General features: G+C 38.7%; 11 protein-coding genes across 34 annotated transcripts; 6 read left to right on the top strand and 5 right to left on the bottom strand.

Annotated features, from left to right (window-relative positions):
- Positions 1–8,022: 8,022 nt before the first annotated feature.
- On the top strand, positions 8,023–24,088 carry rimkla (ribosomal modification protein rimK-like family member A). Its single transcript, XM_004070363.5, has 5 exons — positions 8,023–8,839; positions 14,020–14,250; positions 15,404–15,490; positions 18,996–19,199; positions 20,727–24,088. The coding sequence occupies exons 1-5, from the start codon at positions 8,677–8,679 to the stop codon at positions 21,236–21,238; spliced, it is 1,197 nt and encodes a 398-aa protein (XP_004070411.1). The 5' UTR covers positions 8,023–8,676; the 3' UTR covers positions 21,239–24,088.
- A 2,624-nt stretch (positions 24,089–26,712) lies between these two features.
- zmynd12 (zinc finger, MYND-type containing 12) lies at positions 26,713–34,302 on the bottom strand. Its single transcript, XM_078949982.1, is given in 8 exon segments — positions 26,713–26,732; positions 26,796–26,927; positions 28,837–28,930; positions 30,356–30,478; positions 30,734–30,903; positions 31,018–31,223; positions 34,164–34,227; positions 34,230–34,302. Coding segments are annotated over 8 exon segments (882 nt in total).
- Positions 34,303–35,273: 971 nt separating this feature from the next.
- LOC101169697 (epithelial membrane protein 3) lies at positions 35,274–38,418 on the bottom strand. Of its 2 annotated transcripts, none has more exons than XM_004070364.5 (5): positions 38,280–38,418; positions 37,242–37,332; positions 37,046–37,148; positions 36,797–36,937; positions 35,274–36,246 (listed from the first exon to the last, which is right to left on the bottom strand). In XM_004070364.5, the coding sequence occupies exons 2-5, from the start codon at positions 37,317–37,319 to the stop codon at positions 36,071–36,073; spliced, it is 498 nt and encodes a 165-aa protein (XP_004070412.1). In that variant the 5' UTR covers positions 37,320–37,332; positions 38,280–38,418; the 3' UTR covers positions 35,274–36,070. The 2 variants fall into 2 exon arrangements, with proteins under 2 accessions (XP_004070412.1, XP_011475216.1); XM_011476914.4 differs by having other exon boundaries at positions 37,242–37,329; positions 38,280–38,397.
- A 1,872-nt stretch (positions 38,419–40,290) lies between these two features.
- On the top strand, positions 40,291–58,121 carry ccdc30 (coiled-coil domain containing 30). Of its 9 annotated transcripts, none has more exons than XM_023956509.2 (27): positions 40,291–40,407; positions 41,083–41,232; positions 42,676–42,858; positions 43,061–43,181; positions 43,330–43,520; positions 45,123–45,197; positions 45,712–45,868; positions 46,335–46,406; positions 47,427–47,542; positions 47,628–47,722; positions 47,821–48,013; positions 48,150–48,248; positions 48,395–48,526; positions 48,776–48,913; positions 49,670–49,848; positions 49,942–50,173; positions 50,253–50,375; positions 50,544–50,714; positions 50,882–51,091; positions 51,981–52,138; positions 52,216–52,381; positions 53,031–53,152; positions 53,254–53,395; positions 53,465–53,601; positions 54,900–55,017; positions 55,165–55,229; positions 55,347–58,121. In XM_023956509.2, exons 2-27 carry the CDS (start codon positions 41,188–41,190, stop codon positions 55,546–55,548), a joined length of 3,642 nt encoding a protein of 1,213 aa, XP_023812277.1. In that variant the 5' UTR covers positions 40,291–40,407; positions 41,083–41,187; the 3' UTR covers positions 55,549–58,121. The 9 variants fall into 9 exon arrangements, with proteins under 9 accessions (XP_023812277.1, XP_011475220.2, XP_011475217.2 ...); XM_011476918.4 differs by having other exon boundaries at positions 45,120–45,197; positions 50,289–50,375; XM_011476915.4 differs by having other exon boundaries at positions 45,120–45,197.
- Positions 58,122–58,412: 291 nt separating this feature from the next.
- On the bottom strand, positions 58,413–71,410 carry znf362b (zinc finger protein 362b). Of its 2 annotated transcripts, none has more exons than XM_023956511.2 (9): positions 71,035–71,410; positions 68,262–68,325; positions 67,779–68,013; positions 66,719–66,823; positions 64,640–64,955; positions 62,898–63,122; positions 61,809–61,887; positions 60,755–60,913; positions 58,413–60,494 (listed from the first exon to the last, which is right to left on the bottom strand). In XM_023956511.2, exons 2-9 carry the CDS (start codon positions 68,322–68,324, stop codon positions 60,378–60,380), a joined length of 1,299 nt encoding a protein of 432 aa, XP_023812279.1. In that variant the 5' UTR covers position 68,325; positions 71,035–71,410; the 3' UTR covers positions 58,413–60,377. The 2 variants fall into 2 exon arrangements, with proteins under 2 accessions (XP_023812279.1, XP_023812278.1); XM_023956510.2 differs by having other exon boundaries at positions 67,779–68,040; positions 71,035–71,361.
- A 1,907-nt stretch (positions 71,411–73,317) lies between these two features.
- Positions 73,318–85,699, top strand: si:ch211-112c15.8 (uncharacterized). Its single transcript, XM_078950789.1, has 10 exons — positions 73,318–73,459; positions 75,873–75,957; positions 76,073–76,198; positions 76,426–76,536; positions 76,621–76,660; positions 76,796–77,064; positions 78,359–78,532; positions 80,741–80,778; positions 80,939–81,035; positions 83,581–85,699. The coding sequence occupies exons 1-10, from the start codon at positions 73,448–73,450 to the stop codon at positions 83,883–83,885; spliced, it is 1,257 nt and encodes a 418-aa protein (XP_078806915.1). The 5' UTR covers positions 73,318–73,447; the 3' UTR covers positions 83,886–85,699.
- A 284-nt stretch (positions 85,700–85,983) lies between these two features.
- On the top strand, positions 85,984–96,290 carry ttc34 (tetratricopeptide repeat domain 34). Of its 3 annotated transcripts, XM_020704356.3 has the most exons (9): positions 85,984–86,069; positions 90,478–92,244; positions 92,316–92,538; positions 92,920–93,112; positions 93,258–93,424; positions 93,961–94,053; positions 94,138–94,234; positions 94,451–94,665; positions 95,354–96,290. In XM_020704356.3, exons 2-9 carry the CDS (start codon positions 90,563–90,565, stop codon positions 95,897–95,899), a joined length of 3,216 nt encoding a protein of 1,071 aa, XP_020560015.1. In that variant the 5' UTR covers positions 85,984–86,069; positions 90,478–90,562; the 3' UTR covers positions 95,900–96,290. The 3 variants fall into 3 exon arrangements, with proteins under 3 accessions (XP_020560015.1, XP_078806910.1, XP_078806911.1); XM_078950784.1 differs by having other exon boundaries at positions 93,961–94,234; XM_078950785.1 differs by lacking the exon at positions 85,984–86,069 and having other exon boundaries at positions 90,626–90,803; positions 90,884–92,244; positions 93,961–94,234.
- On the bottom strand, positions 95,974–104,396 carry alas2 (aminolevulinate, delta-, synthase 2). Of its 5 annotated transcripts, none has more exons than XM_078950787.1 (11): positions 103,290–103,428; positions 102,369–102,512; positions 102,161–102,209; positions 101,982–102,077; positions 101,593–101,815; positions 100,303–100,487; positions 99,923–100,102; positions 98,936–99,100; positions 97,614–97,882; positions 96,669–96,831; positions 95,974–96,534 (listed from the first exon to the last, which is right to left on the bottom strand). In XM_078950787.1, exons 2-11 carry the CDS (start codon positions 102,489–102,491, stop codon positions 96,371–96,373), a joined length of 1,617 nt encoding a protein of 538 aa, XP_078806913.1. In that variant the 5' UTR covers positions 102,492–102,512; positions 103,290–103,428; the 3' UTR covers positions 95,974–96,370. The 5 variants fall into 5 exon arrangements, with proteins under 5 accessions (XP_078806913.1, XP_078806914.1, XP_004070414.1 ...); XM_078950788.1 differs by having other exon boundaries at positions 101,982–102,026; XM_004070366.5 differs by having other exon boundaries at positions 102,161–102,512; positions 103,290–104,396.
- A 304-nt stretch (positions 104,397–104,700) lies between these two features.
- Positions 104,701–126,811, top strand: LOC101157942 (N-terminal EF-hand calcium-binding protein 1). Its single transcript, XM_004070648.5, has 12 exons — positions 104,701–105,073; positions 107,093–107,117; positions 111,957–112,065; positions 113,014–113,039; positions 113,263–113,360; positions 116,642–116,900; positions 116,983–117,062; positions 118,100–118,153; positions 120,294–120,406; positions 120,528–120,605; positions 120,697–120,788; positions 125,687–126,811. The coding sequence occupies exons 1-12, from the start codon at positions 104,957–104,959 to the stop codon at positions 125,713–125,715; spliced, it is 1,080 nt and encodes a 359-aa protein (XP_004070696.1). The 5' UTR covers positions 104,701–104,956; the 3' UTR covers positions 125,716–126,811.
- A 5,919-nt stretch (positions 126,812–132,730) lies between these two features.
- On the top strand, positions 132,731–143,269 carry LOC101158196 (large neutral amino acids transporter small subunit 1). Of its 2 annotated transcripts, none has more exons than XM_004070649.5 (11): positions 132,731–133,145; positions 133,673–134,191; positions 134,339–134,464; positions 135,944–136,049; positions 136,144–136,188; positions 136,642–136,765; positions 136,857–136,960; positions 138,802–138,898; positions 139,005–139,154; positions 140,673–140,847; positions 141,092–143,269. In XM_004070649.5, the coding sequence occupies exons 1-11, from the start codon at positions 133,070–133,072 to the stop codon at positions 141,166–141,168; spliced, it is 1,599 nt and encodes a 532-aa protein (XP_004070697.1). In that variant the 5' UTR covers positions 132,731–133,069; the 3' UTR covers positions 141,169–143,269. The 2 variants fall into 2 exon arrangements, with proteins under 2 accessions (XP_004070697.1, XP_011475225.1); XM_011476923.4 differs by having other exon boundaries at positions 132,832–133,145; positions 133,676–134,191.
- A 2,072-nt stretch (positions 143,270–145,341) lies between these two features.
- LOC101170586 (TOX high mobility group box family member 2) lies at positions 145,342–234,419 on the bottom strand. Of its 7 annotated transcripts, XM_011476925.4 has the most exons (10): positions 234,054–234,354; positions 233,807–233,927; positions 204,468–204,560; positions 193,121–193,180; positions 175,358–175,621; positions 156,626–156,856; positions 152,712–152,792; positions 149,224–149,622; positions 148,561–148,700; positions 145,342–146,986 (listed from the first exon to the last, which is right to left on the bottom strand). In XM_011476925.4, exons 2-10 carry the CDS (start codon positions 233,909–233,911, stop codon positions 146,944–146,946), a joined length of 1,416 nt encoding a protein of 471 aa, XP_011475227.1. In that variant the 5' UTR covers positions 233,912–233,927; positions 234,054–234,354; the 3' UTR covers positions 145,342–146,943. The 7 variants fall into 7 exon arrangements, with proteins under 7 accessions (XP_011475227.1, XP_011475226.1, XP_020560192.1 ...); XM_011476924.4 differs by having other exon boundaries at positions 233,807–234,419; XM_020704533.3 differs by having other exon boundaries at positions 145,342–146,983; positions 233,807–234,419.
- Positions 234,420–234,936: the final 517 nt, after the last annotated feature.

The raw sequence follows: 234,936 nt of genomic DNA, 5'->3' as shown, positions 1-234,936 counted from the left end.
ACTTTAATCTCAGAATTCTGACTTTAATCTCAGAACTACGGAGGCCTGTGAGCTACTTCCTTCAGTTAGCTTTAGCAGCAGTGGAGTCATACATGCCGACTGGAACTAACGAAAGTGTCCTCTTTAAGTTTAAAGTCAGGATTCTGAGATTAAAGTCAGAATTCGTACATCAATTACGTAATATGAACATATGTGGGGCGCACAACGATACATAAAAGGTGCACAAAGTACATGCGTGAAAAGTCTGTTAAACGTGCGTGAAACGCTGTGGAAAGCCACAAACTTTGTAAGATTTGCGTAATAATTGCATAGAAACTACATAAAATACACATAACCTGAATATTTCTCAATGGACCAAAACTTTTGAACAGCTTAAAACTGAATTCATGTAAAGTCCCATCAGCCGAAACCCTCGACGGACATTTGCGCACATCGACGAATGACAAACGCGACAAACTCCGATGAATTATGTATATTACGCATGAATCACAAAAAACCTAAGTAGAAAATGCACAAAATGTAAGTATTGGCTGTGTGACCTTTAAATGCAAATGAACTGTTTCATTTGTTTCTATTGCGATGGGATACTTCGCATTTTTTTTACATTAAGCAGAAATACATTTAAACACATTTTTAGCAAAATTACTGTGAATTGAATCTCTGATTTGAAGACCAAAGCTAAGATTAAAAAGACTCTCTGAAAAATTAAATAAATAAATTGTCAACATGGAATCTGGATTCAGGTAAGATTTTACAAATTATTCACGATTGAAGTCTCACTCTAATCATTTTTTGATTTATTTGAAACCATTCCTGGTGTCTTTTCAATTATGATTATGCCATTTTTAGCCAGAATCAAAAAACGTGTGTCATTTTCTAGAACATAGATTCTGCAGAGCGGCAGGAGATCATCAGAAATTTACCTCTGAGTTGTGGGCGGGACGTTGGCACATAGTAAGCTTGCCCTCATTTCCCAGGATCCCTTTGTTTACAATCTTTACCGCTAGCTTACAGTCCCTCTCAATCTCAACCCAACATTGTCGGTGCAACAAAAATGGCGAGCAATAATGGATCCAGCCGTACAGTTTTGAGCCAGATGCCAGCTCAGACGAGGAAAAAGAAAGACAGATATGGATCTATTAGTCTACAAGGATGCATCAGAATGGAGCAGAGCAGGGAGGTTGAAGCCAACCAACTGCAGTACCTCAGTCACAGCTACAGGCTTTCTCCAACAGTTTTTTTAGGATTAAGAAATTCTCAGACACACAATTTTGAGCCTATTTTTCTTCATACATGTTCTCCATCATGAGAAAAAAGCCACGAGAACAATGTTAAAACATAAAAAACAAGGTTTTCATTGGAGTGCTCTCTGTAAACTTCTAAATGTGAACCTTGCGAATTGGATGGTAACAAAGATAATTGTCTTATTCATACATTACTGTGGTTTTGATTACAGGAACAAATAAATGTTTTCCTCTCATTTGGCCCTTAAGGCTCTGAAGGTCGAGTAGCCAAAACTTGTTGCCACAGTTTGACAACGGCTTACAACATAATTTAGCCAATCGCTATCAAGAAATTGTGCACAAAGCTCTTAGAAAGCGCTGGGGGCCGCACGTTATTGATTCTATGACAGGTGCCTGCAGACTAATGAAAAGTTGAATGCAGGCCACACTTTGGACGTGCCTGCTATAGGCCATGTACTTGTAGTGTTGGAAGGAAACTAACTGAATACTTCTTGAGACTAAATTGGAACAATTTAAGTTTACAATATATACACATTGTATAAAAGTGCATTTCAAGTATACCTTCTCACTTTTAGCATGAACAAGTCTGCCCACAATTAAATAGCCTACTTTTTGCTGAGGGTTGGCATACGTCACTTAAGACATCTCAATGTTTCCTTAACTCCAGAATTGATTTTTTTTTCTTTGTACTGCATGTCCAGTATTCTGTTAAGGTACGTCACATTTTGTTTGTCTGTTTAATGGCAGGTAAGGCCCAAAGGATTCAGAATGTTGAAGGTTTTCTGCAGCAGATGTTTCTAACCCTTGTGTCTTTGGTCAACCTTTTTCACTTTTTTAAATTGTTGCATTCATGCACGAAGCAAAAAGTCTTAATGAAACTATTTGTTCCATTTCTCTGTTTAAAAATATGTCCAATTAAAAACCACAAGTTCAGAGTGTTACTAATCTTCAGAATGTAACTTTCCAGCGTGAATCCATCATGAACAATCCTCTTTATCATCATCATCAATATATGGGGAGCTCCTTCAGTCAGTCAGTGATTCCTTCAGTCCCATCGCTGCAGGACGGAGCCTTTTTTTGAAGATTTTTCTTCCTGTCACACGCTACAACACCGCATAGATACTTGACAATAATTCTTGTTTTTATTCCATTTTTAAGAGTATTTTTTGTTATTTATTGTCTATCTACTGTTTGTGTTTGGTACAGAGGTGATTTCCTCTTTGCGTGATCAAAAGAGTTTTATTCTATTCTATTCTAAATTGTCAATATTCAACTGATAAGGCTATGAGGTGAATCACACAAACAGCTAAAATTTGGTCGGATTGTTTTTTAACGTGCACAGGTTACAACATGTTGCTATCTTTACTGTCACTCTGTCCTTTACACCTTAGATTGGCTAAAGCTGAGGTTTTAGGGTCAGGCAGTTAACTTTATATTGTTGTGATTATTTTTGTTTGTTTCTAAAGTGATTTGTCAATCTGTTATTGTCATTTCAAGATATTTGGTGAAGTGTATCATTGCAGAATCACCTCACAGCACTGAATCACTTGGAACCTTCTCATGGATCTATTCCTCACAAATTCAAAATGTGGAATATTTAGACTTTGTAGTTTTAAATGTGTCTGTGGTATGGCTGTATGTGGGTTTTTTTAAATGTTGATAATACATATATTTGCCTCATGACTAACCGTGGCTTCGACAACCTTCAGTATTTTTCACTTTAACGGATTAACACACATTAACATAAGTACATTTTAACATAAAATACATAAATGGGACACCTATTCTAACATTAATTTCCTATTTGTTGTTCCAGTAAGTCAATCTTTACTACATTATCACTTTTTCCTGATGTGTTTCTCACAAAAGCGACACAATAAAAGGCGTCTTCATGATTTTCTTGTGGGACAAATGTTTAACAAAGACTGTGTAAAAGTGTGTCTTAAGTCTAATGCATAATTCAACAATATATGCATTATTATTTTGTATCTGTGATGTGTGTTTTTTTTAAAAAGGTTAATTGTCAGTTTATCTGGCTTCATCTGTGTGCTTTGAAAAGCCTGGTCAGCTGACAACTCAGTGCAGGACTCGTACCCTGTTCACTGCTGCACTCTGCTGGTAAAGAGGCTGCATGACATAAAGCAACAGGCTGTTCCATGACTGCATGGATTTCTGTCACAAAAGGACAAGTAGAAAGCAGGCAGGCAAGCAAATATGTAAAACAAGGGCAGAAAGTTTTGTGGGAGGTGTCATCTGGCATCCTGCCACTAGATGGCGCCGTGACCAAAGACTCCTGCAGTTTTAAATTCCTGCAGGCTGATCTCATAGACATGTGGCTTTTCCAGACGCATTAAAAATGTAAGCCAGAAAAAAATTAAACGAATACACCGTGTTTGTTTCTGTTTCAAGCCTTAAACTGTGTTTTTTTTTCTGGGATTGAAAAAGGATTCAGACTGACGGGGAAAAAAAACAACCCTATGCGCCTGAATATGCCAGCAATGCTGGATTTTTGCCCGATTATGACGTACTTATTTCATCACAAAGTTTGCACGATTTCAGAACCTTTCCGTTGGAACTATTCGAGAGTCATAGTTTGAATGATCTGAAAGGAAACCCGATTCCGTGAAATACTGCAAATTGCGCCGTTTTTCTGCGCAGGTAGAGGGCTGGGCAGCAGGACCGGCTCTGCCCAGTTTGATCCAGCTGGCGCTACAGCTCTGTAGAGCTTCCACTTTCCAAGAAAGGAAAAGGACTGCAGTTTCTCTTCCTGCAACATATGAATCACTTTGTTTAGCTGTAAAAAAAAAAAGCCTTGTTTTATAACTAGACTGCAAATTAAAAACAATTACACAAAGAAATAATAACAATTATTATGCATTTTATTTATAAAGACTGTTCTGTGACATGTGACATAGGATATCTTTGTATCTTAGAGACTAAACATTAGGAGATCATAAAATGCTATTTTTTACTCATTGTTGACATTTGCCTTTAGCAAAAAAAAAGTAAACTTGAAGTTTATTGTAATATGTATACTTTAGTACAGTATAATTATAGCAAGTCTACTGCAGACCATGTATAAGTAAGGAGGTATATTAGGGGTGTAACGATTAATCGACTTAATCAATCAATCGATTTATATTCATATGCAACCAGATTGATCTGTCTGAGGCAAGTTTCGAATCGACCTTTACCATTATAAAATTGTTTCAAAATGAAATAAATCAATTATTCTCGATAATGAAAGGTACCACTTGGATTGAGGCATGGTAGCTTTATTTTACTAAACGACCAAGCGCATCACAGCGGACAACACACACATGATGAAAGCAAAAAAGAATCAAGCCAACATTCCAGTCCAATACGTGGAAACACTTTGGTTTTTGCAAAGAGGTGTGACCATACAGTGTGATACTATGGTCTAATACTGTTCCCTTTGGATTATTTTGATGTGGACAACTGTAGGCTGAACTTTAGGAAACAGATATGTGAACAGATTTGCCATTAATTCTAGTTTATTGTTTTGACATACACATATTTCATTTACACTTAATTACATTGCAAGAAATTGGAAAAATTCCCCTGCACTGTTCAGGATCCAGGTATTTATGTCACTGGTTAAACTTTTGGCTAAAGCTGACCTGGATCCATTTTATGTCAGTGATTCAGATTATTCAAAATGAACCAAAGATGGTATGTAAAAAAGTAAACTTCAAGTATACTGCCTCACTTTTAGTATAGACTAGGTAATTTGTAGTATTTAACTAGACCTTGATAAGGATGTTTATAATGAGCTTTTTTAATAGCGAATAAACAAAATTTGTTCATTTCAGGCATGACGGTAAATGAATCACAAAGTAGGATTTTATGTACATTAAAAAAAAGGTCATTAAAATCTTACTTTCGTTTACTTTCCAGGTGCTTAAAGCGACACGGCACGAGATCCAGTCATTTCTAACTAGGCCAATGTCAACCACCTGTCTAATGATATGACATGTGTAGCAGTGGTTGTAGGAGCTTTCGCTGAACAAAACCAAAGTACCACTGGAAGTCTAATTGACTGAAAAGGTATTTAAACGGCTTAGATGCAGCGTTGAAACAGAAACAAAGTCAGAAACTTTGGCTATTCAGACTGAAAAACTGTGTCAAATCAAGCCTGTACACGGAGAAGACCTTTTAAAAATAATGTCTTGGTCTTCACTAAGACATGGGAAGACCAGCAGAAATCTCCTAAAATTGCTAGTTTAGAAAAAGTGAGTGAGTAACACTCAAAATAGACACGATTTAATGCTGATAACCAGGTAAAAGACCATCTATTACGCTGTTGGAACAGGATAAAGTAGAAAAAATAGTAAAATCAAGAATTCAGCTTAGAGTTTTTATTTCCTCTAGAGCCTCCTGCCACACACAAGGACATGACTTCATAACTGACACGCACTAACAATTCTTAAGGGATTATTTCTACACTTTGACCCTTTGCAAATTCCTTTTGGGTCAGGTTCAATACTTAAACAGAAATGACTGTTTATCCCAACAATGCTCAGGTGTAGTATTCAGTGTGGGCGCCTGATAGATGACAACACTTTACACTACTGTTGCCAAGGCTTGAGCAATTTCAAATGAAGCCTGGTTCCTTGAAGTACACAGGGATGCAAACAAGCGTCACGCTCAGCTCTTTCTGCGTACTCTAAGGGTTGGGCAGCAGGACAGGCTGTTTTACAGTTTTTATCTTCTTAGGCATGATGCTACAATGTTGCACAATTTTTGTATTTGTTTTTGCCTTAGGTTATTTGGTTATGGATCATTTTCAATCATGCTTTGTAAAAATAAAGAAAAGACTTAATGGCATTTTTAAAAGTAGCCAGACATCCTCAGAAAATTCCATAATCCAGAGCCAACATATGTTTATAACTTTTGAAATGTATCTTATTCTGAGATGAAGAGCATACCGGGTAAGATACCAGGAGAGTGCTAATGATTTGCTTTCTTGGAAATAGGATGAAGCACCTAAATTCTGTTAAATACCCAGCCTCAATTGTGACGGGCAGAGAGGGGTGTGAGTAATGATTTGGGACTTCCTGAGAGGGGAAAAAGAAGATTTTCAAAATAAAAGCAGTCTAAGGTTTACTGAAAATATCTCCCTTGATTTTTGTCAAAAAGATAAAATACTATAAACTGGAAATTAACAAAAAGAATGCAAAGAATTTGGAGTCAACAATGTTCCATAAACAGAGTAACTTTTGTTTTTAATATGTAATTCCCCCCCCCCCCCCCTTTAAACTACAACTACAAGAGTTTAAAACCTCTTTTTTTGAACTTATCAGGTAAGAAACACTTTCATTCATAAAGTAGGAAAGGAGTGTGGCCTGTATAACACCACTATCTAAATACTGGATTCTTCAAAAACACTCGCATTGCACACGCTGCACTGCTGTGTGTTTCAGTCCTGGTAATTGGCTCCACATTCCCCGCATGTTTAACATGTTTTCCTGTTCATAAAGACCCGCATCAAATGAAAGCCTGCAGGTTAAGGCTCCACTGGAAGACAAAAGGAAAGACAACAGTGTGCCTGATCCCATAACATTCATGGATAGTTTACAACTTTCTGATGGCTGAACAATGTTGTACTTCCAGTTAAGTTCTTTAAGCAAGTTACAACAATACCATTTTTTAAGTTAAAATGTCCTATTCTATTAGATTTTCACAAAGAAACCAACATAAAGTAAATAGAAATGTGAGCTCCAATGACATTTTAATGCAATTAGCCCAACACATTAATCACCATAGAACAATTTTTGAATAGTGTAGGAGAACTGGGTAGTTTTAAGTTATGATTAATAATAACTGTGTTGCCTAAATTATACAAAAAAGCATTTATGGAGATGTAACAGCATAATATGTTTTTCTTTAATGCCTTTCTCCGGCAGGTTAGGGGGCTGTGCATGTTTTTGTTTTTGAGATGTTTTACTTTTTGAGAGGAGTGCAAACAAAGGAGGAAGTAATTGTAATTCGAACAACATGTGAAAAGAGTTAGTTTAAGCACATTTTTTATATTTCATGGAAAAAAATGTGTTATTTTTGTATGTTTTTTTATCAAATAAGTTGGTCCTAAATAAGCAAATACGTTTTCCTAAATACTGTAGTTCAGTGGCTCTCAGTAAGGGGAAGGAGTCTCCGAGAATGCTTGATGGTTTAAAATAAAAGTTCAGAATAAAGTTTAATTCTGACATCAACAATTATAGGGAAAATACATTTTTTAAATCTGAGAATAAACTCTAACTATTATAGAATTTAAGAAAAATGATTCTTTTTTCCCCATCTTTCACTGTTTTCCCAGTTGCCTTAGTCCTCTTCCCTTGATAAACCCTCCTCCTCCCCGCTGAAGATAACGGTCATTTCAGTTCGTCATTGCAATGAATGAAGAAAAACTCTCTTTACTTTGCGTTTTAGGTCAACATCAAACTGAAAGGAAAGAAAAACATGAATAACAACAGTTTGTTTAAAGTTTGTGATGATCTCGTTTAATTTCCTGTCACTTCTCGCCGTTGTTGGCCAAACCTCCTGCCTGCCTCTAAAGTCTGGTCTAAACCGGTTCGGAGGGTGCGTGGTCTCGTGCGCACTGCAGACTCCTCCGCGCGTCCTCAACAGACCCAACCTCCTCGATGTCTGCGGCCTTCTTCTATTGGCTGAGAGAAAACAGGCCTGCCTACATTCCCAGCGTTGATTGGACGATTAGCTCGTCCGCGAGCTGGTATTGGTTAACGCCCCTCCACATCTTTGTTTTTTGGCAGACCCAGTTTTCCGCGCACGTGCACGCGGATAAGTGGAGTTGTAAACCAAGCGCGCGCACTTTTCAGCACCAATACCTCGTGGATAGCAGCCAAGCATTTTGGGGAGGATTTTTGTTTATTTATTTATTTTTCATGTGACAAGACGAAGAACTTGTGGTTTGTGGTGCCATAGAGTGATTGAGATCAGTGGGAAACGCGGATAGCGGCTTCGAGTCGTCGAGCGGAAATACAATCGCGGCGGGGCTTCAGGCAGCTTTGTTTGCCCGGCGACTCGAGCTGCATCTCCGCTTCAAGAGGGACGTTCTTCCGGGTAAAGACATTTTTTTCCCCTCTCTGTACCGACGCTCAACAAACTGCAGCTCGGTGAGACTAAATGGCTGGAAGCAGAAGGAAACAGAGGTGATACTGAAGACTCGTCTTCGTTGCTGGTTCGGTCCAGTCAGCGGTTGGGGTCGTGGTTGTGCTCTTCTTGCCGCCGAGGTCTCCATTGTCTGAGCATCTCCGTGCCGCCAAACTCCCGCGCTGCCGCCACACACCTGCCGCTCCCACACCACAGCAGTGCTGTCTCTCCCTCCCCCGATTGTTATTCTATTTTTCCATCCATCTGAATTTTTTTCGGGCCCCACACTTCCAGCAGCAGCATGTGCTCTCGGATTTGGTTCGTGACCGACCGACGCATCAGCCAGGAATACCCCCAAGTCCAGATCCTCCGGGCGCTGAAGGATCGCTGCGCCGAAGAGGAGGTTGAATTCCGCTCCCTTGTCATGGATCAGATCGTGCTTACGATCAGTCAGGGCCTATTAGGCAAGTATACAAAAGAATCGAGCACGTTTGCTGTGTTTTTGCTGCGTTTTTACGTGGTTCAGCTGAGGGGGGAAGACAGACAGAAAGAAAGAATGTTGTGATGCGTTGCAGAAACCCAAAACAAGGCTGCCTGCTAGCGAGGAAGCGAGGCAGCACAGCGGTGACCGCCTAACCCACTTTCTGGAGAGATTGGCTCTTGGCAGAGCAGAGCGATGACTCTTGATCTAATTCCGCGTGTATTCCCACTGCTGCTGCAGGAAAGGCGTTAAATCGAGAAAAGAAATCGTTTGTTGACGCAGAAATTACTTCACTACAGGGACAAGCATTCCTCAGTTTGACTACTTTAAACCAAATCATATTTTCGGTGTTTTTAACTTCTTGTGACATTTTTGTCATGATAGACACATGTTTTAAAAAAAAAAAAGCATTTCTGAGTATTTCTTTATTCAAATCGTTGTGAATCAGGAGCAGACGAAAAACATGTAGTAGTTGCTATAGTAGGCAGGTCTCCTTTATTCTGATGCGTCAACTTTTAGGCGACAAGATTCACGTGTTTGTTTTCCTCATCCGAGCTGGCATCTGGCTCCAAACTGAGTCACTGGATAGGTCCGATATTGGCGATTATGTTAGGTTGAGAACGTGCGGGGCTGTAAGATAGTGGGAGAGTGTGTAAACAGAAGGATGACGGGAAATGGGGGCAGGCTTACTTTGCGCCAGCAGACCCGCTAACAATTCAGGGACACATTTTTTATTATTTCCTGTTGCTCGGCAAATACATTGTCCTAGAAAACGACTCAGGTTTCATGATTTTGGCTAAAAACTGCGTAATCGTAATCAAAGGATCACTGGAAAAACTTTTACATGGGATGAAAAGATGATTGAAGTAGGACTTATTCTCCTTAATGAAGTTTATTGTGCCACCCTTTGGTTCTGGATTGTCAGAGAAAAATACTAATACAGATTCGTAAATAGAAAACAAACAATCTTGTACAGCTGTCCTTCAAACCTTCAGAATTTTCTTTTTTTCCACAAAAGCATGCTAGTGCATTAGGTTTTTGTACAACAATGACTTTTTTCTGCACATGGTGCCACCCCAAACCCCACAAAACACTATCGATTTATAACAATTTAATTCTCTAGTTATTATTTTATAGCTCTGTCCAACAACAAGATGCCCTGATTAAGAGATAAACAACTGAAACTCAGAACAGACAGTCATAGAATTTAAAGGGGTGGTGTGAAATAGAGCCATGAGGACTGAATGAGAGGTGTGAGAGTCAACGTTAACACCTAAATGGTGTAGGCTTCATTAACAGAGCTTGTATGGGTGGTGCAGAATCTGGGATGAGCAGGGGTGTGTCCGGGCAGATTGTCCCTTTATTGTTAATGCTGACTGGTCAAGCTGGAGTTTTTAGTCAAGACGGATTCGTATTTAACACGAGTTTTGACCAAATGTGGGGACTTTCAAAGGACAGCACGCTTTGGCACCAAAAAACTGTTACCGGACTTTATCCTTGATGCACTAAGTAGCAGGTCACTCCAGCAAGTAGGCAGACTACCGTCTCGATCTCTGATTTAGCAAGGTGCACAACAGGGTTACCTTGGTCTGTAATCCATGCTGAGTCTTAATCTGCATACCGTAAATGTCTTCTGAGCTTTGGCGTGACACCACAGATTAACAGCCAGTAGACAGATCGGCCACGCCGGCAGTTTCCGAAGCAGAGAGGCACATTAGCCCTTGTTGTGACCTCAGCATGTGCAGAGCCTCTGAGACTTTAAGTTTATCATCTAACTAGTTACCAAGTATTTCCTTCTCTGCCACATTAACCTCCACATGAATTAGCATAAGTCTTTCATGGATTAGGCATCCATGAAAATGAGGACAAACTCCAGGAAATACTGCAGTCACATAACCTTAAAAAAACATCTACTTTAGCCGCACTGATTAGTAAAAAAAAAAAAAAAGTCAAACTAACAAGTTTTGTTTAAAAGTGTTGATCAATTCTAACAAGTTAGTGCACAGATAATGTATTTGTGTATACCTTATTGATTCCAAAGGTGAAATGAAAGATAACAGTAACTGGATTTTGTGCTTAAATCGATCCTTTCTTTAAAAGTTTGCAGTTTTTCAATCAGATTTTTGGGATTATTTATTTATCATTACAGCCCTTTTCAGATCTAACTGCATTTGTGAAAGAGGAATTTCACATCATGAATGAATATAAGCAGAGAGGGGATACAGCTGACATCAGAACAGATGACACCCAAGACTGCACTACCAATGATGGTAGTTTCTAAAAAAAACAATAAGGTTACAAGTACTTATTTTTCAGCCATCATTTTATAAAAGTAGAATAAAAGCATGTTGGTTTTTAATAAACACTCATTTATAGTAAAACATGTAAACGATGCATATTTACAGAGACAGTTGATGCTTTCGCGCCTTGTCAGTTATTAAGTTAGCGGCTGTTGAAGGTCATCATGTGCTGCCCTGGAAACAGGCATTTGCATTTTATTGGATGTGGAAAGATGATCCCAGCCTTTGCTCTGATAGGAAAAGCGGATGGAAGCACCTAATCTAGAAATGTCGCACACTTGTATCCATATCTTACAGCGTTACCTGTCAAAGGAAGCATTATGGCTACATATGAGCAGTTTTTTGGGACAGCTTTTTATGACAACCTCTTCCAGAGTGTTGGCTGTTTTTATGTGACAATTTTCAAACTTTTTCTAAAGCTGAATGACTTTGTTGTGTTGTTTTTCCGCTCTTAGTATTTTAGAAGTCCGTCTTCTGTGATTCTACTTTTTCTGCCTTTAGCCAGAAACTTGAGTAGTTCCAGCTGCTTTCTGCCCAAAACCTGCTCCACTGGGCTGACAAAGCAGATTATATAAGCTGTTTGGCTTTGTATTTGTCAGATATTTTTAGTGCATCTTAACTGAAATACCACATTGATAGGGCAGCAGTATGGATTTAGTCTTTCTACCCTTTGTGCTGCAGATAACACTTCATCATCAGGGGATGGATTGTTAGCGTTAACCAAGTCGAATCAATCTGGGAATGTGGAGACGGTTTCACAGCCGTAGGTTTGGCTTGCAGGAACTACCGGTCAAACATATAGGTGGTGTCTGTCAGGCCGCTTTGTGACGTGACAGTGGAATGCATAGCATGCTCGCCATTCTTGCAAGCTTTGTCAGCTGATTGAAAATGTAAAGCATCTATAGACTCCACTGAAAAATGAGTGCATTCAAAGAGGTCTCTGTCATCTGGGCAGGAACACAAAGTGGTCCCGACTGATGAATCTGTTATCCTCCCAAATTGTCAACGTTTCTGAGCGTTTTTGTGCCGGTCACATGACAGGCAGTGTAAAGAACACAAACACTTGCACAGATGAATAGGACTGATTCATCCAGCTCCCTCATTGGTCCCTGTTTGGTTTCCCTGGAGACAGGGACAAGTACTGTGAATACTGTCAAAAACCATGAGACCACGTCCCCTGACACTCCTCACTGTAACACCCCTCAGTGTGCTCGGCGGCAGCATAATCAGTGCAGTGTGTAACAGTCCCCAATCTAACAGCTTCTATGCTGCCTTTGTCTGAAGATGCAATAAATAGATAGGATTTTTTAATGGAATCACTCTCCTTTTGTTTTCATTTAGCCTGTGCCCCACTGTCCTGACCTTTTCTTCAAGTTGCCATCTCAAATCATCTTTTACCCCCACATGCATTAACAATGTGCGACAGATGCACTTAATGCAGGCCGACGCGTAGCCGACATCTTGGTAGCTCTGTTATGTAAGCAGTTCCGGTTGAGCTTGTCGCTGCGTCTATCATCAGAGCAAGTCTGCAAAATTCAAGATGGCTGAAACTCCCCTTAATGCGAATTGCAGTGCTTCTGCTAGTTCTCTGGACGTCTTGATGGGTCGTCACGGCATCTACAGTAAAAGTGATTCGTCTCCTCCATTTTCATTAATGATCATATGCTAATCTCTTTGCAAATATGATCTAAAATTAAGACAGTTGTGTGGCCATTTTCTTAACACATTAAGACTTCTTTTTAGATGGAGACTTTTTAAAAGTTGTGGTAAATCCAAAGAGCCTTAGCGGCTCTTTTAGCATGATGTGATCCAAACTCTACAATTGGCCATGTGATTCTGGAAAGAAGTGCCTGATCAGTATTCTTTGTTTCCCTTTTGTGTCTCTGCCCTCATTTGCATGACAAACATGTTGTGGGGCTGAGACCATCCAGTCAAGGGTCACGCTGACTTTAAAAGAAGGAAACAACATCCAAGAAGGATGCAAAATAGCTGTAGACCAAATGACAAGGTTATTACAAGATCGCAAAAACAAGACATAACAAGAAGACAGTCGGCCATGACACCTAGCTGACAGATAGCTTGTCTGAATACGGTTGGCCATCCTTCAGTCTGAAAGTGTTGTGCCTGTGAGTCCTGCCTGTTTGTTTTCTCACTGTATATCAAATGACACGTTTTCCTTTCCCATGATTAAATTAAAGACATCTCCTATTCTACGGGATTGTCCTTTTCTGAATTGCAGTAGGGTTTGGTTTCAGTTTTTGTAGAAGAGATATCCAACCACATAGAGAGCCAGAATGCTACCCTTCTGAGATGTGTTTGAAGAGGATGGGCGGGGCAGTACATGAATTTTCTTCTGTCTTTGTAACCATCAATATTAGTTTTGGTTTTGTGTTATCCATTAAACCCAACGAACATCTTATCAGTGTCAGGTTCCCTCTGTAAGCAGAAGAACTTCCAATGCAGGTGATGGATTACCATTTTAGAAAGAGCTAAAAGGCCCTTTAGACCAGTAACTGGAGCTTAAAACTCAAACAAATACCTACTGATGTACAATAAAATGCCCCAAAAGATACAGCATTTAGAAATATGTTTGGTAAAATTGATTTAACAGGCTTATACTTACAACACGCCTCCCAGAAATAAGTCATAAGCTCTTAAAATGTAAAAAACTTTATTCAAACGAGCAAAAAATTGTCTTACCAATTCTTATTTCAAAACAAAAAAGTAAAACCTTTTTTAAACACAAATTAAGTCGATTTTTCTTGAAACAAGGTTTGTTTTGTTTTCTTTCTTTCTTGTCTCGGCTTATTCGTCCATCTTGATGCTCACCGACCCCTTTCCCCTCACTTCCTCCCCCCTCCAGGTCTGCGAGTGGATCAAGAGCTGGTGACCTCCTATCCACAGGTGGTGGTGGTGCGCGTGCCCACACCTTGGGTTCAGTCTGACAGTGACATCACCGTGCTGCGCCACCTGGAGAAGATGGGATGTCGGCTGATCAACCGGCCTCAGGCCATACTCAACTGCGTCAACAAGTTTTGGACCTTCCAGGAACTTGCTGGCCATGGCGTGCCTCTTCCTGACACCTTCTCTTACGGTAAATTGACTCTCTTTTTTCCTCGTCAAAGAAGAATGTAGTTGATTATTATTTTGTTAAATAAGCATCATAGTTTGTGCTAAATAAACCTTTTAAAAAGACTAAGGATAAATTCTACTTTTATAATAAAAATATAAACATTTTTTGTAAGCATGCCAAGTATCTGCCTAAACTTGAAGGTCTAACATAACTAGTGACTAACGTCTGTGAAAACAGTCAGCTTGGGCAGACGGTGAAGCAGGAACTGCTGCTTTCATTACTCCTTTTCACTCATTCTCTAAGACAAAACAGCCAGCAGCACATTGGAGTCTTTTTTTTCTTTTTCCACAAGTCCACAGAGCTGAGTGCAGAAACAGAAGGAAACAGTCAGGGTAAAAGGAGGGAAAAAAAGAAAGAAGGGGGCGGGCGGGGTGGTGCTGGTGATGGTGGGGTTGTTTGGCCTACATTCCATGTGTCTGTGCACAGTAGGCCAGGCTGTGCATGTGGAGCAGCTGGAGAGCTTATGTAACTAACCCCCACCGCTGACACTGCGCACGCATCCAGACCGTGGCCTTTCATGAGTTTTCATTAAACATGCAGTTGTCTCTCTGCCTCCAACCTCACCGCTCAGGATGCGATTGTGATCACATTTGGTGCCCCCCCCCCCCCCCCCTCCCATCTCGGTGGGTATATGTGATTCAGGGGCATCCGATGTGAGCCAAGCGGCGGCGGCGTTCACATCTGTTCCCTTTGACTGGCTGCCAAACATGACCAGACAGGAAGACAAAGATAGTGTCAGAGGATAGAGGAGAAAACTCAGGACAAACTATTTTTTAAGAATGTTTTTCTTTTTGTTTGTTCTGTCTGAAGCCTGAGCTGAGCACATCTGTTGCGACAAGCAGCCATAATAAATCATTGTCAGATGTGGTCAGCTGCTTCTCATTAAATGCAGTGGTCAGTGTCTACTCTGTCATGAATCAGGCAGCTCAGGACAGCGATCCTGCTGCCTTGCTGTTTTTCAGGGCCTCTTGTTGCCATAGCGACGCGCTACATTCCCTCTCCTCTCACTCGCTGGATCGACTCCAACCTACAAATTAAGGCATCGAAATGAGGTGCTTTTTCATTCATTCTTATTGACTTGCTGTGTGTGTTTGTGTGCACGGGCACTTTTCAGGCGGGCACGACAACTTCCGTAAGATGATCGACGAGGCGGAGCCCCTGGGTTACCCCGTGGTGGTGAAGAATGCACGTGGGCACAGAGGTAAGGCCGTCATTTGTTCCGATCAGCACGCCGCTCCTCAGAAATGTCCACCCTGACGGGAATTCTGCCCGCCCTCGCATGAAATTCATTAGCACGGTGTTAGATCATTAGACCGGTGGTGTTGCCACAGATGCAAAACACCAGCTTGTAAAGTTTTCATTGTGATTGCGAGGTTAATTAATTTAAAATTCATAAGGGGCTTGTGAGGGAGGTTGAACGTTGTCAATAGTAATAAGAGATCGGCTGTCCCATTTTTAGAGTCAGTGACTCTTCTGTGGCTCCACACTCATGTGAGGGAATAACTGCAGTGTTTAGTGGCCACATGCAGTCAGCACCATAAATATTTGGTCCTGACTAATTTAGTTTCTGTACATTACCACAGTGAATTTTAAATGAAACAACTCAGATGCCATTGAAGTGCAGACTTTCAGCTTTTATTCCACGGGTTGAACAAAAAGATTACATAAAAATGTGAAAAACTAAAGCATTTTCTAAACACAATCCCTTCATTTCATGGGCTTGTAAGTAATTGGACAATTGACTTCCATGCTATTGCATGGGCAGGTGTGGGAAATTCCCTTATTACCGGTATGTCATTATGAGTGAAGCAGATAAAAGGCCTGGAGTTGATTAGGGGACTCGTGCTTGCATTTTGAAGATTTCGCTGTGAACAGACATGCAGTCAAAGGAGCTCTCCATGCAGGTCAAAGGAGCCATCATTAAGCTGAGAAAACAGAAAAAAGCATGGGAGAAATTGCTACAGTATTAGGAGTGGCAAAATCAACAGTGTGCTTCATCCTGAGAAAGAAAGAAAGCACTGGTGAACTCAGCAACACAAAACGACCTGGACGTCCACGGAAGACAACAGAGGTGGATGATGGCAGAATCATTTCCATGGTGAAGAGGAACCCGTTCACAACAGCCAACCAAGTGAACAACACTCTCCAGGAGGTAGGCGTGTCAATATCCAAGTCTACCATAAAAAGAAGACTGCATGAAAGTAGATACAGAGGGTACACTGAAAGATGCAAGCCACTCATGAGCCTCATGAATAGGAAGGCTGGATTGGACTTTGCTAAAAAGCATCTAAAAAAGCCAGAACAGTTCTGGAAAAACATTCTTTGGACAGATGAAACCAAAATCAACCTCTACCAGAATGATGGCAAGAGAAAAGTATGGAGAAGGCGTGGAGAAGCTCATGATCCAAAGCACACATCATCAGTAAAACACTGTGGAGGCAGTGTGATGGTCTGGGCGTGCATGGCTGCTAGTGGCACTGGGACACTAGTGTTTATTGATGACGTGACACAGGACAGAAGCAGCCCAATGAATTCTGAGGTGTTCAGAGACATACTGTCTGTGCATATCCAGGTGCATGCAGCCAAACTGATTGGACGGCGTTTCATAATACAGATGGACAACGACCCAAAACATACAGCCAAAGCAACTCAGCAGTTTATTAAAGCAAAGAAGTGGAATATTCTTGAAAGACCAAGTCAGTCACCTCATCTTAACCCAATTGAGCAGCATTTCACTTGTTGAAGACTAAACTTCAGACAGAAAGGCCCACAAACAAACAGCAACTGAAAGCCGCTGCAGTAAAGGCTTGGCAGAGCATTCAGAAGGAGAAAACCCAGCATCTGCTGATGTCCATGAGTTCAAGACTTGAGGCTGTCATTGCCAACAAAGGGTTTTCAACCAAATATTAGTAATGTCCATTTTGTTTTAAGTTATTTCATTTGTCCAATTACTTACGAGCCCATGAAATGAAGGGATTGTGTTTAAAAAATGCTTTAGTTTTTCACATTTTAATGCAATCCTTTTGTTCAACCGATGGGATAAAAGCTGAAAGTCTGCACCCCAATGGCATCTGAGTTGTCTTATTTAAAATTCACTGTTTTGATTTGATTTGATTTGAAATGGTTTATTTCAAGCAATTAAGTAGAAATAATACACAACAGCAATATAAACATCAGTTATACATTCATACAGTAACTAATCAAACTTAGGATAATTAGACATATTAATAATATTGCTTGAAAGGGAGTGGAAGGAAGCGAACTTATATAATCCCACCCCGTTATACTGTTACCATTTTATTACATGATTTATCAATATCCGGTTCCCAGTTTTTATCAGACAGAATTGTGGTAATGTAAAGAAACTAAATTAGAAAGAATGTGTCTCTGTCCAAATATTTATGATCCTGACTGTAGATGCTGTTACCATCTATGTGGCCGTTTTTTCTATGGAAAAAACAACAACAAATAGTTTGATCCTTTTCCTGGAATTCAGTGTCTCAGAGGTGGATTTTAGTTAGTTGACCCTGACCAAAACTCTGGCTCATCTCATGACGTTAAAGCCAACAAAAATAATGCTGGAAATGTTTGGAATAATCACCAGAAAGAAACATCTGTCAGAGGGTTTCTGTTTAATACCAGTTGTTAGATTGTTGGTAGAGAAACATGTTTGCTTTTTCAGCCCACATGTGGGTCACAGCAAAGCTATTGCACACTTTTTTTCTCCTCGCTGTGGTACGGCCCGACAGAGTTTTGTTAAGGGGGCGAGACGGCCAAGCTCCACTCATAAATCCGCCCACTGTAAAAGGAAACTGGACTGAGTGAGTGTGACGTCACCCATAAAAAATGCCTTACTTCCTGCTCCGATGAAAGTGATTGGTTTGAGTCGGTCAGTGTTTCTATGGCAACCTCTCTCGCCAATCAGGAGTGAGCTTTTGAAGGCGGGCCACGCAAAATGTTTCAAACCGTTTGAATGTTCTTCGTAAGACCACCTACTTTTATTGAGATAACTTGAGAAATGGCACTAGAATGTCATGAAAAAATAGGATTAGCCAGACATGTTCAAAAAAGTTATTCTGACCAATAGAATGACTGAGTAAAAATTGTTTTATTTTACCTTTATTTACCCAGTAATTGTCCCATTGAGATTAAGAATCTCTTTTTCAAAGGAGTCCTGTTTGACTCTCAATAGAAGTTTATGGGAATTTGGCTTCTTGGAACCACTGGGTACTTTATGTTTGGAACACGAGGGGGGATGGGTCACTCAGTCCAGTTCTCATATACAGTCAATGATTAAAACAGGCACCGTCTCTCCTATGTGAAGCTACGTTCACGCCGCTCTCTGCGACACGCATTCAAGCGACCACTTTCAATGTAAAATCTATGTAAATGCACGTTGGGAGCTTCTGCATTCAAAGCCGTTCACACGAAGCTACGCACGTACAAAACACAACTTAAGCTGCGTTCAAGAATGCGCTCAATGCGCGTCACGTGCCCGGTGTGAACGTAGCACGAGGAGCTGCACTACTGTTGTGAGGACTGTTGTGTCGATTTTACTGAAATGACTGCAAAAGACTAGAAACTGGAGAACAGATTTAGCAAGCGTCTTGTGATGCCTTATACTTATATAAACGGGTCTGTGTGTGCACCAAGTCTAGCTCATCTTTCCTTTCTTCTCTCATCTAGTGTGTCCTTCCTTCTCCTAGGAAAGGCTGTGTTCCTGGCACGAGACAAGCACCACCTGACGGATCTGTGCCACTTGATCCGCCACGACACCCCCTACCTGTTTCAGGAGTACGTCAAGGAGTCGCACGGGCGGGATGTGCGGGTGGTGCTGGTGGGCGGCCGTGTCATCGGCTCCATGCTGCGCTGCTCCACTGACGGGCGCATGCAGAGCAACTGCTCCCTGGGTAGGCAGATGCCTAAAGAAGGAACAAATGAGCACACACTTAATAACTGGCTCTTCCTGTCATGGTTACAGGACTCCAAGCTTTTCATGACCAGAGTTATCGCATCCTCTACGTTTGAGTCCCATTAATCTACTTTGATTTAACAGTACATTTTTCCATTGCTTTCCATTTATCAAAAAAAAAAGAAAGTTCTTAAATAATTTCTTACTGGCCCTGACCGATTGACCTTGTGCCAAATCCTTCCCCTAGATGGAAAGTGACGTGACATTCCTGCCGATGTGGCTGATTTTCAGTGTCAGGGGACAGGCAGTTTTTGCTGAGCTGAGGGTGGAATGCTCTGCGACACATTTAGGACATCGGACTGTTGTACATTTATAAGAACAAAATCCACAAAAATACTAATATTTGTCATTCAGAATGGGCAAAAATAACAAATGAAAATCCTGCTTCTGAGAGTAAAGGGGGTAATGCAAACAAGGGCTGCTTATCAGATCAATGTGATGACCTGATTATCAGAATGTCTGATCATCTTTATAAAGGATTATGTGAAGTCTTCAGTAGTGGTTGCTGCTCATTCTAACTGTCCAGCACGGCGGTGGAGGTGTATTGATATGGAAATTTGTTGACTAATGGCCCTAAATTCTATTTTTTACCAAGTTCTACCATCTTTTCCACATCATAAGTCGCATCGCCAATGAATGATCTGTTTTTGAACTTATGTCATATAACGGCGCACCAAACTATGATGCTATCGTCACACCGGGCATGTGATGCCCCAGGCTTTGTTTTTCAAAGCTCTCTTCCGATATATAAAAGACTTGGTGTCATATAATTCCTACCGGGCACAAACTGCAGTTATTCATTTTTCCTGATCAGTTTTTAAATGGTTGGCACTTCCGTGAATGAAAAGGGACGCTACACATATGTCTCAATCAAAGCCCAGTGCCTCATTAGTCTAATTTCAACTGGTTTCACTTTTAACGCGCACTTAATGGCAGCACGTTTTGCAGGTAGAGCCTGAAAAGGACCTAAAAACTAGCGTGAATGCGAGAGTACTGAACGCAGAAGCCGGAAACGCACACACACAGGCATTAACATCGACTTATCGCTGAAGGTGGTCACTTCAACGCGCGTTTCCTGAGACCAGTGTGAACGGAGCAAGATGCGCATTAAGCAAAGCAAAAGAGTCAGAGATAATTCTGTCAGTCAGTAAGACTACATTTCTTTCACAATAACTTGTTTGTAACGTTAGCCGCGTTAGAAACATTAGCGTTTTGACAATACCTGTAACTCCCAATCTTATTTAGAACATGTAAAAAAAACAGACGGATATCACTAAAACAAACATTGCTCTGACTACGCTGACTCCTAACCTAGTGAGTAACGCCTAAATTTGGGTTTTGAGAGTCATTGGTGTTTTATAAAAACAATTAAGGCTTTTAAGTGCAGAAAATACAGTACTCTACAGTACTATATGTAAGATTGCGTATCTGACTAAAGTGTTTTGTGTGTCTCTGATCACTGTAGGTGGTGTTGGTATGATGTGCCCCCTGAACGAGCAGGGCAAGCAGCTTGCCATAGAGGTGTCCAACATCCTCGGCATGGATGTGTGCGGCGTCGACCTCCTGCAGCTCAACGACGGCTCCTACGTGGTGTGCGAGGCCAACGCCAACGTGGGCTTCATCGCCTTCGACCAGGCCTGCGGCATGGATGTAGCAGGGATCGTCGCGGACTTTGCTCTCTCCAACCTCCCCAGCCGCCTCACCCGCAAGATGTCCCTGCTGTCTGTGGTCTCCAGCACCAGCGAGACCAGCAGCGAGCCAGAGGTGTGCATCGTCCCCGCCGGCGGCGGTTCGCTGCCGGAGGCCGTCTGCAACATGAGCGTAGGATCCACTTCAAGCGAGAGTGACCCGGAGCTAGCCGAGCCCTCCCAGATGTCGTCCCGCCAGTCCACGCCCCCATCCCTGCCCGACCTGCCAGATCCAACCTACAACTTTAACACCCTCCTGGCCAATGAAATCAAGCTATTGACTGAGTGAGCTTCAGGCGAATCCCTGCATGCATGAACACACCACTACACACATACAAACCCTGTATTGATGCTGACAAAAACGTCTTTTAAAACACATATCGACCCAGAAACCATACGAACGAAAAACGTTTATTCAAAACAGGAACTGAGGGGCAAAAGAACAGATTCTCACACAGCCATGGAAACAAACTCAAAACACGAGCATCCTTCCTTTTCGTTAAAGATCTGCGGCTGCTCCCCTGACTCTCACACCTTTGCATCTTTCCAAAAATGAAAAATCCCACCATCTGGAAACACTTTACTTCACAGCATGATGGGATACAATATATCAGGTAACGACTAAATTCAGCCTATACTTGTGTGCATTTTTACTACTTTTGGATGGTTGAGGAACTCCAACTAATGCATACATCTGGCTTTACAGTTCGCGTTTTTTTCTGCTGAGACTGTCTGGTAGATTTTTGAAACGATGAAGCTTTCCACCTTAATTCATCGTCACACTAGGCATAAACAGACCAGAACAAGACACGATGCAACAAATACAGTGTTGGCCAACAGCAAACAAGGTTTCACACTGACAAGCTGGTTTATTTCAATGAATTCAGAGCAGCAACAACAATTCACGAATGCCTGGCACTTCATTAATTAAAAAAACAAATCATTTTCACTTCTTTGACATATTGAGCAACAATGAGACAGAGTGTGAAAGCCACGTCAACACTTGGCAGTTGAATTACCTCAGAACCCTGTTGAGGCTATAGGATCCAGATGTAAACTACACATCAGCCCAGATCCGTGTGGCGTTCAGGCGGCCCCTGACATGCCAGCTGTTCCTTCCCTTTATGTCACGGACCTAAACTATGATTTTTATTTTTTATTTCTCTTAATTTTTTTTTTTTTTTGTAAATAGAAGTAGTGAACGATCTTCAGAGAATACTAGCACATACAACTGGAACTGAAACAACTGCCGAAATTTTCATAAGCTATAGTGACAAATGATACTGTACAGACTTTGAATTGGTGCTGACGCAAGGAAATTGGTTTCAGATGGGATTTCTGTTCACCTTTTGTAGACTTTTTTGTTGTTTTGATATATTTTGTTTTTTCTTTTTAAATAGAAATGTAACAACCAAAACCACATGAACGTGTTTTAGTGTAAAAACAAACAAACTTTAAAGTATTTTTTTACAGTATTTTTAAGTAGAACGTTACATTTTTCCCCTTTTACTGGAAAAGAAAGGAAAGTAAAAAAAAGATCCAAACAAAAGACTTTGTTTACACTTTTTTGTTTTTCACGATTCAATGAACTCTGAAGAAAAAATAAACAAAACTGCAATGGCATATGCTAAGGGATTTAATATATTACTAGCCAAGTGTGACCTAAAGCACAAATCATTTTTCGTCCAAACAGCGACTTGTCTTTCGGCTTGTATCCCTTTCTGTTGATCCCAACTCAGGGAAGCAGCCTGGATCTCTGTCTCCCACTCAAAAAAACCCCACAGAAACCACCCGAGTATGAACACAATACACACCTACATGCAGAGGGAAGAAAACAACAACTAAAAAGTTCCTGTAAACTAGAGTATAAAGGTAGTGGTGTATACCATGGTTGACATGCACTTTTTCCTTGCTTGTTTCAGAATGTTCCTCGTGTTCTTCCTAAATTACAGTGTTTTTGAAGAAAAGACATTTGTGTGCACCTATATTGTCTCAATAAAGTGACACAGCTGTGAAGTTGAACTTATTTTCCCCTTCGTTGTGGGCCAAACTCACTGTCTAGACTCAAAGCTGGGCCCTACTGGAGGTAGGGGTGGGAGTGCCAATGCTACATCTGCCAGACACACAAAAAAAAAAGAAAAGGGGGGCAACTCTGGCTGTTAACGCCGCTGTGGAGCCATCCCAGTGGCGCTGCACCGTTTACACTACTGCTGTGACGATGTCTGCTGTCTATAAAGTCCGAGTGTGTTACAGACAGACTGTGAAACTAGTGGTGTGTCAGACAGGGAGGCCGGTGGGGTCCATCACATGTGTAGTTGTCCCTATCTAGTGTTTGTCTTTGTATTGAAACCTTTGTTTTTCCTTCATCGTGTCAAAATTGTAAACACGAGCTGGAGGACAGAATCAGACGCTAACTTCTCTCTCCTGCTTTTTTGGGGATTGAATGTGCAGAACGTGGTTAAGGTTAGTTAAACAGTGACCCAGCATTTCCCTAGTTTACGATCATGAAGGAGGTAAAAAATGAGACGCTGCAGTGAAGTAGGAGGCTGCTGACGGAAGAAAAGGGCGCCGTTTCCACTGTTTCCAAGTGTTGGAATTTGAAAGGGATGAGTTTACTGACCTGAGGTACAACAACAGAGCACAAGGTGACTGTTGAATTCCTGCTGCTGATGTATGTTTGGTTCTGAAGGGAACATGGCAGATGCTTTCCTAGTTTTCCTTCTGGAATCAGAATGCCAAAACATTGGAGAAGGGAAGTTGGTATCCAGTGCTCATAGTGACAGACAATATTAAAGATGACTCCTTTCACAATAAATCATGTCTTACACTTGTTAATAAAGATTCCACATCAACCACAAGGTACATTGGAAACAAACCGGAGGTTTGCCAAAAGACGGACGTAACGATTTCTGGAGAAAGGAGAAACGTTTCTTGCAGAATAATTAAACTCTCTGATATATATATATACATATATATATATATATACATTTTATTTCTGTTCTTTTGTTTTGACAGTGTTAAGAAATAAACCTCCAAAATCATGTAACTCACAGTTGTTCAAAATTGTGTAAAGATAGATCCTTTTTTTTTTTTTTTTTTTTTAGAATAAATAAAGAGTCATTATTCAAAAGCAATGAAAGTGTGTCCCTTCTCTCTCAATCACAACAGTATTATTCAAAGACCCACTCCGATTATATTTTCTAAAAGTGTTCCCAATGGTCTTTTAATTACCAAAATAAAATTAAAAAACGGTTGTTTTTTTAGGTCATAGTTTCTGCAGAGCAGCAAGACTCCGTTAGGAATTCGCCTTGGATTTGTGGGTGGAATATTTTGGCGCGCCCCATTTGTTGACATACTTCACCGCCAGCTTAGAACCCCCCATGCCCTCAATCTTATATTAGCGGTGCTACAAAAATCGGTGAGCAATATCAGAGCTGTCCGACTGTACAAATCTGAGCCAGATTCCAGCTCAGACGAGGAAAACAAAGTCGTCTCCAAGTGGATGCATCAGAATGGAGCAGAGTGGGGGGTGAGGGTTGTGGCTTGCTGTTGTAATTTGCTGAAGGCTTTTTCCAACTTTATTTTTTCATCTGTTCCTGATTATCAAGGATTTGAATAAAGAAATACTCAGGAAATCAATTTTATATATATATATATATGTCAAGGTACCATTAGCTGTCATGCACTTTTGTGTGTGAAATTTGTTCTCCGCATCTGAGGGGATGTGTCTCCCCGGGATGAAACTCACCCCCCCCTGAGTCTCACTCGGGAACCATTTGGTGGTTTGACCCCCCCCCCAAATTCAACCCCTTAATGCAGAGTTTCACGCAGGGCGTTGGGTCCCAGGCATTGGCATGATTCAGCGTGGATTTGAACCCATGACCTTCCAGTCACAGGGCAGACGCCCTATGATAAGGCCATTGAGATGGTCCTCTATCATGACAAAAATACCACGAGACCTTATTAAAAACACACATTTTGTTTGTGGGTTTTTTTAAACGAGGGTGTAAAATGCAAACCCGACATTTTAGAAGAGTGATTTAATGTTTCCCTCCTGCTGTGAGGCTTATTTGGACCTAAACAGAAAAAAATGCAAAACGTTCCCAAAACAGGCTCGTCAGATGGAGGTTGCGGGTTTGTCTGCAGCAGCTGCAGCAGAGCCTGGATGGCGTCCGTCAGGTCACGCTTTAACATCAGCCGGCTGGCCTGCAGGGCAGCAAAGCCAAGCTCCACAACCTGTCACACAAACAAACACTGCAGCTGTGAAGCTCTCAGAGGAGGAAGCGGCCTTACACAGTGATGTCACTGAAATGAAACCAGGACGCAATAAAACCTAAAAAATGTCTCTTCTCTTTGCAGCACATTCTTCTACTGACCTGCGGTTGACTCTAACAAAGAGACCCAGTGAGTCATGAACATCAAATTTCTCCATGCCGTGGAGAAAACCATGCAAGCTGTTTCAAATGAGATCCACCGAGGGTACATTCTCTCTCTGCTTCTCAGAATGACCAAACAGCTGAGAGAACCCACTGTATATGTTGTACAAGTGTAATAACTGAGGAAAAACAGCCACACAGCTATCTGGGTGTTTTTGTTCCTTTTCATCTTGTTCGTTCAAAAACAGCTGGTTTAAAGAGATCTGCTGGAAGGAAGACAGATGGAGCAAATTATCCTTCAGCCTTATCGTTTAGAGACCAGAAAAAAAACTTTAATTTGTCAGAATATCACCCTCAGCATTATTAAACTGTCTCACAAATCCCAATCAGCTAAAATGCAACAAAAATAAACAGTCTATCTACAAGAATAGGACAGGATGCCGCACGTTTGTCCATGAATTGCAGTTAATACTGTATACAAGTGCTGCTCCATCCTTCTGTTGAACAAAGGGGGATGAAATACGTTTTAAAATGTGTTTGCATATATATCTCTTTAATTCCTTTGATACTTATTGATGCAAATGGCTTCAAAACTACCTTAGTTGAGCAAAAACACAAGTCATCTTTTTTGTATATATAGGTTGAAACAAATTCGGAGATATAGATGTTGAGGTTCTCCTTAGGAGTGACCAGGTTAGACAGGATAAGGAACGAGTACATCAGAGGGACGGCTCATGTAGCTTGTGTTAGCGACAAAGTCAGAGAAGCCAGACTGAGATGGTTTGGACATGTTCAGAGGAGGGATAGTGGATTTATTGGTAGAAGGATGTTGGAGATGGAGCTGCCTGGCAGGAGGGCAAGAGGACGGCCAAAGAGGAGATATATGGATGTCTTAACAGAGGACATGAAGTTGGCTAATGTTAGGGTAGAAGATGTTCATGATAGAGTGAGGTAGGAAAAGGATGATTCGCTGTGGCGACCCCTGATGGGAAAAGCCGAAAGAGAAAGAAGAAGAGATGGAAACAAATTCAATGTGTAGGGGTTAACCCCCCAAAGCACGTTTGTTTTATTCAAACTGGAAGACTTAATAATAAGAGAGCTTCCCAAGTCCAGATCCACCAATGCACTGTGAGGTTTCCGTAACAGTTTGATTCATTCCTGTTTGTTATACTTGTTCTAAAAACACTGAAACCCTCACGAGACAGCAGTTAAGAGCCAAACTAGCTCGAGTCCGTTTCAAATTGAAGGAGTTGTGGCTGACACAAAGTCATAATCTCCACCCACAGACACTTTCAAAGAAGCAGAAAATGGAGCCCAAGGTGGAGGTCAGACTGTTGCGACAGTCGCGTGAGCCTCGTCTAATCCCCACTTAAAGTTTACGACTTCTCTACTTAGAAGTAATCCAATCTTGAGACGACACAAGGAGGAAATGTGTAACTGTGTCATGTCTGGCCCCAGCAAGTAACTCACCTTGTGGGAGTCTCAGGACAGACAGACTGTAGGTCACCAAAGCAATCTGGGCTAAATCTTTACTGATGTCCTTCTGCAAAAACTCCAGTATGGCTCCTAACACTTGTTCTCCTTTAGCTCGCTTGGATTGATCTGATTGGGAGAAATTTTTTAATACATTTAAAGTTTTTTATGCTGTAAAATCCCATTGTGTTTAAAAAAAAAGAGGAGATTTTATCTAAATGCAACCAAAAATTAATAATGAACTAATTTGTTTCAATTTTTAACAGACACAGCTACAGAGGGCGCCAAAAAAGTTAATTTATGGTAGCTCATGTCTGTTAAATATTTCAGTGTGAGCTTTTTCATGAATGTTTCATTGCTGGTTTGATGTGCACTGACACCCATCGCAAAAACGGAGTCCATGCAAAATGAAAGAAGAAAAGTGAGTGCGAGATATGAGCAGAACATTTGTCAGCTCTTTATCAACCCGAGGCCTTAACTCATCTGACCTGAACTCTGATTCACTCTGTCTGACAGCTTGAGACGGCCTCGCGTCCCTGAACTCGCTGACATTTCCACGCAGACCCTCAAATATGTCTTCTTCCCTGAGTGCCTTTGCTTTAGGATGGGTTCAGGGCAGCAGAGGCGTCCTGTTCTGAGGCACGGTGGCATTCCAAACTACTCTGTACCCGTTGTGGTGGCAGTGATTACTACACCATGAAAGCTTTTCATGCAGTGACGGCATGCACATTTTCTTTTCCAGCGTTGACCTTTATGTGCTTTGCCCACCATCGTGGTATGATGGGGTGTGTGTTCCGAATGACTGCAGTTTTGCAACAGCTGTTTATGAAAATGATCTGTAATTCTCTGAGTTTGACACAAAGATGTGAGATTTGAACCTTTTTACCATCGAATGTACCAAATTGTATCATTATTGTCCAGAAAATATTCCATATTTTTTATATTTGTTTCTTTGAAGAGCCACTCCAATGAAATTTGTGTTTTTGATATTTTAAACAGGCTTTTGTTGTATTTTTGTCATGATGGAGGACATAAATTAAGAAAATTAAAATTTCAAACTGTGTTCACGAGTATTTTTTCTTTATTCAAATCAGGATGAATCGACAGCAAATGACATAAATGCCGTACAAAAAAGCTCTCTTTTGTGACGCAGGAAATAAAATGGGCTGTTAAAGTCTTCCTGCTCCGCTTTATGCAGACGCAGACAAGTAGACACACCAAAGTCTTCGTTTTCCTCGCCTGCGCTTGCATCTGACTCAGAACTGTAAAGCTGGATAGCTGTGAAAACCACACGTTTTTGGATTTTAGCTAAAAACCGCATAATTGTTATTAAAAGACCACCGGAAATCCTTTTAAAATTGAATCAAAAGATGATCAGAGTGGGACTTTAAAAATGGAAAACAAATATACATATTTTTACATAAATTATTTTTTGCACAACAGAACCGTCAGATTGTTATCTTTGAATTTTTTTTAAACATTTTTTTAGTGCAATACAATTTTTATTCGAAATTGAAAAGTCAAAGCTGTTGTTTTGTTTGTTTGTTTACGTGAAGATTATTTCTCACCCACTTTTGGTTGTGTCACATCCTATTTCCCGTCCCAGCCTGCGAGTTTGCATTGCCGCTAAAAGGCTTATCATTGTATGTAGGGCAGCAGCTGTGACAGAGGGCAGTAGCACGGATGTTACCCAGCCAGAGACGTGTCCACAGTGGTCTCCAGTCAGCCGTGAGCGTGCACAGACGTAAATCTGGGTTTTAGCCTTCGGATTGCACAGCAAGACAGATCAGCTATATATATATATATATATATATATATATATATATATATATATATATATATATATATATATATATATATATATATAATAGCTGATCTGTCTTGCCGTGCACTATAGAATGAATATATAAATATAGCTATAATGGCTCTAGTTTAGAGCATAAGCATGATAGATTAGTGCTGTGGCTTTCAAAAGCACAAATCTGACTTGTTGATGAATACTTTTGTAGATCACATTCAGACAGGACACTGGACGAACCATGGAAGGTATTCGACGACATGGCAGAATTTGAGTTGCTTTTCTTGTAGATCTCCAGCAGTTTTGTCAGATGATCGTACCAAATACGTGCCACCTATAGAAAAGGAAAAAGAAGATAAGATGACCAAAATCAAAGTTAGCTTTTGAATTATAACACCCCACCAGTGCAAAGTAAAGAATCTTAACATTTACAGGTTTCATATTTTATTATTTGGGCAATCTATAACATGCTAACATCATGTAGTATTATAAAAAACACCCTATTCTAGACTCCTGCAGCGTTCTTATGTTTTGAACCTCTCCTTACGTTAAGTGAACAGGAACTGGCGATGAAGGACCCATAATGCGGGAGACCAGGCTTAGTGGCAGAAACTTAACATTTAATAAATTGACCAGAACCTGACAAAAACCTTAGGCATGACAAAAGGGATGAAAAAGCAGAACAGAGTGGATGACCTGACAAGGATGAACTAAAAACAGACACGTAAATAGACTGAGGGTGATTAACCAAATGAAGCCAAGTGTGGATAATTAACCTGAGTCAGGAGTGACTGATAGTGGAACAACGCAAAACATGACCAAGACCAAGAACACAGCTGAAAGAAAGAAAACTAAAACTACAAGAAACTAAAGCACAGGATCCTCACATTAAGTCTTAATTGAGAAATTCCATTTCTCATGTCTTAAAAGTCCCACTCCAATCAACTTTTTATCTATTCTAAAAGTCTTCCTAATTATGATTAAGCACTTTTTCGCCAAAATCTGTGTTGGACATAGTCTCTGCAGAGCGACAAGAGATCATTAAGAAAAATTGGCCTCTAAGTTGTGGCGAGACCGCTCGCAGGGAGCAACCTTGCCCCCCCCCCTTTCCCATTGCTGAGAGCTCTCCATTTACAAGCTCTCCTACGAGCCTACAGCCCCTCACAACCCCAGCCTAGCATTATCAATGCAGCAAAAATGGCCAAAAGTAATGAAGCTATACAGCCGTATAGTTTTGAGCCAGGTACCAGCTTTGGCGAGAAAGACGTGTCTGCCAGTAGATGCATCAAAATGGAGCCTGTGGCCTGCACTATGTATTTTCAATGTCACTAATAAGATCTTTGGAGAAAAAAAAAAGTTTTCATCTGCTCCTAATTCACAGCGATTTGAATAAAGAAATGCAATTTTGAGCTCAACTTACTTTATATATGTCCTCCACCATCAGAAAAATGCCAAAAGAATGTGTTAGAAGTGAAATTGTCATTGAAATGGGTCTTTAAATCTGAACGTTCCAGTCTGCTCTGATTTTTCTGGTTAAAAATGGTGAAGCATACAGCAGTTATGGGTTTGAAATTAGCCAAAGTAGCTGCCAGAATGGCCCTATGCCAATCCAATGGTTGCAAAGTGATCTATAAAAAATAGAGGAGAGCCTACAAAAAAGGCGTCTGTGAAAGTTCAGTGCCAGAATTCCCCACACATGTCTCTTTTTGAGATGGAGCTTGTAATCTTCGTCATATTTAATGTGTAGTACACAACGTACCTCCTGATACAGGGAGCGAGTCATGACCGTTTTCTTCATTTTGGCAAAAACATCAACCACAAGAAAAAGACTGCCAGCAGTGACTGTGCTGTTCACGCCAAACTCCACGGTGGCAAAGAAAATCTGTTAAAATCAGAGAAATTAGCATGTCCACACAGTAAAACATGGCTTTAATATGGTGGAAAAACTGGTTTAACTTGGAAGTAATAAAAACTAGGGGAACCGATTTGAACTATTTAAACTCTGCGCAACATATTTTAAGCAATACAAGTTTGTTGGAATCTACTGGACAAAAAAGAAAAAAACAGCATTGCATGTTCTAAACATTAAAGAGCAACATGATGCACGCTTTAGATTCCTGCTCAGTCAAACATTGACGTCATTTGCAAAGTAAAACCGGGCATCTTCCAAGTTTCCAGTTGCTGCGTGAAGGCAGCCAAAGTTCCTGTTCAGGCGCTGGAGGAGCGAGTTACGGCATTCAGGAGTCTCCAGCAGCACCCACTCCGCCTGGGACAGGAGCTCTGCTGCAAGTGCCAGATTACCCAGACCTTAAAATGTTCAGACAAACACAAAAATCCTCACAACCTGACACAGACAAATCACAAAAAAGAAGTAATTGGGAATTGTTTGAGCTGAAGAATCAGTTTGTGACGGTTTCTCACCAATGTTTGCCTCGGCAAGAAGCAGAAAAGCATGGGCCTGGTGAACAGACTGTGGGCCGTGGACATCCTCTGTGTATCGTAAGCACAAAAGGGCAGCGGGCAATGCCTCTTGGTGTTTACCCTCAAAAAGCTTGCTTTGTACCACCAGTGTGCAAATCTCAATCAGCTCCAAACCTAACTTAGTTTCCTTGTCTGACTTCAAAGAATATTACGAAACAGTTCATGGAAGTAAACCACAATTGCTCAATGGAGTCGTGCATGAACCTGTAATTTCCTTGAAATTTTATTTAATAAAAACTGATATGACATGATGTAAAAGGCTCAGACTGAGCAAAAAGAACCTGATTCTCACCAGACACTTTTTTAGCTGCACCTTAAAAGGACCAGGTTGGATCCCCTTTTGCCTTCAGAAATGCCTCAATCCTTGGTGGCATAGATTCAACAAGGAGCTGAAAACATTCCCCAGAGAATTTGGTCCATATTGACATGACAGCATCACACAGTTGCTGCAGATTTGTCGGCTGCACATGTATGATGCTCATCTCCCGTTCCACCACGTCCCAAAGGTGCTCTGTTGGGTTGAGATTTGGTGACTACAGAGACCATTTGAGTCCAGTGAACTTCTATTCCTGTTCAGGGATCCAATCTGAGATGATTCCAGCTTAATGACATGGCACGTTATCCTGCTGGAAGTAGCCGTCAGAAGATGGTCAGAAAGGGATGGACAAGGTCAGCAACAATACTCAGGTAGACTGTGGTGTTGGAACCAATTGGTACTACAGGGCCCAAAGTGTGCCAAGAAAATATCCCCACACCATTACACCACCACCACCACCAGCCTGAACTGTTGATAGAAGGCAGGATGGATCCATGCTTTCATGCTTTTGACGCCAAATTCTGAAATTCGCCAAATTTGCCATCTGAATGTCACAGCAGAAATGGAGACTCATCAGAGCAGGCAACGTTTTTCCAATCTTCTATTGTCCATTTTTGGTGAGCCTGTATGAATTGTAGCCTCAGTTTCATGTTCTTAGCTGACAGGAGTGGCACCCGCTGAGTTCTTCTGCTGCTGTAGCCCATCTGCCTCGTTCTGTAGTCAGAGTTGCTCTTCTGCAGGCCTCGGTTGTAACCAGTGGTTATTGGAGTTACTGTTACCTTTCTGTCAGCTGGAACCAGTCTGGCCTTTCTCCTCTGACCTCTGGTATCAACAATGCATTTCTGCCCATAGAACTGCCGCTCACTGGATATTTTCTCTTTTTTGGGCCATTCTCTGTGAACTCTAGAGATGGTTCTGGGTGTAAATCCCAGTAGATCAGCAGTTTCTGAAATCCTCAGACCAGACCATGCCAAGTTCAAAGTCACTTCAATCACCTTTCTTCTCCATTCTGATGCTCAAACTGGACTGCAGCAGATCGTTTTGACCATGTCTACATGCCTAAATGCATTGCTGCCATAAGATTGAAATCTGTGTTAATGAGCAAATGGACGGGTGTACCCGAGGAAGTGGCCGGTGAAAGTGTATCTGTAGAACATCATCTAATGCAACTGAGGGTCAAATATTATTCACAAAGTTAATCTTTTCAAATGTAAGGCATACATTTATACCTTTTTGAGCGATTCTCCTGTAACCCTTGTGCTATCCTATGCACTTTAACATTGGGAGTTGGGTCATCTAGACCCACTAGACAGTGCGGTAAACCTTTTTTCTTCAGTGATTTGTGATCTTCATTGGTGTCCATGGATTACATGAAAGCTTTCCACCTTTGTCATGGTAGGGAGAACATGTCAATGTAAGGGTGGGGTCAGCTAAGATAGCACAAGGGTTAAGGTGTTGGGGTCTGGTGTTTATGTGCGGATGGGAACAAACAGTTTGGAGATTCTTTCATGGATTCCCACCCAGTCGGCCCGCTGATGCTCAGCATGAGTACAGTGACAAAAGACTGTGCTGAGTCACATTCTAAAAATCTGAATAAACGCTCTTTGTGCTATCAACTGGAATTTTGTATGCAGGCAACACAGTGAAAACGACAGCACAGTTCTCAACCAAATTCTCATTGCATTCCAAAAAACAAAATATATTTAGGAAATGCCACGTGGGTGCATGGAGGTCATCTAAATTGCATGCTACTGAAAAACTGCTCTGTAATTTTGCTCATCCTACTCCCGTCTTCTGCACATTACTGTGGAAACTGCCGGGGCTTTTCATGCATATTTCTTACTATGGAGCATGTGGCTTCACTCCTGCCTTTTCACTGCCAGAGAGAGGGAGTCTGCCCACGCCTTTCATCACTACATCACTTGTGCAGCCTGTGATGTTGCAGCCAAGTTAGAAGCTCAAAGCATTCAGTCTTTTTCCAGCTAACCTCAGGTTTTAGTGTGATAAAGAATCTAATAGGAGACATAAATCCGTTGACATGGTTTGTTTTGCCGGATAATGTTACGGTTTGAATTGAATGAAAACACGTGCTTCTTATTTTTTATTCATTTAAAAGGTGGAGAGACAACATGGAGAGACAACAGGGAAGTGGCTGCAGGCTCCATGAGCTTGAGAGCACCATGCCTTTCCACAAAGGATAACCACATGCTCCTCTTCCCTGCAGTGGTGATGAAGATTACACCCTGCGTGGGACCCGTTCCTTTACAGCCAGCCCGCATCCCCGCTGCACGCTGAATGTGTAAATACCGAATGCAGAGAGGTGAAAAAAAACACATATAAACCAAGAAGCCATGTCAATGCAAAAGAATATTAATCATCACTGCGCTAATTTAATTTCCAACTGTGTCTTTATCTGAGTGCTGACGACTCTGTCACGTGACTTTTTCGCCAACGTGGACCTGAATTTTACAGGGAAATAAACACGGTTTAAGTCGCCACCTAGTGGCCAAACTGGTGGCAATTAGTCCCAATAAAATAAAATAAAATACAATAAAATAAATGAATGAAATAAATTAAAATTAAAATGTAATAAAACGGCTTAGTTAAAACGCTACTGACATTTTAATTTCTGTAAGGGCACAGTTTTACTTACCAGTAATTCATCCAGATAGATTCCATCCTAGAAGTAGGTGTAAAGGTTTTCATCTGGACTTGGTTTTAAAAGTTGAAGACGTTTCACCTCTTATCCAAAAGGCTTTGTCAAGTTTACCAGTAAAAGGTGACCTGCCACATGGCACACTGAAGGCAAGCTGGACTCTGACAAAGTTCACAGACTTTTTCATTCCTTTGGGAAATGCCAGAGGAGTTGCTTTGCATGTTTGCCCTAAATCTAAAGGCCTGTCTTCCATTACCTCTAGAAATACCAGATTAAAACTGTTTAGCAAACAACAAAAGCTAGTTTACAAAACTACCAACAGTTTAGGAAGTCAACAGTTTTCATGGTAACAATTCTGGCTCTATAGAAATATTGTATAGCATTAGATTTGAAATAATAATAATAATAATAATAATAATAATAATAATCTGTGTTATTACTAACACTTCTAATAAAAAACATTTTAACATGCTTCAAATAAATTAAAATAATTTTTCAATTACACAATGTATTTAATGCAATACACCTGATCAATTATGTATTCAGTTTTAGGAGCATCTGCTTTTTCCTGTCTAGATTAGAAAAACATAGTATGCCTACACTTGAAGTTACTTTTATTAAGTATATTAATTATTATTTTAAGTGAAGTATATTTATAACTCATCTCGTATGTCAGTGTAAAAGCTGTACATGCGACAATAAAAGCTATTCATTCATTCATTTGAGTCAAAGTGCAAGTATAGCAAGTTTACCATTGACCATGTATGAGTAGGAACCAAATACTTTTCAGACTAAATTGGAAAATTTTAAGGTTATGACATAGAGATAGTATATAAAAAGTTAATTCAAGTATACAGCCTCACTTTTTTAATTGACTAAGTAAAACTTGCGCAGTTGCAAATTATGAGGCATTCCTTGACACTCACTCTTTTCTTTGCATGTTTGGAAATGTTTGACATTTTCATGCTGTCTATTAAACAACTTAGAGATGCTTTGTATAAGTTTGCCTAAAGTTTCATATCATCCTCTTAAGACCCAAGCTCCTTTTTTATTTTGTGGTCTAAGGGCCCCAGCTTATCAGAATTATGAAACCCACAATGTGATGTCTGCGTATGTGGACGCCAGGTCTCAAGAGGTTAAGAAAAAAATATACATATATATGAATTTTTTGTTAACATTTAAGAAATAGTTTCAAACTTCAGCCACTAAACTTTTCCCAAAGGATCATGGACAACAATGTTCAGTGTTTATTCAACTTCCAAGCAAAAGAATAACAGCTTTATTTTGCTGACTCTGCTACTGTCTGGCTATTCTTATAGTTGAAAGTTCCTTTTTGTGGGGCAATAAATTCACAACTCCAGACAGGCTGTGAATGAAAAAGGAATCATAGCCACACAAATGGAAAGTGTCATACCGTGTAAAGAAATTCAAAATGTTGGCGTGTGGTGGTGGTTTGCGGTTTTTTAAAGAGGTTTCATTCACTACAGAGAGATCAGAATCTCCAAAACTGCTAATTATGGCACCAAAGACATGGGAAAGATGGACGCCGTTAGGCCTATAACACCTCATTTAGGTATTCTGACTTAAACATTTCATAGAAAGTTCAATACAATCTTAACAAGCTTAGTCAGTGTGTAAAATAAGAATATTCAATGTATTCTTTACTTAAAGAAAAACTTAAAAACAGAAAAAAACACTGCCAAAATATTTGTTTCCTGACAATCTGGACCAAAATGTGTCTAAAGTCTTATCTTGAAGGTGTACACAATACTTGCTTTGTCTTCTAAAATTAATATATAGCTACATATATAACTTTATCGGAACAAAAATATACATTTAATAATGACAAAATTTGGATGGAGAATGTAAAATTATAACATGAAGGGTCAAATACAAGCTTTGCAGTATAATTTATAGACACAATGAACCTCATTGAATCATACAAGCTTTGCTACATCATTCTTCATTTGAGTTGCTTTATTTCCAGCGCCGGTATTGATTTTTTCCCTCCCTCTGTCTCATCATTCTTTCTTGCGCAGGTGGATATAAATGATGCCACTGCACAGCAACAGAGGGACACACAGCCAGGCCAGGATGAAGCAGTAACCAAAGCGTCCCGAGCTCAGCTGCTTGGAGTCGGGGAGGATTTCCGTGACGTGGAGCGTGTAGATGAGAGCAGCAGAAAAAGCGGTCAGACCTAACAGAATAAAGCAGAAGTTTTTTTTTGCAATTTTCGATTAATTTCATTTTTTTTTTCAGTACAGTGCTCACACCAGCAGAACATGAATGGAAATATCAAAACAATAAAAAGCAAGCAAAGAGATAAGGACAAAGATATTTTCTTATTGAGATGTTGAGGGAATTGGCACTTTTATAACATAATTAAACATGCTGCTGCATGACAAATTATGATAAAATTTAAACATACATGTTCCCCTATTAAAATAATGCTAATAATAGTATGAATTATTCATTCATAAAAGCACTTTTACTATGGTAAACAGGAGGTTTTGGTGTCTTAAATGACCCACTCCAATAAAAATTTTGTTTTTGGTGTTTTTAACTCTGATGATTAAGGAAATACATTGATAAAAACAAAGAAAAGCTTTGAATATTTCTTCATTCTGATCTATCACTTGGAAAAATTGTAGTGTGAAATAGATCAAAAGATGATTTAACCTAAATTTAGAATCCAGCATTGTTTTTACTTTAGATCTTTCTCAATAATCAAAAAATAAATGTGATACCTGCAAAGACCTGACACAGCCCAGTGAAGTAGAAAAGTCCCCCCTTTGACATGGTGAACAACTGGCCCAGAAACACCAAGAAGGAAACCGAGGAGAAGACCACTGAGAGAACCATGAGCACCTGAACAGCCTGCAGCCAGTCTGTCAAAAGAAACCATTAAAATCAAACCACAAGTTTTGAGATATGTCCAAGTTCTCTCGTACATTTGACCCATTTAGATCATTTTATCTATGCTTTATTTGATTTACCTGTTTCTTTTGTAGAAGAACACAACCAAGTCTCTGTGGAGTTGTCAAACCTACAGTTGTACCATAGGTCAGAGTTTTCCATGCTGTCCCACACCCACCAGGACTACAAACAAGAGATTCCACATGATACAAAGACTCTGATATGTCACACTTTTCCCCGCCAAAGTGTGCATCACGTTGGGAAAACGTTTGCTACCTTCTCCATGGTTGCAACGAACAGCATAGCCAGTGTGATGAGATGGAGGAGGGTGATAAACATGAGCAGGTACGCCATTTTTAGGTCCCTGCTAAAAACACACAAAGTCAAAAAAAAATAAAAATATTGAAATCAGACTTCCCCAGCAGCAACGGTTATTAAAAGAATTAGGAAGGACATAGTGTAGGATGTGTTACTCAGTGCCAAAGTGAAAAGCAGAGTTGGGTAACTTTCCTGTTTTGCCTTGAAATGGAAAATGTGAGAAGCCATAGAGAGTCATACTCTGTGTTGTATAAGAGCATCTTTTAAAAGCTGGTTATTTCTGAAACGTCTCTTTGACAGATTGATGTGTTGCTTCCATACGGTCGGCAGCCGTGTAAATATTCTGGGTGGACCCTTTAAAGGAATCAAAACATTTACTCAATTAACCTCCCCGACCTTCTGAATAGTTGTTTTCATCTCACAGGGTAGATGGTCTGTAACTCTGCCACAATTTGGATTTCATTGAAATAAATCAAAGTTAAAAAAAACAAAAACTGTTATTCTCCAAAAAACTGTCTTTTAATTTGGTGAATATAAAGATTTATGCCACTGGTGGGAATAGTTCCAAATTACAATTGAATAGATACTTGACAAAACAAAGAAGGAAAGTAGAAGACATATAGAGAAAAAAGAGAGGATGAAATTATCTGTAAAGATCTGTATCTGCAGAAGCCTCCCATTTGGGTGGGTGGTGGAGTCAATTACTGCAAAATGATGTTATTCTTCTACAGCTCTTCTGACTCACAAAAGTAAAATATACAATTTTGGAAAAAGAAATGCAGTTTTTCATACGAATTTCTTTTTTTGAGTTTAAAAAACAACACACATTTGAGGAGTAAAAGGTTTCAAAACTCAGAAAAACAAAGGTGGAAATGTTTGAGAAAATAAACGCACTTGAAATTATGAGATGTTACAAAGAAATCCTAAAAATCAACATTTGAAGTGAAGATTTACTAAGACAACGAGGGATAAAAGTCAAAGAAATATCAAACTCACCTCGGATATTGCTTGTTCTCTTCAATCAGACCTCAGCAACTTGGGAGCAACTTCCAAACTCAGTACGACTTGGTCTCTTTTGGTGGTCAACACTCTTTCCAAGCTTTGCCACACCCCCTTTATTTTTCTTTTTTTCAAGTCATTCACTCTAAATTTTCCAAAGAGAACGCCCATTTCCTCTGAGCAAAACAGAGCTCCCTTATGCTCTGCCTACTGCGTCTTAGAGTGCATCAACATCCCAACAAGTCCTAAAGGAGACCCACCCATAGAAAGCTGGGGGCACACAGAACCACATGAAAGGATTTCCTCTGTAAACTGTTCGCTCTGAACCCATTAGGGGGAGACTCAACCCCATCTGCATCATGTTTCACAACTTTACAACTTTATGGAGTTAGATGGAAATAGTTTTGTTCCAATAAACTGCAAATAAAAGCAGGAATATCCGGAGGAAACTACTCAAACTAAGCTTAAGTAATATAGGACTGTGTCCTTTTGGAGTCATGGAGTTCTTTTTGACCCGGACCAGCCTGTGATTTCTCACTGAGCTCAAACATTTCTCTCATGAATCTCAACTATGAATGTCTCTTTGATGACTTACTTGCTTTGGATGTTACTTGTGACTCTTAGATCACTTTATCCTTTGTGCTATCTTAGATGACCCCACCCTTACATTGACGTGTTCTCCCTACTTTGACAAAGGTGGATAAAGGTGAAGAGGATTTCATGTAATCCATGGGCACCAGTGGGGTTCACAAATTATTGAAGAAAAAAGGTTCAGCGCACTGTCTAGTGGGTCTAGATGACCCGACTCCAAATGTTAAAGTGCCTAGGATAGCACTAGGGTTACAGTGATACAGTTAAGATGTACCATTAGCAACACTTGAACACTTGGAGTTTATTTTAATAAGTATACTATGATTTTGTACAAGTTTTATTATATGGACATGAACACTGCAGAGAGAGGTAGCCCAAAAATAGGAAAAGAAAACTAATCTAAAAAGGAAAGTGGTAAAATTATCGGCAAGTCATTTTTACTTCACAAGAATTTTTATAACAAGATATCAAAATCTAGAAAAGAGTTCCACACAAGCATTCAAAAAAGGACAGAAAGCTAAAAATTATAACTGTTAGATAGAATTACTTCAAATTTAATGTTAAACAGCCCAAAAACAAGTTTTATTTGGCAAGTTTTAAGCAATTTGGGAATTTTTTCGAGTTTTTTATGTACCTAATTGTAGTTCATTTTGATTAGAGTGAAGTGTAAGTGGAAATGACTAATTTTAGAAGAAAAAATGCAAACAAAATGAGAATAAAGTACCATTTTAATACAAGTTGGCCCATATTAATATATCCTCATCAAATCTAACACTAGCATTTATTCTTAGAACATAAATCTACATTTTTGTGTCCAAAATAATAACAATGAATGCCAGTTTCAATCAACAATATTTATTGGACTTTAAACTAACATTCTTAAAATTGAACCAAAAATTACAGCGATTTAAAACTTAAATCAAGTTTTTCTATTGTCAAGAGTGTGGAGCAAAGAAAATTTGACTAATTTTATTAAGAATTTGCTCATTTTTAGATCCTGGCTCTTAAGTAATATAAATCATTGTGCAGTAGTTGAGAAAAGCTTAAAAAGGTGTAAAGATACTTCTAATATCCCAGATGTCTAATTAGTTTACGTGGTAGTGTAAAAAGTACTGAATTGTCATTTCCTGAGAACTCCTATTCGTGTATTAGAAATTACACGAATCAAACATACGCACACTTTAATTATATTTTTGAGATTTTTGGAAGAAAATAAATGAAGCCCAATTTGGTTCGATTTTCGTAACATGAACCATTGCAGTCTGTTTCTCATACCTAAATCCTAGAAACCAAAAACAAATGTAAACTTAAAATATATATATATTTTTAATTACAACCGTAAATATTTCTTTAAAACGTGTAGTGTAACTTTTGATGAAAGTAAGTTTTATTTTTATTTTTAACGGGGCTTTAATACTTTGTCCCTTGCGTCTGTGGAATGGTACGGTCCGTTGCCTAGGTGTTTGTAGAAGCCAGTTCGCTGCTGGCTTCGCCTAGCCTCAGGACTCGGTTTTTTTAAGGCAGTTTCCTAGACGTGAGTACAGCTTAAACTGCAAAATGCGGTGTCAGGTCCAGTGTGTGGTTAGATTTAGACTTTTGCATGCCTTTTCACACACCCCAGTTAAACCCACAGAGCTGTGCTGACTGTTGGTTTGCCATGAAGCCACCGTTAGCTAACGCTAGCTAGCTTGCTATTTACAAACTTTGGAAATACTTTGACTTGTGAGCCCTGCCATTTGTCAGAACCAATTTTGCAATATTTCTAGTAAATATTCACTATAACTTTGTTAAATGTTTAAAGGTTTCGGGTGAGTGAGATTTTCCCTGAAGAAGACGTCGAGAAAGAAAAAGAAAAACACATTTTGCCACTCGTCAGACATTTTGGAGAGCAAATTAAGCAGAACTCAAGGATCTTTTTTGAGTTGGGGTGTTTTATGGTCTGCAAAGATTCACGATTAAACTAAAAAACACTAGAACCCACATTACTGGACAAGACGATGCTGAGTGCATGCTGCAGAGAAATCATGGAGGTTGCAGCTGCTGTGGAGAAAACCTCCGTGATGACAGACAGCTTCTGCAAAACTGACTTTGGTCATCAGTTTTGCATAGGCTCGCGTGATGCTGCTTTATCTGCAGCCTGTTGGCTGAGACAGATTATGCAGGACTAGTTGAGGACACAGCAGAACAGTTCTTCTCTTTGTTTAAACAGAGACACACTCAAAAAGGCACCAGATATGGTCATGGATGGACTACAACAACAACAGCAGGGGGCAATGAAGTTTGGAAGTAAAATCTGCTCCTTCAGACTGCCATCATGTCTGAACTGAAGGAACAGTTCACGGGTTCAGCATCACCAAATGTAAGCTCTGACAATGGATCGTGATGAGGTAACTTCCTACTAATCTATGTATTAGTCATTGGTCATAAACATTAGCAGAAATTCTAGGAGCAGGATTTGTAAGAAAGTTTTCCTCGCAAAACATCAACCAATTGGTCTGACTATAAGAGGTGTTTGAGAATTGATCCTTGGTTTGTGACCGTATGTTGCATGCTGTGGGAGATCCTGATCAGGTTACACGTCTCTAAACTACAATACTGTGTTCTGCAACAGGTGTCCAGTGCTGCTTTGTAGCTGTGATGTTGTGAACATGCGAACGGATCAGTTTCCTTGCAAAATTATTAGACGGATGTGGAACGTTTGGAACAGGGCTCTGCAGCCTTTAACACTAAAAGAGCCGGTTGGCCCAGTTTCTTACTGACCAAAACCCAGTCAGAGCCACAAAGTCCCACTTCATCTTTACATTTTTGTGGCCATTAATCAATATATATATATATATATATATATATATATATATATATATATATATATATATATATATATATATATATATATATATATATATATATATATATATATATATATATATATATATATATATATATATATATATATATATATATAAAAAATGTAAAATGTAGCATCTAACAATATACATAAATTAATTGGTATTTCAGAAAGGACATTGCATATTAATGTACATTTAAAATTGAATGTTAATATGCTAGATTTAAGCCACAAGCTTATTTATATTTGCAGTCCCCTGGCAGAAATATAACAGTGTTATATTTTTCTCTAATTTAAAAATTTTAACTTTTTTTTCTCATGACAAAGCAGTTCCTTTCAAAATAAAATACATTTGGTGTCAAATAAGATTCTCCCGCTGCAGGAGATTTACTGAAAAAACGCAAGAAAGCCAAATCAAAAATTGCATTTTCCACATTTCCATGTTGCATCTTTGGAGCCGCCTTCATCTTTTTCTTCTTTTACTATATAAACCATAGAAAGATGATGTAAAACCCCTTTAAAAAAACTCTATAGATGTGAATGTAATTATATACTGACGTTGAAAGTGTCAAACGTGTGTTGTGCCAAATTTAAGGTGGACTTGTTGTTTTATTACATTACACCAGGCTTATAAGCCAACTAAAAGGTTTTTCTTTGTTATTAATTGCTTTCCAGCAAAATGAAAAAAGGGATTTTTCATGAATTCTTAGTTTTTTGTTGTTGTTTTTTAATTTGAAATTAACTGAAATAAAACCTTCACCCAACAATTTGAGGTTTATCATAGGGAAAGTAAATCGTTGCATTCCTAATATAAGTAAATGGAGTTCCTTACCCAGGATAAAAAGTAAAGACAGCATTTTGCCTTTATTTCAATTTTGCAAAAGCAGCTTTGTCTACAACTTTAATTCTTAAACAGGTTGTCCATTTGTTTTTCAATTTCCTTCACGCTAACCACAGGTTTGGACCGAGCTGGACCACATTTCTAAGAGGCTTCAGGAGGATGGCCTATCCCCAGAAGCCAGCGCAGAGGATCGCCAGCGCCACCTGTGGCACCTGCTGCTCCGCAGCGAAGCCCAGCTGCGGTCGGCGAGCCAGGAGCTGCAGGCGCTTCATACTGAGCAGAATAATGAGAAGAAGGAGGTGAGACATTTCTGTGGGATTTAGTTTCACCATCTGCTGTGTCCTCAGCTGTTTCACCAACTACGCATAATTCAACTCTGCAATGTTTAGTGGAGAGGAATGTGTTCCCTGCACTGATATTCTAGTTTGAAATGGGTGCAGGCTGGTTGTGATTTGTTAAATATTAAAGAATTTCTTTTTTTTTTTTGTGGTGAATATAAAGGTGGAGAGCTACGTCGAACACATTCGAGGGCTGTTAGAAGACCGGGAAAGTCTGACTGCAGAGTATGAGGTAGAAAACCAGGACCTGCGACATGAACTTCAACAGATCAAACATCAACAAGGTAAATAACTATTTAGCGGGTTATTGTTAGCATTCTTACATAGCCTGCCTTACTGTGTGCATGAAATGCCTTAGTTTTTGTTAAAATGCCCTTTTTTGATTGGACATCAGCTAAACCACTGGGTTCTGGAAATGTCACTGATTTTCAGAGAGTCAAAGCAAGGAGCTAGCTGAGATGCTGGTTCAGGGAGAGCTGGAAGAAATCGCTTTAAGCAGCCCCAGTGAGCAGGTGGCTTACTTGTTGGTGGAAAGGGTAACGCTCCTTGAAAGGCTGGAGGCTGCGGAGAGGAAACTGGACGTTCACGGCCTCGCGGGCAACTTGGAGGAGGTTGACCCTCAGGTAAATAATTACCTATAAAAACATCCAAATGACTTTGGGTTTGCTTGTTTTTTCTTGATACCATTTGCCCATTTGAGACAAACCTTCTATGTCCTTTAGAAACAAGTCTGAGGAAAGTTTTCAAGTTATGTAAGGTTGAAACAAGAATTTGATTTGGATGTCACGGCTTGAAACAACTAATTACCGGATACTCCAAAACAAATGTAAACATTTAAATTTAAAATGTTCAGCATTTGAATTTTGCATTATCAACATTTATTTTTATTCAGAGATGGAACAGTAGGTTTGATAAATGCCAGCCTTTCCAAAGTATCCAGCTGCATTTCATTGTAAATTTTGCTGTTAACAATACATTAACACGATGGTTTTTCTTTAGAATTCTCTGCAAACCTTGTAAACATCAATCCCATGTTTGCTCCGGTTTTGTCACTTCCAGTTCGCTGTTAGACTCTTTCATTTCCCTCCTTTCCGTCTAAAAGTCATGGTCCCTGTTTTAAAACAGAAAAGTACTGAAAATACCATTGAAATTGTATTTTTGTCCAATAATTCACGGAAATTTTGGAACGCCAGCCTTTTACCCTTTTCTTGTCAAACTGAAATGTTTTTATGGTTACAAATTAAATGAACGAAATTGATCTGTAAATGTAAAGCACCAGTATTTGAAAGCAGGGCTCTGCAACCTGAGGCTCTGGAGCCAAACTCTTTTGTTTCCTCCATTCTGGTTCTTTAGCTATGAAGAAAAATGCTAACAATTTGCACAAATAAGGAGTTTGTGGTTTTGGTTCATTTGTTTTTAATTATTCAAGTTTTGTCATTTAAGTTTTGAACATGTCAGATATCCAAATGATGGTAAAAGGTTTGTTCTACTTGTCAGAGTGGTCAATCATTATTACATTTCTATCTTCTGCTGCACAACAGTGGCTAGATCCTGTTTAGAGGCAAAGTTCTTATTGATAAAAAAAAGGATTCTACATAAATGTTCGATAGTTTTTATAGTAGAAGGGAAAAAAAATATTAAGGCGCTACAAAGTTGTAACGATGGAAGATGCCATGTTTGATTTGGCTTTCTGATGTATTTTATTTTGAAAGGAACTGGTATGCCACACGTGAGAGAAGTTGAAATTGTTATATAGATAAAAATGTAACCCTGTTATATTTCATGTATTGTACATTTTTAAAAACTATATTTTATTAATATATGTAATAATGGCCACAATTACACAAATAAAGTGTTTTTTTTTAAATGGTGAAGTGGGACTTTGCGATTTTGGTCTGTAATAGACTGGACCAAATGGCTCTTCTAGTGTTGAATGTTGCAGAGTCTTGCTTTAATCCATAAATCTTATTAGAATTTCACATTAACCTCTATAAATGAAGAGCAGTTGTTTCTGACAGGAGCGTATTTGCTCTGGAAGTCTGGATGGAAAAGGAGGAAACATTCGATAGAGAAAGATCACGCTCAATGGCTCGATTCCAAGTCTGTGCAGAGTTTTGGGGAAAACGGCTCTGAACGGTTTCAGATAATGTGCAGCTATAAAACGGGACTGTGTTTGTTGTGTCTGTTGTTGTGATTCTGCACACGCTGGTTTTTCCTCTCAGCAGTCTTCCTCCCAGAGTCCATGGAAGAAGCTGTTTGGCCTGCGCAGGTCTGGTCAGAACAAACACAGTATTATCCCTGTAGGTCGCCACTTTATGGCTACACTAACTGACTAACACTGGTGTTTGAATGCAGACCCAGAATGCTGCAACACTGCCTTGTTTAAGTGAAGTGTTGCTCAAATAACGGGCTAAAATAAAAAAGATGCACGCTGGTATTTTTGTCAAACATGGCTGGATCCAGTTTCACTTCTGCTGCCAGAGGAACTTCACATCACATTACTTACATTCCACAGCTGGCTCCAAGGATCTTTGGTGCATGTTAAAATGCTTTCTCCTTTATGTTCCTACTCTAACTGACAAGATTTATGTAAAAAAAAATGTGCAACAGATCATAGAAGTCCCATGAATCCCAGTCGTCAGCATGTTTCCTTTTTTCCCCGTTTGTTTCTCTGTCTGATGGTTGATGGATCTATTCCCTCTCGCTCCAGGCCTGCAGTGTTTTACAGCTGCATGCTGCGTCACTTTAAGCGACATTTGTTTTGTTTTTTTTTCTGCACAATCTAAGCAGCCATAACTCATTGTTTCCCGTCAGGCCCAGCTTGAGCAGGTTTCCAGAGAGCAGAGTGAGCGGCTTCGCCTTGAGAAGGACCTGGAGGAGGCGTCCAGGAGGCTGGCCATGGCTCACCAGGACATCCGCAGGCTCACCAGTGAGCTGGACGCTGCAAAAGACAACAATCAAGGCTCAAGTGGTATGCTTTCAAAGCATGACTGCTCATAAGGTGGCTTTGGTTTGGTAGAAATAAAGAAGGAACAATATGAAAGCATCTCAGGTCTTTAAAGTCTCCTTCTGGCATAAGTAATGTTTTAAAAAGGTCATTCAGATTTAGGGCTACATAATGCTGTTGTTACTGCATTATGTTAATACTGTTGTATACTTTTTGTATTTGCCATTTAGCATTCTAAGCTTTTATATGTACGTTTATTAGTTTAATACAAGAACAATGAGAGAAGCAGACAGGAAAAGACAATTAAACAATTAGAGCCCTCCAACCCCTCAAAAGTTCTGAAAGGTTTGATCTCACCTATGGAGATAAATGAGCAATGCAAGCTTTGTTTTTTTGTATCTACAGTCTTTTTTTTATTTGAAATTGTATGATTATATTTTATATTACTGTACAAATAACTTTATGACTAAATTCATGTTTGTAATCGTAGGGTTTGAGCTTCAGGGAACTGTTGAAGAAGTAGAAAACCTGAAGAAAGAAGTGGACAATCTAAAACACTGTGGTGAGACAAAGTGGCAGGAAATCAAAACCAATGTAAATACATTTGCTAAATACTGGTAGATGCTTTTATTTTATACCTTTTAAAGAATATTTAACATTCTTTAAAATGAAATCTTTTTTTTTCTATGAATTTTGAATTAAATTAGTTGCTTTTTCTAGTACTTTGGGTAATAGTTTAATACAAGCGACGGTTTTCAAAGTCTCTGTTAGAGGGTTTTCTTTTTTTAAAGGGCTTTCTAGCAGCTCCCAGTTTTGAATTTATGAAGTTGAGGTATGAACCCCAGGTTCAGTTTTAAAAACTTGCCTTTAGGTTAAAGTTCATTCCAGATGCTGATCTGTGGACTTCATTTAGGCTTCTTTAGTTGGCGATTGGCCAAATGTGGTTTGTGTCTCTGATTTTAAAACCTGTGAGGAAAACTCTTTTTCTGCTTGACTTGGGAGTCAACCAGCTACTTCTGGATAAACTGAATGTTAAGGAAGGCTCAGTTTGAGTCTTTAAGACAGAGCTTTGGGGTTATTTTAGAATGAACATCTCCATGTTATCCCAGTGAAACTCATAGACAGCTAAATCGGAAAAAAAAAGACTAACTGTGGTCAAAGTTCCTCAAAAACGATCTTTGTGAGAGTTACATGTTTGACATTCCAAAAACAAGTTACTTCCCGCCTGGATTATTGCAACTCCCTTCTTTCTGGTTTACCACAAAAAAACTCTACAAAAACTAAAATACTTTTAAATCCATCCACAACCTTGCCGCCTCATTTCTATAAGATCTTGTTCATGTCTCTCACAATTCACCAAGAAACTAAAAACTCAGCTTTTCCAATCTGCCTATTTCCCCCCATAACTTGCTATTCCTGCCTATCTTAAATGTATATTTTATTGTACATGCTATTGCTTTTAATTTTATTTTCACTTTTATGTACGGCGACCTTGGGTTCTTTGAAATAAAATGTATTATTATTATTATCATAACAAGACTGAGCAACAAAGTGGACTGTCATGTTAAACGTCTGTCCACAGATATGATGAAGCTGCAGCTTTCCAAAGAAGAAAACGACAGATTACATTCTGAGAACAGAGCTCTCAAGGAGAAGCTGCACAGTATAGAATCTGAGAAGAAAACTCTCCAAGATCAGGTTGGCATTCTGTTCTTTGTTATTGAAATATTAAAAAATTGGTGTAATATCTAAACATTAGTGTGTGTGTGTTTTTTTTTTTTAGTTGTCAAAAATTTATTCTGCCAAAGAGGCTGAAAAGGAAAAGAGCTGCGATCCACAAAACTACCAGCCTGCCATGTCAGATCCGATTCACAAACGGTAGTTTCTCAAGAGAACTTCTTTTCTGATGAGACAGAAAACTTTTGTCTTAACTTTATCTTCATGTATGTTCTGAATGACTTTAAATACAACTTTAGGTGCCAAGAAGCCATGGAAGATGGACTTGTACAGGTGAAAGAGCTGCAACGGCAACTCCAGAGGTTACGCAAAGAGCAGGAAGAGCTGGAAGAGCGGAACGAAGAGCTGGAAGCCCTGCTGGGAGAAGCTCAGAATGCCAGCAAGGAGGAGAGGCATCGGCACGAGGGAGAGCTGGAAGGGCTGCACAGGCGGGTAAGGACCAGGACTGGATTCCCTGGAAACACTTCTTCATAATATTAGAATAAAAGAAAGCACAAAAAAGTACAAAGAAAGACAATTCAATGAATAACATGAAATAGTTTTAAATAATCTGAATCTGAATCTCCAGGTGAGGAGCTTAGAGGCAGAGCTGAAGAAGCAGGATGCTCAAGAAAAAAATCTAAAAAATGGAGAAGATATTAAAACCACTGATACCTTCTTGCAAGTGGTAAGAAATCTTTCCAAAAGTGGTGTGAAAGAGTGAGAATGCGTTTGGGGAAAAAAATGGACAAAATTAGCTCGCTCTCTGCAGAAGAAGATTTAGGTGAGAAAATAATAAGAAAAGTGCAAATTTTGATGTTTCCAAAATGCAAGAAACATCTGAGGGACAGCAGCCAAGAGAGACTGGCACTGCTGGAGGCTCGTCTGACGGAGGAGAAGGACTGGAGGAAGCAGCTGGAGTTAGACCTCAGCGCTGCTCAAACTGCCCTTAAGAAAGATAAAGAGGTAAATAACTACATATTAAAATGGATGTAAACACTATCCTATTGAACTGGAATTGTTTTTTTCCCCTAAAATAATGCACAGTTCAACAAACATTTGACCAGGCGTGGATACCATCGGTCTAAATGTGACATTTCTCTTTGCATCTGGAGTAGAATTCTCCACTAAAAGTTTTAAAACACTTTGAAATATTAACAGACTTTACAAGCCATTCAATATTTATGATTTATTGTCCGATTCTCGACATGGAAGGCTTTACAGTTCGGTGAGCGGGAGCTGAAGAAGCTGAGGCTCGAGGTCAGTGGCCTTCAGACAGAGTGTCAGCAAGGAAAAACCCTCATCAAGAGCCTCACGCAGGTCAAAGGGGAAAAGGCTGCTCTGGAGGAGAAGGTTAGTCCAATTTACTTTGCTGGAATAAATGATATCTTATATAAGGGCAGCATACATTGCCTGTCATGGAATACATTCAAGTTCCACTCTGATCATCTTTTGATCTATTGTTAAATCATTCCCAGGAATCTTTTAATCATGATTATTCCGTTTTTAGGCAAAATACAAAATCTGTGTCATTTTCTAGGATAAAGTTTCTGCAAAGAGTCAGGAGTTCATTAGAAAGTCCCCTCTGAATCTTGGGTGGGTTTGGCACAGAGTAAGCACGCCCCCTTCCCATCATCCATGTGTTTACACCCCCCCCCCCCCCCCCCAGCTTACAGCCCCCGTACCGCACCAACCTAACATTACTGATGCAACAAAAATGGCGAGCAATATTGGAGCTATCCAACCAGATACCAGCTCAGATGAGGAAAATGAACACGTACATGAATCTAATCGTCTACAAGCAGATGCATCAGAACGGAGCGGAGCAGGGAGCTTGTGGCTTGCCGAAGTAGCTTCTCTGTCACTGCTACAAGCTTTTACCAATGGCAATTTTTCATCTGCATTTATATAAAGGAATACTCAGAAATATAATTTTAACTTTCTTTATACATGTCCTCCATCATGACAAAAATGCCACAACATGTTAAAAACACAATTTTCCTCAGACTGGGTAAAAAAAAACCTGTTTTCATGTTGACATGAATGTGTTGTAGTGAACTTATAGTATGCTCTACTTTAACATTTAAACTGAACTCTTTTTTTGGTCAGCTGGCCCAGATGGAGCGGGCCCACAGCAGACTCCAGAGTGAGCTGCATCGCTTCAAATCCAGCAACCAAAGCCAGGAGAACCAGAGGGAAGGCCTGCTGCAGGTTGAGCAGCTCCAGAAGAAGATCGACCAACTGACTGCTGAACTCAGCGGCCTTCAGACGTCCTACAACACCCTGAGGTAGATTCTAGAGCAGACATCGCTCAGTTCATAAACTCAGACCTCTTTAAACATTATTACTTCAATAAACCAGTGTTGGCTGTATGTCTTTAGGGAAGAGCTGACATCGGAGCGGATGCAGACCGCAGAACTGCAGACCAAGCTGAGGACCACAGCTCAGGAAAAGCTGGAGGCCGAGGAGCAAAGAAGCAGACTGGAGCAAGAGACACAGAGCCTGCAGAAGCAGCTCTTGTGGCATCAAAACCTCCCCTCACCCACAAAGGAAACCGTCAGTGGCAGCAATAAGCTCCACACAGCAGCCATAAAGGATGGAGACTGGGATCAGGTGCGTTGACAGGCGTCCAAACTAAATGTCCCCTCTATTTCCTTTTTGTTAAACCAGAAGTTGTGTCTTGTCTTCATAGCTTTCAGCTTTGAAACAAGAGCTGACTTTTCTGCAGAGTAAAGTCTGGGAGGAGCAGCAGAAGACTTCGCAGCAACAAATGCTGCTTGAAGCTCAGCTAAGTGAAGCTCAGGCCCGGATCAAGGTTGTTCAATCTCATTTGATAATGTCATTTTTGTATTCTGCATGTTTTCATATACTTGTATAAAAAGTATATTATGTTCGATGTTTACAACAGAAAGGAATTGCCCCTTTATCCTTTTAAAGATGTTGCATAGGATTTCCCAGCACTCACTTGGGTTTTTATTTCTAGTCCCAAGATTCAGTGTTGAGTCAGAAAGCAGAGGAGGCTAAACAGATGAAACAAGACCTGCAGAGAGCCCAGAGCCTGTTCACCTCAGCTGAGAGGGAGCTGCGCTATGAGAAGGAGAAGAACATGGACCTGAAGAGACACAACGCTTTGCTGGATCAGGAAAAACTTAAGGTGGGCTTGATTGAAGCACATTATTGATTGTATAATAATAATAAATGTTTAAACAATCAAATTGATCACACTTTTTTTTAACTTTAAACAACTATGATCAAGTTTGGAATTCTCATAGAAAGTCTTCATAGTGTTGTAAAAACCCGGATTCCTTGTTCTTCCCGCAGATTTCTGCAGAACTGAAGCAGGCTCAGCTCAAGCTGGTCCAGGTGGAGCAGAAAGTCTCCAGTCAGACGGCCGAGATCGAGTGTCAGCAGCAGAAAATCAGGGAATTGGAGCTGGAGCTGGCACGGACCAGCACCAACCACAGAGCAAGCAGCAGTCTGCAGGAGGACCTACAGGCTGAAAGAGCTCGACTCATTGCTGCTGACAAGAAGGTCGGTACTTCTGTGGGTTGGTTTGAAAACCAGCTCCTTTGATGAATCTGGATGATTGCTAAGGAGGAACATGAAAAAGAACTGATCCACAAAAGGGCAATTTTCTGCCAATAAAACAAAAAAGTTTTCTGTGGCGGTGTTTCCCTTCTTATCTGTCAGCTATAGCCGGACAGACTCCGCCTGAATTATCTTGTTTCATTTAAATTTTTGAATGAATGAAAAATTTGAAGGCACATTTTGTATCTTTATCACCCAGAAACTGTTTTGACCCTCCGAGCATTAGCAAAATACGCAGTGAAATCTGCCTTCTGAGCCTTTAATGGGATCTTCTGTCCATGACCTAATTTGGCCTTGAGCCTTAATAAAGTTAATCCTTATCTCAATAATCAGTTTGCAGCACTAGCTAGCTTTTGCCTTATAAAACGGAGGAATGAAGGAAATTTACCTCATGAAACAGGCTTGGAAAGGAAGCAGCATTCTGGGCGGGGCTAATTCCACCTGGACACCTATGATAGAAGATGACCAAAATGTTGTTTCTGTATTTCCCTCTCAGTCAGTTTCCCCTGCTTAATCTCAGTTAATCCCCAACTCAGCCCATAACATCAGATTACATTACCTTGTAAACTGAACATTAAACTCATTCATACGCAGTTGCTGCTGCATTCACCTAACCGGTGGTGATGGTTCAAACATCTTCAAGACTATGAATTATCTAAAAACAAACAAACATGAATCTCAGCCATAACACATGACGTGGCCTCTTTTTAGCCTCACGTGTGCCGTACAAAAGGTTTTGCATCCATTTAGCTCAAAAGAACCAACGTCCAATGACATTTTTTTGCTTTCATCTCTGTGATTTTCTGGGTGGTTGTTGTTGCTGTAATGGAAGGTGCTGGAACTGCAGCAGCAGCTGAAAAATGTTCAGCACCAGCTCCGTGTGGAGGAAGCCCGGGCCAGCGAGAGCAGCCGTTTGGAGCGGGACAGCAGGGATCTATCCGACAACCTGTCGGCTCTGAGGGCTCAGCAGCAGGAGCAGCACATCGCCAGGTCAGAGCTCACGGATCCCCTTTTGATAACCCCAAACAATGTCAGCATGTAATACTACCCCACTGTTCCTCTCTCAGGAAGCTGCTGGAGCAGCGTGAGGAGGAGCTGCAGCAGCAGGTGCGCTCGCTGAGGCTGAAGGAAGCGTCCCTGTCCAGGACAAACACGGAGCTTAGCCACCGGGTCCAGCAGCTGGACATCAGGCTGTCCATCTCTGAGACTGAGCTCAGCAAGACAAGAGAAGAGGTGCAGGGTGGTTTACACTTCCTCAGGTCCTGCAGCTCGCACGTTTAGACAGCTGATATTGGATTAAAAACAAACCCAAAGAAATGTCCTCAGTAAAACTCTGAGTCTAGCTATAACTTAATGTTCTATCATGTCTAATTTAATTGTTTTTAGATTATCAGGGAATTTGCGATAACACCTGACATTTAAAATATTATTTGAAGGGCGACATCTTTGAACACCCACTCTTATGACGATCATGATTTTGGTGTTTTCTTGTGGCATTTTTCTCATGATGGAGGACATATATTGGGAATTTCTGAGTATTTTTTATTTAAATGATTGTGAATCAGGACCAGAGGAAAAATTGCCTTTTGACAAAGAGCTTTTTTGTGATGTAGAAAATACCCTGTACGTGCCTCTAGGTCCCTACTCCAGGCTCTCAGGAATGGGGAAGTAACAGGGAGGGGCTTTTCCAAAGGTTCCGCTCAAAACTTAAAGACGATTTTATAAAAAACAACTGCCGCTCTGGTAAATCTAAGTCCTAGAAAGGGAACAGGTTTTTTTTATTTTGGCTAAAAACGTCATAATCATAACTAAATGACCACTGGGATTGCTTTTAAAATAGATCAAAAGATGATCGTAATGCGTCTTTTAACATGCTGTCCAGGTGAAAGAAAGCCAGAAGTCAAGCCAGAAGGTGCAGGAGGAGCTGCTGGTCAGTCAGCAGGAATGTGAGAGGTTACAAGCAGAGTTACAGCAGGTTCTCCTCCAGCTGGATGCAAATATTAGGTAAGATATTAACATCACTATCCACAGCACCAACATCCAGTGTTAACACATATAAACCCTGATGGTTCTCTTCTTTACATTATCTCTGTTCCGATAACCAGGAAGTACAATGAGAAACAGACTCAGAACAAAACGAAACTGCGTCAGGCCAAGCAGGTGTTTCTTAAGACGACGGCACAGAGGGACTCCACTATCCAGAAGCTGGAGAACGACCTCGCACTGGCCAACAGTCTTTCATTCAAAGTAATACTTAATACTTAGTACTTAAAACATCTCAGTTTTCCTGCGACATCTTGCCTCTGCGGATTTTAGGAGAAAGAAAGGATCCAAACTGTTGTGGCAGAAAACGAGAAGCTGCTGGAGGACAAGAGGGAGCTGCTGAGGAGGATAAGTGAGGCAGAGGAAATGGGCAGTAAAGGCATGAGGACTGCTTCAACAGTCCAGCACAGGTATTGCACATAATAAGCCTCTCCATGTGCACACACACACACACACACACACACACACACACACAAACACACACACAAAGACATGTTTTTGAGAGAGCTCTTCCATTTGGATATTTACATATATGATGCACGAATCCACGATTGAAAAAATGCAAACCATAAAAGTCCATAACTGGAGGAGTTTCTCTGATTTGCCTCTCCCAAACATGACCTACTTTTAGTTTAACAACATCATCCAATTTATCAAAAACTCGCAAAGACCCAGATTTTCATCATTAAGAAATATTTTACTCATGCAGTAGCGTTTGCCTTTTTCTGTAACTTTTCAGACATTTGAATTTAATGTAACTTTCTTCACAAAACAAATAATTAAACCAAAAAAAACATTTGAAAACTCTGACTAAAAGCAAACAGGCTGATACTGAACGTTTTTTTTAGGACATCAGAGAAGCTGGATTAGATTGACACCAAAACGTTTTTTATTTTGAAATGAAAGCAATTTAATGGGTTTCTTGTTTGGAATCTGTAAAGAATTTAAGAATTTGAGAAACTTTTATTTTACTTTTTTTTTAAACCCGAAACAAAATGTTAGTTGTGATGTTTTGATCATTGAATGAAGTTCTTTGGCTCGAACACCAGGGGGCAGAAGACTAACGTCCCATATAGAAGTTTCATTTTTAATGCAAAACGTCTTAGGAATATTTGTGAATATGTTTCATTTTAGATTTACCAAGATTTTTGGTTTCTTAAATATGAACATTTCATTGAAAAAAATCTTGTAATTTTGAAAATAAAACGTTTCAGTAACTAAAAAAATGGCAGTTTTGTACTGCTGTGTTGTTTCTGTCAATTGAATCTCCTGCCTAATGTCTGTTGAGCCTAATGAGATATTTGGTGACTCCTGAGAGGATCTCAATTGTGTCTTGAGTTTGTTCAGGAAAATAAGGAGAATTCATCACAGCTGTCAATGACACAGTTACTTAACTTAGAGCTTCATCCTTGTTGTCACACCATAAACTAACATGCTGGGAGTTCACAGGTTAGAGTCAGGGTTAGGAATTGAAAAATGTAGACTTTGTTTTCTCTAAAACAAACATTTGCTTCATCAGTTGGACAAAAAACAAGCGGTACGAGGAGAATTTTCCCTCTGAAATGATGTTTGTCTCCCAGCATTTGCTGCAGACCAAGATTTGTGCAGAAATAATCACCTTTGATTCATTACCTTTTGATAATGCAGACCTCGTCTGGCTTCATCCCTTATGTAAATTCTGACTGTAGGTGTAAATCTGCTCCTTTAGGGTGAACATCCTAGAGGTGGAAAACAGACAGCTCCACGAGAGAACAATGAAGCTTTCCAGTCAAGTTGGTTCCCTAGAACGGGCTCTGAGGAACGTCGAGACATTCTACAGTCTGGAGGTACGAACACGTTTTATTGAGTAGGTCTCCTCTAAACTGTTTGCTTTTGCAATCTGACTATTTCTTTGGTAGACCAAAATAATTAATTGGTCTGATGTGAAGAGGATTTTTATGTAATAAAAACAAATGAGTTCCAACTCCCTACAGAACATAAAGAAAATGTTCCCTTCTGATGGTCTCAGTGACGGGCCTGTGCACACGTCTGTTTTAAGGTGAGTAACAGTATGTATGTGACGTGGTCCTGCTATGGACTCCAGCATCCTGTGAAGATGGATGAATGTTTGCGATACGAGTATGACCCCATCAGCCCTGTTCTGTCTCGTTCTCAGCCTGACGTCAGGCTCCTGCGACCACATGGGCATCCTGGATGCAATCTGCCGGTCGAAGAGTATGCTGATGAACGGCACGGGGGCATCTGTCTCCACACAGCCACCTTCCGAGCAAGGATACCTGAACCTCGCGTCCCCGCTGGTTCCTCCAGCCGCTGCCAAGGATGCTGCGGAGAGCTCTACCCACAGTGATCAGGTGTAGGAGGTTGGAAAGGATGACACAGCTCTGGTCTTTGCGGAATCAGCCACAAATAAAAGGATAGAGGTCTGAGTATTAGTTAACGCTGATGTATTTCTATTGAAACAACTAACAAAATGAAAAATACGTAATTGAAAATGTAGAAACCAGTTTTTTTTTTTTATTCTGGGCTGTATTTGAAAGCAGATTCTTGTGCCTCTTCTAACTGTTTTAATCACTGACAGGATGCATAGATGCACAGAGGGGTGTGTCGACCCAGACTGTTTTTCAAATAGGCCAATAAGAGGGAAAAATGAGCCTGAGGTTGTTAGACCCTCTCCGGGTAATGGCTAATACCTGCACTTTGTCCCTGAGGCAGTTTAAATATTCCAAATGTAACTGGAGCCAGGTCAGTCCAGCAGGTAGATGCAAAGTGGCTTGTTACAAAAACCAAGCATAATCTGCGGTTACATGTGCAAAATGTCTTTGGTCGGATCAAAGATCGGATTAGAATTGAACTGTGTACAAGGGCCCAGAAAAACTTCATCCGATTATAACAAACATATTCATACGCCACACTTTCGATTGAAATAACTCATTTGGACATGCACAGGACTAACTAAAATACCGGAAACGGCCGTGGAAGAAGAAATAGCGAGTTCCGTTGTAAACAAACAAAGCTGCTGCATAGAGCGAGATGGTCTTCTAAACGTGCTTTTATTGTTATGATTATTATGAAGTGCCTGTTTACTTAGAATTCTTTAAATCCGTGCCGCCAGTACTTTATTCCTGGCTGAACGGACCCAGAAGAATGGTTAATATGTGCCAACAACATTTAGCTTTGGATGTACTTAAACTCCATGCGGTCAATGCCGCAACGTGCATCTTGGCTGCATGTAAATATGTGGGAAAGAAGCAGCCGGATGGACTACGGTCCGAAGCCTCCTCTGAGCTCACACTGTAACAAAGCACCCTTCCCTGCCCACAAACACGACATGGCTCACTCAGGCGGAGCAGCAGGCCGGTCCTGTTCTCGCTCCAAAGCTTCCTCTGGAGCGCCACGCCGTCTACGTATGACATAACAGCCAGAGCAGTAATGCTCAGAATAAATTATTTACATGCACCACGATCAGATCAAGAATCGGAATAACCCACCTGTCTCAATCGGAAGGAAATTTTGATCCGAATGACTGATTGGGGCAGAGTATTCCAAACGGTGTGTTTACATGAAGCATTTTTATTCTGATCAGGCCTTTATTCCGATTATTACTTTTGTCCATGGAACCGCAGCTATGTTTTTTTTACCTGAAAGTTTAGACCTACTTTGTACAAAACGTTTTGATTTATTTCAAACAACTGGGGCTACCTGGCTGTGACCTAGTGAACTGCACCTGATTTTAGGTACTTTTGTTTTCAAACCTGACTCAAACAGGAAGTCAAATGGTTTCTTCTTAGTTTGAACGTAGGTACGAACTAAATATTTTGGTTTATTTAAGTGTCAAACACTTCTTAACAGAGAAAAGACACAGCAATGGCAGCAATTTGCTGTAAAAGATATGACCAATAGCACAATCTTTTTAGGATTCATACATTTCTCTGATTTTATTTAAATATATGATCACTGAAGTTTCTGAAAGATGTTTTGTTAAAGTGTGTTAAATTACACAATTGTTTGGGATTTTGAATGCTTGTCGTTTGATCTGAGCACTTTATCATAAGAGGATTGTTCATATGAACGCACATCACTCCCACATGTTTTCCACAAGTACGATCTGCGGCGTGTTTTTAAAGCCTAGCGATGCCTTTGGGATTATTGATATTTAGGATCTCACAGCTTTATAGTTTTGTATGCATTTTTACACATTTATACTGATATCATGAGCAGTTTCTGTGGACCCATTTCATGTTTATTAAGAGTCTGTGAAAAAAACACTAATGCTAAATTGAGATGTCCTGTGAGAAATCTTCCCATTTCATGTTTGTAGATGCCACACCAGTGTTTACGATGGACAGCAGTCAGGGCTATTTCTATTATTATTAATATTTTAAGTCATTTTTTAAGTTTTCCTTCAGAAACACCACCAGCAGATGGATATCTATCTATGATTTACACATCACAAAATATAGAAAAAAGGGAAGCATTTATGGTATAAAGCAATGTTTTGAGGGCATACTTAATCCAGAAGAACCCATGGTGACATCAGTGTAACAGAAAAATACCAGAAATGGATTCTGGGGTAAAATGCACATAACTTTCTTTAAAAGAAAAAGATGTGTCTGGGTTCTTATGGGTTAAGACAGATCAGGTACTGTTTTAAATTAGCTTATTTGCTAATTTTAAACCCAGATTCATCACATAAATGCTCCTAAACACGTCTTTAACAAACAGAATTATAAGCATTCAGCCCAAATTATAAATCACCACTATTATTTTTCCATTATAGATGCAGAAAAATGACAAGATTTTAAAAATGTGCCTAAAATATGTTTAATGTGACCCGACTGCTGCCTTTCCGAACGACGGAAAATATAAATGAGGATGTTTTGTTGTTGTATTCTGACATTTTTTTAAATTAAAGCTATTTTCATAAATAAAATGTAATGACTTGTCTGTTTTGGCACCACAGAACCATTCATTCATTCGTATTTGACCCCTTTTTGGGGTCACAGGGCTGCTGGAGCCTTTTCCGCCCACTGGTGGGTGAAGGCAGGGGACATCCTGGACAGGTTGCCAGTCTGTCGCAGGGCAACAATCACAAACCCATGCACACTCACATTCACACCTAGGGACAATTTAGAGTAACCAATAAACATATGACGCATGTTTTTGGGTGATGGGAGGAAGCCACAGAACCACTTCCAATTTAAATAAGTGAAAAAAATGACGATTCATTTATAACAGTCTGTTTATTAAACAAGGTAAAGATACAAAGCCTTTTTTTCTTCCTTTTTCAAACATGAACCCTTCGTTCGTTTGACTTCTCGGTCTTGGCTGTGCATATTTTAGGTGTCTAGAAACTGTATATGAAACCACAATGCAAGACAGGAAAATAAAAAGTCATAAATCTACACAATTTTTTTTCTCATAGAGGACATGAGTCAAACAGTTATACAGATTACAGTTTAGTAACTCCATGCGGAAGAAAGGAAAGAAAAATGTTTACATGACTGAATACTGCCCAACACAATTCAGAGTAATGAAACTGGGGTGATAAAACAGTTGAGGCTTACATAAGTGATACAAAACATGAATATTAAGAACATACTGGTAGACTAAAATAATTACAGTAAGTTCATACAGAAATCTGAACAAAATAAGAACGTTTATAGAAACTTAGAAATAGGTACTATAAATGAGTAACATGTTTTACAGTACAGCAACATGTACATTTTCCCATTATCTCAAAGGAGAGAAAAAGTTTAGGAGGCAGGATCTGTTGTTGGCGTAAATGTCCTTTTTTCAGGCCATAGGCTTGAGTAATACTTTTTTTTTTTGTTAAAAACATACTATATACTGTATATGTATTTTACATTACGTTCAGTTTCATCTCAATTGTAACATCTTGCTCCAGCACCTTTTCTGAAGTACCCTGAAGAATACAGGGGACCCTTTTAGTACCATTCCAAGGTTTCAATTACAGTAAAATGCTATAAAACAATACTGTATACAGTTAAAATACTAACTGGGTTAAAATAAAAAGTAAAAAAAACAACAACAACAAAGGATTCACCTCTGCATACACTCTCAGAATATTGGCCTACTGAATGAGTCTGATCCAAATGTGTAAAGCTTATTAGAGATTAAAGAAATCCTGACAGGGAAAGTGGAGCTGTACAATAAATTCACATTTTGGTTCAGTGGTTAGATTTAAGATAAACCATCTGAATTGAGACATTTGTTGGAGCTGTACTATATTTTATTTTCATTTTCGAAGGGGCTAAATGGGTCAGGTATTTAGATCCAGCAGCAACCTTTTGTTTTGTAAATCCTAAAGCAGGTGATCAGATTTTTCCCTAAAACCTCAAAGTTTCTATATGGCACCAAATTATGTGGGAAGCAGTTTTCTTGACAATATAATAAGGTTATCTCAAAAAGAATGGAAGATAAGATTTTTTTTAAGCAAACAACATTCAGGTTTTTTTCCTCTATCAAGATGATCATTTATTGTGAAATATGATCTTTAATTGTCATCAACCGATTGCCATAATCAAATTTAAAGGACCCTGTTCTGGTGTAGAAACGTGAGAAAGAAAAGAGAATGACACTGTAGACTGTTGCTGTTTGTACCCTTAGCTGCCACAAGTAATGCCCTTTGGCATTTTCCATCCAATAAGATTGAAACAATTTGAGCTAAAACCACAAGGCCAAAAAAGTGCGTTAAGATTATCTTTGGATGTCTTCTGAATACACCCAGCAAGCATTTTTTTTGTTTATTTTTTACCTTTTCAAATCTTTAAGAGGACAAACATCGTCTGGCACATTTTAGAAACCTACCTAAAGATAAGATTAAAAAAAAAAGGGTGGGGAAGAAAAAAAAGTAAGCAGCCTAAACATTTCACTGGGCGATGCATCCGGAGGCTCACAAAAGTGCTTACTGAATCTGACGCAAGACATTCTTTGCCGCTCGATTCCCCGGACAGCATCAAGCTGCTTGGTTACATTCACAAAGTAATGCTGTGCTCATTTCTCCACAAGACAGATGAAGGCCGTCCTTTGGCTGACTCCAACACCGAATGCTTACGCCAGCTGTCGTAACGTTAACGCCCGCCTTATGTAGACGGCCGCGGGGCCACGCCGTCCCACGGCCGTCTACATAAGGCCTCTCCATACGACTGTTGAACGTCCAGAGGACTCAGATGAGGGAAATGCGAATGGGGATGGTGGGGGACTCAGTCCTCTGGGGCGACTGATGGCTCACTAGGTGCTCCACTACTGTGTGTTTGGACATGTGCTTCATTAGGTAGGTCTCCTATGAAAACACAAAAACACAAAAATCACTTCCAACGCTCCTTCACGACATTTTAATCTTTGGATTTTTAATTTTTCTGTTTTGCTTCAATAATACACATCTTGATCTGTGAAATGTCAAACAGGAAGTGTGACTTTGAACAGGAGCTAGGAAAAAAACACGTCAAATGTCACCATCTTATCAAAAACAGACATCAATCAGTCCAAACTCACACTGGAAAGATGCTTGAAAGCACGAAAAAAAAGCTTTGGTTCACTCACTGAGGTGTAAGCGCGGCCGCACATGCTGCAGCAGTAAGCTTTAGCGTTCTTGATGGCGTGCGCTGACAAGTGGATCTGCAGCGATGCAGAGTCCGAGTAGGCACGGTAGCAGTTGGGGCATTTGTACGGCTTATCTTTGTTGTGCTGCCTCTGATGAGACTGCAAGGAGGGAAGACACAAGGAGAAACCCTGAATTAGGCCACACAAATCATTTCAGCTCCATCTGAGCCTTCGAAGAAACCCCTTTGCCCTCAAGAATGTCCCATGTTTGTTGGAACTTGCTCTTTTTGTGGGTGAGATGTGAAGTAAGAGAGGGATTTCACTCCATTCAATGCAAACGCTCTTCTGCTGTTTTGGTCACCGACTCATAAGGAGATTCTTCTAACCACGAAGTTCAAAATGTGGCTTCTTTGTGATGGACAGGCAGTTTGAATGTAAACATTGACGCGGGGCTCCGCCCACTTTTTTTCGTTTGGTGGGAATTTCAAAGAAACGCTACGGTAACCTAAAACAGCACATTAAATCTGTTAGCTGAAGTGATAGACACTAATAAAGCCTTGCATTTGGTTTGTCTCTTTCGGGCTCCCATAGTCAATTACCTCCTTCTCTAACCAAATTAATTCTGAAATCTAAATAACATTTCCTATTTCTACATTCATGAAAACCTTTTTTTAGATTTAAGTTTCTCCAGGCACTCCAGCTTCCTCCCACAGTCCAAAAAAGACAAACAAGCTTTGTAGGTTGCCTGTCCTAGGTGTGACTGAGAGTGTAAATGGGATTGTGTGGCCCAGCGACAGACTGGCGACCTGTCCAGGGTGTAACCCCCGCCTTCGCCGAACAGCAGCAAGGTTGGGCTCTGGCAGCACGGTGACCCCGAAAGGTTTAGAAAATGGATGGAAAATTTCAAATATGAGTTAATTCTCTGTTCAACACAGGCAGCCTTCAGCTCTTATCCATTTGCTCAGCTGCTGGACTAAACAAGTTAGAAGAAAAAAGTCAAAAAAATAAAAAATAAAAAAACACGAGTAGACCAGTTAGTGAAGCTCATGCGAACCTGAAGGTTGGACAGCTGGGTGAAAGCCTTTTCGCATCCAGGGTGAGCACATTTGTACGGTCTATCACCGGTATGGATTCTGCAGCATAGGAAAAAAAGATCAAACATTATATCGAAGTGCAGAAATAGCAAATGAGAACGTGAACAGAAGCCTTTTAGGAGCGATCCAGAGACCTTAAAAATTGCAAATCATAGTGGATTCACAACAGACGGTTAAGTATCAGTTATCTGGGTTCTGCCTGGTTTTAGTCGGACTTAACTGATGTATTTCAAAGTTAATTTTGAACAAAGGGAATTCATCAAAATGTCATTTTTTTTTAGACAAAATCAAGATGTCTGCCTGTAATGCAGGAAAAAACAAAACAAAATATCAGAACACATGTATCATACCATTTCTCAAGCATGGTGGGAGAGAATCATTTTTGGGGTTGTGTTTTTTAAAGTTGAATGTGAGACGTTTGGTCCGACGGTGAAAACTAGACAGAAAACGCTTCATGAAACAAAACAGGCATCTTAAAGTCCCACTCCGATCATCTTCTGATCTATTTTCAAAGCATTCCAAGTTGTCTTTTAATTATGATGATGCCGTTATTAGCCAAAATCAAAAAAACTGTCGCTTTCTTAGGACATAGTTTCTGCAGAGCGGCAGGAGTTTATCAAAAATTCACCTCTGAATTGTGGGACTGTTGGGGGGATTAAAGCGAGCCATATTGGAGCTGTCCAGCCGTGGACCCAGATGACAGCTCACGGATCTGTTTTTGTCTAAAAGTGAAGCTTGTGACTGATTGTAGTTTGTACGTAACATCTACAAGCCTTTTCAAACTGCATTTTTCCCTCTGCTCCTGATTCACGATTTGACTAAGGAAATACTCAGAAATGCAATTTTAAGCTTGATTTTCTTCATACGTGTCCTCCATTGTGAGAAAATTCCACAAAAACCAGTTAAAAACACCAAAAAAACACCATTCTAATTGGAGTGGATCTTTAAAGTGTGCTAACAGAAACAATGACAATCCTTTGAAATGAATAAAGTTCACATCCACACTTAAACTATTTACAGAGTGAGGACAACAAGAGCGCCACGCCCACCTGGTGTGCTGTTGCAGGTGCGACAGCTGACGGAAGGAGTTCTCACAATAGGAGCAGTGGTAGGGCTTGATCCCCAGGTGGATGCGCAGGTGCTGCGACAGGTAGGAAGCATTGGCAAACGTCTTGGAGCAGTGGGGACATTTGTGCGGTTTGGCTTCTGTGTGCGACTTGGAATGAATCTGCATCTCTGACTTGGTTAAGAAGGTGAGCGGGCAGACCTTGCATCTTGGTGAAAGAAAAGGACAGAAGCACATGGTTTAAGGAAAGCAGAAGAGATCTTGATTAAGATGTTAGCCAATATGCTGTTAAGATGAAAGCTGTGGTTTGACTCCATATGTAAATCCTGTCATATGTGGGGTAGCCTAATCATTACCTGCCTACAAATTTGTTAAATACCGAGTTACTGTTGTTTGTATCTACAGCTGCTATGAAGAAAACATGTTTTCCACTGCAAGAGGTGAAGGGGGCCTTTGGGCATAGGAAACACTCTCTTTTGGAATAAGTTCATCACTGTCACAGCAGAGATTTTCCCAACTTGAAGGGAAGCATGTGTATGTAGGAGTGAGTATGCCCTTTGGCTGAACCTGTTCCAGTGGGTGACTGTCAGCACTTGACTCAACTCTGCAATAGGGATGGGATTCGTGACTGCATCTCTGACTTGCAGAGGGAGCTGAATCTTTTGGATCAGGGTATTTCAAAGAGCCATTCAAAAGTTTTCTCTTTTTTTTTTCTGCTATCTTCGTTTGCAGATTGATGCCTAATTGTCCAGAGCACCCGATTGGGCGATGACCTCTCAGAACCGCCCCAAGCTGGCAGCAACAGAGCTTTACTTCTTTGCCCCTACAGGCTTGCAGGTCCTTGCATTTCGGTTATTTTTTTTCCGTGTAAATAAGTTTTTTCTTTTTAATTGTAAATAAATCTCAGCTTACTTTCAGCTTGGGTCTTTGTGAGGGTCGTTGGGGTATTTAATTTGTTTATCTTTCCTTTATGTAACATTCTTTTAAAAGATCAAGGAAATAAATCAAACTGTTACACATTCTTTGAAAGAAACTAAGTATTGTAATTAAACATCTCAAATTTAGAAACTTATTGGTAAAACGTGGCAGATTGTAATCCAAACCCAAAAAACATCAACAGGTAAACTGGTTCTGGTGTGCATAAGACCCTGTGCAGACAGGAAAGGGGAGGGAACCTGGTTCATGTTGTGTCTAAAAACCTGCCACTAGATTTTTCTTGTCACCAGGGGTTCCCCTAGAAAGTCGTGCTACGGCTTTTAGTCACACAAGACACAGAGGCAGAGAACCAGTGAAAGTTACAAGTGGTGAGCCAAAACACTCCTAAATGAAAACAAGCATCTGAAATACCCTACATCCGTTTCAAACCGAAGACGATACGATACGAGCTGCTAGGAGACGACTTTTAAGGGTAAACTAATCTCATTGCTACCTTACGAACAGCTGTCATATTCTATAAATCCAATGCTAGCTGGCAAACCTGTCACTGTCAAAGCTTCTGATGAACGGACACAAAAATAAAAAGCACAGGAAGTACAGCACTCCACGAAAAAGCAAAATAAAATAAATGAGAATCAGGTAAAGCCTATTTATTCTTTTTTTTCTAACAACAGTATCAATTTTTTAGTAGATTGCCTTTTGCTCCCAGTTGTGGCCGACTCCAGTTTCTTTCTAAACTCCAGCACCAACCATGCAGTGAATCGACCAGGTGATGCGTTTGTGTCCAACCTGTAGGTTTTGCCCTCTTTGGGTGCGACGGTGACACAGCCTTGGTCAGCTAGGATGGGGTAGGGCACCACCAGCAGAGGCCCAGATGTGTTTTCCGCTTTAATCTTCTTCCTCCCTCGGGGTGCTTTGGGTGGGGGGCCCAGGAGTCCCGCAAGGCCTCCGGCCTTCATGTGGTCCATACCTGGGCCGCTAGCCAGCCCAGAGATGATGTTCACTGAGGGAGAACCACCCAAGCGGTTCTGGCTGCTGGAGGTGGGAGTTGTGGGGGTCAGAGCTTCGGAGGTGCTGTGGCTGTCAGGTCGGGATGGAGCCAGACCTGTAGGGTGGGGCGCAGGACGACATTAGCACAAAAATGACCCGTTTTGGCATTGTTAGAACCCCTGGTCTTGCCTGCATGTGTTGTGTAATGTGTGTTTGTACTTTTGTTTGAGTCTTAGCTCCCGCAGAGCTCCAGCTCCTCCACTGTTGCTGACTCTGCCCCCCCCCCACAGAGCTGACTGAGGCTGCCACTCTCCACCAATCGCCCGGCTGGGAGGGAACTTTAAAAACTCCCAGGAACCTCTGCTCCAGCGGCGGCTGAATTCCTGAGAGGAATCTGTTTTTCAGCCTCTGGTTTCCCCCTCCTTGGTTTTATTCTAGCTTTTTCCTTTAATCTTGTGATTTTTGATTGCCTTTTGGGTAGTTGTTGTGTTTTGGTGACTGTATTTCTGTTAATAGTTTCTTGCTATAAAGCCTTAGAATTTAAGTTACTTATTTCAAACATTAAGTCAAACATTTCGTGTTTCGTCTGTTAGTTTCCTTGGTTTTTAATGTTGTGACATTTGCCACCCTAATAAACGGCCGTGTGGCCAACTTTATTCATCCCTTAATTCATTCATTTATTCATTTTCTTCATGTTACCTATTTTCTCCCCTTGAAGAGGGATTTAACAGGCATCAACAAACATTGTTTAACAAAAATAAACTATATAAATATATAAGCTTCAGATGCAGAGAGATGCTGTATTACCTAAAGTTTCATAAACTGATACTTGGCAGGTGTGACACCTTTGCACTTTGTCAGTGTGCCGTTGAGGAGTTTAAACCAATGAGATAAGAAGAAGAAATGACAGTCTGTTTAAGTACCACCTTCTCAGTGGGTGGAGATCAATTTGTCATTATTAGAATTTGTAGAAAAGACTGGAAGGAGGAAAACATTCCAAAAAAAAGTTCCATAAAGTGGATGCAAAGCAGACGTGCATTGAGGCTAAACACTTGGATGCTCTGGGGAAGAGACCAAGGTGAACTTGTTTGGTCCCACTGCCCAACATTGAGAACCAAGCGAAGAGCACGGCAGTGGAGGTATCATGTTTAAATTAGGTAAACAAGACAGTAATCCAATAATCCACAGTATAAACAAAAACACCGGAGCTTTAACTCCAATGTTCAGATTCTTTCGACTATCGTAAATCTTCAACCATTGACGCAATTAAAGATCATCTTTTAATCTATTTTAAAAGTGTTCCTAGTGATCATTCAATTATGAGTCAACAGTTTTTAACTAAAATAAACAAAAATGGACATAGTTTCTGCAGAGCAGGAGGAGTTCATTAGAAGTTTGCCTCCGAGTTGTGGGCGGGACTGTTGGCATGGAGCAATCCTGCCCCCTCCCCGTTGCTGAGAGCTCTCTGTTTATGCGATCTCTCACTAGCTTCCAGCTCTTCAGACTGCCGATGCACAATTAACAGTGAAAAAATAATGGCAAACAATATCGGAGCTCTCCGGCCGTACAGTTTTGAGCCAGATACCAGCTCAGGCGAGGAAAACAAAGACGTTAATGGATCTAGTTTTCTGCAAGCGCAGAATGCATCAGAATGGAGCAGAAAAGAACAGGTTCTTGATCAAATGACATTTTTTCGTCTGCTCCTGATTCACAAGGATTTGAATAAAGAAATACTATTGTGAAAAGCAATTTTGAGCTTAATTTTCTTCATAAATGTCCTCTATTGACAGAGTAATGACACAAGAACATGTTAAAAACACCCAAAATGCAATTTGTATTGGAGTGGGTCTTTAATGCCAAAGGGGCCAAAAAGATTACCTGAGCGATGGTTGACCCGGCCAGGCTGTTCGCCAAGTTGTCTCATGTGCCAGTCCTCCCATAATCCTTTGGCCTTTATTGCTGACTTGTCATCCATATTTCCATCTGGAAGACATCAAATGTTGGCATCTTTATGTAAAGTGCAATTCAATTAAAACTTGTACTGCTTTGCCATGCTAATATTGTCAGCACTTTTGTTATAAACTGCAAAAAAACACCTCAAAGGAAGTCAACCACAGACCTTTGGTATCCGTCAGCTCATTTAGTGCTGATTCAAAACATCTACAAGCAGCAGCAGCTGAGAGGTTGGCTTGAATTCCTACTTACTGCATGAAGTGGGGTAAACTGTCTCACCAGTTTAGTATTTTCATGTTTCAGGTAATTACAAATATGTTTATCAGCCACTTTAATTCACAGATACCTAAAACTGGAGGATGTCTTCAGACTTTGTGTAGTTGTGTCTCATGTCAAAAGACATTTCATGTAAAGATAAAGTGTGTGATTCTTTCTGGGTTCCAACCATCGACTGTAAATGAGAACCGGGCCGAGTGAGTGCGATGTCACTCATTGACAACGGCTTACTTCCGGCTCCAACCAAATGAAGAAAATTCAGGAGCTATTTTTTTTGCGATACACGACGTCAGCAAAGAATGATTAGTATGTATCGCAATTGTTTCTATGGCAACCACTCTCACCAATCAGGAGCTCGATGGAAGTCCACACCGCTATCACTTGAAAGCGGGTTAGGTCAATCAACGTTTTGAACGTGGGGGCCAGTGAGGCATCTGATTAGCCAGTTTACAACTGTCATAACTTGCAATTTATAAATAAATATCATGAAAAAATAAAATTAGGATTAAAAAGAAGCAGAGCAAGAATGGTGATCCCGACAAATAGGACTGAGCAACAGCTGTTTATTTCTCAATAGAAGTCTATAGGATTTTGGCTTCTTGGTACCAGCAGGTACTTCCTGTTTGGAACACCAGGGGGGAGGGGTCACTAAGTCCAGTTCTCATATACAGTCAATGGCTCAAACCCTCCACAAACTCAAAAGCAGTACCTGGTCCAGAGCTGGAGCTGGAGCGCGCATGCAGAGCAATTTCAGGCTGACCAGAGCCCTGTGGCTGTGGGTGATGGTTTGACACCTGCTGGCTCTGAGGTTTTGGCACCTGCATGCCATGCTGTCCGCCGCCATCCGGGGATGAGGTGGGAACGAGTAAGGGCTGCTGAGAGGCGGCGGAGGTAGGCGGCAGGTGGAGAGGTCGAATCTTCTCGGCCATCAGCTGCTCCTTGATCTTGTTGATGAGGACCAGGTTATCCAGCTGAAAGGGTTAACGCGTCATGCTCAACAGAAAAAGGCTACAGAGGGTGAAACTCAGTCCCATCCCCAAAACCCCACAGAACAGCAGACGACGACAAACTTTCAGCTTTAAATGTGCTGTCATGAATTTGTGCCACAACAAACACACACATGGAAACCTATGACTTAAGCTCTTATACCAGTATAGATTTCACAATAATTACATGTGGGGAGAGTACTTACTTGGCCTGGCATAGAGGGTGGCGGCGGCCAGAAATATGGGTTGTTGAATCGAGGCTCCGCCATCCTGCAGTGAGCGACAAGTTCATTATAGCCTGATTCAAAGGTTAAGCTAAATAAGTTAATGTCTGTAAGATCTGACTATCAGTAGATATGAAGTGTTTGCATTTCAGGGCAAAGCCTTAGGCAGAAAAGGTAAATAATGGCAGACTTCAACATCCTCTTTATCTTTCCATTCAACTCTATTATTATGCATATTAAAAGCTCTTCTGAATAACCGCAACTGCATCCAAGCTGCTATGTTTACATACAATTTTTATTTTTATGTAAAAAAGGGAAAAATATATACGCTTTGTATAACTGCAGATTTCAGAAGCCTCAAATTTTGATGCTTTCTATTTGCAAATTGTTGTGGCTAGATCTTTGAAATACAATGTCCTATTTGATACTAGACAATGGATAATAAAAAAATAATTTAATTGTATTTGATAAATGTTTTCCTAAATACTCCTTTGACCATGCTTTTGTGTAACCTACTAATGAATCCGTTTTTTTGGTCTAAAGGGTCATAGGGCAACAATGAACTCTACACTAATAGACATTCTTCTAGTTTTAAAGACATGAGTTGTGTACAAATTCCTTCACTATTCGCTACATAGTGCACTAGTCCAAAATCCAGTGACCTAGAAAATCCCCAGAAGTCTCTGCAAAAAACCAATGTGCATCACTGCTCAATAGATTGGTGAACATAGATATATATATTTATTAGGTTTTTACTTTGGGAAATCTGCGACATCATATTAGCTGTATCTAAAAAAAAGGTGATCGGTCTATCCGAATTGCTTTTAAAATCCAGGGCACAAGCGGCAGGACTTCATCAGAAATTTCCTGAGTTGAGGCACATGGTGAATTGACTTTTGGCACCTAGTAAGCATGCCCCACTTCCCATCATCCGTTTGTTTACGCGCTTTCCTGCTAGCTTAAAACCCCCTCCCAACCCCAAGCTAACATTACCAGTGCAAGTAAAATAGAAAGCACCAAGGATCTATTTGGGCGAACAATTTTGAGCCAAATACTAACTCAGATGAGGAGCTGGCATTTGACGTGCATGGATCTATTTGTCCGCAAATGGATGGATCAGAATGAAGCAGAGCAGGGAGCTGGTAGCCTACTATCGTAGGTTCACATCTACAAGCTTTCTCCAATGGATGTTTTTGTCAGCTCCTGATTCACAGCGATTTGAATAAAGACATACTCAGAAACGCAGTTTTAATCTTAAATTTTCTTCATATATGTCCTCAAACCCTAACCAAAAACAACAATTTCATGAGAGTGGGTCATTAGCTTAAAGCCAAAGAGCCACAACGGAGGGATGAAGGAGGCTCCGTGGCCTCAGGTTGCAGACCCCTGGTTTAAATGTCATACTAATTGACAGTCCATTAGCTTTTAAGAATATATTCTTTTTTTTTTTACGGCAAAAATTCACATTTTTGAGTCCACATTGCCACTGAGTTTTAACGGGATTTGATCAACTGCAGAAATGGATCAATCCCAACAGGAAATCAAAGCTGCGTTTATTGTAGGTCCCAAATTCAACATTTATTTGTACCAAATCTAAAATAAGGGAGGCTTTCATTTAAAAAAATGCTTTAGGAACACTACATGTATTTATTTTTCTCTGGTCCCTTAAGACATGTGTCCTCCTGATGTAAGGGTCATCTCCATGGCAACTCAGTAAACACTGTCCTCACAGAAGAGGAAAAACAAGAAAGTGGTCTTGAACAGATGTGTCGATCTATTTATTTAATCACTGAAATGTAAGGTTTAAATGAAGTTTGGGGATATGACATTCTTAAAATGACAAATCGAGATTTAATTTAAATGAGCTCCCCGTAATAATTGTATTTTGTTGCCATCATATTGTCTCAGTATGGTTTTTGGGGACACTAGTATTTGGCTTTTAGGATCCCACCCACGATTCGAGAATATCTGATTTCCTTCCACAAAATTTGCGCAAAAATAAGAGTCGGTCGCTTTAAATGTCCTTCCAGGCGCTTTTCAGACAGAACAAGCTCGTCTTCTTGGACTTTTCAGACATGTCTGCGGTCTGGGGGCAGCTCGGCGGCCGGGCTGAGGCAGCACCGAGCGGAACCGAGCCCAGACTCGGACATTCTCAGACAGTTTTCTTAAAACATTTCCAGACAAAAGAGAAACAAAAATGGCAGCCTTATTTTTATAAGGCGGGACGCCATATTCTGCAGACCCCAAATTTTTTAGGAGCGCGAGCGTGTTGTCGACGGCAGGGTGTTGCGTGGGGGGGGGGGGGGGGAAGAAAGCGGCCGAGAGAGCCGAGACAAAGGTGTGTTTGTCGTGTCAAAGGCACGGATGATTGTTTACGGAGAATCCCAGGTTTGAATAGCCCGGCCTCCCCAGCTCTTAAAAAAACTGACACTTCCTACAAACCACCATGCCCTGCAAAAACAGAACGGAAACGGACAAGCTGGACTTATTACGCCGATTTAGAAAAAAAAAAAAAAATCCCTCCGCAGTGAGAAGGGAGCAAATTTACCGACACGGGGGCGCCTCACCTCCCCGCAAACGGCTTAGCAAAATGTCACTATTAGTGCTGCTTCCCCCCACCTCCCCACATATGCAACTTTTGGGCGAATCAAAGGACAAAAATAACATTAAATGCACAACGGGGGAAATGTACTGGAGGCGATACCCGATCGGAGAACTGCAGAAAGGGGGAAACACAAAAGGCATGCACAAATACCTGACGTCCCGCGTGCAGATATTGTCTTGCAAGTCCAGCTATAAAATAAAAGCTTGATGTTCTTTCTGCCTCCAGTTGGATCAGCGCTTCCGGGTCGCTTTGTTCACTTCTGGGTGCCGTTGCGGGCTACAGACGCAGAGGGAAATGTGCTAAGGTGGCTGCAGAGTTTTTACCAGAAGATTGGTTTGCTTTGTGATGCAAAATTTTAGGTTATTTCACAGACAGGGTTTGCTTTTTTTTTTAGTGTTCGTGTTTAGCGAACAAATCCGAGGTGGCGGATTAATACACGAATGGTTGAAAACGAACCATTTTTGTGCAAGAAAATGTAGGGCGAAAAAATGTCACCGTGCCACCGGTTTTTAAACAAAAATGCGCTGTTTTGTCGTCCCTGCTGCCTATATTATCACGTAATAAAGTCACTCCTAACTCTAAGAACATATGAATAAATAAATGCACCCATGATGCTAATTAAAACATCACATTTTGCCAACATTTTTTTTAAATTAAACATATTTCAAAACACAAATTAAAATCAATAAAAAAAGAAATTAGTTTATTTTTTTAAAGATTCACTTTTTTGTGATGCATTTCTTTCTGCAACTTTATGCCCTCTGTTCTCACAACTGTAAAAACTATTTAAAATTTCTTTGTTTACATCCCATCAACTGTGCACAGCAATTTTAAATCCCATTCAAACTGTACATGGATAAAGATGTCCTACATTAAAATGGCTTAGTTAAACTAAAGTTTGTGCAAACACCTAATTTGATTTCAATCAGAAGCATAAAGAAATAATGATGCCTTCCCAAACAGTTTATTATTTAAACAAGATGCTTGGGGGTTTTGGGGACTTTATTTTCAAAATTGATTTGGAAGTAGTTTATTTCAAGGAAAACTAAAGAAGGCAAAACAACAGAAATATATATTCTCTAAATGACACATGGAAACTATTAAACATTAAGTTTGTCAAAAGGAGTTTCATGAGAAAGCAATGGGAGGAAGCAAAAATATATTCACCTCCTCCCACTTGTAACTTCCTTATTCTGTTATTTATATTCTAGTTTTATCAAAGTCAAACTAGAATGTGGCTGCACTGCAATAAAAGCACTGTTTTGCAATAAAAGCATGAAAAGCACTCTTAAACCAATCTTTTTTTATTTCCCTTTTGAAGACTCATTTTAACGATTACTATTTTAAAATCACTGCTAACTTCAATTCTCCTAACAATCAGGCTTTATTCAGCTCCGTACATTACAGGGCACTAAATTCTCATTAAAAAACAGAGTTGTGTCAAAATGATCATAAATTATATGAATATATTTAACATATCTAAAAATAAAACCCATTTTCAGCTATAGTCTTGGTTCAAATGTTCTTTTTACTTGTTACCAACCAATTCTCCTGCACTAAAGCAGATTGATTATGTTGCATTGAGACTATTTTTCTTAGTGATTATCTGTATTGGTAGGAGAGTCAAAAAAACAATTAAATTGAATAAAACCTAACTTTTTGAAGTTTTTTATTTTTATGAATGTACTTATGTATTTGCTTCATAATAATAACTAAAAAAATCATGACTTTCCCTATGCTTACTCTTAATAAAATGCTTTTTTTTTACTGTTTGTCTCTAACTCCATTTCTGTAAAAAGGCAGACAACAAAACTGAACACTTTTTCTACAACAAAATAAATGTTTGCAATAATGTAAAATAAGAGAACAAACAAAAAAAGTGTTTGAAATGTTTACTTTTCCATAATGTACATAATGTAATGTACCGCCTCATCAGGAATTCTTTTATTTATGTGTCTGTTAACTCATCCAGCATTTAGTTTTGGTTTCAGTATTCATTAAAAACAACAGGAAAACACATTTACTTGAAGTCAACACTTTCAACTCTTTGAGATGAAACACTCCTGCTTCCAAACATCACCCACACCAACACCACATCTAACCTTTTCCTGCTTCTTCATGACTTTTTTCATTGATGTCACCCGTCTTGACCACAAACTTATCAAACATTCAGTGGAATTTAGAGACAACTGTCTGCAGGAACTTCTTCACTGATGTTGCTACTAATGACTGTAGATGTGTGTGTGTGACGTCATCTCGTGGCGTTTCCTGTTTCTGCCACCACTTCTGTGAATACTCCAACGAGGTGATAGCCCTGACCCATTAACACACAGACCAACCTACGCCAACAGAATAACACTCTTTTTGAGTCAGAGTCAGGAAATCCACACGTCTTTGAATCAGATAGCTTCATCCTGTCACTGTACCTCCTGGGGCCCCGTACTGGTGACAAGGACTTCTGAATCTTGTCTTTTATTTTTCTCTTCTTTTGAAGTGACAAGAAGCCATCGTTCATCTTTAGGCTGCAGTTTGACTTCCTGATCTGAGAGACTGTGCTCAGACTATGGATTTGTGGGTAAGTATTCCATTTGGATCAAACTTATATCATATTGTTTTGGAAAAAAATATAAAAAGCTTGTTTAAGTTGACTGCTAATCTCATCTTTTGCTTCTTCGCTTCTTTAGTTTACAACAAATACAGTGTTTAAGATCTAATATGTCGTTTAACTGCCATTATATTTTTTAAAATGGGTTAGAAATAGACTGAGTGGTCAGACAAGAAGGCAAAATGAATCTGATTCATAACAAATGCAAACAAAACTGTACAAATGTTTGCATTTTACAACATGAACACAAGTGTTTGGGCAAAATAAACTAAGTAGATCTTTGGAGTGTTTCACACAAATCAGTGAAGTTCATGGAGTTAGTTGCTGTCAGTCAGATTCTTCCATTCAATTTCTACATTTGAGAGAAATTTACAGTAAAATGTAGGTCAGACAAAGCAGGGGTTTAGGTTATCCACATATCATTTTATGGGTTAGTGCTTGATGGGGGAAACACTGACCTAAATGTATGCAGTTGCTTGGTGAGAGTGTTTTCCACAACCTGTTTGATTTTGATTACAATTTAGTAGTATTAGAAGCCCAAAGTCGAGTCATGATGGTACTTTTTCCAACAAGTTTTATGTCCTATTTTTGAGACTACTCTGTAAATTCATTTGTCAGTGAAACAACACTTGCATTTCTGCCGGAAATACTTGCAGCCTTTTTGTTCTCCAATTTTTTTCTCTCCAACTACACATTGAGTTCTCAGTGTTATCACAGTGTTCTAGGGAAAAGAAAAAAACACCTGTTATCTCGCTTTTATTGAATTTTTTACAAATCAGAAACAACTTCTTCCAATCAACATTTTTCCTTCAGCGTATTCTCGTCATCTTTGGCCCCGTTCGGACCGGTACCTGAAAATGTTGTCTGACATTAAACCGGTCCGTGGCCTGAAAAAGGTTGGAGACCACCGCCCTAGACAGTTCACCAGTCTATCACAGGGCCATTTGCACATTTCTTTTATTTTTTATAGTTAATATTCTTAATATTTCCTGTCTATAATTAACATTTCAACCACTTTAGAAAATAAAATGCCTGTCACTTCCTCTGAGCTTTACACTGCTTAATTTTGAGGAAGTAAAGTTGATTGTAAACAATGTCAATCATTTTGCATGCTGTATCTTGATTGTGTTGAGATAAACATGATAAAAAATATTCTAAACACAGTTTAACTAGGTTTTTTGGACAAACCTTCTGAGTCAGCAGCTTGTGTCCGACAATCCTTACTGGCTTTTGTTAACATGCTCTTAAAGTGACATGTTTATAAGCATAAATATAAGCAGATATGAATGTGATAGTCCCATACATTTAAACTTTAGTGATTCTTCACTGGTTTGATCAGTTTAGTGAAACCTTTAAACACTTTTTTGGAGCATTAAAAATACTTTATCTGGTAAACCAGAAAGTCATTTTGTTATATATTAAAGTGTAATTTATGTTCAAACGGTGAAGATAAAATTTGGGTTAAGAGTAGGTTTTAGTCTTTTCCTCTCTTATTGCACAATCAGCCTTGTACCTGCAAACAGATGCGGCTCTTCTGGTTAGGTGTGGAGGGGAGAGAAGAAGGAAGGAGGAGACAAACAATTTTGGAACCACAATCGACACAGCTGGAAGACCCACTCCAATGGAAATTGTGTTTTTGGTGTTTTTAACATGTTCTTTTTTTCTCTCATGATAGAGGACTCATAATGAAAATTAAGATCAAAACTAATTTTTTAGAATTTCTTTATTCAAATCCTTATGAATCAGAAGCAGATGAAAAAATACTGTTTGAAAAAGCGTGTACGGACTACAATGGACAAGTCACAAGTTCCCTGCTCTGCTTCATTCTGATGCATCCACTTGCAGACAAACAGATCCATGTTCGTCTTTGTTTTCCTCGTCTGGCATCTGGCTAAAAGCTGTCCAGCTGGATAGCTCCGATATTGCTCGCTATTGTTGTTGAACTGCTAATTGTGGGTGTGAGGGGCAGTAAAAGCTAGTGGGAGAGTGTAAACAAAGGGATGATGGGAAATGAGTGCAGGCTTACTCTGCACCAACAGTCAGACAGCCACAACTCAGAGGAATTTCTAATGAACTACTGCTGCTCTGCAGAAACTATGCTGTAGAAAACAACACAGGCTTCTGATTTTGGGGGATAGAACGTTGTTGTTATAATATCTAAACACACCTCATTCGTTTTTTTCCGTTTCTGTATTGGGGGCGTCCTTATTCTCATCTGAACTGCTGTGACTCTGCTTTACATGCTACAATGCCAAGTGATCATTTTTCTCAGTCTTCAAAGGTGCAATTGAATATTGAAGCATCAGAACATGTGGGGATTGTTTGATGGGACTCGTCATCCATACTGTACCTCTGATTGTCAAACCTTTGATTTTTCCTTTAGCTGGTCCTGTTACCTTTAGTTCTTGTGTATGGTCGCCTCCAAGGCACTGAGGCAACAAAACAAAACGATTCAAAATGTCCACCTGGTAAGTAATCCAGACAGACTGTATGCTTGAGCTTTTGAAATTCAACTATGGCATTTTACTGCAGTCCTATAAGTAAATGAAGCCAATTCTCACTCCTATTTGCTTTTCCTCACAGGATATTATAAGTTTCGTCAGGGTAGCGGTTCTGCAACCACATATGAGTGTAAAGAATGTGCCCCTGGGACATATACAGAGATCAACAATGCCGTGGAGAAGTGTATTAGATGCACCACATGTGGCCGTAAGAATTTTTTTTTCTCTCTCATCTATCTGTTTCTGTATGATTGCGCAGACATTTTTCAATTTAGTGTAGAGCATTTGTTTTGTGAATTGTGTTCAAACATTTCCAAAATAAAAAGAGAGTTTTCTCTCGATTGGGTAGAATAAACAAACAAACTTTAATATTGTTGAAAAATGACTGTTAAAAGTTGCAAAGTTCCTTACTTTATTCTTTATTTTTATTATCAGTAAATATAGAGGAAATAAAGCCATGCACCACGAGCAGTAATACTAAATGTGACTGTAAAAAGGGTTACTTCATGTCTGGCGGCTACTGCGAGGACTGCTCCAAAGTCAAAGGTGAGGACATTCTTTGGACAAGCATCTAAAACAGAATATTCCAGAGAAATGTATTCATTCTGCTTCTGTTTTTTATTTTTTCAGACAATAAGAAGAAGAATGAAGATTACAGGAGGAAATGCTTGTACAGTGGCAATTGTGGTTTTTATTTCAAATAATAAATCTGAAAAATAGAGCCAAAACAAAAAGAAAACACAAGTTACTGTTGTAGTTTGTTTTAGATGCCAAAAATGGTGACAAGATGATTTTCTCTTTGTAGAAAAACAGCTACAACAGCAACTACAGCTACAACAACATCTATAGCTAAAGCTACAACTACAGCTACAACAACATCTATAGCTACAACAACAACAGCTACAACAACAACAACAGCTACAACAACAACAATAGCTAAAGCTACAACTACAGCTACAACAACAGCTACAGCTACAACAGCAACTACTGCTACAACAGCTACAACTAAAGCTACAAGAACAACAAAAGCCACACCTGTTCCATTCATAAAGACAGCAACAGTTGCACCATTGAGTAAGTACATTTAAAGAATTACCTGGGGTACTTATTTAAAATGTAGAATGATTTTCATTGAAATTATAATACAGAACAGTCACCATGCATTTATTATTCTCGGTAATTCCAAAAAGAAATTCAGTAATATGCAGGTTGGCGGATATTCAGGTTTAGAAATGTTCAAAACAGAGGAATTTGCATTACTCATGAGGAGACCACAGATTGTAAATAAAACAAAAAAAAAAAAATCAGAATTCAAAGGTTTGCAATGAATTACCCAAAAATTAGCTCGAATCACTGTAGAGAGTGTTTTACACCCAAATTCCCCAAAATATTGCTGATCCAATTCTGTTTTTTTCTGCTGATTGCTCTAAAACAACATAAAATGTCTTACTTCACAGTCTTAGAACCACATGAACTTACAGCTGAAGCAGCTAGAGTACCCTCAAATTCTACAAAAGTCCATTTTCTTTATACCATAATTAGCATTTAATTGCTTAATTGAGTAAATAAAGCAAGTGGTAAAAGGAATCTATTAGGGTAACTGAATGGATCAAAGTTGTAGTAAAAATGTTGGGTAAAAAGTTTGGTAAAATCTAAAGTATTTTCAGATATTGAAACAGCATTTTAAATTTACAACTTTTACAACTTTACAGATGTGTAGATCAATATTGGAATGGGCAATATTACATTTTTGCTGAATCCAATATTTCCAAATGAGTGTAGTTCAATGGACATATTTAAACATTTGTTTTATGTTGGATTAATAATAGTTTTTTGTGTGAGCGCAAAACATAAGGTAGATGCTGGCACACTGACGAGGAGTTGTTATACAGCCAAATCCAAACTACTGTGGCAGGTGTTAGCACAAGTGTTGCTGAAGTTTTGCGGTTGTCTACTTGTACTGATTGTTCTGTTATTGTGGTGCATCTGTAGAATAAAACGCACTACTGTTACAAACTGATGGAGCCACTTGGAGCCGAGCGAGAACGTAAATTCAGGATAAATATACTGAATTAAAATTAAATAGTGGAGTGCATTAAAACCAATTTATTTTATTCCATATTTCAAGGCAAATGAGAAAAATTCTGATGTGTCCAAGTCATTTTCTAGCAGCATCATCAGTGTGTGTGTGGTCTAGCACTATATTATGTTATGTTCTTATCTGTGGCTCAACTTAATGTAGTTTGCTCGCTAGCTTTAATTTAGATGCAATTTCCGTGGAAAATTTCAACCGCCCTTCTAAGAAAAACGACCCAATTTGAGAGTGTGTTAAACTAATGTTTTTTTTATGGCATTTTTAACTGAACAGAAGGAAACGGGACCTTTGATCTTGTGGTTCAGCTGGTTATTCTGGTGACATTTCTGCTGGCCTTTGGACTCTTGCTGCTCTGCTGCTGGAAAACGCAAAGAAACCCACACCGTCTTTTCTGCTGGAGGTTCACCAAGGACTTCGAAATTGCTGCTCAGGAGTCGGAATCCTTAGGTATTTTAACTAAAACATCTTCTTAACCCTTGTGCTATCTTAGATGACCCCACCCTTACATGGACGTGTTCTCCCTACCATGACAAAGGTGGATAAAGGTGGAAAGATTTCATGTAATCATGGTACCAGTGAGGTTCACAAATTATTGAAGAAAAAAGGTTCAGCGCACTGTCTAGTGGGTCTAGATGACCCAACTCCCAACGTTAAAGTGCCTAGGATAGCACAAAGGTTAACCTTAATTTGTCGACATTGTGCATAATTGCAACAAATGACTTTTATGTGGCTTGAACTTTTAGTATTGGATTGATAATCGTTTACTTTTAACTCTGACCAAGTTAAGATCAAATGTTTTAAGTTTAAACACAAGTTTTAAACTAACTTAATTGAGAAAAAGAAAAGAAAAAACCTCATGTTTGTACTTGTTTATTTATTTTTTTAAATTTTGATCATTTTGGGTTTAAAAACATCCAAATAGCTTAAAAATGAATATTATTCTTAATATCTTAAGAATTCCTTATAAGGAACGAGTACATCAGAGGGACGGCTCATGTTGCCTGTGTTAGCGACAAAGTCAGAGAAGCCAGACTGAGATGGTTTGGACATGTTCAGAGGAGGGATAGTGGATATATTGGTAGAAGGATGTTGGAGATGGAGCTGCCTGGCAGGAGGGCAAGAGGACGGCCAAAGAGGAGATACATGGATGTCTTAACAGAGGACATGAAGTTGGCTAACGTTAGGGTAGAAGATGTTCATGATAGAGTGAGGTGGAAAAGGATGATTCGCTGTGGCGACCCCTGATGGGAAAAGCTGAAAGAGAGAAAGAATCTTCTTCAGCTTCCGTCCTCTTTGAGGTGTAGAAACTTGAAGGTTAACATTTAAGCATAAAAGTAGAAATATGTCATTTTGTAGGATATTGTTTACTACAAAAACCTCAACACTTTTTTTTTCCTTTCTAAAAATAATTATGCGATGTTTAGGTCACACAGTGACACTTTCGTGTCACACTTGTATTCATATCCTATTGAATTCACACTTTTCAAAGCGGCACCGTCACGACTTATATGTATGTACTCAACATGCTAGCATGCCTTGTTGCTCAGAACTGACAGGGATGTGGACTTGAACCTGAGACTCAAACCTGAGTCAGACTTGAGTCGTGATATTCGTGCTACGACTCGACCTCAAGGTCTTGAGCTTTTTTTTCGTCATGACATTTTTGTCCGGCTTAAAATTGAAGATATTTTTAATTTAATTTAATTTTTTACATTAAATTACATTAAATGACTATTTGTGACAGTTTTTGTGTTAGGACTTCAGATTTGACTCCAAATTAAAGCTAAAAACTTGACTGGTCTGCCATCAAAAATGTGATACTTGGTGCCTTAGTCACTACTGCTGTTACGCATGGATATGGAGCAATAGGCACATCTTTAAGGGGCACGCAGGAGGCCCGCAGGAAATTATAAAATCACAGACCGCTTCTTGAGCCAGAAGAGCAAAAATGTTCATGAACTGTTTTTCGTACGGGCATGCTTCAGGCAACACGTCGAAACGAACACTTATATGACACATAAGGATGAGTAAGGACATATCGTTCAGATTTTTTATTTTTCTACCCCCCCCCCCCCCCCAATCTCAAGGATCCTGTGAGTACTGTTCAAGCTCTACAGCTATTAGGTTCTGGAATTAGATAAGATATTAGATATTTCTTACATGCGCATATAAACCAGTCCCACATTTGCCACATACTGTACTCTACACGCTCTACTCTACATGCTCTACTCTCTCGTGTTTGTTTCAGAAATCTGTGAAATTAGCCTTTTTTCTAATATCACAGATTGAAGTCACAATAAGTCCTGACGGGTTATGAAAAAAAAAAATATGCTGGCAAGTTTAATAGCTTTTAGGGGTTGTGCCATCTAATGGCTCCACCCACTGCATTCCCAGAAAAAAAAAATCTGTAAATCAGGACAGCACTTTGCATATATAAACTGAGAATCTTTGTATTGAAAACATTATTGACTTTGTTTTTAATGAAACAAAACACTTGAACAAACAATTTGCCCATTTAAAGTATATGTAATTCAAAAGCAAATATAGTAATATCACGGAAATGTATCAGAGGTTTGTTTTGATGAACTCCCTTCACTGAGCAGCCTTCAGTTTTAGAAGGAAGTTAACTGATTACATCTGTTTTCCTCCCAACAGAGAAACGCAGTCACCAAAGCAGAAGCCCTGCCGCACTGGTTAGTGCTCAGCTTGTTGTTTTTTACAGATAGCAACAGGACTAAGATAGCTAAGATACTGCAGGTTTACAGTGAAACAGTGCAAAGAGAAAAACATACAAATCTCAAACATTATTGCCAGTTACAGCAGAACCAAAACTGATGTTGGTTTGTTTTACAGGGAAAAAGCAGAGACCAAAAATTTCCTGAGGAAAACTCAGTGATGTTAAGCTGTTATGAAACACCGCCTCCTAACCTGCCAGACAGTCCCCACATAGGTAAGGGTTGAGAGTCTCTCCATCTGTGACTTTTTTGCACTTCCTAAGTTGTTCGGTTTTGAAAATGTCAACTGTGTCAGAGGTGAAAAACCAAATAAAATGATTCAGAGTACATTCTGCAGAGTATTGGGTTCATACAGTGTCAAGAAACGCCAAAGTATGTGGGCTTTACGTTTTCTCAGCAGAGGCCACGCTGTGATAATGTGACCATTGGCGGATGAATATTTCAAAGAAAACATCGTGGTGCCATGTAAAACCATCATACATGACCTTCTTGCCAGCTAGTGTGAAAGTGAAGCACATTCTTCAAACCACAAGCTGAATTATCTGATGTTTTCTTTTTTTTTTTTACAAAACTGCAGTTTGAAGTGAAAAAAATTTATCAACAACGCTGCAGAACAGTGATGAAAAATGTACTTATCATACTTTTATTTAATTCTCAACTGCAGCTTTTTTTAAAATGACCTAACCTTAAAATATGACACTAACCAAACAAAAAGTACACTTTGTGAATCACAGGCATGTTTGGATGAAACCGAAAAAAAACATGAAATGTTACTCATAGTTGGTTAGTCACGGAAAAAGGAAACTGTCTCACACGTCTAAACAACTTGTCTGGCTTTAAGATTTTTTGTGTTGGTCCACTAACAGACGAGTCAAAAGGGTTTTTTGTTTTGGTTTACTTTTTTTAGTTCATAAATTCTGCCAAAGGATAAAGAGATCTCAAACCTTCGTCAATTTCCTCTGTTTTTATTGGGTTGAAGGCAGAACTCTGACAGGATTGAATAAAAAAAACATCAATTCTTTTCTTTTCCATCGTTTGCTGAAGTTTCTGGTGTAACTGAGATACACCATTTTTTGTGCCAAGCTGAAAATTTGAAACATTCTGGCCTCCCACAAAGCAGTTTGCGTGAAGAGTCACTTGTGGGAATTGGAATCGACTTTGATCGTGACAGTCCTTTTGCTCTTTATTTCGCGGCGAGGGACTGCAGCAGGTTTGTGAGTGGTCTGTAGGCCGGTCCAAGTTGAAAGCTGCGAGTAACAAAGCCCTCAAATAGTTCCAAAGCTGTCAGAAACTCTTGCACCATGATGAACCATCAGTGGATTTGATAAGAAATGCTGCAGTACTTTACATTTTATTGAAGTTGTGAAGTAAAGTGTGCGCTTTATTTCCTACAAGCAAATAACTCAACTGGTTAAAAATCTGAATGACTTCGTAAAACTATAAATTGACAGCTAGAAAATAATAAAGTTCAATCTTTTAATACATTCTCAACAAATAATGGCAAAGATAATGGATATTGACAATAATTTTATAATTAACTTGTAAAGGAAGGCCAGTGAACAGCTTTGGAGTCACCACCCTAAAGCAGATCTGTAGACTTCAGTGCAGAAGCTGCAAGACTTTAAAGGCATTGAAACTAAAATATTAAATGCACCGTAAAATACTTGTATAAGAATCAGAAAGCAAACACTGATGGGGTGCATTTGTGTATTGTTTTCAGAGATTTGCTGGTGTGCAGCAAAAAAAAAAAAAAAAAAAAAGATCAAAATCACCAGAGCAAGATTACATTTTTAAAATGACTTTTTAAGATGATTACAAAACCCTTCTTACTTGTTTAGTATTGGAACATTTACATCTAGCATTTCCAGTTGTCTTGTTTCAATTTAATAAAAAAAAAAAGTTTAACCCTTATTTAATCTGATATAAAATTTTTCACCTTTTAGAAAAGTGGATATTCAAGCACATTGGGAGGAAGTGGTAATACATATATGTCATTAGTATAACTTAGATTATACACATATCTGTCACTTTAGACTGGAACATGAGCTTGTGCTTATGAAAGTACCTGTAGTCGGAGCCCGTTCGGGTTTTTGGTTCAAAGGTAACGTCAGTCCTCGGCCTGAACATACCAACCAAAATAACTGCCACAGCAGCAGATTTTCTCATCTGATTACGGCTGTGGTGTGCCGTTCCCGCTCACTGTTTTTACCATTTCCACTGCTTGATTAGAGACCATCTCTGATAAGACATAAGTGCTGAGGCGGATGAGGAAACTTTTCACATTTGTCAGCAAATGAAAAAAAAAAAAAAATCAGAGAAGAATTGCATGTCCTGTTTCAAATGATTGTACATCACAATTCACCTCATTACAATTTTTTTGCCTTTGACGACTTTCTCATTGATTTATTTTGAGTTGGTGTCAACTAGAGTGACAATTCTATATTTATACGTAACTTTTTTTTGTCTTTCATGTGTTGTTTACAAGATAAATATAAACAAAAGTTTGATTAGATTAATGATAAACATGCCATGTGCAGCTTTAAATAGATAAAGCTTGATTTTAAGTGAGAAAAAACAAAACCACCTATTGCTTCAGTTATAATATTATTCTGTATGGTGTCAGTTGCTGCAATATGCATTAATGAAAAAGATAATTATAGTTTTTTCTACAAAATGTGTTGCCTCAATTCTCTGAAACTCCTGAATTTAAGTTTACTTATGTTAAAAATGTGTATTTTTTTAAATTTGTTTTTGTTTTAGATCGCTGGCCGGCTGTTGTTCTCTATGCGGTCATCAAGGAGGTGCCCCTGCGCAGGTGGAAGGAGTTCCTGCGGCTGCTCTCGGTGAACGATCAGCAGATGGAGCGCATAGAGCTGGAGGCCGGTTTGGGTTCCATAGAGAAACAGTACCAGATGCTGCGGCTGTGGAGCCAGCACTCGACTGCGAGCCTGAAAGATATCTTTTCATCCTTGTACTACATGGATTTGTCAGGCTGCGCCCAGCGACTGCAGGAGAGTCTGGAGCAGCTGCGGCTGATGCCAGAGAATGCAGACTGCAACGTGTAAGCACGCCATGGCAGGACTAGGGCAGGATGCTGTGGCTGAAAATGCAAATACAGTGCCAGTGGTAATACAGTTGGGGGGGCATCACTTTTTTAGTCATGAAAAGAACTTGTTTCCTAGATACATTACTAGCTATGCATTTCATGTGGTGCAACCAGAGAACCACAATGATGTCAACAACTATCTTCTACAAATATGACATTTCATACACAGGAGGTTTCGTTTGCCCCCAATTACTTGAGTTCTGTTTTCACACACAAACGTAGCTGATCCTTGTCATTCAAAGAGCTAAAGAGGAGGTTTATTTGTGAAGTTTGCAATTCAAATTGATACTGACTTTTTCTTCTTTTGTTGTTGTTGCTAGGAATGAATTGAAAAACACACTGTAGATTCAGACCAAGTAGAGTTGTTTGCACATTTGTTGCTCAGTTAAAGTAAACTAGCCAAAGGTTTCACAGGATTCTTTTCTTCAGGGCAAATGAACCTTTGAAAGGTTTTTTCTATTCAAGTCGCTGGTTCTCAAAAGTGACAGCGATTATTACATTCTAAAGACCCACACCAATCATCTTTTGTAAAAGACTTCCCAGAGGCCTTTTAATGATAATTATGTCGTTTTAAGCCAAACTTCAAATACCTGTGTCGTTTTTAAGGACATATTTTCTCCAGAGGGGCAGGAGTTCATCAAAAATATGCCTATGTAGTTCTGGGTGGGACGGTTAGCGCGGACTGAGCCCCCGCTCATTTCCCCATCAATCATCTGTTTGCATTCTCTCCTGCTAGCTTACAGCCCCTCAGAACCCTAGCATAACATTGATGGTGCAACAAATATGGTGAGCAATATTGGAGCTATCAAGCCGTACAGTTTTGAGCCAGATAGACGAGGAAGCGAAGAATGTATTTGTCTGCAAGTGGAGGCTTTGGAATGGAGTGGAGCAGGGAGTTTCTGGCTCGCCGATCGTAGTTTGTGTGTAACGGCTCCTAGTTCACAACCATTTGAATAAAGAAACATTTTCTCTATTAGGAGAAAAAGGAAAATGTTAAAAACACAATTTTCATTGGAGTGGTTCTAGGTGGCATTTAACTGCCATTTTTGAAAATGTGAAAAAGTTATCACTTCAAAATCTGGTAACTTCCCTGCTCTTTACCTCAACCTTCTGCCCCCATGCCCTCCATTTTTTGGGGTGGCATTTTTTAAAGTTCAAGAAGACCTGTGGTTTTCTAGTACAGTACATGTGTTCACGTGTAGGGTATGAGAGGAAATCCCACTGCTCTCAATGCTTTGTTTCTAGGAACATGTACTGAATGTTCCATTGTTTGATCAAAGTCAAATGTTTTCAGTTGTATATTTAAACTGTGTGACATATAAATGTAAAAGCAGCATGACTGCAGATTTTTAATCCTTATATGGCTTGACACAGAGGAGCTTACTCACTGATCGCTGCACAGCTTCACCAAGAGAAGGACTAAACCAAAATCCCCAAAGGACGTCAGGCTTTCAGTTTCCAACACCTAAATGGTGTCAAGGTGCAGCTGGCTGGGTTTTTCCTCGTGGTGTTTGGGTATCTCACTTTGAGAGATTTTGCATATGAACTGCTTCACCAATCTGGCAGGAAGGGCTCAACTTTGCAATTGTAGATTATGTTTGTTTTTGGAACAATTGAACATAACATTTGCGAGAAATAATATTGTGATTTTTGGAAAAATGTATTTAAGAACGCTTTCATACTTTTTTATTGCAGCGTTTGGGACTTTTGTCTTCTATGTGACCTCATAACACATTTTGATATTTCTATTTAAAAAATAAAGTGGAAAACGTATAGACTTATTCATTTTTTATTTTACTTTTTACTCTTCACTTGTATAGTAAAAGAAAGAAAGTAGATGCAAACTTTACCTTTGCACAATAAAAAAAGGCTCACAAGTTCAGTTTTTTTTTTTGTTTAAAACCAAATGAAGCCTGCGACAGAAAATTATATGCAAGTACTGTATTTAACTTTCAGGAGGAGGTTTGAAACTCAGGTGTTAGTTGAACGCAAACCTTGTTGAAATGATAGGAAGTGGTGAAACAGCTACGCGCTCCAGTGTGGTCAGCTTTCCTGCACGAGCGTCAGTGGTTTCCACGGGTTACCAGACTCGCTCTGTTCCAGGAAGAGACAGGACTTTTTCCCAGACTTGAAAGCCTTCCCGGTAAGTTTGTTCGACCGGTGTTTCCCTAAGCTGCTCTGTTTGGAGACGTTCAGCTGTTGCAAACTTATATATTCTTTCAGAAGTGTGGATATAAGAGTCCAGAGCTTTTGTTGTGAGCAGAAACTCGGTGTCCTGGCAACCTTGATTACAAACGGATTGAATTACAGGCGCTGGTCCCACATGCTAAAAGAGGAAAGAGTCAAAGAAAAGTTTATTTAATTTAAAAAAAAAAGGTTACTTAGGTAAAACTACTAGTGGAAATGTTTAGGCTACTTAGGTTTGAGAGGAAAATTCAAACAAAAACTTAATTAAGTACACTAAGTAAAAATGTGAAGAACAGACTATAAGGGCAAAAAAGCTAAACTAATATGACAATTCTGATATTTTTGCTGCTTTGTGATCACTCCAAATAAGATTTTTAATGTGTCTGCAAACTAAAAGCTCCATAATTAATATTTGTAACGAGTTGGTTAGGTTTAACCCAATTCTAAGGTTAAAAAGGGACCAACTTTTTGTTGGGTGATTTTATATCAGTAATAAACAAAGCAAACTGGGTTCAATTGAAACCACAATAGCCCCCAAGAATAGTATTGCTCCAAAAAGTAACCACAAAAATTCCAAGAATTGGGTTGAAGAAACAACCCAAGTCTTTTGAGATTGTACAACACCCAAGTCTTTATCATACAGTCAAATCCTTAGCAAAAGTTATTGGTCTTTTGTTAAAAAAATGGGAATTATTCTTCAGTTTTAAGTTATAAGCATCAAAGTGCACCCTTACTCCATTACTTTTACTATTATTCATATTAATACATTTAAATTGTTTTCTCCTTTTCTTGGGATCCAATGTCACTATACATAAAATAGTGAAAGTTATAAAAACCCCTTCAGTGTTTTTTGTTTTGCTTATTCATTCACTTGGTTTTTGTGAAATTCCTCCAGTCAGTCACCCTAATAAACGGTGTGACTAACTTAACCCACCCCTGGTTTTTTCTCCCTCCTTCCCAAAGAGGGTCGTAACAATTAATTTATACCTCTATAATTATTCCTGCAACAGAATTGTTTAACAGATCTTTGCACATAGAAATTGTACAATATGACGTTTGTCACAAGAACAGGGAGACAGCTGGTTCCAGATGCATTAGGCTTATTGGCTCAGCTAAAAGTCCCCAAAGCTAAATCACGTTCAGGCAGGTAGGGGTTAACAACGAGCATCCAAGTAGAAACTGGCAAAGTCAGAGTTCAGGCAGCATTCTGAGCAGGCAGCAGGCAAACAGAGTCAAATACAGAACAGGGTCAGGAAAGCAGCTCATGTCTAGATGTAGTGCTCAATCAAAGCAGGCAGAGCGGCACAAACTATACTTCACACTAAGTGAAGCTCAGTGCAGTGTTTAAGTAGACTGTTATTGATTTGTCAATTGAGAGTCAGGCGTGCAGCACTCGGAAACTGCACCCTGTGGCTGTTGGGAGATGAAGTGCATTCAGTTCTCTGGAGACTGCTCCCACCGATGACCAGAGGGGGAGACAGAGTTCAGACTTCTGATAACGTTGCTCAAAACTGTTGGTACTAATGAGTTATATCCCTAGAGGAGACACGCCCGCTTTAGAAGCCTGGCCGACGGTGGCGGAGCGCGACGCCATCTTGGTGAGGTCGACAACGCCCACATGACATTGATTTCTATTGATTTTAGTGGTGTCCAAGTAGCTTTTATAAACTGTATATATTTTTAGATTTAAATATATTTATACATATATATAAATATATTATATTTTATGTATATAATATATATATATTATTATTTATTATTATATTGTTAAAGAAGAGAAACAGTCAGCCTTAAAAGCTCAAACTTGAATGAAAATGCATTGTTGCAGGACTTCTTACAAATAAAAAAAATATTAGAAAGAATTTTTAAAATTAATTTCTAAACATTTAGAAGTTTTAGACCTGTTTGACATGTAATTTAAATTATTTAGAAAAACCCAACAATAAGTCAATAATAATAATAATAATAATAATAATAATAATAATAATAATAATAATAATAATAATAATAATAATAATAATAATAATAATAATAATAATAATAATTATAATAATCAAAAGAAGTCCAAAAGTGAACAACAGATTTACCCTAAAAAAACAGTCTGGCCTCTCATCAAAATCTGTTTCCACAAATGTTTTGAACAGCCAGACTGTGTTGCTAGTTGGTACCACAGTGATACATCTGGGTTAACTCTTTTGATAGATAAGGCCCACTTTTTCCCTAAGGCTGAATCCATTGGATACCTGCAAGAAAAGTTCATTCACTGAGTCAGAAATGTATAAATCTATATTACTATAATAGCCTAGTATTCTGTATACAGGTTTAGCAAAATAAAATGTACATTTATATTGACAGCAAAATAAATGTACATCATGCAGCATGTTGATAATAGCCCTGCAGCATCATGCATGTCAACATGTGTTCTATTAATGAAGCCCCTGCAGCCTTAAAAGAAAAAAAATTAAAATACTTACCTGTGAAATGATACACCTACCTCCTAATTGGACTCATTTATCTGATTTTGGCAGTTGAAACCCAAACAATGAACTGGTATTTTGCAAAAAATGTGTTCAAATGCATTCACTGCAGCAGTAACTTGACCTCACCAAGATGGCGGTGCTCTCCTCCCATGAGGAACCACGTGATGTCTCCTCTAGTGATATAACTCATTAGTTGGTACCCTCTAAGAGAATGACAGAAAAAATAAAATTAATTCAATAAGGTAAAACTGAAAATGACATCAATAATAAATGGGTGGCAGTGGCTCAGGTGGGTGAGCGGGTCGTCCAATGATCGAAGGGTCGGCGGTTCGATCCCCACTCCCCCCAGCCAACTGTCGCTGTGTCCTTGGGCAAGACATTTCACCCTCCTTGCCTCCAGTGTGGCTCCACTGGTGTGTGGATGTGCATGAATGCCCTGGTGATGGTCAGAGGGCCCATGGGCACATACTGGCAGCCAAGCCTCTGTCAGTCTGCCCCAGGGCAGCTGTGTCTACAACAGTACTTTAACATCACCAAGCATGAATGAGGAGTGAATAAATAATGGACACAATGTAAGCACTTTGAGTGACTTGAAAAGCGCAGATAAATCCAATCCATTATTATTATTATTTAAAATATATGTATCAAAAGATATTGCTTTTAAGCTATTGTTCAAGAGAACCCTTTACCCTTACTCGCTGTTGTAAATGCAGCTGCACATATTCAGAAGCTGTAGGTCCATAGGGCCTCTGCAAAAACAGATGAGTCAAAAATTCTTAACACGGCGACGAATTTTCTATAAAGAGGCAAAATATTAAAATAAATAGGGTAAGAAAAATGGTATTACCAAGAATTATTATTTTAAGAAAAAGAAAAATCTAGTCAACAAGATTTATTTTCTTCAACATTTTGCTATTGAAAAACTTTCATGATAAGATAATTGTCCTTGCAATTCAGAGAGAAGGTAAAAATTTCTCTTGAAAAAAGGGTCTTTTTACTTTCGTAGCCCATAAGAACCCATACCCATTTATTTTTCAAGGGTAGATTTTATGGTATAAACCACAGACCAAGTGGCCAACAGAACACATTTGTGATGTTTTTCTGTTCCACTGATGTCACCATGAGTTCAGTTTTTGCATTGTGCGTGTGCCTGCAAAAAAAATGTTGATGACAAACCGAAGAGACAGATTGTGCACATGGTAACCAAAAAGCCCAGAACAACCACCAATGGGGTGAAATGAAAGATACCGTCAAGTGTAGAAAATCAAATAAAATCTGAGACAGCTGAGAAATACAAGTGTCGACTGGTGCAGAAGCTTCATTAACAGTTACAGAAATAATTTGATTCGAATCAATGCCTCAAAGACCCACTCCGATCATTTTTTGATAATCTGATCATCTTTGATTATGCAATTTTTAGCCAAAATCAAACTACCTGTGTTGTTTTCTAGGACTTAGTTTGTTCAAAGGGGCAGTATTTTATTCACCTCTGAATTTTTAATAAACTCCAGCCAGAGTATTACAAACAAATAAGCTCTTTTAGAACGGCTTTTTTTTGCCTGCTCCTGATTTACAACGATTTAAATAAAAAGAAAAGAAATGAATAAAGAAATGTCTAAATATTTAATTTAATTTTCTTTATACATATCCTCCATCATCATAAAAATGCTATGAGAACATTTAAAAAAAACATAATTTTACATTAGAGTGGGTCTTTAAAAGGCTGTGTACCAAATATCAAGGTAAGGAAGGGGCTTTTTCCACTGCTGTTGTTTTTTTTCCTGTTCAGCAGCATCCCCAACATCGTGATCAAAGTTTGATTTCCATGGGGTTGTTTTTTTTGATCTATTGTTTTAATGGTTCCTTTGCTTTATCCTTTTCCAGTTTTTCAAAATAACGGGATTATCAAATGCTCATGTTTCTGAACAAGTAAATGAAATAAGACAAAACGAGAGGAATCTTCCTGATCATGTCTGCTTTGGTTCGACCTGAAGTCGATGCTTTGAAGCTTTGTGCCGATGCAGACGAGCTGCTCACAGCAGGAGACCTGGGGAAATCCACCTCCCTGTACATGTCCGCCTTCATGACTAATGCCTCCACCGCCGTGTCACACATGAGGAAACTAGACGAGCTGAACCTGGAGGGGGTCATCCTTACTCTAGAAAGTTGGCTGGATGGGGACCTTCCAGCTGCTAAGTGTCTTAATAAAGGTATTGCAGCCGTTTTCTTGTCTACACTCAGCCCCAGCAATCTGTCAGCTACTATTTTCAAAATGGAATCTCTTCTTCAGAGTGGTGGACATGGATGTGAGGAGATTTTTGCTCGCTGCACTGATCTGCTCGAAGGAAAGCGAAACCCTCCACCGGATGGTTCATATCGTGTGTTGGTTGAGATAACTCGGGGTCTGGCCTACTTTCTGTGCAAGCCTCATAGTTCAGAGAGTGTAAGGCTTTACCTCAAAGCTTATCGTGATAACAAAGTGGAAAGTGTAATGTTAGTTCAACACAGGCAGTCCGTGCATCTGCCTAAATTAGTGAAGGCTTTCAAGAACCAAATAACATCTGTGCATCCCTTTCTGGCATTTGACGATGAACTGGTGGAGATCAGAGAGCAGAAGGATGAGTTGGATCCCGAAGAAGTCTCCTCACTCATTGAGTTTTTACTTGCACTTTCACAACATGACACACAGGTACAGGAACTGCAAGCAGCACATTTGTTCTTGACAAGGAGGTTTTCAGACAGTGCAGAGATTTATTCCACGCTCCTGCAAAACGGTGCTAAAAACACCTCATCCCAAAACAGTCCAGAGAGAAAAGCTCGACTCCTAACCTGCCGAGCAGCGGCCTGCATGTCAGCAGGAGGAAAAGCTGCAGAGGACTGCAAAGATCTGGGTGAAGCATTTGACATCCACCCTGCCACCGCTCGAATCTACTTCCAAAAGCTCTTCACCGATCGCGGCACAGGGATAGCAGCTCAGAACCATCTGCGTCAGCAGGCGGAGAGATGGTTGTCTGACTTCAGAGACAAGGTCTTTATCCGGGGAGACTTTCGATCCACAGAGGGAGCTGAGCTCCTGGACCCCGTCATCACCTCTTTACGAACACTTTGTCATTTGGAGCCTAATGGAGGAGGGAGAGAGCTGAGGGTTCGACTGGCTGACAGTCTTCTCCTCAGAGGGGAGCACAAGGAGGCGCTCTCCATTTGTAGCCAGCTAGCAGCCGCCCCGGGACAGCAGAGCTATCAGAACACAGTCCATGTTCTCCGTGGATATGCCCGCCTTCTTTCTGATGACCACAGAGGGGCACTAGAGGACTTCCAAGCTGTGATTGAGCACAGCACTCCTCACCCCTCCAGCTGTGTGAGGGCCCTTTGTGGCAGAGGGCTCCTGCGCATGATGGCCGGCTCAAACTACCTCACAGCTCTGGATTACATGACAGCCACCAGACTTCACCCCCAAGAAACAGCGCTGACTATCCGCTGCTTGGTGCCTTGGAACTACAGAGGGCTGCTGGTGACGGTTCTTCTGGAGCAGGGACGAGTTGTTCTGGAGGAGACAATTCTGCACAAGTCCACATCTAACTCTGGTGACGATCCTCAGCAGGTTCTCCAGGAGGACAAGCAGCAAGGCCCAAAGAGAGGCAACAGATCAGGGTACTGGGTTTGACATATTTTGATTCATCATTTACCATACATTCACCTGAATCTCTTGGTTTGTGCATTAGATCTTCTGCTGGTGTCCAGTCTCTCGCTGCCTTGCTGATGGAGCTCCAGCCTGGTGGTGTTGGGCCTCACATACTTGCAGCAGATGCTTTGTACCAACTCGGCAGAGTGGAGGAGGCCTACAGGTTACTTCTGTCTATTGGGACCATTAATCCTCGTGGACCCACACTGGCTCGCCTCGCTCTGCTGCAGCTACACAGGGGCTTTCTTTATGACACCAATCAGGTATGCCTGTGTAAAGTCATGGTAAATCTTACTAAAAAGTATAGTTTTAGACGTTTATTCACAAGTCTAATCAAATGAGTAACAACTGAAAGTACACCAGCTACTAAATCTGGACTTATACATAAAACAAAAAACAATATAGGCTTTAAATAAATAAATAAATAAATAAATACATAATAAAATAATGTAACAGTCATTGGAGAAATTAAAAAAAAAATGCATTTAGCAACTTGACACTAAATTCAATATTGAATGAATCAATTTTTGTTAATTCTATCATATTTATTTTTAAATAATCATGTTTAGATATTAGAATTTTGTTTATTAATTTAAGAGCATTAAAAAAAGAAAGTAACAAATGTTCATCTGTTTTCTTACCAGCTGCTGAAAAAACTGATACTGTGCAGCGACACCAGCTGCCTGCACAGCCTCCTGGGCGTGGTACAACCAAAAGACAGAGCGCTGCTGCAGGGACACTGCCACTCTGCAGCCAAACGCATCCTGGACGGCTCAAGAGAGGAGGCCGCTCTCAGGGAGGCTGTGATCTATCTGTCCATGGCTATCATGGCATCTGGTGATTGGCTCATGAAAAGTGTTTAATATGCAAAATGAGTACAACAAACACTAAAAACACTGGTTGGGATCTTCTTTGTAAGACTGTAAGAACGAAACAAAACTATAAATCCAGTGAAATTAAAACTGTGCTTGTGCTTTTCAAGGTGGTGAAGCAACAGAGTCCTTGCTAGAAAGAGGAAGGTGTTATGCCTTGCTAGGACAGCGAAAGACAGCCATATTTGATTTCAGCGCCATCTTGAAGAAGCATCCGAAACACGTGCAGGCTCTGTGTGGAAGAGGCTTTACTTATCTTATGCTGGATCAAGAAAAGGTACTTTTTACCTGTGAAACCATAGATTTTTAATCTCAAGGAAAATCATTTGTGGCAATAATAAATGAAATGGTAGTTATTTTGGTAATTTACAAGGACTAGGGTTTTTAGGAAATTATTTTTTGTTTGCTTCTAAATATTTTCTGTCAGGGCATGAAAAATTGAACATTTTTGTTTTTTTTAAACTTTCATTTGGCATGTTTTATGACAAAGCTAAGTGTGCCACAAACCAACCAAAACAATCAGTGAGCTACTTCCGTCGGCTATAAATTTTTTCCCCTACATATGTTGCTAATTCAGAACGTACCATGTGATCTGGGCTTTCCGCAGACATTTTACAACCCTTTTTAAAAGGCAAAAAAAAAAAAGAAAAATGCAATTTTTTTACACAATTGGAAATAAATTTAGGCATTAGGGGTTACACAGCTTGGGTTAAGACTAACTTCAAATGAAAAGTTTAAACATTTTAAGTGCAAGTTGAATTTGTACACCAACACCAGTGGATGTTTTTCTGACTTTCCCACAATGCATTGCAGGAATGCATCCATGACATTCTGGAGGCTCTTCAGGTGAACGCAGACTCAGTCGTCACGGACATCCTGTCAGTCAAGGAGAAGGCGGGAAAACTGGTCTGTGATTGGCTCCACAAATTCTGCCGTGCCAATCTGTCAGATACTGTGAGGATTCATTCTGTCCCGTGCCACGAAGAGCAGCTCAAAGAGGCATTTATCATTGCTGGCGCTTTGATGAGGACTGACAGCAGAGACCCAAGATGGCATCTTCTTTATGTGGACATACTCCTAGCAAAAGGTGAGGTTCCTTGAGATCCTTTCTATCTTCTATCCTTTCTAATGATCTGGTGAGGTGTACATGAGTATAATACCTACATACCTAATTCATAAAAGCAAACATGAGATAACTTATATACATTTTTCCAACAGTGTTGAGTTCTTATTGTGTGTTGAGAAAAGTCAGTGTTTAAGTTGCTTGAGTCTCACTCCCACTGTGGCGTTCAATATTCTTCAGGTGATATAAAGGCAGCGGGGACGCATTTGTGTCACATTTTTGGCCAGGAACCGAGAGATGCAGTGGCCCAGGCCAGGATGGGCGTGATGGAAACCTGGCAGCAGAACTACCACAGGGCAGCTCTCAGGTTCAGCAATCTACTCAAGAAAGATTCATCCTGTCTCCCCTTCCTGCTGGCCTTGATCCCGTTTAATCAACAAAAATGCTTGGCAAAGGTAAGCCAACGCAAATAAATCCTATTGGTTCAGAACGGAAAAGTTTGTTTTCCTCTGTAATGCTACGTTCACTCCGGGCATGTGTGACACACGTTGAACGTGTTCACACTGGAGAAACAGGGATGGGCTTCTTCTTGTTCTTTTGCCATTGTTCACTAGCGCATGTACACCACCTACAGTTGGAAGAGGCTTGGTGTGAGATGTCAACAGTGCAAATCTTGTGAATCGGCTCTATTCAGATACATGAAAAACTTTGTGTCCCTCCGGTCGAGCTCAAACTGTAATCAATAATTTCTCTTCTCCAATCAATTTTTCAAACGGTTGGCCCTTCCCTGAATTGAAAGGGACAACATCCATAAGTCACTACCAAATCAAAGTCCCTAACTGGTCAAAGTTCAACTGATTTTACTTCCAATGCGTGTTCAATGGCCACGCGTTTTTGTACATGGAGCTCAAAAACGGTCTTAAAAATGTGCATAGCCATGCAGTGATGAGAGAGTTTGAACATATTTATGTAGACTTTCCGTTGAAAGTAGGGCTTGATAGCTCGCCATGGAAGCCGATGTGATTGTAATCTTAGAGAAAAAGTACAAAAATGAAATTGGTGCCTAAAGTGGATTTTTTTAACAATTTTCTTTATTTATTGAGCTCCGCAAAGACATATTCTCATAGATTTGCATTGTGATAGGCAGCAGCACAGGAGGCGAGTAGTGTGTCGTCAGAGGGCCGCTGGGATCAGGCCGTCACCCTCCTGACAGTCGCCATTCAAGCAGCAGGGAACCACAAACTTCTCTACCTTCGCCAACGAGCCGCCTGCTTAGCACAGCTGAGCTTACACGAGCAGGCCGCAGCTGATCTAGACAAAGTCATCCAGAAACATGGCGATATGGAAAGTTCCTCTTTAGAGGACCGAGAACTCTGGGCGGATGATCTGTGCAGACGGGGCAGCAGCCTGCTGCTCTGCTCCAGAGAGGAAGCGGCACTGGATGACTTCATCCAGGCCCTGGAGCTACACAGGGACCAGGCCATTCAGGGTATCGCAGCAGGCCCAGGGAGGCGGCGCCTGGCTGAGTGCTTTCTTCAAGGGGCCCTGCAGCACTATGGGGAGCAGCAGCTCAGCAAAGTGTGGACAATGATTGAATGTGGCCTCTTCCTTGACGGTAAAAATACAGAACTTCGTAGACTGAGGGCAAAGGTCAAGCGTGAAATGGCCAGCCCTTGCATTGTAAATTGACGAAGGTGCAAGGAAGCTCGAACTAATGCAAAATTTAAACTTTTTATAAAAATAAATTCACAAAGACACAACTATTTCAGAGGAGTATCTTGTCAAACAGCATCACCAAATAACTTTATTAGTACATGCATTTAAAACCAGACACATGCTAAGCAATATTTAGGGCAAAAACTAACAAAATCTGCATCAATACTTCACTTGAATGAGTGAAATCAGCAACATTAAATACTTTCATTCAAACTATCACACGTGGATAAGAAATTTGAAAGTGTCAAATGTGCAGGTTTGATGCTTTTAAAGAAAATAACTTTTCATGTCTACTAACACCACTGAGAATGCAAATAAAATGTACTAAATAAAAGGTGCAGCTGATGGATGAAGAAACTGTAAATGCAATGTCTGAGTATGTGTTTTTAAAGAGTGCACACAGTTTTCACACAGATTCGCTTTGGACCAGAACACACCTTGATTTTAGGCATACACAGTAATATATTGGGGTTCCATGTTGCCAAAGTAGGATTTTTCCCACTCGCTCATGAGGTCAAAGTGGAGAGGGCGGTCACAGAAGGTACAGGCGGCTGTGGCAGGACTGTTGAGGGGAAGACCTGCCTCCTGCCACACCTCCACCAGTTTCCCTGTGAATGACACAAACATTTGTTTGAATGAAAAAGCTTACATTTAGTCCCTTTTTTTTTTATTTTAAAGGTCACGTATTTTGTTTTAGTCAAAGGTCATGGGGATTGCTCTGGAGCTAGAATCTGCAGCTCACCCACAAAGTACTCCATCATGTCAGGCTCGTGGTGCGGTGATGGAGCCAAGCGCAGCAGCTCCTCACCACGAGGCACAGTGGGATAGTTGATGGCCTGGACGTAGATGTTGTATTTCTCCAGCAGGATGTCACATACCTTTGTGTTCAGCTCAGCGTTTCCAACCTGAAAGGTCAGCTTAGTCAGTGAGTATGATCTCAGAGCATGGAACTACATTAAATAGAGAGAGCTAAAGCTAAAGTTTAATTTGTTCTAAAAATCATATATAATTTTTCCCTAAAGAATGGATATAACACAACTCCCTAATCTAAACTTCTTTCTTAGTAAACTAGCTTTTCATGAGATATGCAAGTCAGTAAAATACTACAGAGCCCTGGATATGAAATTCAAACGGCCATGAATTAGTGTTTTGTTTGCTTAAATTAGCTTTTTGTGGCCACAGTTCAAAATTTTGTGCAGTCAAATTAGCATTTTGTGGCCAGTTAGCAGTGGGAATTTAAGATACTAAAATACTCATTTGTGCACAAAAAAATACTTCTTTGTGGCCACAAAAGATGAAGTTTATGGAACTATTTCTTTAATTATTTTCTTTTTAGTGTCATATGCAGGGATCCACATAATACTGCTGTTTCATGATTAAGTATTTTTTTCAAGCTAGTTCTAGTCTGTGTAAAATAGCCAACCCTGATACTAAGATGGACCACAATGCATTGTGTTTGATTTGTCATTTGAAAAAAAAACCAATGACTTCCTATAATTAAAAAGAAATATTCATCATCATCATCATCATCAGAGCAGGTAGTTCATTCCTTAAAAGACTTTCTGATGTTGTAGTCACATTTCCTACATATTACATAACATATTACATAACATAACCCTTAAAAATGCACTTTGTTGATACTTGATAAAGAGAGTAGATATTGGCGCAGTCAGCTCATCGTTTTTACCCGGATGGGGATGATATGGCTGGGGCAGTTGACCACAGGTAAGCCCTTGTCCATGAGCAGCTGCCTCATGTGTTTCACGTTCCTCTGGTGAGCTCTTCGGAGCACCTGACCTTCGGCGCTCTTCAGGATCCGGACAGACTCCAGGGCTCCAGCCAGCACCATTGGGGGCAAAGCAGTTGTGAAGATGAATCCAGCGGCATAGGAGCGCACTGTGTCCACTAGAGCACCGCTGCTGGCAACATAGCCTCCTACACACCCAAATGCTTTGCCTGAAAAAAGGGAAAAGTTTGTAAGCTTCCACCTAAAACTACCGTACTAGTTTTCTTTTGATTTCATTTCCTTTTATGAAATGTATTTAGTAATAAAAGGCATGTCATTTTATTGTTTTGCATGCAAAAAAATTCTTTTTTAACATCAAAACATGCCACCAATTTATGGTATCAGAGAGATTTATGCCAGCTTTGATTAACTATAATGACAAAGTTTTGTTATGTGAAACTAAAAGGTTTACTTTGAAGAACAAGTTTGATCAAAAGTATTTTCTGCAAACTGAAAAAAGAAAACTGTAATGACATCTGAAAATATTTGGTGGCAATACCTTTATGTTGTATTAAACACTTAGATTAGGACTTTGATTAAATTATTTTACCACAATTCCAAAACAGAGAATAATAAAAATATCAAATGATAACACTAATAAATAGCACTAAAATACAACAACAACAATAAATAACATTTGGATCATGTTGAGCTCTGACAGTTCTATGTTTAAAAAATAACAACTGTAAAGTATTATTTAGCCGAGTTATAGTCCAATTAAAATGTAGTAAAAGCTTAGATTATCAATATAATGAAAAAAAAGTTATTTTAGTTCGTTTTAATCGAATTTTGCCTGAATTATGAGTCAAAATAATGACTGTAAAACCTTGCAGTTGTCCCAAAATTACACTGCAGGGACTGCTGGAGGGTGGTCTTATCAGTAAAACCAGATAGTGACACCCAGCTGATAAAAACCTCTCCCATGATGCAACCTCGGCCCTCTCTTGCCCCCAGCTCTTGAGCAGCATTATCTCCTTTGGTGGGAGTGACGCTGTTATTCTGGCAATCTGATGGTTTCAGTTTGACCAAATTGGAATAGATCCAAAAAGATAGGCAATTGTTGAAGTTTAAAGCTGCTGGACTTACTCCTACTGAAATAATCAATAGAAACATTTTCCAAAAAAAAAAAGAAGATTTTTTTTCATTTAATTCTTTAAAAGTACAATTGCTCTTTTCCCCCCTGAAATGTGCAACATTTGTGATGCACAAGAGGGATGACTCACCCAAGGTCCCTGAAACTATGTCGATCTTGTGCATGATGTTGTCTCTTTCGCCCACTCCAGCTCCATGAGCTCCATACAGGCCGACGGCGTGAACCTCATCAACAAATGTCAGTGCGCCGTAACGATGGGCTGCATCACACAGCTCCTCCAGAGGGCATATGGCACCTGACACCCCCAGTGAAGAAGATACTATTTATAAAACTGTGTTTGGGTGAGCAGCATAGACCTGCAACTGTCATTGTTGGATCACAAGTTAAAAATATATTCTGCATGCGTAATAGAATTTTACTAAAATATGTATAATAATAATAATAATAATAATAATAATAATAACAATAATAATAATAATAATAATAGTAAATAAAAATGATAATAATTTACTGGGATTAATTTAGAAAAATTACAAAAGGCTGGAATGTGATGGAAAAGGTAACTTAAATCGTATCACATAATCAGTGACCAGAATTCCAAGTTGTACTTTTACATTTCTCATGGTCCCAGTGCATTTGGTATCTTTAAATCAAACAGAAATGCAGGAGTCCATCCTAAAAGGTAATGGTAGGAGGAAAACATTAAATTATTCAAAGTTTCTTTAAGATGAGTCATAAAAAGTTTCTATAAGACTTGCTTCTCATGGGGACCACAAAAGATAAAATAGGTTTTGGTCTGGTACGAAGAAAGTCTTCATTAAAGTTGTTGGCGCCTGAAAAGCCAGAATCCACATCAATAACTTCACGAGTTCAAACAGCAGGCGCATCTGCACTTCAAATGCTCAGAAAGGGCTTTGTAGGAATCATCAGACTGTTGCATAGAAACCACAACTGCAGGAGGAACAGAAGTACTGGAAATGCATTAAATTGTGGCGAGGAATCTAATTTGAGATGTCAGAGAAGGAATAAAACTGTGCTGCAAAGCTGTCGTCATGGCTTGTATTCCAACATAACCGATGCAGATTTCTGAGTAAACTTGCACATTCGATGAACTCACCATCCATTGAGTGAACTGTCTCAAACGCCACTATTTTGGGAGTCTTGGGGTCGGAGCGTTGCAGCAGCTCCTCCAGGTGTCGCCTGTCATTGTGGCGGAAGATGAAGCGTTTGGCTCCACTGTTCCTGATGCCCTGAATCATCGATGCATGGTTCCCTGCATCAGAGTAGATCTCGCACCCTGTCCAACATAAAGAACCCGCAGTGAAATCAGTGCGAAAAACTTCTTTGCATCATTTGACATAGAATTCTTTTCTTTTTTTTTATTGTGCTTGTCTGAAAATGCCAATACATAAATGAATAATTTGCAGGTCTAACACGAGGACTGCTAGATTATAGCATTTTTCTTGGGTACTTAGACACCAGTATGTCAGTAAATACCTGGCAGCATCTTGGCAAGAGTGAAGAGGGTGGAATCATTTGCCACAAAGCAGGAGGAGAACACCAAAGCAGCATCTTTCCCGTGCAGCTGAGCAAGTTCTCTCTCCAGAGCCACATGAAAGTTGCTGGTGCCAGAGATGTTCCTGGTCCCACCAGCACCGGCACCATAGTTCTCCAGAGCTTCCCTGAGGGCGTCCAACACCAGAAACTATAATAACTAGTTTAGAGAATGAATGCAATAAAAACCTACCAACAAAACTACTCCTCTTTCAAGAATTTATTGAACAATTTGCAAGAATTTAATCCATTTTAGGTCAGAGTTATCTTTTAAAAGACTTTCAGCTGGATTTATTTTAAATGCTATTATTCACAAGCTATTATTTAAATGAGGCAACAATAATAGCATATAACAATATGCTATTATTACAATAAAAACAATAAAACGACCATGTTTGGGCAATAAATGCATGTTATTGGTAAACACAAAAATGGAAATCTAAACCCCACAGCTTTTTGGATCATCTGACATTCTTTTGGAGAACAATCAGAAACCAAATCAGTAAAGCGATGAATTATTTATGCTGTCACTTTCTTGACAGGTTCCCAAAAATTATTTTTTTTACGAACAGTTTGTTGGTCAGGTGTCATATTAACCTAATTTAATGTTTAGACAATTTACCCAAGGTCATATTTTAGGTTTAGAAGTAAAAAAAAAAAGAAAAAACTTAAGATGTGACTGAAATTAGATATATTGTTTACCCTTTACAGAGTCTGAATCTTTACAGACTCACTCCAATGAAAATTTGAGTTTTTAATATGTTCTTGTGGCATTTATCTGATGGGGGACATATATAAAGAAAATTACATTTAAAATAGCATTTCTGATTATTTCTTTTTTCAAATCATTGTGAATCAGTAGCAGACGAAAAAAACACTGAGTCTGGAATAAATTCCATCCATCCATCCATCCATCCATCCATCCATCCATCCATCCATCCATCCATCCATAACATTTTCTTTGTTTTTTCTGGACTGTGATGAGGTGAATTAAATTATTCATGGCTTCAAGCTCTGATGTTTGGGGACTTCTGGCTGTGAAAGGTCACCTTATCAAATGGATATTGATGTTGACTGATCATTAGTACTCAGTGGAGTATAAACATATAAACTTCAGACAACTGGAGAGACATTAGTTTGGATGTAATTGGATCACGGACAGGTTTTTTTCTCTCCATCATTTAAATCATTTTCTGTTTTTGCCTGCATTCAAGTGAAATGTCTTTTCTCTACCTGATGGCACCGAGGACCTTGGGGTGCCGACTCATTCCGAGGTAGTCGTTGCTGCACCACACAGACACCTGGGCGCCCGCCCTCTCAGGAATGGAATAATCCTCAGCAAAAGGAAAGGTGTTGGCCCTTCGGTTCACTGTCTTGAAGACCCTGTAAGTGTGGTCCTTCTTTTTCTCAGAAATCTTCTCAGTGAAGAAGTGGTCGTAGTCATAGCTGGGGCCCACTGAGGAGAGAATTTTTACGGCAGTTAAAAAGCAGCAGGTGGATGATCCATAAGCTACTTTTAAAGTGGAACATTCTGTATTTTTCTTTATCTGGTTTTATAAAACTCAGTCTAAATGAAGGCATTTTCTTGACGTATACCAATAATTGTGGTTTGTGAGTCTCACCCATGTTGTCTCTAAGGAGGTGTGTGACAGTGTTGAGGTCAGCTCCTGATGGAAACATGGATGCTTTTAAACCTTTCAGCAGAGACTTCATCAGACCTCAAGAGACAAGAGAATCTTTATGAAAGTCACACGTTCCCATCCATAATCTCTGATTTTTGTCAAATTTGTTCAGTTCTTACCATCTTTCACGTCCTCCTGTACTTCAGGACTGGCTTGTACCACTCCTATCTGAGAAGAAACAAAAGGGCAGGCCTTCGACATGGACGCAGCCACATGGGTGGCAGTCTGAGCAAACCGCCTCTTTTGCTCCACCGTGAAAACCTGGTCACTCTTAGATCTGGTGGTGTGGCTGCTCAGCTTGGAATCCAGAGAAGCTGGGGAACTCACAGTGATCTGGCGAGTGATGATGGGGCATTTTTCAGCTAGAGACAGCAAAGAGGCTCCGGTTCTTCTCAGAGCTGGCTTTGGAGCAGACTTCAGGAAGGGGCAGTGATGAAGAAAGGCAGCCATGACGCTGCAACTGTTCTTACTCTGGGTAAGGAAAGACAGGAACGTGTTGGAAAAAGATTTCTCTATTTAATTGCAATGGTTATATTTTTAAATGGATTAGTCTGGCTTTTTTTTGTGTAGGAAAAGAACACTCTAAACGGCACAAATTCCATCACATAACCATCAAAGTAAAACTGAAATATGATCCCCGTTTGCGGGTACAAGGAGATGCCCTCTGGAGGGTGTGACATGCTGCTGCTTATCTTTGCTCTGCAGGCGCTTTAGAGCAGCTCTGACAGGCTTCACCTCCTGATTACCGGAAAAAGTCATCAAATCGGCATCTTTAAAACAAACAAAAAAACAAATTCACCTCATTTCCAATATTCTTAAAATCAAATGAAAAAGTTTTCCCCCTGCTGCACTCATTTACAAAAATGTCTTAACATTTTTTTCACTTGCTAATGTTGGACCGATTCGTGGTTTTATTATCTCTGCTGGTTTGCGTTGATAAAGTAATTCTCAGGATCTGTGGCTTTTTCCTGTGGTTGGATGTCATCTTTGCTGGTGTTTTATGTTATGTTTTTTCCCTTTATTTAACACGGATTATTAAGTGTTAAAAACATACATCAAAAAATTATTGCAAAGAAAACAAATTAAAATGCTATTATACAATAAATAAGTCTATTAAAAATAGCATTTATTAGAAATGTATATTTGGTCAACAGTTTCAACAAACACACCTCAACCACCACAAAAGTTAGAATACTGCAAATGAGTATGAAAAATATGGCATTAACCATAAATAAAAACGTGGCTCACCTGTTGACCTGCACTGAGGACGAACTTCAGAACAGCAAATAGGCAGATGATGGGGAGGTGTCAACATTTGTTGGTTCAATTCTAGGAACATTACGCAATTATCTACCCTCCCACCCACACAGTGACGTTTGGAACTCTGATGCCGTCAAGGCAGACGATTGTGTGAATATGGGAGGTCCAAAGCTGCTGATAGGGTCTTAAGTTACGAGACCCTCTGTCCAGCTTCAGCCATCCCTGTATAGTGAGGGATATTACCAAGAAACAGATTTTAACTTTAGCTCTTAGTTGCTTGATTGTCTCCAAAGAGTGGATGGATTTTGTATTTCATTTCAAATGGACGGCGGGAAATTTGGGTTTTTGCACCCCTTGGAATTCAGGGTGACACTAGAATGCATTAAAGGTTTTGAAAAAAATGTTTGTGTTTTTTTTTTGGCTACCGAATTAAAAAAACAAGATCACAAATTTACCTAAAATTAATTAAAAGCCCTATTTTGAATTTTGTTTTCCGACACTTTAATTGTTTTTTTTTAAATATAAATTTCAAATCCATAGATCCTCACCAGTAGCATCACACGTCAAACATTCGACAACTCCAATTATAGTTGTGATCGTTTCAATAATCATCTTTATCCTGAGTAGTGTCTGTAGTTTAGTTCAGTCATTTATTTTTTCCCCTATTCAAAATAATTTAAGAAAAAAAGAAAAAAGAAAAAAAAAGATTAAAAAGCAAAAGTTGGAAATTAAAAATAGACAGAGTGGTGCCTTGCATTATGATTATTACCCATAGACATCAGGGCTTTTTAATTTTAACGCTGCTAATCACATTATTTAATTTTTTAAATTTCATTAATTTTTTTCTACTTTTTGTGTTTATTATTTCTGTTTTGCCTCCGTGCATGAAAAGGTGGAATATTGTAGAAAAGAGGTAGAGAACCAGCAAGAATTGACGCAGAAACTATTTAAAAAGTGGAGCCCCTCGCGGCTTCCGTAACTTTCTGCCAAAACAATTCTATAAAATCTGCTGTCATGGAAACAGAACCAATTAACAGACTTCAACAATTCTCTAGGATTGAATCGTTCAATGAACCATGTAAATGACATAACAGCGTTAGAAACCGTCATGAATTTGCTCATTTAAACAACATGAGAGGCACGTGCGCATTTTTCCCTTTTAAATAATTTATTTCCACATCCGGTTTTATTTGAAATCAAAATAAAACAGGTCAAAAAAACAGGACAGACTAGGTCAAGCCAAGGTTTTTACTTTTTTTGTAAGGAATAGAAATAATTGAAGCAAATAAAACATTTTATCCCAAAAATAACTACAGTTTTCGTTTAATAATTTGTATGCTTTTAGTTTTACAGTCTGTTGCCACTGCCCGCCAGCAGGGGGAGCTCCCCCTGAATCTCTGTGTCGTGCGGGGGCGGAGCTTCTCTGGTGATGCCGACGTACAGGCGGCCGGCTGGAGGCGCTCATTCTGACCGGACAACGCTGGACCAGCGCCATCAGCAGCAGCAGCAGCAGCAGCAGCAGCAGCAGCAGCAGCAGCAGCAGCAGCATCACCCTCATCCTGCAAGGACATCCTCCTCCTCAGCGAGCACAAGGAGAACAGGGACATCTGAAATAATCCAAATTAGAGAGAGAGATTCCCATCGACAGGAGCAAGATGCTGGCCTGCACAGAGCTGATAACCATGTGTCTCCAATCTGCCAAGCATGAACACTTGAGAAAACAGCAGGAGCTGGACCTCAACCAGAACCCGGGCACCGCTTTGTTCCAGGATGTGAGTATTCTGCATTTTGTCACTTTTCAGAGTAATCTGCCAAAACCATGTTTGTCTTAGATATTTAGCTTTCTGCATGCTTTAAAAAAAAATCCTCCTTTCGATTCACTTTAAGTAATGATTCATTCCCTGTCTCAGGTACAGTAGCTCTGTTGCATAAGAGAGGTGAGCGCCTGTCTGTTATTGCCAAGGACACAAAACAGTCAGACGTACAAATACAAAAGAAAAATACATAAGTAAATACAAGAAAATTAATTAAAAAGAAAAAAAAATATATAATTTGATTTTAGTTTTTCCACTTTTGACAGTCTGCTAATAACACGATTTCAACAGAACACTTCTCTATTCTCATCGGTCCAAGAGAACTGCACGTGAAGAAGTCTTAATTATTAAATCAGGACATCACATTTCTCACAGCGTGTTCTTTTTAGATAGCGAGTAAATATCCACGCTTGGTCTGCATCACCACCAGAAGTGCTTCTTTATGAATCTTCAAAAAGGAGGACAGTATCTGCCTCCTATCCAGCTTCTCTCACAGCTGGCTGTAAATTCAGTTCCTGAAGACCAGCAAAGAGGGGCAAATGGCTGCAGTGCCTGCAAAATTCTCCTTAAATGCATTCACCACAACAAAAAGTCAGAGCTTGCATTTCTCCCCTTAACCATTACAGAGGCTAATGGAGCTTTTCATGCTTAAAAACATGCATACATAAATAAAATGCGGTCTTTGCAGTGCGCACATTATCCGACTTGAATGGGACGATCCTTTTATATCTTCACTTCATCATTAATTGGCACGAAAACTCTTTTTTGTAAAGCATTTCACCAGATAATTACTTTAATTTCCACTCTTATTATTTTGCATTAGTTGTGTCACCCTCTTAACTAAACATCTGCTTTTTTGTGTTTTTCTTTTGGTAGACTTTTGGTGTGTGAATTTGCACTTTAGCTGACTCCAGTTAAGGATGTGTTATATAAAGTGACTCAGTCTCCAGCCTGCAACACGAAATGTTCTCCCCAGGTCTCTCTCCCAAACATTTCTCCTCGGCTCCCCGTTATCCTGCTGCAAGCTGTCACAGCCAGGATACTTTTTTTTAGAGCCTCTGAGACTCAGGGGGACCTGACAGTAAACCTGCAAATGGTACAGCAACCTAACAGACAGACCTGCAGGCAGCACCAACCACTTTAACTACAGCATGATTTAGTTTTACTTAAAAAAAATCTTTACAGCATTTAAAAGCACTGAAATTCATCCTGAACTTTGTTGATTGTGTGCTTTTTAAAAAATGGTTTAAAAAAAAAAAATATATATATATATATATATATATATATATATATATATATATATATATATATATATATATATATATATATAAGCTAACAGCTCAAGTCGGGAAGCAACTTTGACAAATCGGATAATTAATGCTTCTGATACTTTTGAGTTGATAAAAACAAAGTCTATTTATGTGCCTTTTAAAGACCAACTCCATTGAAAATTGTATTTTTGGCATTTTTAACATTTTCTTGTGGCATTTTTCTCATGATGGAGATCATTTATTAAAAAAAACAATTTTTTATATTTGCCGCTAATCAGGAATAGATGCATAAATGCGGTTGGAAAAAGCTTGTATCTGTGACATAAATGCTACAATCGGCTAAAAGCTCCCTGCTCCGCTCCGTTCTGATGCATCCTCCCCTGCAGACAAATAGATTCATGAACATCTTCACTTTTCTCATCCAAGCTAGTATCAGGCTCATTATTGCTGACCTTTTTTTGCACCGGTAATGTTAGGTTGGGGTTGAGAGGGGCTGTGAGCTAGCAGAAACTACTACTGTCCTACTAAGTCATTTTAGCTGAAAAACTACATATTCATGGTTAAAAGATCACAGAAAACGCTTTTAAAAGACCAAAAACAGTCGGACAAATATTTTATTGATGAACAGCTGGTGTAAAATGAAAACTGGTTGCACCCCGTGGCTTCTGCTTCAAAAGAACTAATCCTGCTTTTATCTTCATTCCAGATTTTCCGTCGGGCAGACAAAAATGGTGAGTATGCAATGTTCAACTGCAGAAAAACTGCAGAAATCCACCCTATTTACAAGGATATTTTCACTAACTAATAAAAGAGAGGATGTGAAAGAGCAAGGCAGAGGGAAGCTGGTAGTTTTGATTTGTAATATGACTTGATTTGACAGAATGAATTCCCTTAAGAGCCCCCTGCAGGCTCCTGTGATTGCAGAGCATTGCTGGGAGCACCGCAGTGCTCTTCTCAGAGACAGACAGCCAGCTAACCTGAGCAAAGCAAAAGGACTTCTAAATGATACCATAGCGTAGGTGGTCCCACATGCATATGTAGCTATAGCTAGAACAAATGTGTTTTCTCCAACAATCATTGCTGTTAGTTTGTTTCTCCCTGTTTTGTTTACTTGAAAGGAGTTTCTTCCCCGTCCATTTCTCTGAGGAAAACAGAGCTTTCTTTCACGTCTGCCTAAAAAACAAGGCAATGAGCAAAGAAAAGGAAAATTAGTTTTAGGTTTGGTGTTTTTATTCGTGCACAGTTCCCCCTGGTGAGTTTTGTACTTAAGCAGATTTAAGAGTTAATGCATTAAAGTATGATTAATAATACAAAATGTGCTGCCATGATCTGGAGTCATCAGGGAGAACAGTCACCAGATTTTAAATTATAAATGGGCCCATAATTGCTGTTTTTTTTTTTGTGGGGGGAGAAGGTGTTTTATTTTTGTATTATTTTTTTATTTTATTTCTTTTTTGGATAAACTGGAGAGATACGGAAAACCAGGAACGTTGGATTTTGATCGGTTATAAGCTGGGGGAGTAACCTAGTAACTGACAACAGAGAAATGGATGATATAGATGATTCTAATAAAAAAATTCATAAAACCTTGTTTTTTTTATTCTGCTGCTGGGCTCAGATTGCTTCTCTTCTTTGAGCTCGCTGAGTCGTGCATCCAAAAAAAATGGCCCATTTCCAATCAGTAATGTGTAGGCTGCTGTGATGTGCCTGGAGTACTATACAGTTTCATCATATGGAGGGCTGGCACCCTTCTAACAAAGAATTACATTTTCTATGGGTTAGGAAGAAACTAGCAGGAGAACATGGAACATAAAGAGTTCCTAAAACTTTCATTTTACAGCCCACTGTGCTCAGAAATGAACATGGTAATGAGGGATAATAATGTCTGATTTACCACTGCAGCACAGTGTTATAATCATGGATAAAAATGATAATAATAATAAAGATAAAACCATTTTTATACAGCACCTTTCGAGATAAGAATCACAAATTGCTTCACAGTAAAACACAGAAAATAAAAAAATAGAAATATAAAAAAATCAATAAAATGAAATAAAAGACGTCTCATGGAGGAAGGATATATAAATCGGTATTTGGATGGGAGACGATGGACTTGAGTTGAACTTAAGTCTCACTTTCGGAGACTACAGACTCAACATCAAGGACTTGAGATTTGTGAACAGAGTTACTTTGTTTATTCTTGTTCTTTAGCCCCAGGACCTATTTGTCAGGTCTAAAAATGAAATGCAGGAAAACCAACTGCCTGTTTCCACAGAGCTTTAACTGTCAAAATATTCAGTTTAAAGACCTACTCCATAAAAAATTGTGTTTTTGACATGCGCTTGTGGCATTTTTCTTGTCATTGAGAACAGAAATAAAAAAATTAGGATTAAATTAGCATTTCTGAGTATTTCTTTATTCAAAAGGTTACAAAATAGGAGCAGATGCAAAAGATGCAGTTGGAAAAAGATTATATTTGTGATGTAGAAAATACTGCTCCGAGCTCTCAGCAATGTGGAGGGGTAGGGGGGCGTGGTTGCTCCATGCCAACGGTCTGTCCACAACTCTGATTTTTCAATTTTCAATGAACTCCTGCCATTTTGCAGAAACTATGTTGTAGAAAACGACACCGTTTTTTTTTTAAAACTTTGGCTAAAAACTGTATAATAATGATTAAAAGACCACTGGGAATGCTTTTAAAATAGATCAAAGAATGATTGCAGTGGATCTTTAACAATTGAAACTTAAAATTTGAAATCTTGAGAGCATCTCTGCTCTGAAAGGGATTTAAATGAGGCCCAAACTCAGTTTTTTCCTCCCGCTTCAGTTGGCAAATGTGAACTCACAACATACCTTTGTTTCTTTGACGCGTTTTAAACCTCGGTTTATTAAATATCCCAATAATAAGGGTAAACGTGAGGATGAGTCTCTGAAATAAATCCTCTTTAATGCCCAGAGTGAACATGTGAAGTGATTAATACTTTTCAGTTGAAAACAGGAGCTGAGAGGGTTTATTCTCTCACGCTGCTCCTCCCGCTGTGGGATTGCAGTATTCACTGGTGGGGAAGGAAAGCTGAGTTTCACAGCAAGGTTCAACTGTGTTGCAGCTCTAAATGCAGCAATGCAAACAGCACAACATGAGATGCAAAACTGCTTTCATGAAACCATTTGAATCCTTAATTAGTCGACTAAAACGTCGTTTGGAGATTAGTTTGCTGGGTTTTTGTTCAACTTTGATGCTGTTGTTTATCTGAGTAGTGAACATCAGATTGCACCATATTGCAGCATTTGTTGTGCTTCTATTTTTCTATACTGTATAAGCATATGTTGTTTGTTTTTTCTGCGAGGCTTGACAAAACATTTTTATATTATTTTATTACATCCTACGAACATGAACTGTGGATTTATACTTGAGGAACAAGTTTGTACATTTTATCATATTCATCTACCCTAATGATCTTCTGTGTGTCCTTGGATTTCATAAATCCATGACTGTATGATTTAATGTGTCATTTGGTTTAAATAAACTACATTAGGAATTAAAAAAAAATTTCAAAAATGTCAGTAGAATATTTAAGCATCTGTGTCTGAAAGGCAAAACTGAGAATTATTACAATCAAAAGATTTCATTGTTTTAAATTTGTCATCAGAAATACATTGTTACACACTGAGATTTTTGGCCTCCTTTATTTTGAAGCAGCACATTCATTTTGTGTGTTTTCATTAAGTGTTTTCATCAGCATGGGAATATGTAGTTTTCATTTTAGATAAAGTCATGTTTTCCCTAATGACCCACTTTAATCACGTTTGATCTATTGTAAAAGCCTTCCCAGTGGTCTTTTCATAATGATGATGCCCTTTTTAGCCTTTAAAAAAGAAAGGAAAAACACCTGTCCAAGAACAGTTTCTGCAGAGCGCCAGTAGTTCCTTTGAAATTTGAAAAAAGAAACATTTTTGAGCATAATTTTCTTTAAATACATGTCCTCCATTCACAAGAACATGTGAAAAACACCAAAAATGCAATTTTCACGAGTGTGGATCTTGAACAACTCCATCCTGCTTTGTGAATCATTTTGCCTCCTCAGTTGAAGCATCAATTTTCTCTGAGGGAAGATTTCCTGGAAAGATAAGAGCTTCAGTAAACACAGACCTTTTCATTAAAGTCCCACCTTGAGCTGTGGTTTTATCCAGGTTGATGCATGACAAATAAAACCTTTAATCCATCTTGGCTTCATAGACAAAAACCATTTTAATTTCCCCATGGAGGTGTTGTGTTTTTCCTCATGGAGATGTGGGATTAACTGCAGTGAAATCAGCATTTTCTTTAAATAAACACCTATATTAAAGCGTTGTTGGAAAAGTTAAATCTTTTGTCCTAAACTGGAAGATATTGGAACAATAAACCACATTTATGTGTGGGAAGTGCCTGCTATGGTTTCACAGCAAACAGCTATTTTTACTTGTAATACAAAGTAAACTGCTTCTACAGAGGAAAATTGAAGAAAATTTGGATTTGATGCACATCTGTTTTTATTAAACATGAGAACTCTTGATACGGAGTTAATTTTAGAAAATGTTTCCATGCTTTATAGCAAACCTTACAGCAAAAATTGTTTCAACTGCTCAAATTTAATGGAGATGCTGAAACAACAAAAAGTTATTTAATGATTTGAGGTCAGAATTGTATTCATATTAATTTAAGAACAGTTTAATCTCTGCTAGCTTCAAAGTGGCATTTTAATAACAGAATGCTTCTCTGAAGTGAGCGTGGACAGGATTTGTGCAAACAGTGAACTCTTGTGTAATGTGCCATCCGAGCTACTGGGGTGTGAATCACAGCCAAAGCCTTTTCTTTCCAAGAAAATGGGAGTTAGAGATGTAGCAGACTGTTAACTAGTGATGCAACAACATACTTTCTTCAGGATTTGGTAAAAAACTCAATTTTTGGGTCACTGGGAAAAATCCTTTTTTAAACTTGCAATCAGTAAAAATAAATTAAAAAAAACTTGTCAGTTGTCTGACATAAGCCCTGTGTAAACGTTAGAAAAAAGTAAATCCTTAAATTGATCAGATTTTACACTTTAAATGTAAACCTAATGGTATGCAACCGTACACTTTCCCCACGATTCAATGGTGTGACATACGGTTTGGTTTTAAACAGCGAATTGTGGCATCCCTGGTGTTTACACACCTTTGTTGTGGGATTAGCGTATTTATAAATTGATTACGTTAAAAGCATCATATTCCTCTGAGCCCGTTCATCACTTCAAGATTTTTTTTCTGAAATAAATAGCGCCCAGAGTCATCCACAGCTTGGGAGTAGGAAGAAAGTCAAGTTTATTTCCCAGACTGGCAGATGAGATGAATCACATCACGAAGGAAATTGTTAGAGCTTGCAGAAAGAAACTGCGGCCTCATTATGAAGTCAAACTGCTTGTTAGCTCTGCTCAGGAGAAACTTCAGCTCTTAATAGGAAATATTTTCTCATGCAGGTGATTTTTGTTCCATGCAGTGGAATTATGACATTTTTCCAGTCTTCTGTGTGAGCTGTGACATCCATCTCTTTTTAGATGACGGGAAGCTGTCCTTGGAGGAGTTCCAGTCCTACTTTACGGATGGTATCCTCACAGATGCGCAGATGCAGGAGATGTATTACTCCGTCGACAGGCAGCAGACAGAGTGAGCTTAACTTTCCTTTTGGACATCCTCCAGCTCCGCTTCCCCTCAGAGTCTCCTGCTGCCTGTTAGAAAAAGGCCAATAAATCAGTATAATAAGGATTATTTAGGGATAACCTTCACTCTGGTGTGAAATCTGGAGTTCGTTTTGTGTTCTTACAGGAAAACCTGCAGGGATTCTACAAATGTGGAGTCTGTTTTATCAACAGTGACTGGATTAAAGTGTAAACTGCACCAGCAGGAAATCCTACAGCTGTACTTAGTCTTGGAGAAGATAAATCTTTAAGTGTAGACAAAAACACCAATTTTTTGATGAGGACAAAAGATCCTGCAATGAGAGTCACTCAACAAGAACAAACTAGTTACTAGTCAACCTCTAGAGAACTAGAGAAGTAGAGAGAACTAGAGAATGTAGAAAGACTGCAGGAAAAGACTGCTGAGGGGGATGTCAGAGCGGTTTTCTGCACAGATTCTTAGGGATTTTATCAGGCCAATTAAATGGGTTTTATGCTCTCTGGCACAAGAGCAATGTGGATTAGAAGACCCTAAATTTGAGTATTTTGTTTGTATTTATTCTTTAGCTTCTCTTTTTCCTATTATACTTGATACTTTAGCACACATGGCCTCCAGCCTTTGATCAAATCTATCTCATTAGTGGTTTTGCACTGACATTTTCCTGTTTCTTTTGCAAAAGTAAAAAAGTATCCCTGACAGAGTTGTCCAAGCTTTAAATTAGGATTTAAACCACCACTTCCCACTCTCTGCAGCAGCTCCAGGTGCTGATCAAGTTGATATCAGAATTTCATAAAGCCTGACAGAGCAAAAGCCTCATCTTCCTGAGCCATTTCCAGCTTCCTGTGCCTCTCAGATGGAAAAGTCCTACATCTGTAAAGGGTTTTAGGCTTCACTTGCAAGAATTGATTTTTTTTGCTTCTTGTTATTCTCTTACAGCAACCTGGACATAGATGTTCTGTCAGGTAATGAAAAACATTTTCTTCTATTTTTCTGCAGCTAAATAATATATTTTTTTGAATGCATAACATGCATATCACAAAAGATACATGCTTTATGATTTAACTAACTCGGTTAACCTGCTTTACTCTTAGACAAGCGTAGCTTTAACCCTGATTTATGTTGCTGTGGAAACATCAGTCCGTGTGTTAATCAACCAGATCCCATTTAGAGATCTATTTTCAACAGAGTACTTCACTCCACATCTGGGAGAATACGTCAACGTCATGTCTGCGCTGGAGAAGCTGAATGTGGCCATTTTGAGAGCAATGGATAAAACCAAAGAGGTGGGTGGAAGTGCTTTACTTTTTTTCAAAGCTGAATTTTTTTAGTTTTAGAACATACGAAATCATTCTTTGTTTGTAGAATTGATTTATCAGCGCTTCGCGCGTCAATTTTATTCTCTGCCGGGAATAGAAAACTGGCAAAGTGTGACTGACTGTCTGCTTTTTCTCTGGCTCTCTTTCAAACATGAACTTACAACATCAGTCACTATTTTTAAATTTGCTTCTTCGACAGGAGATTTGAAAGAAACCATTTTGAGAGAGTATCGAACAAATAAAGCTCACCTTTGAGTTCACTTGGAGGTTTGCTGGCAGGATGGTTTGATTCTTCACAAACTTTTGAAACATTATACATTGTCTTTTTATATATATAAAAAAAATTATATTGCATGTTAAATTTTACCTTCAAGGAACCTGATAATGTGAGCATGATTCCATTGCAAAAACGTCCAGATATTTTGGAAATTGACTCTTAATTACATACATACATACATTAAAACCAACGGCAGTAGCTACTATCGTAACTAAAATAGAATTTCAAAATGAAGTGTTTGCTTCTGATCATACAAGTATTTTATTGTCACATTGTTTATGGAGAGAGTGGGCCAAAATAATTTTCTGCCCTCTCCCTTTCAAACATGCCTAAACTACTTTGTTAGAAATATTATATGCATTAATGTTTGTTAATGTTCTGTAGTTAGGATTTTTTCTCTTTACTTTTGCCAGTTGCATGTTGGAAAAACAAATCAGAGGAACTCTGGCATATTTAAGGATGACACTATGACTTAGTGGTTAACCAAAGGACCAAAACTATTGCATAATAAAAGAAGATCCAGTCATCAGTTATATACTGGCTAAATCTCATCCCTCATTCATGGCATTTATTTGCCACCAAACCACCATGCAGCCCTGCAGCCCCGTGTTGTGTGAGGCCTCAACACTGAAGCGTGGCATCGAACATCTTTTCAGGACTGAAATATTGGGATGTCTGTTCAGCCTCCGCATGTTCTGAAATGTGCTCACATTTAGGCTTCATTTATGCAGTTTTTAAATACTCCTCATCTCTACGTGGGAGCACATTCAATCTGGAAATGTGTCCAAACTGCTCCAAACACAGATGTCCTGTTTGTCATCAATAATGTTGGACATTTGGCATTACAGGAAGAATTAAGGAAGAGTCTATTCTATGCTAGTCCAAGTTGTAAAAAAATATTTAAAAATAAATAAAGAGTCTATATATAAAACATATTCCTCAGTGTTTTTCCGCTCTGTGTTTTTTCCGTTCAAGGTGATGCTTAAGGAAAGTCTTGGATTAAATGGTACATTGCAAATTAGTAACATATATGGCATTAAAGGGCTAAAATAAAAGCATTTGAGTTTTTGGCCTTGAATCATGTAATTCGTACTCAACATTGGAAATTCTGACATTTGATTTTCTGCTGTTTTTTGTTGCATTTTCCTGACTCTTTGTGGTCATCATGTTCATTTGAGCTTTGCCCTATTTGCACTTTTGGAGAATTTTCCTTACGTCTGTATTTCCGATCATCAGAAACGGTTAATAATAAATAATCATCTCAGGGTTGTGTAATGTGCTTATTATTGACTCCTGCATAGACCCAGTGTAGCAGGGCTCTTGATTTTCCATGAAATGTAGAAAAGATGTAGGTTTCTGCTTCTTCGAGGAGTGAGATTCTCAGAAGAGATCAGTCTCCACTAACATCTAATCAATAGTTGCACTCAGAGCCTCCACAAACCTACATGTTTCTCTTTGGGAAAGCAGAGACACATGGTCCAGGTGTGGACTGATGCAAATGAAGCAGATTATTTTTGTTGTTCTTTTAAAAAGAAAAGAAGAGGAAAAAATAAATCATCCGACAATCACAAAGGACTACAAAACTGACATCAGGTGTTCTGCACATAAAAGCATCTCTAATCTGATAAGAGTTTCTTTAATCCAAAACCCAGGACAGTTTATCTGCAGTGCTATTGTTCTCCCATCAGTCTCTCTTGGTCTGTCTGGCCATCTCCCTTTTAATTCTCTCTTCACCATTGCCGTCCCAAGTCTCGTGCATTTTCATATTGCCCTCTTTTTTTGGTGTTTCTGAGAGCAGTGGTATCAAAGCCATTCTTACATATTCTGCAGGGATCTTATTTAACAGTGCAAGTCAGCAGCCTGACACTGGCAGACTCATTAAAAGCCTTTTTATTAGGATCTGATGGAAGACAGTTTTTTTTCTTATCTTTCCTCCTTCCTTCCCCTTTTGCGGCTTTCTGTATTGCTGATTAACAGAACATAGTTTTAGGAATTTGTGTATTTTTATTCAAAATATCCTTTTAATTCTCAAAGTTGTTCATTTCTTTGCATAAACCACACATGAAAAATGTATAGTTTTATTTTTTATTGTCTTTTGCATTTGTCTCTGTTCCGTTTTTTTTTTTTTTTTAATGCTTTGCTGACCTTCTTACTTGCTCACTTTTGCAAAACAGACCCTGGTCTCAATGGGTCTTTATCTGGTTAAAGTTTAAATACAAATGAAGAAAAAAAAGTAGAAGAAAAAACATTCCTTTTTCTATACTGAATATTAAGTATTATAAACATACTGGCATCAAAATGTAGAATAGTACAAATGCCAACAGTTTAATTTATTTTAAATAAAAGAAAAAGGTAAATAAAAGCAAATAAATAGCTCCAAAAAGTACAGGGAGTAACAGGCTCAGCAGCATCTTTAATTAAAAGAAAGTTAAACAGTTTCCTGAAATTTCTTTTTTATAGTAAATTAAGTAAAAACTTCACAAAGGACTTCTTTGTGATAAGTTGAAACAAAAAAGTTCAGGAAGTCACTTAGGGTGGTAGCATATCTTATAAGGTCAAAAAAAAATAATTAAAACAAATGACAAATAATGGCCTGGCCTAGAATGGACCTTATGGATAATCGGTTCACCCCTAACCACAATAAATACAATTTTAATCAAGTAAATCAAGTTTTTATGATTTTTTAAAAACGTTTTCCTTATTATTCTGCTAACCACATTATGATTTTTTTTTGTTAAACCCTATAAAATATATTCAGATTTTTGGTCAGTGCCAGTCATTGTTACTGCTACTGCGATTTTCCCTCAATATAGGAATTAAATCCAACATTCAAGGTTTTGACTACAAGATGGTGTTGATTATCTCGTTTCCAGTGAAAACACCAAAATGCAACATTTTAGAAAAATGACCACTGACCATATTGCAGACATTACGGCCTTATTTGATATCTGCTCCTTTTTTTGAACTGCAGGAGTATCAGGGTTCATCTGTGTTGGGCCAGTTTGTGACCCGCTTCCTGCTGAGGGAAACATCCACCCAGCTGCAGTCCCTGCAGTCCTCCCTGGACTGTGCTATGGAGGCCATTTATGACCACGGCTTCCCTGAGAGGACGATACCCAAGAAGCCCGAGGACCTTCCCATCCAAAGGGCGCCCAAACGGCCTGGCCGTCGCATTCAGAAGAACATGTGTCTTTCTCCCACTGACCCCTACTCTGGCATGCTTACCACAGGTACGAGGATGAAATTTGTTTGCCAAAATGCCGCACGTTTGACAAGTTCAGTGCTGATGTGGTTCTTCGTTTCCGATCACAGGGGTCAGCGTAGAGCCGGACAATCACTGGGGCTCCCAGATCAATCAGCTGGAGCAACTCATCGATAAGATGGAGTGTGAGGTTTGTTGAAATGAATATTTCCAAGTCTTTATGCTTATTTGAGAAGGCATTTTTAAGGGTTTCACTTCGAGAAAGAACATCTACACCGTTCACCTCAGGAGAAAGGGCTTTATTTCTGTAGACACTTCTTTAAACGTAGTGTATTGAATTTTCTGAAAATACCATATTTTCCGTCTAAATCTTTGCCTCCTCAGGGAGGAGAAGGTTTCCCTGCAGGCCGTGTTGCTAATGAGGCCACATGGGCTCTGCTTTTCTATAGACAACTTACCCCGAGGTGAAAAAACATAAAAGAGGATTTATGGAAAAGACTGAACTGGGCTACACGTTTACTGACCAGAGGCTTTAGTGAGCCTAAAACATTCGTGAATATGTTAGCAAACAGCAGCTGTTTTTGTTTTTGTTTTTTACATGTTCTTGTGGATTTTTTCAGATGTTGACAAAAAAAAAAAATTAAGCTTAATTGCATTTCTGAATATTTCTTTGTTGAAATTGTTGTGAATCAGGAGCAGATGAAAAAAAAAAGTCGTTTGAAGAGGCTTGTAGTTGTGACATAGAAGATACAGTGAGCAGGGAAAATACAAGCTCCTTGCTCCGCTCCATTTGCAAAATGTAGACTACTAGACCTGACTTTGTTTTCCCTTTCCTGAGCTGCCATCTGGCTCAGAACTGTACAGCTGGATAATTCCAATAACGCCCACTATTTTATTGCTCCGCTAATGCTTGGTTGGGGGTGTAAGCTAGCGAGAGAATGTGTAAACAGTCAACGATCCCATTCACAACTCAGGCGAATTTTTGATCGACTCCGTTCACTCTATAGAAGATATGTCCTGGAAAACAACAGCTTTTTTGATTTAGGTGAAAAACGACAAATCATAATTAGAAAGACTGCTGGGAACACTTTACAATAGATCAAAAGATGGTCAAAGTGGAAATTTAAAAGCAATAAAGAGGTTTCATCTTAATTTTAAGGTACTAATCTGATTAGAGACAATTTAAAAAGATTCTCGTTTAAAGAATGATGCATTTTTATTTTTCAGAGCCCTCACCTTGAACCTCTCAAAGAAGACACACTGGCTGGAACATATAAATCTGTAAGTCTGACACTTCCTGATATTATTTTAATATACACATCAAATATCTGCAATTTTTCACAACTAAACCAAACAGTGACAAAAACATCTTTTCCAAGATTTATAAAAGTCTTTGGTTGTCTCACTATATTGGGCATTGCTATTTTTTTGGGGGGATGTTTGGACCTTCACTTCCAAAATCCAGAGCCCTTAAAATTTCCCAGAAGGCTCTGCAAAAAACAAAAAAAAACAAATAGGATGCAGTGATGCTCACTACATTGGCGAACATAGACCACACAATGCATTGGTTTTGAAGGATTTAGTATTAGAAAAAAAAAGTATGTAGATTTATTTTTTATAAATCCTCCAAGTTTTCATCATTAGAACACAGTGGATTCATTAAAAGTCTTCGTAAAATGTTCATATAAAGTTTTTACTTTGGGATATGAATGTCATTTTTACCCATTAAAAGAAAAAAAAAAACAGCATTTGTCTGAATTGCATTAAAACCAAGGGCACAAAATAGTCCTACACCATTTTATCTTATAGGGGCTAGGGCAGGGGTCGGGAACCTTTTTGGCCAAGAGAGCCATAAACGCCACATATTTTTAAATGTAATTTCAATAGAGCCATACAATAATGTAGCGTCCCTTTCCCACACTGAGGCACTGATACTTAACCTCTTTTAAGGTTCTTTATTCTGGTGACTGCAGACCACAACAAACGCAGTGCAATTAATTCAGCAACTCCTGAATCTCTCCCGCTGAGACGAGAGCGCTTCTCCCAACTTTATATTCCCCCTCTCCCGCGTCAGCCCTCCCATTTCCCTTATTCGGCCCATAGCTGAACCCCATTGGTCCAAACTACCTAACAACATGCTGAGCGACAGAACTGAGGGCCAATCAGATCTCTGCTTGATGCGTTCAAGAACTCCAGAACTTTTAACGCGACCCAACAGCCACCCAGTCCAAGTCAGTATGCTACGATATGTTTAAAACTAAATATACAAATGTCTGTATTTGATGTAATTTCAACATTTTTAAAGTACAATAAGTCTGTGGATTCTTTTTAATAATATTGCTATGCTGTTGCTAATAAATGAGGCGTTGAGACTTTAAACGTGATCTTAGGTTGGTCTGAATGTTCTGTAGATTTGAGAAAGACTGATCACATGCAGACGCGGTGCCAAACACACACACCCACGCTGCAGTGAGTGACGGGCAGCGGGTTTTACGTTATTACAATCCCTGCGCGATTCACCTGCTGACTGTGCCCACAACTCCACCCCCCCACCCCCACCCTCTGCTTTCTTCCTCACACATCCCGTCCCCGCGCTTTCTCAGAGACGGGAGCGCGCAGTCTTAGGCACGGCAATTCCCAGGTTTCCGGGTGGAACAAACTGTGAAATAATAGATAGTAACTGATAGTTTTTTTCTCCAAGCACCGCTACTACTGCGCGCCTCTGGCATCGCACCGCGCCCGAGAATGACTGGTCTAATGAAAAAAAGTATAATTAAAGATTTGTCTGCGAGCCACATGTGACCATCAAAAGAGCCATATATGGCTCGCGAGCCATAGGTTCCCGACCCCTGGGCTAGGGAGTAGTGGGCAAATTCTTTTTTGGACAATAAAAAGGTGAAAATCCACACAGATTTATGGAGGAAAATGAATTGGAAAATGGTCAAGATGGCATTATGAAGGCAGTCCCTTTCACACAAAGACATTCAAGTCAACATTCTGCGTATGCTCAAGCTTTTTTCCCCCACATTTTATGAAAACTGTAGGAGAATCAGACAGCACAAGGAAGATTCTGACAATTTCCCATCACATAAAAATAGATAAGTGATGAAGAACATACAAAGTGGAGCATTCAATTTCCAAAAGAAGGAAAGAAGTTTTCCTAACTAACATCTACAAATGGTTGAAGTTTAAAGAAAAGCCTAAAATTCTATAGCCGTTAAAATTGTAAAGAAAAGTGGTGTTAGATGAAAGAGTGCATAATTAAGATTTAACTTTGAGCTTTGCATTAGTCTGCCACTAATTCATGTACGCACCTTCATAACTAATGTTAGAGAGCAAACAATTTGAATCCAAGTTCTGAATAGTAATGAAAGGCTTTTGCTGTTTTTTGTATGTTGAATATTCTTTATTGTTTCCTCAGAATATACTTTTGGTACAAAAACAAATGTCAGTGAAGGAGACAGATGTGGAACAGTTTCAGCAAGCTCTCAAAATCTACACAGATGCCACCACCAGCCAGCTCAACAACCTGCAGTATGTCCCCAAACTCCCTTTGAAATCCGATTTTCTTCATGAATTTCACTGAAATAAGATGGAACTTCCTCCTGTAAACTGGATTTCCAGTCTCACTGCTGTGACTTGCTTTTGTTTTCAGTGTCTCCGTTCAGAACCTTCCGAACCGATCATGCTTCATCATGTATGAATTCTGGCAGGATCGTCTCTCCTGGATGACGTGAGCTTAAAAATACTGTGGCCAAACCGAACACGGAGCCTTTTTGAAGAGACTTGTAAGCCTCATGCTTTCCTTGTTTCTGCTCCATCAGCTACCTGCAGTCGTCCATCACAAAGACCTTCCAGCGCTGCATTATCGACTCATTGGAAGAGCCTGAAATGGTCTCTACTATGCTCCTTCCAGGTAAAAATTGACCAATGTTAAAGATCTGAGACCACATAAACAGCCTAAAAAATAATTTCTCATTTCGATTGAAAAAGGGGGAAAGATGCTCATTTTTTTCTTCCATAAATAAAAACCATCTTTCCAGTCACAAAGCAATCATGTGAAACATGTAGGTCTTGTGATTTAGCATTTTCTTCTTCATTAATTGAGCTTAAGTGCTTAAAGTAGAAAAAAAAATGCATTTCCATGTCTTCAGATTCTTTATCTCATGTGAATTGCATTGTTTGTTTTAGCAGACTTTATAGGTAATTTGACCAATGTCTGCCATTTTTAATTGTATTCTTGCGGAATGGTGGACAACAAACCAGAAACGAAAACACACCAAGCAAAAAAGAAAAAAAGCTGAAACATGAATAGGATGAGAACAAGTAGGAGCTCCTTAAAGCCAAGCTCTTAAATAAGCTGAGTGTGAATTAACTAACAGAAAGCAGCTGTGATGATTGAAAACTGAAACCTGGTGTGAACATGAGGCAAGCGTGGGAAGAGAAAGCTGACCTAACTAAACCGGAATCTCTTCAATAATTTAAAGGAAAAAAAACACTAAACATAAAGTCACAAATTCTTACAACAGATTATAATCTTGTATTTTTATTTTTATTCAGAAAATACATTTACCAACAAATTATCTCTTTAACATTGGCACATAATTAGTTGTTGTTTGGGAGCATTCCATAATGTAAATAAAAAAACAAGTAAATGAGTAATTAACATTTTTTCTTAATCAGTGTTAATCCTCTTGATCTGTTTGAACATATTTGATAATATTTTTTAAATATTAATATTAGCATTATGCTGATTGTTCTACCAACCAAGATTCAAAATAATCACTTCAGTAATCATTTCTTTATTTTAACAAATATAAAAGTGAACTCGTAAGACATAAAACAAAGCTTTTAAAGTTCGAATTGTGGTTATGGATCAAGTTAAACTGTAGTTGAGTCTAATAACAACTTAAATAATAACACATTCACAAAATTTCAATGTCATTTTGCAATCCATACCATAGAAATAATTCCCTTTCATTATAAATTATAAAACACGAGAAATAAATATTGTAGTGCATTTGATTTAGTGTTGCATATATTTTAATGACAACTTTCTGTATTTGTTTAACCTTCTTACTGTTTGACATTTTTACTTCCCCACTACAGTTTGCTATTTCATAAATAAACCCTGTTTAAAGAAAGACAGTGACGTTTTGCATTTGTTCCCACCACAGTCAAACTCAAATTAAATAATTAATTTAGCAATCAAAACAAACATATATAGTAACAAAAGTAACAGTACAATCTAAAAATGACATAGCACAATATAAAAAAAATTGTAAAACAGTCAAATAAAAAAAGAAAAACAAAGAACAAATATATATAACTATACATTCTAGAAAAATGAAGTGCAAAGTAAAACATAAAAATGTATAACAGTACATTATAACTTTGCTTACATAAAGTCAAATATAAAAATATATAAAAGTAAATTGTAAAATATAAAACATAGTACATAATCGAAAATGTACAACAATGGAAAAAAAAATATATATATATATATATATATATATATATATATATATATATATATATATATATATATATATATATATATATATATATATATATATACATATATATACATATATATATATATATATTAATCAAATATAAAAATATATAAAACTACAGTATTGACACATATAATATTGAAAATATACAACATAATGTTGTATATTTAACAATGTTGTTAAATGTGTTGTGAATGTGTTATTTTTTTTACTTTTAATTTGTTGTTCAACAAAGTAAAAAAATAAATAAATAACATAGTAAAATGAATGACATTGTATAATATATAAATATATATCAGTACATCATATATATATATATATATATATATATAAATATATATCAGTACATCATATATATATATATATGTGTGTGTGTAGTAAAATATAAAAATGCATGATATAGTAAAATATAAAACTAAATAGCACTACATTATAAATACATATAGTAAATTCCGAAGATATACAACATAGTAAAATATACAGCATAGTACATTAGAAAATGGTGACATAGTAAAATATACAACATAGTAACATCTAAAAATGTATAACAGTACATTATAAATACATATAGCAAAATCTGCATGATATGAGCAAAACTTGTGATTAAAGATCAATATTGCGATAATGATATAATTGCAGGATATGAACAAATATCAAAACAATCAAAAACATCATTACTATTTCATTGTAAAAAAAATTATACTCCAAATGACCCTCGTTGACGTAGGAGGCAAACATCAAACATAAAAGGGCTGATCTGATTGGTCAACATCGGAAAGGGTCCATCCAAATGGTCAAATGCATAAATGGAATTATTTGATTCGTTAAATGCTTCAAGCTGCCTAAGGATTGTTTTAACACATTTAAGGTAACCATTTATTGCGTTTTTTGCTGATTTTTGCGATATGGACATTGCACTGCTTGATATTGCGATAATGATAAATTTGCGGGATAGTGTACAGGCCTATACAGCATAGTAAACTATATAACATAGTATATTAAAAAAATGCACAATATAGTAAAATATAGGATATTGTAAAATATAAGAATATATAACAGTACATTATAAATACATATAGTAAATTACAAGAATATATAACACAGTACATTTTAAATACATAGTAAATTATGAAAATATGTAACATGGTAAAACAAATAACATTTAAAAAGCAAAGATATAACACACTACAGTCTCTTGTGCCAAAAGGATAGCAATAAAATTGAGTTTTAAGAACAAAAATGAACATTGAGGATGCCTGCCGAACAATTAGGTTGAAAATTCTAGTTTCCGTCGAAGCTTCATCTTGGACTTCGATGCTTTCAGGAAAGGCTGATCACTGAAATAATTTAAAGATGTAAAAGCTAATAAAAGACTCCCTAAATTGAAATGTGTTGGCAGCCAGTGAAGGTTAGCCAGGATCAGTGTGATTTGGTCCCTCTTTTGTGCTCTGTGGTTCTCGACCAGATGGAGTTGCGAGATAAAGATAATCCAGCCAAGATGTGGTGAAAGCATGAATTAAAAGTGCTGGTTTGATAAGAGCTGCTTTACTTTCATCAACTGCTACAAATAAAAACAGACTAGATTTGTCCTCAGAGCTTATCTTGGTAGTTAATTTTAAAATCACTGTCCATTTTAAACTGAGATTTGACATAGGATGTTGTAAATGTAGAGCCAGGGGATCCAGATTTACTGTGGATGGGTCACAGGTGCTGCTTGGACCCAACTGCGCCACTTCAGTTTTTTTTTGTCATGAAAGCTTTTTAAATTGGAAAATAAATTTGACTGTCTTCAACATAACTGGCAATGGAAACTTTCTTATAATGAAGACCAGAGGAAGAAGAAAAAAAGAGGTCCCGAAATAGAGCCCTGAGGAACCCCAAACAATAATGAAACTGTTCAAGAATCAAATTTGGAAAACCTCAAATTCAGAATCAGAACCACAAACCTCTGGCAAACCTTCAGCCTGGACAGTAAAACCTTGTGGTCTATGGTGTAAAAGCAGCAGACAAATCCAGCAAAAATAGGGACAACAGTTCCCATTGTCAGTCACTTGGAAGATGTTTTTATAAACTCTATAGAGCAGATTCTGTGCATTGCAGGGACCTAAAGTCAAACTGAAAAATTTCCAAGGCATTGTTCCTTTCCAGAAGGGACTTTAACTGTAGGTAGACCACTTTCTCAAAAAATGGTTTAAGATAAAGGTCAACCTAAAGGCCCGTTCACACCGGGACGAATTTCGCCGGCGATTTTCGCCGACGTTTAACGCCTCTTGACTAAACAAAGGGCACCAATGTGAGTGTGCACACCGAGGCGAAAAAACGCCAAGCGCCAAAGCGTCAAAAAACAAAAACGCCTCGGGTTCGTTTTTCTATCTATTTGACCAATGAGAATGCCGCTTTTGCACACGTGTCTGGAGCTTCTGAAGTTACAGTAAAACACAACTTGGGGGCGCTCAAACACAAAACTGCCTTGCTGAGCACACATACCAGTGAAGAAGATAGACGCCAAGTAGCGTCTACACTGCCGCGAAGAAATAATGACGGACATTCTAAAATATCCCCGAACCAAGCACCAGTTGGAGCTACTGGTGCTTGAAATATTCATGTTTTCTTTTTATTATTCTGACTAGTGCGTAAATACTTGCTCTCTTCTTCTGAGTGAAAAGCGACTTTCAGAAGCGTAAAGTTGCGCAGCGCCACCTTGTGTACAGGAGCATTTCTGTTTACATTAAGCGCCATCTAATGTCAGGGAATGAAATTGCATGTTCGCTCGGCTCATCGTCAGCGAAAATCGCCTGGGTGTGAACACAAAAAACGTGGCGAAAAACGCTGGCGAATAACGCCTGGCGAATATTCGTCCCGGTGTGTACGGGCCTTTAAAGTGGGCCTAAAATTAGCCAATTCGGGTTTGTCAAGGTTTGGTCTTTTGAGCGAAGGTTGAAAAACATCACATTTAAAGCTCCCAGAAGGCTAAAGTTGACTGCAATATGCTATAAAAACTCTGTTTTATAAGGCAAGAGGGGACAGCATCCAGCAGAGAGCCTGATAGCTTCAATTTGTAGACAAAAATTCTAGAAGAAATGTCTGAAACACAGCTTAAGGACAGACCATATTAAAATAACTTGCTCTTTTTGAAAACAGCCTTTTTTTTGTCTGCTCCTGATTCACAACGATTTGATTCAAGAAATACTCACAAGAACACGTTAAAAACACCAAAAGCGCAATTTTCGTCACAGTGGGTCATTACAAAAACTTTCACCCTCGTCATATTGTGAAACAGACGGACTTTATCTTACAGCCTCCTGGTGGATCATGAACAACAACTGAGGGAGCGGCAGAGCGACTTCTCAACGTACAGAAAAGAGAAGAAGCTGGAGATCCTACAGCCACATCTACTGAACACTTTCAAAGTAACTCTTTCCTCATGGCATGACCCAGATCGCATTTGCAGAGCCTTGTTAAAAAATGAACACTCCTCAGAATTCTCTGTTAGTCCAACTAAAGTTTGGACTGAAAAATGCTGAAACAAGGCAGCGTTTTAACGCGCAAACACATATTCTCATTATTGGCACCTTTTTTTTTCTTTTGGTTTATTAGACACTCAAGTTAAAATAATAATGAAAAACATTTGCATGAATTTTTATTTTTCAGCTAGTCTGTGTCATTAAGAGTGGTTGTTCAAAATAGGATGCAGCCTAAAACAAGTCTTTTACTGTTTCATACAGATGAAAAAAGATTGGTAGCGGCCAGGGTAACCTTTCTTCTTGTTCTCCATGTGCTGATGTGCTTTGTTGTCTCCTTCAGAGCTTTTCTACTTAGTGTCTTCTTGCTGATGGGGTCAGCATCCATCAGCAAAACATAGTCACTGAATAGATATGATCTGTACCTAACTATCATCTGCACCTTATAAATAAATGATTAGATGCAAACTTTATCGTTGTCGTTAAAAATGTATTTTATCTTGTTTGTGAAATAAAATGACCTCCTGTGACATGAAGTCCAGAGCTGCACTGATGCGCAGTGAGACATTAGTGGAAATGACAAGTCTCCAGACAATTGTGCAATTGTTCTGTGCTGCTACCTTTACAGTAGGTGTACAATTTAAAAGCCATTATTTCTTATGTAGTGTGTAACAAAAAAAGTGATTGAAGAATACAAATAAAATAGAAGTTTATATTTTAAAGTTATCCGGCATTGATTCTGTAAAAAAAAAACCTCTTTGGAGATGGAGTTCCGGAAAATTGTGCAACAGTTGTACCACTGGTAGTAGACTGTCAGTTAGCACTTTGAACAATGGTTGATAATGTAAAGAATAAATGTTTACTCTTTTTTGATGTGTTTATTGTTTGGTTTTTGTATTATAAACAATTGCGTGGATTTCTCTGGTCATTTTCTGGCATGAATAAAAGTTTGACACCCTAAATGAAGATGAGCCGTGTTCATTTGTGTTAAATTGTACCTTATAATGAATATTTGATCCCATGATCACAATTCTGGCCCGATTACGGGCCAATCAGGGATCATATGGTTATTTGTTTTAATTCTCATTATTATGATCAGGGATTTATATTTTTAAGCTTATTATTACAAGCAAATACGCAACTAAAAGTCTGCACGTCATAAACGGATCTTGACTGTTTATTGCCGTAAAGCGCAGCAGAATACGGCACTAGTTTGAGCAGGAGGCGCACAAAAACATTTCAATTAAGTTAGCGAGACATTCACAGATTTGTAACATTTACTAAATGCTTGAAACTTAAAACACTAAGTGTCTCTATTGGTTTGTCTCAATGCAAACAGACATTTCAAAAGAACCAACCATGAGGCGGCTGCCAAGGGACTATTTGCAAAGTGCACGCTCGGGGAAAAAGTAGTTTAAACAAATAAATAAATGTTGTCTAAAACACAACCTAAACAAATATACTATTATATTGATATGAGTGAGTCCTCATCATCATCATCATCATCATCAGTCATCTTTTTCATGACTAATGATCAACTATTTTTACTAGTTAATGGGTAACTGTCTGTTCTAGTTAATAGTTGCACTAATTTAATTTTTCAAGCTACATCACAGAAGAGCTCTGTTTAAGAGCTAAATGATAAAATAAGGTGAATAAAATAAAATAGGAGACGATCTGGACCTGTTTATTTTCCATTTGTTCATTTTTCTAAAGTCTTACAAAAGTTTCGGACTGGTACTCGATGTCAGCAGATAAAAATCAGATCAGAGGCTAAAACAACCTGGTTGGACATCCCTACTTGTTGTATACATTGCATAAAACAACACAAAAATAACAATTTGTAATCATGAGGTCCTGATATTGCCAACAGAAACCTATTTAAAGACTTAAAAGCATGATCTTTATTCTAAATTAGGGCAATTATGGAACTGGGCTTTAACTAACAATCTGAAGTTAGCAGCTTCCATCATAGTCTTAACAAAATAAACAGGGCAGGTTGGACATGTAAGTTTGCTGTAAAAGTTTTGCTGGAAATTTTTGTCCAGATGGAAGCCACAGGAGGTATATGTGTAAACAGGAGGGTTTCTTTTTTAAAAGATGCTGCTGCTGTTTTTCTCACGGACAGTTGCATCTCTTTAAGGGTTTTTAGACACCTTTTATGAAGCTTTATTTTCTTCAGTATGTAACCATGTTACATTTTGCAATTAAAATTGTCTAAAGGTTGTTGTTGTTTGGATCTTCTTAGCACATGAATGTCTTTTGTTGTCCTTTTTTCATTAAAAACTAGATTTTCTGGTTGTGCTTTTTTATGGTTTATTGTCAAACGTTAGAACAGTCACGGACAGACTGAGATGGAATCAATTGACCGTAGAAGGAGAGTGGAGTCTGAAGACTCACTGGCAGAGGAGAATCAGGGTCAGCTAACAGGGTGCACTGATGCTGAAATAAAGCAAACTCAACTGGAAAGCTTGTGCTCTGATTTTTGTCAAGCTAACACATGTCCTCTTATATCAGTAGCAAGATTTTTTTGTGAACTAGTGTTGCAGAAGAAAAAGAGGGAAACGCCAATTACGATCATACACTTCGAGCAGTTCATCATGCTGTCATTTCAACCTTCAGCGATTTTTCTGTCTCAAAGAAGATATTTTTCCTACAGCTCGTCTGCTCCCGATTTACAACAATTTGAAAAAAGAAGACTATTCTAAATTTTAAGTTTAATTTTCCTCATTTATATTCTCAATCATGAGAAAAATGCCACAAGAACATGTTAAAACAAACTTCATTCTTTATTTGTCTATTGTCTGCAACATCAGGAGTAGATGACAAACAGGAATGAGAAAATATATTCATAATTATGTGAAAATTTAAAATGTGAGTGGAGAGTAGTCTGAATTGGGTTCTGGAGCATTGCTCCACCTCATACATCGGACTCATTCGCCAGCCGCGAGTGATTCCAAGCCAGCACGCAGCACATCCACTGGGAGGCGCGTGAACCAGCACCACCTAGCTTCTCCTGCTGAAACTGCGTGCGGTGGCCCAATTTTTCTGTTCACTCGCTCACCCGAATCAGGTGATACCCTGCAAGGGTAACGATTGGCTCTTGACTCAGACCTTCCCCGAGGTGATTGGAGGAGTGACGAACACTCAGCACGTGACCTCTACAATGAGCTTCCACTCACACAGGAAGTATATGTTGAAATTCTCTGCTATATAACACCAACATTATGCAGAACTCTTAGTCATGGTTCTGGTCCAATGAAATGAAAAACATCCGTGAAAGTCTTTTGATGTCTTAGCGTCTGAAACATGCCTTTTATTTGCCTGTTATAGCTTTATTGTACTTAACACACCACAGTAAACTTATCATTTCTATGGGCGCAATGCATCAAGGGAAAATATCTATTTCATTTTACTTCATAATAAATTAAAATTCAACTATTTTTCTGCATGCATGAAATGTGCATTTTTTAATTTTTGACTAAGTTTGAATTTTTTGAAAATGAAGAAAAGAAAGGAGTTAAAAGTTAGACAATCATCACCTAAACTGAAACAACCAGTGCTACGTATATCAATATTTCCCATGATGCACCGCATCTTCAAGCGCTGTAACAAGTTTGTATTTGCTGAAAGAACCTATATATATATGTATTTTTTTTCGACGGCACATTTCAAATGTGTTAATTTTGTTATCCATTTAAACGAATGTAACAATTGCAGGAAACCATCACCGTGAACATCTTGTCAAAGCCCATAGTTAAAGATCTCGTGGATCACGTGTAACATCCGGACATTTGGAAGGTTTGCTTTCTGGGTTACAAGCGGAGAACCTTGGTTTCTCGACTATTACCCAGGGAAAAGTCCCCGGACCCGTGGCAGAAAGTGCCCTGGCGTGAAGCCAGTAACGGCTCGTGTCTCCCCGTCAGAGCCAAGAAGCTCGCTGAGAGCAGAGCTCGGGGAATACTAGTCGTCTTTGTCATGCACGAGAGAAATGCAGGCGTGCGCGCGCACTGTGTAACAGAACGGGGCTCACTCTCTGAATGCTCATTTTGTGACGAGCAGGTTAAAGTCTAGCTTTAAGCTTTTGAAGCAGGCTAGGCTCTCCATCTTGTGGCGAAAAAAGTGAAATGCAGCTTTAAGAAGGCACTCACAGGGACATGAGTCAATTATTGTGCTATCCTAGGCACTTTAAGGGAGTGGGGTCATCTATACCCCACAAGACAGTGTGCTAAACCTTTTTTCTGATTTGTGACCCTCACTGGTGTCCATAGATTACATGAAATCCTCTTCACCTTTATCCACCTTTTGTCATGGTAGGGATAACACGTCAATGTAAGGTTTGGGTCATCTGGACCCAATGGGACAGCACAAGGGTTACAACTCAAAGTAAGTTGTTCTGTAAATAGGGGACGTGCAGAGACCTTTGGAGGGGCGGGAGCTGAAATTTAAAAGGGGCACGTGAAGGACAAATTTAAAACTTTATGACAACAACGTTAAGGATGGCAGACTATATTATGTCTTCTCTTGTAGCTGCCAAAACAAAAGCTTCAACCTGTCTTGCAGTGTGTGACACATCTGTGGTTTCATTTGAATATAGATATTGTCATATTTGATGTGAAATGGCATGACTTGGGCGGAGTCAGTAGTGTGTGTTAGTCCAAGTAGGTTTGGGCGTGGCCTCTTACTGGATCCTGTCCCCATCTACTGACTAGCTGTTTTTTCTCTGTGGGCTTTAACTCCAAACACAAACACAACGATCAGCCGTGTAGCGCGCGTCTCAAATCAGTCGCCGTGTTCGGTGGGGGCAACCAGCCCAACAACTTAAAAACGAATTGTGAGATCTGCAAGTCTATGTCAATCTCCTGCCTACCTGTTTACAGTTTTGCACCGCGCTCCGACTCTGCTGCAGCGAGCAAAGGGGTGGGCGGGGCACGTGAGGAGGGGCTGCCAGGAGTGTGTCAGGGAGGGGCATGTTCATCATAATTTCTGAATTTTTATTGATTGATGGATCTATTTGTAAATTAACTTTCAAACAAGATTTGACACATGAAAATGGGACAAAAAAACCCACCTTTAATAAAAAGGGCACTTTGGGCATCTGGGCAAAAGGGGCAGGTGCTTGAGCCCCCCCTCTGCACGTGCCTGCAGTAAATTGTGGTTTATCAAGCACAAAGGGACGTTCAGGGTCAGTTTTCCACATGTTGCAAGCACCAATACACTTATTTCTGGTCAGGGCAGTGTTGAATCATGGAACATTTGCTCAAAATAATTTTGGAATGTTGACATATATTGACATATTAACATTATATTAACATCATATTAACTTATGTATTTTTTAAATCAAATAATTTAATCATTCTGAAGTCCAGGAGCTCAATCTATTTATGATATTTTTGTCAAAAGAAAATTAATCAATCAATCGTGCAGAGTTTGTGGCATTTGTTGTAAAATAAATTCTCAACAACTGTTTCTGCAGAACTTCTGCCAAATCTGATGCCAAATTAGAATAAAAAAACGCAGACACACATGCCCCCTTTTTGTTATTGTTTGTGTATTTATACTACTCATGGTTCAAATGTGAAATTATGTTATAAAGGCTGCACTCTGAACATCTCTACATTTCTCTTTTCTTCAAAAAATGATGAACATTGGTCACTCACACAACTTTGGCCCATTTTGTCTCCCACAAAAGAAAATGTCCTGGATGGACAAACTGTATAATCAGTGTAGACTAAGGGTTTGCAACACTTAAAAATCCATTCAGGTCGATTTCTTACTGACCAAAATCTGAGCTACAAAGTCTTATTTCACCCTTTTGAAAAATAAGAAACTGATTTGCATTTATATTAATTCTGACAAAGGTTCACATAAATTCCTTTCAAAATAAAAGGCACCTTGTACCATATTTAGGATCATCTCAATGCAGCAATTTATGATGTCAGCAGAGTAAAAAAAAAACAAAGAAAACACAAAGCTGTACAATTTTTCATTTGTCATTGTTGGTGCAGTTCAGCCATAAATTTGTCAAACTGATTGAAATATGTCAGAACTAAATAAATGACCATTACCTTAATTTTTGGACAGCATGGCCCTAAAACTCCTTGAATTTTTATAATTAAAGACAATTTGCCTTATAATTTGGAGGACCTTAAGTATGAATTACGGTTGTCCTTACTAACCTTAAATTGATTTTTTGTGGTTCACAAAAATCCGTTTGACTTTGGTAAACTCCAAAGTTTGATGGATTGTTGGAGCATTATGGGCATTGTAGTCAGGACCCTTGCAGCGTAATACATACTGTCCTTCAACTGTTTTTATAAGAGTTAAATAAAATTTGACTTGACTAACTGTTTTGTGTCCCTTGATGTGCCATATATTCTGAAAAATGTTTACTTTTTAAAATCAAATTCATTTTGGCATTCCTTAACCGGCTAAAAAAGAGTAGTCAAAGTCGTGGGTCTGGGGCCCCAGGTTGCAGACCTCTGCTGTAGACTCTAATTATGATTGTCATGCTCCATAAAGCAAACTATGTACAGACACACAAATGATTAATAATGTTGTTTTAGAAATTCTTGGTATACTGAATGGATGAAACCATTCTGAAAGGTCCAGCGAAGAATTTTTGTAATACATAAATACTGTAATAATGTCCATAAAATTTTATCCAGTGTGAAAAATAAAAATGTTTCAAGCGTCTCCATTTTCTGTGCTCTCACCTTTCTCACATACACCAGGTGTTGGCACCACTAGAGGGCGCACTGTCCCTGCAGCATCCATCCCAGCACTGGAGGCGCAGGCTCACACACAAGGACATAATGTACACCACAGGATTAGATGGCACACAGAAAGATTACTGCGTCACATGGTGGGCCCGCCACATGCTTCCTCCTAGTAACCTACTTTTACCTCACAGATATCCCACAATTCCCTAGTGATGGGCGTTGGTGCGTGCAGCATCACAGAGACCCAGCTCCTCCCTGTTGGATGCCGGAGGGAGGGAGCGACAGAGAGGATCAGTGTAGGATGAATTACAGCCGATGGTAGTGTGTGCAGACGAAGACAGGAGTGTGTGCACGTGTGTTGGAGACACACAGAGTCTGAGAGGGAGACTGTTGTGTTTATGAGAGAAAGGCAGAGGGTGGAATCAAGCAGAAGGGAGTGTTAGGAGAAGGAGAAGGGGAGGAAGAGGTAACACACGACAGTCCAAACTGAGAGATAAGATGGCTGAGCCGGAGCTGAAGTCACGAAGCAGTCGAGAGAGTGTTGCCAAGGCAGTGAGCCAGGAGAAGATGGGGGGTAAGTACAGTTTCTGCTCACTCTACTGTAGGTCCCACATTGTGCACCGTTTTAATATGCGCTCTCTGACGCAACATCATCTGATGCAAGAACAGATGCACCATGCTGTTTTGGGTGTGTGTGGGTAACAGGTGATGCAGATGGTAGATGCGGGCATATGTTGACTAAAAAAAATACAAACCGTTTGCACTCTCAGGCAGTTTGTGTGTAGACACGACTTTATGTTGAGAAACTGGTTTTTCAAAGTTATCTGGTGATCTGACTTCCATCTTAGGGGAGAAACAAATTGTTCTCTTGTGTGGGATCACATTTTCTTTTGCCTTCTTTCCTTGTTTTGTATTAACAAGACTGTGTGCAGATTAGCTGATCTGAGTTCTTCCAAGTTTGGACAATTTTTACTGGATAGAAAATCCCTATAATAAATGTTTATTACAAGACTGAAAAGTCTGTAACATTGTATTTCCTGTGTAATCTATTTTGAAACCAAATCGATCAGAAATCTGAATCTCTTCTGGTGTCATTTCCAGCAGCTGAAGCTGACTCCAGCCACGAGGGTCTTATCGTGGAACAAAAAGAGTCTCCTATCGCTCCTGCTCCCTCTACCCCCGTCGACAACCTTCCTGCTAAAAGTGAAAAGATCGAGCTCAAACGAAGCATCACCCTCTTCAACGGGGTGGGGATGATCATAGGGACCATCATCGGCTCTGGCATCTTCGTCACCCCCACAGGTGTGGTGAAGGAAACCGGCTCTGCCGGCCTCTCATTGGTCGTCTGGTCTGCCTGTGGTGTGGTGTCCACCATGGGTGCCCTGTGCTATGCTGAGCTGGGCACAACTATTGCCAAGTCTGGGGGAGACTACACCTACATCCTGGAGGTGTATGGGGAACTTGCAGCCTTTCTGAAGCTTTGGGTGGAGATGCTGATCATCCGTCCGTCATCGCAGTATGTGGTGTCGCTGGTGTTTGCCACCTACCTTCTGAAACCTCTGTACCCCAGCTGTCCGGTGCCGGACAGTGCTGCCAAGCTTATTGCCTGCTTGTGTCTGAGTGAGTACGACATGTGGTCAGAACCCCAGAAATGTATTTTTGTTGACGTACCAAAGTCCATTTAAACAACTTAAAATTTTAAATCTCCCTCCCCTTGACTTCAACCTGTCTATAGTGTTTTGTTGTGGTTCTCTCCACCTCTCATAGCCTCCCTGACCTTTGTCAACTGCATCAGTGTGAGGGCTGCCACCAAGGTTCAAGACTTGTTCACAGCGTCCAAACTGTTTGCTTTGTGCATCATCATCCTCTTTGGCTTCATCCAGATTTTCACAGGTAAATGCTGCCAAGTCAAGTCTGGGCTGCTGGTTGTGTTTTTATCTGTGTGTTTACAATGAAATTTTCTTTTTTCATACTATATTTCTTGTTAGTTTGACTAATGTCAAACTAACCCTAAAAGTGCATTGTTTTAAAGATTACCTCAAGGGCGAGTTAAAGAATGTTTTCTGTAACCCTTGTGCTATCCTAGTCACTTTAACATTGGGAGTTGGGTCATCTAGACCCACTAGACAGTGCTCTGAACCTTTTTTCTTTAATGATTTGTGATCTTCACTGGTGTCCATGGATTACATGAAATCTTTCCACCTTTATCCACCTTTGTCATGGTAGGGAGAACACGTCAATGTAAGGGTGGGGTCATCTAAGATAGCACAAGGGTTAAAGAAGTTTCATTCCTTCTAGTTTGGATTGTTGTTGGCTGTTATGCCAGCAACCAAAGTACACAACAAATTTAATAAACACAGAAGAATTTTGAACATTGTACGCAAATTAAATGACCACATTTAACTGTCATCCTTTATTTGTGTACAATATGGAGTGATTTTCAAAAAAGTACCTAATGATCAGCCAATTGTTGATCCACACTAACGAGCCTCACAAAGCAGGCCTCTCTCTTTTCAGTTTGTTAGCACAGTTGCCGACTCTAAGCACAAGGCTTGTCTGTCTGCAGCCGTGCGATTGCATTTGGATGTGCAGCCATGTGCATATGCATCTGATTGGCCAAACGCTGCACTACTTAACTGCCTTTATGCAGAGTTTCAGTTGCACAGTGTCTATATACAAAATAAACTGTAAAGTATTTGAAGAGGAGAAAAAGTATGGAGTACAAAAAACAGAAAGACTAAATCAGGCTGTGCCCTAAAAAAAAAAAAAAAAAAAAAAAAAGCGGGAAAACTGTGCTCCCCTCAAAGGCTCCAGGCTCCTTCTTTGCCCCTTTTTTTCCAAGCCCACTCCCACTATTGTTGTGGTGCTTAACCTCCCCCTCCCAACACACACACCCACACCATGCTGCCATGGCAACCAGATGGCGATTTTTGGCGCCAGTGGCAGAGCTTGGTCTGTGACGACAGTAGAAAGAGGACAGATCGGAGAAATGATGTGAGCCCTACAAGTCTCACTAAACGAAATCTCATTAATGTCTGAAAGCAACAGGTAGAGAGGAGCCAGGCTGTTTATACAGATGCACATAGATATTCATCAATTGCCCAGAATCTACTGATTTTTTTCCTTCTGCTTTCTAGAAATGATTCGATTCAAGTTTATAAATTCAACTGAAATTTCTTTTCATATCTAAATGTCAACTGTTTATTCCATTTCTACGCATCAAAGGATGAGCTTCACTTTCTAGTCTCTGTCTGTAAATGTCAGGCATGCCGCCGCTCAGGCAGACTGGAATTCATAAAGCTGAGATTGAGACAAAGGTTGGGTTTTCAGTGTTTTTAGTGTTTTTAAAAACAGTTGACTATTTGTCTGCAGGTGATGTTCCTTATTTGACACCAGAAAAGTCATTTGAAGGCAGCAAAATGGGGGTCGACAACATCGTCCTAGCCTTGTACAGCGGTCTTTTTGCTTTTGGCGGCTGGTGAGGCATTTTCTTGGCTGTGTTGACATTATTTAAGAACAGAAATTAGAGACAATCTTAGTTTTTCAACGTGTCTTTTTTTCTCTCTTTCCAGGAATTATCTGAACTATGTAACAGAGGAGATGGTCAATCCAGAGAGGTGACGTAAAAGTGATGAAGGTTGATTTGAGGATTGTACAGTCATCCCTGTAAATATTCAATTCAATTCAATTTTATTTGTATAGCCCAAATTCAAAACAACAGTTGTCTCGATGGGCTTAAATATTTGCTGATGATATTATCATCTCCTTCATAAATACGGATCTTTTATTTCACTAGCATGATGGCACCGTATTTAAAGTGAAATCAGCACAAACATGAATAAACAACATACATTTACATTAGATATTTTAGTTTTCTATCCATTTCTTCAGTGCTGCTTGAGATCTTTCCACCTCTATGTTAGTGAAATCTAGCACGACCGATAATAAATAATATTAAGATGCATGAACCAAACTCAAATTCAGTTCCTGTATTTGAAAGGACAGTCTGGCATTGTTTGGAAAATGAGATTTTCTCCCTCCAAAAAACCTTTGCTCTCCTTGCTTAATAGGAACCTGCCACTGGCCATCATCATATCCATGCCTATAGTCACCGTGGTGTATGTTCTGACCAACCTGGCCTACTTCACAACTATTTCTCCTGAAGTCATGGTGGAGTCGGAGGCTGTTGCTGTGGTGAGCATGACCGTTTTTTTAACCTTCATCAGGAATTTATTTGCTTTTGAAAAAAACACAAACTACTGTCATGGGTATTTTTGTTTTGCAGACTTTTGGGGAGCAGCACCTCGGCAGGATGTCATGGCTCATTCCTGTCTTTGTGGGAATGTCCTGTTTTGGAGCCGTCAATGGTTCCCTCTTCACTTCAGCACGGTGAGCAAAACAGACGTGTTGACATGTGTGGTTTGAACATTGACTGTAAATGAGAACTGGACCGAGTGACCCCTCCCCCTGTGTGTTCCAAACAGGAAGTACCCACTGGTTCACAGAAACCAAAAACCTATAGACGTAATTGCTTTTTTTTTCTTGCTATTGCTGCCATTTATTTAGTTAAGTCCTCGTGGGAGGGTTGTTTCGCTGTGGCGACCCCTGATGGGAGAAGCCGGAAGTGAAAGAAGATTCAAGTTACAAACTGTCTCATTAGATGCCTCAAAGAAAGTATACAGTCTTGAACGTTCAAAGCATTTGTTGGACAGATTCTCCCAAGTCTGCCTTTAAGGGTCTTCCAACAAGCTCACTCCTGATTGGGGAGAGTAGTTCACTAAAATTGACTTGGACCAATCACTGCTACTGATAATTTCTTGTTCCAAGATGGCGATGTCCGTACTGTGAAAAACTGGCGATTGAATTGACGTCAGACTCACTCAGTCATGTTCTCATACACAGCCAGTGGCTTAGAAGGCTTAGAACTTAGAAGGGGCAGACATCTAAGGCTGGGTAGGAGGATAGGGCTTTGATTTTGATTTGATTTTATTGATTTATTTCAAGCATTGTAGTCAAAGCAATAAAAAATTCACACATATTTATCAAACTCATTACAGCAATGATGAAATGCATAGATTAAAAAGACAGAAAACAAAACAAAAATGTCACTTAAATCATATATGCTTAATTAAATACAGTGATAATTAACTGAGGTATAAGTAGAGTTTGATTTATTGCTTGAAAAGGAGTGGGAAGAAGCAAGCTTATATAATCCCACCCCTACTGAGTTCATTCATTTGATAGTTTTACAGTGTTTTAAATCCGGTTCTGATCAGATAGATTCTCTTCAAGTAACAAAATCCAGTGCCTAGAAATGATTGATGATCTTCAGTAAACTTTCATTCATGATTTCAGTAAACAGTAACGATACCGATATGTAATAATAATTGATCATCATTAAAACACATGATAACATCAAACTAGTAATTATTGCTACACATTGCAGATCAAGTAAACAAAATCAATAGCTTATTGATTGTAATTTAAACATTTCAGTAATCATTATTGCATATTAGAATGTAAAAGTCATTAGTTTTAATTAAAGGATCTATGATTATTTCACCACAATCAAGTTCACACATGTATTTGGAATTATTCAAACACCTGTTGATCTTTAAATCCCCTTATCTTCATATCCTGAAATAAGAGTTTCTTTATACATTTTCTTGAATATTTGAATATTTGAACATTTTTTGAGCTCATTACTTAACCCGTTCCAAAGTTTAGTGCCACACACCGACACACAGAAACCTTTCTTAGTGATTCTTATCAGTTTGATCTTGAAGTTCCTACATCCCCTCAGTCTGTAGCCTCCTTCATTTTCTAAGAACTGTTTTTGGATATTGAATGGTAACGATTTCCAACTGGCTCTGTATAAAAGTTGCGCAGTGTAAAAATCCACAAGATCATACAGTTTTAAAAGTCTTGATTGATAGAATAGATTGTTTGTATGATCAAGATATCCGGCTTTACTTAACCCTTGTGCTATCCTATGACCCCAGCCTTATATTGACGTGTTCTCCCTACCATGACAAAGGTGGATAAAGGTGGAGAGGATTTCATGTAATCCATGGACACCAGTGAAGATCGCAAATCATTGAAGAAAAAAGGTTCAGCGAACTGTCTAATGGGTCTAGATGACCCAACTCCCAATGTTAAAGTGCCTAGGATAGCACAAGGGTTACAGACCAGATGTTTCATTGGAAAATAAACAACTCTTTCTATACTAGCTTGTTCTATGCGGGAGCTCGAGAAGGTCAACTCCCTGCTGCTCTGGGACTTGTTCACACAGACCTGTTCACACCAGTGCCATCTCTCATCTTTACTGTAAGAATCTTGCTCATTTACTCAGATGACTTTTATGACAGTTATTTGTGAAAACGTTGCTGATTTCATTTCACAGATCAAATAAGTTCCTTCTCCTTTATATTAGTGCTTCCTGTCCATGATGTACACCATCTCCCAGGACATCTTCTCTGTCATCAACCTCTTCAGCTTTTTCACCTGGCTGTGTGTTGGGATGGCCATTGCTGGCTTGGTATGGTTGCGTCTCACCAAGCCAGACCTCAGAAGGCCCATCAAGGTAAAGCCTAAGAGGTGACATTTGACGTGCGTTCAAGAACAAGCTGAACGCGGGTTCTTGAACGCGCATTTAGGATGGTGGTCACACTGGACAAATAGGAAGGGGATTCTTCTTCTTTTTCTACTGTTTACTAGCGCATGTCTCCCACTACATTCAGTAGAGACTTGGTACGAAATGTTAAAGCGGTGAAAGTCTTGTAGAAACTTGTGTAGCAATGCGTGAATGCACCAGTTATGAATGCAGAAGCCTAACATGCACATTTACACTTGTTTACACCGTTTCATTGGAAATGTTCGATTGAACACGTGTTGCTGAGGGTGGTGTGCACGTAGCTTAAAAGGATCATTACAGGTCAAAACGTTTAATGTACACAAACTATCTGAATGAGTCCCTTTTTAGAATGGACTGAGCCTCTTCCAGCTCCTTTGTCTACTCAGCAAACATCAACATGTTGTGGAAAGAATACCTTATTTTATGTCTTTTTCCTAATAAAAGCACTATTGTATCACTGATCTTGTTATTAGTTGGAAGTGGAACCACACTGTGTTTCCAAGGTGGGGGGTGGTGGTGTTTGAATGAAGACTCGACTCTTTGTTTCTCCATCATTGTGGGAATATTACCTGGTTGATTACAGCCTTTCATCTGGCCTTTGAGCTGGACTGTTCTCAGCCTATTTGTTGTATAACAGGGAGTAAACAGACAAAATGTCATCACGAGGAAAACATGGACAAAAAAACAGCTTTGTTAAACCTTTCAGTAAAATGCAGCTGATTATTTATTTCAGTTAATGGTTATTAAACATAAATCAAGCTCAGAATGCTTAAGAATTTCTTTAAATTGCAAAAAACTAGTGATTTAGTTCATCTTTTCTTAAATTTTTCATTATAAAATTTAACAAAAGCCCAAGCCAGAACTGTTCAACCTTTCTTTCTGTCTGTACTGTTCAGACTGAACTGTAGAATTGTTCAACTTCCGTTCTCTCTGCCCTGCTTTCTGCTGAATGGCTGACTCACATCTCTTTCTGATTGACTGAACACACCTGATCTAGGTCATCAGCAGTGAGAAGTGCAGGGAGAGCTGGGAAACAGGCAGGGTTGTAGATCCTGAGGGCCGGAGTTTGACGGGCCTGGCAAAAACTGCAGAAATTTTTACTAAACTCAGACAGGGGGCGGCAATACTGCAGCTGAAAGATACAACTTTACCTCCAAGCTCGATAAAACAACTGCAAAAAAAGACAGACAGTCTTATTAACAGAAAAGGAAAATCATGTTACCACCAGGGTCACCATTGTCCTAAAATAGAAGTAGTATTTGTCTTACAGATTTTAAATTCAGTGGGTTTTACATGCACTTTTTCGCATTTTATTTTATCATGAAACAAAGTTTTTAATCTAAAATAATCAGAAAAACCTTTTTGTCATGAACATTTTGCTGCTGTCTTGTGTCACATTATTGTCATTTTCATTTTGCGCTTTTAAAAATGGCATTTTATCCTGCATTTGTGTGTTCTTTTCTGCAGGTGTACCTCTTCATCCCTGTCACGTTTGTGTTGGGCTGCATTTTCATGATTGTTGTGTCCTTCTGGGCCGCTCCCTTCGAGTGCCTGGTAGGCACCAGCATCATTCTCACCGGCATTCCTGCATATCTGCTTGGCTACAAATGGAAGAAGCCCCACATGGTGCAAAAGATGCTCGGTGAGGGAGATGTTTACTTCCAGGGGTGTCTTTGTCTCTGCTTGGTCAGGTGACGCTGGATACGCATTCCCGACACTTTGTTCTGAAACCTGTGAGATCCTGTCGACTCCCCCAAAAGACACATATATTTGTACTTGTTTATAGATAGCCTATGTGGACAGTGTGTTGCAAAAACACCCCAAATGAAATGAAAATAAATATGTGATTGATTTAGAAGCTAATATAATGGGTTGTTTGTCCACAGAAATCTTCACAATGTTCTGTCAGAAGATCCTGATGTCTGTTCCTGAGGAGAGGGAGCAACATGAGGCAGCGGAGTAACGCTGGCCAAACCAGCCAGAAGAAAGTCTGTGGCCATCCATGTAGTGTTTACAGTCATGCACTTGTGATTTGACCCTTAAGTTTATTAATCTTAAACGTTATTTTACCAAGCAAATGTGGAAGACTTTCATGTTTACAAGAACTGCAACTCAAAATTGGAAAATGAGCATTCCCTGTGTAAAACGTCTCAAGGCACATTCCAAAACCTCTTAGAATATAAATATCTACAGATTGGATCTCATTTCGATTTCCTCCATTTTTAATGAAAGCAATGCTTTCCTTTTAAAAATTAGATGTGAGCACATAGGGTTTATATATCTGAAGCACACAGTCAGACCTACAGATTTAGTAAAAGTGTACTTAAGAGTAGTTTAGAGAACAGACAGCTTTGACAGTCTTTATTTTTGTTATAGTTTATTACATATCTTTAGAATATGAAAGCGACCCATGAAGAATAACTGAGGATTTAGCTGGTATAACTAACAATTAAACAGGTTTAAAATACACTGATAGCTTATAAATGTCATGTTCAGACAAAACACTCGACTTAAAAAACCCATACAAATATTGCATAGACTTTTTAAAAACATTTTATTTTTTATTTCTCTAAAAGTAAGTCTGTACTAACTCTGAAGCACAGGTAAACATTGAATAAGCGTTTCCTTAAAGACCCACTCCAATGAATATTGTTTTTTTTAGCACATACTTGTGGTATTTTCTGATGAAGGACATAACGTAAATTAGGCAAATCAAGCTCACAGCTGCATTTCTGAGAATGTCTTTATTCAAATTGTTGTGAATCAGGAGCAGTGCTGTTTGAAAAAGAGCATCTAGAAAATATGCTGGGCAGGCCAAAAGCTTCATGTTTCACTCAGTTCTGATGCATTTGATGCAAAAGAAGCATGTCTATGAACTCCAAATAAATCCATGAACGTCTTCGTTTTTCTCGTCTGAGATGGCATCTTGCTCATAACTGTATGTCTGGATGGCTCCAACATTGCTCGCCATCTTTGTTGTACCGGTCATGTTAGGCTGGAGGTGTGAGGGGCTGTAAGCTAGTGGGAGAGCATATAAACAGAGAGCTCTCAGCAGGAGGCAGGCCCTGCCCACAATTCAGTGGTTAATTTCGAATTAACTACTGCCACTGCATAATCACAATTAAAAGACCACTAGGAACGCTTTCAAAACAGCTCAAAAGATGATTGGAATGGGTCTTTAAGTCTTATTTACAGTTGTTGCTGTCAGGCGTTATTTTCATTCCACTGTAAATGGTTAGTGAGGCAAAACTGTACAGATTTGAAAGTAGTGGACTTATTAGTGTTTGTATTGAATGTATCGTCTGTGCCACCAGTGTCCGTAATGATGCTTCACGTCCTTAACGTCACTTCAAGACCAGAGTGAATGCTACAAATTTGAAGCCTTTCAATTTTTGGATTTTTGAGAGGAAAGTTGTTACTAAAGAAACCACCTGCAGGCACGTCTGCTGTGAGCCCAAAGGCCACAAATCCAGGTTTTTTTTTAGAGATCAAGGCACACGAAAAGCACACAAACATGGCCTGGATTTGAACACATCTTGGATTAATAGCAGTAAAAGAAGTGGCATAGACAGTAAAAAAACAACACAGTTATGATGATTTTTTTTTTACTATAAAAAGACCAAATAAGAACAATCGATTACAGTTAAAACTAGAATAAAGCACCTTTTGTAGTAATAAATTACTAGCAATTTAGCCCAAAGACATTCGTTTCACAGCACAGCTGATTAAGAAATGTCTTTGTGCTTTTAATTGAATGTAACAAATTTAATTATTTAAAAAAGGAAGAAAGTATTTTGTCCAAAGCGGCACTTTGATTCAGATTAAATATAAATTATTTTTGACCCCCCTCCCCCCTCCAAACTTTCTTTTCTATATTAAGTACAAAATATTTTAACTGTATGTGTATAAAATACATATATCTGTAACTGCAAATCAATGTTGCCCTAAACGGCAGGACCCTGCTAAAGTTATTTTTAATCTAAAAAGTAAAGAGTCTTTATTGTAACTGTTGTATCTCAGTGACCATGGCAGGTACATGTAACAATAAAAGTATTTTTCTTCAACGTTTGATTGTTAATGTTTTGTTAACATAAGCTGCAAAAGACGCACGTCTATAAACTCCAATATTTCTTGCATGCAATGGACAAAAAAGTATATTAGCAAAAAAAAAATAAAAGGCCATACGCTGCCTTTTTGCAGATAAGAGTTTCCAACAAAACACAACTCAAGACAGCTTTGATCCAGGCTATGATATCCCCAGCCCAATTTTCTCAAGGTGCAGCCCAGCAGTTTTATCAAGCGAGGCATCAACTGTTTGGGTAGCGACCTGTATGGACTCCTCTTTCTTCCTTGTTTGTATTGCCATGCGTATTGGACGACAATTAGTTTCCTGAAACCTGTGCTGTCAGGAGACTTCATATCTGTCCGAGGAGGAAATGAGAAGCTGTGGTGGCTGCTGGTGGATGTATGATCAGAGCTGCTGGACACAATATTATTGATGGAAGATTGGGGCAGGCGAAGGCAACTGATGTTGCATGAGTATTTTCTCTTTATGTTACCACACAACAAAGATACCACTATATGCTGTTCTGTGATTTAAAAGAAACATGAACTTTGACCATAAAATGTATTAAGCTTTAATATGTATCAGTAATTATAGCTTTAGTATATTTTTTTCTTTTCAGTACTAGATTTCACCAGCAGATGGCACCAGTGGAATATTAATAAGAGAAAGAATAAAGTGATGATTTCCAAGAGGTGATGAAAACAGCAACAGACATACTAATAGTCATAAGGATAATCAAACCATTTTACTTCTTGAGTAGATCATAATGTTCTCAATTTGTCTTTTAAAAAATATAAACAAAAACATTGTCTTTTCCTAAAAACATGTCCCTCCTTTGCTGTTACAAAAAGGCCTTTGGTAAAAGGTGTATACTTATTTAGCGCTTTTCTACCTACAAGGACAAAGTGCTTTACAGTCACAGACCCATTCACCCAGTCACACACACGAGGCGGCTCCGCTGGCAAACACAGGCGCCTGCCTATCACCAGAGGCAGGGTTCAGTGTCTTGCCCAAGGACACTTTGACTCATGGGTGTGCAAGGCGGGAATCGAACCTGCAATATTATGATCATGGGTCGACCGCCCTACCGCTGCCTGCTATTTCTGCCTTTCTGATGTTTTCATTCATCTTTCGGGTTCACGGGGCTGCTGGAGTCTATCCTGGCCACTTGCGGGCAAAGGCTGGGCACACCCTGGACAGGTCGCCAGTCTGTGCAGGACCACAATCACACACCCATGCACACTCACTTTCGCACCTAAGGACAATTTAGAGTAACCAATTAACCTATGAAGCAGGTTTTGGATGGTGGGAGGAGGCTGGAATCCCCAGAGAAAACCCACGCATGCACGGGAAGAACATTCTTGGGACTTGAACCAGGGGCCTTTTTGCTGTGAGGCAAGAGTGCTAACCACTGCCCCACCTGATGTTTTTGTTTGGTGTAAAAGTTAAAATCAAGATTTTATTTAACAGGATTGTAAATAAATGAGCTCTGCCTTTGACCAAGGATCTGAAAATGAATGTGATTTTCAGAATTTGCTCCAAAGGGGGGCAGTGTGTCTCCATCACCATCAAGGGCAAAGAGAGGGAGGTGGTGGAGGAGCATTGAGAGAAAAGGGCGAATGATCCCATTTCTATGCTACCTTTAATCCAACTGTGAAATTCATAAGTAAAAGGCTGTTCTTTTTCTTTTAGGTGTTTTACTGAAAGCTAGAGCAATGTAGCATCAAGATGGAGTTTCATCATCACGCTTTAACCAAAAACATGGCCTGCAGGCAGAAATATGTTGCTTAATATACTGTATTGATCCCAGCTGGATTTAAAAAAAAGAAGCAGGAAAAAGGTCAAAGTACATTAAAATAAACTGAAATTCTTCCGCTAATGACCCATGTGACAGCAGTTACCTTCCACTACATCAAAGATAATCCTCCTAATTAACCTCAGGAACATCGGAGTGGGAAAGACAAACGTATAGGACACTGCAGCAATCAGTCAACACTGAGAAATTAAAATTAAAAAAGGGAACTAATGAATCCACGAATAATTATGTGAAACAAGAGACGTGCACATCCATTTGTCCACTTTAAACATTTTATTACAGACAAAGGAAAACAAAAATAAGTATTTGTGACACAAAATGAATCTAATGCTGGTACAAGTATGTGGAAAATGCACCATAAACAACTGCTGCGAAAAAGGCTGTCGGATCAGCAATAATATTAATAATAATAATATTAATAATAATAATAATAATAACAATGCACCCTGATGAAAACAAGCCTGTTTCTTTATATAATTTATAAATACCTGCAAAACCTGCAACCAAATTAAATAGAAAGACCAGATTGTAAAACACAAAACAGAGCTCTCTTATTACTGGCTTTACAAATTAAAGAGGTGTGTTTGGCAGGTTTATACACAAAATGAAAATATTTAACTCCTTCATTCAGGTCTTAAACACAAATCCCGCTACAGTGAAAAAAACAAAACAAACAAAGGATTTTTTTTTCCTTTCAAAAAGGGATGAAGATGAGTTCAACACAATGCTAAAACATCTAATAAAACTAGTCAAAAGCTTTGAAATTCACTGTTATTTTTTTTTCTTTTGTAACATTTCACATTTAGCAACTTTTTTTTATTCACCTGTACAAGTGGCAAGTTGTGTAAGGGTCTGAGGGCGGGGCTACAGGTAAGAGGTTTTGGGGTGGGTTAGAGTGACTGTTGTCCAAGAGTAGGAGAAGGAGCTAAAAGGTGTCAGTCTGCAACCCCCTAAAGTTCTGCAATGTCCTGAGGCCTTGTGAAGAGCGGGACACTCTCTGTAACAGCTCTGCCAGCTGAGGAGGAAGTTCAGCATTTTTCTTTTTCTTTTAGGTCTCTGCATTTTCCTTTTCCTTTTGGAGCGATACAAGACCAGTGAACATAGTTTCAACACGCGTTTTAGTGTGTGTTTTCCCTCACTGAATCCCCCTGCACAGAAATCACATAATCAAACAAAAAGGATACGGAAAAAGGCAAGGGACTGCAGCTCAATACACACATTAGATTAATCAATTTTGGTGATATTTACAATCACTCTGTGATAAATACAGGAAACAAGGGAGACTTTTTTTTTTTACTAAGAGGAAAGATGATGTACAAAAGTCTTACATGTTCATAACGTCATTGAAATGTTGCCTTTCTTTATCTCAGTTTAGATGTTTCAGATTTTTCTGAAGTGCATCCACCCTTGAAGTGGCAACTAAATTCTAGTTTCCTGCAATAAAAGTCCTACTTTGAGTATGCTTTAAGCATTTTAACCTCCCAGGTAAGGGGCAGTCCATGGCCTAGAGAGAGAACTAGAGCAAAAAGAAAAAAAAAACATACAAAAATGAGAAGAAATGTATTTTGGTCTTCATTTCCAGTATGCTGGCATGAGTTTAACACTCATTTTCACTTAAAACCAAAAAAAGGTGGACAAAAGTTCACAGATAAGGGAGGAAAAAAAGCGAGATCACGAAAAGCCTCAGGCTTCTGTCCGATCTAAGTGCTTGGCAAGTAGGTGAAGGTAATAGAAGCAGTCTTTGGGATTTCAAAATCCATCAGAAAGAAAGAAAACATGTAAAAGCAGATACATTGATGATGCCGCTGTTATGTTAGAAAGCTCCTTGGAGTCTGACATGTGGAGGTCATTGAACTTCAAGTGAGGTAGAGAGGCTTGTCCCGAGCTCCCATGCCACTGCTGAAGAAAACAAGAACAGGATTAATATAGGTTTGGATGCATTTAAATGATAGAAAAATAAAAACATTGCCACAATCTATCTGTTCATCCGATATTTCACCAAAGATATCTTTTCCAATAAAGGCCCAGCTTTGTAAGCCGCTCCACCACAGACATAAAAGCTGTCGACAAACAACAGACATCCGTGAGCATCAAGTCAAACTGCTGAGGATCAGTAAGTATTTGAAATGTCAGATGCAAAGTCTATTTTCTATTTATCCTCACTGACAAAGAGCAGTAATTCAGTATTCTCCAAAACTCCAGATTTAACACGAAAGAGGAAGATTTAACCGAAAGATTCAATCTGCCTCCAGGAGCCTCAAACACAGTTTGACCCAGGCACGATCCCCTTTGGCATGAAGATGAATCAGCTGTAATACGGGAGAAACAAACTCCCACTTCAGAAATTCAGGTGTGAGACAAGAACCTGTTTTTATGCCTGTTTGAAAAGCTCCATTCAATAAGTCAATGTGTGCCAAGAAGAGAAACTTAATTAGATGTCAAACTTTTTTTCTGAGCTTGTAACAGCATTGTTCTTTCCCTGCATTTCTCATTTAAATTTCAAGGAGATGCTTTGCTTTATTAGACCAATCACAGTTTATGATTAATACTCTTCAAGGCCTAGAGTGTGAAGTAGCTCAGAGTAATGCCCAAGGCGACGTTCATATCGGTCTCGCAAAGCGAGTTCAAGTGACCACTTATAATGAGAAGACAATGTAAACGTGTTCACATCCAAATGAGAAGACAATGTAAACGTGTTCACATTCAAAGCCTTTGTAAAACCGTGTTCTACGTGCAAAATGTGCGTCCATTGAACGCACAATGAAAGTTAACACAGTTGAACTTTGACCAATCGGGGACTCGGCTTTGATAGCAACGTATGGATGGGGTCTCTTCATGGAATCAAGTCACGGAAGTGCCAACCGTTTAAAAATTGATCACGGAGGATTTGCGGTTTGTGCCCCGCCGGATTTATATGACAACAAATCTTTCCTATATTGGAATAGAGCTGTGAAAGAAAAAGCCTGGAGCAAGATTTGCATTGCCTCCACATTTCGCACCAAGCCTCCTCCGACTGTAATACATGCGCTAGTATTGGGTAGCGACGGCCAATTGACAACATCATATGGTAAACGTGCGTTCAGTATTCACCACACATGACCGGTGTAAATGTAACATTAGTCACACGCACTCGTGTGCAATGTGCGGACAAGGAGTGCGTACTTATCATTTGGACAGCACTAAAGGGCCCCTGGCACAGGTTTTTTTTTTGGTGGGGTGGGTCCGTACACCAGCTTGCATCCGTTTTAGCTATGACCTGTCTATGCCAAAATAGAAATCTTTGCAATAGAAACTATTGCTGAACAGCAGTTTTGCTGTACGGGCTCACCGTTACGACCTTAAAATTTTGTTTGGGACACCTGCAACAGGTTTGACCATATTTAACCAGCAAACAGCCCGTATCCATTCTTAAGGGCGGTTGTGACTTAAGCATAACTTGGCAGGAAAAACAGTCCCAGTTCTGAACAGCTTACCTGCAATGGTTGGGCCCACAGTCCCTGTTGCAGTATTCACTGTCCCAGTCATGGTTCTGGCCATGAACAGGATTGGCAGCTCCTGGAGACTGTGAGCCCCCAACGCTGTTCTGGTAATCAGCCTGAAGATGGGAGAATCCCTGCACATCAGAAAAGGAGAAAGAGAGAATGGTTTGTACCAGCATGGCTTTGGGATAGCCAGCTATTAGGGAGCTGAGCCATGATGTTGTTTGAGGCTAAATTATGTCAGGGGTTGTGTGAGTCCCTGCTGAGAGGGGAAAACAGACATTTTACTCTCTCAAAGTGCTCTTATTATTTGGTTAAAATGGCTCTAAACATCTCAGCCTTTTTTTTTTGGCTTAGAAAAATCCCTGCTGGAGCGAAGACTTTAAGGACTGAGGAAGAAGAGAAGGCAGTGGGATTGCTGATAAAACAGTGTTTTATGTGTTAAAAAAAGTGTTTGAAGCCTTCAGACGAAAATTTTGACATTGATTTTTGAAAGGATAAAGACTAATTACATGAAAAAACAACAAGACAATATAGACGTTTTAGTAAAAGGACATTTGTTTTTGTGTGAATTTTAATTTGATTAAATTTCTATCAGATGGATCATTTAGTACAGTACATGCAAGCTATAAGAGCACAGTGATTCTCTCCACCAACCTGTTGGCTAAGAGGAGGAGAATGCAGAGATGCCTGGAGCCCCATTTGGTGTGAGATGATTGGCTGCGACTGCTGCATGCGGATGGGCTGATTGAGTAGAGAGCTCTGGTTCAGGGACAGCTGAGCATGTGGGTGCAGAGGTGGGCTGATCTGGAAGGGTGTCGGGGGAGAGGCACTCATGCTGGGAGGGAGCATCTGGGACTGGCTGAGGGTCTGGGCCAGGGAGTGACGGGGTGGCCCACCATAGCTCTGGAGGTCCGATAGCGGGAAGGTGCCTGTCGGGCCCAGGTAGGGCGAAGAGGGCTGAGGGGGCACACTGTACAGGGGCTGCTTTGGGGACAGCAGGTGGGAGGGTTGGCTAGTCTGTTGGGCACTTTTTGGTTCAGGATCATTGTATGTCTAGGGAAAAAAAAGCAAAACACAATTAATAAAACAAGAATAATTCAGGTATTCTCATGATGATTTTGATGTAAACTCAAAAAGTTTATTATTATTATTGTTCATAGCAAAACAGAGTCTGAAGCCCTGATTTAAGAAAAGTTACTGCTTCTCCTCCTAGATTTGACGATCAGCAGATCCAGTCTGCAAACCAACAGAGAGACACAGGGTTTCTGTTTGCTCATTAGCTGCTGGGATTTTCTGCAGTCCTACAGATTATGTAGCACATTTAACTTTTCTTTTCTTAAACAGTTATTTAGAAACAGTAAAACCAGCTGACAGGTTTATTCCATGATCTGGAAGATGTCCTTACAATAATGTTGCTAGGAAACTACAGGTAATTTTCTTTTTACTATTTAAGAGAGAACACTACACATTGAGCTGAATGTATTTTGTCAGCTTTTTTGCTCAATGCCTGGTTAGTAATGACATAATTTTTCTGTATAAAGACTGACATTGATAAAAATGTGTTTTTGATGTTTTTAACATTTCCCTGTGGCATTTTTCTGATGAGAACATATATAAGGAAAATTGAGCTTAAAATTGCATTTCTGAGTATTTTTTATTTAAATGTTTGTGAATTAGGAGCAGACAAAAATGGTGTTTCAAAAGCCTGTAGTTGTTACATAAGACCTACAATCAGGCCACAAGCTCCCTGCTCTGTCTATTTTGATGCATCCACTTGCAGACAAATAGATCCATGTATGTCTTTGTTTTCCTTGTTAGAGCTGGTTTCTGGCTCAAAACTGTACGGCTGGATAGATCCGATATTGCTCGCCATTTTTATTGCACTGGTAATGTTAGGTTGGGGGTATGAGGGACAGTAAGCTAGCGGGAGAGAGTTTAAACAGATGAGTGAAGGGAAGTGTGGGCGGGTTACTCCACTTCAACAATCCCACCCACTACTTATTCCTATGGCTCTGCCCTTTTGCCCATTTTTTGGAACTAGGAGAACGCTTCTGTTTTTTGTGTTGTTTTTTTTTGCAGTTGACAATTTTATGAGTGATGACCCTTATCAGAGATGACCCTTTTCAAGTAATACATTTCTAGTTTGGCCTCAAATGCTCATGGTTATCATCTCTATGTTGGCCAGTTCCACAATTTGGTTCTTACCTCTCCAGCAATGATTTAGGAAACTACTTTGAATATTTAAGTTTCAGCCATACACAGAGTTGTCGCGCCGCCTTGTTTTAAGCTACAGATTATTCCCAGCGCTTCAAAATGTCACAGCACTTGAGTTCTGCAGTATCTTCCATGAGATCAGTAATTTGGCAGGCCTGGATAAAAGGTGAAAAATTAAGAACTGATGGAGTGTAGGATAAAGGACGAGAAGGTAGCGATAAGTTTATCAGCCAACACAAACTCGTATTATAGAGCAAACTAAAGGCAGTGAGGAGGTCAAGAGGGATTAGCAGGTTTAGCTCTGAGCTGTAATGCCTGCATCTGAAGAAAGAAATAGGCAAAATTATCTGGTTAAAATCACATTTTTTGATTATAATTTTAGATCAATGTGCAAAGTGGAGGCTGCTTTAGTATAAAAAAAAGTGTTTTAAAGCTGTGAATGTTAATTATGAGCTTCCCTTTCTTAAATTAGCAAATTAGATGACCGGCAGACAACTAGCACCACAGCTCAAACTTTCTATAAATGCATTTCATGTTTATTTTATAATAATTGTTTAAAGTCCCACCCCTAAGATTTTCCTACCTAATGTAAAGTCGTAGGTCTTTTAATTATGATTATACCGTTTTTTGCCAAAATTAAAAAGCCTGTGTAGATTTTTAAGACATATTTTCTGCAGAGCAGCATGAGCTCATTAGAAGCGGAGTAAGCCAGCGCTTACTTCCTACGCTTACTTTTTTTACACTCTCTCCTGCTAGCTTACAGCCTCTCAGAACAAGAGATTTTTGCTCCTGATAAGTCACGATATAAATAAAGAAATACTCAGAAACAGAGTTGTAATCTTAAATTATTTTTTGTACATCGTCCATCATGAGAAAAATGCAACAAGAACATGAAAAAAAAAACACGATTTTCATTGGAGTGGGTCTTTAAATTAAACTGGATCACTTTCAAATGAGTTAAAAAACAAACCAATGTCCAGACTTTTAAGGCCAGCAGTAGCTGTGCTTTACTAAAAGCTCAGTATTGAAGCAGCCAAAAATCCCACAAACTTGACCTTTCTCAGTCTGGACAGTGAGCAGGTGCAACACCCACAAAATCCCCCAGCCTCCATCCTCTGAGGCCCTCTGTGATGAGCTGTCAGATTGCTCATCTCCAGCCATCAGTGTTGATTAGAAGGTAATGGAGCCCATTTGTATGAATAGAGCTAGGACCGTGGTAATGATCAATAGACTCCTTGACAGATAGATGGGAAAAGGAGAGGGACACACAGCCTCGTATACATACACACCAACACATGCGCACATACATATATGCAGGACCCAAGGAAAGAGAAATGAGGCTGTTTGCCGGCAGAGCAAATGGAATGACAAAAGGAATCTCCTCTGCACTAAATTGTGTGTTGTTAATACAAGACGGCACTAAACAATGCAATCCACAGCCACTCTCTTTTCTTTTCTTTATTCCCCGCGTTTCTGTGCAGGTGACGCCATCATACAGTGTGCAAAAATACTGCTATCAATCTGAATTAGCAGGAAAGTGTCAAACAGCAGAAGTACCTTCTGTTTTGGAGGGGACTATAAGCAAATGATGCATGACACCTTCCTGTTGGTGTAAGACCAACTGAGAATTTCCAAAAACACGCAAGGCAGATTCACCTGCAGACCACAAAGAAAAAACCCTCTCTGTTTTCCAGCCTTCATCAATTACAGGAACACATGCTTCTGTGGTCTGACTCCATGACCCCCTCCCCCCATTACTCTATATTCCTAATGCTTCAAATATGGCCTGTTCTCTTTTACATAAGATGCCCCCACCCGCTCCAACACCCCTGTCTCATCCAAAGGGAGCCCCTCCCAGCCCATTAGCAAGGATTTTCCATCCAATCCATCATCAGTCTTATTCAGGGCGTGTATGTCATAAGCGTTACCTTGGAAACCAGACTGGCTCGGTATGTGGCCAATGCTTTTAGGTACTCTTTCTTAGCTGCCTCAGTTTTTCTCTTGTAGCCCTGAAAGAAACAAGAAAAAAAAATCAGAATAAAGGGTTTTAAACACGTTATAAATGTTCAAACAGGGTTTTTCTTTTATTTTAAATTATTCCATCTTAAACATAATGAACATCACTATCATATATATCGGCTCTCTTTTCATCAGAGCCAATGGTACAGAACACCTCCATTTCCTCATCATGGCACTTATACTCTCTCATCTCAATGTGTCTTCTTTCGTCGTAGCAACACATAATTTCGGTGCCACTCCACCTAAAGAAATGAACTGGAACTTTAGCTTCTCCCTCTTGTTGCCTCTTCAGCTCCACAATAACACTTTGAGGACATCAGTGATAAAAACCAGAATGGTTGTCATTTGCCACCCTGAAAAGTGATCCCCTTCTAAGAGTTTTCCTTTTAACTGCCTTCAATTTCATTTTAGTGATGCTGAAAGCTGCATGCGTCTATCTGCTGCTGTGTCTTCCATGAAAACAGGATGCTCATATTAAGAAAAGGAGAGTCTTGTGCATTCTGTTATTTGAAAAAGACACACAAGAAGCCTATTTAAACCTAACATTCAGTTAAAAAAAAAGTGTGACTTTTAAAGTTCAGACCCGTGCTGTGATGAGTTTATGTTACTGATTAGATGGTATCTAATCAGACTCCTAGGATAAAGATGTATAAACAAAAAAAAAACAATAGCTATAAGTTAATACAATCCTACAATCCTGGCAAAAGGGACAAAAACGTGAACAATTTGCAAATAAGAGTTCATTTTAACATCCTAACTTTTTTAGGGGTGTAGTCATTCACTTTAACAACAATTCGATTGTTACCATAATTTGTGGGTGCCGATTGGTACATTTTGAAGGATCCGATTCACTGACCTAAAATGGATCCAGGACATCGTTAGCTAAAGGTTCAGCCAGTGTGACTCAGAGATAAAGACTTGGATACTGAACAGTTCAGGTGAAGTTTTCCATATGCCTCATATTTCTAAGCGTATTTCAGATCCTCAAGTTCTGCTCTTCTATCTGTACCCACTATAAGAACCAGGACTCAGGGCGAGGCCTCCTAACGTGGTTCTCGTTTGCGAAATAACTTACCTGAGGATCTGAGAGTTTCTGCTACTGTGGAGATTTTTCAATGTAAATTAAAGGCACTTAATTTTATTGAGCTTTAAAATAACTAATTTAATCAACTTATGTATCTATTTATTGGGCTTTTAAATATTTTATGGCTTTTATGGTTTATCAATTGTTTTTACCCTGTCTGTCTTTTAGTCTAGGCATTTTAGCCACAGCATTCCTTGCTTTTTATGTTTCCTTCTATTTTATGTCTGTTTTTTTATTGTTGTTTATTTTTAATCTAATAAGTCTCATGACTTTTTAAAAATGTTTTTAATTTGTATTTATATATGTCTTTTTTGTTAAGCACCTTGTGTTCCAATAGCATGTTGAGGAAAAGTGCTATATAAATTGAGGGGACTGTTGTTTTTCTTGCAAGATAATCAAGTTTTTTACAAATATCTAAACAAACAAGTAAACAAGAATTCGTGGCATATCCAATCACATTTTAGTTTCATCAAGTTCAGCCCACTGTTGTTTTTCCACATCAAAATAAAACATTAGAACGTTCTACCACACTGTATGGTCATATGTCTTTGCAACATTAAGTGTTTCCACACATTGATGATGGCTTAATCATGTTTTGCTGCTGTCAATTCAATTCAATTTAATTCAATTCAATTTTATTTGAATAGCCCAAATTCACAACAACAGTCGTCTCGATGGGCTTCGTCCTTGTCACACGTGTGTTGCCGCTGTGATGCACATGGTCGGTTTTTTGCGTTATGGTAAAATAAACCTACCGTGCCTCAATTTAAATAGTACTTTCCAAATTGATATAATTGATGTATTCAACTTTGAAAATATTTGACAATGCTATAGGTTGATTCAATAAACAACTTGCCACAGATAGATCAATCTGGTTGAATTGTAAGAATATAAGTTGATTATTTGTTGAACCCCTAAAAATTATGTATTTGTTCTGAATGGATGCACTCTGCTAAAACAATAAACCACAAAAAGGTAATCGGGTTCACATGCCTGACTTCCTCAAACTCTGTCATCATTACTGCACAGCAGCAGATAACATTTAACAGCAAGATCGCAAAAAGCAGAAATACATGAAAATAAATGTTTATACTGAATAAGCAAGATGCCCTTTAGCTAAATCCAAGGATGAGGCGATAGTGAAGGGGTTTCACTAATTGTGCATTCTAGGCAGGATCAAAATAGCAAAGGAAAAAAAAAATAGATAGAGTGGAAATGAGAACTTCACACATTTCAGATTGTCAGAGAGCCAATGAAGATGCATGGTAAGGAGGATTTAGTTATGGAGGATGAAGAAGGAGAAGAAATGGGACAGTCACTTGGCCTAAAGCCTTTTTATGTTGTAGCAAATAAAATTGTTTTAACTTTCTAAATATATTTTTGGTTTTAATTTTGATTGGCAGGAAATATTTAAATAAATTCATCAGATACATTTGTCCCTGCTATGATATTTTTCCTTTTCGTAGTGCACATGGCAAGACGAATCAGCAACAGTATCCTAAAATCTCCCTACAGGCATTTCCATATTTATTTTCCCATACTGACCATACTTGCTTGTAAAATGTCTTACTTTGTTAGTCTCAATCTGTTTTATGGCTGCTGTTGCACTGAATACTCCCCAACCCTCCCTCTTCTTCACTTTGCTAGAATTAAATTTAGAAAGAAAATCATTTTAATGAGAGCCAGGGGAGTGGGGATAAACGGATAGCTTATCTTTCGAAAGAGAACAACTAGCTCATTAAGGTGAGCTGTAACTCACAGCCATGTTCTGGTAATTACATGGCAAATAATGACAACAAGTCTGCTTGCTTACTGCAGCACACACACACACACAGCATATAATGTTGGTGCCAAAATGATACATTTGCTACTTTCAAGAAAAGTTATTCTGAACACAGTATTGGATAATTAAAAGATTGCTAAGAAATGATAAACATTAAAGATTTGCAAATGACCCACTTCTAGCCACAGAGAAGGAAAACTAATTCTTGAGTGCAGATGTCACAAAATTTTACATTTCCAGTAGAGATTCATCTCTGCACAAGGTTTACTCACGTACTGCATCTAATGCTACGTTCACTCCAAGTACATGAGGTTATTTTGTTCACACTGGACAAGCAGGGAGGGGCTTCTTCTTGTTCTTTTTTTTACTGTTTACTAGCACACGTCTGCTGCCCACAGTTGGAAAATACTGGTCCCTGACTGGTCAAAGTTTGACCTGGTTTAACTTTCAACTCAAGTTCATTGGCTTTGTATACATTGAGCCCGAAATGGTCTTAAAAATGTGCGCTAAAAAAGCCTTGAACGCGTGTTGCGGAGGGTGGTGTGAACGTAGCTTAAGACTTGTGTGGTATCCATCTGACTCAACAACAACAACAAACATTATTTTAGTAAAAACCTATTTATAAATAACACATGAACACTAATTAACAATTTATATCAAAATAAAACTTTTTTTTTTTACTTTGAGCAACAACTGAACCAAACCCTCATCCTATGTGTAATTTTCAGGGCAAATTATTTATTTAGTTTATGAATTTATTTGTTCTGCTGTATTAAAATTTAATTATAAAACAAACAAAAAAACAAAATGAGAAACTTTATACTGATTGTTTTGGTTGTGCTTGACAGCCTTTTTACAGTATTGCAAATAAATGAAAGCTCTACACCAACACAGTTTGGATTGAAACTCCTGCATTTCTTTCTGTTCTCTGTGTCCCAAACCAGCTCAGTTTCTACCTGCTTCTGTTCTTCTCCCAAGCCGTCCCACATGGAAGCAACAATCTTGGAGACATCCCCGAAGGTGGCATTTGGGTTTTGGCCTTTGATGGCCGCCTGTGTGTCTCTGAAGAAGAGTGCGTACGCGGACACAGGTTTCTGCGGCTCATTGGGGTCCTTCTTCTTCTTCTTCTTTTGAGGTTTTGGCTTGGGCTTCATCATTTCTGCTGAGGGTCGCTTCTCGCCGCTTATCTAAAGACAGAAAGAGTGATGGAGGTGAGATGAAGGAACTACAGGTCATAAATCCGAGCAACAAATGTAGTTTTTTTGCTGAAGCTATTGAGGAGGAGAGCACAGACAATCTTTTTCATCATGACAAATTAGATGCTTGTTTTTGCAGGATTACACTTCCATATGCCTACACACTCACACAGTTATAGCAGGCATCTGCATGAGGACTTTGGTTAATAATAGAAGGCCTGAACACAGATTAATAACAAATTACAACGAGTCATATATTTGCAAAGCTGAAGTATTTTTTCCTTTTAGATTAACCAAAAATGCTGGAGGGTCCTAAAGACAAAACAATAAGATAATCATGGTTCAGACTTTATTTGACGACCACTGTGTGAACGTTTGGGTCAAAAAGACTGACGAAGTGTTGGATTAATTAAAATTAATATTTGAATGTATTTGTTAAATGCTTTTCATGCCAATGGGAAACACAACGGGCTTTAAATAATGAAAGCATATGCCTACCAAAATAAAGACTTCACACACTCAAAGATACAACATGAACCTCACACATGCAGAACCACACACTAATGCTATCATCTTGTAAAGAATGACCAGCTCTTACAAAAAATTGCAGCAAAAACAAGGTTAACAGCAGTTAAAATATGCTTGATAGGGCAACAAATATCGACTGTCATCTGTCTATCAAAGGACCACGCCCCCATTTGTGCACAACTGGACCTAACCCTTCCTCTGCCAGACCACAAAAGGGAGAAAATGTTTTAAAACCTTATTGTAAAGCTGTTTATTCCTGTGGCTTTGTTCCTTTGTGAACTGCGCTTGGGTCCAGACACTTTTGTCTTTAAATGAGCTTCAAACCGGAAGCCAAAGAATGCAGCTTTATCCGAGACAGATTACATACAGTTAGCTGAACTTTAAAGGTACAAGTAGAGGATACATGGAAAGACTGGACTTCTTTTACTGATGGTACTAAATATTAACCTTACAAACAGCAGATCAAGGTGCACATTTTCCTGTCGGAGCATCTTGGCTCCTGTGAGGGCAGTAAACAAACACTGGAAAAACAACAATTTGACATGAAAGTAATCTGTTGGGGGGCAGAATAACAGCAGATGTCATTAAAAATAATTAGCTACCTCAGCCAAATTAAGAGATATATCTAGATTGAAAATCTGTATCCCGTTTATTATTCAACATTTTGATTTCCACTGATGTGTAGTATCTTCTCAGACTTAATATATAATATGAAGTTATGGGTCCCTTGTTACTTTAATAAATCCCTTTGCAGCGGTTTCACTTTGCCTAGAAATTAGTTATCAATTCCCACATTTAAAGAGAACATAAAGAATTTAATGGTCCATTCTGTGAACACCATCAGAAAAGATTAAGTGCATGTTTTTCATGGTTGGTACCCTGTTTGTCAACAGTAATGCACTGCAATCCTCCAACAATTTCAGCGTGCAAAACTGCTTCAATCTGATGTGCTCGGCCCAATACACAAGAAGACATTTTCATTTTCCAGGCAGCGTTTTGACTGGGAGTCAAACCCAGGTCACCTGATCCTGGATGTGATTTTATATGGAAATTGCCTTCCATGTGCAGGAGAAAACGCATCAAGTGTTGGAGAGAAGGGAAGAAGTGAGGGGGAAGAAAGAGGGGGTGGCTTGATGTTGTCATTTGCATCAGTGAAACAGAAGTTAACCTGAATTCTGGGATGCCAAAAACGGAAAAATACCATCCATCTGACTGAATATATGATGACACGTTGACGAAATTCTGAATGCAACATGAGCTACACCGGTTTCAAGTCAAAGGAAAGATGTCTATGTGCAAGTATGCCTGGTTTTAGAAAATTACTCAAGGCGTTCTAAGTGGATAGGGTGGCAAATTTATTTCTTTTTTTGGCAAAAGTACTCCAAGTGCAGAGCTGGCATTTTGTCACAGTTTTTTTAACATCTTAAAGCAGTTGCTTTTCAAAAAAATGTATCCTGTTCTCAAACTTTCTCAACAGAAAAAAAAAAACTGTCGTTCTCTTGGACATAGTTTGTATCTGTCTGTTTAAACTCTCCGTCTATCTTACAACCCCTCACCTAACATAGTCCTGGAGATTGTAGCACATACGTCACTGCTACAAGCTTTGTCCAACAGAGTTTTTTTGTCTGCTTTTGATTCACAAAAATTGGAATGAAGAAATACACAAATGAAATTAAAATCTTGATTTTCTTTACATACATATCCTTGATTGTGAGAAAAAAACCCCAAAAGCCCAATTTTCATCGCAGTGAGTCTTTAAAGAGTTAAAAATATTCCTTTTAATCTGAGGTTAAACAGTAAGCATCTTTTAGTGGAAAAAGAGAAATAAAGATTGAAATATTGAAGTTTTTGAAGAAAGACATGTTTAAAACAACAAATTGTATTCCTCAAAGCATAAAAATAACTAAAACTCATGGGTTAGGAGGACATTTAAGCACATGAGAAAAATTAATTAACACTCTCACTCTGGGTTAGGCAAAAGTGACACTTGTTTGTTTCACAGTGCACAGGTGATATATTTTTTTCTTTGCATGTGTGTGAGTTTATGTGCCTTCATTTAAAAATAATTACCCTTCATTTTTCGACAATGAGGCAGAATACGGATATTTGAAACAACATCTGTTTCACCCATGCCTTTGAAGTAAAAAAAAAAAATGAATAAATGGATGGCAGAGCTAATGGAATGATAAAAAAGGATGAGAAGGGAGACGAACACTCTCCCCGAAAATTCACATATAAAGAAGAAAGACTAATGACACTCAACAGCTCGCAGCAGCATGCAATCAACTAGGAAATTAAGAAGCATTTCTCACATTTTATCTTTATGTTCTTTACTTTGTAGTATTTTATGTTCATGGTTATAATCTTCATATGCAGCAACAAATGGTGAAAGGTCACTGAAAAAGTAAAAAAAAAAACAGTTGATAAAAATATTGAATTCTACTTGATTATGATAAATAAAAATTAAAATATAAATTACTTTCAACCATTTAATTAAAATACTTTGTTCAAAAAATCCATACATTAAATCAAAACATAAATTTTAAAAAGGAAAACCAAATAAAAAAATAAAAAAACTCTAACAACAATACATAAACAAATAACCAGAGCTTAAAATATAAACATAATACAAAGTTATTGGTCTCAATTCTTCAACAGGTCATCTTTAAGATTCACTTAGTGTGTTACAGTTGCTACACATACTTTTGCACCAAAATCTTCTCTTGAATCAGCTGATTTTATGCACATCAATTAGTTAATCTAGATTACTTTATTACTTTAATTTATACAAGTTCTAATTTGCCCATTTTTTCATGTATTATGGCTTCAAATCAGCTATAAAATTATTTAAAATTAAAATATATTACAAAAATGCTGTTATTGGTGTTTTTTAACATTTTCTTGTAGCATTTCTCAGATGACTAAGGACACATCCATATAAAATTTGGCTAAAAATTGCATTTCTGAGTATTTCTTTGTTCAAATTGTTGTCAGTGGATGGATGATGGGAAGGGGGGGGACTAGCTCCACCAGGTCCAACCCACAACTCAGAGGCACATTTCAAATGAACTACTGCCACTCTGCAGAAACTATATCCCAAAAAACAACACAGGTTTTCAAGTGTTGGCTAAAAACTGCATAATCATATTTTTAAAAAAATCACTGGAAATACTTTTAAAATAGATCAATAACATCAGAGTGGGACTTTTATAGTCAATTGCTTTAAATTGATCACCTTTGAATATTATTAACCGCTAACTTTGTTTAAAAAAAGCCATCTTTTAATATCTACTTTGCAAAGAGCCCACATGGCGGTTGCTTGATAAGACTGCTGAGTCCTGAACAGTGCAGCAAAGTCAAAATATATTTTGTCAACAGCTTTTTAGCTTAGCAGCAAAAGATTGAGGCACAGTGTCAGCCGGCGCCTGCTCATCTCATCAGCGTTTCTCTTGTCAGAGAGAGAAAGAGACGGAAGAATTGGTACACGGAGAGAGGGAGAAAGGGCGGAGGACGAGGGAGGTGTAATTCTGAATGGACAGCACTGCACTGGCAAGACGAGATTAGAATTGACAGACTGATAACTGCATCACTATCAAAACAGAGGAGGGAAAGAGGAAAAATAGAGGGGGAGGAAAGAAAAATGAGGAAGTGAGAGTGACAGACGAGAAAGTAAAAAAATAAATAAAAAAGATGCAAGGAAAATGAGAGAGAAGGTTTATGTAAAGAAAACAGAAAAACGGCAGAAAGGAGGATTGGGGTGATTTAGAGAAAGACAGATAAGAAGAAGAACAATGCAGACGCAGAGACCGGCAGAGTTTAACAGACATAAAATAAAAGGTAATAGCAGGGAGTATTGTCCGCTTACAGTCTTCTGAACATGTAGCTCATCATCATTATCATATATACTGAATAAAGACATATGAGGAAGGCTGCAGGACACTTCAATTTCAAAAGCCCATAAAAAAGGAGGAAAAACTCTGAGGTGATGCGTAAATAAACAGTGATGGCTGCTACATTAAAGCACGACACAATCACTGAACACGAGCCACTTCCAACAGATGGTTTTATGGATTTCAGGCCGAACTGCTATAAAAGATAGATGCTAGAAACACACCAAAGAGGTTACACTGTTAGCAAAAAAAAAGAAGAAGTTATTATTTAAATTTTTTTTCCAAGAAATGTTATGAAATATGTTCAGTGGCCTAAAAAGTGAGATTAAATAGATACAAGCTTTAAGTGATGCAGAGAAGCTGCTTAAAAGCAGAATTTCATGACCATCTGTTTAGGAGCTGTAACGAATTTTTGGATTTGGAGAAATAAAATCAAAAGAAAATGAAAAGAAAAAAGCTGTTTCAGGCTTTTTATTTTTGCACTGATTTTACTTTTGCATTAAATGAAAAAGAAATATGTAAAATATCAATTTTGAATTTCTGTTTTGTTAGAATTTCTTTTTTACCTTGTTTTCTTTAAAAATACCAGACTCTATTTGAGGTCAGCTATGAAAACATGCCTTTCATGTGTGTTCTATCTTATTGAACTTCCCTCACTGACTAGTGCTGCTTGTGTGTACGCAAGTAATCAGCTTTGCTCTGAACTGCGTAACAATTGGACATAAAAGTCCCTTTGTGCTGGCCAAGCAAAACTTTTTCAAAAATTATTTTAGAACTCAACTAAAACCAAAGTTGACTCCATCATAACCTTTAATGTGAAGGGTTTTTTTTCTAGGCAGAAAATAATTTCATAAATCTGTTTAAACATAAAAGACCACTGCTTCAAGTTAAACAAAAGGGTTCTGTTTTAAGCAAAAATACAAAATGTTTCAAATCCTTCAAGGATGTCAGTTACAGTCAACCCAAGCTGGATGAAAAAACATTAGAATATCATTTATTTTTATAGGGGTTTCATTTTTGATCTTGTGACATCTTCAGGATTATTTTTATTATGGTTTTGCATGAAAAGGCACTTTTCATAACTGACCTTTATTTTTCAAAGAACTGTTTTGTATTCAATAATAACCTGTTTGAAACCTGGCATTGTAAAGTCACAATAATGATATGAAAAGAGGATTTTTTTTATTAACGTGGTTATGTTGGAGCCATTATTTTAATTTTTTTTTACATATGGAAAAGAATAATATATAATAACATATGGAAACACATGGCCTATGTATAAATTTAACTTATATTGAAGTGTTTAAGTAAAGTATTATTTTACAATCACCAAGGCACATTTTAGAGAATTTGAAATTGTTTAATTTTAAACAATTTGGCGATGACTGGAAAACTTTTTCTTCCATGTAAACCATGAAGAACAATACAGCAATACATGTCCACAAATTTAAAGTATAATTGGTGCATTAAGGCAGTTACATGTGTGCAGCAAAGTCCTATTGGGAAAAAACAAATTGTTAAATCATTTCTGAGACAGCTTATAGGAGGAGTAGAGGATTTAATTCTTTCACTATTCTAAACAAAAAATAACACAACTATTTCTATTAAAACAAACATTTACATGTAAAATAAACATTCTTTGAGATATTCAATGTAAAAGCAAAAAACATTTGTTTTTAAGAAAAAACAAAATAGCAGATTTGAGTCCACACTTTTATTTATTTAATCTTTCTCAAATGTCCACTAGCCGAATTAGAAACTTATTATTTTCTCTGCTTTTACTTCACTGATTCCTTGAGAAAATATTTGTCTGACTAGCAGAAAAATTCTTCATTATTAAATCCACTGGATAGCTGCCAACCGAGCCTGTCTGGCTTTTGGAAGCAGCCACGATCAGCACTGGTAGTTTTTTTTCTCTCTCTCTCTCTGGAAATAATTTTCTGTTCAGCTAAAAAGAAAGTGCTGAAAAAAATACCACAAACTGCATATAAAAAAAGTAAATAAAAACATTCCCACAGAAGTCTGTGTTTATTTATGTATTTACCATAATAATCAATACCTTGAGACCGAGTGAACAAGCAGACTCTGTTCTAAAAGAAATGCACTTGAGCTCTTTCACACCAGCTTTTGTCAGAGAAGGATGCTTAAGTATAAAAGCAAACTCAAAGCCATTATAGTTAACACACAGATAAGTGTCCACTACTGTTAAAGCAGCTGCCATGAGAGTTATGTCAAGATCCCTCGTATACATTTTCAGTCTGTTACACCGCAAGCTGCAGCTCACAGCCCTGAGGAAAAATGAGTTACTGACACCCTTAAAAAATAAAAAAAAATAAAAAAGTCAGAGCACAAAACTGTTGTGATTCATGCTGCTTTAAAAATGCAACAGTTTGTTCAACATTCCAAGCAAGAGTTTGTAAAAAAGAATTCATATTTTTACATAAAGAAGCAAAGGTGGTTTAAATCTGACTAAGTCACGCTCACATCTTTTATAAGAAAATTATAGAGCAGCGGTTAATAAAGGTTGGAGTTAGCCGGGGGCAAAACCAGGCACATCTTTGTTGTATTATGGGGTTAAATGAAGTTACTCTTAGATTTACAGACCACACATCACTTCAGTGCATATCATTTATAACATGCTGGCAGCTGAGCTCAAAACGTAAATTATAATGTTTAAAATCTGAGTTATTCTGTAAACTAAAACTGCTATAAATGGAAACAAGAACTTGCTAAAGTAGTTTCTTAAAATACTTTTTGAAACACACACTATTTGAATTTCTTTATTTTGTGTATTCTCTGCCAATTATTTTAAAATCACTCTTGTGTAAGCCCTGTCTTTGTCCATTGCCATCATGTTGCTCAGCATGAAGTCTTGATGGATTAAAATAAATCTCAAAATATATACAGTGGCCTCCTCATCTGGAAGCAATTACAGCTCCATGTCAGGCTGCCCATGTGCATGCAATGAGCAGGAGTCCATGTCAAAACCGCTGCACAGTTCTCTGAGCAGAACCAGGCTCTCATCCTTAGAGCAGCACTCTTCAATTAAAAGCACAGCCCGGCCCAAACAATAATGTGCAGATTTGTGATCCAAAGAAAATAAGGGGGTCAGTGGGAATCATGTAAACCTCATTCAGCTCAGTTGCGATGCCTTTAAAAATACACGTTATAATACATTGTCTTTTGTCCGTCTTTTCAGACAAGCCTCATCACAGAAGCCCACAGCGGCTGCTCAGCTATGCAACTTGATTTATTCTCCATTAAAAAATGAGTGACAGCTGAGGGGAGCCCCTCCCCACAAGCTCTGCTAACAACGTTGGACCCACTTAATCAGCCTAAATAACAGAGTCAAGGCCCTTGTATTTGGTAATGTGGTGAAAACAGTGGCAAGTGAAAGTTAATTAGATTAACAGTAGTTTAATGAGCAGTTGGAGGGGCCCCTGCAGATTGGATTTTAATAAATACATAGTGGCAAAAGCATCTGCTGTGCACTTCCTGGCTCTGCTGGTCTCCTAATTGGCCCCAGTGGGTTGCTGTAGCTGAGCAGTGCACAGTAAAATATGAAAGAAAAAAAAAAGCTAAATACTTACAGTTGGTTCAGGTGAGTCTGTCACACAAATCATTTCTTTATTTAAAAAAAAATAGAAACAGTTGGAAGCAGGTCAAAAATAGAAAGGATTGCTGCAGATCTTCCAAATAAGTCAAAGCAGAAATCATTCGGCTAAATTAAAAGTGATTTGGAATTTTTGTTTTTGTTTTCTAGATAATATGTCCCCATGATGAAGTCCCTGTGGCTACAGCACAAAAAGGAAAAAACAATTAATCAAACACAAATGAGAGGTGGTTGCAGGGTTATTTCCATAGCAACTGCCTGAGGGGACAACTTGAACCCTTTAATGTGAGCCGGTGATGTCTCTTTGTAAACATGTGCGCAGCAGGGGGAGAAAGCCAATGAGAGAGCCTGGCAACAAAGGCATCACAGGGCAACAACCTCTTGGTATCAATCGAAGTTTCCATTATCTAGTGGTGAAAAGACTGAAAAGTGCTTTAAAACATTGGATCTGGGAGGTTTTAGAGTTGATATTAATCTTTTTTAACTGCTGCTCAACATCTAAAAATGTTCCAACAAATCTCAAACATGAAAGTAATCAAACCAGAGTAATGAAAAGAAAATTACTCAAGCTTTAGTGACACATATCTTTTAAATTTTGCTGCTCAAACAATCACTGACTCTGAAATCAAATTATTTAAAAAACAGATCCGCTTTTTTACATCAGTGATTGTCAACTAGTGCGCCGCGTGACATGAGATGGTCAGGTGTGTTATGGGAAATTCTTATTAAAAATTATGTACCAATGGCAGGATATCATATATTTGATTCTTACTCAGGAAACTTTGGTAAGGACTGTACTTCTATTTTGCCAAAAACTCTGGTCAATTACTCTCATTTCGGAATAAGCTTGGCCCCTTAAACTAGGGGGTCTGCAACCTGTGGCTCTGGTGCCACATGTAGCTGTTTTACCCCTCGATTTTGGCTCTTCGGTAGAAGAAGAAGAAAATATATATATTTTTTCATTGCTTTGTTTTTGTTTTAAAAAACAAACTTTTTGAACAACAAGGTGCATTAAGCAAAACCCAACAGTCGGATGAGTCAAACTTTGTCCAAATCTGTCATTGCCTACCATACTAAAACATTTAGACCAATTTTTTAGCTTCGTGTACCACAGTAAATTAACCGGAGGTCAATAACCAGAATTTATACTTTAGCCGCACGAGATTATAAGAGTCAGTTTGTAATTTTTGGAAAAAAATTATTTGATTTTTAAGGGTATCATATAGTCCAAAATATGTGGCCACTTAATTGGCCCCGATTTAATTTTAGTTCGTTCAATTTATAAAGTACTGGCTGAGATGCACCACAAATTGTAAACTAAACAGTGCATCTTTTTTTTTTTTTTTTTTTTAACCACTGATAACATTATAATATCTAGAACATTTTCTGCATGTAAATGATCTGACATGGGGGCCTTTTATTTTGAAAGGAAGTCATGTGAATGTCTGTCAAAAGTTACGTTACTATTTCCTTTTAAGGAAAGAGGCTATTTTCTCTTTTTTTTTAACTATGATAAAAACAATAGTTCACAATAAATAAATAAATAGCATCATAATAACAGTAACATAATAACAAATAAAGAGTCTTATTTTTCTAAAGGGTGAAGTCAGACTTTGTGGCTCCTACTGGGTAGCGGTCAGTGAGAAACTGACCTGAACGGCTCTTTTGAAAACTGCAGACCCCATAGACACCAGTGTTTGGTCCAAGTGACCGAAACATCTGTTTCATAATAATGTCTGTATTAAAGAATTAATATTAGACTCTTGTTATAGTTTAGATAAACTTCAAGTTTAAATAAAAGTAATAACAAAATAAAAGAAACAGAATTAAGGTTCAGTGACCAACAGACATATTTAACTAAAACTAATCGAAATGACATTTTTTTCAACAAAATAAATAAAATATTGATGTTAAAGCCACATTTTTTATTTAGACATTAAAAGAAAACTAATTAAACTATTACATCTAGTTCAAAAAAACCATGCCATATCCTGGAGGGACTGGTGTATTATTATTAGAGCGCTTCTAATTGTTTTCATTTTCGGTTGCTGGTGTGCCTTTTGATTTTTGTCAAGGAAAATAAGCGTACCTTGGCCAAAAATAAGTTGAAAGACACTGTCCAACGTGAGGCATGTTTTTTTTACTGCAGCTCTTTGAGCCTCCAATTGCCATCAACACTCTTGACAAACACCTTTTATCAAAGCTTGTTCGTTGGTAGCAATCATGAATCATTTTTCAGATGAAGCAATGACGGACGGCTGTCAAAACAATCCAGCTAATCTGCTTTCTTTGACAACAATTGCCGTTAAATTCTATACACTCAGAATCACCAATTTCACATTGAGGTTTAGGATTCATAAAAGTCAAACACAATGAGAGAAGGAGAGAAAAACAGAGGTTAGTGCTTTGAAAGCAGCATAACTATGGTCTAAAAATGACTAAAGCACCGTAAGTATACAGTAGAATAGTAATTCTGTCAAACCACAGAGCTCAAAGCATGCAACAGAATGAGCAGCCTGCAGTTCTCAGTGGCTAAAGCTGGAAACTTTTTAAGAAAAAGACTTTTGAGTAAAATTTACAGCAACAAATGCCAACATTTCAGAGACAGACAACACGGCCAGCAACAGTCCCCACAGAAAAAATGACTCAGCACTTTGTCCTCATCAGGGATTTGGCTGTTCGAATCCTAGCAGCAAAACCCACTGATGGAAGCAGGTATCCATAACTTTCTTACAAACACTTATCCAAGGCCTCTTTTCCTTGGGCGAGAGTAATGGCTTCTTTGCACTGGGCTGCACAGTGCTATTGTAGAATCACAAAGCGGTTAATTGAAACAAATGGCTCTAATAATGGGACATTATCCCCACAGGCTGGTTTTGCGGTGGGCCTAATTAGCGTTGCGGTGGAGGAGAAGAAGACAAGTCACTATGCTTATTCCTCAAAGGAGGGAGCCCGGGCCTTTTTGTACCAGTCCAGCATGAGTCTTCTGCTTACAGATGCAGTTTTCAAAGCACACATATTTCCAGTCAAACATGTGTTGAACTGTGGTTCCAAATCCTTTGGGTGATGGTTTTTCCTCACCTGCTCATCATCTGAACTGACTAGGCCAAAAAATGCATGATGAAGCAGTCAACTTTAAAAATAAAGACTACAACATTTTTCGGAGTATAAGCTGTGTGTTCATTTATTTTTTTGTGTGTGCTTAATTTGGCCATAGCTGCGACTGATGCTACATTAACACCAGAATGTTGAAGTATGGCAACATTTCCAAACCTTGCTCCTTTCATTTTCGGCTCTATTCTGATACATAAAAGACTTGGTGTCATATAATTCTGGCCGGGCACAGATTGCAATTATTCATTTCTTCTCCATAACGGTTGGCACTTCCATGAATTAGAAAGGAAACTATTCATACATCACTACTAAATGCGAGTTCCTGATTGGTCAAAGTTCAACTGGCTTAACTTTAAACGCATGTTCAACGCAGCGTGTTTTGTATGTAGAGCCTTAAAACGTACTTTAATACATTAGTAGTGACTCGTGAACCTGGAAGCCCGAAGCGCGCATACAAAACCCGTGTTTACATAGAATTTTCCTTGGAAGTGGGTGCTTGAATGCAAGTTGCCAAGGCAACATAGCTTTATACTCAGGTGCGACTTATATATGCTTTTAAATAAATAATAGTGACAAACACTAGAGAGTTCTGTAAGTGTATGTATTTGCTACTGACAGCAACACAAAAGAACAAGATTTCTAAAGAATCGTCAACTGGTCGATGGCGATTGAGGTAATGAGCAGCCTGTTCTAAAGCAACATAGATGATGAAGAATTCAACAATTTAGGGATTTGAAGCGATCACAGAGTTTAGTTGACGTGTAAGCATGTTCTTTATTATATGATTGTCTTAACATTTGTTCATATGTTGTGCTAATATGCAGCCTCTTGTTTCATGAAGCTAAATAAGCATCAATGTGTTAAGGCAGTGAAGTGTGCATATATTCAGTCTATTATCGTTAGCTATTCCCTTATCATGATTTGCCTTTCAATGAAATGTCTGTTCTTGTTCCAGTATTTTGATAAATGGATTGTTCCCAAAAGAGCGACTTATGCTTCAATGCCATTTATATGAGTTTTTCCTCTTTATTATGCATTTTTTTGCTGCTGCAACCTGTTCTCCAGATCAACATATACTTCCAAAATACAGTACATTAAGTCAAAAAACTCTAAATTAATTGCTATAAAATTAGAAATTGCTGAAAAATATGATTACCATTAGGCGAAATAAAAAAAGGAATATATTTTTACCATAAAAATGTGACTTTTCTGGTTTTTAAAATGATCTAAAACAGACATTAAGGAAAATAAATGTATTTTTTTTAACAACTGCAATTAACATTGTGACAAGTAGATTAATAGACTAATCCACTCTGCATCAACGCGATTATTGACAATTCTAAACACTGTTCTTTCTCAACTTGTCATAATGATCTCCTTGGCTGTGGCAATGGCCCACAACTAATGTGATAACATGGGACATTGTCTTCCAGATGTATTTTGATTACCCCTGAAATCTGTTTTTGCCATTCCTAATTGTTTATCCCTCTACATGATGATACCAGAAAGTCAGATATAATGCAGTGCTCAAATCTCTGTGACCAAGCTCTTTTAAATATTCATTAGCAGTAACACTTGCCTAAGGTTATTTGAATTAGAGGCATGAATATTCATGACCTGAAATGAATGTGCGTTTGTTTTTTAATGCTCAGTCTGTTTTTGCTCGTCTTCATTACCTCACGCTGAAGCCTGGATAATAAGTCGCGCCAAAACAAAGCTTTACTTTTTTTAAAGTGCAATTCTCCCTGGAACCCCATTTGTTTCCGTTTAAATGAAACCGGAATGCCCTACCAATTATCTCGCTGTCATTTCTTTTGACAACTACAAGACACATTGTTCACCTCTGCGGAGGAGTGCAGCGCTGAAGGGCATCTGTCTTTTTGTGAAATGGAACGTCAGCGCAGAAAATATTTCTACTGTTACAGAAAGTGATTTATCTGCAAACGTCGCTGAGATGTCAGTGAAAGGCAGCGGAGCAAGCAGGTCATCTGAGACCTAAACCCTCTAAACCTACAATGAAAAAAAGGCTGTTTCAATTATATCTGAAAAAAGGACAACAAGTAAACTGGTAACCCAGTTGCACCAAGATGTCAACCTAAATTGCAATTTCCAGCAGGAATTCTGCCATTTAGTTGAAGGTAATAAAAAAGGGTAAAAGAGAGCTGAAAATCAATTTAATTATGTGTGCATGATTAGATAAATGTTACAATCAAAGCCAAACACAACACTGATCACCTTTCTCCAATTATTTTTAATAATTTAATTTGGAATCTACCTAAGCTCTCCTTGCACTGTCAGTCCAGTTATTATGCCTCAGCTCCACAACAGTCATGGTTGATTCCCTAACTGTGTCCTAAATGCCAAGTGAGGCACAATAAACATCCTTTTGCACAGCGCAGGAAGTCAACGCAACTTTGTAGTAATCAGCAACTCTGACAAAAAACACACAACAGAGTGAAAACACACACAACAGACTGAAAACACACAGTAATAGATTGAAAACACCCAACAATAGACTTAAAAGACACACAATCAAATACTGAAAATACACCCAACAGACTAAAATACACCCCACAGACTGAAAATACACCCCACAGACATAAAATACACCCCACAGACTGAAAATACACCCCACAGACTGAAAATACACCCCACAGACTGAAAATACACCCCACAGACTGAAAATACACCCCACAGACTGAAAATACACCCAACAGACTGAAAATACACCCCACAGACTGAAAATACACCCCACAGACTGAAAATACACCCAACAGACTGAAAATACACCCAACAGACAAAAAAAACACCCTACAGACTGAAATACACCCTACAGACTGAAAATACACCCAACAGACTAAAAATACACGCTACAGACTAAAAATAAACGCTACAGACTGAAATACACCCTACAGACTGAAAATACACCCAACAGACTAAAATACACCCCACAGACTGAGAATACACCCAACAGACTAAAAATACACCCCACAGACTGAAAATACACCCCACAGACTGAAAATACACCCAACAGACTAAAAATACACCCAACAGACAGAAAATACACCAAGCAGACTGAAAATACACCCCACAGACTGAAAATACACCACAGACTAAAAGTACACCCCACAGACTAAAAATACACCCCACAGACTGAAAATACACCCCACAGACTGAAAATACACCCAACAGACTGAAAATACACCCAACAGACTGAAATCGCACAATAGACTGAAAACACACACACACAAACTACCAAAGACTGAAAATACACAACCAAATAGTGAAAACGTGCACAACAGATTGAAAATACACACAAAAGACAGAAAGTACAAACAACAGGCTGAAAAAACAAACAACAGACTGGGCACATAAATGCTGTCAAAGCACAAAGACTAAACAATCTAAATCTGAAACATATTCTTCCTTACAAATACTGTTTTTGCTGAAACAGTCATTAAAGTCCAACTGAGAAAAGGAAACCATCAGAAAAGGAAACTTTCCATCAACAATACCGTCAAATGTCACTCTGAGGATATAAGTGTTTGTCTTGAAAATCGTCCATCTGAACATGAGGTGAAAAGGTTTGTTGAATGTATGTGAAACAGACGTCACCATGTCCAAAAAATGTACACAGAAGCAGACATTTACTGCCAGAATTCCCACCAGTTGTCATCTGACTGAGTACGTGTCAAAAACTTCGAAGTCTGCCAGCTGCATTTGTAGCAGCGAGGGTTTTCCCTCCTCCCCAGTCGGCCTCATTACACCAATAATGAGACAGGCTTTGGGAATCAGCTTCAATATTTAAATGTGGTAACACCCCTCAAGGCTGCACACTGGGGTTCTTCTACAACCTCCTCCTCGACCTCCCATCACCTTCTGCTGGCAAAGATCCCCCTGCTTCATTCATTTTTTTATTTTTATAAAAGATGGCTCTTGCTGACAGCTCTTCAAGCCCCTACCACCAGCCAGACCTGAACGACAGGGGGCTTGTTGAACATGGGACCCCTGGGTGCCTCCTCTTACCCAGGAGCAAGGGCTGGCAGAAACACTGTAAGCTATGAGTGAGATAGGAGGAGGGGTTGTCCCCCCCAGCAATGAGCAATGCCAGACAGCATGTAACATTTCACAGCATCCAGTCATTCAGGACCCAGCTCATTCTGCTTTAGTTCAAAGACACTGACAGAGCAGGTCAGCGGTTGGGAGGAGCTGTGAAAATGGAAGCGCGTTTCTGACGAACGGCTCCATGTTTAAGATTGTCAGTGCTGATGCTTTATGTTCCTGGACTCCTGCAGTTGTCTGAAAAAGAAACTGTAAAAGCCACAGCAAAGAAGATGATAAAAAAACAGCAGCTGCAACAATAATCTAATATGTAAAGTTATATTTGGTTAGGAAAAAACAAATAGATAAAAGAAAAGCGAGGGGAAAACTGAAACATGCCTTTAGGCAAGTCAGAAATCCTGGGATTGTAAACCTGATCACCCTAAAGTGAGCAGATATTAGGTACTAGATCAACAAAGACAAAGAAGAGATAAAATTATGTGTCTGTGCAGAAAGATGATGGTCAATCCACTGCTCTCAATCCTGTAATGATTTAACTCTGTTTGCTCTAAGATCGAGTGTGTGTGCTGCGAAAGAGAATCCCAAAGCAGGGTGAAGTTTACAGAGCTGTAGCCTTAGGCTAAATGTTGTACAAAAACCAGCAACAACATCCCTGGAGATGAAGCCTATCTGTTGCTCCAGCTGAGCTTGTACTTGTAGGAGGTTTTATATGTGCAGTGTAGGATTTCTGTGATTGAAGAAGAAGTGTATCCTTAAGGTAAGGCTGTCGACTTCTCGTTTGCTTTTTCTGCGGCGCTGGAAGAAGCCTGCTGACTGATTAGCGATTTGATTTTCAGGCGATCCTTCCATCTCCTCAAATTTACTGAGCTCATTGTTCAGCTTCCGTCAATATAATGCAAGGAAATCAAAAGCTTACTCCCTCATTTTTGACCCTGGCTATGCTGGGAGCTTATTTCCATCCACCCATATTAGTCTTCAAGCATGCAGCAGACATAAATTCAATTTACTTTATTATACCTTTATCAGTATGAAATTAAGGTTAATTGACTTTGCTGGGGAAACATCAAATGAAACATTCCTAATGGAAGTGAAATGAAAATAACGTCATCTCCAATTGCTTTAAAATATTTCCCAATATACAGCCTACTTTCCTATTCTTCACCCTCAGAAATAAGCTCCTCTTGTCCCAGGAGATAATAAATGAATTGAATCCCCCCGCCCCCCATTTACCCCCTCCTTCTTCCTTATCGGTCATCTATTTTTTTCAGAGTAAGCTATTACTTGCTAGGGTTGCTAGGCAACAAGAAATATTAATAGCCGCTATTATTAGCCAGCCTCTGCCAGAGTAGTACTAAAATGTGGAAGTGAGAAACATGAATGTGTTACATAAATCTCTGGACCTTTCACAGGGTGCGCAAGTCTCTGTTTGTGCTGTGATTTATTGCAACGACGGTTCATTTATGAGAAAAGGGGGTGTGAAATAAGAAAATGGAACATTACCCAGAAGGGCTATTTGAAAATAAATAATTGCGAAGGTGAAACAAAAGCCGTTTAGGAAGCAGGCACTCCCTCCCTGTTCGCTTCTAAAAAAAAAAAATGAATAAATGAGAGAGCAAAAAGGCCAGTTTTGTTACACAAACTATCCACAAACTGCTGGCTTTCTGTTTTTAATTGAATTACTTTAAGACACACTCCAATAAAACATTTTGTAACATGTTTTTTGAGGCGTTTTCTAATGTTGGAGGTCATCTATACAGAAAATTGAGCTAAAAATTGCATTTTTAAAATTTTCTTTATTCAAATCATTGTGAATCAGGAGCAAACGAAACATTGTGGTTTCAAAAAGATCCCATTTGTGACATAGAAAATGCACTGAGTGGGCCACAAGCTCCCTGCTCCTCCATTTTGATGTAGACGACTAGATCCACGCACATTTTCGTTCTCCTCGTCCAAGCCATTTTTGTTACACTGTTCATGTTAAGTTGAGGGTGTGAGGGGCTGTAAGCTAGCAGACGAGTGTGTAAACACCTCAGTTATGGGTGACGGGAAAAGGGGTGCAACCCAGAAGTTGAATTTCCATTGAACTCCTGCCGCTCTGCCGAAACTATGTCCAAGAAAACAACACTTTTTATTTATTTTTTTTATTTTGGCTAAAAACAGGAACACTTCTAAAATTGATCAAAGGATGACCAGAGTAGTTCTGTAACCTCTTAGGACTTCTAAGAACAATTAAACCATAATTTAAAACTGTATATTTTAACTGACAATGTTTAGCTTACCTGGTAGCCGGTGGATTGTGACCTAATCCTAAAGGCTGGCTCTGACGGAGGCCTCAGCTACCACCCACAAGAGAAAAAAAGTCTGCAACTTATGCAGTTTGATTCAGAAAATCACATAAGACCTGATTAACGGAGGATAAATGCCACGGATGCTCACATTAAGGCATAAATATTCATAACGGAGGGCAAAGAGAAAAAAAGGGATATTTATGTCAGATGAAAGTATATATGGCTGAATAATTCACCACACAGGCCATCAATAATTCATTTGATTCGATCCTATGATTAAAGCTTTCGAATGTGTTCACCGGGGGTGTTTACATGTACGGTTTGAAGCATGTTTAACACGAGAGAAAGTCCCTTCACTGGTGGAGGGGGGGAGGAGGGGGTGTATCTTCAGCATTCCTTTGAAAAAGAAAAAGGAACTGACAAGGGATACCCCCCCCCCCCCCCATCCCACCCTCCAAACCAGACTTTCTGTTTAAAACCTGTACCCCAGTGCAGCTCCTCATCTTCTCCCTGTTTTGCTTTGCTGATCATAGCAAATGAAAAAGTGCAGCACAGAGTTTCTTGATTCCTTTCTTGACTCACTTTGAATTGAAGAGGCTCTGCTGCCAAGGTGCACGTCTGACAAGAGGAGCGGGTTTCTGTGTTTTTGCAGTATTTCCAGTTGCATGTGCGTAGACTTCAGTGGATTGCTTTCCTCAGCCTCCTGCATTGCTAATTGCCACTTTGATAGAAAAAAAAAACCCTGCGTTGCTGTGATCGCCATCTTCAGAAAGATCTTATGGGGGTTTTAGAGAAAGAAGACTACATGTTTCGCTCTTATAATAGCTTCTGCGCAGAAGGAATTTTCAATGGCAAGAGTTTGATATCTCACGACAAAACGTCCTTTGCAATGAGTTTCTGGCTGACTTCCAGTGGTCTGATTGAGACTAACAAGCAACTGCACAATTATCCAGGGTCACATATAAAAAAAAGATGAAATACAAAAGGATGTACTCACTGAGTGCATAGGCCCAGAGAGGAGGTGAGTGTCCTGACCCAACATATTGGACATCATGAGAGTAGGCAGCTCAGGATAGGAGTAGGTGTTAAGCAAACCATTGTGAGGCAGAGAATGGAAGGGATAACCGGACTCGTGCTCCATGAGGTGCAGCAGAGAGGGGTCGGCATGGTTTGGGGGTGTGATGGGAGGAATCTCATAGTCTTCGTCCCCAGCTCCTCCTCCACTGCCACCATTACTCCCTCTTCCCTGACTGGAGAAGCTCTAAAAAGAGGAGAAAAATAATGTTTTACTCAAAGAGAAGACAAGGAGCTTGTATTTACAACAACCATTCCTTCTTTACTCTCTACTTCTTTGATTTTATGGCTACAATTTGAAAATAAACAACGTTACATGCAGATACCTCCACATTTATGGGACACTGGAAAACATATGGCTCATCTACAGCAGTTTGGAAAAGATGAATCCCAATAAATATGACAAACACACAAACATTTACAAGTATCTCAGAACTCGCTCATAGAGAAGAAATCAGAAAGGACCATTTTTGACACGTACATCCCAAAGAAAGCACTTTTTAATGACAGACTGAACTGTAAAAGTTAGAACTAAAACTAATCAGAGATGATGAAAAAAAACCTCTTAAATTAACTCTAAAATGCACACATTGACTATTTTTGTGTATTATTCTGTTTGCTGCATTGGCAGAGGCAAACTTGCACTGGTTTTGCTCACTCTGTTGTGCTGAAAATAAAAATAATTAGAAATGCAAATCGATGTGCGCAGGAGAGTGTAAAGAATTCATTCATCTCAAATGTACACAAATAATTAATTAGCTAGACAACAACAGCTGCTGTACAAAGTAATTTGTTTCAGAAATCCTGACAGCTTTAAAGCAAAAAAACAAAACAAAAAAACAACTGTCAGTCTGCATGCTTTTAAAATACAGTTAATCAAATTCATTGTGTGGAAAAACAGCACAGACATTTTATAATCCCATAATTAGAATGGCAATTATGTTAACATAAACATTAAAAAAACTGGACAAAACAAATCCCTCATTTTATCCTCATTATGAAATGTATGCAGAATATCCAATTGACCCCCAGCAGTTAGAACAGCATCGCCTTCATGACAGTAACAAGGTGATACATGAGCAGTGTCTTTTTTTCAGGCCCATCTTGACATAATATTGCACGGAGAAATATGGTTTTGTGCTCTCAAAAAGAATACTGAGGATATTCACCAGGGAGAGAAAAGCAATTTTGTCAGAGACAATCTGATGCCAACTCCCTTTTATAATGACTGAAGAAAATTAATCATCACAAATAATATTCCAGTGTCAGCCATTCAAGAGCTTTTTAATAGAATTTTTATTATTCATGTCTCGTGGTACACATCAAGTAGTCCGTTCTGCAACATTTCAGAAATCAATTCAATATCATCTCCGTGTTGGCTGTCATCTCGCCTGCCAGAGCAGCAATTCATCTTGAAAACAAATACTTTTATCAAACAAATGGCAAAAAAAAGCTGAGGAAGAGCTGCAACATGCCCAAGAGCAGAAGATGGGATAAAAGTCTCATAATGTGCACTATCATTGTGGGTAAAACAACCGTAATAATGGTGATAATATAAAAACAAGTATGTTTGCTATCAGAGACTGATGTGCCCGTTTCTCTTCTCGCATGTTTTCAGCTGCAATTATGACAGAAGTTCTGCCACGTTCTTGGTCTTCTAATGCTTATTGTTTATGTCTATTATGATGAGTAAACACAGGACAAGGGTTTAATTCAGTGAAAGCACACATGCAGGATATGTCTGTGCATCAGTAAACTGACCCCTAAATGGAGGCAGGACATCATCAGGCGGCGAGAAAGTGGCGATAACAATCAGTTTAATGCTTGAACATGAAAATCAATCGGATGATGACTACAACAATGTCACTTTTAAGCCTTTTTGCCCACAGCTGATAGATGTATAAAAACGTCATTAGGATGTAATAAAATCGTAATAATAAAAAAATTATAGTCAGTGAACAAAAAAAATTTAATATTAAGACTTTTATTTATTAGCTGTTACTTTTACTGGTAGGCAAACTATTTACAATGTCAGAATTAAGGAAGTGATTAAATCTTTGTCATGGTAACACACCAGGACTTGTGTTGTTTTATGACCATACCCTCTATTGCTTTTGTTGTATTTACCAGTTTTTTTATGATGCCCTTGTAGATAAGACACGGGACAAGGACATCACACAATTTTTACATTCTCAAACACAGATAAATAATTCATAAATCTTCTGTCTTTCAGGACGTTAAGAGGAGTAGATAAAAGAAAAAAAGAGGTCAGAAAAAAATGCCAAATGTTGATTCAGCCTTCTGTTCCTTTAACCTTCAACCCCCCTCTGGAAAGGTGAAACTGAAGCAAATCTGCCATCTTCTCCAAGTAGGAACTTGCTTTGGACATTTGAGGACTCTGCAAAGTGATTCATTCCTGTTGGAAGTGCTACACCTTTTTGTTTTGTTCTTTTGCATTTTTTGTGACAAGGAATCAAAACACCACATCGTTCACCCAATAGATGTGGGATGTCGCTTAGTGCCAAACTAATTCTCATCATTTAAAACCTTAAAAAAATACTTTTTCTAAGCTTAAAGTCCCACTGTTCGTCTTTTGATGTATTTTTAAAAGGGGTCTTTTAATTGTGATAATGCTGTTATCAGACAAAATCAAAAACCTGTGTCATTTTCTAGAACACAGGTTCTGCAGTTCACAGTAGTTCATTGGAAATTCGCCTCCAAGTGGTGGCGCAGAGCCTGTCCCCACTTCCCATCATCCCATTGTTTACACTCTCCTGCCATCTTACAACCCTTCACACCCCAACCTAACATTAACAGTGCAACAAAAAGGGTGAGCAATGTCCAGCCGCACAGTTTTGAGCCAGATGTCAGCTCAGATGAGGAAGACATCCATGGATATAATTGTCTGCAACTGGAGGCATCAGAATAAAATGGAGTAGAGAGCTTGTGGGTTGCCGTAGTAGCTTCTACGTCACACCTACAAGCTTTTTTTTTGTCCTCAATCATTAGAAAAAAAGGCTAAAAGATCATGTTAAAAATGCCCAAAACATTTTTTTTAATCAAAGTGGGTCTTTCATGCATGCTTTAAATCCCTTAGCAAAGTCATCTGTATTTAAAATAACTTGTACCATTCAGTTATATTGCTAGGGTCTAAACACTCAATATTCAACACCACTTTTTAAAAAACAGTTGCGGGATCACAGTCTGTGCATGATTCTGGGTTTGCAGGAAAGAGAAATATTCTGCACACTGAACCTCTTTAATCCAATTCCAAATGTAATTGTGCGGCTGAAGTTAATCAACCAGGAAGTTCTTTCCGACACAGCGTCTCAACACAATTTGCATCATTTCGCAGGTTAGTAAGTGTTACCCTTAGCATGTTTTGTTCCTGCTGAGACAGAACCTGCTTCCTTGGACAGGCTGCCAGGATCTGCTGATCATTGGATTTGTGCACACAGACGGCTCCATCAGTTGCTCTGGTTACAAGAGCAGTCGCTATAATAACTTTCAGATGCAAAAAGATAAATGCAGGTCATCGACCTCACTTTGTGTCACAGAGTCAAAAAAGTTTGAATCTTAATAAAATGGAAATGTTTTTGTAGAAACCCCCTCAATTCCAAGTTTTCTTGATTTTATATCGTTTTATAAAACATCTTAAATAAGCACTGATCTAGTCTGAAATGTGTGTTAGATTTGCTGTTTCTTCAAATTTGACATTATTTGTGCTTTCTGTTAAAAACGTGAACTACTTTACAATCACGTCAATGTGCATCAACATTGTACCATCAACATTGCATGATACCTCAGCTACAAATTTGTAGCATATTTTTCACATTTAAACCTAATCCAACTTGATTAGGATTGGGAGAGAAGTTAAAAAGTAAAAAGAAAAAATTTGGCCTAAAGTTGATTTATTATTATTTTTAAGTTTGGAACTTTCACTATTGTTATGTCTTATTTAGGACTTTTGTTTATTCATTCATTCATTCATTCATTCATTCATTCATTCATCTTCTAATCTGTTTGTTCCCTTTGAGGGTCATGGGGCTGCCAGAGTCTATCCCGGCCACTTGCGGGCGAAGGCAGGGCACACCCTGGACAGGTCACCAGTCTGTCACAGGGCTGTGGTTAGGGTTAAGGTTACTTATAAATGTTTATCTGTTAAAACCATGGCTACAAGCAGTATTTATACAGAGAAAATGTGATACGGCAAACAATTCAGCTGATGTCTTTCAGTTTATAATAGTGCTTTATTCCTTTATTTATGGGTACAGTGTGATGATCAGAATGTCTATCACAGAAGGAAGTGTCACCAATGATCTATAATTATTAACCAAAGCAAGAAGTAAAATTTTACTTTACCCTCCAAGTGTGTCAGTCTAAAAGTCTCTGTGAGCAAATTTAGCTCCATCTTGTCAACCCATCTCCCATAATTAAGTTAACTTACAGTGGAAATGCATTTATCAGTTTCGCCTTAAGTTCTCTTGACACAAATGGCTGCAAAGATTTGATGAAGTCATTAGCTTGCTGATGGAGCCATTTGTGGCCCATGAGGTGTTTAGTGGAAGACAGCTCATCTGGGAACAATGATGTGTTGTCAAAGGGAGGAGGATGAAAATGAAGCCTGTCATGGCTGACAGCGGGCAAATTGTCCAAAGACAAGAACTGTCTGTCTTTGATGAACTTTGCTGTTAACGCTTCAGCTTTCCTCTAACATCAAATGAATCCAAAAATATCTGATTTGAATAGAATGTATGAAATCATACTTGTTTAAATTAGGGCTTGGTGCAATGCAATGGATATCAATAGCACCGTGAACACAAGCTCACATTAATATCCAGTTTCAGATTTAACTAGGGATGCCCCATTTGACACGACGCTTCGGCGCGCGTTTCACCTTCATGAAACAGAAAGGTTCGGCACAATGTTTCGGGCTGTGTGTCAACTAGCGCAGATCACGTGATTGATGACGTATGGAGCGCCAAATGTGTTGTTTGGTCGAACCACGGTTCAGATGTCACTTGTGTTCGAACATTTGGGCGTGCTATTCTCTAGAAATACGAAATGAATCCCGAACGATTCCCGACCAGTTCGATTGTTTCCGCTGTATCGGAATCAGCGCCAGTTCATTGCACTTTACCATGACTCCTGGTAAAAAAGTACTGTGGCTCAGGATCGTTTCAACTTGATTTCTCCTAATTAAACAATACACTAAGAACGTTGTGTATGAAAAAAAATACTTCAATGAATCTATGGCACTACAAACACTATCAGTAGAGAAAGCTCATAGGGAAAGTCAATGTACAGCCACAGTACAGATGTGCATCCTGAGGTCCAGGATTCAAGACCTGCATTTCACAATTTTTTGAATTTTTTTTATTTGCTTTGCATTTATTTTCTTTATGTGATGTGTGAAAACGTCACATGTGTTGTTTTACGTTAATCATCATTAACAACATTGTTTTGTTTTACGTTTTTTCATCATCATTTCCACACTGAAGTGTTACAAGGAGCTTGTTGAAGCATAATATATACATCGAGTCCGCCACTAGATGCCACTGTTCTGTGTGGTTTCAAAGCCCTGAAGGGTTAGTTCATTTTTCCGGCACAGTTACATGAACCCCAAAGGAAGCTTCATGGGGCTTCTATTCCCATCCCTAGATTTAACACCATTTCATATTTGTTTTTATATTTACGCCTAAAACCAGCTTTGCTAGTGATATAAAATTTTACAATGTGACTGCGAACACCAAGGACCTATATGCAGGAAGGTAAGTTTCCACAAGTGTTAATCACTAAGGCTTACATGACACAAGAAACCAACAGAACATTCCAATACCAGTGACAATGGGGGCTCCTTAAATACCTGCGAGATAATTAACCAAATGAAAACAGCTGCACCTAATTAGAAGTAGAGCAGCCTGAAAAAACAAACACAGAAGCACCCAAGACTGTGACACAAAGTTCTAACTTGTGTAGTTTTCCCTCATTTATCGCAGGGGTTATGTCCTAAATAATAACCTCAATAGATGGAATCCATGAATAAGATTACATATGTTTTAAAGCTGTAAAACTCCTCATTAAACACTTTTCTACATTCACATTCTTAGACATACAGGAACATTTTTACACTTTTCTCTCTTGCTTAAACTCTCAAAGTTCAACCCTTTATAGAAAAGAGTCCAGTGTTATAGAATAAAAACAAAGATCTGATCCTAATTGAAGATTTGTGTACAGTTGGAAAACTATACACATTCTGTACAGGAGACATTGCACAAGGAGATTGATTGACAAGTTCAACGGCCAATCAGGATGCAGAACACAGTGTCATGTAAAAAGAAAAAAAATAAAGAATCCAAAACTGGACTAAAAAACTCAGCGAAACATCGAAAGCTGAACTGCAATAGTGAGGGACCACTGTACAAATAAAATAATTTCACCTTCTAAAATTAACAGAAGGGATTTTTTGAACTTGAAAATCAAAACATATAGCTTTCAAAGAAAAACAATTCATTGATTCGATAAATCAACTTATTGCAATTTTTACAATTAAAGATTGCTTTGATTGACAGAACTTGACAGAAATTGACAGAATGCACAGTCTAAATCAGGCTTGTCCAAAGTCTGACACGTGGGCCAGATGCGACACATGTTCAAATTTCCACCGGCCCGCAGACTAACGTCATATAATTGATAATATGCAGCGCTTTCTTAAAACTGTATACAGTATCTTGATTTTGATTGGATAATTTATAAACTGGACTCTCAGTTATTTCTAAAATGTCACATGTAAATAATGAAAGGAAAGTTGACAGCAAGAGTTGCCAGGACAAGTGGAAATCAGAGTTTTTTTTTAAAAAAATACAAAAGAATTGCATCCGTGGTTTGTATTTTTGAATAAGATAAACTTGTTCACATGTTTTACATTTGGAAGTTTACTAATAATAGTGAATAATGTGCAACATTTCATGTAAACCCTCATTTAATCACAAGTTTTTTTTTTAGTTTTTTTCATTTTTCCAGACAGACTTTTTCTTTTTTCTATTTCTGGTCTTCAAAAACAAAATTCACAGTAATTTTGGAAAAATATATATATATCTGTTGTATTCCATTGCAATTGAATTTTCATAAAATGGTTCATCTGCATTTCATTTTTTTAAATGCAGGTTCAAAGAATATAGGCCGATTGGTTGACCCCCACACACGCCTCACCAAATCTGGCCTTCCTTGCAAAAACTTTGTAGACCCCAGGTGTAAATCATCTAGCCGTGTACGTCCTCTTTGAACTAACAGAGAATTACGCTTGGATAAGTCATGCATACACACAGGAACATGTCATTGTGTGTTCAAATAAAACAAATGGAAATTCCTCGTCTTTTCGACAAATTTCTGAATTCACCTTCAAAAATTAATCTGGCAGAGCAGAGAAAGGGCAGAAATCAAACTGATCATGAGTGGGTGCCCAAGCTTAGCATGTGGCCATTACCACAATGGCTATCTGACCAGGCTTTAAACTGACAGAGAACTCCATTTGGATGATGTATCAGGAAAGGTGGACAGTTGAGTACAATAAAAAAGGAATAAAACAGCGACCCAGCCGCTGACTGACGGAAAAGACAGAACTGGGATGAGTGAGGGGTTTGTGTGGGGATTTCACTATGTCGGATAGTAACTCAGGGTCATGTGTGGCGTCCGTCACTGAAGGACAGGTAGGCTGTTGTGGTTTTTAGCCAATAGCGAAGGAGTGATCTAACCTCTTTCTCTGCTCCCCCATGCACTGGTAATTCTCTCAAATGTCACATCAAAATGGATCTCATTTAGGTGGGTAAGAAGGACCTGACTCCCCACTGCAGATGTGGGTGGACCCGTGCTGGCTCGCACATGAACTGTAAAAGCACGGCCGCAAAGGAAGTGTTTTCAAAAGGTGTGGAAAAAAAGGGACACATGTCGCACAAATATGTCAGCTCAATTTAACTCAGTCGTAGATGAAAGATAAGGGTGGAAAAAACATCTTCGATCTTTGCTCTGGAACTGAGAGAAGCAGAAATTTCTTCATTATTGGTGCACAGCCTGCAGTTTTTTTTCTCTGAACAAAGGGCATATTATTGTGGTCTTTGCCATATTTCCTGTTCTTATTCATTAAAAAAGAATGGTATAAATAAATAAAATGTTTTGTCTCACAGTCACTCATCCCCCCAGGGAAACATAGAAGCCTTGGTAATCACATATGGCACAATAGCTTGCCCACAATCCCCTTTTATTTTTATTTTCATGATGTCACTCTCTTTAAGGCCATTGCTTTATGAGTCGCAAAACATAGAGGAGAGGAGGAGGAGGAGGAGTGGAGAGGAAAAAGCAAGGGAGGGGCGAAAACAAATGATGTGGATCCCTCATTGTTCTTTCTCTATGCCCTCATTCCAGTCAGGGCAATAAGAGAACATTGTGATTTACTGTCAGTGAAGCGCAAGAGTGCATCAGAGAGAATCCACTGCAGCAGGGCCATTAAAATAGATTTAACTTCCCACAGTATTAGGCCAGATGTCTACACTTCTATTATATTTCAATCAGCCATGACCTTGGTCTCAACATGATGAGAAAGATCACTGGGAGAGAGGGAAAGGGAGAGTGAAAATATATGCAGAAAACCAATAGAAATATCAAACCGCTAAGTCCCGCTAAATCCCCGCGCTGCACATACAAAGACAGAGAGGCCGATACAGAAATAGAGCCAAGGTTTCAAGTTCCTTGAAAAGAGTGTATGAATCATTGAGCGTACTCTTGCTGTTGATAAGATGCTGTGTTTTTTGGGGGGTGCTGCCTTTCAGCGGGGTAAGTATTTGAGAAGGAACGAAGGGAGAACCACAGAAAGTGTGAGCCAGTGGGTTGTTTTGATGTGTTTTTAAGCCAAAAGAAGCATCCGTTAGGAGGAAAATGCTGACTTCTTATATAACCACTGATCCCTTTCTAAGAACATTATAATAATCTTCATCCTACCATTTAGACTCTAGAACATCTCATTTGTTTTAAAAAAAAATGGGTTTTGCTCCTGCCCTCAATGATTGTTGGACTTTTTTGGTGGATGTGTCAATATGAAACTAATGCTCAAAGACAACGTTTAGTCTTAAAATTAACATTTTTGTTGTGAATAGGATTTATCTTTGTTTAAAATATGACTTTTCTTTCTCTTGAATACAAAATTTCCTGTTATATTTCAGTCAAAAATACATCACAGCGTTTTGTTGTTGCTAAGTGATAACAGCTGATCGTGTAAACAATGCCCCCACAGAACCCAGAAGTGGTGGAAATATTCAAAAAAAGGGGAAGCAGACATGCCACTACCATGATTTATATAGTCCATTTCTGTCAAAAAAGTTTAATGATAAGAGAATAATATAACAAAAACATGTAAGCTAACTGTAAACCGTAAAATACCGTGACATCGTAATAAAAACGTAAAATAAGAAAGTTATGTTGCTAGGATCAAACTACCCAACTTTCTTTTTTCTTCTGAAATTTCTTGCTGACATCGCAAGATTGTTTTGTTTTTAGCTTTACATATTCAGCTGTAAATATGGTGTAACCTAAATATTCTTTATTAAACTATGCTGTCTTTTTTGATGACATCACTGCTGCAACATGAAGGTCAGCGACGATTTGTTGTGAAAATGAATGAAGTAATGCTAAAAGTACTTGTTTATAAAACATGTAAGCTGTTCATCGGTGCCTCACTGTTCTCCAGTGGTGGCGTCCTTCATTCCTGGCACTCTATCAGTAGTGGTAGTCAGTAGGCATGTGCACTTTATTGAATTGTTTTTTGACCTTGACTTATGACCTTGGGACATATTTTTGACAGTAGCTTAACAGGGTAAATTTAGTATTCAAGGCAAAGTTGTAATATCCAATGTAAAACCAAATGTATTCAGATTTTTCTCCTATTTTTTTTTTTCAAACTGTCCACAACTTGTTTCATTTTGACAGTAATCTGACCCCATATACATTCCCTAAAAGTCCAACTAACTGATTGGGGGTGATGCTGGTTTTCAAATATTGATGCGCTAACACTGGTTGTGAGCTGAACATGGATTTTAGTTTTGGTTTGTGATACCGTGATAGTAAATTTAAATGCTCGTCTTACAATATGTATCTCTACTTCATTCCGGTGACCTTGCCGGCGGCTCGGCTCAGCCTCAAAGAAGGAGGGAGATGTGTGTTGGCGTTTCCTTACCTTCAATTTTCCTTCTTCTTCTTCTATCTCAAATGTCCCCATATTTTTTCCTTGCAGCGAAAATATGCAAAGATAGAGCTCACATTCATACGGGGATGTTTGGCGAGGAGGGCCAGCAGAGTGAAGCAGTTGTGGTGGTGGGGGTATAATGGTACATTGTGAGTCACTATTAAGTAACGATGCCTTTCACATCATATCGCCCACATTGGGTGTATGGTGCCAGGGTGTACTGAGGTGTCTCTGACTCAGAGAGAAAAAGAAAAAAAAAGACAGAAAGAAATAGAGACAGAGGGAGGGTGGGCTGGTCCTACAGGCCAAACAACATTTGTATCACTGCTAATGTTTGGTTAACAGAACGTCAACTGGTCTGCTGCTTTTAAGAGAGATCTATCCTTCTTCCCTCGGTGGGAAAAACATCCAATCCAGCTTTCTGCAATGCACACCGCTCACGAAGACTTGTTTAATTTAGAAATGAATTACAACGTAAAGGTTTTAAAGTATGTAATGATGTGCATCAGGTCTGTCGCTCCATTATATAACTAACTGCACATTAGAGAACTCACTCTTCCTCGAGAACTTCTTGCTCCCCACAAGCATCCTTTGTGATGCATTTCTCAAAAAGTTTTCAGTGCACAAGAAAGTGCCAGGAGAAAGGCTAAAACTGAGAAATGTGACATCTTTAGTACAAAAAAGTGCGGATAGCAGACGACACAAAAGCTTGAAGGGATGAAATACATATTTGCAAGAGCCTCTTGGACTCAGAAGAAGAGAAGTCTGAAACATTGTGTGAGTGTGGTAACGAGGAACCCTGCTCTCAGTTTCTGATATGCATCTCTTGATAAAAAATAACGACGTACTCTATCTGTAGCGGTTCTGAAGAAGAAAGAAAGCAAAAAGCTGAAGGTAAGTGTGGCAGTAGGTGCACCACATTTCATTTGGGAGAAATTTTAAAGACATTAACAAAACAATTTCCAGGATGACCTCTCATCTGTTCCAGGGTTTGGGTTATAATAACATTCATCCACAAAAAGGTTATTTGCAATGTTTTTAAGTAGATTTTTTTAATCTTTATTTTACCAGGAAATCCCTTTGAGATAAAACCTCTTTTTTAAAGGAGACTTTGGCTGAAATTTGTTAAAAAAGTTAAAATTAAATTAAAAAAAGTAAACATAAATTCAATTTTACAGAAACCTATTTAGTATTATCTGGTCTTATCTTGTATTAACATTGTGAAACACTTTGTGAGTCACTCTCTGTGAAAAGTAAATAGTTACTTATTTACTTGCATACTTATTACGTTGTCTTTTTAATGGTCAGTTTTTCCTCAACACTGACAACATTGTTTAATTCCTCATCAGTACAAGGTGAGTTTCTCTTAACATGGATGCAACAAACCTGACATGAGAAAGTCAGAGGATGTGAGAGAAAAAAATGGGTCATGGTAAAAAAAAAAAAAGGAAAATTGAAACAAAGTGAGTAAAAACTCAATTTGCATGGAGACATTTAAAATTTCCTTTTTTAAGCAGGCCATTGTTCTACTACAGCTGGGTAAAACAACTAAGGGAGACAGTTCAGTGAAACACTACAAAGACCAATAGTGGCGCCATAACCAGGTAAAGAAGTGTCCTTTCTTTGAACACCTCAGAAGTCTAAAGTTTTCTTCAAAAATGTAATAATTTCATAAATACACTTCTGAAAGGAAGAGTCATACTATGCATTTAAAGATTACACCTCAGCCTCCTGCAACTGGTCCTCTGTCTTTAAAGGCTCTTCTTTAGAAACAAGCAGTTTATTTTTAATTTTTTTGTATCATTGCAAAAAAAGGCCCTTAGAAATAAGTAAAAATTCTTAACCCTTTGGCAGATTTTACTTGAAAAGCAAAAAAAAAATTCTTATTTAAAAAAAAATAATTCTAGTCAATAAAACATGTTTTCTCAAACTAAGATTTTTCTGCTATTGAAAGATTTTCTTAACATGTATGTTTTTTACTCTTGAAACAAGATCCTTTTTACTTTCTTAAGATTTTGTTTATTTGCATATGCAAAAATATTATCCAAAAGAGTTAAAAAGCCTACTCAACTAATAGTCTATAAAAATTAAGTTTCTATAGTCACTTCAGTAACATCTATAATAAAATGAAAAAGATCATTTAGCATCAGAAAAACCTTTATGTTTAGCTGTTATAAAACACTTACAATCCTGCAGAAAATACAAGCCAGTCAACATCATCTCCCACTTATCCCAATAGAAAGCACCCAATAAGTACATTTCTTTTTCAGCATAAAGTCCACGGCAAGGTTATTTGACTAATTTAAAGATTATAGTGCTCATTATTACGTTTCCAGTCAATCAGAATAAACGAGGTATTTAATAATCCTTAATTCAAAACACAATCTTCTTAGCAGCTTTGTGTGTGGGCAGACACAAACAAAGCTGGTCAACAAAATAACCCTCCCACACTTTTGCTTAGATACTCGAGCCTCAACAGATGAACCGAATGGAAAGCATTAATATAATCAAACTGCCTAAAGAGGTTCGCATACGCAGGCATATTTTGAACAAAAACCATATAGTAATTAAACCTTGAAAAACATCTTGTTGGAAGGGACCAATTGCATCCAAGTGCATAGAGAACGACCCCTCTAAAGCTGGTTTTGATTAGTGTTTTTTTTTTTTTTTTTTTTAAGGAGCAGAGATGTTATGTGTAATGCAATCTTCTGGCTGTGTCAGACTGCTACCTCACTGTGTTTGCTGTGGAAGACCCAGACATGCAGACAAAGGAGTCTCTGTTCTGGCTACATGCACCCATTTTACAAGCACATATCATATAAGGGCTTGGGTGGGTATCTCACCACAGAGCTGAAATGTTCAATAAAACATATGGCTTTCCTCTTTGGCAGTATGGCCAACCAGCTGTAAAGGCACAGCAATTTTCAGCCCTTAAACATGGAATAAAAGTCTTACTACAGTGTTTCTACACACACACACATACAACAAAAAAACAGAGTTTTTTTTAAATGGTGAAAGAGAAAAATAATGTGAGGAAATAAGCAATAGAGGCGATTTAATATAGTCAAAGAGTGTTTTTATGCATACAAAGTTAGAAACCATGCAATTAGAAGGTAATGAGATCAAGGCTCCAACAGCTTTACTAGTAATGGATGCTTATGTTTGGTATTAAAAAAGCAGACACACATTTAAAAGAAATAATACAGAAAACGTATTTATAATTACAACAATACCAGCCATCTAGTGCTGTATCCTCTTCTAAAGGATAAGAATCCAAACAGTAAACTATATATTTATGGGGCTATTTAGATCGTGAGTGTAAGCTTCTTTTGACAGCGCTGACAGAGCATCAGCTGCAGCTGACATGTTTTGAAAAGCCCAAATTGCCTTATCCACTAAGATGGTTTTTGTTGACACAACATTGCAAACCTATACTGGGTGTTGCTGATTGACCGCCACAGCGGAAGAACTACAAAGCTGGACATTTATCCCAATTAGCGCACACCGGCATTTACGCACTGTGACGTAATTAGGGCAAACCAGTAAATGTGGCTGACAACAATGGACTTCACAGCCTGTGGTCTGAGCTATAAACATACCATAAGCTGCTAAAGCTGCACTTGAACCCAAATTATATTTATCCATACTTAACATCAAAGAAAAGACAAGCTTATGGCTGTAAGATGATGGTATATGCTTGTGTGTTTTAGAGGTTATGAGAGTTTGCATGCTCACCAGGAGTGGAGTTTACTGTGTGTGCCTTTTGTGTGATGAAGTGTGTTTCCATATGTTCTTGTTCTTCGGCTTTTTGAGGCCCAATTTATGTTATTACACCATTGGTGTAAGCACATTCTTTGGAACGAGAGGGATTTGGGCTGGTGTTCACATCAAACGGAAAGTTAACATGAACTTTTATAGCAGGATTTGTATTTAAGTTACTTTAAAAGGGTCAATTATAAAAATTTTAAGTCGGTAAGAAAAAAATGTATGTACCAGCTGTGAGTGAGACACTTTTTTCCTTTAAAATTTCTATATTGAGTGCACAACACGTGTGGTCTCTTTCTAAAGGCGTAAAGCACTAAAAGAAGAACTTATTATCTTTCAGTACGTTTTTGTACTGTGATTGCTCCTCAGATTTAGTTACAATGGGTTACAATGTTAATATTTCACACAACTTTAGTTGGTTTGGTGAACTTTCATATTTGAGCTAAACAAAAAGGCAGGAAAGGTCAGGAAAGGAAGGTTATAAAGGCTGCTCTTTTGGGGGCAATTTTACCTAAAGCAAACAGACCAGGACAGAAAAACAAACACAAGGAAGCTAGTCCCTCTAGTCTTTTAAACATCACATATTGATAACATCTTCATCTCCTCTGCTTTAAGCTGCGTTTACACCAAAAGCGATTTGAGCATCAGAGGCATCCAGTTTCAATGCTAAGTCAATGTAGCGACGTGATCAGAGGTCTTGTGGCGCACTTTGAGTGCCAGACAGCAGCTCGTTTTAGGCGTCGCAGCGTCATTTGGGCATTTCAGTACGTCAAGAATAAAAAAAAATAGAACTTTGATTGTGTAAACCAATCAGACTCAGCTTTTGCCCGTGGCATGTTGATGACCCAATCAGCGGGTTGAGTCCAAAACAAACATGGAGGAGAATTTGATATTTCTCTTCTTGAACTTTTTGATATATTTCTTTTTTGCATGCATTGAGAGGCTTTATTATTCTCGTCTATTTTTCCCCTCTTTGGAATAATGTGGGACAAAAAGTCATCAAACTGGGTCACAGAGAGACGGCAATACCGTTGAAAGCGGCCAACATTCAGAAGCAGCTCTTGCAGTAGATGGTGAACCTCATTGAGAAAAAAAGACTCAAGGATCTGATGAACCCAGACATAGAGATGTGATTACTGATGCTTCTGTGGAGCTTTACAAAATAAATAAACCTGATCTCGACATCGTCCATGTCTTCCATGCATTGTAAATTAGACACACAATGAACGCTTTCATGAAGCTAAACTTTAAAAACTCTAAAAAACTTTAGGTAGTAGCTCCTCCCACATGCATATGGGGCATCGAGTTTATGAACACATTTTTGGACATGCGTCAAACAGCAAATTTGGCGTGCAGCGAAGGAGAGGTGTTATGAGTGAACTAAGCACAACACGTTCACTCTTTCATGATTCCTTCTCTTGCTAATTTACACGCTACTTGAGTTTGCTTCAACACTTGTGTTACAGAGGGCGAACCAGATTGGGATTCGAGTTCAACTCACATGGACCAAACTTGACTTGATTGGTCCGCAGCAGATTTCAGATAAGCTTTCACAGCAGACAAACAAAGTGGATCATGTATCAAAATAACACTGATGTAACACTGGGAAAAGGCCTTCAGACTGAATCCATCTTTCTAAAACTACTAAATGTTTTATTGAGTCTTATAAACATGATGTTTCTGAATGCCTGCTTTAGCCAAAATCATACATTTTTAGAAGAAAAAATCATTAAAATGACAACACATTTGTTAAAAACTATGGGAATGATGATACACTGAAGGAAGAAGCACATTAGTGTTCGTGAGATATCCCTATAAATGTATATCAACTGGGTGCAGAAATAATTTTTGGAATAAAATGCATCAAGTAAAAAAAAAAAATTATATTGTTCCAGAAATGCAGTCTCTTTCTGTTTTAGTAATTGTGGGTGCAAATTTAAAAATCTGCCTGTTTTTGTGCGTGTGTGAGTGTCTTTGTGTGTTTGTCCCCTGCTGTCATTGAACTAGTTTTGCAAGTTGACACAAAGCTTCCACTTCATCGTGTTTTAACAAAACACTGAGCTGCTGGATCAACAAATCCTTGAGTTTCAAATTCTGCCATATGTCTGAGCGTGTGTTGTCAATGACCAGCTGTTAACTTTCAGCACCGGACTTTCCTAGCTTTGGCTATAAAACTGGACTGTGGATCAGAACCTCAATGACAGGGGTGGGCAAACTACGGCCCGGGGACATACGCGGCCCGATAAACTATTTAATCTGGCTCGCCAAATTGGAACAAATTACATTGATAATCCTCAATGTTTTATTTATTTAATTATTGTGGGTCCTCATAGATGATGCACTACAAATACATCTCTACTGAAGTACAGAAAGAGGATCAAAATGTTTTCCCACCTCTGCTCTATAACCCTTGTGCTATCGTAGATGACCCCACCCTTACATTGACGTGTTCTCCCTACCATGACAAAGGTGGATAAAGGTGAAGACGATTTCATGTAATCCATGGACACCAGTGAAGATAACAAATCAATGAAGAAAAAAGGTTCAGAGCACTGTCTAGTGGGTCTAGATGACCCGACTCCCAATGGTAAAGTGCCTAGGATAGCACAAGGGTTACACATGGAAAGTGTGGAATTGCACTGTTGCTATACATTTACTTCTTTAATCCTCTGATGATACAGAAATATGAATGTGCTTTGAACAATATTATCATAAGTCTCAGTTTTGGTGGAGGTTATAAAGATGCTTCAGCTTATGAGGCTTTTATGAGAGTTGAGCGCTTATCTAGAATGGTGTTCATTTCAAGGCTGATCCGACATTAACCATCATCGAGTGCTTAGATATGCATTAGTCGCCATATTCAGAACTGACATCCACCCTTGTTGGGGTGACTCACAAGACTCTTGTTCTGTTAGAATTTTTGTTGAACCAACACCTTATTCATTATTGTGTAGCTGTGGCCAGAAACAAGAAGTGGATTCAGTCATCTAGATTTGTTTTGATTGTAGTTTTTCAAACAACACAACTGAGTGATGTATAAGAGTAATTGTACATTAGCTATTACAGCATGTAGGTTTTGCTCAAAAATGGATTCAGCAGCACTGGACACTTCAACACCACAGAAACTTCATGTGATATTTGATTTGTCTAGCACCCCATCAAACATTAAAATGAGGTACAGCCTTAAAAAAACACTGCTGAGCTTTGGAATCCATAATAAGTCCAGACATCTCTTTAAATCTGAACGTTTTCTTAGCAGTGAAGCTGCAGTTATTTTGATTCTAACTCAGTTTGGCACAACAAGATGTGTTCTGTCTAGCAGCCAATTACTTGCCAGAATACCGGAGTTCTGTGTTAACACAGAAAAAGCATATATATTTAAAAATCAGTCTGGACATGTTAAATCAGATCTCCCTCTAAAAAAAAAGGAATGGTCTGAAATAGAAAACCGGCAATTTCAAGGAAAGTATTCTCCAGAGAGGTAATTAGGACACAATATTGCAATTTTGTAAGTAGAAAACACACATTTATTATATATTTTAATGTTTGTATCCTCAGCATGTTAAAAAAGCAAACAGAAAATTCTATAAACTCTTCCCGCTAGATGCTGCTACAGTTAGTGTTTATGTTACAGTTAAACTAGCAGACGTGTTTATTTTAGCTCTGGAAAAATGGGGGCTGCCTTACCTGGTTTGGGTTCCGAAAATCTTGGTTACTGTCATTCATGTACATGTTGTCAGCATCAAACTGTGGACAGAAACAGAAATTATAATTATAAATAAACATTTTATCCAAGAAAAGGTTTAAAAAAAAATGAGGGGGTGGGAGGGCTTTTTGTAGGGGAAAAGCTCTTTACGGGCGACTTCAAGTGTAAGACTAATGACTTTGTCACTTTGGTTAAACCTCGTGGTGGCATGGCAGCGTGGGTAATTACTGTTCGTCAGTGGGCCGGTAATTAGGCTACATGAGCACAGAGATGAGAGACAGGCTTTTCCCTGTGGGCTTTGCTGTGTGTGTGAGGAAGAGAATGAGTGTGAATAGATATTTGAGTGTGTGCGTGCCGGTCTCTAAGGCTCTGCATCCAGTGTGTGTGCCGCTGTGTGTGTACACTGTATGGCGAGGGCATGCTGTGTTTTCTAGCTAGAGCTAATCAGGCAATAAAATCACTTGCTGCAGGTGCCAAAACACTGCTTGACATGAGGTTAGGACTAACTTAACAACAAATGATCCTTGACTCACTAGGGTGTTGGAAAAAACGCAGGGTCACCAGTTGAACACAACATATGAGAAGTTAGCTATGCTTTTACAAGCTAAATATTAAAATATTCTCCAGGAAGAAATATTTTTCTGTGTGAAAAAAATAGCTTAAACCGCACATGTTCACCATATGGAGCACACCTTCATTAAACTTAATAATAAAGCTCACACCAAAATCCAATGTGTCAAACATTTTTTCCATTCTTCCATAATTCTTTGTTATATGAATGCACGAGGGGAACTTAGAAACTGGCTGTAAAAGAAACACGAACGAACTCGAACAGATTCCACATCAAATTCCTTAGATGTGAAGATACGAGAGGCCCTTTTCATTCAGGGTGGTCTGAATTGTGCCTACGGAGGGCCAGCCAAAAGCCTGAAAGATAAACAAATGCTGGACGAGAGAGAATACAAATGGATTGTAAGATTTACCTGTTCAAAACAATGACTAAATCTGAAGCCTAATGGACGGAAATGAGCAGAATACCTTAGGGAGGAAATCTAATATCTGCATTGGTAGACAGGAAAGAGTCAAAGTAGTTAGACGAGCATGCGAGTGTTCAGAAAGAAAAATTACTGTGCGTTATTGCAGAGAAAAAAGGCTCAGGGAATGAGTGCCTGGTTCTGAGCAATGGCTGGTTAACGAGGCGTATCGTGGAAGCCCTAGTGAGGATTCACTTTGTTATTCTGATGATTACATTTACATTCAACCCCAAACAAGAAACCGAGACAACAGCTGCACATAGTCTCCATTTAAACCTCATTCAGATTAACATGAGTGATCAAAAAGTGTTTTCATCGAAGCTTAATGTTTACTAATTGTGTAACATTTAGCCCTTTTTTCAGCATTAGGACACACCAGGTTATAAGGCAATAAAACAATGAATGGCAAAAATGGATCTTCAGAAATTCGCCTCTGACCTGCGGCCGAGAGCAATGGCGTGAAGTACGCCTGCCCTCAATTCCTATCGTTCACCAGTTTACACTCTTTCCTGCTAGCTTCCAGCCCCTCACACCCCCAACCTATCAATACCGGTGCAACAAAAGTGGTGAGCGATATCGGAGCTGTACAGTTTTGAGCCAGATGCCACCTCGGCAGAGGAAAGCGAAGACGTACAAGGATCTAGTCATCTGCAAGTGGATGCGTTGGAATGGGGGAGCAAGGAGCTTGTGGTTTGCAGAGTAGGATCTACGTCACTGCTATAGGTTTTTTCCAACTGCATTTTTTTTCCATTTGCTCCTGATTGACAAGGATTTGGATAAAGAAATACTCTGAAATCCAATTTTAATCTTAATTTCTTAATATATATTACCTTCATTATTAGATAAATGCTACAAGAACAAGTTGAAAACACACACACACAAAATCTATTTTTACTGGAGATTAAGTGTGCCTTATAGTGTTGAAAATATGGTACACACTGGGGATACAATGAGAAGAGTAATTCGTTTTTTTGAGTATTTGGACAAGTAAGAAGTAACTGTAAAAGGAGTTAGCTTTATAAACCTCCATCTGGGTGTTGCATCATCACTAAATGAGTAACAATTTATAAGATATTTGAGCTAATCCTGCTCACTGAGTTCTTCTGATTCAACGTTTTTCTTTCTGTTTTACAGGATGAAATGAACTGACACAATTCTCTCTTTCGCCCAACCATAAAATGCAATAAACACTTGAGAAAAAGCCGAAACAGTCCCAAAAAATCAGCCATTTTGTGCATCAACATGGCTGCCCATATGTTTGAATGTAAAGCTCTTTTCACTTGCTCCACTCATGACAGCACTTTCTCACTCTTTCATTTAAAATGCCAATTTAAGCCAGACTCAATGCTATCAGCTCTGACATTACTCCCCGCACGCTACAGAAATCATTTTCTTTTTCTCTTTTGTTACCCCTCTCCTCGTCGTCCTCTCATTTCTCCATCTTTCTCTTTCATTCTGTCACATCTCTCTTGCTTCAATCTCCAATGCCACTCATCGTCTCCATCTCTCTTTTTAAACTCCTCCATTTTTTTTCCTTAACTTTTTTTTCCTGTCACCCTTCCAACTGCTCTTTCCTCCTCTTTTCTCTTTTTCTTCAGCAAGGCTTGGCATGGCTTCCTCATCGGCAGCTTAATTGGGCATTCTGCCTGAGACAAGTGCCTCATTAAGCAGTAATTACACACATGTTGTTTTCGGCAAACATCTCTATTTGGATTGCTTTGCATGGTAATTGTTCAGCAGGGACCACTGCTCGCAACGTTTCCCTTCTTGACACACGTGGTGCTGCTAGAGAGGAATAAAACCATGGAGAAGAGGGGGTAAAGGATGGGGACGGGGATGGGGGGGGGGGGGTACTGAGAACAGAGAAATAAAATAATAGGGTGTGAAAGAAACAAATTGAGAAGTAGGGGATGCATACATTAGGAGAGGATGAGAGAAAGACAAAAAGGAAAGAATGAAGGCACTTCTAAGGCAGTAAATTGAGAGAGACATAAATAAATGACAACATGAACAGTTTTTATGTGAGGGCAAAAAAAGGTAAAGCAAAAGAGATCTGAGAATGAGTAAATGGGGAAGGGAAGTGAGAAAAGAAGACAGGAAGAAAGAGACAAACTGACTCCCAGAACTGGGTCACGCCTCGCAATCATCGACAAAGATGAGCGATTCAAAAATAATGAAGCCACAAGGTGGAAGTAATGCTAACTAGCATATCCAGGGAAAACATGTAATATTTACGCTCTTCTAATGGAGCGCACGGGTGAGAGACGATGGCAGGACTAGAGCTCCACAGAAGATAGGTTCTGACTGATGGATACTTCCCAAAAGTGACCTATTTAGCCTCCACATCATTGTTTCCAGTTACAAATTACAGCTTTGCCAAATGAATAAATGATCATTTGAAAGGTGAAAAACACCTAATCTGAGGATCAGAAAACAGTTGTCAGACTACATGATACGCAAAAAAGAATCCAAATACAAAAAACATTGCATGTGGTGGAAATGGATGATTGTTTTTTTGCAAGTGAGCCCCAACCTTAATAACTCAATCTAAAAAGTTTGGAATAGTAATTTATTACTGGCTTTGATTTCTAATTTCTTCACCTTGGTTAACGTTGGTTTTCATCCCTGGTGGTTTTCACCTCCACCTTGGGGAGCTATGATGCGATTGTGATAGGAGTTTTTTTAATGTGTCCAGACTTAAATAGCACATTAAAAAACAAAAAAATAGAAAAGTTCTTAAAGAAAAGAAAAACTAAGGCTTTTATCACTTTGATCAGCTTTTGATTTATTGTAAAAGTGTTGCAAGTTATTTTAATTATGATGAAGCTGTTTTGAGCTAAAATCCAAAAAAACTGTCGTTTTCTAGAACATAGTTTCTGCAGAGCAGCAAGGGTTCATTAGAAATTTGACTCTGAGTTGTGGGTGGAACAGAGTAAGCCCACCCCCACTTCCTGACATCTATCTGTTTACATGCTCTCCTGCTAGCTTAGAGCCCCTTAACCCCCCAACCTAATATCACCTGTGCAACAAAAATGGCGAGCAATATTGGAGCCATACAGTTTTGAGCCAGATTCCAGCTCAAACGAAGTAGACAGGACGTACATGGATCTAGCGGATGCATCAGAGTGGAACGGCGCAGTATTTCCAGTATTTTTCCAACAACATCTTTTTTGTTTTCTCCTAATTCACAACAATTTCAATAAAGAAATAATCAGAAGCCCAATTTGGGCTTATGGTACTTTATAAATGTCCTCCACAAGAACTAGTTGAAAACACTTTAAACATTTGCATCAAACTGTATCCTTAAATCTGTCAATCTGGGCTAAATTTGCCTTGGTCTTTGACTTAAAGGAAGTTTGGAAGGTTTCTAGTACATTTGTTTCAGTTTAAAAAAAAAGTTTTTTCTAAATGTTTCGTTTTTTGTTGTTGTTTTGTAATACACAAATCATGGATAAAACCAACACAAAATTGTGACCTAAAAATCAATGTTTTAACCAAATGGTGAGAAAAGAAAATGGTTGTCTCCCTTGTTTTGACACCATTAGTTTAATTTGAAGTTGTACCTTTCCTCTGAAACACCATTGCACCCCCCCCCCCCCCCTTGTTTTAAGCATTAAGTATAGATTTTTAGACAGGACCAGCAATAAATAATAATGACTTTAACAGAGCGAGGAGAGTTAGTTCAGAAACATTTGTGCATAGCGCTCTGTGGTACAAATATAGCTTGTGAACTTAAATTACCACAGACCTTCTTAACAAACCAACCTGCTGTGTGTAGCCAGTAAATGATAAATTAGGCTAAAAATAAAAAGAGAGATGATGCACTTTAGCCATATCCACATTAAAAAAGGCTGCTGCAATGAACTGTGTCTCAACGTCACCAAATAAACGTATATATACAACTTCAGCAAACTTTTGAAACTTTTCAATTAATAAGAGAAATACCTATAAGTAGAATATGTACTACTTGTGACTTAAAAGCTTTGGCAGTACACAGAGTCTCTAAAAATAATTCTCTCACCGAGCGGAATTAATAAGCCCCTGAACAGTACACAGCCATTCTGTGAAGAGAGGGGTGTGGTGGTGGGTGCTCATGCAATATGTATGCCTGTTTGAGCACCCTTCTTCCTCATCTTCCCCCTCTTCTCTTTATTTTTCCATTCACATCACAATCCTCCTTTCCAGCCCTCAGTTCAATTAAGATGTGAGGAAGACCTAGCAAACTTCAACCTGAGACAATGTGCCACATAATTGTGCGCTGTGGGTTCAAAGCCAGGGAAGGGAAGACAGGCCTAAAGAGGAGGAAAGAAGTGATCGAGGATGTAGAACTGAAACAGGAAAGAAAGAGAAGATGGATAGAAAGAAAGTTACTTCTAGATGTAGTTCGATGGCATGAGGACAGGAAAATAAAAAGAGGGGGAAGACAAACTACAGTAAAAAATGTAGTGTTGTACCGCGCCCCAAGCAAACAATGAACACGGGCAAACAATGAACATGGCACACACATGCACACAAAAACACACACAGGCAAAGCCCATAAAAAGCACAGCCTGTGGCCATGGCGACACATGCTCTGTTGTCGTTAGATAAGGGAAACAGGGCCTCTTCCTGGGTGTGAGAGTTTGATCCCACACACTGACGCATGCTCACTTGCACGGTGCTGCAGCAGCACCATTGTCACTGCCACCAACTCCTAGTAACTTATGCATTCCCACTTTCATCACTTGCACGGCTCATTTTCGTAAGCAAAACACAGTTTATGTGGAAATGCATCAAAACCGAAGAACATGAGTAAGGCAGCTTCCTGAACTTCCCAGGTGGATTTGGACAGAGTTTTTTTAGGAACTGATGCACCTGAGAAACCTGGTTTGATGAAGCTTAGATGTCTCAATAGACTTCCTCAACATTTTTGTTACTTCAAGCTTATTTTAAATTCAGTTCTTTTTAACTTTCTTTCAATTTGTATTTATTTTTTATTTTATTTATTTGAATGAGGACAGTGCATATAAAACAATGTTTCAGCAGCTTTTTATTTTATATAAAATATGTATTTTTAGCAACATAAATATGCCAGAGGTTAGCACAGGAGCTAAATTTCAATTTACAAAGGTTATTTACAATAAAACTCTAGTCTAAAAAACCCCAAAAACAATAGCATCAATGTCTTTTATTGTAAAGATCATCCCTTTCTTTTTTTTAAATGTTTCTTTTAATGTTTTATGTGAAGCACCTTAAATTGTCTGAAATGTGCCACACAAATAAACTATTATTTTGTTTAAGAGTTTATTGTTACTTTCTATCAGTAATTGAGCAGAACAAAAGCTCATTGCTGACAGACTTAAAAAAAAAACAGAAGAAAATGAAGCGTTTTTGCTGAAAAATAACTAACTAACAGGTTGCAACCACTTCCGGCTCCACCTATGCTTCAGGATGTGGAATGATAAAAAAAGACAGGCTGCGGCCTCCATTCATCCATCTGCTGTTGCAGCCCTGGAACGACCACAAAACAGAGCCAACAGCATGTAGCAGAGACGTGAGATTGGAAAAGAGATTGACAGTGTGGGTAATTTGTGTGTGTGTGAGTGTTGGGGGAGGGGGGATTCAGGTTTTGTTTCCACATTGAACAGGTTCACAGAAGTTCACAGTAGGATAAAAATCTTAACGGATGACAGTTCACACCGTTGATAGGCGCTTACAGTTCCATAACGGTAAAAGTGTGATAAGATTTTCTGGTTTTTGCTTTTTTTTTTCATTAAACTAATGTCAGGAAGTTGACAGAACTCCAAATCCATTGGATAAATAGAAGAAAAAAATATTTAATAAATACAAATAAATAGGTTATTTTTAGACAGAGAAAGTAAAGATAAACAATTAGTTTGTGGAATTCAACAGGTTTTACCAACTATTTTGGTTCAGTTTAAACACTAAGTATTTTTGATAATGTCAAACAATTATTCGAAATATTTTAGGGGAAAAAAAAACAATGTAAAGTGTTATTTTAGCTCAGTTTTTTAATACTGTTCTCTTGGTCTCTCTTATGCTAGTCTTATGCTGGATTTGGCCAAAAGGACTTGACTGCAGACGTCAGCGGCCATCACCAGAAGTCCTCAACTTGAAACAGAAGTACCCCCATATAACTTGAAAAAAACTTAATGGTGACCCTGACAGTTGTGGCTTTTCCTGTTTTAGTTACAATTCAGAACACTTTGGGGTTAGGGTTTTGTTTAGGGTTAGGGTAAGCTGTAGAATTTCCACTTCTGGCTGATGATGTCAGGCGCCATCTGTCTGCAGCTTTGCAGCTTGTTTGACAGAGTTGTTTGAAAGAGTCGCACTTTTTTCCCAAAAGTACAACTTATACTCCACTGGGACTTATATATGATTTGGTTTTTTTTCTTTATTATGCTACCTTTGGCTGCTGCAATTTATACTCCAGTGTAAATTATATAGAACGGAAAAATGGTAAGTAGCTATAATATTAGTTGTACATATTTAAAGTTATTCAAACAAATTCGGCAGTCCTTCCTTAAACAACCACATTTTTATGTTTTATGAAATGAATGTGTGTTCATCCCGCAGTTCGTGTGTTTTTAGTGTGTCATGCCTGTTTTATTTGTAAAGTCTAAAAGCCACACTGCCAAATAATGAGTCCCATGGTTGTGAATCAAACCCTCACCAACAGATTAACACTTGCTTAACCCACTGAGCATCAACCTTGTCTGCAACTGTTAGTGTGAGATTATAAAGTCAGTGTCTCCATTCAGTCTGGCAATTAAAGAAAAATCCATCTTAATTATATATATTTTTTAGATTGATTTATGTATTTTTAATGCTAAAATAAAGTTGATAGCACGTTAGTTATTACTGTTATTCTGTTAATCATGTACCGGTACTTACTGTAAATGGCTGGCATGACAACTTTACAATTGAATTTCCTGTTACTGAGAATTGCCCTGGGTCAAGTATGTTTGCTTGAGGTGCACACGTGTCTATGCCAGCAGAAATATGACCAGGCCAGCCTACTTATGATTTCAATAGAAATACAGGTGATACTAATCTGTTCGTGTATTCTGGCAAACTGTTGACAAACACGCAACTTAACAAAGTTTAATAACTGCTAAAGTTGAAAACCTTTTGAGTTTTTTTAGACTTATTTTCGAATTTTCTTCCTTTGGCTTCCTTTTGTTCGTTAACACAAAAATGTGTTAACGACTGAACACCATAGGTGTCATCAGTAATTCTGTGCAGCTTGTGGGGTAAAGTGCAAAAGAGGTCACAACTGTGAAGTCTGCATGCGCGCGGATATCCAAAAAGTATAAAGAAAAGAATGAATCAGACCAAAGCGTCACCCACACAGCCTCCCTAAACCTGCTGCGGTAGTCTCCATCAGTGCCGAGGAAACACTTCATTAGCACCAGTCACAATATTATCAAATTAGCTTACTAAAGGCTATGTGGTGCTATACTAAACCAAAAAATAAAGTCGTTAACAGAAGGGAAGAAGTTAACCCACATGTTTACCTGACACTTTGCTGTGGAGATGTGTCTGTTTTGAAACTGGAGGAAGTATTCAAATGTGTCTGTACAGTATGTGACGGTCTTTAACGTAAGTCTGGGTTGGTGAGGTTCCAAGATAGGATGCAGAGCACAAGCCACTTTCAACTGACTGAAGTAAACAGTGATGAGAAAAGATAAAGGGCAGAGTGAATGTCACGTTACCTCAGCCCTTTGACTCTGTTCACCACAGTATCAGATAACTGCAGCAGGGGGAAAAAAAAACTTTTTTTAAGTATTGTTTCCTCTGGTATATAATTGGTTATCATTGTTATCTACCGCCCTCTCTTCTATGCACTGAATTGAAGTATGAAGAGCAAACAAAGTAGAACAAAAAAGTTAACTATGATTAAAAAAATTGATTATTGAATTATACGTTTAATAAATGTCTAAACACAACTTAGCGTGTTGTGACCTAAAACCTTCAACTATAGGAGCAGAGAAGAGCTACAATTTCAATCCTTTTATTTTGAAAAGAAATCTATGTTTGTGGGCAGCCTGATTTTCCTTTGGTAATTTAATTGATTAAATAAATGCAGCAAGAAAGAACATTAAAGCACATTGAATATTTCCCTATAGAGATACAATCATTATTGGCATTAAGATTCAAAAGGAACATAAATATTAACAGCAGCCTTAACAAGGTTATGACTTTAACAGCACTTTTTCTGAAACCACCTCAGTATGTGTTGTGCACCTTTCGAATGAGTGGTGTATGATTATGACTTGATAGTTAGTTTTAGATCAGATAAGGAAAACCTTAGTGGAGACCTGACCTAAATGTATCAGAGGTGCATTCACATATACATGTAAGCTTAGTAATTTGTTTCTATGAATGACAGTACATCATGAAATGAGGTTGAAAAACCCTGCAACAAATTTAAATATCCTACCTGTGGATTCTTGCCATCAATGCAAAAACCATTAGGTAGCAATGGAACCAATATTTATGAACTCCTGTGTTGTGCAAAAGTGAAGACAACATGTACAGTATGGAGTCTGTGACAGGAACTTTATTAGACCTATCCTCCAATTCTCATTTTAAAGAAGTCCTATCTGATTCAGATTTTAGTTTTTTCACAGCCTCTACATCCTACGTTTCTGTAACTTCTGGAAGGAGTGTAAAATTCAAAGCAACTTAATTCCAGGGCCCGTTAACGCAAAATGGTGTTTTTAGCATGTTCTTTGTGGCATTTCTGATTTCTGATGATGGAAGACATATGTCACCACATAACAAAAGAACGCTCAAAATTGCATTTCTGAGTATTTCTTTATTCAAATTGTTAGGTATGGAAATACGCTGGGTGGGCCACAAGCTCCTTGCTCAAAGATTACAAGGACTACAAATGTTTTCTTCTTCTTCTGTTTTGTTTGACGTCAGTTTACGCCCCAAGATAAGAGGATACAGTGTCATTTACTGAGACTTTATTAACTCCGTTAACCCAGTAATTAATGGAAAAAGCGGTTGCAGCAGCCCATGACATCTCCTCAGAGTAAAATGCGCTAACTTCTCCTCTTTTCCTGTTGTTAACATATAAAAATAAAAACCATCAAGCAGAGTGAATTACTCCAAGCCTTGTGGCTGTCATACTATCACGAATCATTGAGATTTTTGTAGTTTGTGATGACAACAAATTGCGATTATACAGTACTGCATTTAGGCAAAAAAAAAAATTTCCTCTGTTGTTGAGGAAAACATAAATTCTTGTGATCACTGTGTTATCCGCTGTTTGCAAGGCACAGACAGTCGTGAGGATATGCTACCGGCAGCTGATCTTTTAAAATATTTTTTATTTAATAATGAATTACAAGGTTTACAATCTTGAAACAACAAACCTATAAAAAGTATACATGCTACGGGAGTAAATATTAATCAAATTACTTAACTGTCGCAATGTTGGCCACATAGAGGAAGTGGCCTAATATTTGCACACACTCAGACTGATCGGGTAGTCATTACAGATTGGATAGCGACAAAGCTCTCAGCAACAGGGGAAGAGGGGGCGGGGGTGCCCCGTGTCAACAGTCCCGCCCACAACTCAGAAAGAAATTTCTAATAAACTACTGCAGAAACTATGTCTTAGAAAACAACACAGGCTTTTTGATGTTGGCTAAAAAACGGCATAATCCTGATTAAATCTCTACTGGGACGAGTTTTGAAATGGCTTAAAAGAGGATCGGAGTGGGTCATAAAACACCAAACGATAGCAGCTAGCTGATTTCGTCTTCAGCAATCTCTATGTATTGGTCAGGTTTTCTGTTTTGCTGCTTTACATTCAAAATCTTGTTTTGATGAAACATGTTTAATATAGACATAACGTTTAAGTTACTGATAAAGTTCATATTAAACATTCATGTTTCTGTTCTTAACATTTACACACTCTAAATGTTTTTCTTTTTTGATGTCGCTTTTTTCTTTCCTCCGGAGAAAATAAAGTTTGAGGATAGGGAAATTAGTGACAAATATCATGGTTAGTTAATGTCATATCTTTGGAAGCATATGTTTATGAGAGGAAATGCCAAAAAAACTAGATACACTTGGAGCAACAACTTGCTGTTCACCTGCAATGTATCACTTCAGTGGTCACATTTAGTCATAGTCATGAAGCTAAGTTTTAATCCTAAATTTTTCTCTGCGTTGTTTGGAACCCCAAAAATGTAACAAAACTAATGGTTGGTGCCTAAATCATAACATTTCTAGGTTAACTTTATGGAAATTGGGGACATAGGTACTGTTTTCTCACCACAGCATTGGACAGTCTTTTCCTAGATGAACTGAAGCCTGATGGGGCTGCAGTGTGGAGCCTAACGCCTCGTTCGGCCACACTGTATCGGGCCTGTGGTCAGAGAGAAAGCCAGAAGGGAGAGGAAGAGAAAGAGAAGACAAAAGCAGGGGAGGAAACGAGATGGTGGGGCTTTAGTTTGCAAGGAACAAGCAGGGAATCTTCTTCTTCTTCAGTTGCTCTCTTCATTACCAACGCATGCATGAAGGGGGAGGAGTAAAGACATGAGATTTAAGCAGTGAGCGTGTGCAGAGCTCTGCCATGGGAAGAATGGAGGTTAATGAGCTGACATCCCCTCCACCCCAAAACACGCCTCCTACTCCCCATGCCCACCTCCCTGCTCTCTCACAGTGACAAGCACATTATACAACAAGAACACTGGTACTGCACTGGGAAAACAAAATCAAGCAGGAGGAGAAGTTTATGTAGATATGAGGACAATATTACAACTTTATCAGTGCAGTGGATTTATTTTGTACAATACTGAGCATGGCCTATCCTTGGAGACACAGAATGTGCAGCAGTAGGTATAAACAACAGCAGTGCTGTGACCTCTTTATGCATAAGAAAGTGGAAATGTGGAACTCTTGAGCAATTACATTTGTCAAGGCTACTGAGTGGAATATTTAAGTCTAGAGAAACAGCTGTTGTTTCTCTAGACTTAAATATTCCACTCAGTAGCGATCCAAATCCAAAAGGACCTATACTGTCTGATTACATGTTATCCTGCAAAGAAACAGTGCAACCACAAACATTAAAACCTCACTAGTGAACCCATCAGCAAGTCTCAATGCTCACGGCACACACCAAAGGTTGGAAACATCATGCTATCATAGAGTGCAGAGTGCTGTGAACAGCCAATAAAGCCTTCAGATGCTCCCCCATTGCTTGGTTGCTACCTGGTAGCAGGTGGGTGTATAGGGTGTTAAAAAAAAACCTCACTGGCCTTTAAGTCGCTTCACAGGAAAACCAACGTGTAAAGGTGAAATGTTTTTAAAAGGTAATGGTCCATCTGAGCACTAATGTACATGAGGAAGAAAAACGACACTAAAACCTTTCAGCACATTAAAACTTGACACTTATTAAATATAAATAAGTAGATGGAGGTGTAGTATGCACTAATGCTAAACATTTTTGCTTAAAATCATTGACTGTATACAAAAACTAGATTAAGTGACTCCTCCCTTCTCGCGTCCAATTAGGAAATCCCTACTGGTTCCAAAAAAGACTTTTATTGGGAAACAAACAGCTATTATTCAGCCCCAATATTTTTCAGAATAACCATTCTTGATCTGGTACCTTTTTTAACATGTTCTTACAAATCCATTATTTTTTATTAATTTTTTTTCTTTATTCCAAGTTATTTAAGTTATAAACTGGCCAATCAGATGCCTTAATAAAAGTATGTGGTCTAACGTTGAACGTTTAAAGCGTTTGATTGGCAAATCCTTCTAAGGACTTCCAACAAGCTCACTCCTGATTGGTGAGAATGATTGCCATAGAAATTATCACTAAGATCAACTCATACCAATCCTTGCTCACTTTTCTGGTTTCGAAAACATGGCGACATCCGCATCGCAGAAAAATGGTGAGTGAATTGATGTCATTTCTTTGAAGCCGGAAGCTTACTCTGTATAATCCCAAAATACATCCGATAATAAAAACCTGCCAGAACTTGTAGAGTTAAAATGTAGGCTACATGTCACACCCATTTGTGATGGACAAGGCCTTAATTTAAACTTTTAAAACTGCTTATATTTCCTTTTAAATAAAAAATACCTGCTAAAAAACAAAACAAAAACTCAGCAAAACAGAGCCGGCTACACAATAATGCAGCAAAATGTTTCCTCAGCTTCTGAAAACAAGGAAAGACGGATGGCTGGTCATTAGCAGCCATTGTGAGTTTTTCGAGTGAGTCATTTGTGGGAATGTTTGTGCATTTTTAATAATGTTAAATTGAAGGGACCTACGAATACAAACTCTATAAAATAATAACAGGTGTTTCACCTCAACACTGTCTCAGCCTTTCAATTATTTACAACTAATGAATGGCCTCAGGCTAGATAGTACAATATCAACCATCCCAGAGAGGCTAAATGAGTTCGCTTTAACACTTAAACATATTTACTCATTTTGAAAGAACGTCACTGATGAAAATCACGTTTTTGTTGTTTTTAACAGTGGCATTTTTTTTCAAGATGGAGGATATATATGAAGACAATTAAGCTAAACTTTCTCTAAAAAAAAAAAGAGAGCATATTTGCTACAATTGAAAACACACTAGGCGGGTCACAAGCTCCCGGCCCCTGCTCCACCCCGTAGCAGTGAGTGGAAGGGGGGGGGGCTTACTCCGCATCAACAATACCACCCACAACTCATGAGCACATTTCTACTGAACTCCTGTTCTAAAAAATGAGAGATTTGTTTTATTTTGGCTAAAAACGGCACAATCGTAATTAAAAAGACCACTGGGAACACTTTGAAAATAGATCAAAAGATGATCAGTGGGTTTATAAGAAATGGGGGTGATGTGCTGTTCCATTCTTACTTGATCTTAAAAAATACAGCAACACAGATTAATGTAAGAATGAAAAGTTTCTCTCTGCTTTTTTTTACTATTTAGCAGTGAGAGGACACAATACAAGCACATTTGCTCGTATTGTAGTGTCTGGCATACTGTAGCAGTACTGCAGGCTCTCTGACAAGCATTTTACAACAGCTGCAGTTTTTGTGCTTTTGTGCATACATGCGAGTGCTTGAGTACGTGTTTAGAAATGTGCATATCTTACATCCATGGTCTACTGTGAGTCACCAGCTCCGCATGCAGATTTAAGTTTAATCATTCTATCAGAATTTATTCCAGAAATCTTTTTTATAACTTTGACTGCCTAATGGATCAGTTCAGACTTGACTAGCTTTAGTCTTTTCTCACTTTCCAGATATAATCATTAGTCTTTGGCTGTAACTACACCAGAGAGAAATTACAGCGCAAAGGATCCTGTTCCTCGACAGCTGGTAGTTGTAAATTCCTATCAGGGAATATATTTTTATATATATAAAAAAACAGGAAAGGAGGCAGGGTTTAAAAAGAATAAAATATATACTATTTTCATTTCAACTGCTTTACGGATTAAGGTTTGCAGCTGTAGAAATAAAATGCATTAAAATAATCCACCATTTGCATGTTTTATCTCACAAAAGAGGCTCACATAGACACACATAGAAACCAACCCCCACTCTCCCTCTACCTTCTTGTCATCCGTCCCCTCCCCCATTCTGGATGAACACACACACACACACACACACACACAGAAGAGTAAAAACACACACAAGCTGGAACACTCGACACACATAGACAAACTGTCATTATTAAACACACACACAGCTCAACCTGCTGCCATCTGCTCTACGCACTCTGTACAATCCTTGCAGAATACATTATTCACTACAATACATCACATCACATTCCCTCAATGTCACAGCCTTGTGCTGAAGAAAACAGAGAGAATAGAGGAGAGCAAAACTGCTACTGTACTGATGAGATCTACCCTGCTTTCTAGCACAAAAAATTTAAGAGACTTTGGTTTTAACTGAATTTAAGTTTAACTCAGCTAGCACAACCATACAAATTATGAAAAAAAAAAGAAAGACACAGTATAGAAAGTGAGACAGAGCTGCAGAATAAAAGAGCATCTATCTGTAAACCAGTGGAAGTGAAAGCTTCTTATTCTGTCTTTATTGAAGTTAGGAGTTAAATAGCCTTAAGGCCCGTTCACACCGGGACGAATTTTCGCCGAATTTTCGCCGACGTTTAACGCCTCGTGACTAAACAAAGGGCACCAATGAGAGTGTGCACACCGAGGCGAAAAAAACGCCACGCGTCAAAACGTCAAAAAAAAAAAGCGCCTCGGGTTCGTTTTTTTTTTTTGCGCACAAACACAAAACTGCCTTGCTGAGCACACATACCAGCAAAGAAGATAGACGCCAAGTAGCGTCTACACTGCCGCGAAGAAATAATGACGGACATTCTAAAATATCGCCGAACCAAGCACCAGTTGGAGCTACTGGTGCTTGAAATATTCATGTTTTCTTTGTATGATTCTGACAAGCGCGTAAATACTTGCTCTCTTCTTCTGAGTGAAAAGCGACTTTAAGAAGCGTAAAGTTGTGCAGCGCCACCTTGTGTACAGGAGTATTTCTGTTTACATTAAGCGCCATCTAATGTCAGGGAATGAAATTGCATGTTCGCTCAGCTCATCGTCAGCGAAAATCGCCTGGGTGTGAACACAAAAAACGTGGCCAAAAACGCTGGCGAATAACGCCTGGCGAATATTCGTCCCAGTGTGTACGGGCCTTTAAAGACCAACTTTGATAAAAAAATCTGGTTTTTGGTGTTTTTAACATGTTCTTGTGGTATTTTTCTGACTATGGACAACAGATTGAAAATTTAAATTAAAACTGCATTTCAAAGTCTTCTTAATTCAAGTTGTTGTGAATCAGGAGCACAGAAAAATGCAGTTTAAAAAAAAGTTGGTAGTTGTGATGTAGAAACTTCAATAGGCAGGCCACAACTCCCTGCTCCCCATCCACTTGCAGACAAATAGATCCATGTAGGCTACATCTTTGTTTTTCTTGTCCCATCTGGCTCAAAACTGTTTGGTTAGGATAGCTCCAATATCGCTAGCCATTTTTGTTGCATTGGTAAGGTAACGTTGCAGGTGTGAGGGGCTGTAAGATAGAGGGAGAGTGTGTAAACGGATGGGTAATGGGAAGAGGAGCATTGTTGCATCACTCCAGTAGTCCCCTCAACAACTCAGAGGCAAATCTCCAATGAACTTATACCGCTCTGCAGAAAACAATACACATCATTTGATTTAGCTAAAAGCGGCAACATCATAATCAAAACCCTTTTAAAAATAGCTCAAAAGATGAAGTGGGTCTTTAATGCCATTTTTTAGTTTAGATTTTTTTTATAGTACCTTGATTTTCCCAGGAACATCAAAGAGACTGTTTATTTTTGATGCAGTAAATGTGTTATGTGAAAGGCCCCCTCTATTGACATAATTTAAATACCGGTAATCCTAAAACGGTTTCTGAAAATATAAATCCTAAACTAATATCCAAAGTACAATGAATCAGCTGTTTCTAGTTTAATTGTGTCTATTGACTGTATATGAGAACTGGAAAACCAAATGTGTGTGACATCATCCAGAGAAAACGGGTTACTTCCGGCTCCAACCAAATTAAGTCAATTCAGTCACTATTTCTTTGTGATACGGATGCTGCCATGTTAGAACCAGATAACAGCGGTAAGCAGTGACTGGTCCAAGCTGGTCTGTTTCAAAATTCGAATGGCAACTGCTCTTGGCAATCAGTAGTGAGCTTGTTGGAAGGCATCTAGTCATCTGATTGGCCAGTTATAACTGGAATAACTTGGACTACAGAAAATATATCATGAAAAGAAAATCAGGATTAGCAAGAACTTGTTAAAAAAAGGTAGCAGACCAAGCGTTGTCACTCTGACAAATAGAATGACAGAGTAATAGTTGTTTCTCAATTAAGTTCAACAGGATTTGTGCTCCATGGAGCCAGCGAGTAATTCCTATTTGGGACAAGAGGGGTGGGGGAGTCATTCAGTTCAGTTTACATCCAAAGGTTATGTCCACTTTATGCATCAGGCTGGTTATGGATATATTTTCCATTTTCTCAGAGATTTGTGATTCATTGTTGAAGTCAAGCAAGTAACTTCATCAAGTGTCAGCCTTAAAATAGTTTTCTGAGGAGTCTGGCTCCATTGATTCATCATGGTAGGTATTTTTGTCACATTGGTCTCTGTCTGGTGCTCTCTCTGCAGCACTTTTTTCCTCTGCCTCCTCCATTTTGCATGAAGTTCTTATTGAAGTTCCTGCTTCCTGTTCACATTTATTGGCTCTGCTAAAATGATACACAGCTGATAATTAAAGTCATTATCAATGAAAAACATGACTGATTTCTAACAAATTATCTGGAATAATCTAGGTGAAGCATATCTTCATTTTAACTTTCATCAAAACTGAAGTTTAGATGGAAATACAGTTAAAAATGAGTAGGACTTCATCTCAGACAGTGCTGAAAAGATAAATCAACTCTGTATCACTCTGATTGCAATCATTAGCAGCAGCAAATGAACACAATCAATTTTAAAAATAATTATTTTTCTGGAGCTTCTCTTCCTAAAGTTAAAAAAAAATACCTAAAATAAGCTCTGAAAGGCAAATCAAAACCAAAATATCTGCTACCTTTCAAGCATTGTGCCATTTTGGCATCTTGGGCTGCATCTTGAAGATCCATTTCCCGTTGTAAAAGCCTGTGAGTCCATAGTAACTTCCCATTATGACAACAAGCAGTGATAGTTCATGCACCGAGGACATGCATCAAAAGAGCAGTCTTTGATCTCCTCATTAAAACAGGGATGTCGGCATTTAACCTCATATCCGTTTATAGAGATCTGTGAGTTTGAATGTTCGGTACACAGCAAATTTTCTGGTACATAAGAAGAAACAATTTCTCATTGTAACACAATGTTGGATTCTAAAACACATTTCAACAGATTGTTATAAAATGCTGTTATAAAGCAACCATATGTAAGTCCTAAAATGTACTCATTCAGGTTAAAGACTCCTGAAATGTTATGCCCAATAAAGAAATAATAGTCATCAGCTTATTTCCTAAACACGACCTCTAATCATGTCCTGTACATTATGGCTAAAGCCTTAGTCACATAGTGCTGCGGGTTTTTGGGTTGTGCAGGGTCATAGAGAGGAGAAATAACATCTTAAGAGGAGCACAGGTGTGTCTGTGGTTCCCTTAAAGCTCACACAGCCACCTTAAGGAGCATCATAAAAAGTTGAACGTACAATTATAATGCATGAGGTAAGTGTATGGTAAAGTGTTTGTAAGGTTAATGTGAGTTATATGCACTTCTGACGTACAAAGGATGATGTCATAAGATACCGTTATACCACGTTCTAGTTGGTAAGGTGCACGTACCGGCTCCTTATTGACCGCATGGAAATGTTGCATGCACGGGGTGTGCAGGTGATACACAAGTGCTCATAAGACGCCTATGTAATTTGGTTTTGATTTGATTTAAAACTGGTTTATCTCAAGCAATCAAATAAGAATAATACACGAAAACAATACAATTATCAGTTATACATTCATACAATGACGAGTCAAATAATTAGACATATTAATAAATATTGCTTGAAAGGGAGTGGAAGGAAGCGAACTTATATAATCCCACCCCGTTATAGTACTGTAACCATTTTATTACATGATTTATCCTTATCCGGTTCATAACTTTTATCAGACAAAATTAAGAATCCTGAAGTATCAATAAAGCACATGACAAAGATGAATTATTTAAATTATTATGTAAAAAATAACTAATTTAGAAATCAACGTGGCAAATGCAGATCATTTATCCAAAATATATGCAGATTATGTTACATGTAAAAAAGTCATTCATATGATTAAGAAAATAATACTATATCAGTAAAATGAACATAACACTGTTTCAAAAATATTTAAAGCAATAATTGTTCAAGTATCAAAAGTTAGGATATGTGCAAAATTATGTTACATTAGAAAAAATCATGAATCAATTTTTGGAGCAAGTGAAGTAATATCATTAGAAATCAATCAATTTAACCATTTTCTATAATTGCTTAAGGATTTTTTATTTTTTTATATTAAGGTAATGCTGTGAAATAAAATTAAAAGGGGTCTGGACAAACTACGGAGAAAGTACACTCTGCTTGTCTAATTACTTCATTTCTAACATTCAGTTAGAGTGTTTGCTACGGCCTGCCACTCTCATAGAAAAAATTGTGCATGGACATTTTTACTCTACGGGCTCATAAGCAGTCTATGCCCATCACATTTCATGGCGAAATGAATGTCGTGGTCATGGACCATTGGCCACCTGGGGGCCAGATGTCTGATTTTCCTCAAACAGTCCATATCAACCTGCAAGGGCAGTTATGATTAAGACTTAACCCTTGTGCTATCCTAGGCACTTTGACATTGGGAGTGGGGTCATCTGGACCCCACAAGACAGTGCGCTGAACTTTTTTCTTCAATGATTTGTGATTTTCACTGGTTTCCATGGATTACATGAAATCCTCTCCACCTTTATCCACCTTTGTCATGGTAGGGAGAACACGTCAATGTAAGGATCGGGTCATCTGGACCCCATAGTATAGCACAAAGGTTATGGCTGCTAAAAGTACAAAAAACACTACATCCTTATCAGCACCTATTATGATGATGGGATTGATTAGTTTGTTAAAGTTGGTTAGATTTCAAACTCTTCTGTTAGCACCTTGGATTTATGTGGAAACAACCCATTTTGATTAGCAAGCACCTGTACCAAGCAGATGCTACAATGCTTGATAACAAGGCAGCAGGATGTGCAGATGTGCCTGAAGAAAATGTGGATGCATGTACCATTTGCATTAAGAGCTATGCACCACTTGTGTTTGGGAATAATTTGAACAATCAATCCGCAGAAGTCTAACTTTTTCTTTAGAGTATGTGGGCTGAAAAGGTTAAGTGACAAATGTTGTTTTTATAAGTTTTTGATTTGTTTTCGTTTGTTTAAATCACCAAAAAAGGTGAGAGTTCCACAGTTTGATTGTGAAAGGGCAGAGATCTCCCACCCAGAAGAGTTGATCAGGGTAAGTGTGCTAGAGTTCACAAGATGCTTTTTGTGTTTGGCTTCTACTTGGTTTTGAATAGACCAAAACATCAAATAAAAACTCAAAAAATGTTGCACTTTCGAATACTCCTTCTCAGCCACTCTCACCTACAAAGGATGTGTCTTCATGACCGCTTAAATTTAAGAGCAAAAACTCAGAACTCTATAAAGGTCAAATTTGAGGCACAGTTGCTGTTACTGACAGGGTTGGACAGGTGTACCTATTAAAGTGGCCGATGGGTGTGCTCCTTTTATTTGCCAGATGGTGAAATGGTGGAAGCACACAGTCCAGAGACAGAGCAGCTTCAAAGGGTTTCTAATTTTTTTTTTTAATTCAATGAATGTTCCTCGTCTCTGCTGCTGAAGTCGCCCTTGTAATAGGTTTCTGTTGTTGCTCATTTTTACTTATCTGATGTTACTATGAAGATTGAAGGAAACTTTTTTGTTTTAGCAGCCAATTATAAACATTTTTTGCATAAATTGTTTTACTTACTTTGCATAGTTATTTTTATATAAATCTAAAATGCTGAAAAATCATGTTCGTGCAGTTATAAATGTTTGTTTATTGTACCCACCTTTGCCTTTTTCTTTTCATAATCACTTTTTGCAAAGTGCTTCTTACTCCATTGTGCAGCGATGCAGCCGAGGCTATGAAAAGCTGGCAGGCCCACACTTGTCTACATATTGACCTGCTTTGCATTCACCTGTTATTCAACCAAACCTAATGTTTACACTTTACTCTTCTGCAGCTGAGCTGCAATTAACCTTTTTGTGAGTGCAAGGAAGCCAGTCTTAAGTATTTCTTCAAAGCAGTCCATCACACTCTGCTAAATGTCACTCTACCCAAAAATGAATAGTTGTTTTTTTTTTTTGGTATGGACATTGTGGACAAGAAAAGTCTGCTAACCTTCCTCACATTTACAGTAGCCGTGAATGCAGCTTATTCACAAAGAATCTCTCTTTTTGTACTTTATCAAGGTTTTCAAAAGGTTGGACAGGATCTCCTGATTGCAGATAAGTAGCCTTTAAAATGTCATTTGCCTATTTAAATAGCCTGAATGGGAGAAAACAGAACTGCATCCAACACTTTCCTTATCTTCCCTTCACTCCTCCATTTCGCCTCCCCTCAATTTTTTCCCACCCTCCTCCCCTCCCTCCCCTCCTCTTCTCCCAGATGCCCTCTTAGCGCTTGTCTGTGTTTGGGCTGTGACTGCAAGGGGTCACTGCCTGCCTTGTTTCACATGAGAAGCACTGCGTGTGTGAGACAGAGACACGGACCACCATCGCAGAATCATTTTATGAATGAAAGTGCATGAAGATCAGAAAAAAAAGGAGGCATGAACGTGTTAAATGTTTCCCGATGTGTGGATGGGTTTCCCACAGTGTGTGTCTCTTAGTGTAAGACTGTGTATCCTTTGCCGTGCGTGTACATGTGTGTGTGCGCCTTGCAAAGCTCAGTGCCAGGTCTCTTTAATGAGTCTGTCAGGCGCTGTTAGCGACGGCGTGCTCCCCTGGCTCAGCACGCTCTTACAGACACATTGTGATTAGCCGGGCCAACGGCACACCACCGGGCCAGATTAAACACTCACCATGCCACCAGGGAACACACACACAAACTAACATCAAGCATTACACAGCACAACACACAAAGGTACTTAGACACACAGCATCATCGCTGTGGCGCCCATTAGCACGCTGTGATACGTTAACAAGTACTTCCACTCCAGAACCAGATGTCAATAGCTCTAGAATTGAAAATTAATATAAAACATAAACATACCACAAAAGACCTATGGCCCCGGCAAGGAAGTGTTAGTATTTCATTACAATGTCCGCCTCTATTGATTTTTTTGTCTGCCAGTAATCTTGAACATCATTTAGAATTAGGGGCAGCCCTTCCGCCTCCAACAGCTTTTAACATCTTCATTAAAGTGACATGATTCACTAATTACAGGTAATTATCCTTTAATGAGTGGGCCAGATGAACGAGCAGATATGCAGAGGAGGAGCAGGCATGACTGCACATCGTCTCTCATTTCTGAGGAGTGGACTTACAGTGACTGAGTGCTGCTGCAGCTGAACCTGGACCAAAGACACAGTTTTCTGTTAAGAAAACTAAAAAACATGTTTTCTTTTAATGATTGGTCCTTTAATGATTGTAAATTGTTTGCTTTAACAACCATTAGACAACTGCCTGTTGGCATGTCAACATATATCATAAACAATTCACATGTTTCCCACTTTTTCCAGAATTAAGTTGGTAAAAATGATTATTTCCAGGAACCACTGTAAACATTGAAGTCTTGTTGGTTGCCTTCCAGAAAAAAAGTAAATTAAGCTAAAGACCTCAAATTAATGCAGTGCTGGTTAGAACCAGCGATAAGAACACTTAAAGTAGAATTTATTAAGGCATTTAAAAATTCTATCCATAACAATGAAGTTATGTTAGGTTCTTAGGTGTCCAATAAGGATAAAGTTAAGATTAAAGGTTACAGCTCAAACTTTAAAGAAATCCTAAAGATGAGCATTTAAGACATGCTGTGATTCATTGTCTATAAGGCTCTGAAAGTGTCAGTACTTTAAATGCATGTAAAATAACTTTCTAAGAATGACAAAGAAGTCCGATTGTGTAGCTAGTTGCAAAAGGACTTATTCTAACATTAAAAATGAACTAAAAGTTTTTAGTGTTAGTAGAGAGGAACTAAAATAAAAAACTAAAATACAAATTAATAAACCATCTTTGCATCATTGCTTTCTTTGAAAATGTAAAGTAGGGCATCAGGGTAAAATAAGATCCAACTGTAGATCAAAAATTCTGCTTCAAAAGAGACATGGAATGTTAGTGACTGGCTTTAATTCTTCGTCAGTTCCAGTTAGGTTAAAGAACTCAAGGATTCAATTTAGGTGGCTTCATTTTGAGTTTTCTAAACTCCAGAAGTTGTTTATTTCGATGTGATTTTAAAATATTCAGTTTAGCAGTCATGTGCCAAAAGTTCCCCAAATGGATTGTCTAGATATTTAAATCTTAAGTATTTTTTTAGGCCAGTATTTAGAGGAATATGAGTAAGACTACTCAGAAGTGAGAGGCGCTACACATCTGACTTAAATAGGGGAAAACGTGAGAGATGATATAAAAACTGAACACTTATAATTAAGAGATGTTGATTATTTCTGAGTTAAAATATGAGACAAATTATTTTACCTTTCTTTTTGGTTTTGACTCAGGAAACAGCCTTTAAAAAAAAGGGACCAACCAAACAGTGTGACAGAAGTTTCTTATCTTGGGTTTAGAAGACAGAAGAAAAAGTCCCTTCACAGAAACACTAAACCCATTTTCATTTTCAAGCTCCTCTCCTTTCCCTTCTTTGTAAGGCGTTTTTTGGTTTCCTGGTCACCAACTATTACATTAATTGTAAAGTACAGCTAATGAGGAGGTTTTTGTTTTTGCTTCTTTCTTTTAATAGATGTTAACACAAACATTTTTCTTCCATTCAATCTGTCACTTAATATGATCAGTTACAGATGACATAAAGCAAACATTTTAGACTCCATTTCTGTCCAGTTGTGCTTTGATAACTCCTTCAACCTGTATTCCATGAAGTACAATTACATGTATGTCACACAACAGAGTCTTCTCTCCAGCTGAAATGTGCAGAATGTCATGTACTGTACTGTGCGGCACAATAGAGTTACTGTATTTTGACCCCTGAATGAGAGTGGAATAACATAAATACCAGAGCATGATTTATGTTGACCACAGATATAAAATAGTTCAGCTGTTGGTGAGGGCAGCTCATGGAGATACATGGTAATGGATTCAGCCATGTTGCTCAGCGTCCACAGGAAAGACTTTAGTAGCTTCCTTAACGTCAATCCGCTGCACTTTACTTTAAGGTTGGATCATTCTGAACGACAATTAGGCCTGTCCAGTTCAAAATGTGCAGAATCAATTCGAGAGAGTAGTTTCTTTATCACATGATTAAAAAAAGAATAAAAAACTGCATGAATTTTACTGTCATCTTTGTGCTGCTCTTTAAGTGCGACACACACCGCCTCTTTTGTTCTGCCCGTACAATACTAATGTTACTGTAGAGCTGTAATGCACACAAATCGATAGCATGCTTTCCATTTCAACACATCTAGCTGATGGTCAGACCAACAATCTCAATTGATCCTGTTCTGTCATCACAAAGTTGTCTTCTTCTTCCCTCTAAAAGAACAAGACATACAAACTCTAACAATGTGGATGTCAAACAGTTGCACAGGCTACGTCATAAAACTTCAGCTCGTCACTTGAAGGTAAACAATGAAATGGACATGGATGAAAGTCTTGCTAAAGTGTGAAGTTAAACACTCCAAGATGGGGTTTTGCAGTTCGTGCATTAAAAAGAAAGAAATGTGAAAAGAGCATTATAAAAAGCAACAGCAAAAAAAAAAATCCAGTAAATGTCACCTGTTGGTCTAGAACAAAGAAGCAAAACCAGTTTCCTTCCCCCACAGGATGTCCACCTAAAGGAAGCATAGTTTTACAACAGCAAATGAAAAGTGCAAAAACCCAAACATGCTGCAGCCGCTTTAACAGCTAGTGTGCAGCTGGAACAACTCTAAAGCACACATAGTGAGACAACATATTAGACCAAAAACTCTGATGGCATGAAGGCAGAAAACAGGAACTGACTGTTCTCACTAAAGCAGGTCACTGTGTGCAAACACACTGAACAACAGTGTAGGAAGAGATACTCATCTTCAAATTGCAGAAAAAATGCACAAGTTCAGGGACAACTGTCACCTGCCTCTACAGTTGTGTAATAATTCAGATTCAGTTTCCGGAAGTCGAACCCAAGACATTCAAGCATGTCATCTTTATTGACAATTTGGCAGAGGTTGCACGGCATGAAATTTCACCTCAGACAATTAAATCTGTCTGTTAAGACCTCTGATCCTTCATCTTTATAGTCGAGAACAAGAGAGAATTAGAACGTGTTATTTTTTTTGGCTATAAATCTAACATTGGTCTTTTGAAATGATACATTGTAGGAGGAAACGCTTTAAATATTGCAAAGCTCTCATCCCACACAACACTGTAGGTGCTTCTAACGCTAAGATAAAATGTTTTTAGTGATAACAATAAAGCAGCTCTGCTTGGTTCGATGAACCAAACCATCAGCTCCTGAAAGGCAGATATGGGGGGAGAAACAGATAAAGGGAAAGCACTAATCTCATTACCTTCTCTTCCTGGCACGAAAGTATAATCATTTCTTTTCTGTAGCAAAAGGCAAAAGGGTGAGAGCGAGAGAAAAAAATTCAATTTTGCCTTCCACCATTTCATTTTCCATGTAATTAAATCAGTTAAATGTTACAAAACATGTAAACTCCATCAATGACTTTGATCCATTTGCATTTTTAATCAGGTCAGATTAATTCCAATAAGCATGCCGGGCTAAGGCGATGACAAAGCAGGCTTATTGTGTGCTTGTCACACTCATTTAATTCTGTCATTATGCCCCATATCCTATTATGATAATTGGCTTTTTATTCTCAATCAACACTCAGTCAAGGTTATTAAGTAGTAATTTCTGGAGAGCACTTTTAACCTTTGACGTTTTGGGAGTTTGTCGCCATAAAAACAGCATGTGCCCCCCCTCAAAAAAGGGAAATCCTTAAAAACACTGCAGCTCTATGGTTTGTCTAACCAGGCTGTTTGGAGGAAATAGATTCCCATTTATTCTATTGAGTGTAAATTAAATTTGCCTATGTTTTTACATTCAGCTGTTAGCTGATTTTGGTTAGAAATGCTGCACGTACCGTTTCCACTAACCAGCTCTATAAAAGTCCCTCTCCTATAATCTTTTGATGAGAGTGAGCCTGTATACATTTCCCGTGATCCCTTCTTCATGATCCCAATCTAATATTACTGCTGCATAAAAAATGGCAAGCAATATTGGATATATCTAGGCGTACAGTACTGAGGAGGATAACAAAGATGTACATAGATCTATTTGTCTGAAAGTGGATGCATAGGAATGGAGCGGAGCTGGGAGCTAGTGGCCTGTCGATTGTAGTCCGTATGTAACAACTACAAGCTTTTTCCATTTGCACCAATTTGAATAAAAACATACTCAGAAAACGCTGTGTTAATCTTAATTTTCTGTATTTACTTCGTCATGGAAGAAATACGACGAGAACAGGTTAACAACACGGTTTTCATTGGTGTGGATCTTTAATATTAGATGCAAAACTATTTTTTTGCCACATCCTACTATGCACGTAGCATCTAACGGAGTTCTTTCAAAGAGTCCCCCAGCTTTACAAAATGTAGATTATCCAAAGTTAAGGAGGCCTGGGTAATGTGTGGCATTTAAAAAAAAAAAAAAAAACAAGTAGGGCAGAGAGTGCAAGTCACTTCTCGAGCAACACTGTAGGTCTTAAATAAAAATCAAACATGTGGTCAGCAGTGTTCTAGTTACTACAAAACCACAATTCCAAATTGTGGCATTTCTTTGCAACAGTTGAGCAGGATGCACACATTTTAGCCACGTTAGTTTAGTGTCTGCAATCCAAGCTTCTGAGTTAAGTCTGACTAAAACAAGTTCAGTTAAAAAAATAAAATAAAAAGTCATGCTTGTTTGTGACACTGCCATTCCTTTAATCAGCGGGAGAAGAATAATGGAAAAAATATGTCTTCCATTCAGTAGCTCCAAATGTTCTGTAAACAATGCCAGGAAGACGCAGGGGGCTGGGAGTGCTGTGCTTCAACAAGGCAACCCTGATGCAACTGACGGCTTAACCTGTAATATTCGCGCCTTCTTCTTGTCTGCTTTTGCAGGCAACTCAGTCTTATTCTTAAGTCTAAAATTAGCTTTAGAGTACAGAAAGCTGTCAGTGCTGATTTGGCTGGTCAGCTGAAGAAAGATCATCTTAATTTTCTTGTTGCAAGGTAAAGTGCTTTTTGAGGTTTCCCTGTTCAGATGCCTTTTACACAGAAGGAGTTTTTTGAAAAAATTTTAACTTTACAGAAGATGTATAAATATCTGCTTTAACCCAACTCTCACGTGTTATGATATATGTCTAAACTCAGTAATGTAACCTCAACCTCCTACAGTTTCACTTTAGAGACTTCATAAACCTTTTTCATTTCCCAGCCAGACCTCATGAAAGCTCACTGACATTTACATTTTATTCACTATTTATCAGTAAAGACGACCTAATAAGTTCCCTCATATGAGTGCGCAGGTGAGCGTTACTATGGGGACAAAGAGGGTTCCTCTGTGGCAGTGAGGCCCGTTTCATTGTGGCGAGAGACAACAGCTGTCTTTACCTTTGGCAGGCAAACAGACTCATTAAGGGCAGCCATGTTTGTTTTTGCGCCTGATACCTAGCCTTAAGCAAACACTCCCATATCTACTCTGCGCAGCCTTTGCAGTCTCTACATTTCCTTCCCCATTGTGGAGGGAGGTCCTGGCACGTTTATGTATTTTTCCCTGCAAGCTTTGACCAAGCTGCCAACTGCTCGCAAAGAATGCGTGCTTAATTGAGATTTTTAGTCAAGGTTTATGAAATGCTAAAATAGAGTTCACTCTGACTGTTTAATAGAAGTCATCTTTTTTTTTTTTGCCCTGCTACCACATTATCTGGAATGTCACAAGAAATGCTTTGTTTCTTATGCACGGACATCATAAAGGCGTCGTTGTGTGGCCAACTCGTAGCTGACATTAAAATCTGAAGCAAAAAGACTTCTTTCACTTATTTTCTCCATGCTCAGCAGTGTCTGTGCCTTGACTGACAAGGCAGATTGAATTCATCGAGCTTTGACAAAAATTCCATTTAAGAGGGAAAATAGCGTCAAACGTCATTCTGTAACTTCAACTGGCAAACATAAGAACACTCCAACCCAGAAGGCATTTGCATTAACGTACACAAAGCAGCACAAAGCCTTTTCCTTTGTTTGTTAGCGAGTTGAACACACATCCACTACTGTAGTATTTTGAGCCACAGCATTTTTTTAAGAGCAGTCTTCCAAAATCTGTGCACTTATTTGATTCTCCTTTTCATCATTTGTCAAGTTCAAAGTCAAAATGCATTGCGAAATGAGTTCTTAATGTGGAGTAATGAGGCTGTCAAGGCAAAGCAATCTCTGCTTGTTTGAGTTTGACTCATGCCGTATATTCAATTAAATCAGCTGAAGTCAAGCTGGCCCCAGGCCTGATCGGTAATGGTTGACCTCATTCAAACAATGCTCTGACATATTGAAACAATAAGAGGAAGGGCCTTAAGTCAGTTGCAAAAGCAAACCTTACTCAAAAGCGATAAGGGTAGGAAAACTCAAATGAAGTCATTGCAGGATTTGAAAGCTTCATGCAAACATGTGTTCATCTAGGACACCTAATGGGGCTGCAGCGTTGGGAGTTTGAAGCTACATCGTCATAAAAGCTATAAAAATTGGAAGAAAAAATATTCTGAAATAAATTTAAATGTAGTTTATAAAAACGCTTATTTAAAAAATACATTAAACTGCATCCTTTTTTAAACTTTGACAATTCCGATGCCAGTAATGACCAAAGGTTCAGAGAGAAAAACGAAAAAGAATATTTTTAGGGACAGATAAGTTAAGTTCACTTTTGCTACTATTTTATTTTTCTCCCTATCATTTTCCTGACTGCCTTGTCAAGATTTCCAGCCCTATTTGTGATTTATGTCCATGCTGAAATGCCTCAAAACTAAATCATGACATAAAGAGTAGAGAAGTAATCTTAACAACCATTCCTGCTCCACTCTGCAAATGTGTTCTCTGAACAGTGAAGTGTGGGTAGATCAACTCTCACTGTTGCATGGGTTTCTACTGTCACAGTTACTAAAAACAGTATTCTTCCGCACATAAAGCCAAGTACAGCCGAAAAATATTTTTGGTGCATAAAAAATGTTTTTTTTCTACTTACCCTGAGTTCCAACTTCACACCCAATCTGCAGTTTAGAAATTAATCAAATTCAATCCTGATTTTGGTCTATAAAAACACAATTTAATCTTAGTTTTGGGTCAATCAGTTACTTCCTTTTCATCAGACATGTTTGGATAACAACAAAAAGAGCGGAATGCCATCGCCGAAGTTCAATCGAAAGTTATCTCGTGTTTAATTATGTTTGTTGTATTTTCCACATAATGACACAAAACAAGACAAACATGACAATTTTCCCTACTGCTGTCAACAATGGCACAAATTATAATGGCTGCATGTATATATATATATATATATATATATATATATATATATATATATATATATATATACATATATATACTTCAAACGGCCATAAGATTAATTTTGGCACATTTATATCCCCGAATCTTGACTGTAGCGGTGGGGCGGCGCAGTGTCGGCGCGCCTTGTCATGTTACCATGTTACCATGTCATGTTACCATGTTACCATGTCATGTTACCATGACAAGGCGCCGCACCACGTAACAAATAGTCCGCTTTTTGTGAAAAAAGATTTCCAAATCCAAATCCAAACAAAAATTAAGGACTAAAAAGTGGTTAATATTTATTTCTTTAGTAAGTGACCATGGTATAAACGGGTTAATGGCCTTTGAAGTATGCATGATCACTTTTTATCATTTTGCATTATCTATCTATCTATCTATCTATCTATCTATCTATCTATCTATCTATCTATCTATCTATCTATCTATCTATCTATCTATCTATCTATCTATCTATCTATCTATCTATCTATCTATCTATCTATCTATCTATCTATCTATCTATCTATCTACGTAAAAACACACATTGTCAGAATATGGTTTTTAACTAGTAATAAGAGGGGAAAATATAAGATAATTAACAGCCTGAAAAAACAAATCGACAAAATAAATCCAGAAACAACAGAGACAGAAGGTCATTCTGTCACTTTTGTAGATGGGTAATTGCAAAATAGTCAGAACTAAAAGTTGTCTGACGCTCCCAGAGTGAAGTTTTGTAATGTGTGTATTTTTCTTTTGTTCGGGGTTTCCCTTTTACTTTATGTTCATTTTTATGCATTTTAGCACACCTCTCATATCTTCTACCCACTTACTTTTAGAGCCTTACTTGACCTTTGAAGAACTCACTGAATTACAGAACTGAATACTAATTTTGATTGATTTGTTTTATTTCAAGCATTAATTGTAGACAACCACAGAGATTTATCAAACTCATTACAGAAATGAGGAAATGCATAGATAAAACAAACAAAAAAAACAAAGACACAAATAAGTTGCATTTGATTCATTAAATATAGTGATTATCAACTAAAATCAAGTAGAGCTTGATTTATTGCTTGAAAAGGAGTGGGAACAAGCACACGTATATAATCCCACACCTACTAAGTTATTTCCTTTTATAGTTTTGCATAGTTTTCATATTCCGGTTCTGATCAGATCAAGTCCAGCTTCTTTTCAAATAGCAAAATCAAGTGCTTATTGATTATTGATTATCTTCAGAAAACATTCTTTCACGAATTAAGTGAACAGTAAGGTGAATCACACACCACGTGACAGTGTGTCAATAGGTTGTTGATGACTTTCATCGTTTAAAAAATGGAGAAAAACTCGACTCAACGTGTCCTTAATGGCAGCAGGTATCTTCAGATGGTTATTTCTTCCAACTGTCTCTACATTTGGTTCAATGGTGAATCATGGAATTTCCAGCCTGGACTGATAAAGAAAGCAAAATCTAAACGGAACAACCTGCTTCATTCACACTTGTTTTCCTATTCACCAGGGCAACAGCGGTTACAGTAAACAGAGCAGAGAAACGCATAGTAAATGCAACTCATTAGGCAGCATTCCCTCTGGCCCTTATTCCATTAGAAATTAAGACTCTGCACAATTAGTGGATGACTAGTCTCAGCTCAGTGCGCCGGAGTCACCCTCTCAAGGCTCCAGAATGACTTAATTACAGGTACTTCTGAAAACAGCATAAGAAAAGCAAGTGATGCCTCTGATGAAGCACACTGTAGACGCTATAAACAAGTGTCAGGGCGAAGAGACTAAAACCACCTACTATAAATAACGCTAAATCTGAACAGATTTAGCAAATCTGAACTGAACAGAAATGTACAAATATAATCAAAAAATGTGTGCAGCCCTGTGTTTTTTTTCATTCATTGTTCTTGTCTGCCACAGACTAGGAGATACACAGTTGATACACAATGGTTATATATATATATATATATATATATATATATATATATATATATATATATATATATATATATATATATATATATATATATATATATATATATATATATAATAAGGCATATCTTTTTTTGGTTTAAAGTAATTATGGTTACAGCTTTGATGTGAGAGTAAAAATAAAAACTGCAGCCCTATTGCGTAACTCTTCACAATTGAAAACACAACTGTGTTTCCAACAAAGTCATCCCATTATGGCAAAATATTTTTTGAAATCCAAAAGTAAAACAAGCAACAAAGCATTTTCTCCAATGCGCTCCATCACTCTGCTCATGACAAGCGAACAAAACCCATTTTTCTGTAATTGAACCAACTCTCATCTATATGTAACGACTGACCGTTCTGCCCTTCGAGCTGGAGAGGAGCTGAAAGAGAGATTTGATCACTCTGTCTACTTAGTTTTGATCACGTGACATCATGTCCCATTATATTGTGATGTTGTCATAGGAGGAGAGGAAATGAAATGCCTCGAAGCTATGTGGAAATTGTGTGTGCGTGTGTGTGTGAATGTGTGGATAATGGGGGCATAGGGGGTGTAAGTCTCAACATGTGACTGTGCGGGTTCTAATTTTGATCTTATAGATTCTACAAACCGTATTTTTGCATTTTCTTTGTTTGTTTTTTACCACATCAACAGCAGAACATATGTTTAAAGAACCACCGATAAAAATTGTGTTTTCTGGTATTTCTAGCATGTTTCTGTGGTATTTTTTCTGATAATGGAGGACATATATAAAAAAGTTGTCATATTGACTTTAAAAGCCCAGAAGATTATTGTTTTGGGGTTCCCCAGGGTTAAAATAGGTCAAAAGATGATTGGAGTGGGACTTTAAATAGTCATTATACAGTTTTTGATGTTATTTTTTACTTCCACAAAATCAGCAGAACATGTGTTTAAGTCATTTTCGATGGACATTGCACTAAAACTGACCCCTAATGTAGGCTGACAAAAAGATCTTAGTTCCTCTAACTGAAAACAGCTCAATGTACTCAACTCAGCTGCAGTGTCTTTTCTGGGTTTTGTTCTAAGATCTACAAAAACCTCAACAACACATCATCACACTGAGCCTGAAATCAGCAGCTATTAGCAGCTTCCACTCTGAAAAGGCAATAACTACTTAACAGCATAACTACTCGTTTTGCATTTGAAGATATCTTTATGCAAATTCAGCCGGTGCCTGATGGCATATGAGATGTTTTAAAACTTGTTTCCTACATGACAGCAATACGAGCACATATCCCTGTGAAGTTCCACGTCTGAATAAATGATCATTTGTAAGTCCTTCTACAGTGGCTATAGTTAATGAGTTTAGTGATACAGCTGTGGGTAACCGCACATTATTGAGTTAAGAGTTCATTTCTGGTGGCTCTCTGTTACAATGCTGTTAAGAGATAGGAGTTTGCTAATACGTTTTGGTCAATGGTTCATTTAGGGCATGTTGTGTGATGGGACATACATGAGTGAAAAATTGCTTACTGTAGGATGAGGTGAAACACACAAAGAGACAGAAGATAATGTGTCTATAGGGTGAGGTTAATTGTTTTTTTCATGCATTTGCACGTGCAGTGAGGATTTTAGGCTTAAACCACAAAGCGTGACGCGAGCTCCTGCGGAAACACTGCATGAATTCAGCCGCTTTTCATCCAGTCTTTACTTGGTTTCTTGAGCCTAATGCTGTCGCTTCAAAATTATCCCAGATTACACTGTAAGGATAGTTAAAAGGAATTAAGTTATTCAGTTCTTATGCCACATACACGCAGGGCACATGTTAAAGAACGGGCTGAACATGGATTTTTGAATATATAGCATGGTGTTCAAACTGGACTGTTGCCATAGATACCCCGATACTTGTGCATGTACAAACAGTTGGAAGAGGCTTGGTCAAAGCGCATTAAATCTCGTGAATCTTGCTCCAGGCTTTATTCTTTCTCAGCTCTATTCCGATATATGAAATTGTTTATGTCATAATTACATCCGGCACAAACTGCAATTATTAAATTATTAATTTTCAAACAGTTGGCATATTCGCGCTTGAAAAGGAGGCTAGCCGTACGCCACTACCAATTCCAAGTTCCTGATTGGTCAGAGTTCAACTGGGTTAACTTTTGACACGCACTCAATCGTTGCACATTTTGTGCGTACAGCCCAAAAACAGACTTAAAAGCTTATGTAGCGACACGTGAATGCGAGTTTTGAACGCACATACACACGCGTTCATACACACATTTCATTGAAAATGTTTCCCAGCCCAGTGTGGCATTAGTTCAATGTGTGAGCATGAGGAGGATCTGTGTCAAAACATGTTAAGGTCCATAAACAGAAAAGAGATAGATTTTCAGCAGAGAGGACATTGGGGAAACAAAAAGAGTCTTTTTTTATGATTTTTTTTTTTAAGCAGTGTAGGTTGAGAATGTCCTTTGTGCGCATTTCTGTGTTCAGGGATGCCGCATGAATGGTCAGTCAGCATTTAGGGTTCAAAAGAAAACACCAGCCTGATCTCCTGTCTGTGTGAAAACCAAGGCTGCCCTGCTCTGTATCAAGTGCCATTGTTTTGGTAATAGTAAACCTGGGGCACTTGCCAGAAGGCATTAGTCATTCATCTAACAAGTTCCACAAAGCTAACCACAAAGTGCTCCACTGTTGACTACCTCTTGTTGGATTTAGAGCAAATCCGCCAACCTCCAAATATCTTAGAGAAAAGTAAAAACTTTTCAATGAGCGGCTATCAGACACACGTGTCATGTTTTCTTTTTTAAATGTATCTTCAGGCAGCATTTGGTTACAGCTAAGATGACAAGGAAAAAGATAGTAGGTGAAGGATGGACAGGAGGGGATTAGAGCAGAGTGCAATTATTTAGCAGGCCAGACACATGACATGATCTCTAATTATCAACAAAGCAAAGTGTAAGATAAGCTAGAGCCAAGACGTCATGATGAAACTTAATAAAACATGACCACCCATCAGGTTCGTTCCCTTTCCCTCTTGGCTCGACGCAGACCTGTTTTCTGCAAATGACATCATCTCTCCCAACTGTACTTCTCAGTAAATGAGATGCAGTGGTAATCTGCATAAAACAATATAGGGTGCATTCAAAAGTAAGAATAAAAAGCTTTATTGCTGTCATGCATCACGTAACTAAATTGTATCCATCCCTGGATAATTTAACTTGGAATCACCTGATTCTTTTGTGGCTCCTTATGTGACAGAAAGTCACACAAAAGGGTACCAGCAAATCATAACAAAACCTTCTCGCTGGTTACAGCAATTTTTAAAGAGAAATTAAGAGCATTTTGGTTTTAACAACAGAGGTTTCAGTGATGGGTTGATGTTGAGCAAAAAATAAACTGTCCTTTGACTGTAAAAGTGACTATTTTACCAGAAAGGTCTGACTTGATCCCATGTTTTCACTAAATGGAGTATCATTTGGTTCAACAATAACAATTGTGCTTTTTACGTGATAAAGTTATGTTATGTTATTTTTAGCGCCAGCATTTTTTAAATGGAAAATGGTAGCCTCTAAATACTTTTCTGTAGTTCTAGCATTGCATACACGAAAAAAAATGCACATATATATTTAAACATACACATAATTGTTTCGTTCATGTGGGTTCCGCAAGTAAATGTGGGTTTAGGCTACGGTTTTTCACTACTGTCTACTGTGTTATTAACAATTCTATAAAAAGATCTGCTCAAGTTTCCCCTTCCTGTGTGTTAACAAGCCCTCTGAGCTGCTGTGAGCTCGCTCAAGCCTTGTTAAGAGAAAGGCAGCCCTAAACAGCGTAATACTATTGACCATATGTCATAATTTCCAAAAATCGTGCTTTTCTTCCCATTGTTTGTTTTCTTAGCAACATAAATCATCTGTACGGCTTCTGGCCAACTTCAGAACAAGTTTTAATTATTAAAACTTCCTTCAAGGCAAACCTCATAAAATAGCTCTTAGGATACAAGAAGCAAAGTACGTTTAGTCATAGGTTGCTCTTTGCCCACTGTAAAGATCATAGAGCTCATCATTAGCTCTCAAGAGGATGAATGAGCCACCGTTTGATTACCTCAGTGGCTCTGTGGGCTCCCGCAGCCTGCTGACTGAACTGGACGCAGACGATTACAGCCTTGCAAAGGCAATTATATCAGCCTGCTAAATATGTCACACATAATAAACGCGTGCTCCAGACAGACAAGTGGCATGGCGAGGGATCTCAGCCGGCAAAGAAAGCTAATCCTGATTCAGATGGATACATCGAACACGCCTTTGTGAAGTAGAAACCTGTTATTGTTCATGTTTTCAAGAGAAGAAAAAGAGACCACAATGCAAGTGCAACACCAAGCTAATAATACTTGCACAGGATATTTAGTGAATGTAAGCATGGGGAAAGAGACTTAAACTCCTAGGAAGGAACTTCTTTCATGGCATGCAGTGTTTGCACAGGACATGCCTCAGGAAGCTGAGACAACTGGAAACGTTTGTATAGATTTGAGCTTTCTCTTAGCTGTAATACGTGCTGCTCAAACACGCATTAGATGCAGCAGAGATCACTTTTACCCATCGTACATAGATGTAGCGGCTCACGAATAAGACTTGAAACTTTTGTTTCTAATTTTTCTTGTGCCTTCAGAAAACTCACATTTCAAGAAATGAAAAATAAATCCAAACTTATGTAAAACCTTTGTTCTTTTAAGAAAAATAACTTTAGTAAAAAAAATGTAAAAAAAACTCGCTCCAATGAAAACTGTATTTTGGTGTTTTTAACATGTTCTTGTGGCATTTTTCGGATAATATAAAAAAAATAAAGCTCAAAATTTCGTTTTTTAGTATTTCTTTATTTTATGCAGTTTGCGTATTTGTTACGACAGACTACAAGCTGCCTGCTCCGCCCCATTCTAAAGCATCCACATGTAAACATTGATTTTCATGTATGTCTTTATTTTCCAGCTGCTCAAAACTTTCCAGCTGGATAGCTCCAACATTGCTAGGTAGGGGGTGTGAGGGGCTGTAAGCAGGAAAGCGTACAGATAGCTCAGTTGCGGGTAATGGGAAGGGGGGCGGGGTCACCAACAGTCCTGTAGGCAACTCTGAGATGAACTTCTAATGAACTGGTGCTGCTCTGCAGAAACTGTCCTAGAAAATGATACAACTTTTTGATTTTGGCTAAAAATGGCTGAATCCTGTATTAAAAGACTACTGGGAATGCTTTTGCAATAGATCATAGAATGACCGGAGTGGGTCATGTAACACAAAAGTCATGTACTATCTAAAATTGAATGTTCTAATGTTAAGCAAGCTGTACTTTCACAACAAACCTTCTAATTTTTTTGTGTAGCTTTTTTCCTATTTACAACTAATAAACTTTATTTAGAACATTGAAAAAATGGGTTTATACTACAGTACTGTCTAATTGATTGCACTTTATTTGCTTGATCAGCTATAAGCAATAGTCTTCCTGTAGTGAATACACAACTTGATCTTTACCTTTCTCTGTACACGGCCAATAAAATACATAATCAACATTTAAGCAGAAACCCCGAGGCCTAATCTGCAGCAGGTGCTGGCTCTGTTTCTTTTTCTTTCTTCTTCAGTTGTAGAAATAGGAATGCCAACGCACTGCCCCATGGGTAGGCTTGAGCTGACTAATGTAAGCAAAAGTGGGGCGGCTGGTCTTAATTATGGTAACAGACGCTGAGGGGAATGCGCTGATACCTACTGACGAGAAAGTAGCTTAATACTGCCATGCATCCCCTTCCCTCCCACCAGCACTGCGCACAAACACACACACACTGTCACTTTTATTGCACACACATCAAACAAAAACACTGCAAGTAAAGGTCAAAGAGACACGAGACATTTGAATGGGGGAAATGTGATTAATGATCCTCCATGTGGACCAGGTGTCTCATCAGTATTCATGTTTGTCCATCACACAACTGCTCTCCAAAAATATCCACAACACAGCTGCCCACATAATGTAGACACCTTGCATTTAGTTTGGAAAAAATGTTTTTTCATGTTTCAGTGAGTGTCAGAGGCTGCTGCAGTTTTACTGAAATGATTTCAAACTGTTCGATTATTAAAATCTAAGGACAATTTTGAAAAAAAAAAGGGGGGGGGGGGGGGCGATTGAGATGGTGTTTTTTTGCTTTGCCCCTGCTCGCTCTGTCTGTCATACTGTGGTATGCACGGCCTTCCTCTGCACAAGCCTATGAAAGCAAATGGGATTGTGATTCTGTAGTCAGCAAAATGCTTGAATAGCCTGAAGTTAGGATGTTCACACACACACACACACACAAGCACAGTGTCCTCAAACGGGTCTACTGATTACTTCAAGCCTTCCAACTCATCCTTTCATTCTCTGCCTGCCTGTCAGAATTTGTCATTAGCTAATAGTGAATACACCACTCAGCATGAAGGTTTAATACACCTACAGCTTTACGGTGATTGGTTATTAAACCAGTCTGTCATGATTAAACTGTGAGTGTAGAAGCATCAACTTTTCCTATCTATATAAAAGCTTTTTTCACCTGATAATGAAAAAAAAGACTGAAGAAAATAACATAAAGTAAACAAACATCATGTGTAAAGAATAAATGAAACCGTGAAGTGCATCGTTCTGCAAATAAACTGACAGAAGAGACCACCAGCTAACAAAGGCAGCTCTTCATTCAGGCTCTATCTAAGCAGATATCAGTTGTTGGCAGGATATATGAGCTGGGTGGGGCCCGGGTGTATAAACACAGGCTCTGCTCTCTTCTTCTGTACTGTGGACAGCACCTCAGTCCAGCAGCAGCAGCAGTCAGCACAGTTTGATTAAGGTATTCAAATAAAAGGAGCAGGCGTTGCATTCTTAGTACTAGAGCTGGAGAAGCAAACAGAACAGCTCCACTTGGACACACCATCTTAATGCAATGCAGTGGATTCTGTATCACTGCTGGTATCATTTTGTGTAAGTTTCCTCAGCTGACGGGAGGGCACCACGTTTTTCACGGTAAAGTAAAGTGAGTGTTGAAAGTACAGAAATCGAAATTTGCAAGGATTATTTATAGATCCCACTGAATCATCTCAATCTGCACTTGATGTACATTCTCATCTCACACTTTCCTGGCATCACTTCGAGTGTTTTATAGAGCAGGCCGTTTCAGAAAATGCAGCTCAGCACCAAATCCGTTCTGCAAAGTAAAATACATTTCTTTAGGGCCTTGCTGATCCCAAACATCTGCTGCCAAAATACACAGAAATGTTTACTTTTAGCAGTTGCACAAACAGATGATTACAGCAACTGTTGGGACACTAAAAAGTGAAATCTATCATACATGTGCAGTTATGACTAATTTAGCAACGAGACAAAGGCTGACAGTGCCACCTGTTCCCTGCAAGTCACATAAACTTACCAATCACTCAAATGTCTGCCTGGAGCTCAGTTGTTTACACATTCAACACTAGAAAGCAGATTTTCTTTTTGGTACTGGAAAAGGGGAAGATGATTTATTATTAGTTCTATTGTTTCATTTTTTCTAAAAATATTACCCCAAAAGAAACCATTTAAGCTAGACAGAAGCTAAAAGTGACAGTGCAGCCACAAACCAACATGTCCAACAGCTGACCTCAAGGCTAACGTCTGCCTCCCTGCAGCCTCAGAGAAGGGCCCAAGCATAATTTATAACCTGGCACACGAAAACTGTCAAAAAGAATTGGTACCATGCAGATGTGATTTACATACAGTTGTTCGGTTTGAGTTGCAGTCAGTTTAACAGCAGTTTCAGTTAAAGAGCTGGATCTTGTGCGGCATGTAAACAGGACACCAATTGATCTCTACAGGCCTAATTTGCATATTTAGTGAAGGTAGTTAGTGTTACACACGCACAGGTAGGAACCCATGCCCCCCTTTCTTGGAAAGAAACCGAAGTAAACAGAGTGGAGGGAATTTCAATTATTCAAATGATCGCCATCCTCTTACTGACAGTAGAATCATATTTTCCTCATATGAAAGCTCTTCATATCGTTTGAAATCAAGTTGTTTTGTTTCCAAGCATTTTGCTGTGAGCTTAGATATTAGCATATTTTTAGGATTATCTGGATGGAGGATGATCCAGATTCATTTGACCTACAAAGATGCAAAAAGAAATTCTGCATAGTTGGGAGTGAAACCGCTTAATCAATAAATGACCTAAACGACATTAAACAGCTTTCTATTTTTATCTCCAAAAAGGTGTGGATGGTGAAAATTGGTAGCTAAAGTGTAGATTGCGGCAGCATTTTTCAGACGCATCTCTACACTGTTTGGTTCTTGGAATGTTCCATCCTGTTACGAAGATTTTCCATTGCCCACACAATGAAAGTCAAACATCCTCAACTGACTTTTGCATCAGTTCCTTCACCTGCCATCGAAAGCTATCTTTGATCTGAGAAAGAAAGAGCTCCAAAGCATCTTTATCTCAATCCAAACTCCAGCTCATGATTCTCACTTTCACATCATGGTAAGCCAGCAACAAACTCTCACTTTGGGAATGTGGATAGCCGATGGTGTCAGCAAAACAAAGGTTAAAAAAGGCTTTCATTGTTATAGGAAATTCTATAAAGTCTTGCATTTTTGTTATTTTGTGGAAGTCAAACGTCACTGGTTAATAGTTAAATTTCTCAACCTTATTCTGTTTGGGCCTATTTACATTAAGTGATCGATCTGCTTTATTTGTTATGGATAGATGTGTTATTTTTAAGAACATGCGCACTTTAAGAGAGTCAGTGCAGGCCAGCAAACCATTGGGATGATAAAACTGGGGGGGGGGGGGGGTATGTTGGTCACACTTTTTTTTTCTGTTTTGGCTTATTTTGTGGTTTTGAAATCAGTCCAATGGTGTAAATAAACAGAAATGAGGAACTAATCAGAAAATCCTTCTAGGAGACATAGGGTCCAACTACAGGTCTGATGCTCTGCATCGGCTGGTTCATGCAAAACACAAGTGCACAGCTTCACTGCAAAGTAAAAAATCATAAACATGCTTCATTTTTTGAAGAAAAAAAAAGTTGGAATGCACCTGATGCGTTCAAAAACAGATTTCGGATGTAACAGTCGAGTTTACGCAGCTTTATGGCACTTATTCGTTGTCTTGTTTTAGACGAAATTATCAGCAGCCCGTACTGCTCCAGGACACTTAACTTGTCGACACTTGACATTTTTGTCTCGGCTGAATGTTTACAGTAAGTGCGCGCGGTGCGCAAAAACATGTCCAAAGCTTGCGTTTGCGCAGCGGGAACGCTGCGTGATGGCTTCACAGAAAGTAACTGATGAGACAGTGAGCAGCACACAGTTTTATTATTGTTATTATAATTTACCTTGTTCGGGTGGTAATAGTCCAACGAGCTCAGGCAACCGGGATCAGTCGGTAGGGAGCATGTGCCCACGTTTGCCGGGGGCGCAGGATAAAATCTCACATCCATCTCAGGTTGGACGAAACTGAAAGCATTAATCACTTTCAGCGTCTTTGGCTCACTGTTGTCTCAGCAAGAACGTCAAAGCGAGAGAGATGGAAGGGGGGGAGACCAAAGAAAAGAAAAGAAAAGAAAAAGAAAGAAAACTAACGGGCAAGTTGTGCTCCGTACTCTATTTCCTCACATCCGTTCCCAGCCGAACTTCGGCACCAACTCCGGTGAGCGCAGTCCTCCTCAGAGCCCCGCACCAGGATGATGCCAAACACTCACTCAAAGCAGCGCAGACTGAGTGCAAATTCATTCATAGGCACGTGTGGCTAAAACAATGCAAGCCTCCTTAGATCCTGTCTGATCTGAGAGAGTTTTCGCAGATGTGCAGTTTTCCCCGTTTCTCTCAGGGCTCCATGCAGGCTTTGTTATGGAGGTGCATATTCTTGCATTGGTTCCAGTATAGAAGTGAATGGACTTCCCTCTGCCATGCGACCTCTGCCGATAAAACACGGCAAAGAAGAGGAGCGGAGGGTGAAGGGGGAGGGGAGATTGGTGGCTGCCTTGGCAACCGCTCTCCTTTCTGCAACTGCGCGCCTCTGATTAGCTGGAAATGTAGTGGTGTGCACGGCTGTGCATTATAAAGCTCACTCTGCTTCTATCAGTGTTTCATAAAGCCTTCCATTTAGGTTATTGTGCCAGGGCTTGCAGGAGGAGGTTGCAGTGTCAAGCATGATGGTTTCCTGCTTGTTTCTTTTTTTTTCTTTCTGTTAGTTATTTGTGCTTTCTGTGAGCTAAAAACAACAAACAACTTGGATCCATTCTGTCAGCATTCTCAACTTGGTCTATTTAGTTGAAAAACAATATCAGGGCAGAATATTTTTGTTCCTGAAACAATGTTTCTAATCAATCTAAATGAACATAAATGTGCCCAATTTGTTTTTCCTTTTTAGATTTTTAAAGAGCCACTCCAATGGAAATTGTGTTTTTCACATATTCTTGTTTCATTTTCTCATCATAGAGGCCATATTTACAGAAAATTAAGC

This window comes from Oryzias latipes, chromosome 7, assembly GCF_053564925.1.
Source record: "Oryzias latipes strain Hd-rR chromosome 7, Olatipes_Hd-rR_3.1".
NCBI classification, from domain to species: domain Eukaryota; kingdom Metazoa; phylum Chordata; class Actinopteri; order Beloniformes; family Adrianichthyidae; genus Oryzias; species Oryzias latipes.
This window is presented reverse-complemented; position numbering and strand designations above follow the sequence as displayed.

Bases quoted from the DNA above. Each gene is read 5' to 3' on its own strand.
- LOC101170586 (XM_011476924.4), bottom strand. From the start codon at position 233,911: ATGGATGTGAGATTTTATCCTGCGCCCCCGGCAAACGTGGGCACATGC. The intron at 193,181-204,467 runs GTGAGAAAACAG...TTCTGTCCACAG, and splicing joins AAAGACTGTCCAATGCTGTG to TTTGATGCTGACAACATGTA. The intron at 175,622-193,120 runs GTAAGGCAGCCC...TCCTCTTTTTAG, and splicing joins ATTTTCGGAACCCAAACCAG to AGCTTCTCCAGTCAGGGAAG.
- LOC101157942 (XM_004070648.5), top strand. From the start codon at position 104,957: ATGCTGGCCTGCACAGAGCTGATAACCATGTGTCTCCAATCTGCCAAG. The intron at 113,361-116,641 runs GTGGGTGGAAGT...TTTGAACTGCAG, and splicing joins CAATGGATAAAACCAAAGAG to GAGTATCAGGGTTCATCTGT. The intron at 117,063-118,099 runs GTTTGTTGAAAT...TTTATTTTTCAG, and splicing joins TCGATAAGATGGAGTGTGAG to AGCCCTCACCTTGAACCTCT.
- rimkla (XM_004070363.5), top strand. From the start codon at position 8,677: ATGTGCTCTCGGATTTGGTTCGTGACCGACCGACGCATCAGCCAGGAA. The intron at 8,840-14,019 runs GCAAGTATACAA...TCCCCCCTCCAG, and splicing joins GATCAGTCAGGGCCTATTAG to GTCTGCGAGTGGATCAAGAG. The intron at 19,200-20,726 runs GTAGGCAGATGC...TGATCACTGTAG, and splicing joins GCAGAGCAACTGCTCCCTGG to GTGGTGTTGGTATGATGTGC.
- alas2 (XM_004070366.5), bottom strand. From the start codon at position 102,491: ATGGCTGCCTTTCTTCATCACTGCCCCTTCCTGAAGTCTGCTCCAAAG. The intron at 102,078-102,160 runs GTAAGAACTGAA...TTGTCTCTTGAG, and splicing joins ACAGGAGGACGTGAAAGATG to GTCTGATGAAGTCTCTGCTG. The intron at 100,103-100,302 runs GTATTTACTGAC...TATGTTGGACAG, and splicing joins TCTTGCCAAGATGCTGCCAG to GGTGCGAGATCTACTCTGAT.
- znf362b (XM_023956510.2), bottom strand. From the start codon at position 68,324: ATGGCGGAGCCTCGATTCAACAACCCATATTTCTGGCCGCCGCCACCC. The intron at 68,041-68,261 runs GTAAGTACTCTC...TAACCCTTTCAG, and splicing joins CACCCTCTATGCCAGGCCAA to CTGGATAACCTGGTCCTCAT. The intron at 60,914-61,808 runs GTTCGCATGAGC...CCCTCCTTGCAG, and splicing joins CCCAGCTGTCCAACCTTCAG to TCTCATCAGAGGCAGCACAA.
- LOC101169697 (XM_004070364.5), bottom strand. From the start codon at position 37,319: ATGGCGTACCTGCTCATGTTTATCACCCTCCTCCATCTCATCACACTG. The intron at 37,149-37,241 runs GTAGCAAACGTT...TCTTGTTTGTAG, and splicing joins TCGTTGCAACCATGGAGAAG to TCCTGGTGGGTGTGGGACAG. The intron at 36,938-37,045 runs GTAAATCAAATA...TTCTTTTGACAG, and splicing joins TTCTTCTACAAAAGAAACAG to ACTGGCTGCAGGCTGTTCAG.
- si:ch211-112c15.8 (XM_078950789.1), top strand. The intron at 76,537-76,620 runs GTGAGGACATTC...TTATTTTTTCAG, and splicing joins GGACTGCTCCAAAGTCAAAG to ACAATAAGAAGAAGAATGAA. The intron at 78,533-80,740 runs GTATTTTAACTA...TCCTCCCAACAG, and splicing joins TCAGGAGTCGGAATCCTTAG to AGAAACGCAGTCACCAAAGC.
- LOC101158196 (XM_004070649.5), top strand. From the start codon at position 133,070: ATGGCTGAGCCGGAGCTGAAGTCACGAAGCAGTCGAGAGAGTGTTGCC. The intron at 136,766-136,856 runs GTGAGCATGACC...TTTGTTTTGCAG, and splicing joins AGTCGGAGGCTGTTGCTGTG to ACTTTTGGGGAGCAGCACCT. The intron at 140,848-141,091 runs GTGAGGGAGATG...GTTTGTCCACAG, and splicing joins CATGGTGCAAAAGATGCTCG to AAATCTTCACAATGTTCTGT.
- ccdc30 (XM_011476915.4), top strand. From the start codon at position 41,188: ATGTCTGAACTGAAGGAACAGTTCACGGGTTCAGCATCACCAAAT. The intron at 48,014-48,149 runs GTAAGGACCAGG...CTGAATCTCCAG, and splicing joins TGGAAGGGCTGCACAGGCGG to GTGAGGAGCTTAGAGGCAGA. The intron at 49,849-49,941 runs GTAGATTCTAGA...GTATGTCTTTAG, and splicing joins ACGTCCTACAACACCCTGAG to GGAAGAGCTGACATCGGAGC.
- ttc34 (XM_078950784.1), top strand. From the start codon at position 90,563: ATGTCTGCTTTGGTTCGACCTGAAGTCGATGCTTTGAAGCTTTGTGCC. The intron at 92,539-92,919 runs GTATGCCTGTGT...TTTTCTTACCAG, and splicing joins TTCTTTATGACACCAATCAG to CTGCTGAAAAAACTGATACT. The intron at 94,666-95,353 runs GTAAGCCAACGC...GCATTGTGATAG, and splicing joins AACAAAAATGCTTGGCAAAG to GCAGCAGCACAGGAGGCGAG.